Source organism: Neovison vison, chromosome 3 (genome assembly GCF_020171115.1).
Source record: "Neovison vison isolate M4711 chromosome 3, ASM_NN_V1, whole genome shotgun sequence".
In the NCBI taxonomy this organism is placed as follows: domain Eukaryota; kingdom Metazoa; phylum Chordata; class Mammalia; order Carnivora; family Mustelidae; genus Neogale; species Neogale vison.
In genome coordinates this window covers 226,733,588-227,021,945 of record NC_058093.1, presented here as the reverse complement: position 1 = coordinate 227,021,945, position 288,358 = coordinate 226,733,588, and the positions used below count along the sequence as shown (strand labels likewise).

The 288,358-nt window shown below is 46.4% G+C and overlaps 2 protein-coding genes and 1 long non-coding RNA gene across 3 annotated transcripts in view; all 3 read left to right on the top strand.

Moving 5' to 3' along the window:
• HSPB8 (heat shock protein family B (small) member 8) overlaps positions 1-12,129 on the top strand; it is a 13,145-nt gene extending 1,016 nt beyond the window's left edge. The window contains exons 2-3 of the mRNA XM_044244175.1: positions 5,965-6,028; positions 11,112-12,129. Of these exons, the coding sequence (XP_044100110.1) occupies positions 5,965-6,028; positions 11,112-11,271 (224 nt within the window). The 3' untranslated portion in view covers positions 11,272-12,129. The remainder of the gene's footprint in view (positions 1-5,964; positions 6,029-11,111) is intronic.
• Positions 12,130-115,960: 103,831 nt separating this feature from the next.
• Positions 115,961-117,153, top strand: LOC122902052. Its single transcript, XR_006383731.1, has 3 exons — positions 115,961-116,033; positions 116,331-116,668; positions 116,839-117,153. It is a non-coding gene; the product is annotated as an uncharacterized LOC122902052 (long non-coding RNA).
• Positions 117,154-126,983: 9,830 nt separating this feature from the next.
• On the top strand, positions 126,984-285,201 carry CCDC60 (coiled-coil domain containing 60). The gene is made up of 14 exons (XM_044241102.1): positions 126,984-127,127; positions 198,940-199,019; positions 232,144-232,314; positions 239,839-239,943; positions 248,340-248,447; positions 258,603-258,693; positions 263,189-263,423; positions 271,927-272,011; positions 274,959-275,030; positions 278,036-278,098; positions 278,757-278,879; positions 280,954-281,085; positions 282,875-283,064; positions 284,922-285,201. Exons 1-14 carry the CDS (start codon positions 127,038-127,040, stop codon positions 285,021-285,023), a joined length of 1,647 nt encoding a protein of 548 aa, XP_044097037.1. The 5' UTR covers positions 126,984-127,037; the 3' UTR covers positions 285,024-285,201.
• The last annotated feature ends 3,157 nt before the right edge of the window (positions 285,202-288,358 follow it).

Below are 288,358 nucleotides of genomic sequence, written 5' to 3'. Positions count from 1 at the left end.
GCCCACAGAAGTTATCTTTATGGAAAAGCACTCCTGTCCGGGCTTCCAGAAGACACCTCAACCCAACACAGCTGTGGGGGGGGGCCTTTGGGGGCTGTACCAGTCAGAGTAGAGGCAGGGAAACGGAAACCACAGCACATGTTTTGACAGAAAAAAAATTTCATATAAAGAATAAGTTAAACAGAGAAGAAATATAAAGACAAGAGCTAGGACTCCTGACACCCCAGGGGCACAGCACAGTGTAGAAGGGTGTGCCGTGACTGAGCTAATACTCAGCACAGGTTTCAAGAGGAATACCTTCCCTTGTCCCAGAATAGGAAACTGAGGCATGGTAGTCACAGTAACGATACTAACTGGCAACCCTGGTTAGCACTTACTGTCTACCTGGCACCATACTACACACTTCACCTGTAGCAGCTCAGTTAAAACAACAGGGCAGGGAGGGGGTGCTGTTTGTGTCCTCTTTTTAACAGATGAGGAAACTGAGGCACAGAAAGCTTAAAGTAACTTGCCCATTGCCGCCTGGATTTAAACCAGGCTGTCTTGGGAACTAGGAGGCCAAAAATGATTTGATGGTTTATTGAGCACCTACTGGCTACCAAGAACTGGGCTAAGACTCTTACATTTCTTCTACCGTATAACCCCTCACTCACTCCAGCCCTGAGAAGCAGGGCCTGTCTACTCCCATTTTGCAGCTGAGAAGGTTGAGGCCGGAGCAGAACTTGTCCAAGGTCACGCCATGAGTCAGCAGCCAGGAGGAAGAGTCTGGGCCTGCCCAGGACTCCAGGCCCAGGGCTTGAGCCACCTCCCAGCCTGGGAGACAGGAAGAGGAGACAGGAGGCTCAGTCCCCATTAAGCCTGGCAGCGGAGGAACGGCTTCCTCTCTCTTCCCTCGCAATTAACGCTCCATTAAAAAGAGTGTGTTCCTGGCAGGCTCCCAGCCAGAAAATCAATAAAAGCCATTGCAAAGACAGGCTGGGCAGAGACAAGCCCGGCAGGGCAGGGCCGTGTGTGGGGGTAGTTTCAAAGCCTCGCAGGGTGGAATTATAAACATCAGAGGCCAGGGCCGGGTGTGATGGGCCACGAGACACGCTGGGGCCACGTGTGGATGGAGGGGTTTGGCCGGGCCTTTCCAAGTTGGCTGCAGTTCTGAACTGGGCTCTGCCACGGCCCAGCAGGATGGGCAAACTGTTTATCTTCTCTGGGCTTTGTTTCCTTATCTGGAAATGGGGGTTCCAGTGGCTACACGGCAGGAAGATGGCTGTATTATATGAGCCGATGTGTGTCCAGTGTAGACCTGCTGCCTGGGACACGAGGGATCAGTATTCTCATGGCTGTGACACGGCTGTTATCCTAAAATGCTGGGCACAGCGCAAGGCCCTGGGAGACCATAAGTAGTAGATGCTCCCTGAGACCTGGGTTCAAATCCCGACCTGGCCAGATGGATAAGGACAAGAAACGTCTTCCCACTAAGCTTCCTTATCTGAAGAATGGGGAGCGTAATATCAGCCCAGCAAGTCCGTAGGGAACATAAAAAATACACACAGTGTATGATGACAAATGCAGAAAGTCTGTGAGATGGGGCGAGTAAGAGTTTTTCCATCTGGCACCCTGTGAATAAGGGGATTACCACCACCACCTCCCCCATCTTTGCTTTAATTAGGATTCCAGAATCTTCCACCCCAGGTTAGAGGGTTTCCCATGCCCTGTGGCCCCTCTAGGAGGCCTCTGGGAGGTATTTCCTTCATACTCCTTTCTACGTGCTTCTTTTTGACTGGGCTGTGGCAGCTCCCGGCTGAGATCCTGGCTAAGCACTTTACTAATCCAGCTCTGCATGAGGCTTTGAGCGAGTCATGGAGCCTCAGTTTCCATATTTGTAAAATAGGGTTGTTGGGTGCTTCCGTAAGGCAGACAAAGCCTTTTAAGTTTATAAAAATGCCTCCCAGGTGTGCACTTAGCAACCTCAGCTTGAGGGAATCCAAATCCCTTGAGGGCACGTACAGAGACTCTCAGAAAATGGATTTAAGAAATCAGATTGATATCGGGGCTCCATTTAAAATCAGATCCAGTCTTTAATCCTACATCACATAACGGCAGACCTATTCTTCCTCAAGCACCTGGCTCTCAGTACCTATGTATGTTGGCTCCCTGGTTCCTCACATGGACTCCCAAGGCAACATGGGTAGGTAGGTTTGTGATACCCACTTGGTAAGTGAGGAAGTTGAGACTCAGGGATAGTAACTCACCTGAGATCCGCACGCACACCCCTCCCTGCCATCCTCTATGGCACATGTCTGCGATTCAAAGAGCCAAGGCTGCTTAGACAGTTCTGAGTCAGGATGGTCAGATTTTCTTCTGATTATATGACCTTGGGCAAACCCCACTATATCTTGGATCTCCGTTTTACTTAGGAGGAGTTGATCTAAATCAGTATTTGTCAAAGGGTACATTTTAAGATATCAGTACGTATCTAAGAATGCAGGATAGGCGGTCCAGAATTTTAGAAACGAGCCAGAGGAAAAAAAAATTATAAACAGGTCATTGCAGGACTTATCAGAGCTTTGAATTTGCTAGGGTAGTTTGTGGATCTCTGGAGGCAGCCCAGTCTTATCTGACCACATCTGAGTGTCTAGTTCCAGGGAAGTATTTGGAAAATGCTAGACTAGATGCTTTCCATGATGCCTTATCCACCCCTACTACCCTGCAGCCTCCAGCCAAGAAGTGTTCTCTTCATGGGCCACTGGGCCAGGTCCTGGCCAAGAAGGAACTGGAAAACCCAGAGGCCTTATGCCCACCCCCCTTCTCCTTAATCCCAGGGCCTCTGAATCCCCTGGAGACAGCACCTTCTTTCTTTAGCTAAGCCAATGGCTTTCCCCAGAGTGCTGATGCCTGCTTCTTGGCACCTACATTTCTCTGAGGCATGCTGGAAAAATAGTAGCTGTGAGGGGCCTCTGGCCTGCGATGGCCTCTGGATGAGTTCTTTTTTAAAAAAAGAATCATAATTACCTTTTTTTCTGTTTACAAAAATAAAATATTTCCATGGTAGAAAATGGAGATAGGAAAGCAAAAGAAGAAATTAAAAATCACTCATAATCCTTAAGCTGCCCCAGTAAATAAATATTCAAATTATATGCAAATTAGGCTTCAAGATGAGCTCGGGTAGACAACATCCATTTTCAACCAGGCTCCTCTTTATGGAAATCTTGGAGCTGCGCCTGCTCAGAGATCCTCCCCTCCCTAAGCCCTGTACCCTATTTTCAGGGCATGGACAGGCAAGCTTAGCCTTTCAGGAGCAGTCCTTTTTCCAGACATCAAAATAAGCCACAAACCTCCACCTTCACACATTTTTACAATTTACAAAGCAGTTGCATGACTCATTCTCATTTGCTCAGCAACCCAATAATTAGGAAGGTGTTGTCACCCCCATTTTAGAGAAGAATAAACTGAGGCTCAGTGAGGAATAGGGATGTGCTAGGTCCAAAACCTATATCACTTTGCTCCAACTCTTTCAAGCTGTGTGACCCTAGGCATATCACTCAACCTCTCTGAACTTCCATCCCCCACCTACAAGTCCCAGTTTTCTAAGGTTATCATGAAAATGAAAGAAGTAGCTATAGCCAGGGGCTGGGGGGTGGGGAGTAGCTGACATCATAGAATCACTATATAGGAGTCTGCTACTACTATTCTTTTGATCTTCGTCATTGTTTCTTATTCTCAGGACACCAAGTGTGCAAAAGGGCTGAGTCAGAGGCACTGGCCGGTCCCCAGGGGAAGCAGGCCTCTGGAGGCCCAGGCTCTGGGGAGGGTGTCAGGGAACAGGCAGTGCTCCCCTGGCCACAGGCCTGGGTTAGGGCTGGACAGTTGGTACTCATGGACTTGGCAGGTCCAAATCGACTCTCCCAGCAACAGCACCTTCAGAGCAAAGCGAGCTCTGGGTAACCAGACACTCGGGTTTAGAAACAAATTCCTCTCCGTGTACCCCCTTCTGCCCAGCCCGTGAGTGAACAAACGGAAGCAGCCTTTCCTAAGAGAAGTTTAGCTATACACATGGAGCCTCAGAAATTCCAGAACTTAGAATTTATCCTAAAGAAGTCATCAGGCTGGATGCGAAGATCCAGCTGTAAGGAAGTTCGGTGCAGTGAGGTTCTCTCCAAGGTCAGAGACCCGTCTCGGTGCCCAAAAGTCAGGAAGTGGCTAAATGAACTTAAATTTCCCTACAGTGGAACACTGTGCAACAATTAAAAAGTCATGTTGTGGGAGAGTATTTGGAACAGCATGGAAAAATAATTATCACGTGTTAGCAAGAGATAGCAGTTTTGAGCGTAACATAAAATATGATCCCATTTGTGAAAATACGGGATATACATCTCTGCTATATAATATTTATGCATGCCTAAGTAACACAGAAAGATAAGTCTGGAACTTATACCAAAAGATGTGGTTTCCTGGGGGGGGGCGATCATGTACTTCTTTATTTTCTACATTTTTCTAGGGTATGTTTGTATTGCCTTACAATCAGAACAAAGTCATTAATAAAGAAATTGTGAATAATAAAAAGTGCAATTAATAAGGTAATCACCTATAAATTGTCAGTTTTTGAAAAACCTGGGCTGGAAAAAAAAATTTCCTACAAGGTTATTTACATTCTGGATTCCAAAGCTTCTCAGAAGGGTATCCCTGTGTGCATGAGGGTTCTTGGCTGGGGAAAGTGGCCTCACAGATGAGGAACAAATAAAGATAGGAGCTGGAAAGCTCCACTGGGCACTGATCTGGTTTGTTTAAAGAGAAATTAGAGAGGCGCCTGGTTGGCCCAGTTGGTTAAGCATCTGCCTTGCGCTCAGGTCAGGATCCTGGGGTCCAAGGTTTGAGCTGAACATTGGGCTCCCTGCTCAACGGGGAGTCTGCTTCTCCCTCTGCCCCTGACCTCAGCTTGTGCTTACTCTGTCTCAAATAAATAAACAAAATCTTTTAAAAAAAGAGAGAGAGAGAGAGAAATTAGAGGTTCTCCCTATTTAAAAAAGGAAAAAGAGTGAGAAGCAGCCAAGAGGCTCAGAAGTTGCTGTATAAATTGCAAGGCGATAGCCAGTCTGGGATCACACCTTCCTGTAATCTTCTCTTTTTTCTTCCGGCGGGCTGGTAGAATTTCATATCTAGTGGTGTCTAGTGTTCTATTTTTTAAGGAGAGCCCCCCCCCCCCGCTTTGGAGACTCAGGGTGTTTTTTTTGTTTTTTTTTTTTTTTTAAAGATTTTATTTATTTATTTGAGAGAGAGAGACAGTGAGAGAGAGCATGAGCGAGGAGAAGGTCAGAGAGCGAAGCAGACTCCCCATGGAGCTGGGAGCCTGATCTGGGACTCGATCCCGGGACTCCAGGATCACACCCTGAGCCGAAGGCAGTCGTCCAACCAACTGAGCCACCCAGGCGTCCCACTCAGGGTGTTTTTGTTTTGTTTGTTTGTTTTAGCAGATTGAAGCATTATTTCCAGGTACAGGTGATGTGGCTCAGCTAATCACAAACTGGGCCAGGAAGAGGGGTGTGAGACCCCAGCACTAAGCACAGAGTCCGTGAGAGCTGGTTCAGAGCCCAGACGAGCCGTGCACCTACTAGGTGACTGTGGACCCATCACTGGGCTTCATCACTTACGCCCCCATAACCAAAGGGGAAGGAAACCTACCTTCAAAGCTAGGAAAGGCTCTGAGCTTTGTAAAGCCCACTGGGCAGCAAGCCAGCCATCAACACATGTCCCCCGCTTCTTTTCTACCAGCCTTCCTGGGAGGCTAGCCTGGTTTGACTGGCTGGCCGTCTAGGGGGAAGGGATGAGATTGCTCAGACAACTGGTGTCTCCAGACTGAGCCCTGAGCCAAAGGGTGGGGCAGGGGCTGGGGCAGGAGTCGAACCCAAGCCCGAGGCCTGACCAAGTCCCGGGGACAAAGATGCTGACCCGCGGCATTCCTCTCTATTCTAGGCAAACACGAAGAGAAGCAGCAAGAAGGTGGCATCGTTTCCAAGAACTTCACAAAGAAAATCCAGTAAGTTACCTGGTGGTGTGGGTTCTGGGATAGGGGTAGAGGAGCGGGTCGTGTCCGGGACCCAAGATCTGGAGCGACTCCCTCTTAGGCATCTCTCTTTCAAGACAAGCCCCAGATCAGGGAATTCAAGCCTCATCCCTAAGGTGGAGAAGGTGTCACAGCAAACCTGCCATGGGGTCCCAGAAAGGGGGGTGCGTAAATGAGGTCGTCACACCTGCTCAATGCCCTGTGAGGTGGGCATCAACGAGGCCACTTTGCAGATGGAGAGTCTGAGAGGCCAAATGACACATCTGTGATGCCATGAAAATTGGGGCACTCGCTGAGCCACGTGTAAGTGTCCTACCACAGGAGAGTAGGCTGCCTTCACTAGAGCACCTGAGGGAATGAAGCTGGAAGGTGTCCCGACACTGCAGTCTCCTCCCGGGAGGGCTTTGGAGGCTGAGGACGCATGAAGGGCACGTTTTGCAGAGGGGTGTGGGGAGAGCTAAGCCTGGGGAATCAGGCCAGCAGCAGGAAGGCCAGCAGGCTGGGCCAGTGAATCAAGGCCAGCCAGCTGGAGGGAGGGAGCCTAGGGCAAGGGGCTGACGGGGGACTCCTCTTCCCAGACACACCCCTCCCCTGCAGCTCTCTACTACATGCGCGCGTATTCACTTCTGGCCGCAGAGTCTTATCCCCGTCAATGCATTTAATCTTTGCAGCAGGCAGAAGAGACATGACCCTCCTTGTACGACGGGGAAACTAAGTTCCCAGAGAGGAAGCGACCTGCCCAGAGTCCTTACAGTTTGAATTTAAAACAGCCCCAAACAGATCCCTGAGCCCTGGGCACAGGGCTCATGCCTAGAGCACGGGATGCCGTTCGGCACCTGTAAAAGGGACCGGGTGGCTGTTGATTCCGGAGTCACCAACGGAAACGGAAATGAAATCATGGCAGGGCCACTGGTGCACAGTAGGTTCCCATTAAGTGGTGTTTGTTTTTTACTACTATGCGTGGCGGTGTTGAGTCTTTACTCCACGCCTATCCCTGGTCGAAATGTCCCGGGTCTGGAAGAGATTCTGCAGTCCTGTCTCTCCCTCCATGTGCCCAGTTCTGACCCGCCCAGCGCCTCTGGAGATCTTAGAAGCCCATGGACGCTTCCTGATAAGGTGAACGGGCTGCTTTCCTTCCCACTTGCTGGCTCGCCTGCCATCCCCAAGACCCACTCAGTTCCCTGGTGCTGCAGCCAGATGAACCGCTGCTGGGCGGGGGAGAGGAAAAGAAAGGGTCGGGGAGTGCAGGGGAAGCTGCTGTTTCTTGGAAGAGACTCAGATAAGGTGTCAGGATGGAGTCCCAGGAGGGACAACTCTGTGGAAGGGACTGAACTGGAAAGAAGTCAGGGGGTTAATCATCTTTATAAAATGTGGATTTCTCCATCTCCGAGGGCTCCGGGAAAGCAGCTTGTGGGGGTGACTTGACCAGACAGAATTGCCTAAAGCGGCTCAAGGCACAGCTGGGGTCCAGCTGCTGAGCAGAGCTACTTGTTAAAATATTAAACTAGCCATTGTCCTGAGCCCCCTAAGCGCCCTCCCTAACCACCCTGCCCAGCCTGACCCTGCCCCCAGGGAGGCCCTCCACACCTCCCCCATGTTCCAGCAACAAGGGGTCCCCAACACCCTCCTCCATCACTATGGCACATATCCATCCATTCTGGTGGGTCATTGTCCCACTGGGCCAGCTGCTAAGTCTTTTGAAACTCCTCTGGATGTAGGGAGGCCTGGTTCCATGATAAAGAAAGTGGGTAACTTGGAACAGATCCGTGAATTGCTCTGAGCTTCTATCCCCACCTTCCCTCATGGACAGAGCTGTGTTGAGGAATGAGAGGAGTCGTGTGAAGCACTTCGCATGGGATTCAGACTCAGTGTTCAGTCCGTGGGGGCTAATATTACTAAAAAAACTCGGCCAGGCTGGAGTCACATGAGAGCAGCCGGGACCTCTGGGAACCCCTTGGCTCTGCCCAGGCTCTAGACACCAAGGATGGCCCAGGCCCACTCTCAGGAGGCTCCATTACCTCTCCTAGGAAAAGCTCCGGTCATCAGAGGACAGGGAGGCTCCTTCAGCCACACTGAGCCCCTTGGAGATTTCCTCCCAGGCAGGATGCTACAGCTGTTTGCCTTTGCCAAGGCTAGAAAGTTCTTCCCAACACACCCATCCCCATGTGAAAGGCGCCATGTTGACTGATGAGGCAGAGCAGGAGCGGTCTTGGAATTTGCCAATCAGGTTAGGAGCAGGGCAAGACTACAGACGGGATCTTTCCACACCCAGCTTGGGTGAGAGGACAGGAAGCAGGGGACTCAGAAAATCATGGAGGGAAGATGCTCAGAGTCAAAGCAAACTTTAGGTCCTTGCTCCACACCTTCCCAGATATCCGTTCTGCCATTTACTGACATCTGCAGGGTGTCAAGACCCATGTGAAGAGGGAGTTAGTTTTAGTATTATTTCAGCCCTAAAAGAATCCTATGAAGTAGTATTATTAAGACCATCTTCTGCATGAGAAAACTGAAGCTCAGAGGGGTTCTGAAATCCCACAAAGGTCACACAGCTAGGAATTTGGGATTTGAACACTGGTCTCCCCACCTTCAAAGCCCATGGCCTTCCTACCTGATTAGGAGAGACCAGACTGCAGTCATTCACGGACCATTTTCAACTACTTTTTGCCTCATGTGCTTAGGTTCCCATATTATTATTTGCTTAAGATTTCTTTTCTTTTGGATCAGGTCACTTTTGCAAAAGTTAAATTCCTACTAAAATCTTCACTAAAGAGGGCAATCAAAACAACTGCAATGAAAGAAAAATGCGGTTGAATAGGTAGGACTGTCTGCTTAACGGTCCAAGCCTTAGATCAGCTCTCTCTCTCTGTTAAAAACAGAAAACAGCAAGGGATAGAGGCTAAGGATGTTAACACTTAGCTGAGACCTTCCTTTGGATGAAATGGAAGGACAGAAAGAGAATGGAAGAAGAATAATTTTCGCACCATGGGGGTTCAAAGTACAGGTCACCTGGCGAGAGACCTTGAAAGAGTCTGTTCCCGCCTCCGGGCCTCAGTTTCCCCAGGTATAACATGAGAGCATTGCCCTGAACAAAAGAGGAGGTTCTCTGGGGTTCTGACCTTTTTGGCTTGGTGATACCACAGCTTGGGCTAAAATATACACAGCCATCAAGGTGCCCACTTAAACAGTCAGTGACTGTAGTAATGACGCAGAGGCTAACACTTATTGAGCACTTACTGTATGCCAGGCACTGATAATTACATCATTATTCCATGTAATTCTTGCACTACCTTAAGAGGTAGAAACCATTAACCCACTTTTCCTATAAGGAGGTAGGTTCAGAGAGGCCAGCTCACCAGCCTGAGGTCAGACAGTCAGGAAGAAGCAGAATTCGAACTCAGGTCTGCCTGCCTGCAAAGGCCGTGCTCTGCATCACAGCGGCCCTGCCCCATCCCACCAGGTGCGCTATGGGTTAGCAAGCAAATAGTTAAACAGAGTTGGCCTGTCCCCAGCAGTAGGAGGGAGGTCCAGACTTTTGGCCTCCTCTGTGCTTCAGAAGTTTGACTTGGCCTCTGCCCAAGTTCCCTTTTTCTCTTCGCTCCTTCCCAGAGGGCCCCTTGTTAATCTCTCTGGCTCTGATTTAGCAGGAGTCTCCTGGGTCCGATGGCGTTCATGTGGCTACATGTTGCTACTCACAGCAGAGACTCCCCACCCCCTCCAGGAAGGATCCTGCCCTGGCCAGGAATGGGTCTGCCTGCTGGCCTGGTTCTTCCATCAAAATCTCTGTACTTCTAAAGGCAGGACCATCCTGGACCCGTGGAAAGGTCTATACTGATCAACCCTCCCGGTTTCCCTTTTGGCTCAAAAGTCTGGTGCCTTGTAATCATCTGCTCTGAGTTTGGAGGCTAAGATTCCAATTCCATTCCCATCTGCTGCTTTCCTGCAGTGTGACCTTGAGCAAGTCACTTCACCTCTCTGGCCTCAGTTTTCTTGTCTGGATGTGGGGACAGTAACAGAACTTGCCTGGTGGGATTATTGTTAACAACTAAAGCAGATGATAACTAGGTGAACGATCTGGCATGTAGAAAGTGCTCAGAGGTCATAGTTTTCATAATCTTTATAAATAATGGCATCCCAGTGAGACCACGAACATGTTCTCACCATTCTGGTGATTAGTTGAAGAAATGTCCCAGATTGTCTCTTTCACCCAAAACCATCAAAAAATCATCAAAAAAAACACACACACACACAAAAAACAAAACAACAACGACGACAAAAAAAAAAAAAAAAAAAAACCTTCAAAACTGGAACCAGAGTTGGATTCAGAAATCCCTTTGAGGCTGACTAAGCCTGTCACTTGATGTCCCCAAGTCTCTGCTAAGTGTTCTGTGTAATGGACATATTAATTCCTACCTATGAACCACTCTGGGCTCTTTATATAAAATTCTAGTCAGGGCATTTCCTATAAATATGTTTTGGGAACCAAGCAGTTAGGACCTATTAGGAGAGATACTTCAGCTGTGGCCCAAATCAAGGTTCATTCTAACCATGGGAAAGAATGTTGCCATGTGGCCAGCCTGTTGCGGCAGTAATTCACCAGTAAGGCATTCTGCAGTAAAGCACTTTCAGCGGGCACATGGTAAATGGAAAGGTGTTACCTGCTGTGAGTTCACACCTTCTGCATTCTATCAGGGATCGTGGGCTTCCAATGTGGATGGAGACCTCAACCAAAGACCAAAGGTCTGGGCCACAGAGATCTTGTAAGTTACTGCTGGAACACCATGTTACCATTTGCAAAGCCTGTTCAAACTCTCACCTCCCCCTTCAAATACTACACACGTTTTATATTGCTATCTCCATTTGCAGATGAGGGCATAAAATCAGAGCAACTGAACGACCCTGCTAAGACCGCACAGCCAGAGAGGGGCAGGCCCGGGATTCAAACCCAGCATTGTATGCCCTCAGAGCCTAAATTCGTATCAAAACTGTTTTCTTCCAAATGCACGAAAGTTTGCTACGTGAAACATGATACATGAATGATATCTTGTGCTTCTCCTAGGCTTCCCGCAGAGGTGGACCCTGTGACAGTCTTTGCCTCGCTTTCCCCAGAGGGCCTGCTGATCATCGAAGCTCCCCAGGTCCCCCCTTACTCACCATTTGGAGAGAGCAGTTTCAACAACGAGCTTCCCCAAGACAGCCGGGAAGTTACCTGTTCCTGAGACCCCAGTCCTGGCCCATCTTTTTTCCCCTCGCCATCCCCAGGGCTTCTCTGATTCCAGAGTACATGACTTTAGCTGAATTCATAGATTTAGTGTAACTAAAATGTTGGGGGTGGGGGTGGCCTGACCATGGACTCCCTGGCTAGGGTAATAGTAGGCGTTTCCACAGGAGGGAGCATTTGGCAGGTCATGCTCAGTTGCCTGAGGCCAAAATGCTGGGAGATTCTCTTTCTTTACCTTTTTTCTCATGATGAAAATGTTGCACATTCTGTAGTTGCAAAACAGGTAGTAGGGGACATGACATTTCACAGTGTATTTTCCCTTGCAGCGAATGCAAAGGTTGCTTCTCTCTGGGGACCTCCCTGTCACCCAGATTCCTGTTCTGGGTTCTGACTTTCATGCCTGCTTTATGGTTTGGTGGATGGAGCCCATTAGCTCACTCTACTGTGTTTCTGCAGCGCTGGCCTACAAAGGGGGGTAGCTAGGTCTTACCTCCCTCTATGGGATTTATCCAACAGCCACCTGAAAACAGTGCCTTCTGCTCCTCAGCCAAGCATTTATATAGCATGCTCCCAAACCGGCACTCCCCGGGAACTCTGGAAGCCCATTTATTCTCTGGCTAAATCCACCCCCACCCTTCCTTGTGCCTCCTATGTCCAATTTGGGATTTTTACAGAGGGGGCTGTCTCCAAACAGCTCCACCAGGAACCAAGCAAAGGCCAGACAGACTGGCAGGCAGGCTAGTGGTGTTATGTATATGAGTGGGACTTGTGTGTCATTGTTATTTGAATTGTGCTGTTGTTTAGGGGCAAATAACAGTAAATAATAATAATAATAATAAAAGAGCTGATGTTCTTAGCCTTGTGTGCTTCTTTTGATGGGGAATGCTAAACTCTATACCACTTAGAGATATGAAATGAATTAGGAATGCTTGTAGCTACAAATAATGATATACAACAAATCGTGGTTTAAATGACATAAACAGGGCACCTGGGTGGCTCAGTGGGTTAAAGCCTCTGCCTTCTGCTCAGGTCATGATCCCAGGGTCCTGGGATGGAGCCCTGCATCTGGCTCCCTGCTTCCTCCTCTCTCTCTGCCTGCCTCTCTGCCTACTTGTGATCTGTCTGTCAAATAGATAAATAAAATCTTTTTTAAAAATGACATAAACATCTATTGTCTAACTTTTCAAGAAATTTAGAGATGAGTGATTTCAGAGTAGTTTTTTTTCAGTTCATATGCCACTTAGGAGCCCAGAGATCTTTTTCCTCTGCCATCTCTGACAAAGTCTACAAGATTTGTCCTCATGTTTGCGAAATGGCTGCAGCAGCTCCAGTCACCTCATCTTCATATGACAATGTACCCAAAGAGAAGGCAGGGATAAAAAAAGTCTTCTCATCTGGCTTTCCCTTTTATCAGTGGGCAGGATCTTTTCCAGAAGCTCTCAGAAGACTTCCCCTTTTATCTCATTGAGCAAAATGGGGCCACATGCTCTACCCCTATAGCCAATCTCAGTTAATTCCCATGACACCCTAAGCAGACATTCATTTTACAATGAATGATGCTAACTGGTGAGTCACAGCATAACGGCAGAACTTGAACCTGGACATTTGCTTTTGGAAGAGTTCGGGAGGGGCTTATGGGCTGCAAAGCCATCTTCAAGGGCATCTCTAAATCCCCAAATGGCCACAGAAGTCCGTGACTATTTCCTAAACACCTACTTGCTGGATCCTGTACTAGAAGCCAAGGATATAGTGAACAACGAGCCACAATTCCTGCCCATATGAGCTCCCAGACCCTTAACAGGAAAAAGGCAGATAAAAGCAGGCCTGTCCCTCCCTGGGGGGCTTCCATGTACCAGACACCACGCCAGGGTGTCACGTGTCGGCTCAGTTCCATTGCTCGGCATTTCTCTGCGGTATGTTCAACTCTCATCTCCACCTGACCGATAAGGAAACTGAGGCTCAGAAGGGTTAAGGGCACTGGCCCAAATCCAACACCTGGTAAGCAAGGGGCCCAGGCAATCTGACTCCAGACTAACTGCGAAATAGGACCTTGTTTGGCCTTTCTCTCAACAAAGAAAACATAGGCGTGGCTTCAGTAGTCCATTCACCTTGTGGGAAGAAAAGAGATGGAATTTCAAGCTGGGGCTTTACAGGGGGGTGGGGGTTGGGAGGATGGCTTATCAGAAAGAAGGGTAGTGCTCTGGTCAGATTTGAAGACGGACAAGTCTGACCAGACAAGTCTGACAAGCACTTACTCAAGTGCTACAACCCTCGTTGTACAACGAGGGTTGTAGCACTTGAGTAAGTAGGGGGGCAGGTAGGGTAGGGGCCTCACCTGAAGAAGAAAACACAGGAGCCCAGGTGAAAGGTGGATCCCTTTTAAAATCCTTTTATGGTTCCCCATTGTCCACTGTCAGAAGGATTGAGTACAAGCTTCTTTGCCGTACTTGAAAGGCATTATGGGATCTGTCCTCGGGTGTCTTTCCACCCTACTTTAACCCCCACGTTCACCCTCCGGCCTCACCTAACCTCCCGCTGTTCCTCCAACCAGACAAGTCCTCTCTTGCTACCAGCACTTTGGATACGCCGTTCTCTCTCTCCACGATTACTCTCTGACCCTCCTCACTGGCTCTTTGTATAGGGTCTCAGCTCAGACTGCCACAAGGGTAGCCAGAGTCCCCTCTCACTTACCCTTGTCCCCACACAGCATACCATGCAACAACTTGGGTCTCTGTGCGGCAGCAGAAATCATAACATAAAATCATAAAAACCCACACTGACCTTGACTGCTCTGCTTTCCAGGGTGGGAGGAGGACTCATTCGAGTCAAGGGGAAAATCCCTGCTCATTTGACGTTTGTCGAACAAAGTATTTACGGGGCCCCCACCAGGTGTGACTAGTGGAACCCGTGTCTTTACACTGGGAGGGTCAGCTGAGAGAGAGAGAGAGAGAGAGAGAGGGAAACAAAGCTATGATCTCCATGTTTGCTACTTCTGGTCTTATGAATGGTGAGTCCCGGAGTGGAGAGAAGGGAAAACCTATGGTCTGTGCCTTCTGTGCTAAGAGCAACGTTTGGTACATCAAGTAATAAATATGCATTGAGCAAAAAAATGGTAAGTGTGGGTCACCCTGGAAAATTAAGCCAAAGGCACCATCTCAAACTCCGGAAACCAGGCTCCTTAATGTCCTAAGCGCTTCCAGCTTAAACACACAAGCCTTGCCATCAAAATAGATGACTTGGCCCTTCGTGGGAGATGTCCAACCAAATGAAAGAGCATTGTTCCCGAGCCCTCACTTTCGTGATGATGTTGGGACATGGGGTGCCGGGAACCTGCTTCCCCACCCCATTCCCTTGTCCCAGCTCCCCAGAAAGTCTTATTTGCAGCCCACCTGTACCCCCTCCCAATTGCCTGCCAGCCAGCGGCTGCCAGCAGTGATGTATAGAGATGCCTTGATTTGACCTTGAAGGGAGGAAACAAATTAATGTGTCTCGAAATAAATTCCAGGAATCAGCGGCTGGCTTCTCCCTCTCCCCACCCCCTACCCAGTGCCTCACGAGTTGTGCATCATAATGTGAAAATCAATACTGTCTCTTAAATGAGCCAACACCTGGACCAGGCAGGGTGTGGGGCTGCTGGGAGGTCCCTTCCCATCTACTGTCCTGAGCCCGGGGTTTGTCAGAAGGGGTGGGAGGCTCCAGGCTGGCTGTGGGAGCTGCTGTCTGATTGCTGAGGGCCGGCTGAGTCACCTTGTCCCACAGCCAGGTCAATTCACCGGACCCCCAGCTCCAGGATTTTCGAGTGCAAGCAGATGTGAGCTACCTGGGAAGCTCCTGCGGGAAAGGGAAGGGTAGCCAAGTGCAACAGAATCGCCCTGGCCATTCTCCAGGGATAACTGAGAAATGGGGAAGAGGGAGACTGAAGGCCCAGCCCCCCAACTGAGCAATTTAAGGTTTATTTACTGAGTGCCTTTCTTTAGGCTCGGCCCCAATTCAACTGTATGCCCAGGTACGCTGGTGCCAGGTGTCCAAATATTGAAATACTTCAGTATTTATCGCTTGATAAATAACACCTCCTGAGCCTCCAAGGTGACCCCATTGTCCTCGCCTGTAGTAAGCATTTCTTTTTATTCTGCTGCTTTGATCACCTGGGGGCTTGCTGACCCTGGAGGGAGCACCCCTTCAAAGCTTGGCTAATTCCTAGAGATATTAAAGGACTCACCTGCAGGCACACTTTTCATAGGAAAAGCAACCAACCCAGAGCCCACGCTTCAAACACATTCTCATCACATACTTAACTCTCTAAACCACTATCCACCTGCCCTGATCATCCAAAGGTCAGGTGCCAGACGCCGGGAGTCAGCCCCAGTGCCCCAAAGCCAGCCAAAATTATTCCAACTAGCCAATCCTAAACCTGCCTACCCTGCCTCATGGGTTCCTTCCCGAAGAAACCACAGTCAAAGCTCCTGCTCCCACTTCTGCCTGTTCACTCTGCCTTGTAACTGCCTCTCGTGCTTCTCCATGGGGCCCCCTGCAAAGTGGCAAGCCCTCTCTTCTTGGGATCTGTGAGTGTAACAGGGTCGATTTTTCAATGGCAGCCATCTCTCCTGATCTTTCGGCCTGGCCATAACTGAGTAATAATAAAAACCTCCACTCCAAAACACAGATCCCTCCCCTGCCCTTGCCAGTCCCTCTGGGAATAAGTGGGTGCCTTTGGACCTATGGCCATTCTGAGCAGTCAGTGTCCCGGCCCTACCATTTGTTAAAGATTTGGAATATTACCCCACCCTGCCCAGCCTACTCTGTATCAGGTAGCACAAGAGCCCCTGGAGAACAAGACAGTTGTGGGAATCTGCCCTCATGGTTGTAGTGGGGTCTCTGGCAAGAAGAAAATAGCAGGTCCCAGGGCAGGACTGAGCACGGGGCTCTGAGATCAGGAAGCAGTGGGGCCAGCAGTGATCTGAGTGCTGACCTCAGTTCTGTTGTGCACCACTGCCTGTGACCTATGTGACCTTGTCCCTTGATCTCTGCAAGTGTTCATTTCTTTATCCACAAATTGGGTGATGGTGATGCAGGGCTAAGAGGAGGGACGGGGTGTGTGTGTGTGTGTGTGTGTGTGTGCGCGCACGCGTTCAGCCTATTGGTGCTAATACAGGGGAAGTTCACAACTGGTAAGGAGTGGAGGGTCCTTCCTGAAAATCCAGCCTCTCCTGAAAAACTGAATCCAGGGTCTTCCAGGGACCCACAGTGGGTTACTGAACTACGGGACAGTCTGGGGTCTGTACGTACAGTGGACAATTTCCCAGCACCTGCCTCCCGATCCCCATCATCTCCATCTGGGAGAAGAAAAGCAGAAATTAGGAACATTGAAGGGATTTTGCTTTCCATTGTCAGAGGTCTAGAGGGAAGGAGACACCACATCTCCATAGTTTCAGTGGCCAGGCCCACTCCCTGCCCAAGGAGGAACCTGTTATTGTACCTCAGGAGAAACCTGCCCATGCAATTTCAACATCAGAATTCTGTCATTTTTAATGAAATAGAAGGCTGGTTGTAGCCCCTGAGTGGTCCACACAGTCCCTGGGCCATAGCAAGTGCTCAGAATATCGGCTACTGTCATCATCTGCAAAACCATGCAGAAGGATCTCTCTCTCTTTTTTTTTAAAAGACAAAGGGAAGGAAGAAAGGAGGGAGGGAGGGCGGGAGGAGGCCGAGAACACGCTGACGGTGTACTATAGCATTTCCCTCCTCGGAAGACTTAGAACCTAGGTAAGACACAGGTGGGCAAGGCTGCTTGGCTGGGTTCATGCTCTTTCCCCTCTAGGCACCAAATGGAGGTGTGGGGGTTCTCTCCTAGGCTGGAGCCCAGACACCCACCCTCCAGCACCCCTCAGTGGCCCAAGGGAAGGGTAAGGGTAAGCTCATGCACTAGAAATACTTCAAGACAGAATGCCTGAGTGGCTTGGTTGGTTAAGCATCCGCCTTCGGTCCAGGTCATGATCCAAGCCCTACATCAGGCTCCCTGCTCAGTGGGGAGCCTGCTTCTCCCTCTCCCTTCGAAACTCCCCCTGCTTATGCTCTCTTACTCTCTCTCACTCTCTGACGAATAAATAAAATTTAAAAAAAAAGATTATAGAAATACTTAAAGAAATTCTGAAATTATTGGTCTGGGGTGGAACCTGGGCAGGGATATTTTTTAAAAGCTTCCCAGGGGATTCTCATTTGCAGGCAAAATTAGGGACCATCGGTGGACAGGGCCCTGGGACAGGGGCTACCCTGGAGCAGCCTAGAGGAGGCCTGGACTCTGCCCAGATAGGCTGGGAGTGGCGACTGGAAGCTTCCAGGAAGAAATGATGTCCAAGTTGAAACCCGAAGGATTAGTATTAATACTAATAGCATTACCCAATGTTTATTGTCTCTGCTCCTCACAGCCATTGTTCCATTTAACCTGTAATCAAACTGCAGTGACCCAGAAATGGGCCCAAGGTCCCACAACTGGGAATTGGCTGAGTCACTAGGACAGTTTTAAAGTTAGGCAGACTAGTGCCAGACCACTATGTTCCTAAGCCAGGGAGAAGGTGGGACAGGCAGGATTGTTTCTGGGAATGGGAATAATTTTCTTCATCTCTAAAGGGGGACTCATTCATTGCCACCCTGAATGCCCCCCCACCCTGGAGGGGCAGCTGGGAAGGGGAGCAGAAAGTTTGGAAACTACAGAAGACCCCACCTCAGCAGCTCAGGAGAACAGAGGAGAGCAAAGGAGAGGCGAAGGCCAGCTGTCTTGGAAACGATGCCTCGTGACCCAGTACCATGGGACGATTTCATTTTTCCTATGCCTGTTTGTGCTCTGTCAGAGCTGCGTGACAGACTGGCTTGTTCTGGTTCTAACAGTGACAGCTTATAAAACCCACGGCGGACAGGATGACAAAGCTCACCGCCAAGAGCCGTGCAGGCTTGTGCACACACACACACCCACAAGACCCTGAGCTCTGAGCTGGCACGGACACAGTCGTTGGAGGACAGATCGTGTCTTTGTGGAAGTGACAGAAATGGAGAATCTCTGGGGATTTCCACGATGTCACAGCAGACCGGCAGCTCCCAAAGGAGCTCCATAAGAAGAAAAGGGAGCCAAGTAATTTTGCAAAGTGCCAGGGTCGCCAATGTAAACATCCTTCTTTAGTCGGCCGCTGTGCATCGTGAACCCACAAAAGGAAGGGGCCACCGGCAGCTCTTGTTGCATAACAAATAAGCCCCAACACGCACGGATCTAAAACCAGACCTATTACGGCACAGTTTGGAAGTTTCAGGAATTCTGCTGAGTTCAGCTGAGTGGTGCTGCTCTGAGTGTCTCTTTACACGGCGTCAAGCTGTCCGCCGGGGGGATGGTCATCTGGAGGTCTAACCAGGCTGGAGGGGCTGCCTCCGAGCTCACTCTCATGGCTGTGGGATGGAGACCCCCTGTCCCTCATCTTGTGGGCCTTTCCAGGGGGACGGTTCAACGTCCTCATGACATGGCAGCCAGCTTCCCTTGGAGCAAGGCACCCCAGAGATGGCACAGGACAGGGCGTGTCTGTCATGTCTTTGACAACGGCACGACATCACTTCTGCTACAGGCTGTGGGTCAGCCGCACCGTACAGGAATGGGGAGCAGATCAGAATGTGTTCCAACCTGGGTGCCTGGGTGGCTCAGTGGGTTAAAGCCTCTGCCTTCAGCTCAGGTCATGATCCCAGGGTCCTGGGATCGAGCCCCGCATCAGGCTCTCTGCTCAGCAGGGAGCCTGCTTCCCCTTCTCTCTCTACCTGCCTCTCTGCCTACTTGTGATCTCTATCTGTCAAATAAATAAATAAAATCTTTTAAAAAAAAAAAGAATGTGTCCCATCCTAGTCAAGGGATCTTCCACACCAACACTCATTGGCTACGGTCTGTCCTAGGGATGGAGGGCGTGGGGGGGATACAAGCATCAGCCTCTTTGACCCTGCAAGCAAAGTGGTTCTAAGTGGGTCGGGACCACCAGGGCGGTTCTGCAGAGAGTCACAGATATGAAGCCACCCAGAGGCCAAGTGGAGGTGTGCACAGATGGTTGAAGGTGTGGAAAAAGTCTGAGCAGACAGCCACAGTGTCTGCTGCCTTTACACTCACAGAGAACTGGAAATGACAAAATGACTCAGTTATGTGGGGTTAGCAAGACGAGGGACGGTTCTTCCACGCAATGGGAAAAAGTACACAGTCATTAACCATCATGCTCCCGAAGATGATTTAGTGTCACAGAAACAGTACAAGGGAGAAGCTGGCCTCACATAATCTGAATGTATGATCCCCCATTTAAGAATATAAAATCGTTGCTATAAATTTGCATAAAAGTTGTCATTTTTCTAAAGAAGGTGTGTGTTCAATTTTTTTTTTCCTTAGTGCATTTCTGGGTTTTCCAAATATTCTGCATAGAGAATGTATTGCCTAGCTATCCCGTCCCACCTTCTGTCGAATCCCTCTGGGATCCTGCCAGGAGTAAGTGGGTAGTGATGAATGAATCAGGTCGCCCAATCACATTCATCTGTGCTCAAGTCTCACGTCCTCCAGGAATGCCCTTTGAGCCCCATCTCGAAAGCTCGGGAGTGCTGTGTACCTATGGGTTCTGCCTGACAGCATCCGGGTCCTTTTCCTCTCATCTCAGCCCCTGCATATGTCTTTGCGGTCTCCTTACCCATTACTTGCAGCTTCACGGGGCTTTTCCATCAGAGTCCTGCCCCAAGCTATAGGCATCAGGGTCTCCCTCATGGGAATTTGAAACTTCTGCAGGGACTCAGGGATGGAAAATAGCTGAATTGACTCATCCCAGTGACAGTACCCTGAAGAGATGTTCATTTTTCTAACTTTCTAGATCCCTGGAGTGGCTCCATTCCTGTCCTTCTTGGGGTCTAGTGCTTAGCTTCCCTTTCAATTATTCGAGCTAGACCACATCCCTTTCCCCTAAATTAGGTAAAGTCTATTTCTTTCCCTTGAAAATGACAAACGCCAGCTGCTATTATAGTGAGAGATAGACAGGGACAGAGAGAAGGAGGTGGACAGATGGGGGGGCGCACAGTGCCCTGACACCTGCAAGGTGACTCCTAGACATCCAGTCCTTCTGGGACCCTGGGCAAGTCCTTCTACCTCTTCCTTTGCTCCTCTGTCCCCTGGAACCATCCCATGAATGCAGTGGTACTGAGAAGCCTGTCCTAAGCTCCCCAAGCATCTCTCTGGGATCAGAACGCACATCCCATAACTTCACTAGCCATCTTGTCTAAGCTAGCACCCCCAATCCCTATCTCTGGCCCAGATCAGCTCTCCCACGCTCCAAATGCCCCCCGGGCATTTCCATGCAGGGGCTTCTCAAGTTCCACATGTGCAAAAAAGAATTCAGTATCTCCCCTTGCAAACTGCCCCCTCCTTTTCTCTGCCTCTTTATTCTTTTTTTTTTTTAAAGATTTTATTTATTTATTTGACAGAGAGAGATCACAAGTAGGCAGAGAGGCAGGCAGAGAGAGGAGGAAACAGGCTCCTCACTGAGCAGAGAGCCCGATGTGAGGCTTGATCCCAGGACCCTGGGATCATGACCTGAGCTAAGGGCAGAGGCTTTAACCCACTGAGCCACACAGGCGCCCCTCTCTGCCTCTTTAGAACATGACATCAGCATACACCCCTCCTTGTCAGCCAGTCACCAGGCACTGTCCATACTCTGACGTCCTCTGTCATGTGAGTCCTATTTATCTAGTTGTGGTCACTTTCCAACATTCCTTCATTGGCTTATCGTGTAACCCTTAGAAGTCCAGGGGGTGGGTAGTATCATCCCAGCGGCCGGAAATGCGGAATCAGAGAAGGGAAGCAATCTGCCCAAAGTGACACAGGAAGCAGGAAGCAGAGCTGGAATTCAAACCCAGCAAGTCTGAGCCCATAACCCACATTCAGTACCCCAGGATCCTCTGTCCATGGTGCCTGAATTCGGGAGGTGCTTGCCAACCTCTGTCTGGCCGGTTACTAAGGTCCCTCCTGCAAACAGCAACAGTATTGCTCTGAGCTCATCTGCTCCACCTTGCTCCACCCCGTTCCTAATCTGGGCTCATCTCCTAGACAACCAGAGTGATGCAATAAACAGAGGGGACCTGCCAACTCAGAGCTGAGCCTCCAGCCCAGGATGCGGTGGTGGTTGGGGGTGCGAACATCCACAACAGCTCCTGCCCAGAACCTCCACTCTACACAGTCACCACCATGTGCCCCAAGGGACCAGAGGAATCCAACACCCGGTCCTGGCAGGGTGACCAGGAACAAGAAGCCTTGGGGGCTGGAAGGGCTCTGTGTGATCCTGGGGTCCCTGGGAAGGTTCCAGAGACCCAGGTTCCTATATGATGCTGGGAACCACTGGCTCTACCTGCAGCCTGTCAGGAAATTCACTTGTCCAGTGTAGCCAGCATCTGAGCACCTCACCTCTTCTACCTCCCATTTTGATCTGAGCCCACAGAGATTACAGCAGAGACCACTTCTGCCATTGTCCCCACAGTTAATTTTTTAAAAATATTTTCATGGTGGTAAATAACATATATGATAAAATTTGCCATTTAACCCCCCCCTTTTTTTTGCAAGTGCATGATTCACTGGCATTGATGACATTCATGGTTTGTGCGACCATCACTGCTATCTATTTCCAAAACCTTTCCATGACTACAAATGGAACTCTATAGGCATTAAGCACAAAACTCCCCGTTCCTCCCTTCCCTAGTCCCTGGGACTATTTAACCTACTTTCCATCTGCATGAATGTGCTTACTCTAGACAGCTCATAAAAGTGGAATCATACAGTATTTGTCCTTTTGTGTCTGACTTCTCTCAGTAAACATCATGTCCTCAAGGTTCATCCATGACTTAGCAGGTGTCAGAACATCATTCCTTTCTATGGGTGGATAATATTTCCCTATATGGATAGACCACATTTAGTTCATACATCCACCTGCTGATGGATACCCCACAGTCAATTCACCCACAACAGCTGCAGTGATGCTGGGAAAATATTACTCAGACCATGACTCAACTTTACTCAGACCCTCCTAGAACTCCTTAATTCATTCAGAGTAAAAGCTGTTGTCCTTACTATGGCTACAAAACACTAAAGGAGTCTCTCTGCACACACCGCATTCCCTCTGTGGCCCTCCAACCTCACCCTTCCCCACTCCACCCCTCTCTGTTCCGTGAACACCTCAGGTACACTGGCTGCCACCTCAGGGCCTTTGCACATGCTATTCTTTCTGCCTGGGACACTTTTCCTCCATCCACGTGGCTGACACTCTCCTCTCCCTCAAGCGTTCGTTCAGTTGTCACCTTTTCAATGAGGTTCATCCTGAAAAGCATCTTTAAAACTGCAGGCTGCCCCCTTCATCCATCATTCCTGAGCCCCTTGTCATGACCTATTTTCTCCATAAGACTTGTCACTTTCTAACATGCTATATAATTTCTGTATTTACTTATTTATTTCCACTGTTTATTATCTGTGTCCTACCCCTAGAATGTAATCTCTATGAGGACAGGGATACGTTTTGCCTGTCTTATTCATCAATCTATCTGAAGCACTTAAAACAGTAGCCGGTATGCAGTAGGCACTCCATTAATATTTGTTAAATGAATGAATATGAGTTGGGACAAGTTGCCGCACTTCCTCAGCCCATTACCCTATTCGTGAGCCAGAGACTGGAGTGTCCCTGATGAGAATCTGCGTCACATAATGACAATCACGACCCTTCATATATCGTAAAGCGTTTTGCAAGTCAGGAGGGGAGAAGAAAATCGGTCTTCTGAGAATGTCCTTGAAACCAGATACTTTCCATTTGACAGATGGGGACACAGAGGCTCCAAATACTTGGCCTCAAGAGCTCACACAGAGAACGTGTAGGGAGTCAGAGCTTCAGCTCAGCTCTCTGGCTTTTCGTCTAAGTTGCTTCCAGCTCTGATACCTCAAAAGCCTAAAGGGAATACTCCCTCTTCTCCAGGGAGCAGCTCTGAGCCCAGGGGAATAATAATGAGGATAAAGATAGGAGAAATTGCTGCCTTTTATTAAGAACTTCCTACATATGTCAGGCTCACTTTACTACGTGTCAGGTGCTGTAAGTATTCTATCCTCACTGGAGAGCAGGGAAATGGGTGTTATTATTCCCTCATAACAGATGAGGAATTCAAGGATCAGAGAGGTCAGGCCATTCGCTTGAGGCCACACAACTAATAAACAGCAGAGACAGCATCTGAGCCCGAAGCAATCTGATTCCTGTGGCATCTTAAAAAGGTCCATGATTGTAAGAGGTGGTTTCTCTGAGGTCACATATGCCCTCCCTCCACCTCCAGCATCATCCCCCGGGGAAACCCCCACCCAAAGCAGACCCAAGAGGGTGCTCCTGCAGGGGAGAAGACCAGCACACCGTGAGCCCCTCACGCCTACCCCCTCAGCACGAGCAGCAAGATATGGAAGGAATGAGGCACTGGTGGGAGCCGAGATGGGGATCCCATGGGCCCGCGCTGCCAACAAAGACAAATGAATGAACCACTCAGCAAACCGGGGCACTTCCACCCCAGAGCAGAACTGTCACTGGTAAATAAATCATCGACGCTCCACGCCGGACGTGCCAATTTCAGCGGGAGAGGATGAGCCCATTTATCTGCTGGTGACACCCTGGCTGTCTTCAGGCGGCGAAGGGCTACGAAAATACTCCCCAGCATGCTCCCTGCCCGGGGCTGGTTCCAGGCGGGGGCAGGGGGAGTGGGGAGAGAGTCTCTTTGCAGGAACGGTGTTTGTCTCGGACTCCCCACCAGGACCCAGATGCAGGATCCTCATGCTTTTCTATGCCTTTCCAACGAATCATATGTATCCTAAGAGCACATATGGAGTGCTTCCTCTGGGCCCTGGGGGGAGTTTTTTAGGTATATGTTATCTCACTAACTGGCTAGAAAGAAGTTGCTGTTGTTGACTCTCTTTTGCATAGGAAGAGGATTACTTGGAGGATGTCTATTCTCTGCAATTATTCTCAAATTTTCAGTGACATCTAGGAAAACGTGGTCCAACCCCAGGTCACCACCCAAGGGCTTCACCAACTTCCCATCAGCAACAGCGGCAGCATCCACTGCCTCAAGCTTGTCCTCTCGGGGGTGGGTCTTTGCAAAAAGACACAGCTGTGAACTGCAAAGGGACAGCAGGCAAGAAGCAGAAGAGGAGGACCCGGGGATGGGGAAGCCAGCCCGTGGGGAGAGAAAGGATGCTGGGACCTGGGGCACAGGGGCCTCGAGCCAATTCCCACCATTCAGAGGCACCCAGTCACCCTGTCCTGCCAATTTCTGCTGTGCCCTGCCAAACGTTACTGTCTTGTAATAAACGCTACTAAATTCCATTGTCCTTGGGAGGGGCTTGCAAACCCTCCAGTGTCAATGGAAGTGTCTTGTGTCAGATCCATGGAGCTCAGAGGGAGAAGGATCAGGTGTTGTGTGGGCACCCAACAGGCTTATTACATACATTACATTCTCAAAATAGCCCCATTGACAGAGGAGCCTACGAAGGAGAGGGCATCTGCTCCCCGCTTCCTGACGCTGACGTAATATTATTCTAAGAGCTCCCCAGATTTTTCCCAGCAGCAGTCTCCTGAGCCCTGACTAGCCAGGGAGAGACTTCAGGTGGTCCCTCCTTAAAGACCTGCCCACTAAAGCCCTCTTATATTCACTCTGAGAGTCCCTGACCCTGCAAGTCAACACCCGGGCAGAGCCAAAGTGTTTCTCCATTTCTCCTCTCTGGGGACAGGGACTAGATCATCAGCAAGCAGAAATCTGCAATTAATAAAAATGATGTGAGGTTGCCTCTTTGAATACGATCATAATACATTAAGGGAATCGGGTTATGAAATAGCGCGCAGTATGATCCCATTTGAAAATTGCATAAAAACAACAGCCCTGGGGGAAAAAGTATACCCACTATTAATGATTTTTTTTAAGAGTAGGGGAGGGAAGATTTACTGGTGATTTTTATTTTGTTATTTTAGCTCCTATGTATCTTGTTTGTTTGTTTATCAGCAGTATACATGCACTGTGTGTCTTACTTGGGTAATAAAGAACAAAAATAAAAGGGCTTTTTTTTCCCCTGGAAAGAATGAAGTGAGTATTTGGGAAAACGTCTATGAAGTTGCTGCTGGAAGCCGTGCAAGCTTCCTGCCAGTGGCTAACATTGCTCTAACCACAGCTCTTCATGCTTAGCTTGTTTTATGTTTCAGGAATGTAACAGAGCTAGATCTGAGCTCTAAGTGTCTGTGGGACACATGCCTACGGGACAAATAAATAGACAAATAGATCATCAGATTTCTATCATTTTCCTTTCTACATGGCAAAGAGAAAGGAAAGGGGGCCTGCCCATGTGACTCATAATTCCTTCTCCTGTTTCCTCTCTTGCTTCCTCTAAATTCTAAATGGACATGCCAACAAATCCCCTTACGGCTCCCAGATTCCTTCACTGCACAGCCCCGTGCCTGCAGATATTTGTTTTTCTGTTCACAGGTTTCCTTTTATCATGGGAGAATGTACCGTCCAATGGCCCAGACCTCAGGTTCTGAAATCTCACTGCCTGAGTTCCCATTCCCACCCCACCTCAGTTCACATCCCCACTCTGCCCTGGAGTAACTAAATGATATTGGGCAAGTCACTTCACAGGTCTGAAGCTCAACGTCCTCATTAGTAAAAGCAACGATTTTCATAAACTTGGGTTGAATAAGAGAAATAATGCCCACAGAGTTCTTGGCATTATGTTGCAGCCAACATGAGCCCCCCTCTCTTTCTCTTCTATGGTTTCCCCTCTCACAGAGGTGCCCAAAGGGTCAAGGTGGTATTTGGAGACACAACTTTTTCTTAACCTCTGAGGATCCACATACAACTCAGTCTTGCAACAGAACTTGTCCCTCCCTCGTCTCCCATGGAATTGAGAGGTGCATGGCCCCAGAGGGCCACAGGAGATTTGGGGCCAGCACATGCTAACTCCTGATCCCCAACTCACCAGTCTGCTGTATTTGCCAAACATGCCTTGACTATCTTTCTTGATATTTTCAATGACTATGAATATGGTCTTCTTAATAAATTGGTCTTGAATATATTCTCAGCAGCAGCTTTTCTAGCTCGATTTGTCTAAAACTAAATATCATGGGAGCTGTTTAGCTTTCTTATGACTATCTTCTAATATAGAATATATTCTTGAATATCTTAGAGTCTTGAATATAATTAAAATATCTTGAATAAATTTGGGGGTAAGAATATTCAAGAAGTATAAATTCATTGAGTATTACCAGTGAGCCTATTAAAATACCGTACATAGAAGAATGTAGTCATTCAGGAGTATATTGATATTCATTAACTATATTAGATGAGAATTTTCCCTAATTGAGGTTTGGAAAATTTGACTAATTTAAGCAATTGGTCATTAGCAACTTGATTTTTTAGAGAACTACATATCATGGATTTGATTTTTGGTGGATTGGCCTCAGAGCATCTCTTATGAGGTCTGAGGGAAGTCCACCAAGATTCACCTCCAACTTTGGCCAGTCCTGACCCTCCAGCTCTGTCCTTGAAACTCTGGGGGTACTCCCACCCTCTCTGGACTCCAAGGGAAGCCTTTATTTTGAGAGAAGCCTATCCTCTTCATTTTTTTTTTTTCCAACTCACAAGCATTTAGTTATGTTCCTAGGCATTTAGTTTAGTTTAGAATGTGGATAATGGACTAAGCCAAACTCAAACACTTAAGTGTGGGTTTGAATCCAGGTGTCTGCTAGTGGCCCGCTGTGTGATACTGGGCAACTGATGGAACCTCTCTGAGCATTTCATGGGCCTGTTATCGTTTTTAAATGGATTTCTAGATAAACATTTTAAAAATGTGTTAGCTTTCATTTTTAATATGGTAATTAATGATAGATCTAATCACAAACACACTCTTTGGGGTCCTCCCTAATTTTTAAGAGTGTCAAGGGATCCAGAAACCAGAGTTTTGGGAACTGCTGAATTAGACTATTTTGAAAGGTCCAAGAATCTGGGGTTGTTATGGGCCAGGCACTCCTATGTTTCTCTTTCGTCTTCCTTCATTTATTCTACAACAGATATTTACTGAGTGCTTCCTATCTGCCAGGATTTTCTAGGTGCTGGGGATACAATGAGGAAAAAGACACACTTCCTGGTAGGGAACAGGCTAACTCAAGGGTCCACTGAATGACACAGGCATACACACTTTATGATGGTCATGAAACAAGAGCAGGGAGAGACTTCTGCAGGCTGGGGGCGGGGGGGCAGGATGGGGTAACACCATGGGTGGAGAGACCAGTGTTAGCAAAACAGGGCAGCAGCCAGAATGCTCAGTTTGGTTTGCCACAAAGTTCTTGGCATGAAGAGGGAGACTCAAGTAAGGAATCAATGTGCGGGGTACCTGGGGGGCGCAGTCCATTAAGAGTCTGACACTTGGTCAGGAGGAGCTCAGAGTCCTGAGATTAAGCCCCACATGGGGTTCCCTGTTCAGCCGGGAATCTACTTCCTCTCCCTCTGTCCCTCCTGCCCCCCCTACCCCCCCAACCTGTTCATGCTTACTCATGCTCTCTATCTCCTGCTCTCTCTCAAATAAATAAATCTTTAAAAAAAAAAAAAAAAAGGAATCAAGGTGAAGAGGGGGATGAGGGTCCAAACTTCTTGGGTATTGATCAGGAATGATGGTCTCTGCCTTCAACCTGCAGAGATCTCAGTGTTTCTGGGAAAGGCAGCCAGAACTGATGCAGGGTTACCTAGACTACCACAGGCTAGGAGGTGTAAACCGTGGAAATGCGGTGCTCACAGTTTTAGAGACCAGGAAGTCCAAGATCAAGGTGCTGCTGATCTGGTATCTGGTGAGACCTGCCTTCTGGGCTTGCAGAAGTCTTCATTCTCACTGTGCCCTCACGGGGCCCTTCCTCAGTGCAGGTACATGCACGCACACAAGTGAGCACGCGTACACACACACACACACACACACACACGTGCGCGCGCATGCCTGCGCGCACACACACACACACAGTGAGCTTATAAGGACATCAATCCTATATATCAGGGCCCCACCCTTATGACCTCATTTAAGTATTCTTACTTCCTTAGAAGCCCCATCTGCTAACAAAGCCACTGGAGAGGAAAGTGAGAGCTCCAACATATGAATGCTTGGGGGTGGGGAGCCAAGGTTGGGGGGAGCTGGGGGGGGGCGGTTGTTTGCAGGACACAAACCTTCACTCCCTATCAGAGCCAATTCCAGCTAATTCCAGTAATCACCACCTCCCCGCTGCATGCCTCTATACACACCCACGGAGAAGGAAATTGCTGGTGGCCAAAACAAAAGCTTCCTCCCTCCTACAGGGTATGGAGAGGAAAGACAAAAGAAAGAAATATTCGTCCAAGCAGCGAGTATTTACAAACTTGGCAGAGCCCTCCCTGACTTCCCACCCAAATGCAAACACACGCTGGAGGCTTCCACCACTGCGGTCTTAAGTTTATGAAACTAAACATATTTGCCACTGAAATGCTTTTATTAGTGGTATAATTAGGAGTTTGTTTTTTGTTTTTTTTTTTTAAAGCAGACAAAGTCATTGTTGGAAGAGAAGCCTATGGACATCTAAAGAGACATCACGGAGGAAACCTACGCTGGTGGCTTGTCTTCCTTTCTCTCCCAAGATCTACATCAATTCCTCCCCCCCCTTATTATTTTTAACTATCTGAAAATATTTTTTTTGAAAGAGAATCAGAAACATACCAAAATAAAAATCACTCACATTCCCCCTTTGACAGAAGGAGGCAACTACATTATTTTTATGATTTTATTTATTTATCTGAGAGAGAGAAAGCAAGAGAGAGAGAGAGAGAGCACCCAAGGTGGGGGGAGGGGTAGAGGGAGAGAGAGAAGCAGGCTCCCCACTGAGCAGGGAGCCCCACGTGGGGCTCAGTCCCAGTGATGAGGGAGCACGAGGCTGGCTGAAGACAGAGCAAAAGCTGGAGCCTTGCACCCCCCTCTCCACCCGCTCCCCTCCGTAATATGTGTAGCATTTTTCAGGTACCCCTGACTGCCATAAAACGATAAATAGTTAACTTGCAGAGATCACAATCCTGCAGAACAGGAATCTCCCTTGCTCTACAGATGTCCTAGAGATCTACAAACAGGGAGGTTACCTTATCAATAGCACAAATTTCCAGAGGCAAATAACTCTCAGTTCCTGAAGCCCTAATGTCTCCCTCCCTGTCATAAATGAAACTGGAGGCGGCTGAGGTAGAAGGGAATGTAAATGATAGCAGGGTCATAACACCCCACCAAGAATCTCCCAACTATCTTGATGTTAATGGCAGACCTAAAGAGGACATTGATCAAGCCACAAGGGCAAGGCCTTCTCCGGACACCTTGTAGGCCCTCTTTAACATATGAAAACTCCGTTGAAACCTCCCTTCCCCTCCCCTTCCCGCCGACGACCGCAAGGTACATAACCTGCCATCCCTCACAACCGGGGGCAGCAGCTCTTTCTGCCCACGGGTCCTGTCCCTGTGCTTTAATAAACCACCATTTTGCACCAAAGATGTCTCAAGAATTCTTTCTTGGTCATCGGCTCCAGACCTCAGCCCACCGAACCTTACCTAGGTTCTAGAACTTCATCACCAGGACCCCAGAGAGATCATGACCAGAGCCCAGACAGATGTTTAACCAAGTGAGCCACCCAGGCACTCCAGGAGGCAACTATTACAATTCATTTGTTTCTTTCTCTTAACATTCACATATTGAATACAGAGACCTTATCACTACTACCATGATGATGATTATTTTACAAAAATGGTATCAAGCTTGGCTTGTATCCTCTTTTTTACTTTTATAGATGAGTACCTTTTCATGCCAATAAACATTGACTTCGCTTTTCATGTCTGCCTACCCTACAATTCCATTATATGGATGTCTTATAATTTAAGTTCCCTCCCATTCACGCACACATAAGTTATTTTTAATTTTTCATTCTTTTAAACCAAGCTGATGTAAGCATCCCAGCAACTAAACAGTTGCACTCACTCAGGCTTTCTTGCTCAGGATAAATTCCTAAGACCCGAGTTTCTGGATTCATGGAGATACTCTGTTTTGCTGGCTACTGTTGCACGTCCAGAAAACACACGCATATAGATTTCAGAATAAAGGGGTTTCTTTTCTCCCTTTCCTACCTCTTGTTGGGAGACGTTTTCAAAAAGACAGAGGGAATAGTTCAGAGGTTTTTGAAAATACAATAACACTTCAATGTTATACCATGAGAGTTCACTGATCACGAAATTGGAATTGCATCACGGAAATTTAACTAACTTGAATTCAACCGTCTTTCATTAAATCCATCATTGATCTTTTCAGTTTTTGTAGTTTTATACTTTTTAGTTAATTTTTTTTTTAACCTTTGCACCCCATGTGGGGCTCAAACTCACATCCCATAGATCAAGAGTCTCTTGCTCTTCCAACTGAGCCAGCCAGGTACCCCCCCACCCACCACTGATCTTCAGATACCATTATTTTTTGTAAAATTAAGAAAATTTTTAAATAAACTTTTGTAATTGAGTTACCCCCCGCTGCCACTATCGTCCTTTTAAGCATCTTAATTGGTCACACCATGCCTCGCTTAAAATTCCCTTCATCTTTTCTAAGGGATCTGGCAAGTTCTCTTGCCTCTTGTTGCCTGGCTTGGTATGTGACAAGGAATCCTTCTGCATAAATCTCGGTGACAAAATGCAATCCAGCCTCACCAACTGTGGCCACTTACTTTTTAGGCAATCAGTAAAATTTGGTTGTTACTTTGCAAAAAATATAAACCTGGAGTCACTCCCCCAAAGACAAGCATTTGCTTCACTAATGCGAAACCTCCGCCCCACTGTTCTGCTTGGGGGCCTTTCTGTGGACACAGAAACTCTCCACTTCAATGCCAAACTATATCGTAGTGCAATCTTCTTGAAGATATTTTATTTTTTAAAAAATATTTTATTTATTTATTTTTTAAAGTTTTTATTTGTTTATTTGACAGTCAGAGATTACAGGTAGGCAGAGAGGCAGGTAGAAAGAGAGGAAGGGAAGCAGGCTCCGTGCTGAGCAGAGAGCCCAATGCGGGGCTCGATCCTGAGCTGGATCGTGATCCTGCGATCACGACCTGAGCTGAAGGCAGAGGCTTTAACCCACTGAGCCACCCAGGTGCCCCAACTGAAGATATTTTAAACAGCAACTAAAATCAGCCTGTGAAGGACCGGCAGTGTCCATCACTGGGCGGAAGTGATGACAGTATGAACGGCTATGACCAAGTTTCCTTGGACACGGGGAATGGAACCACGTCATGCATGCCTGCTGGCTGACTGAGAGCAGACTGGAAAATGCATCTCCATTTCAGGGAGGTTAAAATTAGAAAAAATGTGCTTAGAACTAATAATGTGCTTAGAATTAGCACTGATGAAATACGACTAGTGGGAACCTCAAAAGTTACCATAAAAAGAGAGAGAGATGGACACAAGTGTGCTGGTAATTACGTTCGCTGATGCCACTCAGTAAGCGTATGCCCCAGAGTAGGCAGGAGATACGAAATGTGAATTTACCCAATTCCCAGTTGGTGTCATTTCCCACTTTTCTGTCAGGATGAAGACATCTTTGCCACAGTAAGGGTGGTTCAAGAGTTTAAAGATACACAGATACATATAATATACCTACTTAGATAAATAGCTCATAGGTAGGTAGATAGATGGATAGATAGATACATGTAGCTTCAACAGGATTCCATTTTTTTTTTTTTAAGATTTTATTTATCTATTTGACAGACAGAGATCACAAGTAGGCAGAGAGGCAGGCAGAGAGAGAGAGGAGGAAACAGGCTCCCCGCTGAGCAGAGAGCCCAATGCGGGGCTCCATCCCAGGACCCTGGGATCACGACCTGAGCCGAAGGCAGAGGCTTTAACCCACTGAGCCCCCCAGGCATCCTGCTCAACATGATTCCTAACAAAAACCCAATAAACCATCATCAACTCCAATTTTGAAGGAGGATTTAGTGAGAGACAGCATGTAACTCTGTAATATGATTGTTCCAAAGGAATTCCCATGGGAAATTTAAAATTTTTGGATTTTGAGATCGTCACCTTTTTTTTTTTTTTTTAAGATTTTATTTCTTTTAGAGGGAGAACAAGTGAGAAAGAGGGCATAAGCAGGGTGAGGGGTAGAGGGAGAAGCAGGCTCTCTGCTGAGCAGGGAGCCTGACTCAGGACTCCATCCTGGAACTCCAGGATCATGACGTGAGCTGAAGGCAGACGCTTAACTGACTGAGCCACACAGGCGTGGGGAAAATGTCACCTTTTGTGCGGTTTCCGGATAGGGCTAAGACACAGGAGGGGAGGAGGGGGTGGAAAGGTGCAAGGGAATGTGAGCAAAGGGAGAGAAGACAAAAGCCAAGGGTAAAAGACGCAGATGTGTGAGATTCCAGCAGAACTCAAAAGAATAGAATGGAAAAGCTAGGGGCACCTGGGTGGCTCAGTGGGGTAAAGCCTCAGCCTTGGGCTCAGGTCATGATCTCGCGGTCCTGGGATTGAGCCCTGCATTGGGCTCTGCTCAGTGGGGAGCCTGCTTCCCTCTCTCTCTGCCTACTTGTGATCTCTGTCTGTCAAATAAATAAATAAATAAAATCTTTAAAAAAAAAAAAAAAGAATGGAAAAGCTATTTTGCCTCAATCTCTGGACTCTTCCATTTGTTTGAGACCAGGCTCCTTGCACATGATTGCGTTCTTTTTATACCTGTGTGCCCTTCCAGGTGCTGTGAGGTTCAACAGCAGGATAACTTTCAACAGCAGGATAAATGGGCCACCATTTTGCCAAGATCTCTGATTTTTTCCTTCATCCCCCATAGCAACCTTATGAATTTGGAATCCTTATTACTCTCATCATCTAGATGAAGAAACTGAGACTTAGGCAGATTGAGTAACTTGCACAAAGCCCCACCATGGCTGGGAAGGATGGAGGCAGCAAGAGGAAAAAAGGAGGAGTGAATGAGATTTGTAGCAAGGATGCGTGGTTTCTGTCCCATAGTAGTTTTCTGTTGCTGGGAAGTAAATAACCACAAACCTGGAGGTTTAACCCAACACACAGTTATTACATCACAGTAGCTCCAGAGTCTGAGAATGGCTCAGCTAAACTCCACTTCGGAGTCTCTCATAAGGCTGCAGTCAAGATGCTGACCACGGCTGGGGTCTGACCTGAGTGTTATAAAGGACCTGTTCCCAAACCCATGTGATTGTTGGCAATATTCAGTTCTCCAAGGCTTGTTCCACTGATGGACTCAGTTTCTTGCTATTTTTTATCATCTAAGCCTCTACAACGTGGCAACTTGCCTCTTCAAAGCTGATAAGGGAGAAAGTACACTAGTTGGATGGACGTTATGGTCTTAGGCAACATAATCACCTTTGCCATATTCCATTGGTTAGCAGCGAGTCATGGGTCCTACCCACACTCAAGGGAACAAAATTACACAGGATAGGAACACTTGGAGGTGGCTTCATTGATCAGAGGAGGCCATCTTAAAGCTGTCTGCCACACATCCCCACTAAACTTCTCCCTGGTAAATCAACCTTCCTCAGTTTCCTTACTTGTAAAATGGAGACCCTACTTCCATAAGCCAACCTCTTAAAGTTCGAACAGGGATTAGATGTGTTCATCTTTGTAAAGTGCTTCAGACAATGCCTAGTGCATAGCTAACATCACACACACACACAAATCTGTTAAACTAATAAATACCAGAACTAGAATCCAGACCCAGAATTGAAGGCTCTGGACCTTTATACTTTTGAAGAGATATTAGAAAATACAGAATAATCAAAATAAAGGAAAAGTATTCCCATTCAAAATCCCAGCAACCCAATCAAAATCCCAGCAAGCTATTTCACAGCTATTGAGAAACTGATTCTAAAGTTCATATAGAGAGGCAAGAGACCCAGAATAGTGAACACAATATTGACAGAGAAGGTCAAAGTTGAAGGACAGACATTACCTGACATCGAGACTTACTACAAAGCAACTATAATCAAGACAGTGTGGTATTGGTGAAGGAACAGACAAAAGATCAATGCTACAGAATAGAGAGCCAGAAATAGACTCACACAAATATAGTCGACTGATCTTTGACAAAGGGGCAAAGGCAATTCAATGGAGAAAGGCTCGTCTTTTCAGCAAATGGTGCTTGAACAACTGGACATCCACATATGGGGGGGGGGACCCACCAAGCTTCCAAACATAGATAATACACCTTTCACAAAAATTCACTCAAAATGGATCACAAACTTAACTGTAAAAAGCGGAATTATAAAAACTCCTGGAAGATAAGAGGAGAAAATCTAGATGAACTTGGGTTGGCAATGACATTTGAGATCCAATCTCAAAAGCATGATCTACAAAGGAAATAAATTGTTAAGCTGGGCTCCATTAAAATTAAAAATTTCTACTCTGTGAAGGACATTGTTGAGAGAATGAGAAGATAAACCACAGACGGGATAAAATCTTTGCAAGGCATATATCTGGTAAAGGGCTGGTATCTAGAGTATTCAAAGAGTGTTTAAAGCTCAACAATATGAAAGTGAACAACCCAAATGAGAAATGAACAAAAGATCTGAATAGATACCCCACCAAAGAAGATATACAGGTGGGATCTAAGTATATGAAAAGATGCTCAACATCATAGCTTATGGGAAGATTGCAAGTTAAAGCAATAAGTAGGCACCACTGCATACCTAACAGGATGGCTAAAACCCAGAATACAGTCAACACTAAACACTGGTGAGGATATGGAGCCATAAAAATGCTTATTCATTGCTGGTGAAAATGCAAAAAGGTACAACCATTTTGGAAGATAGTCTTGGAGGTTTCCAAACATATTCTCACCACATAATCCATCAACTGGGCTCCTTGATATTTACTCAAATGAGCAGAAAACTCATCTCTACAAACAAAAAACAAAAACACTGTGTACTTGAGCATTTATAGCAGCTTTATTCACTACTAACAAAACTTGGAAGCAACCAAGATGTCCTTTAACAGGTGAATGGATAAACAAACTGTGGTCCATCCAGACAATGGAACATTACTCAGTGCTAAAAAGACATGAACTATCAAGCCATGAGGAGACATGGAAGAACCTTAAATGTATATTGCAAAGCAAAGAAGCCAATCTGAAAAGGCGTCATACTGTATGGTTAAAGCTATATGTCATTCTGGGGAAGACAAAACCGTGGAGACGTAAAAAGATCAGGATTTGTCAGGGGTTTGAGGGGTGGGAGGGAGGAAGGGAAGGATGAACAGTTGGAGAATAGGGGATTTTTAGGGCAGAGAAACTATCCTGTATGACATCATAATAGCAGATGTGTGTCACCATACTTTTGTCCAACCCACAGAATGTACATCAAAAGGGAGCCCTAAGTCAACTGTGGACTTCACTTATTAATAATGTATGAATATTGGGTTATCGATAGTTAACAGACCAATGCAAGGTGTTAGTAATAGGGGAAGCTGTGGGGGAGGGGTACTGGAAAGTCTGTGCTTCCTGCTCAATTTTTCAGTACATCTAAAATTGCTCCAAAAAATTGCCTATTAATTTTGAAATATATATCCTTAAAAACCCACCACCCGGAACAACCCTGTTCACTGTTCCATGATTAAACTTCCAGTCTCATTTTCAAGTGAATATACTGATATATTTAATGAGAGCATCTTCAACAAGGGAATGCACATTTTTAAGAGTTTCAATGCAAGTAGCCAAAATTGTCCTCCAGAGACGTACCTACTTCCAACACCCCCAGCAAAGTTAAGAGTGCTCTTTTCCCTGAACCCTGAGCAACAAAGAACTCCAACCAGGTTCACAGGTGACCATGCGGCTTCTGGGATTCGTTTTTTTCTCCACAACAGGTGGCTGGTCTGGCGGATGCCCAGCTTGCTGCCTGTTGTACTAGCTGTTCGAGAAGGACAGACTAGTACAACAGACCCGGCCATCTTCCTAGGTTTCAGCTCACAGAATTTAAGAAGCAGAGTCCAGGGAACCTCAAGGCAGGATGAGATCAGGCTTTTTGTCAGGATAAGATTTGTCAATAACTGTTGAAAAGTCTTGTCAAGGTCAAATCCAGACCTCCCCAATGTACTGCCCCAAACTCTGGCCCTCTTGGAACAATACCAATCAAAGTACATTCTACAGAGTCCTACACACAATACCAGCCCAAGGGCAAAACAGCCCAGAGGACAGGAGGGCTAAACCAGGCAAGCCTAGCATCAGACTGACATTTGGAAGTTACAGACCTAACTGTATTGTATGTGACCTTGAATAAATCATCTTCCCCTAGACTGTAAGGTTAAAAGTAGTCTGAATCCCTAAGATTATTGCTAACAAACCTAAAACAGAGGGACTTAGACTATAAGCTCCAATGCTGGCTTTCAAATCCAGACCCGACTCTAAGTAGCTGTGTCACCTGAACAAGCTACTTAACCTCTCTGAGCCTCTGTTTCTTCACGTAGTAATGCTGATGTTATAGGAATCTTGTAAAGATTAAATGAAATAACACATATAAAGCTCAGCACATCATAAGCCCTTCCCTAAAAGGAAAACGTTATGAATATTAGGGACCAATGAATGTCTCCTTCTCCCCACTGGTTTGCATATGGGGTGACTAAAGCCTAAGAAGGAAATGTCTGGCTCAAAGTCACACCGTTGAGTCACTGTTCCTGCCCGGAAGGTTGGTATTGGAAGCTTCCAAGCAATGAGCTTTTTGCTGAACTCCAAAGAACTCTTGGAGAATGCAGAGTGCTCAGACCATGACCTCTGTCCCCTTAGTGGGCTGTTTTCCCTTGGGAGCCCTAATGAAATACAGGGCAGAAGCAGTTAGCATCTCAGACCACAGGTCTCTTCCAGAGACAGTATTTAGGACCCGAGTCTTTCCAGCACCAAATGTAATTACCCCATCAGTACTGTGACACAAGTTACCAGAAAATTGGGGACTGGCTGGGGGCCACCTGGTTGCCAAGAATACTTATGTTGGTTTGCTTTGTCCTTTGGATCTTAAAGAGCCAGCCGGGAGGTGCAGGGACAGGGAGATCCATCTCCTGGTGGGGGGCATCTAGTTTCAACTAACAGCAAAGCCCCAGCCTTCATATGCAAGCATCTCTCATTGTTCCCGGAGAGTTAGCGCAGCTCTTCACCACCCAGGAAGATCCCCTGTGTGGTCCCACCTCCATACCTTGGGTGGCTAGGGACTCCCACCAACCCCAACCTGGAAAGTCATTCCCCACCAGGTGTTTCTAGCTTGTCTCTCTGTTCTACACTGACTCCTTCCTCCTTTGATCCACAGAATGACTTCAAAAGGGGACACTGCTGCACCAGGGGACACCGAGGGGGCTCAGGCTCATTTTCCAAGCACGGGTGGAGAGCTACCTTGCCCAGTGTCTCATTCCCTTTCCAAGACAGCTGGTGTAGAGACTGATCATTGTCAGAGCATAAAGACCCAGCCACTTCACCCCAATCTAATATGACTTGAAGGCATGAACATATGAATCCAACAAAATCCCTGGTGCTTATATTCTGATGCTGAGGACAATCAAATAAATCATACGCATACCACAAACACATGCACACATATTTAATACATGATATATGTGCTATGATGGTAAGTACTATGGAGAAAAATCAGAGGAAGGGAGCTAAAGAGAATCGGGGTAGAGCTGTCATTTTAAATGGACTGGGGTCAGTCAGGGAAGGCCTGACTGATGAGAAGGTGGCATCTGAGTGAAGACTTAAGGAAGTAAGGGGATGAGCCACATGGATATCAAGCGGCTTACTATCAGGCAGATAGTTCGGCAGGTGCAAAGGCCCTGAGGTAAGTGCATGCCTAGCATTTTTGAGCAGAGGGTGGTCTGGCTGAAGGGAGTGATACGAAAGATGAGGCTAGAAGTGGGTGAGAGCTGGGCATCATATAGGGCTTAGTAAGCAATTCCAAGGACTTTGGCTTTTACTCAGAGCCTATGGGAGGCCACTGGAGATTTTTGAGCAGAGAATAACATTTTTCCAGGACTTGTGATTGTTGCTTCCAGAATAGACTAAAGAGAGTCAGAGCACTGGTGGGAGACTATTATAATAATCCAGGTGAGAGGGGCACCTGGGTGGCTCAGTGGGTTAAAGCCTCTACCTTAGGCTCAGGTTATGATCTCAGGGTCCTGGGATTGAGCCCCACATCGGGCTCTCTGCTCAGCAGGGAGCCTGCTTCCTCCTCTCTCTCTGCCTGCCTCTCTACCTACTTATGATCTCTGTTAAATAAATAAATAAAATCTTTAAAAAATAATAATAATAATTCAGGTAAGAAGCTACGGTGACTCGGACCAGGACTAAGACTGCAATAGATATTGTCAATTTCCTAACAAATTCCATTCTCCCTTTCTTCCATAGCAATAGCTGAGCACATGCCTGTTCAGCTGAGGACTACATTTCCCCACCTCCCCTGGGGACAAGACGGGCCCTTGTGACTAAGTTTTAACCAATGGAACACAAGGGAAAGTGATGTGTTTAGCATCGCCCCATTTGCTTAAAAGAGAATTGTGCATCTTGTTCTTTTTCTTCCTTCCCCTTTATACAAAGGCCTAGGGATGTGCTCAGATGCAGCTGAACCATGCAGATAAGGATGATGCTAGGGAAGGAAGCTGGTTCCCTGAGCGAGGGTATAGAGAAAAGCCTCACGTTCCAGTTACCACTCACCTCAGGACAGCTTCACAAATAAGAAATAAACTTCTGTCTTCTTTAATCCACAGCATTTGGGGGTTCTTTGTTACAGCGGCTTAACCTTTACCTCAACTAATACGCAGACTTTTATGGAAGGTTTAGTGATATCAGGAGTGAATTACAGCACAGTGTGAAAGAGGAAACAACCCGAAATGTTAACACACAACATCTCCATTCTTAAAGCTCCTTAAAGTCTCACAGACTGTCCCTCCCCCTAGGTCCCTTGCCTGATACCTTCTCTGTTTATGCCTACTCACTCCCCAGACAGACATCCTTCTCCAACTTCCCTGTGCCCAGGGACATCTGCAAAATTGTATTCTATTTTGCCAAGCAAATGAATATCTTTTTCCCAACCTTCATCACCAACAGTTCCAGGACCTTCCGTGGCATTATTCAAAATTCTTGGTGGCTCATCCTCAGAAAAGAAGGATGCACCTAAACCAGGTCTCCCATCTTGACACTAAGCATTAGCAGAAACTTTGAAATCATTTTTTTCTTTCCCTCTGTAAGCAGAAAGGAGAGGGGCTAGCAGTGCAGAAAAATATATATATATTTTCTTAGAAACCTTAGGATTTGCTCCTGGAGTTTTAGATTCCCTCTTCCACATACTCAGATACAAATATACACACAACGGGCACCTGCAGGGATGCATTCACATGGTTCTTTCTCACATACACACACTCCGGCACTCACGGGCACACAGACCGCTGAGTCGAGAGGGAAAGCCCTGGGTTTGTTCATTCTGTTCCTTTCTGCTTTCCAACCCCAGCTCCCAACAACACTGACGCACTGTGAGTGTCTCACCAAAATTCACAGTGGGGACATGCTGTTCTCTCCTTTCCTCCCTGCTTTTATGGTCTATTATGTTCATTAATACCACTGGAAAGTGAGTTGTAGAATGAATCAGAAACAAGGCCCCATCTCGAAGCCTCCAGAAGCCAAGCCCGAGTTTGGCAGTCAGACTCTGCTATCCTGTCATATTTACACCCAGAACAAAATGCAACGTCTACCAGGGCTACCTACTCAGGGGATGGCTGCGGTCAGCGGGGTGTCCACACCACCCCTCCGTCAGCAAAGTCAATGGCAGAAACACCACTAAGATCTGACCAGAATTAACCCCCCGCTGCTCCTGGGGTGTGAGGGGGACAGGGTAATCAGTGGGGAATTCTATGTATCTTTCTGTGTCTCCTTAAGAACAGATGTGGGTGCATACTGTGTGTTAACCCGCTGAGTTGCATACATCCAAGTGTACACTATATTCTTACATAGAAACATGTGCTGATCTGTGTGTAAGTTTCTAGGTTATTGGTCAGGACTTATTTCTCCAGCCCATTTCAGACCATTCTTCCACCATTCCATGTTCTCAATACATGCACTTCATAAATTCCTTAATTCTCTCTGTCTCACCCTTTCTCTACGCTTCATTCACTATCCCTGTCCTTCTCTTTTTCTTCTTTTCTCTTACCATGCATCCCCCTCCCTCCCTCCTCCTTCTCTCCCTAGCACACTAATTGCATCCACTGCACCCATCTCCCCTGGCTAACTCCTACCTCCCTTTCATGCCTCAGCTCTCTGCTGGGTGAGAGCCCTTCCCCTTCCAGAACTCTCATCCACAATACTGCTACTGTGTTACTCTTTGTCTTCCCTGTCTACAGTGCTTTTGTATGGTGTCTTCTTCGTTAAATGCCAGCCTTTTCCCAGAATCCCCTCCTCTGTAGGATCCTGTGATCAAGTTGGCCACAAGAGAGGTTTGGGTGAGCTCTGAAAGGTGGACATTGCTAAAGTCAAACACAGACAGAGAATTCCCTGAGCAGACAAAAGCAGTTAGTCACACCAGCATAGCTTAATTCAGCTTATTTTGCAAAACCAGTGGGGTTAGCTTGACTTGGCTCACTTCTGGCTTATCCCTCTGAAAATCAGAAGCAAAACTTAAATAGTTCCCCCAAATTAATAGGAGTCCCCCCTAACCAATTCCTTTTCATTTAAGAACATTCAAATTTTTTTTTAAAAAATGTATATTTTTTATTTATTTGACAGAGATCACAAGTAGGCAGAGAGGCAGGCAGAGAGAGAGGAGGAAGCAGGCTCCCCGCGGAGCAGAGAGCCCAATGCGGGGCCGAATCCCAGGACCCTGGGATCATGACCTGAGCTGAAGGCAGAGGCTTTAACCCACTGAGCCACCCAGGCGCCCCAAGAACATTCAAATATTGTCACCAGTTGTGTGTAGAATGAACACTCACTACCTAAGCTGTGTGGTGACCATGTATCTCTGAGCCTCATTCCATGTTTTGGGTTGAATGCTTTGCTGACTGCACAGTAAGTTTTAAGAATTACAATGTAATTGATTGGTTTTACTTTTTTTTTTTTTCTTTAATGAACCTTGACCACATGAAGCCCAAGCTGCCTTTATGTTTGGAGGGTCAATGTAAGTTTAGGTGTTATCACAGCTTCCACCCAAATCATGGATCAGGTGGCCCATCTTGTTGGGGGCTAGGGGACAACAGATAAGCTTGTGGTTTCTCCATCTCCTGCCAGATCTTCTCTTCTGCCTTCTCTAAATCCTAGGCCAGATTTGGGTGCACCTCCATGGTCCTCCTATAGGTCACAGCATTACTGACGTCTAGCGGCACCAAGGGCAGTACATGGGTCCAGCCCACCTTCATGGGTTCTCCTTTGCTCTTGCTGTCTATTTCCTGTCCACGTGTTCTAACCAGCAGCCCTGCTGACTTCAGCCTCGGCATCTAATGCGGGGGTAAAGGATTTACATGGGCAGCCTCACCAACGGTCTAGCTCTACAATAAAGCCCTTTGACTACTCATCATGGCTCTGCTTTTCCAACCTGCTGCAGAGCCTCTCTGGGGACAAGACTCCATCTCTCAGCTTCGAGGTGAATGCAATTGTTCACTGCTGAATCCCCAGGGATGAGAGCGCACCCACCGCCTGAGAATAGCTCAGTGAGAAAACTCTGGACTCATTCACAATATTGATGTACTTACATAGCGATGTACACACACACACAAGGATTTCTGTATTGCTCTGATTAGATCTGCCGTCACAGCCTGGCAGCCCGGGATTAAATATGTCATACTTCTGGGTTTTACTAGGTCCTCAGTGCTTTCAAAATTTTTAATTAGTTGTTAGCATTTAGGAGTCAGATGACACATACCAAATCCAGGATTTAAGCTTCTCTTAAAAGATCCAAAGATCAGGCAACATTGAAAGCACGTGGAGCCTCCTGACAGCAATTGGGTGAAGCTGGCCTCCTTTAGATGTTTACATTACCTCCTGGCCCCTGGAGAACTTCAAGTTTGGACTGTTCTCCCTACGGGCTTCTTTTTTGTGAAAGGGGCTAATCTTTCAACATGTGTTAGCCAATCTTTTTGTGTCTCTATTTCTTGCCACCCAACGGAAATCCTAAATGATGCAACAGGCACCAGTATATTTCACTTATATTAAGAGTGGAAGGGGAGGGATATGTACTACATTATCAACACCTTCCCATGAGCTAAACTCGCATATACCCTGAATCCAAACAAACACGCAGAACAGTCCTTTTCATTATACTTCAGTCAGGCATTTGCGCCTGAACAGAGTCCCCAAAGGGCAGGGAGATAGGATGGCTGTTCACCTCTATTTGGATCAACCCCCCCACCAACTCCCAAATGACCATGGGATCTTCAAGGCAGACTCTTCGAGCTCCCCATCTCCTCTTTGGAAATCTCTCTCTCCCGTGCCTGTAGCTGATGTAGCTGTCCATCCCCTCATCACACAGCAGCACAGGTGCCTACCATCTATCGCAAATGCCAATGATTCACCACGAAGGTGCCTTCTCCGTAGCTTGGCATCAGGCTGGAGCAGAAACAAGATAACTGAGCCTCTGGTGTGGCCACACTGGGTCCTTCTTAGCAGAGCAATCCAGAGGAGACCCTGTCTCTTCCTCTGCCTTGATTTATTTTATCAAGACACCCCCTTTGTGGGGTGCCTGGGTGTCTCAGTCTGTTAAGCATTTGGCCTCAGCTCAGGTCATAATCTCAGGGTCCGGGGATTGAGTCCCACGTCCAGCTCCCCGCTGAGCAGGGAGCCTGCTTGTCCCTCTTCCTCTGCCTCTGCCTTTCTCCCTGCTTGTGCTCTCTCTGGCTCTCTCTCAAATAAATAAATAAGATCTTGGAAAAAAAAAAAAAAAGACACCCCCTTTGTGAGGACAGCTTTATTATGCACCTGTTATTGTTTCTATATGCATATTTAAATACGTATTCATTTCTATTTGCATACGTCCTTCTATCAGCACCTGCGGGGTGGTACTTCCCATTGTATGTGCATTATATGATCCTGAGTACATGTGTGTGACAAGGCATGTACGTGGATATATTTATAAGAGAATACTTGCGTATTAAGGTGCTTTGTATAGGCCTGGAACTAGACAGGACTCCTCAGGAGCTCATTCAATTTGCACAGCCCCTTACAATGCGGTAGTACTAGCTTCATTTTATACAGAGAAAATTCAGGCTTAGAGTGTGAAAGTCTTTCAGCCAAAGGGACAGCGAGACAAATTGTAAGCTCATTTGTGCTGCTGGTGCCACCCTCCTGCCCACACTCCCTCCCCCCACCCCCGACCCCGTTACCAGGGCACCCATCACCAACCACTGCCAATGGCGTTTGCCAACATCTCATACCTGCATGCCCTGCTCAGAGAGGCCTAGAAGCTTGTGTCTCTTTCTTGGTAGAGATTCGGAGACCACTGCCTGACTGGTGTGGGGAAAACAAAAGCCCACTGGTTATTTACAGGAGAAGGAGAGTGAAAGACGCAGATCAGGGCAGAGGAAGGAGCTACGCAAATGTGATTGCAAGAGAAGCTAGTCTGGGGCACCTGGGCGGCTCAGTAGGTTGGGCCTCTGCCTTCGGCTCAGGTCATGATCTCGGGGTCCTGGGATCGAGCCCCACATCGGGCTCTCTGCTCAGAGGGGAGCCTGCTTCCCCCTCACCCCACCTGCCTCTCTGCCTACTTGTGATCTCTGTCCGTCAGATAAATAATAAAATCTAAAAAAAAACAAAAAACAAAAAAAGAGAAAGCTAGTCTGAATTCCCATCTTTGGCTCTGCTTTTGGGGATCCTGAGCTAGACCTCACTAGATGGAGTTGAAGGCTAGGCTCTGTCTAACTAAAAACCCAGGGATTTTTGCTCCACACCATACTGTCTCCTCCCTAGATGTGCGCCTCACGATTCATGCTCCTCTGGGTTGATTTTCCCACACCTTTCTCCAGAGGTAGTCATGAATAGGAATTGTTTGTTTGTCTAAAAGCAGAGTGGAAGCTAACTGTTTTAGACTGCGAGACACTGTAATGGACACTGTTCCTGTTACATTACATTTTATGGTTTTATAGCAATTACACTGCATTTTATGGTGTCATAACATATTACATTTTATGGCTTAATATCAGCTTTAATACAAGACACCGTGGTCCAGAATTTTAACAAGGGGAAGCTTCTCCTGGTGCGATGGTAATGGGCTTTCCACATGACCACACGCCTTCCAGCAGGATGCCAGGGAAGGGGTAGCTGGGATGAGGTCTCCCTCAAGCCTCAAGAGCCATCCCATCCCATGCCCCCTCAGTCAAGCTTGGCTTTCTCGCTAGGGGTCCTTGTGCAAACTTGCAGAACAGATGCTGCTCTGGGCCCCCACACTCCATCTCTCCCTCATCCCCATTATCCTGTTCACACAATAAGCAAGATGCTCCTTCCGTAGCACAAAGCTGATCAAGTTACTGCCCTGCTTCAAACCCAATAATACATCTTCCCATTGCCTTCGGGGCCAAGTCTAGACTCAGGTCCAAACTCAGCCTCTGGTTCAAGGACTTTCCTATTCTGATCCACAGCCTTGACCCATCCATCCCTGCCATGTACCCGGGCTAAAGCCACCATGAGTTTCCTGCCATTACCAAGTGTGTTGTGTCCTTCTGCATTCTCATGCCTTTGCACATGCTGTTCCCTCTGCCTGGAATCCCTTCCCAGATCATTATTTTTCTAGGCATTCATTCAATAAATATTTATTGAGCACCTACAATGCTAGGCATTGTTCTGACCACTAGCCTCGACTCTCATGGAGCTGACTTTCTGGTGGGAATAAGTGACATCGTATTAATCCTCCAAAACTCAACTCAGGTCCCTTCCTCCAGGAAGCCTGCCTTGATAGGCCCAAGTAGTGAGACAGGCATTCTACCCTGGGTTATAACACTGATCATCAAAATTGTAGTCCTCTATTCCTTTCTCTGCCTTCCCCAAAGGCAGGGACAATGCCCTATCCATCTTTTCTTTTGTTTTCCCAATACCAAGCAAAGTTCCTGGCCCTTGGAAGTGCCCAGAAAGATAACCAAAACACGGAACGAATAAAGCAAGAGGGAATAAATGATGAGTGTGATTTAGGGAAACTGGTGAGATTCCACGCCCATCACAAAACATCCCCAGCACAGAGGCCTCCAACCTTGCCACCAGAAACTCATTACTTTAGATTAAGCATTGTTCACTCCCAGCAATGCTTCCAAATGCAAATGGCCCTGAAAGTAAGATGTTTGCATGAATTATCCACCAAGGCTCCTAGAAGCTGTCTGGAGAGGACAGGACTTAAGTGAGCTGCTCACCTGCCCAGGAAGATACAGAGTGAAGGAAAGGAAGGAGGTTTTGCGCCAGACTCCAACCTGAACCCAGGAAACTGGTTGCAGATATTGACAAATACATTAACTAAAAAGCCTTAGGAATCATAGCCTGTTAGAGAGGTCCTGGAGGGAATAAAACCAGCTCTAAGTTAGGCATCGGATTCTTGCCCTGGCTCTCCCACTGACTTGCTATGCAACCTTTGGCAAGATCCCTCTGCCTCTCTGGGCCTCAGTTTCATGAACTATAAAATAAAGAGGTTGGGCAAGATAGGATCAGAGCCTCTGAGGAGTTACCAGAGCTAACTGTCTTTACCAGCTGTGGCCTTGGGCAAGCTGCTTAACCCTGTGGGCCTCGATTTTCTCATTCATAAAATGGAGCTGGGTGTAAAAATATACATTCCTCAGTGGTTGGTCGAAGTACTTAATACAAATAAAGCAAGTAGCACAGAACCTGAGCTATCATAAGCACCCGATAAATGTTGGTTACTATTAAATGAACCAAAGGGTCAGGGCGCCTGGATGGCTCAGTCTGTTAAGTGGTCCACTCTCGATTTCAGCTCAGGTCATGATCTTGGGATCCTGAGATTAAGCCCCATTCAGGCTCCATGCTGGGTGTGCAGCCTGCTTGGGATTCTTTTGCTCCCTCTCCCTACCCTCCCCCACTCTTGTTTGCACGTACATGCACATGTTCTCTCTCTAAAAAAATCAAATCAAATCAATCAATCAGTCAATCAAAGGGTCAACACTGGAATCTGCAAACCACAGAAGGCCAGAGCTGAGAAAGACACTGATAAAAACAACAGGAGATAATTAGCAGGGACTCGCCATGTCCCACGCTCCGTGGCAAGTGCTCCATGAACCACCTCTCCTGTGGGACTCACAGGCCCTGTGCTGCAGCCCTTCCCTGAAGCTGGACTCCCCACAAAACTCAGAGCAGGTGACTAATGCGTCCAGGCTCACACAGGGCCTGAGTGGCATCTCTTGGCCTTTGAACCAGGAAGTACTTGATGCTGAAGCTTTCCATCTAATATAGTAAATGTTTAGTCATTCTTTCTTCCCATCTTTCATCCCAGATTTCCCTTTCCCTCGAGGACTCCACTTAAACATATCTCAGGCTGTTCGAAACTGTCCAGCAGCTCAATGAAGCTCTGCTCATTTAAAAAAAATTCTTTTCCCTCTGTGGGTTCCACTGTGGATCATTTCTATTGCTGAATCTTCAACTTTGCTAATATTTTCTTCTGCAACATCTAATCTGCAGTTACTTGCATTTGGTGTATTCTTCATCTCAAACATGGGAGTTTTCATCCCTGAAAGGTCAGTTCAGGGAAAGGAGCAAATGGCGGAGGAGTAGGTGACCCGGGTAGTCTCAGGTCTCACGAGTTCAGCTAGAAAGTTATCAAACCATTCTGAACAGCTACAAACTCAATAGGAGACTGAAGAAGAGCAGCAATTCTAGGAGCTGAAAAGCGACCACTTTCTGGAAGGTACAACATGCAGAGAAGTAAATCCGAGGGAATACATGGGAAGAGAGACCAGTTGGGGGTGGGGGGGCAGGTCCCGGCAAGCGTTAGAGCAGCTGAGCACAGAATCGAAACTTCTAGAAGTCTGACCCCCTGAGGAACGCCACTCCAGAGGCTAAGCGAGGTGGGGGCCCTCGGGGGCACAGTGTGGTCTCAGGTCCCGTAGGGTCACAGAAAGACCAGGGGTGTCTGAGTGTGGCAGAGCTCTCAGGTATTGGAGCAAGGAGGCCGGCTGCAGAGACGGAGCCCAGCAGTGAGCTCTCAGCTCGGGGTTACCTTAAACTATGATCGGAGGCTCACTTGGGCGGCTGCTCTTTGAGCAGGACCCCACAAGTAGCAGATCCAGGGGGAGTGGCGCACGGCAGGAATCAGCTGGGCTTGGAGACTCCAAACGGGGCATGTGCAGAGATAGAAATGCTCGGTCACAGCCTGGGTGAGCTCGGAGCGTGGCGGAAGAACAGGGGCATGGGAAGGATTGATGGCTTATCTCTGAGGGTGCACTGAGGAGTGGGACCCTGGCTCTCAGCTACTCCCGGCGAGATTGGAGGATTCCAGTCTCAGAGACTGGGAGGCCACCATCTTCATTCTCCTCCTCTAAAGCTCTACGGAAAGCAGAAGGAAAACATTCAGGGAAGACCATGACTGCACAAATTACTTAGCAGGGCCCCTGGCAAGGGCGGCGCAATTCTGCCTCAGGCAAAAACAATTAAGAATCACTGCAACAGGCCCCTCCCCCAGATCATCAAGAATCTCCAGCTGAGACCAAGTTCACTGATAAGTAAGAACTGAGGAATTTCAGAGTTAGGAGAAAGCAACACATAGAGTTCACTGCTTTTTCCCCACAATTCTTTAGTCTTACAAAGTTAAATTAAAAAAATTTTTTTTCTTATTCTATTTTTTAAAAATTTTTCCTCTTTCCTATTTTAACCTTTTCAAAACCATTTTATCTTATCAATACCTTTTTTAAAAATCTTTTAAAATTTTCATTGTTATGGTCATAGTCTATCCCTTCATGGTATTTAACCTTATTTTTTGTATACATACGGGTATTTCTTTTTTTTAAATTTTTGGAATACAGTTTCTTCTAACAGATCAAAATATACCCTAAATCTAGCACATGGCTTTGTTCTAGTCTCCAGCCTGATCACATTCTTTCCTCTTTTTTTTCTTTTTTCACCAACTTCTTATCAATTCTGTTTTTAGAATCTTTTCTAATTTTCATCTTTACAGTCATAGTCCATCATTTCATTGTGCTTACCCTTATTTTTGTGTATATATGTAAGTTTTTCTTTCTTTAAATTTTTTTCTTTAAATTTTTGGGAGGCAGTTTCTTCCAACAGACCAAAATACACCCAAAATCAAGTGTGTGACTCTGTTCTATTCACCAGTCATTCATATATATATGTATATATATATATGAATATATATACGTATACATACGTATATACGTACGTATATATACGTATATATATATAAATTTTTTTTATTTTCCCTCTCCCTTCTTCTCCCTCTGGTTATTTTGGGTCTCTTCTAATTTTGTTAGTGCATATTTTGGGGGGGGGTCATTTCCACCCTTTTAGTATTTTATTCTCTTGTTCATCTATTCTTATCTGGATAAAATGACAAGGTGGAAAAATTCACCTCAAAAAAAAAAAAAAAGAACAAGAGGCAGTACCTATGGCTAGGGACCTAAAAAATACAGACATTAATAAGATGTGAGAACTAGAATTCAGAATAACAATTATCAAGGTGCTAGTTGGGCTCGAAAAAAGCATGGAAGATACTATTCCTCCTTTCTGGAGAAATAAAATCCCTTTCTGGAGAAATAAAAGAACTAAAATCCAACCAAGCTGAAATTTAAAAAAGCTATTAATAAGGTGCAATAAAAAATGGAGGCTCTTATTGCTAGGGTAAATGAGGCAGAAGAGGGAATTAGTGATAGAGAAGACCAAATGATGGAGAATAAAGAAGCTGAGAAAAAGAGAGATACAGAGAAAAAAGAGAGAGAAGCTGAGAAAAAGAGAGGACCACAAGGAGAGAATTTTTAGAGATAAGTGGTATTATAAGACAAAACAATGTTAGAATAATCGGGATTCCAGAAGAAGAAAGAGAGAAAGGGGCAGAAGGTATATTGGAACAAATTATAGGAGAGAATTCCCTAATTTGGCGAAGGGAACAAGCATCAAAGTCCAGGAGGCACAGAGACGCCCCCTCGCTCAAAATCAGTTAAAATAAGTCAACAACCCATCATCTACTAGTAAAACTTACAAGTCTCAGTGACAAAGAGAAAATTCTGAAAGCAGCATGGGATAAGAGGTCTCTAACATACAATGGCAGAAATATTAGATTGGCAGCAGATGTATCCACAGAGACCTGGCAAGCCAGAAAGGACTAGCATGATATATTCAGAACACTAAATGAGAAAAACATACAGCCAAGAATACTATATCCAGCTAGGCTATCAATGAAAATAGAAGGAAAGACAAAAAACTTCCAGGACAAACAAAAACTAAAAGACTTTGCAAACACCAAACCAGCCCTGTAGGAAATATTAAAAGGGGTCCTCTAAACAAAGAGAGCCACTAAAAATAGCAGTCTAGAAAGGAACAGAGACAATATACAGTAACAGCCACCTGACAGACAATACAATAGCACTAGATAAATCTCTTTCAATAGTTACCCTAAATGTAAATGGGCTAATTGCCCCAATCAAAAGACACAGGGTATCAGAAAAAAACAAAACCCATCAATATGCTGTCTACAGAAACTCATTTTAGACCCAAAGATACCTCCAGATTTAAAGTGAAGGCATGGAAAACAATTTACCATGCTAATGGACCTCAAAAGAAAGCTGGGGTGGCAATCCTTATATCAGATTAGTTAGATTTTAAGCCAAAGACTATAATAAGAGATGAGGAAGGACACTGTATCACACTTAAAGGGTCTATCCAACAAGAAGATCTGACAATTTTAAATATCTATGCCCCTAACATGGGAGCAGCCAACTACTTAAACCAATTAATAACAAAATCAAAGAAACACATCGACAATAATACAATAATAGTAGGGGACTTTAGCACCCCCTCACAGAAATGGACAGATCATCCAAGCAAAAGATCAACAAGGAAATAAAGGCTTTAAATAACATACTGGACCAGATGGACATCACAGATATATTCAGAATATTCCATCCCACAGCAACAGAATGCACATTCTTCTCTAGTGCACATGGTACATTCTCCAGAATAGATCACGTCCTGGATCACAAATCATGTCTCAACCAGTACCAAAAGATTGGGATCATTCCCTGCATATTTTCAGACCACAATGCTTTGAAACTAGAACTCAACCACAAGAGAAAAGTTGGAAAGAACTCAAATACATGGAAGCTAAATAGCATCCTACTAAAGAATGAATGGGTCAACCAGGAACATAAAGAAGAATTTTAAAAATTCATGGAAGGGTGCCTGGGTGGCTCAGTGGGTTGGGCCTCTGCCTTTGGCTTGGGTCATGGTCTCAGGGTCCTGGGATCAAGCCCCACATCGGGCTCTCTGCTCAGCGGGGAGCCTGCTTCCTCCTCTCTCCTGCCTGCCTCTCTGACTACTTGTAATTTCTGTCTTTCAAATAAATAAATAAAATCTTTAAAAATAAATAAATAAATAAATTCTAAAAATAAATAAATAAATAATGCATGGAAACAAATGAAAATGAAAACACAACTCTACAAAATCTTTGAGACACAGCAAAGGTGGTCCTGAGAGGAAAGTATATAGCAATACAAGCCTTTCTCAAGAAACAAGAAAGTTATCAAGTACACAATCTAACCCTACACCTAAAGGAGCTGGACAAAGAACAACAAAGAATGCCTAAACCCAGCAAGAGAAGAGAAATAATAAAGATCAGAGCAGAAATCAATGAAATAGAAACCAAAAGAACACTAGAACAGATTAACAAAACTAGGAGCTGGTTCTTTGAAATAATTAATAAGATTGATAAACCCAGGCGCCTGGGTGGCTCAGTGGGTTAAGCCGCTGCCTTCGGCTCAGGTCATGATCTCGGGGTCCTGGGATTGAGTCCCACATCGGGCTCTCTGCTCAGCAGGGATCCTGCTTCCTCCTCTCTCTCTCTCTCTGCCTCTCTGCCTACTTGTGATCTCTGTCTGTCAAATAAATAAATAAAATCTTAAAAAAAAAAAAGATTGATAAACCCCTGGCCAGACTTATCAATAAGAAAAGAGAAAGGACCCAAAATCATGAATGAAAGAGAAGAGATCACAACCAACACCAAAGAAACACAAACAATTATAAGAACATATGAGCACTATATGCCAGCAAATTTGACAATCTGGAAGAAATGGATGCATTCCTAGAGACATATAAACTACCAAAACTGAACCAGGAAGAGATAGAAAACCTGAAAATACCCATAACCAGTAAGGAAATTAAAGCAGTCATTTAAAATCTCCCAAAAAACAAGAGCCCAGGGCCAAGTGGCTTCCCAGGGGAATTCTACCAAACATTTTTTTTTTTTTAAGATTTTTATTTATTTGACAGAGAGAGAGAGACGTCAAGAGAGGGAACACAACAAGCAGGGAGAGTGGGAGAGGGAGAAGCAGGCTTCTCGTGCCACAGAAAGCTTGATGCGAGGCTCAATCCCAAGACCTGGGAATTATGACCTGAGCCAAGGGCAGATTGATGAACCACCCAGGTGCCCTTTCTACCAAACATTTAAAGGAGAATTAATACCTATTCTCCTGAAACTGTTCCAATAATAGAAATGGAAGGAAAACTTCAAACTCATTTTATAAGGCCAGCATTACCTTGATCCCCAAACCAGACAAAGACCCCACCAAAAAGGAGGATTACAAACCAAGATCCTTGATGAACATGCATGCAAAAATTCTCACCAAAATACTAGCCAATAGGGAGGCACCTAGGTGGCTCAGCCATTAAGCCTCTCCCTTCGGTTCGGGTGGTCCTGGGATTGAGCCCTGTATTGGGCTCCCTGCTCGATGGGGAGCCTGCTTCTCCCTCTTCCTCTCCCGCTGCTTGTGTTCCCTCTCTTGCTGTGTCTCTCTCTGTCAAATGAATATATAAAATCTTGAAAAAAATATACTAGCAAATAGGATTTAACAGTACATTAAAAGGATTATTCACAGGCTGCCTAGGTGGCTCAGTGGGTTAGAGTCTCTGCCTTCGGTCTTAGGTCCTGGGATCGAGCCCCACATCGGGCTCTCTGCTCGGTGGGGAGCCTGCTTCCTCCTCTCTCTCTCTGCCTGCCTCTCTGCCTGCTTGTGATCTCTCTCTGTCAAGTAAATAAATAAAATCTTAAAAAAAAATACTTATAAAAAGGATTATTCACCACGACCAAGTGGGATTTATTCCTGGGCTGCAAGGTTGGTTCAACATCCACAAATCACTGTGATACAATACATTAATAAAAGAAAGAACAAGAACTCTATGATACTCCCAACAGATGCTGAAAAAGCATTTGACAAAATACAGCATCCTTTCTTGATCAAAACTCTTCACAGTGCATGGATAGAGGGTACATACCTCAATATCATCAAAGCCATCTATGAAAAACATACAGCAAATATCTTTCTCAATGGGGTAAAACTGAGAGCTTTTCCCCTAAGGTCAGGAACACAGCAGGGCTTTCCACTATCACTGCTGCTATTCATCGTAGTACTAGAACTCCTAGCCTCAGCAATCAGGCAACAAAAAGAAATAAAAGGCATCTGCATCGGCAAAGAAGAAGTCAGACTCTCACTCTTTGCAGATGATAGGATACTTTATGTGGAAAAGCCAAAAGACTCCACTGCTAAAACTGCTACAAAACTGCTACAGCTCATACAGGAATTTAGTAAAGTGTCAGGATATAAAACCAATGCACAGAAATCAGTTGCATTTCTATACACCAACAATAAGACGGAGGAAAGAGAAATTAAGGAGTCGATCCCATTTATGATTGCTCCCAAAGCCATAGATACCTAAGAATAAACCTAACCAAAGAGGCAAAGAATCTGTACTCAGAAAACTATAAAGTACTCATGAAAGAAACTGAGGAAGACACAAAGAAATGGATTCTCATGGATTCTCATGGATTGGCAGAATAAATACTGTGAAAATGTCTATGCTACCTAAAGCAAGTTATACATTTAATGCAATCCCTATAAAAATACCATCAATTTTTTTTTTCAAAGAAATGGAACAAATAATCCTAAAATTTACATGAAACCAGAAAAGACCCTGAATAGCCAGGGGAATGTTGAAAAAGAAAACCAAAGTTGGCGACATCACAATTCCAGACTTCAACCTCTATTACAAAGCTGTAATCATCAATACAGTATGGTATTATCACAAAAACAGACACATAGATCAATGGAACAGAATAGAGACCCCAGAAATGGACCTTCAACGTTATGGTCAACTAATTTTTGACAAAGCAGGAAAGAATGTCCAGTGGAAAAAAGACAGTCTCTTCAACAAATGGTGTTGGGAGAATTGGACAGCCACATGCCGAAGAATGAAACTGGACCATTTCCTTACTCCACACACGAAAATAGACTCAAAATGAATGAAAGACCTCAATGTGACATAGGAATCCATCAAAATCCTTGAGGAGAACACAGGCAGCAACCTCTTCGACCTAAGCCACAGAAACTTCTTCCTAGACACATCACTAAAGGCAAGGGAAGCAAGGACAATAATGACTTGGGACTTCATCAAGTTTAAAAGCTTCTGCACAGCAAAGGAAACAGTTAACAAAACCAAAAGACAACTGACAGAATGGGAGAAGATATTCGCAAATGACATATCAGATAAAGAGCTAGGATCCCAATCTAAAAAGAGCATATCAAAGTCAACACCCAAAGAACAAAGAATCCAATCAAGAAATGGGCAAAAGACATGAACAGACATTTTTGCAAAGAAGACATCCAAATGGCCAACAGACACATGAAAAAGTGCTCAACATCACTTGGCATCGGGGAAATCCAAATCAAAACCACAGTGAGAAACTACCTCATACCAGTCAGAATGGCTAAAATTAACCAGTCAGGAAACTGACAGATGTTTGTGAGGATGCAGAGAAAGGGGAATCCTCCTATACTGTTGGTGGGAATGCAAGCTGGTATAGTCACTTTGGAAAGCAGCATGGAGGTTCCTCAAAAAGTTGAAAATAGAGCTCTCCTGTGACCCAGCAATCACATATTGGGTATTTACCCTACAGATACAAAGGTAGTGATCTGAAAGGGCACATGCATCCCAATGTTTATAGCAGCAATGTCCACAATAGCCAAGCTATGGAAGGAACCTAGAAGTCCATCAACAGATGAATGGATAAAGAAGATGTGGTGTATATATATACAATGGAATACCAAGCAGCCACCAAAAGAAACAAAATCTTACCATTTGTAATGACATAGTTGGAACTAGTGGGTATTGGGATGCCTGGGTGGCTCAGTGGGGGGAACTAGTGGGTATTGTGCTATGTGAAATAAGTCAATCAGAAAAAAACAGGTATCATATGATCTCTCTGATATGAGGAATTTGAGAGGCAGGGCAAGGTGTTGTGGGGGAAAGGGAGGGGGAAAAAATGAAACAAGATGGGACCAGGGAAGGAGAGAAACCGTAAGAGACTCTTAATCTCAGGAAACAAACTGAGGGTTGCTGGGAGGGGTAGGGGGAAGGTAGGGATAGGGTGGTTGGGTTATGGACACTAGAGAGGGTATGTTCTATGGTGAGTGCTGTGAATCATGTAAGTCTGATGATTCACAGACCTAAACCCCTGAAGCAAATAATACATTGTATGTTAATTAAAAATCTAAAAATTTTTTTTTAATAAAAATGGGGAGGGATGCCTGGGTGGCTAGCGGGTTAAGCCTCTGCCTTCAGCTCAGGTCATGATCTCAGGGTCCTGGGATTGGAGGCCCGCATTGGGCTCTCTGCTCAGTGGGGAGCTTGCTTCCCCCCACCCCCCTCCTGCCTCTCTGCCTACTTGCAGTCTCTCTCTCTCTGTGCGTCAAATAAATAAATAAAATCTTTTTTAAAAAATGGGGGAAAAAAGGTCAGTTCAGGCCTTTTTTTTTTTTTAATGTCTTCTGTATTTCTACCTAACATCTGAGATTCATGGAATAACAACAGTCAGAATGCCAGTTTTAAGGTACTTGTTAACTAATTCTAACATAGGTGTCTGTTCTGCGTTCATTTCAATTGACGGATTTTTCTCCTCATTGTTAAGTTGTACTTTCCTACTTCTTGCCATGCTCGGTAACCTTCCACTCGATGCCAATCAGGAGTAGTCATGTGACCTAATTTTGTCTAACAAGTACTGGTCAAGGCCCATAATAGAAGTCCTATCCCTCTAGCAAGTGAGTGGCTCAGGAGTGAGCACGTAACCCAATTCTGGCCAATGAACCATAAGGGAAAATCTGCAGGGAGACTCTTGGAGAAGGTTTCCTCCCGTGTAGGAAAAAAACCAGCTGTTCTGGATGTGACCATTTCCAGATGGAAGCCTAGGAACCGCTCCATTACTGAACACTCCGAGTGTGCCAGGCCCTGTGAGAAATGCATCCAGTGTGACCCTCACAGCATGCCTTTGCGGTATTCATTACCATGATGATCATTTTAAAGATCGTTTTAAAGATAAGGAAACTGATGTTCAGAGTGGCAAATGCCCTTTCCCAAGGTCACATGGGGAGCAAGGGGCAGGAATGGCATTAGAAGCCAGGTCTCTGACTGCAAAAGTACTAACCTTAAAATCCTACTCTATACTGTCTCTGTGTTGAAAAAAAAATAAAAATTAAATAAATAAAAAAACAACACCCTAATCCACATGATCCCACTCCTCTCGCTGATCCATATTCATGCTGCTCAGACCCCGGTAATTGGGGCTGCCAAAGGGTGCCGAGACACCATCCTAATGAGCTTTGCTCAGTTCCTCGGCTGAATCTGCAGCCCCTGCCGGGCAGTGGGGCCTCTCCTGTCAATACTGATGCTTCTCTGAGACACTCAGAACCTGCCATGGACGGAGGAGCAGCTGCTGCTGAGATTTAAAAAGGGAAGGGAAAAGAAAAAATACAAATGCCCTCCAAAACCTCAGCATAGCAGACCCAGAAATGGGGTGGAAAGGGCCAGAGCGCATGCCCGCTGACCTGCAAGATGTGCGGTCAGGCTCCTACACCCAGGGTCTGCTCACCTGCCTGTCCAGCGGCCCCATGGAGCGCCAGGGAAATCTGCTCCGGCAAAGGGATGATGCCTCCTTGCACGGCATGCCCGGGGGCAGCTGTGATTTTAAGCTCCTGGACCTGCTCCCAGGCCCCACCCAGCCTGCAGCCCACTGAAGAGAAAAAGTCAAGCACCGGGGGGACCTGTCTGGGTGGTAAGAAACCAGGGATTGGGAAAACAAGTCCTCCTTTTTGAGAAGGACAATGCAACCTCAAAAGCACTGGTTGTAAAGTCAAACGGTCCCAGGTCTGAATGCCCTAATAAGCGGCAAGTGGGATGTGTTCACTCAACGAATATCCATGTATCTGGAGACAATGACAGTCCAAGGTCATGCAATGTAAGTAAAATGCCAAGCATACAGCCTGGCACTTACTGTGTAAGAAATCCAGGAACTCCAGATGGATCATACAGGTGTCACCAGACCGTGGCTGTCTTGTCCAAAGGGACAGTAACATGTCTGCATGAAACCAGGCTTGGAGACCGCCTTCGTGTTCCAGCCCTGTCACCAACTGGCATGCAACCCTGCATAATTACTCCCTGTGATGTTTCCTTTTACGGGTCTGCTTGACTGGGCCACTGGGTGCACAGACTTTTCGCCAGACGTTATTCGAGGTCTGTCTGTGCGGGTGTTTCTGGATGAGATGAACATTTGAATCAGCAGACTCAGTTAAGAAGATTGCCCTCCCCAGTAGGGGTGGGCCTCTGTCAGCTGAAGAGATGAATAGAAGAAAAGACTGTGTGTTAGAGGAAACTTCTCCCTGCCTGACTGCTTGAGCTGAGATTTAGTCTTTTTCCAGCCTTCAAACTTTACAGAAACAGCAGCTTTTCTTGGATCTCAAGTCTAGCAGCTTTCAGGCTAGAAACATATCATTAGTTCTCCTGGTTCTCTGGCCTTCGGACTCAGATGGGAAGGACACATCGGCTCTCCTGGGTCCCCAGCTGGCCAACTGCAGATCCTGGGACTTCTTAGCCTTCCTAATTGTGCAAGCCAATTCCTTATATCATCTATCTGCCTATCTTCTTCTGGTTGTTTTTCTGGAGAACACTGACTAATATGCTCCACTTCCCTAATTCTGTTTCTTCCTCTGGCAATTGATAATAATCAGCCCTGCTTAGTGGAAATCACAATATACATTGCAGTATATACAATGTATTTTGCTGAGTACTAGGAAATGGATAAGTACAGATGGGTGGGGAACCCAAAGGAACACATGATCCAGGCTTAAAGAATATCTTCTTACAGGAAAGGAGTTAGTTGATACCAGAAGAGGGTATGGAAAGGAATTTCAGGAAGATAGAACAGCATGTGCAAAGGCCCATTGGCCTTCTTGGGACACTGAACATAGCTCAATATGTCCAATGCCAAAGCACAGGGCAGTTTTGCATCACATTAATAGCTTGGCATTTGTTTTAAAGGCAACGAGGAGCCACTGCAAATTTTTTAGGCACAGCCGTGACATAAATCTATGGGACTTTCAACAATTCATTTTGACCTCTCAGAGTATCAGTCTCTTATGACTAACATCAAATAATTCCACCTGCCTCACTGCGTTTTTGTAAAGCTCAGCTTGAAGCTATGTACCATAAAGGCCCTTGTAAATCATTGAGTGCTTGGCAAATAGAAGGCAGGGTTATCAGCCAATAAGTCAACATTGTTATATCAACTTCAAGGCTTTTGTGTCCTCGGCAGTTTCTGTAACCAAAGCCTCAAGTCAAATAAGATATGTGGGAAGAACTTATGGAGCAAACCCGAGAACTTTTGTTTAAAGGCAGAGATTTGTTGGGGTGGCTCCAACGGTTAAATGTCTGCCTTTGGCTCAGGTCATGATCCCAGAATCCTGGGATCAAGCCCTGCATCAGGCTCCCTGCTCAGCAGGCAGTCTGCTTCTCCCTCTCCCTCTGCCTGCTGCTTCTCTGCTTGTGCTCTCTCTCTCTCTAATAAATAAATAAAATCTTGAAAAATTAAAAAAATAACAAAGGTACAGATTCGTTAGTTGCCTCCCTAGGTACCTGTGTTAATCTGGGTCTTCAAAAAAAACCATGCTAAAATGGGGTTAAACGTGCAAGAGATGTGTCACCCTCGACCCGCAAGGACGACAAGAAGCCCCGGTTCAGATTTATCTTCTCTCTCCTTATTTCCGCAGGTCTACACACTTTTATACGTTTACATGACCAATCAGCGAGCAAGGTGACCAATAAGGGGCCAAGCAATGGGGAGAGCCAATGAGAGTCCTGTTACTATGCTGATTAAATTTGAAACAGCCAATGACTATGTCCTCCTTTAGGGGGGCTTCACCAGAACGTTTGTTGTTTACTTGCAGTGTATTTTGCTGGCAGTGAGCCAAGCACCATCTTGTAATGGCGGGGACTTTCCTGGCCGGAGGCGGTCCCCGACAAGATGTATGAGGGGAAATGGAGAGGGAGGCCAGAGAGGCCAAGAGAAGCTGGGAGAGCCATCACCTTGATACAGGTCAGATGCCAGGTGAAGTGTGGGGAGGAGGAAAGAAAGAAGGGTATGGGGAAGATCTCACACTGCAATGCAAAGACATTCAGTAAGGTCCCTGGGGAGTCCTTGAGCCAGAGGCACCTGCGACAGGAGGCCTGTGTCTCTGGGGAATGGGCCTGCCTTAGTATTCCTTCCTCACTCAGCCGCCGGCTGGGAACTGCCCCAGGGAAACATGACCTCCGCACCAACAAGGCAGTGGGTTTCCGAGCACAGCCTCTGAGGTCCCCATCCATCATGTTTCCTGTAGCCAGAGGTCTGTTCTCCACAGTCTGCATTGCCCTTCTTGTGACCACACTTCTGAACTGCTTTAGAAATCCGTCCCCTTTCTGCTCTCGCTCCACAGGACTCAGATCTGAGACATTCGGAGCGTGGCGGTCTCCTGGCTGCAAGGCTGGAGTGTTCACGGGCATGTGACCTAAGCTGGCCCGATTAAAGTGAGGTTCAGAGTTTCAGGAAGACCACTGGGGGAAACATGCCGATTTCATCTCTCTGGGTCTGATCGTAGAAGGATCAAGTCCAGGAGTGGTGGCAGCCCCGTTGGCCACATGAGGACGGCCCCCCTGAGAGAGGCCACACAACCAGAGAAATTACAGAAAGAAGATAGCTTGTGAGCTCTTTCTCATTTTTTTCCCCGACACCCTTGACTGTTCAATTTTTTCAAATCTGTGTATTCACACTTTTTCTTTTTTTAATTTAAGGGCTCTATTGAGATATAATATGCAATAGCCAGCACAGACTTAAAAAGTACAATTTGAGATTTAAATGTATGTGTACACCAGTGAAATCATTACCACAATCAAGATAAGAGCATTATCCATTACCCGCCAAATTTCTTTCCTCCTCTCCTAATCCTCCCCCACCCCTTGCCTTAGGCAATCACTGATCTGCTTTCTATCACTAAAGATAAGCTTTACATTTCCTGAATTGTGTTTAAAGAATCACACAGCATATACCTTTTTTTTTTTTTTTTTTTGGTCTCACTTCTCCCACTCAGCACAATTATTTTGAGATTCATCTGTGTTGGGTGTATCAACACTTCATTCCTTTCTATTGTTAAATAGCATACCATCATATGCATATCCCGGTATGTTTAACCATTCATCTGTTGATGGACCCTCGTCTGGTTCCCATTTAGGGCTCTGACCAATAAGGTTGCTACAAGCATTGTGTGCAAGTTTTTTTTTTTTTTTTTTAAGATTTTATTTATTTATTTGAGAGAGAGACAGTAAGAGAGAACATGAGCGAGGAGAAGGTCAGAGAGCGAAGCAGACTCCCCATGGAGCTGGGAGCCCGATGCGGGACTGGATCCCGGGACTCCGGGATCATGACCTGAGCCGAAGGCAGTTGTCCAACCAGCTGAGCCACCGAGGCTTCCCTGTGTGCAAGTTTTTAATATGGACATATACTTTTGTTTCTCTCAGGTAGATACCTAGGAGAACAATAGCTGAATCATACAATAGATATAATTTATTTTTTTAAGACTGCCCAATTGGTTTCCAAAATAGTTGTGCAATATTCCATTGCCAAAGGCAGCATCTAAGAGTTACAATTCCTTCACTCCTTGTCAGTGCTTGGTAGGGTTGGTCTTTGGAATTGTAGTCATTCTACAGTTGTGTCATGGTATCTTATGTTTGTTTGTTTGTTTGTTTTTAGCTTAATGACGAATGATGTTGCACATATTTTATTGTGATTCTTTGGCATCCCCATAGTTTCCATGGTGAGCTGTCTGTTCAAATAGTTTGTCTATTTTTATTTATTTATTTATTTATTATTTTTAAAGATTTTATTTATTTATTTGTCAGAGAGAGTGAGCACAGACAGAGAGGCAGGCAGAGGCAGAGGGAGAAGCAGGCTCCCTGCTGAGCAAGGAGCCCGACATGGGACTCGATCCCAGGACGCTGGGATCATGACCTGAGCCAAAGGTAGCCGCTTAACCAACTGAGCCACCCAGGCGTCCTAGTTTGTCTATTTTTAATTGGATTATTTGTTTCCTTATTATTAAGTTTTGAGCATTCTTTATATATTCTGGGTACAAAGCCTTTATCAGATACACGATCTGCAAAATTTTGTCTTCCAGTCCGTGGCTTGTCTTTTCATTCTTTTAACAGTGCCTCTGAAGAGTGTGCAATGAACTGAGTGTTTCTGTGCCCTTAAAATTCGTATGTTGAAATCCTAAGCATCAAGGTGATGGTATTAGAAGGTGGGGTCTCTGGGAGGTGATGAAGCCAGGAAGACATGTGGAGGTGAGAAAGTCAAGGCCATCCCACCTCAGGTTTAGCCTTAGCATAAGTACAGTCATCTTAGCTCCTGGCAGCCGTCTCAGACCCCTGTGCCCACGGGCTGAACTTTCCCCCACCCTGCTTTAGTAACCCCCACCCTGTTTTGGTTTCAGGAAGCCTCACCCTGCTTTGGTTCCAGGAATTCCTACCCTGATTTAGTAACAGAAACCCATAAATACCCCTGCCTTAACTAAGCTCAGGGTCCAAGACCCTACTCCACTGCATCGAGTATACTTGGGCCCAAGCTTAAGCATGTCACCTTGGGGTCCAAGTCCCTACTCCGCTGCATCAGGTATACTTGGGCCCAAGCTTAAGCTTGTCGAATAAACCCTCGTGTGATTGCATTGGTGCTTGGTGGTCTCTCGGACGCTAAAACTTGGGCACAACAAGACAGAGCTCTGTTGAAGGGGATTAATGCCCTTACATCAGAGAGCCCAGAAAGCTAGATCCCTCTCCCCTCTTACAGTGGGAGGACACAAGAATGTACATTCTATGAACCAGGAAATGGGTCCTCACCAGACACTGAATTTGTTGGCACCTTGATCTCGGACTTCCAGCCTCCAAAACGGTGAGAAATAAATTTCTGTGGTTTATAAGCCACCCAGCCTGTTGTACTTTGTTACAGCAGCCCCATCAGACTAGGAGCAGAAGATTTTAATTTTGACATGAAGTCTAATTTGCTCATTTTAGATCATGCTTTTATGTCATGTCATGTCAACGCATGTTTCGCTTAAACCAAGGTCACAAAAGTTTCCTCTTGTGTATTCTTCTGAAACAAGAGTTTCTCTACTTTCATACTATTGACATGTTGGGTTAGATAATTCTTTGCTGTTATTAATAATTCATTGCTAAACTCATTTATTAGATACAGTAGCTTTTTGGCAGATTCCATAGGATTTTTAACAGAGATGATCCCGTTGTCTACAAATGAAGATCACTTGCTTCTTCCTCTCCAATCTGAGTGGCTTTTTTTTCTTTGTCTTGCCTGATACTCCAAACTGTGTGAGCTATGATGTCAGTCCAAAGAACATCAGGATCAACAACAATTTAATTTATTTGATCAAAGCAGAATACAGAGACACAGGATCTGGTCCCGTGTGGATACGTGGGCTCTGAATTATTCAAATTCTTCGATTGGACTGTTGTGCAGAGGATGTCTATCATCATGTCTGCCCAGCCACAGAGCCTCAGAAAGACAAATGCCTCTCCCCCATGCCCTGATTAAGAGATGGCCCCCAGGCAACCTTGATCTTGGCCCAGGGCTGATTGGACCACACCTGACTAGACCCACTTTATCTGATCCTATAGACTGGCTGATGACACAGGCCACAGCCTCCTGAGAAAGAGACAAGCCAGACCACTCATCGTCTCCTTCTGAAGTGTGGACTGAGGTATATCCAGAAACCAAAATAGTCAGAGGGGGGCATTATAGTAGCAGGGTAGGTCTCTGGCAAGGGAGGCGCTGATGGACCAGGAGCAGGAAGAGGCTTTGGGGAAGGAAAACAGGGTGAGCGGAAGGCACAGTGTGAGTGGGGAAGAACCCAAAGAAAATAAGCCATGCCGGAAGAAAACCCAGCTAGTTCCTAAAGCAGCTTCAATTCCCAAATGTTCCCATTCCATTTCCGGCTGCAATTCACACGTATCCCTTTTGGAAATAACTTTTTTCTTTTCTGAACAGAAAAAAAAATCGGCACAGAAAAAGCTCAGAAGAGAATGTAAAAATAACCCTCATTCTCAACTCCTCACACTGCTTCTATATATATCCCCCCCCCAATAAAACTGAGATCATACTATCCGCTACCCTGTTTGGTTTCTTTCACTTAACAATGTACCATAGACTTTTTGCCATTCAATACTCTTCTCAAATATGCTTCTAAATGATTTTTTTAAAAAGATTTTATTTATTTATTTGACAGAGAGAGAGATCATAAGTAGGCAGAGCAGCGGGGGGTAGGGGCAGGCTCCCTGCTGAGCAGAGAGCCCGATTTGGGGCTCGATCCCAGGACCCTGGGATCATGATCTGAGCCAAAGGCAGAGACTTAACCCACTGAGCCACTCAGGTACCCTGCTTTTAAATGATTTTATTCAAAGGCTATACCATCATTAATTTATGTAATTCCTTGTCATTGACGATTAGGTTTTTCAAGGTTTTTTTTTTTTCCTTTGCTTTTACAAATAATGTTGCAAAGAACACAGCTGTAGTTGTCTTCAAATACGGTTAAGTGATTATCCTCTTATAATAAATGATTAGAAGGCTAATTGCTGGGTGAGCGGGCATGCACATCTCTTAAATATTTTGATAGATATCGTTACACTGCACTCCAGGAAGGCTGCAAAAATTTATATTCCCACCAATAGTGTATGAATGTGTCTGATCCAAGTTGTATTTTCATTGATTGTACCAGATGTTGGACACCCTATGGCCACTGTCTGGCTAGGTGTCTTGGTATACAGCAAGCACTCAATCTGTGCTTGATGGCCCAAACTTAAGTCACAAGGAGTGATTGAAGAATCTTGTTTCTTTCAAGTTTGGTTGATGATGGCTCTTGTATTTTCTGCAGCCATCACCCAGCTCCAACACACTTCCTGGCCAGGTCTTCTCTGGGAAAACCATTTTTAATTTCATCAGAGAATGTGGAACCTTTGGGCAGAGACCCTCCCATCCAAATTTGAGTCCATGGTCGCCTAAGAGTGGACCCTATCCTTCTCCACAACCCATGACCGGGTAGAGAAAGACAGAAGAAAATAAGACAGATGGAGGGCTCATTAAAACAATCAATTATTTTGATACATTTGGACATGACAAAGTACACCGGGGCGTGTGGGTTTTTAATAAGGCCTGTGCCGGGAGAGCAGCCGCAGGACCGACTGGCAGAGAATGAGACATTGCTTTCTAGAAGGCACCTACTGTGATAATGTTACCTGCCGTTTATGCTGTGGCAGAAAATAGACACGGAATCAGAGAACGTTAAATCTGAGATAATGGGTTTTTTAATTGTTTTCAAATTTTGGATGAGCATTTTAATTGAAGTGGTTGGGAGGTTAATATAACTTTTGTATTTGATTATCTGGCAAGGAGAGGGGGAAATGAAGAAAAGTGGGGTAAATGGAAGTAGTTTGTTTTTTTTTTAAACAAAACCTCTCATAACACATAACATGATAAATTCCATTTTTGTACAATCATTTTCATTATACGTGGCAGAAGCAAAATGATTTCTGTACATAATTAGTGCCAAGATTAGAGAAATGCTAACAGCCTGAGGTTCTAAGTTAACCCTCTGCCTGCTGGGAAGGAGAAATGTTCCTTCTCTCAATTTTTGTTAAGTGTTGAGAAGGAGCTGGTATTTTGGAGTGGCCACTGTTGACAGACACAATGCCAGCCAACTTCCATTTTTCTTTTCCTGTCTCTCACCAAGTCAATGAGATGTCTTATTACTCTTATTCTACAGATGAGGGAAATATGGCTCAGAAAGGGTAAGCGACTTGCTGAAGGTCACACAGCAAGTAAAAGCTCTGACCCAAATCTAGCTGACTTCAAGGTCAGCATCCCATCAGAAACAGAGGGGAGGGCCCGCAGCCTGGGTTCAGATCCCCCCTCTAGGTCCTCTGTGACTTTGGGCTTTACTTACTCAACTTTTCTGAGCCCCCAATTTCATCTTCTATCAAATGGTAATAACAATAGAAAATTATGATAGCACTTACCACCTGGGCTTTGTATTTCCCTTTGTTTTTGAGGATTTACTGAGGTAATGCCCTTAGCGTGGTTCCCAGAATACAGCAAGTAAACAGTGGCTGTGAGTATTAACAGGAATCTGCCTGTCTCTGTATACAGCGTCTACCTATTTTCCAGGTCCTTTAAGGAAAAGAAGTTTCTGAAGGCATCGTTTGCACCCTGGGGGAGTTTACAGTCTGTTGAGATGATGGACCAGATTCCCCAGATTTCCAGGCAGGTCCTGTCTGGTGAGTGGACAGGAGGTTGACAACCAAACATCCTTCCCCCAGTTTTTCTAGAATGTCAAATAGTCTATTTTATCATCAAAACATGCCTGCCCCTACCCGACCCTCATGAACTGCATGGATCTCAATTCTTCATTTTGGAAAAATATGATCCTTTTCTAGGTGATTCCATTCTGGCTTACTTTAACGAATGGCTGCTACAGACAGAGCCACAGTGCCCATGCTCTATTTCGAATATTCTGTTCTATTAGCAAGGCATCTTTTGCCATTTTGGATGGGGGTGGGGAATGGGTACGACAGGGCCTGGATCTTTTATGTTGCAGAAGAAAAGGGAATACTAGGGTGCTTGAATGCACAAGAGATGGCCTGGGCCAAATCACTTAACCTCTCTGAGCTTCTGTCTCTTCCCTTGTAAATGAGGACAAGAGCTGAGCAAACGCCCACCTAGCACACACGGCTTTCTTCAGCTCCCAACATACGACACATGCACCTTCCCTCTCTTCCCTTCCCTCTCTCTCTTTCTCTGCTGTCCTCTAGGATCTGTTTTGGTCACACCCAGGGAAGCAGGATGAGGTTAACTGGGGAGGAAGAGGGAGTGAATGGAACCCAAACCTGGAATGAGCTCCCAGGTCACGAGAGGGAGTGAGGGCCAGCCGGAAGCCGACAGAAACATACGTGGGAATCTTTGTGCCACATGGGCACAAGCGAATAGCGGAGGCCTTTCTCCTTATCACCGCAGAGGATGACACCCCTGAGATCATCAGCATTGCAGTGTCTCCCTGGCACGGACACTGGTGTTCTTGTAATAAGCACAGCAGGGGGCGTGTCCCCACTCCGAGTGGCTTCAGTGACTGAGGACATGTGGAACCAGAATGGAATAGGACAGCCTCACGGCATGTGTTGGGTGCACCAGCCTTTTGGGCTTCTGGGTACAATTGGGAGTTGGAGACAGGGACAACACGGGACAGGGGCCTTCCGTCCTGCATGAGCAGGCTGGGACTCATGCCAAGCCAGGATGGATATGAAATCCCACCACTTCTCACCAGCCCCACCGTTGCCCCTTGGTCTGAGCCACCATTGTCTGTCATCTGGACTCCTGACTAGTCCCCTGCTTCCCTCTTTTGCCTCCCAGACTATTTTCAACACAGCTGCCAGAAGAACTGTTAAACCTAAGTCAGATAGAATGACTTTTTAGCTCCAGACTCTGCAGCAGATAACCATTTCATTCAGAATAAAAACCAGAGTCCTTACAAAGGCCATGAGGCCCACATGATTCAACATCTCTGCCTTTTCTGCTCCCGTCTACCTTTACTCTCCCCCTCACTTACTTAGCTCCTGAACACTGGCTTTCTTTCTAGTCTCCAAACATACCACAGGGCCTTTGCCCCCGCTATTCTTCTCTTCTATTCTTCTCTTCTTGTTATACTCTTCTCCAAAATTTGCGCATGGCTCACTTTTTGCCTGCAATATTGTAATTTATAATAAGAAATATATATATTTGGTCTTCATCATTTCTGGCACAGAGCTCCTAAAACCCTTGGAATTTCCTAAGTAATGAGAGCGATACATGTGCTTTTGTCATGTTAATGAGTGGCTTTTGGATATCTCTACCCCCCACCTAAGGATGGGGGCTGGTGGCCAGGAGAACCAACCCGGTCATTAGAGGGTTACAAAGTTCGGTCCCACCGATGACCTCCCAGAAGCAGAGAGCTGAAGTTTGAATCAATCACCAACCAATGGCCAAGGCGTGGATCAACTGTGCTTATGTCATGAGGCCTCCATAAAAATCCAAAAGGAGAGGGTTCAGAGAACTTCGGGGTCAGGGAACACATGCAGATTTGGGGAGAGTGGCGTGCCTGGAAAAATCATGGAAACTCCACACCTTCTCCCCATACCTTGCCCTATGCATCTCTTCCTGCTGGCTGTTCCCTCAATTATATCTTTTCATAACAAACCACTGATCCCGTAAGTGAAGCGTCTTTGAGTTCTGTGAGTCGCTCTAGAACCTTAATCAATCCCAAGGAGGGGTTCTTGGGAACGTCGGGTCTATAGCCAGCCCACCGGAAGTACAGTTAACAAACTAGGCTTGCGCCTGGTGTCCAGCGAGGGGGTTGGGGGGCAGTCTCGTAGGACTGAACCTCTAACCCCTGGGATCTGACGCTACCCCTGGTAGACAGTGTCAGAATTAAGTTGAATTCTCAGACACCCTCCTGGTGTCTGTGAATCGTGTGGTGGTGTGGGGAAGCCGCCGACCACATATGTTGGAACTGCCACAGAAACCCAAAGAATTGGCTTTTTTTCAGGTCTTTTCTCAAATGTCACCTTTTCAAGGGAGGCTTTTCCTGACCACGGTTCTTAACATTGCAAGCTCACCCTACCACACCCTGGCCACCCCCATCCCAGGCTTTCTCGTTCTCTCCCCGTCTGACACAAAAGGTGGACTTACTTGTTAGCTGCTGTGGACCCACAGCCTTTGAGAACGCAGAGTGTGGTCTTTTGGTCTGTCTGCTCTTCAGCGGGATCCCCAGCACCTAGAACAGTACCTACCATACGCTGGGTACCCAGGCAATGTCTGTTGAGTGAGTAAAGGAATGTATGAATGAATACAGAAAGTGTGACCTTTCTGATCATCACAGGGCAATGAGGCCTGACACAGGTGGGCTAGGCTGCCTCTTGGGTCATCAGAACATCAGCCAGGCTAAGGGGCGTGAATGTGGGTGCATAGTAGGCACTCAGTGAGTGGGAAGTATTATTCTCCCTGTCATTGTTATTGTCCCTCTGTCCTGGACACTCCCTGGTCCTATCCTCTCTGCACAATATTCCCAGCCCCCCTTATCCCCTGAACTTGTTCTCTATGGGTCTCCTCTCCTCATTTATCAGCTCCTAGCAGCCCTTCAATTTTCCTCTCTTGCAGCTACTCAGGGAAGCAGGCCAGCCCAGCGGGCTCCTGGGACCTCATTCTGTGTCTCCGCTGGGTCTGTCTTGCTCCCTGGGAAAGAGAATCGTCGTGAATCACTTCCTCCCTGGGCCAGAAACCCAAAGCATCCTTGACAACATGCACTGGTGCTGGCTACCGACAGACCTTTTCAGATGGGACAAGCTTCAAATCAATTTTCATTTCTTCCAGGCGAGAGAGAAAGGCTGTTTGGTGACCCAGGGGGCCCCTGTGAGCCTCCAGCAAGAAATCACTTTGGCTTCTACTTTTCTGCTTAGGTGAGCTGCCGGCCTCTCTGCAAACTCGGATCTTTCTGCAAATGATTCACAGAAACAAATGCTCCCCGAAGGCAGAGGCAGGCCCATGCCTATGTGCTGTACGGGCATCCCAAAAGAGAGTGGCCTTATTGCTTATATTTAAGACAATCACTAAGTAATGGTGGTAATCATGAACCCTCACAAGCACTAACCAGGTGTCAGGCCCTCAACTGGTTAATAGTTGCTTATTTAACCCTCTCCACACCCTTGGTGGGAGATATTAGTCCCACTTCATAGAGATAGGCACAGAAATGTTCAGTAACTTGCCCAAGGTCACACAACTAATGAATGGAGAAGCCAGGATTTCAACCGAGTCAGTCTGGCTCCATTACTGAACACGTATTCTATGGCCAGACCCTGCTGGGTGCTAGGAATGCAGGAAGGAAGAAGAGAAGACACAGTCCCGGGGCACCTGGGTGGCTCAGTGGCTAAAGCCTCTGCCTTCGGCTCAGGTCGTGATCCCAGCGTCCTGGGATCAAGCCCCACATCAGGCTCTCTGCTCGGCAGGGGGCCTGCTTCCTCCTCTCTCTCTCTGCCTGCCTCTCTGCCTACTTGTGATCTCTGTCTATCAAATAAGTAAATAAATAAAATCTTTGAAAATAAAAAAGAAGAAGAAGAAGAAGACAGGGGCTCTCATGGAGCTTATGGTCTACTGGAAGGCAGGGGCATGAAATCCTTGTAGAGCTACAGGTTGTCATGAGGCCGGGAAGGGAAAAGAGCCCAGCAATCCCTTGGGCATCCTCTTGGAACAAATGATATCTGGAGAGTTTGCTTTCACCAGGGCCCACTGGTAGCTTTTAATCCACAAAGACCTGGGCTCAGAGAAGCGAAGTAGCTCTATTATTTCTTGAGCACTAGGTAACAAAGGGCATGATTCATACCCATTCATTCATTTCATTTTCATCCCCTTTGACAGATGGGAAACAGACTCAAAGAAGTCCAGGCCTTCTATCAGCAACAGTCAGAGCCAGGGCTGAACGCAACGGAGTCCAATGCTTTCTTCTGGATTGTAGATCTGATTTCTCAACCTCGAAACCAATGACACTGGAGACCAGATAATTCTTCACGTGTGGGACTGTCCTGTGCTTTGCAAGACGGTGAGCAGCGTCTCTGGCCTTTACCCATTACAGGTCAGTTGTAGCCTCTCCCCAATCATTATGACTAAAGAGGCCTCCAGACTCTTCCCAATGTGAGGGTTGGGGGTGGGGATCGGTCCTGTTTGAAAACCATAGCTGTTGATGCCCACCCTTCCCCACCCCGTGAAGACTGCCTTCTTCATCCTCAACTACCTAACACCCAGCACAGCGTCTGGCCCACAGCTGGTACTCAACAAAGTTTGTTCAATAAAAGGAAGGGAGGCAGTGAGACAGGGAAGAGGAAGGACAAGGGACGGAAGGTGCCCTACTACGGACAGTTTATACATGACTCAACCCCAGTTGATTTTTTTTTTTTTTAATTTGACACAGAGAGATCACAAGTAGGCAGAGAGGCAGGCAGAGAGAGAGGAGGAAGCAGGCTCTCCACGGAGCAGAGAGCCCAATGCGGGACTGGATCCCAGGACCCTGGTATCATGACCTGAGCCGAAAGAAGAGGCTTTAACCCACTGAGCCACCCAGGCGCCCCTCAACCCCAGCTGATTTTGTGACCCAATCTATTCAAAGTACCCTGAGGGTAAAGTCAAGGTTTTAGAGAATCTTGTGAGAAATTCTTACATGAAATGAACAGTCTTTTCATGATATGATTTGGTGCATACATACGAACACACACACACACACACACACACACACACACAGGCAAAGATGCCTTGCAGGTTTGACTTTCCTGCATGGTTCAGCCAGGGACCACCACCCTTGGCTTGAAGTGGGTTGAGCCAAGCCATCGCCTCTCTGTTCAATGGGAATTCAATTACCCGTTTGGCAGAACAGCCCAGGGCTCATGGAACAATATTTGTCAGTGATTGCTATTTTTGACCAAGAGGGTCCCAGTTGGCCTGGGAGACGTGTCTCACCACCCAGGTTCTCCCACTTCCAGGATATGGCTGGTCATACCACAGTCTCCGCTCAGAATGTCCCTGGACACAAGGACAGCTTTTCTGTTTGCACGTTTCAATCAACAGAAGCTCCACTATTTCCAGGGCAGATGTTTCCTGTCCGTACTTTCTGTGTCCTGGGCGGGTGGCCTGTTAAGGCTGCATGGTTGGACAAGCCTTTCAGTCAGTTTTTTATTCCTGGATATGAGTGATGGGCAACAGGAAAGGCCATTCTGATGTCAGAGCCAGGCAGGAGAGAACTGTGCAATCCACCGTCTCCGTGTGCTCCCACATGAGACCAAGACACATCCCTGCCTTGGGTGCCTGGTGAGGAGCCAGGCACGTGAGAGCATGCACGTGAACTTAAATCCCACCTTCAACATCTAGTACTTGAGTGGCTAGGAGAACATAGAAAAAATATATATATATATTGGCCTCTGCCCCTGGTTCCTGACACAAGGGTCCTAAAACCCTTGTAATTTTTTTAATTACAAGGAAAAGAGGAACATCTTTTGCTCTGGTAAGGTGACTCTGCATGGGGGTTGGTCCCAGAAAAACCAAGCCATGATTAGAGGCTTAGAATTTTTGCTTCTAGCCCCGCATCGCCTAGCAAAGGGAGAGGATCTGGAAATGGAGTTAATGATTAATCCCACCTAAGGGAGGAAGCCTCCATAAAAATCCCAATAGCATGGTTTTTGGGGAGCTTCCAGGCTGGTGAAGACATCACATACCGACTGGGATGATAAGCCTCAACTCCCCAGGAACAAAGCCGCTGTGCCCAGGATCCTCTCAGATCTCCCCCTGTGTACGTATTCATCTGGCTGTTCATCCGTTTCCTTTATCCTGTCTTCTAACAAGCTGTAAACCTAAGTGTTCCCCAAGTTCTGTGAGCCACTCCAGCCAATTAATAGAACTTGAGCAGGGGGTCATGGGAACCTTCTATTTGTAGCCAAGTCTGACAGAAGTTGTGGGTAACCTGGGAACCTACTATTTGTGGTTGGCATCTGAAGGGGTTGGGGGCCAGTCTTGGGGGATGGAGCCCTTAACCTGTGGGATCTGATACAGAATCTTCAAGTAGATCGTGTCACAGTGGAATTAAACCACAGGACACGCAGCCGGTGTTGCAGAGAATTGCTTGGTGTGGGGGAAACCCTCCACATGTTTGGCGATCCCAAGGGTCTGAGTGGTTCTGTGTGAGCAGTAAAGGAAACACACAGGAGGGGAAAACTGGGTTTTGTTTCATGCAGTGACTTCGGAGTGGCTGCTTTAGCTCTCTGGGTCACAGTGCCCTTGTTTATAAAATAGAAATGCTAATATTACCTACCCCATAGGCGGCTAGATATATTGTTAGCCAGTTCCAGGTGCTGTAGTCATAAACGATTTTTATGGAAATGAATTGGAATCCTGGAAAAAGCAGTGTGGCCAGGGTGGGGAAGTGATAGTCACAGTGATTTGATTTCTGACGCGAGAATTCACTTGCGTACCTTAAACCTGAGTCAGCTTGACTTAGAAGGGTGTGTGCATGGCCTTGAACAAAGTACTTGAAACTTGCTTCCATACAGCTATTTCCCCTAACAACACTGGAATTCCTATGCACTCAAGACAATGCCAAGTACACCATCACTTCCTCTGTTATCTGGAGTTTGGGCTGTCTGTATTGAATGGGCATGGACAGGAAGTTCCTGGCTCAGAATGATGGGCAGGAGTTTTCCGGTGTTTTTTTTTAAGAACATAGCTAGTAGATTAAGTATGAAGAGTTGTTGGATAATTCTCCAGACTTTTTCTTTTTTAAGATTTTTATTTATTTATTCGGCAGAGAGAGACACAGCGAGAGAGGGAGCACAACCAGGGAGAATGGGAGAGGGAGAAGCAGGCTTCCCCCTACCGAGCAGGGAGCCGATGTGGGTCTTGATCCCCAGACCCTGGGACCATGACCTGACCTGAGGGCAGACGCTTAACCACTGAGCCACCCAGGTGTCCCTAATCCTCCAGGTTTCTAGAGAAGCCTGGCATTTATCACATTGGATTTGAGACAGAAACCCTGAATTTATATCTTAGTCCTCAAAGTCGGAGTCTGTATGATGGGCAGCAAGCCCATATTTGTCACAAAGTTAGGCCTCCTAACTTCTCTGAGCAGACACTTTGGGTTATTTCTCCAGGCAATTCCCCCTTTTCCACTAGAACATTCACATTTTTTTCTGAGTCACTCCATCCAGGCCACCTTCAGCTCCCTTGCTGTCAAAGGAATTGATCCCACCCTCAGCTCTGTGGTGGCCTCTGATTGGCTTAAAACAATTAGTGCGTATTATCTGTCATCCACTGTGATTGGCTGAAGGATAGGTCTCTGACCAATAAGATATGAAGACAGGTTTTCTGAGGTTTGGGGGATGAACAAGTGCTCTGCTCTACATAAGACTTATTGGACATCATCTGTGTTCCTTTGGGGCATTGTCATGTGAGGATATAAGAACTGGAGGCCTCGGGGCACCGACGTGGCTGAGTCAGTTAAGCATCTGCCTTTGGCTCAGGACATGATCCCAGGGCCCTGGAATTGAGCCATACCTCAGGCTCTTTCTCAGTGGGGAGGCTGCTTCTCCAGCTCCCTCTGCTGTTCCCCCTGCTTGTGCTCTCTGTCTCTGTCTCTCTCTCTGTCTGTCTCTCTCTCTCTCTCTGTAAAATACATAAAATCTTAAAAAAAGAAAAAAAGTGAATCAACTCGAGAAGGAAGCCAGTGAGGCAGCAGAGACTCATCCAGAAACAAAGCCAGAGTCTTAATGACAGTGTGAAGCTTGGGATCAAACCATTCTTGAACCAGAACATCCCAGGGCAATTCAATTATATGAGCCAACAGTCTTCCCAGCCCCCTCCCCAATTTCTTTCTTCCCTAAGCTAGTATAGGTTGAACTTTCTGTTGCTTGCAACCACAATATTCCCAACTAGAGCACTGTTTTCTCTGCCTTACTCCCTCCTTAAATTTCTGGAAGAACAAAACAAGATAATAAGTATGGAAAATGATCTGTAAACTGTAAAGCACTGTACCAAACAGATGTGACAAAAATCAGAACAATTACTGTTATTGCCTCAAGGACTTCCTAGCCCAGAATAATTCAATTTGCAGCAGTTGTGGAATATTTCCTCCCATTCCTCTGAAATATATTAGTTTCATTATGTTGAAATTATTAGATCACACATTGATAATGGTGCTTAATGGGGCCAACAGTATTATTCTCCTGTAAACAGAAATGTATGTAATTAATAACTCTTTAAGACTTCTTCTGTTCATGGGTACTAACTACGACTCAGTCTTTATTGATGTGAGTCTAATCTGAGTATTCTGCATGGAAATGGACACCCCATCCTCGAGGAGAGAAATATGAAGACTGCACATTGGCACTAACTGCCAACCGGCAGCTTTGTCTGAAGTGGAGAGCACAAGACTGTGTTCCAGCTCTGCCAATGAATCTCTCTGTGACCTTGGACATGCCCCTTAACCTCTGTAGGCCTCAGTTTCCCCAACTACAAAATAAGGAAGTTAGACTTACTGGAGATTTTTAACTTTCGGTGAACACCCATGAGAAGCTGCTGAAAATTCTGGGTCTTCTCCAGAGGAATGCTCTTCTGCTTTTTATTTATGGAATAATATTATATTTTATTGCAGAAGGCCCATGGAAAGCTTTATTCTCTCTGTCTTTTTCATCAAGCCAAATCAACAAGAAATCTAGATAAAATGACCTCTAGGGGCCCTTTAAGCTGTATTAAGTGTCCATAATTCCATGATTCCCAAGTAGTTATATTTGGGTTTTAGAAAGATTACTTTTAAAAAAAATGGAAATTCTCTGGGCATAGGTGTCGGTGAGGAGAAGTTAAAATGGGGAATCAGTGAAGAAGTTGCAGAAGAAGAAGAATGTTTCTTTCTCAGGGGAAAGACATCTGGGGATAGACAGTTCAAGGCTTTTGGGCAGCTCTTCAATATTTAGAGAACTTGGTTCTTTCTACCTGTTCTGCCACCCTATCACATAAGTTCTATCCTTAGGGCCCAAAATAGCTGCAGGAGTTCCAGCCATCACACCGGTGTTTCAGAGTATATGAAGAAGAACTAGTGGAAGTGTAAAATGGAGCCCCCCTAAACAGCTTTCCAGGAAGCAAAGTTTCCACTTGTACCTCACCATAGAATAGAGTCATGTGGCCACACCTACCTGTAAGGGAGGTGGAAAAATGTAGTAATTAGTGAGTTGCTAGGCATATTGCTCAAAAGGGAAAAAGCTTGAACCAGAGCTAAAGATTTGAGAACCACTAGGATAGAAAGGACACATGGAATGAATCATCTCAAAGCAAACCTGATGGTATCAAACTTCCATGCCATCCTCAAAGGAGTTCGTGGTCTTCTCCCAGCTCTCAAAGGTGAAAAATCTTTCATGTCATCTACATCGATTTGTCATTTTCCAGCCCCAACCACTTCATGCCACTTACCCCTTTGCTTTCTAGAGCCAGGACACGGTCATCCCTGCCACGGCCCTTGTGAGTGTCGGCCAGCCCCCCTCCTCCATCTCCAGCTCTCACATTCTACTGAATCACTTTCGTTGACCTTTACAAGCCTGGTAAAGTTGGAAAATGAGACTACTCACCCCATTTTATAGTAACATAATACCAGCTCAAAGAGGGACGGGCTATCTCTAAGGTCACAGAACTGGTAAACAGCAGAACCAGAAATCAGAGCTGAATCTTCTAGCAGGTGGTACCCTGTTATCTGCATCCAGCATGCCTGACTGCTACCATTGGGGGCCTCTCCATTCTCTGATAAGAAAGGATGGACAGAGAGAGAGAGAGAGAGAGAGAGAAACCCAGGACATTCAAAGAGCTGATTCCAGTGAAGAGCTTATTCAATCAGTCTGGACAAAACCTTGCCCCATGGCTCTCTTCCCCACCTCCGCCCCCTCCCACCTTTCCTTCCCACTTCCCAGAAAAACTTGATTAATCCATTAGGTTTAACCTCTCTTTAACTTCCTGATTAGTTACATTTATAAACTCCATTTGTTTTTGCTTTCTCATCAAGCCAAACCAACACCCCCAGAAAAAAAAAATGGGCCAATTTTCAGTGCCACTGATTTACTGCAATTTCTGAAAATCAGACCGAACTGAGGAGAGACACGACTGGAATTTCAATTTCTTGTGTTCGCATTGCAGGGCTCTTTCCTGAATGCAAGGTAAGAACAACAGAGAAGAAAACTCAGTGATGGCAGGATCCCAGATTTGACCAAGGCAGCAAAGGACCAAGCCTGTTCATAAAGCAGATGAATTAATTCTGTAATAGCCACCTCCTGGTTGAGGGACAAAGCCACAAAGTACAATAACAACCACAACAGCAGCTAAAGGTAAGAGATGATCTGTTTTCATTGGCAAAGCAAAAGACTCAAAGTGGTGGTTTGAATGGTTAGATGGATGGTTGGTTTCCCTGCCTCTGTTTCCCTCCCTGCAACCCATAGTCCCCACAGCAGCTAGAGGGGATATTTAAAAATTAAACTCATTCTTATTTTAACAAGAATAATGCATGTACATAAAGTCCAATTTTATTGTAAAATTAATGACAAACTTTCAGAAGTCCCTTCTACTTCCTCATACACCATCTTTCCCACACCCCACTCCACCAAGGCAATAACCTTCAGTCCTCTGGGCTGTCTTTCCTGGTACTTAGCTCCATATTTTAAGTAACATACCAATACTGTTATTTATTGGGTTATCACTTGTAAGCACTATTATAGTCCTATTATGAAGAATGAGAATTTGATTCTCTTATGTCATGATGACTCCCCCGACATCTCTCTCTCTATATTTATATATAATAATATTTGTACATATGTAATAGTTTAAGGCACTGATGCATTTATATCCATCTTCTAATATTACTGTTAGCTGACTGGTGCCATTCAGATTCTTGCATGTAACCTGTATTTCAATTTTTCTTCCCCTCTGGATGCTTTTATGATATTCCTTTTATTCCTTCCGTTTGAAAACAGCACAGTCGTATGCCTTAGAGTGGATATATTTTCCCTTTCCTGATATAGATCGCTCAAAAGAGCCTCTTAATCTGAAATCCCATACCCTGTGGTTCTTGAGCATTTTCTGGTACTGTTTATTTAATGATCTTACTGCCTCTGTATTTTTTTTTTTAAGATTTTACTCATTTATTTGACAGAGAGAGATCACAAGTAGGCAGAGAGGCAGGCAGGCAGAGAGAGAGAAGGAGAAGCAGACTCCCTGCTGAGCAGAGAGGCGACTCGGGGCTCAATCCCAGGACCCTAAGACCATGACCTGAGCCGAAGGCAGAGGCTTAACCCACTGAGACACCCAGGCACCCCTACCTCTGTATTTTAAATATTCTCTTTCTAGAACTCCTTTTATTCACATTTTGAACCTCTTACACCAAATCTCTAATGTCCTTACCTCTTCCTACTTTCCAGTTCTCTTTTTGTCCACCTTATGATATATTTTTTTCAACTTTTCCTTACAACCACTGTATTGATTTTTTCTTAGCAGTGTAATTTTTTTATTCTATTTTTAATCTTTTTAAGTTGTAAAATATAATATATATATACATATATATATATGTTGAATAGTGCACAAAACAAAGATTGTACCCCCAGTAATTTATCACAAAACATCCATGTTCTCTTAAATTATTTTAATAACTCATTCTTGGGGCACCTGGGTGGCTCAGTGGGTTAAAGCCTCTGCCTTCGGCTCAGGTCATGATCCCAGGGTCCTGGGATCAAGCCCTGAATCATGCTCTCTGCTCAGCAGGGAGCCTGCTTCCCCCTCTCTCTATGCCTGCTGCTCTGCCTACTTGGAAAAAAAAACTCATTCTTAACTCTTACTGTCCCTTTTGGTAGTATCCTTTTCTTGTTTCATGGATGTAATAGCTTCTCTGAACTCAAAAAGGATATTATGTATTTCTTTCCTTTTTGCTTTACTTTAGTTTTCTGTTCCTCCATCATCTCTGTTTTCATCCAATTTCTGATTTCTGTGTGTTAACTTTGTATGAGTCATGTTAGAGATTTTTCTTCAACGTTGGCCAATCATTGTATGTCCTGACATATAATGTCATGTAACATATTTATCAGTTTAAAATAAACTAGACAGCCAATTGGAATTCTTTCTTGTTCAGAGGATTTTTCAACCCATAGACTTTATAAAAAGTGTCTAGATAGGAATCGGTCCCATCTTCTGGGTGTGTGTGTGGAGGTATGGGGTGTCAGCCCCGGTGCCTGATGCATAGTTGATTCTCAACAATTACTCGTTGAGTGACTAATATTAATTCCTGTATTGTTTATGTTAGTGAAAAGTTGGAATTTTAAAACTTCTTTTTTACCTTTTTATTATGGAAATTTCAAAGATACATAAAAGAAAGTTATCACGAATGCTGTGTATCCATCAGATTTTGACAAAGTTTGTTTCATCTGTATTCCACTCTCCAGAGGATTTTCAAGGAAATACCTGACATCAGATCACTTCACCTGGAAATAGGAAACCCTTTTTGACATGTTGCCTTTGCACATAGGAGGAATATCTCTGGTTAGAACTCAAGATTGTGGGGATTTTCATTCTTCAGTTACCCCTGGTTTCAGAGGTAGCTCTTTGTCTCCTTCTGCAATGGTGGGCCAACCCCACCAATGCCTTTGGGCTCAACCCAAGGAACAGTCTTAGGAATATTAGCCCCAAGGAAATAATAATTCATTTCAGCAGAATCAAGACCTGTCCTTACCAGGTCTTGCTTTTTGAGAAATAAGGACAAAGGAAACCCTGCTAACAGAACTTTTGGAAGCTTTACTGTCCTCAGGAAAGCCCATGATATCATGGCAGCAGGCGATGAGATGTTTAAATCTAAGCTCCCACAAGGAAAGTTAAACCAACTTTTGTGAAGCTTAATCTGCACTGCCACCTTGCACAGTCCCCTGTACCTCTCCTGCCACTTTAGCAACCCATAATAAGTAGTCAGGACATTATCAGAAGAGACAAAAGGAGCTAGCCTGAAAATCTAGACTTCATTCCCGATCATTCTCGATTCCTTGATGCTTTCTTCCTGTAGGTCTTTGGCATCTTGTGATCCACAAGACCTACCTGTTGGTGTCTGGAAACAGCCCCAGATGAGGAAGGATGCTCATAGCATCTCTGCATCAGGCTCATTCAACCCAAATTTCCCAGTGTCCTCCACCCATTAGTATTACATGATTCTTAAGAGTTTCAGCTCAGACTTTCCAACCTGCTAACAGTGGTCAACCCACAAGGCACAGTTTCTAAACCAATGCTTCTCAACTTATCGTGAAAGATTAATTAGTTTTCCTAATCCTTCATAAGCCAAGACTTGTGGTCTATACTCTGTTCAGTAAGATGAATTTACTTATCACACACTTGGATGTTGTAATAAATGTTAAATTGCTCTGTAAGTTTTTAAATGCTTACCCTTGATTTCTGTGTTTATCTTGTCATGGCAAATAACAAACAGTTCATGAACCAGTGTACTCTCTATCAGTGTGTTCTGCCATTTGTGGATGGAGTGGGCATCCATCATGTGGCCAGGCTATCCCAGCATCTGTCTCTTCCTCCCACTTCTTTCCAACAGCTCTTAATTCCCATTTGGGGATCCACATTTCTCTGGGGAGGATGACACCATTCCTGGCTGTAGGCATGGGACATGTGACCTAAGAGAAGCCAATCAGTGAATTCCATCCCTCTGGCCTCAGAGATTGACTCCAGGGTTGATACGTGACCCGAATCGATCCAACTGGCCAAGTGGAATGAATCTCAAAACATTGCCTTGGAAGGCTGGGGCAAAGATGCTCTCTTCCCCTTCCCACACCCATTTGTGGTGTGTGGGTATGAGATCTGATTCTGTAGCTGCTAATTTTACTGTAATGAGGCAAGCCCTCCTAAGGACAAGGACACAAAAGATGGCAGATCTGAGAAAATTAGAGAGAAATGAAGTCATAGTCCAGATCACACCCTGAAACTCTGGACCAAAACATACCCCAGCCCACCTTACATCTGAACACTTCTCTCTTTTTGTTAAACCAGATCATGGTGGATTTTCTGTCCTTAATAACTGAAAGCTTCCTTTTCGATTCCTGAGTTGCATGCATTTTTCCTAACAGGCACCTATTAAGCATCTACTGTGTGCCAAATATGGTGTTAGGTCTAGGAAAAAAGCCCTCCCCACAAAAAAGACTATGAATGAGTCCAGGGAGCGTGGGTGGCTAATATAGTTGGAAGCATTCATGGATAGCATCCAGCTTACATCAAGAGCCCCATGCAATTTTAAGATAATATTTAAAGCACAGGTGTTTGCATTTTATTTGCAAATTATTAACTTTGAAATTAAAAAATAGAGCCATTTTAAGGTTATCCCTAGAAAGACAACCTGACTTCCTCTGATGACAAAATCTGCTAATTTTACCATCTTTTCCATTTTTGCATACCATCTATTCATTTTTATTTTAATACTTTTAAATTGATTCACTCACAGAACTTAAATAAATGTATTTGAAGAGGAAACTTCTATAATCCTCTCTAAATGGAAAAACGTGAATAGAAGGTAAGCGTAAAATAAATTCAACAAAATTATAGAATGTTAATAAATTCTGAGTTTTGTAACTTACCAAGGTCCTACTCCTCTGTCTTTCATGAAAGGAGAAATTAGCAAGGGTTTAAAAGATGTATTTAAAGACACGTGAATACCAAAGCTGAGTTTTTTTCTTTGTTGTATTTAGACGGATTGAAATGAAATTGAAAAGGGGGGATTAATTTCAAGGAATTCACTGTTATTTGACACTGCCTCTGTGTATAACCGCAGATTCTCTCCTCTGTATAAATGTTTTCTCCTTACCACTTTTCAGGAAACACTATTCTAGCCAAACCCCATTTTGGACTCTCCCAAGGCTTTCTGATTCCCAGCCTGCTCAGCTACCCAATATTCACTGATATTTGATGACTTGCATTGAACTCCTACTGCGGTTACCTTCTAATCACGACAAGTGGCTCTGGTTTTTTTTATTTATGGTCGTAATATCACATTTCCTTTCATCGTAAGCTTTGGTCGCTATGAAAGCTTCCCACAGTTGAGGCCAACTTGAAACAAGGCCCTTAGCATTGTTGCCAGCTATGTGTCCGCCAACCACCCCCCCACCCCAATCCCCATCACTCCCAGCTGTCAGCAGACACAGAGGACTTTCACCATCCTCTACTGTCCCTTGCTGGCATCCCCAGAAATGCCCCGTGATTTCAGCCCTTCCCTCCCTAGGCCTGTATGGAAAACTAGAAGCTGAGATGCAGAGGTCCTCTGAAGCGGGGTCTCTCACTAGGGCCAATTGGGGCTGAATAATCCTTTGTTATAGAATCTGTCCTGTGCCTCACTGGGGGGTTAGCAGTGCCCCAGCCTCTGCCCACTAGATGCCAGCAGCACGTCCATCCAAACATGTCTCCGGACATTGCCAAATGTCCGCTGGGAGCAAAATCATCCCTCCTCGAGCCACAAACTTCTCTGGCTGGCTGGCTGGCATGTTCTTATCCCAGCCCTACACATTTTCCCAATAAACTTGAACTACAGAGCATCCCTTTGCCACAGCGTTGGGGCAACTGAATTCATTTTTTTTAAAAGGCTATTTTCTAAGAAAGGGGCGTAATATCAGCTCCCCATAAGTTCACTCCCTTTAGACCATTCATCTGTCCTCCCAAGAGAAGGAAGCCTATGCGGTAGCACCTTCAACAACAGGTCCTCGCCCCTGCCCCCCCCCCTTCTCCACAGGGCCTCCTGGGGTGGTATTTATTTCCTCTGAACCTTGTACTACTTTTGAAATTTAAAACCAGGGGCATTTCTGGGCCTCATCCTGGGATTTGAGGTCTATTCATGGCGATGGTGTTAATAATGAAATGTACCTGAGAAAGTTCGAGAAGGTCTTAGGGTCCCAGAGAGCTACGTAAACTTCTTCTTTTTTTTTTTTTTTTTTTTTTAAGATTTTATTTATTTATTTATTTATTTGACAGACAGAGATCACAAGTAGGCAGATAGAGAGAGAGGAGGAAGCAGGCTCCCTGCTAAGCAGAGAGCCCGACGTGGGGCTCGATCCCAGGACTCCGGGATCCTGACCTGAGCCGAAGGCAGAGGCTTTAACCCACTGAGCCACCCAGGCGCCCCAGCTATGTAAACTTCTTAAAGGAATAATTGATGTTAAAATATAGGTACTATGGTAAAACATGACTGATTGAATGAATGAATGAAAGCATATGGGTGTTTACCCATTCACTATAAAATGCCATTGTCTTATCTGGGGTTCCTCTAAAAAGAGACCCTGAGATGAGAATGGGTGCAAGGAGTTGATCTGGGACTGATCCCAGGAGGTGCAAAGAGAAAGGAGGCTGGGGGGAGAGGAGACAGAGAAGGGAAGATAGGGAAGGGAATACAGAGCGCATGAACGGGCTGGTTCTTACTGTGGGCTGCCGGGGCTCGGCCCTGCTGGGGACTTCTAGGAGGCAGGGCAAAACCTGCTGCCAACTGTCCCACTGAGGGGCATGGGAGCTGGGTTATCTGTCCATCTCTTCCTGTTCCTCACTGGTTGAGATGTCTCTCCTCTGGCTTTTCCTGACTCCTCTGAGGGATACTCAGCACCCTGCTGTAGCCAGAGGACACCCTGAGGCTGAGAGACCAAGGAAGTCATCAGAGCTCGCAAGAAGTCATCAGAGTGCCTAGGAAGTCATCAGAGTGCACAGAAACTGCACAGTCTAGGGGGTAAGCCTAGGGGACACAGGTGGATACCAACAGCATCTGCTTGGAGTAAGCACAGGAGGCTGCCAAGCTTGGAGGAGGTGACCCTTGCACCTGGACCACCGCCCCATCCATGCACAGCCTCTGGGATCATTATAACAACTTCCTTGTCCTCATGTCTCCATTTGTCCCCTCTCTACCCGGCAGCCAGTGCGATCTTCCTAAAACATGAGTTTGGGTATACGCCCATCCCCCTTAAAACTCCTCAGGGGCTTTAAGGGTGCCTTAGTGGCTCAGTGGGTTAAGTGTCCAAGCCCCGTGTCCAGCTCTGCGTGGGGCTGGGCGTGGAGCCTGCTTAAGATTCCCTTTCTCCATCTCCCCGCCCCTCCCCCCCTTTAAAAACAAATAAACAAAAACAAAAACCAGAAAAACTCCTCAGAGGATTCAAGATGAAGCCCAAACCTTTCAACCATCCAACCTCATTTAACTTTGTAGACCACACCTTCTCGACTGAACTCCGGCAAGTCCCCAGACAGAGCACCTAGTAATGCCCAGAATTGTACCAAGCCCTGGAGATGAAGGAGACAGTACAGCCCACTCCCCATCCTCCATGTATCATGAGGTCTATGGAACAGTCTAGCAAGGTGGTGGGGGGCCAGGGAGACCAAGATGGAAACAAGGAATTCTACTACTGTATGCCCCAAGAAGCTACTATGGAAAGATTGCATCACCTAGATGGAATCCACAAACACAGACTCACTCATTTCAGGATGAACCCTTTCCCCTTTGCAGTGACCTCCCAGAAAGTCAGAGGAGGGGGACACAGGACAGCTATGTTTGCAAAGAGAGTCTCTCCTAAGAGGTACAATAGTCGGCATATGAGCCCAGGAAGCGGTGGCATGGTGCCAGCTCTGGACGGAACCCAGAGGCAGAAACAGAAGGTGCAGAGTTTTGCCTCCTTATTAGCAGGCTTTGTGGCCCCAGGTGACAGCCCCTCCAGGGAGTGTCTCAGGATCCTTGGAGTTCAGCAGCCCCTACAGACTGATGAGCCTCAGAGGTAGCTGGGCAGCTCCAGGAAGCTATAAGCAGAGCAAAGGAGGGGCGGGGTAGTGGGAGGGAGGATGGGTCTAATTATGCAGGAACCATTTTCTGTTTACATAAAATATCTCCAGTAATCAGCAGTGATGAGCAAGAAGAGGAAAGAGCCTGCCTGAGAGTCTGAAGATGTTATGATCAATTAAATACCATCTTTGCAAGCGTTCGCAGAGGGAAATTTTAAGGTGGAACTGACTTTCACTTGGCCAAGGAAGATTTGAGGTGCTTCTCCTTGGGGCTCCCAAATGTAGACATATCTGCCTAACCTCTGTTGCTAGTTTCACGAAGGTATATATTCCCTGGGTGTTATCACCCTACAGTTATAGGATAAGTTTAAAAAAAAAAAAAAAGAGTAAATCATGTTGCCTACTCCATGCCAGGGGTTTTGCAAATATAATGTCTGAACTCGTGAAAACCCCTATAAAGACGAGCATTAGAACTCCACTTTACAGGTAAAGAAACAGAGGCTTCAAGAGGTAAAGTGATTACTCGAAGGGAATCCAATGGGGCAGAGAGGTAAGGTCCATTTTCACAGTTATGCAAAGTTGGTGTGACTGCCTCATCTCCATGTCTAAAGTCAAGGACAAGGGTTGGAGAGCTGCCAATGCACCCCTGTCCCAGAAGACGGAAGCTGGGCTTAGCATGAGGATACTAAGATCTCACACCAGTCTCTTCTTCCTCTTCACAGCACAGCAAGTCAGGACTTCATGAGAAACAGGCCCTACTAAACTCTTATGGCCTCTCCTGGTCGGTGGGTTTGGTCATGGCCTTGGTGCTGTGGAAAGGAAGTTTTCTGAGCAAAGAGCAAGGTGGAGATTATGTGTATTTTGGAGCCAGACAGGGTCCACTTGCAAGCTGGGTGATCTCGGAGAAGTTATTCAACCTCTCTGAGCTTCAGTTTTTACACAAGTGAGTGGGAAGTGAAATGGACTCGGAATTACCAGTGCAAAATTCAATGTGATGATGTATGATCATCAATGAGGTATGATCCTCGAATGATCAATGACGATGATGACGCCGTGCCTAGCACAGAGTGTGTGTGTTAAAGTGAGCCACCTTCCCGTCCCTTCTGCAACATCTTTCTAGGCCAGCCCTGAGTTTGGGGTCCGTATCCCCTTCATGCAGGAACGCCTGTGTTGTGTTCAGAATGGGTCAGTTCTGTGAACTCCGCAAGTCATAGTCAGAGCACGATGATAAGAACTGTTATCATATCATAAGCACCTTTCATTATTTTTGTTATTATTGGTATTATTCTTTAAAAGTGTACCCCTGTCATCCAAAGAGGGATTAACAGGGGTTCTATTAAGATTTTCACATGTACCCTTACAGATACATAGAGTGTAAGAGAGAGGTCATATGGTACATACTCTTTGCCCTGAATCAGCCACCTAACTTCTATATTGTCAACCTCTTTTCATGCCCATGAATACCCATGCACACCATTACTTTTAAAAAAACTGTACAGTATTCTAGTATGTTTGCAAACCTGGAACCTTGCTGGACATTTAACTTTTTGCTCTTTTAAAGCTGCCATGAATACTACTATAACTAAGCCACCACAAACATTCTTACTTCAGTTTAAAAGCGCAGAATACAGGCAAGTCATCAATTATATATTTATGGATTCATTTATTTAAAATGATGTCCTACAGCTGGATACTTATGTCGTATGCACGTTTTGGCTCCTATAGATAATATTGATCCGAATGTCTGCAGATCACATCTTCATAACTTATCGGATTATTTCCTTGAGATAGATTCTTTTTTTTTTTTTTAAGATTTTATTTATTTATTTGAGAGAGAGACAGCAAGAGAGGGAACATAGCGGGGGGAGGGGACAGAGGGAGAGGGAGAAGCAGGCTCCTCCCTGAGCAGGGAGCCCAATTTGAGATACAATCCCAGACCCCTGGGATAGTGATCTGGGCGGAAGGCAGATGCTTAATGACTGAGTCACCCAGGTGCCCCACCCCTCGTTGGGAGGAATTCCTAAGAAGGGGAATAAAGGGTGCCAGAGGGAATTTATATTTTTAAGGTGTTGCAAATACTCAGCAAAATTGCCCCCAGAAAGGCTCCCAAGGGCTCATTCACCCACGGTCTTACTCAAGCACTTGCATTCATTCAACAAACATTCCCTTTGTTGGGAGGGGCTCCTAACCCACACTTTCCTTCTTAATAATGCACTGCTGCAACTGAGCCCTAGCTAGATGTGCGCTGGAGACTTGGCTCTGTCCCCCTTTTGGCTGCGTGACCCTGGGCAAATCTTTTCCCTTCCCTGAGCCCCTCTCCCCACCACCTCTCAAACCTGCAGGTTCACTGGAACAATCACTGAGAAGCAGGTCTTTGAAAGAGCTTTGGGGACTGAACAAATTGACAGGGACATGTTGCTAACACAAAGGGACTTTCTCATGCAGAGTTCTCATTATTGTGTTTTTTTTTTTTTTTTTTTTTTTTGCACAGAAACTTTAAGTTTGCCAGGAGACTCCTTATTAGGTTTTCTTAACTCTCCCTGCTGTGGTTACCAAGACACAGATGGAATATAATTTCTGATGGAGAAAACAGGCCCAGAGAGACTCATGGTTTTCTCCAGACCACATCAGCCTCGGGACTGCTACCCCACTTGCCATCAGCCCGCTCTCTGAGCCGTATTTCCTTTTTCTAGATTAGCAGCATAGAAATGGCTATTAACCCCAGAAGATGCACTTGTATTCATAGTGAATCTGATGGTGCCGGCAATTTAAAATGGAAAGGCAATTTACCATTTAGTGCTTTGTAGCCAAATAAAATGCAGTGACCCTTTCTTTCTCTTTCCAGAAGATTTGGAATTGTCTCTGAGGGTTGGAAGGGAGGAAAGAGAAATTTTAAGACTGTGCAGGTTCCTTGAGCATCAAGTTTGCTATGTTTTTCTGTGTTTACCATGGCATCTGAGCACAGCCCTAGGCCCCCACCAGAGGCATCCGTTGTGCCAAAGAATAAGCATTAGTGCCAAAGCCTAAAACCTATAGCCTAAATGGTTTTGCCACTTTCTAGCTGATCAATCAATGTGTAACTTACCAGTTGTCTGCTTGGTGTCAAAACTGCCCTTGGTGGAGCACCTGGGGGGCTCCGTGGTTTAAGCCTCTGCCTTCAGCTCAGGTCATGATCCCAGGGTCCCGGGATGGAGCCCCCCATCAGGCTCCTTGCTCAGCAGAGCCTGCTTCTCCCTCTGTCTGACACTCCCCCTGCTTGTGCACTCTCTCTCTCATTCTAACAAATAAATAAAGTTAAAAAAAAAACAAAATGCCCTTGGTGCTGCGCAGCTTTGAGCAAGCTCATTCACCTCTCTGCAACTTTGTTTCCTTTTCTAGATACCGGAGATAATTTCTACCCAATATGAGAATAAAAGGAAAAGATCTAGAGAAAGACTTGGTCATGTCGTGGAGGTTCAATAACGAGTCTGAATAAAACTCATAAAAAGACTGTTCAAATGACACGGCAGGACTGCTTTGAGTAAATATGTTAATTGAGCCCAGGATGTACAACCCTGTGAAATTTTGACAAAGGGAAGTGTGACTGCCCTCCTTGGGTGCCCCCCTTCACGGCATATAAATGATGCCGCGTCAGTAATATAGGACATACCTACCAATGTCTGCCCTTGCCCACAGCAGACATTATTAATCAAGCACATTGCTCTTTGCCAAAATCCTTCTCAAATAAGGACTTCCAGCCACTTGGAGCCAACAGAACAGGGTTCACTCGTGTGATGAAACTTAGCCAGTCCCAGATTTAATTGATCAGAGCACAGTTGTATTAAATAATCCTCCCCAGAGGATTTTCTTCTTGTGGTTGCTAAATCACAATGCCCCTTTAAAGACTGTGCTGGTGAAGTAACACTTCCTCTCCACTGACGATCATCCCAGTACCCCTTTCAAGGGGGTTCATACTTCATAACCAATGGACCACAACAGAAGCTTCTTACAAATGCCGGGAATGCCAGAGATTTCTCAAGCCAGAAACCTCTGAAGCTCGGGCTTACAAAAGATGGGGGTTTGCTGCCAGCTCTGAGTGGCTCTTGGTTCTACCCTCCACCCCTCCTCCAGAGGAAGTATCCAGTCCAAAGACAAACCAGCCTTCCTACTAGATGTTTAACCTTGGACAAGTTATTTACCTCTTTGTCCCTCCATTTGCTCAACTGTAAAATGGGACAATTAACAGTATCTACCTCATCAATTTGATAAGAACATTAAATGAGATGATGCATTTAAAGCCTGGGCATATGGTTGGTGCTCAGTAAGCATTACTTATTAGTTGTCATTATTATTAAGCACTTACCAAGTGCTAGGCATCGTTGAGCATTATCTTAATTGCATCTTGAAAACAATCGTATAAGGCAGGTTTCCTGTTGTTACATTTTTTTTTTCAAAAACTAATTGTTGATTGATTTGCGCAAGCATATGGTGTTTGTTGGTAGAAAGCATTTAATGAGGAGTGTGTTGAGTTTCATGCCCCTTCGTTCCTGGGAGTCCTTGCCACCGCCACAGGAACACCAAGCTGGACATCGAAGCCCTTGAATTTTACATGGCTTTGACCAAACAATGCGGCCATCACATGGTCGGGGGCAAGATTTGAACCCAGGGTATGTGATTCTGTGGAGCCACGAGGCCCCCTCTGGGTCTCTACTACCCCTCTCTTCGTATCCCCTTCCATACAGAGAAAATAAAGACACAAAAACAAAACAAACAACAACATCAGAAACCTAACCTTTGTGCTCTTCTGGTGTACCAGGTAATTTCTAACATGTTTATCCTCTCTGCTCACATCATTGTCACAAGAGCAACCTTTGAAAATACAGTCTTCCAGGGTGCCTGGGTGGCTCAGTGGGTTAAAGCCTCTGCCTTCGAGGATTGAACCCGGTGCCAGTGTCGGGCTCTCTGCTCAGCAGGGGGCCTGCTTCCTCCTCTCTCTCTCTGCCTGCTGCTCTGCCTACTTGTGATCTCTGTCTGTCAAATAAATAAATAAAATCTTAAAAAAAAAAAGAAGAAGAAGAAGAAAATACAGTCTTCCTGCCTTAGGCCCCTCCCACCGCTTACTGCCTATGGGAGCTAGGGTTCATCCTAGATCCTCCATGTCTTTGTCTTTTAGAGATGGGAAATTACCCTGAGCCCACAAGACTGTCCTTCATTCATTTGTTTGCTAAACATGTATTGGACCTCTAATGCCAAGAATTGTGTTACATGCCTGATATATATACTGGAGGGAACAAAATGGGCATCATTTCTGACTCAGGGAGCTTCCTGTCCAGGGTTAAATGAGATTATTTGTATAAAAGTCTTAGCACAGAGCCTGGCAAAGAAAACATGCTCAGGGGCGCCTGGGTGGCTCAGTGGGTCGAGCTCAGTTCGGCTCAGGTCATGATCTCAGGGTCCTGGGATCGAGTCCCGAATCGGGCTCTCTGCTCAGCAGGGAGCCTGCTTCCTCCTCTCTCTCTGCCTGCCTCTCTGCCTACTTGTGATCTCTCCCTGTCAAATAAATAAATAAAATCTTTAAAAAAAAAAAAGAAAAGAAAAAAAAAGAAAACATGCTCGGTAAAAATTCACATCGCTGTTACTGATACTGTCGGGACCCAGTCAGGAGGCGAACAAACATATTTGGGGTTCTAAAATCCTTTCCATAAAATAGGGTTTTGTAGGAGGCCAGCAGATGAGAATAGAAGAGGACTTAGGGATGTCGAGAGAGGATTTCAGATGCTCACTTTTTAATATGTACAATAGCAGAATGCATTCCTTATCCCTCCCAAGCATTTTTTTTAGGTATTCTCACTCTCTTTCTCATCATCGAGCCCAGCCAGATGTATCCATCTTTAAATTTCTATAAACACACCCCTCTCTGTGGGAATAAATGCATTTTTCCCTTGAATGTGGACCCCGTGTGTTTGATTTGCCTGGAAAGGTGTGGAAACCACCCAGACACGGTGCTAATGGGATGTGACAGAACTCGCAGCTTCCCCAGGCCTGGAAGGAAGAATGTTGACGAAGGGGAGCTTAATGAGCTTCCACCCACATTTCAATTATCCTAACAAGCTGCCAAAGGAAGCCCTGTTTGCAGTACTGTGTTCTGGAAAGTTTTGACAAGCCCAGGAGGAATCTATCTGGGCCGAAGCTGAGTATGTCTAAGGAAGGAAAACACTCTTCCTCTGGGAGAGAGGTATACAGCTGATGAGGCCCAGGTGGCAGTCAGCTTTGTCACCTGGTACTTGAGAGGGCCCTTCTAGAACACAACGCCCTCATTAGCTCTCCCCAGGCAAGTGTATCAGCTATCCACTGCCGCCATAACGCCCCATAACAAGGGACCACAAAACCTCAGCGGCACAGCATAGCAATTTTTAATCACATGTCAGTGGGTCAGCTGGGTGTTTCCAATCATCTGGGCTGAGTACAGATGGTTGGCTAGGTGGCTCTGCTGATCTTGGTTGGGTCGTCTCACTTGTCGGGGCAACTGGGCTGGCTTAGTATTTCTCTACACGATCTCTCGTCCTAACCACAGGTTTCCTGACAGGACAGTGGGAGTGTTCCTAGAGGGAATCCAACATTATGCAGGGTCTCTGGATCCTACGCATAGGCTTAACCCACTGAGCCACCCAGGCGCCCCCGGATCCACATAGGAAAGGTGTAATGTCACTTCTGAGTTCTGTTGGTCAAAGCAAAAACAAGCCTAAATGAAATTCAAGTTTTGGGAAGTAGACTTCATCTCTTGATGGGAAAGACTACAAAGTTACAGGGTAGAGTGTAGATACAGAAAGAACACTGATCGGGTCCATCAGTGCAGTCAGTCTCCCACAACGAAACACAAAATAACAGCCACCATCACTGAACGGCAACTCTGGGCCTGCTTTCTGTATATAAAAGGACGTTAAAATGGGATGCTTTGGGTCTTGGCTTCAGCTGAAGCCAAGAGTAAAACAAGACGTTCAAACTCCTGACATTTCAGAGCAAGATGCTGGCTGGCCTTGCAAAGATCCCAGGCAAAAATAGGTTTGTAACCCTCGGTCCGACACCCACCTCCAAGGCATAAAAGGGTTGAGTTGAAAACCAGGGAGAGAATTTTTGGAAGCAGAAGTCCAGTGTGAAGTGAGTCTCTGTCCCACTCGAGTAGGAGAGAGGCAAGGAGAGAGAGGGTAGCCATGGAAGCAGGTGCCAAGGATGTGTGAGTTTCCCATCGGTCAAGGAGATCAAGTCATCTTAAAAGTATCCTGCCCAAAAGAAGCAGGATGTCCCCCACCTGGCATGGGAGCTGGGAAGGAGGGGAGGAAACTAAAAATCTCCACCATGTCAAGGGACTGGGTCACACAGAAGGCTCTACAGAGGGCCCCCCCAAATCCTGGAAGAATACACTCAGTTTTGAACACCTGCCAAACCCAGAAGAACTTTAAATACTTGCCAAGCAGACTGTACCAACACCAAATTGTGACAGACAGTACTAGCCACAGAAGGCCTTCCCTGCCCTCACCAACTGTCCCTCTGTTCCTTCAGGCCCTTCGGGAGCAAGCAGGGAGGAGGTAGAGACAGAGGGAATCCAACCCCCTTCTCTAATGCCTGAGCTAAGAAAGGGGCAAGGAAGAGATGCTACTCATGAACACTAATACTATGCCTTCGAACTAAAAAAAAGATGTCCAACAAGAAGTCCTACTTCCATCTGCCTGAAATTTGTCCTGATATACTATAGTAGCTATCAGCAATAACAAGGTTTCCCAAAACTTGGTGGTTTAATACAACATTTATGACTTCATGGTCTCTGTGGATCATGCCGTCAAGGCATCTGCTGGGCTATGATCTCATCTGAGGGCTTGACTAGGGAAAGATCCACAACCCAGCATGGTTGTTGGAGGGCTGTTGGCTAAAGGCACTCTTCAGGCCTTGCCATGTGGGCCTCGCCATAAAATAATTCAACATGGAACCTTGTCTTATCAGAATGAGCAGGAAAAAAAGCAACGAGGAGAATGCCAGCCAGATAGAAATCAGTCATTTATAATCTAATTTAAGAAGTGACATCCAATGACTTTTGACTGGATTCTATTCGTTAGACACAGGTCACTAGGTCCATCCCCAAAGCAGGAGATCACACAGTGTATAAATACCCAGAGGGAGATAACAGGGTCATCACAGAAGTCGGATGCCACATATACTGATTTTATTAGCACTACACACCACTGCTATTGCCAAAAGTCTGTCACAACAAACACACAGATCTACAATGCTACAGTAAGAACAACAGCCACTAGTCTCATGTGCTGTACAACTTGCCAATCAGATGTGGTTGCTTTGTGCAGATGCTTTAACATTTTAAAAATATTTTTTTGTGGAAGTTTTCAACCAACTACAAAAGTAAGGGAAGTAGTAAGATAAAATAATAAAACAGAATTGGTCATTCTTGTTTCACTTACGCCCCAACCCATTGACCCCATTGTCCCCAGTTGTTGAAAAGCAAATCCCAGACATCACCTTATTTCAGCGTTAGGAATTCAACACCAAACTCCACATACCACATTTACCATTACACCATTAACAAGAATCCCCTAATTTCATCTACGAATTCAGTCAGCGTTCAAATTGTTCCAATTTTTTCCAATTTCAGAAGTGTCTTTTTTACAGTTGGTTTGTGTGGGGGGAAGAGCTTCGACATAGATTTTTTTAACCATGACTTAAGAGTGGGCATTTTAATTACCAAGATGGAACTATTCTGTGAGTGAAAATGACCGCAAGGCATTTTATTATGCAGGAAAACCAGTGAAGTAATGGAGATTGCTCGAGATTTTACCCGGCGGCTGACAAAGCCTAGCTCACCATGGCCTCGTTCACGGACACGGCGGAAAAGAAGGCCACCTCCATTTTGGTACCCGATCACATGCTGTTTCTTCATCAGGGTGGCGACACACACGCTATCTCGAATGCTCACTGGAGTCCTTCAGGCTGGGTGTTCTAACCCCCATGTTCACACGTGAGAAACTCTAGATGCAGGAGAAGGACCCTGCGTCAAGTCGCACCGCATTCACCTGAGACAGCCGGTGCCCCAGCTTGAGTCTGCCCACCCTCCCCAAAGGACTCTGGGAACAGACTCTCATGCGGCCCTAGCTCCTAGGATGTGAAGATACATCAGTGCCTTGTTAGTTGACCACATCTCTTCCTCATGAAAGCCTTTCTACCTCACGTTGGCAAGAACCAGACCGTATCACTTCTGTTTCCTAGTACTCAGCACAGAACTGGGTACATTTGCTAGACGCCTAGCAAATGTAGCCCATGTAAGGCTGGCTAGCCTGCTTCAGCTCTGAAGTCACCATAACACAGAACCTCATGCAAAGAAACCCCTGTTCTGACAGTCCCATAGGTCAAGGAGTTCAAGTCATCTCCAGTATCTGATCCGGTCTGAGGAGAAATTTATGTTCCCTGCCCCAGCCCTGTCAGCCACAAAAGGGCAATGAGACAGATTCACGCCCCCACTGTAGACATTTACCTGGGAACATTCCATTTTCTTGGCTTTCTGGAAGCTGGGTGTTGGATTCACGCCCCCACTGTAGACATTTACCTGGGAACATTCCATTTTCTTGGCTTTCTGGAAGCTGGGTGTTGGGAAAAATCTGGTGGAGGAGTTCCCAGCAGCGAGTTCACGGGACAGCTATCGTCCAAGGGAATGGTATTCTCCCACCACATGAAGCTTTCTCGAAAGCAGTTACTTGGGTCTGAAACCATCTATACACCCTACCCCCTCTCTTTGCCTGACACACTCCAGTTCCTTCAGGGTTCAGTATAAATCGCATCTGCCCTATGAAGCCTTATCTGTCTTTCCAAAGGAAGCATCACCCCCCTCTGATGTACCCATCACGTGCTCGTCCGTCTTTCCCTCAGAACTACAAGCCTGATAAGGCAAAGACAGCATCTGTCATGCCTGAAACATACTAGGTACTCAAGTATTTGTTGATTGATTCATTCCTTTTAATTTTTTTAGGTTTTATTTATTTAAGTAATCTCCACACCCAACATGGGGCTCGAACTCACAACCCCGAGATCAAGTGTCTCACTTTCCCCCAACTGAGCCAGCCAGGTACCCCTCTTTTTATTTAAAGGGAAAAACCCCACAATTTGAAAACTGCATTTACTGAAGTCTCTTTAAAAATACCAAAGAGCCCAGATGCAAGGTCTCCAGAAAACAAGGCAAAACTTGAAATGGACTTTCTTCTCCCCATTGCTGTTGCCACAGTTCACTCCACCAGATCCCTCTCCTCTATTTTGCCAACTTCCTAAACTCTCCAAACCTAACCGAACCAGCAGGCTCTCTAGCCTCGTCTTTCGATGCAGCCTTTTCTCCTATAATTAACTTGGGCCCCCTGTCTTTATTGACCCATTCACCCATTCATTCATTCTCTGGATCCCAGAAAGCAAAGACGGTCTTGAGAGTGAAAAGAATCCTCCCTCCTTAGAAGGTGAGAGAGAATAATAAACTGAGGAAGACATGGGTTCTGGCCCATTTTCTTACCTGCTGTGCTCTCGGTGTTTGGGACAGCCCTTATCACATAGTTGGTGCTCAGTCAAGATTGCCTGGTTGGGGGGCACCTGGGTGGCTCAGTGGGTTAAAGCCTCTGCCTTCAGCTCAGTTCATGATCTCAGGGTCCTGGGATCGAGCCCAGCATCGGGCTCTCTGCTCAGCGGAGAGCCTGCTTCCCCCTCTCTCTGCCTGCCTGTCTGCCTATTTGTGACCTCTCTCTGTCAAATAAATAAATAAAATCTTTAAAAAAAATTGCCTGGTTGGGTAATATATTTTCTTTTAAAGTCACATATTTTCGTTGTTGTTACATGAGTGGGTAACTAAATAACAAGGTGTTTCGTGACAGAAAGAAAACAAGGGAAAGACGAAGAACAACAACAAAAAAAACCCACAATTCTTTTTTCCCCTCTCTTTGGAGGACTGAGATGGGATGCTTGCCTGAAGAACCAAGGAGCCATAGCAAGTAGGGCACGGCTCCCGGTCATTCTCAGACTTAAAGGGCCGTCTGCTGCTGAATCAGCAGGAAAACAGCACTGGGGACGGGGGCTAGGTGCAGCCTGGCAGCGTGGCAGCAATTTAGCTGACAATTTCCTTCTATGTTTCAGCATAATTGAATTAGCATCCATGGAGACTGTCTCCCAGACATCAGCGAATGCAATCCTGTGAAGCAGGCGCCGCAATTCATCCGGCATTATGAGGCACTGAATTGCCATCCAATCCCGCACCTCTCCTCGTTGCTTTGTGTGCACTCGTTAGAGGAAATTAGGTGGATGCGACGAGCCTGGGAACAATTAAAATCTTCCCACTTAGGCGATTCCCAGCAGTGGTACCCAAGTTCTCTTGAAAAGCACTCAGGTTCGCTCAGCTACTGAGCCTGCCCGACGTTCTGCATGTGCTTTCTTGTTTTGAGCAAAGGATGGCGCGTCACTTTGCTCCAGCGAAGGCTATGGACCGGTAGGGGACAGAGCAGAGAAGACATACAGGCTCAGCTGTGATATGAACTGGCCAGAAGAGCATCCATAAGGGACAGTGCCATGGCCCGGGGTCTCGGGACTCAGTCCAGTGGGGAAGAGTATTGCTCAAGATGAGTGTATTGGAAGGGGAGATGAATCATGAGAGACTGTGGACTCTGAAAAACAATCTGAGGGTTCTGGAGGGGGGTGGTGGGAGGTTGGGTGAGCCTGGTGGTGGGTATTATGGAGGGCACGTGTTGCATGGAACACTGGGTGTGGTGCATAAACAATGAATTCTGGAACACTGAAAAGAAATTTAAAAAATAAATAAATAAAAATAATCAGGAAAAAAAAAGATGAATGTAAGCAATGGGGCTTGATGGTGGACCACAGACCAGGGCCGGGAAGATGGCACCCAGGGCAGCAAGTTGAGACTAGACACTGGGGAGACTAACAGTGGGATTAAGTGGGGGAGTGAAGAGTGGCATTTGGGCACCTGGTTCAGAACCAAGGTCCTGAACATCAAAAGTGTGCTAGATTGAATATACTTTGAGGCTAAGAGTGGCCATTTAAAGGACGGTGTTTTACTAGCTGGAGGGAATGGCTGATAGCTGCTGGGGAGCAGAGTGGTATGGGAGAAAGAGAAGAGTTTTGGAGAAATATGGATTTGAGATTGAATACCAGTCCTACCCTGTTTGATGGTTAAACCACGTCACCCCTAGGATTTTCCACCCCGTCGATGGAGGAAAAGAAGACCTCTATCTTGCAAGGCTTAGAGAGGCTCAGGGTTGTGCTAAGTGATGCTGGAGGGGATCACGTGTTACAGGACTTTGTCTTGGTTTGGGTTCCACAAGAAAGGGACCTTGAAATAAGGATTATAAGGATCTGAGTGCAAGCAGTTTATCTGGGAGATGATGGAGGAGAAGTGGGAGAATGAGGCAGGGAAAGAAAGAAGCCAAGTGAGGATCTGTGATAGAGCCAGCAACCACTGAGAGCTCCAGAACTCATCCGTGGGTGACTCTGGGAAACCACACGGAACACAGGTCTTAGTATCAGCTTAGTGAGCAATCTGGGAATTTTAGACACTGACTCCCATCAGTCGTTCGCTGAGGGCTGCTCCTGGGGGCTATTTACTGCCAAGCACTTCTGGTGTGCCTTGGGAGTGGGCAGACCTGCCTTCCTCATCTTCAGAGAAAGCCCCCAGGCATGAAGGAAGTTGGCCTTTCTGCTCTGAGATGGGGAGTCCTGAAGGGGGTACTGACAACTTCTGTTGGTGGGTGACATGTTGTCTCGGTTTGGACTGGGTTCCCTAAGCAAGCCAAGAACGAAACAGTAAGTACCAAGTGTTCCCGTGTTTCAAAGGCAGGTATAAGACCCCCAACAAGACGAGCAAACTATTTCGTGACCCTTAGCCTTTCACCAAATTTGAGAATAGGGAATGGGAAGGACGGTTTCTTTAGAGAAAGTAGATGGAACATCATCGTTCTCTCCCCAACCCCACAGGGACGAGAAGAGCTGTGCGCCCCTCACCTGCAGCCTAAAGGAAGAAGCTAAGAGGGGAACACATGAGAGCATGATTTGCGTCCTCTGAAGATTGGAGTCCCTACACGCTGGAGTTTGACTTGTGCCTGAGAAATCTTAGAGATACAAGGCAGGCTGAAGAAGGTTGCAGTGTGACAGCTGCTCTCCCGCCAAGTGTTTTCCTTGGGGTGGAGAAGGAGAGAGGGAGAGAGAGAGTGCGCATGTGCATGCACAAGAGCTGACCCAGGGATGTTTAAAAGATGCATTGCCTAATAAGGCCCTCTAGAGGAACGATGAGCCCCCAGTCCAACAAGACAAACCACGAAAAAGGAGAGTCAGAGGCGATGTCATTACTGGACAGTTAGAACACTTCTCATACCAGACAACAGGTGACAGATGTGCACCAGGGTCCCTGCGGACAGATGCCCACTCAGTGCACTGAACAAGGGGTTGGCTCAAGAGGATGCGTGAAATACAGCCACGCTCTGCTCTTAGGGCTTGCAAAAACCTAAAGAACTTCCAAAAGACAGCATCCATGAGCCAAACTAGGCACCCACGAGACTGCATCTGAAGGCAGGGTAGATCTTTTTTCTAATTCCCACAAAGTTTTTGCTGTGTTTCAGAGCCAATGGAGACACGTTCAAAGTTCACACAAGCAGCCCAGGAGAGAGCAGTAGCCTGCAGAGCTCAGCTCATAGCAGTCCAGCCACAAGCGACCTTCTTCTCTTTTGCTGTCCCCACTGCACCCTCGCCCACCTCAGAGAGGCAGAGCAGCCTGGCTGGGGTTGGGGTTAGAGGGCAGAATCACCACTCACTTAAGGGCAACTCAAGAAGCTGACTGGTCCTTTTCCCACAGCAGCTTCTGCCTGCAGCAAGCCTGAGCAAATGAAACCCAAGGGTTTGACTCTTGCACCAGTCTGGACATAGGAATCACTGAACTGCCAAAGATGTTTTTATAACCGACAAATAAGCAGATGAACTAAAGGGTCTGTCCGACAATCATTCAGAAACAGAGAGGGTCAGTCCTGGGATTGCACAGGGGAGACTGGGGAGAAACAGAAGTAGCTCAAAGATTGTACCCTGCAAGTCCTGCTCTTTCAATATACGGGTTATTGAGAAGGCATCCAACAAGTGCTGTATATGGGAAGCATCTAAAATGTATCAATAGGGATGCCTGGGTGGCTCAGTTGATTGAGTGACTGCCTTTGGCTCAGGTCATGATCCTGGAGCCTGAGGATCAAGTCCCACATAGGGCTCCCTGCTCGGCGGGAGTCTGCTTCTCCCACTGACCTCTCTCCTTTCATGCTCGTTCTCTTTCTTTCTTTCAAATAAATAAATAAAATCTTTAAAAAAATAAAACAAAATGTATCAATAAACAGCCACTCTTGTCATTATGAGCCAATTGTTCAGGTGAGGGTTAAATCACAATTTTCAGACCATTAGGGTTAACTCCCAGCATCTTAGAACTTGGTACAGCCCTGGGCTGTACCAGCTCCTGGCATGGTGGGAGGAAATGAATGACAGAGAACAGGGTCTGTGTCACCAAGCAGAAGATGAGGGGCTCCCACACTCCACCCGTGCTGTGGGGCATCAGCCCCAGGAAGGCTATACTTGCTGTGCCCATGATGCGGGCTCCTGGGAAGGCATTTGCTTACTCCCACTGGACAGCAACTATAGGAGGAGACTTGTTCATTATTCTCCCGGAAGTTAAACCTCAGTGTACATTGAGGAGAGCAGTGGGGGTAGGAGCCAGGACAGTCTGCTGCCTACAGCAGCATCAGAGAACAGCAAACTGCTCACCCTGAGCTCAGATTCCAGGCAGTTGACAGGCCTTGTGAGAGAGGAGTGAAGGCTCATAAAGGAAAAAGCCACAAGGTTCCATAACTTGTTTTGAAAGAATTATGATTGGTCCTGACAAGGTTAAACTGACCATCTCCCTAACAATTGGCCATTTAGTTAACAGATACTACACTATCTCTATTTCAGTCCTAAGTAGAAAGATGTGTTCTAGGATGCCAGTGGAGATGCAACTGACAAGATACAACTGACAACCATCAATTCCCGGTATTCCAAGAATTGAAACAGGGGAGTTCATAGGACCTGCTTCCACCACATCCTCCCAACCCTATGTTGAGGGGCTCTCTTAGCAATGTATACTTCACTTTGGAATCTGCTTTCATATACAAATCCCGGGACCTAGACCAGGGCTGATATAGGAAGAGAGTGTTTCCCAAATCATGGTTTGAATCCTAGCTCTGCCACTGACCAGCTGTGTGATCTCAAATAGGTCACTTCGCCTCTCGAGGACCAGCTTCCTCATCTGAACCGTGAAGAAAAAAATACCTACCACCCAGTCTGGAGGAAAAATAACCAGATTTAATGCACTGATTCCAGTGATGGGCCCCCAGCAAAATAGTAGCTGTCATCATCGTCATTATTTTCTGTAGACATCCTCTCATTTCTTCACAGTTATGTTCAGACAATTCTGGTTTTCTTACAGAGTTTTAGTACAAAAATGGCTGCATCATTCATCTACTCAAGATGTTTGCCATTTTTGGTAAAAATCCATAGACATTGTTAGAGCTGAAAATGCTTTTTCATTATCAGATAAGAAGATTCCTTCTGCAGTCTCCTCCTGCTCTAACTCTGCCTCCAGTTGTTCCTAAGGGAAAGTAATCTTGCGTGACACTTTAGCTTTGGAGCTAAAATCAAATTTAGCATCCCAGTTCCCAATGGGGCAAACCCAACATTTTCACACACTTCTCACATCTCAAAGAGAATAGATGCTTCTTTTGTTTCATGCCAATTTTCTCCAAGTCAGTTTTCTACTTAGTAGTTTATTTGAGCCTTCATTTTTCCATCTGTGAAATGGAACCACTGACACCATCCTCTTTCATAAGGTGCTCTGAGGATGGATTAGTGACCAGAGAACTCGGGTTACTCATGCTGTTCCTTCCATAGACACCCCGCTGTGTCCGTGGAGGAAATGTGTGGTTCTAGTCCATTATGGCTGCGGGCCAACATTATGTCCAGGCTGAATTGGAGCTAATTTACTCTGTTCAGCAAAACTGATCAACTAGCACACTTTTTGTGAATTCTGATCAAATATCCATCTGGTGTAACTGGAAAGGCCTGTTTAGTTTTCAGTGTTGTTAAACTCAAAAACAAAACTCTCAGTTTACCAGCAAAAATGGGTTTATTCAGGACTAGCAAGATAATCGCAATTAAGGAGAAGCAAGCTACAGCAAAACCATAGGCAAATACCCAGAACAAAGGAGAGGAAGTCTCTTTTATGGGGTCGGGGGTGGGCGTACTGGGAGAGCTGCTGTAAACAAAAAGGCCACAGAGGAAACGGGGAATTTGAAGTATAGTGGCTTCTCATTGGCTGGGTTGTGATAGTCTCTCATTGGCTGGGCTGTCGCTGGGGGAGGGGATAACTTTTCTTCCTCCCACTGGGGTAGTAAAGTAGTATAACTTATAAGGTGTCTCTCTTCCTGTTGGGTTTGCAATTGACTGCAAGTGGTAGGGCATGAGAGCTCCCCCTGTTGGCCTCTGGACTCCATTTTAAAGAGGTTTCCTTTTATTAATTTTCGCAGTGTTGGACCATTCAGAACTCTAATATATACAAAGAACATGGAAGGGGGAGGCAGAGTGCTTTAGGGGAGTGGTTAGCGACAAAGCTAAAGGAAAACAGGACAAGACCTTGAAGGTGAAGCTGCTGGCTGCCAAGTGGAAGAGCCTGAATGTTCTCCCCTAAGCATCAGGGACTGATCAGAACAGGAAAGAGTGCCTATCCCTTGTGCAATTCAATCAAGTGACCCCACATGGAAAAGTGTTCATTTCTGGTGTGGAAAGTCCCCAAGGAAGGACAAAGGAGAGGTCAGAGAAAGTAACAGTTGCAGCTACAATTGCTATGTCTACACCTTAAATATGGCAGACATGCACCCCTCCGGATAACCCAATGATGTAAGTCTTACTGTCCTCCTTATATAGAGATGGTCATCAAGCCCGGGGAAGTGCATTTCTCAATATTCCCCAAATGACTCTTTCTGCCCGGCCTTTCGCATTTCCATCTTTTATTCAAGCTTCAACAAGTATTTACTGAGTGTCAGGCCCCATATCAGGCACTGGACAGATTAGTATCAGGAAAGCAGGAAACAGAAAAGACTTCAGGGCTCTGGGGGAACAGAAGTCCAAAGCCAGAAGTTGGTTTTGTTTTTTTCCAAAGTGCCCACAATGATGGTGCCAGCAGCCTGTGCCTAAACGCAATCAGAAACAAAAGCAGAACCACAGTTCCTGGCAGGGAGAGGGTGTTCCCTCATCCTATCAGAGAGACCTAACTGTCCTTGAATCAAAGACTTCTGGGAAGCACTCAGAGTAACAACAACCAGTAACACTGAACAATTTGCTTTGTGCTGAGCCTTTTATAGGCTCACTTCACCCACACCAGCCCATTTCACTTTCACAATGATCCCATGAGGCAAAGAGGATGATGAGCCCCATTTAATACACGTGCTGAAGCCCAGAGAGGTGAAATCACTTGCCCAAGGACACACAGATTGGAAGTGGTGGAGTGGAGATCCAACTCCAGATCTACGCAGTTCTAAAGGCTGTGTTCTGACCTTCCCCATGACACTAGCCCTCTCACAGCTAGGGACTCACCCCACTTCTCTGTGGACAAGGGCTGACCACTCCTGGGAGGGTTGTAGCACATGAGAGAGGCAAGGGCAACCACACCACAGCTGGGCCACTTAGGAGCTGTGTGACGTTGGGCAAGCAACTTCACCCACAGCAGCCTCAGTTCCCTGATCTGTAGAATGGGAACTATATCAGAGAGGAACTGTGAGGTCTTTACACAGGGCCTCATCTGCAGGAAACGGGCACACTGTCCACACTCCACCTCTCTTAAGGGTCTCCCAGCCCATCCTCACCGCCCACAGGAAAACGAAGACAGAAGTCCCTGGAATAACAAAGAAAAGGCAGCAACTCTTCTGTTACCAGGGGACTGTGGGACCCAGAGGCTAGGGAGGTGTCTCATCTGTTTTTCTCACAGGGCTGGTCACATGACAGGCAGGTAATGACTGTTTCTTGTGAAACACACACACACACACACACACACACAGCACAGGAAGGAAATACATCAGCCTGTTCTTCCCGGTTATCTCTGAGTTATGGCACCTTATCTTGCTTTTTGCTTATCTGCATTTTCTGACTTTCCTATAATAACATGTATTATTTGTGGCATTATCTAAGATCTTGAAAGACATACACCCAACTGGTACTATAGGTTACCTCTGGGAAATAGGGATGGGATGGCCTAGTTAATTGGGGGTGGGTTTTTGTTTTTTTTTTAACTTTATGTACAGCCCTACTTTTTGTGTTACTTTTGTAGTTTTTTAAAAGGATTTTTATTTATTTATTTGATAAACAGATCACAAGTAGGCAGAGAGGCAGGCAGAGAGAGAGGAGGAAGCAGGCTCCCATGGACCAGAGAGCCTGACGTGGGGCTCGATCCCAGGACCTGGGATCACGACCTGATCCGGAGGCAGAGGCTTTAACCCACTGAGCCACCCAGGTGCCCCTACTTCTGTAATTTTTTAAAAGAAAAATATAAGCCATGTGACACATAATGGCAGAAACAGCAAGAAGGTCAGTGTGAGAAAGACTTGCCTTTAAATGCGGACTCATCTACGAAGTAATCACTCTGAATCTCAGTTTCTCCATCTGTAAAATGGGGTAAAAAAATGCTGGTTCATCAAGTTTGTTGTAAGAATTAAAGATAACTTGTGGGGGCGCCTGGTTGGCTCAGTGGGTTAAGCCGCTGCCTTCAGCTCAGGTCATGGTCTCAGGGTCCTCTGCTCAGCAGGGAGCCTGCTTCCCTCTCTCTCTCTCTCTGCCTGCCTCTCTACCTACTTGTGATCTCTCTGTCAAATAAATAAATAAGAAATCTTTAAAAAAAAAAAAAAGATAACTTGTGCCAAAACACCACATTTCAGCACACAGTAAGTGATCAATAATTGAAAGCAGTTATTAGGGGCTTCTTTGGGGGTTATCTTGTCCATGGGTTTATTCTACATAAACAGATGCTTTTCCAGGAACAAATATGATGAAAAATAAACCCTTACTAATCACCCAGTCAAAACTCTACATCTCACTACAGAGAAGTACATTAAAAAGGAAGCTGTGTGGGCACCTGGGTGGCTCAGTGGGTTAAAGCCTCTGCCTTCGGCTCAGGTCATGATCCCAGGGTTCTGGGATTGAGCCCCACATCGAGATCTCTACTCAGTAAGGAGCCTGCTTCCCTCTCTCTCTCTGCCTGCCTCTCTGTGTGTCAAATACATAAATAAAATTAAAAAAAAAAAGTAAGGTGTGTGTGTGAAATAAAATGTCTATCTACCTTCTCTAGTATCAAATTTGACTCCTTAAGCTCCCCTAACTCAGCAGGACTTCTCTAAGCTGGGCAGAAAAATCTGGAGTATTTTGTTTTGTTCAGATTTATTGGTTCTTTTTCTATTCCTCCACAATGCCATCCTCTGGCTGGAAAATTTACTAGAACCCCTCCCCCATGCCCAAAAGACCACAGGGAAGTGAGATTTACCTCAGACACAATGGGGGAGCCCAGCTAATGTTTTCTTCTGTCTTTGGGAATTTGCTTGCCTGTTGACCCAGATGCCCTACACATGCTCACAAAACCCTTCTGCCAAAATTCATTAGCCATTTAGGCTTCTGTGGTGTTATTCTGAGTCCCTTATTTTCTGGCATTAATTTAAAGCAACATTTTCTCACCTCCACTGGCGTGCTTCCACGAGTTAGAAGCTTAAAAAATGAATTGCAATGGATTTTGTCACAAATTGCCTAAAATCAAAATGTTTGGTTTCATCTCCTATTTCATTTCCAAATGATTAGCAGAGGCTGCGCAAGCACCTGTTAGCAGGGCTCAGAGACCATTCCCAGGCAAAGCAAAAAACAAAAAACCAAATAAAAACAAAGTAAAATCATCATCAACAACCAAAAAACACCACAGTCTTGTCAATTCGTGTTTTCCACTAATGAGTTACTGATGTCTGTCATGGGCAGGAGATCAAGGGTTGGTGACAATATCTGACATCCCAAATCTAATAAAGCATTTTTTTTTCCATTCACCCCAAAGAAACGCACTGGTGGGAATTCCACATGGTTCAGTGTGACAATAGGGACAACTATTATTTATAGAGTGCCACTGTGAGCTAGGGTTTTTTCCATACATGATACCTCTTACAACAACTCCTCGGTTATCAGGACAGTCTTGGTTGCAAGTATCAGACAACCAGCTCACACCAGCTTAAACAAAAGTGGAACTGTTTGGGCTCATGTAACTAAGAGGAGAATAGACTTTGTGCTTAGAATCACAGGAAGTTTCAGGAAACAGCGCCAGCAAGAGGCTCCAGAAACTTCTTTTCACATGTCTCATTTTTACTTCTCTGTTTGTCTTTGCCTGTTGATCACTATAGACAGGGCTACTCCGGCTGAAGAGGAACATGGCTATCATGTTCCCTATGGATATAAAATGCTACTTTCTTTAAAAAAAAAAAAAAATGCTACTTTCTCCCAACTTGTGTATATTGGTCCCAGGGAAAAACTCTGATTGGACTGCCTGGGTCACATGCTTATCCCTTGGACCAACCACCATTTGTGGTCAGATGATTTGGCCAGAAATGGGTTATATTCTCATCCTTTTGGCCAGGGGTCTGCGTCTATTCATAGGAGAAAGGTTTTAAAAGCTTAATAAGGGGGTGCCGGGGTAGCTCAGTCAGTTAAGCGTCTGCCTTTTGCTCAGTTGAGCACAGTCCTGGGATCGAGGCCCATACTGGGCTCATTGCTCAGTGGGGAGCCTGTGTCTCCCTCTGCCTGCCACTCCCCTTGCTTGTATACATTCTCCCTCTGACAAATAAATAAATAAATAAATAGCAAGAAACAGTAAAGCTGGCTCCAAAGCTCATGCTTTCCATATCATAACTCACTCAACCACCTGTTGGGGTGTGGGGCTCACCAGGCTCCTAACAGCATGAGGAAGAAGTGAGATAAGTGGATTCTTTGTGCCTCTTCTCTTCGCAAAACCAGCTATCCCCATAGGGATAATCTAACTAAGAAAGCCAAGCCAAGCCCAAGATAAGACACTTCACGAAAACTGTTTGCAAACAGCTTGGAAGTCATGGTGTTTCCCTTAAAAAGGTAATTTCTTGCTTGGAACAGTGAGAAATTAGATGCAATCTGTTTTGATTTCTTCCCAATTTAGGACACGCTTTAGTGACCAATCTGAAGACATGCCAGCATCCTTCTGTCTCGAGGATATGTTAGCTTCGTTTATGTCTCTGTTCATAAAGGACATCTAAATCATCCCAGAGGAAAGGCAGCCCAGAATTGATACAGCAGACATGGAGACAGACTGAGCTGCCTCTTCCTGGGTATTATTATTAATAATAATAATAATAATTACCATTCACTGGGCATTTACTGTGTGTCATGCCTGATACTAGAGACATCCATCACTGTGCAGCCCTATTAGAAAGTCAGGGCAGGGTGGGGTTATTTTGGCTCCTCAGCATCTGAACATCTTTTCTGTTGGAGAAAAATCTTCCACTGGGTGATTCTTGGTGGAAGCTTGACCTGCTTCCTCCACAAAACCAGAAGAGATCAAAACTCTGTGAATTCCCCCATATCCTTCCAGAACATTCCATGTTTGCTTAAATTAACCAATGTCTGTGTCTGTTGTTTGCATCCAAGCGCCCTGCTACCTGAGTGTTCTTATCCCCATTATACAGGTAAGACTCTGAGCCTCAGAGGGTATGAAACTTGGTCAAAGAGTTAAAAAAAAAAGTGGGGGGTAGAGGGGAGCCTAAAGGCACAAGGAGGGCATAATGTGGTCAATACAAGCATGTAGTCAGGCTGACTTGGGATATGAATGCCAGCTTCACCCTCTGGGGGACCCCTCAGCAAGTTATTTAACCTCCCTCTGTGTCTCAGTGTCTTCATCCAAAAAATGCAGATGGTTGTGCCAATACATGGAATTCTCGGGAGCATTAAAAGAAACCATCTAAAGAAAAGGAAAAAAAAATCACCTACGTACTGCTCCCAACATCATGTGTGGCACACAGAAAGTGCACAACACGTTAGCTGTTGTATCTACCGTTGACTCCTACTCATTAACCACTTTCTATCATGTCATAAGTGGGACTTATCTGACCATCTAGTAGGATTGTTTGCTTTGTCTCATCATCCCTTCCACCCCCCAGGGACATGGTTAAACAAAGTAGAGGGTGAATAATAAGTCCACCTGGAGTAATATTCTACCTGGTGGCATGGGGGTGACTTCTGAAACCAGACCTTCACTCGGGTTCTCTCCGTGTCTCAGGAGAATCCTGGCACAGACCCGCAAAGGCTCAGCCTGTGCTCATCGATCACACTAATGACGATGGATTTCCACCCCTTTGCCACTTGATCACCAGCTGCCCAGAGTTTTATCACCATTTCCCAGGGCAGAGCAGGCCACCCCCAACTCCTGCCCACAAGTGCCTTTTTTTTTTTCCTTACTCCGTGTCACCCAGAACAGAGCCAATTAAAGAACTCACTCATGTCTCCACCCTCCACCCCTTTAATTACAAACAGTGCTGAGAGTTGAATAACACAGAACAAAAGGCAGATTTATTTACCCCGGGATATAAACAAGATTATCAGAAACAAGCATTCAGGAGCCCTTAGCTCCTGGGAGAATTTTAATGGGCTGACCCCCTGCCTTACAGAAATCTGGTTTTTTCCACATAATTATAAAACCCCAAGAGTTTCGCCCGTTTGAGTTATTTGTTGGCACACATTCACCATCCTGGCTTCTTGCTCTCATTGGCCAATCCTAAGTATCTCTGCTGGGGCTTTAAACCAGGCTCTTCCGAGACAACGCAGGAAGCCTGAAAGAAATTATCTTTTCCTAGTGAAATTTCCCTTTCCTATTGCAGACTACCTGGGATGACCAGGGTACGCAAACGGGAGCAGGGAGGAGGCAACGCTACCCTGGCTTTCGGTCACAAATCATTTAACCTCGCATGAAAAGGACATGAACCAAAATAAAGGGAATGCACGGGCTCCTGGAACTAAAAAGTCACCCATAAAGCCTCGTTGAGGCACAGCTCAATTCAGCGGCTTCAAGCATGTCACTGGGCTCAGTCTCTCTGCACACGCCTCACCTGTCTTCCTGAGCTAGCTTCCTTCTCAAGGGAAAGAGGGTCCCCAGAACTCTCAAGCTCCCAGTCTCTCAGCTCCTAGAATTGAACGCCATTGGATCAGTTTGGGTCACGTGCCCATACTTGAGCCAATCACTGTGACTGAAGGAAGAACTACACTGATTGGCTAGATCTGGGTCACACGCCCGATGTCGTCTCTGGAGAATAAGGCCGGTGTTGTTGGAAGGAGATGGACTGAGGATGTGAGGTGGGTGAATCCCCAAGGAAAAATCTGGGGGCTGTACCCAGAAGAGGGGAGATGGATGCTGGGCAGATAAAAACCGTGGATAACCGTCAGAGTGTTCCGTGGGGTAGGGATTGTAGAACACCCCCAGACGTCCAGAGGCAGTTTGGAAGTGGTCCTTCAGCATCTTCCCCTCCCCCCAAAGATTTTGTTTATTTAATAAATAAATATTGGACAGAGAGATAGAGAACACAAGTAGGCAGAGCAGCAGGCAGAGGGAGAAGAAGCAGGTTCTCCGCTGAGCAGAAAGCCAGAATGGGGGGGCTCGATTCCGGGACCCCAAGATCATAACCTGAGCCACCCAGGTGCCACTAGCAAGATGACGTTTTTAGCAGGAGTTTGGGGTGTTGGGAAATATCTCTCAGAGGAGATGAAAGGGGGAGGGGCTAATGTTAGAAGAAAAGAGAAGGGATGAGCCACATGAAGGCGGAAGGCAGAGAGGCGGGGAGAGCGTTCCAGGTATTGAGACACTTGAGAGGAGGAGGACAAGGCCCCCCGGGGTCACAGGGAGGTTAGGAAAGTGATCCCAGATCTCCAGAGCTTCCTCGCTTTTAGCAAACTCCCTTCCTTACCTAGTTTTCTTATTTCAGAGGCTTATTCATCTGGAAACTGTTGAGTATGCCCCAGGTTCTGCTCTGAGGTTGTCTGGTACAAATATCACACTGGTCACATAATGCACTTTCAGATTTTTCTAGGAGCCATTTTTAAAAAGGGGAAATTGGTGAGATTAGTTTTAGTAAGATATTTTATTTCACTTAATATACAGAAAGTATTGTCTTTGGGCATGTAAGCATATAAAAACGGTTGAGATATTTTGGCATCCCATTTTTTAGTACTGTCTTTGAAGCTTGTGTACATTTCATCCTTACAACATGACTTCATTAGGACTCACCACATTTCAGGTGCTCAGTAGCCAGATGAAGCTATGGCTACTGCCTTGGACAAATTCATCCCTAACCATCTGATGGGAGGAGAAAAGGGGACCGTGGGGAAATTCTTTCAAGAATGTAGTAGTAGCGCAGTGCTGCAGGTGCCCATGGACCAGAGTATGGGAATGTCATCCTGACCTCATGTCTCTTAACCTCAGTCTAAGAAAAAAGGTATAGTAATGATATTAAAGTTGTCCAGCAGAGAGCCATGGGGCCCATGATCTACCTGATAGTGGGGTGCCCTTTGAGGAGTGGAAATTCCCATGGACAGACATCCTGGAATGAGGTTAGGCAATGAGGAAGCAGAAAGGCCAGTCTTAGGCCGGGCAGGCCATGTGAACTCCCTTTCAGGCAGGCAATGCCAAGAACACTGTAGATGCTCACAGGGTAGAGGGAGCTCTGTAAATGTCCATGGGGTTGGATCCATGGTGGGCTCTGAGCATGGTACCTCCAGCAGGTAACTGGAGCATTCGATCCTGGAACAATCCAGTCAAGTCAGCATAAAAGATGGAGCCTGTTCTTACTGTCACCCTGGGCAGCAGGGTCCGTCCTGTGCTGGAGGGGAAGCGCACAGGGCAGAGCCGCAGCAGCTGAAGGCAGAAGGAAGGGAGCTGAAGCAGAGAGAGCAGTGCCTCGTGGGAAATGTGAAGCAGTGGTCCAGAGAGCAGCGGCTGGCTGAGGTGACAAACAAGATGAATTTGTGAAACATGCCCATGTCCTCCAGGGATGGGGGGAGAAAGCTGATTTCACAAAGGAAAATAAAAAGAAAATAAGAGGGGAAATAGAAAGGAAGAAAGAGAAACTGAAAGGGAGAGAAGCTTCTAGAAAATGAGAGTTTAAGCATCACAATGAAGGCCTTAAAAGGAGGAAGAGCACAACAGGGTCCTGTTGGTGAATGAATGAATGAATGAATGAATAACTGTGTGTCCAGCTGCTGGAATGAGCCCTTTCCATGGCCCATTTAATTTACTCCTCACAACAGCAGTGAGGCCAGTATGATTGTCTCACTTTATAGATGAAGATATTGAGGGTCAGAGAGGTTAAATAATTACTCAAGGTCACACAGCTAGAATCTCCGTCAAGAACTGAACCCAAGCCTGCTCTGAAGTGCTACACTCAAGCTTGTTAAGAGGTGTTCTGCAGAACAGCACACCCAGAGGTCTCTGTTAAAAAAGATACATACAATACAAAATAGGGGGAGGGAAGGAGGTTGGGAAGTTTGACCAAATAAAACTGCACAATGTGGCGTATTATCACCCACTTGGAAAGTCACAGCACACAGCAGGAGACTGCCACAGGCTGTTCCAGTTATCTATTGCTGCACAACAAACAGCCAATGATGGTTTGGCTAGGCCACAGCTTGGCTGTGGCCACGGTACCCAAGCGTTTGGTCAAACATGTACATGTCACCATGAAGGTGTTTCTTTGATGAGATTAACAGATCAGTAGTCTTTAGGTAAAGCAAATTAATCCTCCATAATGTGGGTGGGCCTCACCCAATCAGTTGAAGAGTTTATCATACACACACACACACTCTCACACACACACACACGACCAAACTCTCCTGAGTAAGGGAATTTTGCCTGCAGACCATGTTGGGACTCGAGCTGCAGCATCTACCCTTCCCTAGGTCTCCAGTCCCACCCTGCAGATTTTAAAATCACGTATACACTTTACTGGTTCTGTTTACCTAAAGCATCCAGACTAATACGTTATATGTAAGATCTTACATAATACTAATGTCTTCTATATAATTATATAATATTAATGTCTTCTATATAATACTATGTCTTCTATATCACTTACACCTTATAATAATACTTTATGTATATGTGACGTATATAAAGTGTGTATGTATGTGTATATGCATGTATTTATATACAGGAGGGACCATTCATCTTTATTCCACTGTGGCTGGGCTTTCAACTCCAGTGCCTCCTCCAACAGCTGGAATTATAACAGCTACAGCCAGAAGTCCCATTTCCCAGGTAACTTTGCTTTCACCTGTCTGGCAACTCAAACGGATACCCAGAGGGGTGGACTCAGCTGGGACTGCTGGCCACAGAGTCTCCACATGTCCCTTAGGACAGGGCAGCCTAATATGCCGCAAACAAGGTTGAAGTGGTATGTCCTTTTATGATCCAGCCTCAGATGTCACACAGTGTCATTTCCACCATACTCTGCAGGCCACACATTCCAGGGGAGGGGTCAAAGACCCCTCCTCTCAGTGGTGGTGTGTGTGTGAGAGATTGTGCAGTGAGGTGGTGAAACCTCAACAGAGGCCCCGAAGTAAAGACACCTGTTTCCTCTTGCTTAACCTGGCTTTTCTCACGATTCTGCTTATGTATCATCACAGGTGGAATTGTGTGTCAAAATTCAGAAGCCAAAGTCTTGACCCTCCCTCCCCTGCCCCTGGTTTGGAAATACCGTCAGAGCAGGTACAATCAGTTCAGTGTAGAGGAGGTCAGACTCGAGTAGGTGGGTCCCTAATCCAGTATGGTCAGCTCCTTATAAAGGGGGGGAATTTGGACCCAGACAGACATGCACACAGGGAGAAAGACATGAGAAGATGAAGGCAGAGGTTGGGGTTAGTTATACATCAGAGACTGCCACCAGCCACCAGACGCTAGGAGAGAGGTGTGGACCAAATTCTCCCAGCCCTGAGAAGGAACCAACCCTGCTGATGCCTTGATCTTGCCCTTCTCGCTCCAGAACTGTGTGGGAATACATTTCTATCGTTTAAGCCACCTACTTCCTGCTACTTTGTTACAGCAGCCTGAGCTGACTAATACAAGCATAAACTCCATTCGTGCACTCACTGACTCATTCAGTCATATTCCAGACCCTTCACAATTCTCAATACCAATACCACTGCCATCTTAATACTCAATACCAATGCCATTCTCAATACCAATTCCCCTCACTTTCTGTTTCCTGAAGATTCAATAAAATAATACACTAAGATATATATACTAAATAGGAAGTGCACAATAATCAGTCCCCTTTCTACAGCAGTATGTCCCCTCCTGGTTACTCCTGCTTGTTCTACTGACGATGCTGCTTGGGTTTGCCTTTCTTCTTAGATCTTGCATCCTGAGCCTCTCTTCCAGACATCTGAGCTGCCAGTCTCCTGAAAAGACTAGAACCCGACTCTTAAATAAGCTTCTCCTTCAGGTGCCACGCAGAGCCCCCAGGCAGCCCCAAGGCATGGGTGCCGGGCTCATGAGGGCATGCACTTGGGGAGAAAGAGCCTTGGGACATTTTCGGGGTTTGATGGGGACAGTGGAAAAGAGGAAATGTTGCATGAGCAGACACACTGCTGAGCCTCAGCAGGAGACTGCGCTCCATCTGGGCTCTAATAAAAATTAGATATAATGTATATATTGTATATGTATACACACACAACAAATATAATATATATTATTATATAATATATGATATATGATATAATATATAATATATTATATATAATATTATATAATATATGATATAATATATATAATATTATATTATATATAAATATATAATAAAAATAAGCTGTGTGATTTGGGGCAGGTATTTGAAACTCTCTGGGCTTCAGTTACCCAGTTTATGCAACCCAGATATCCTCAAGGATCCTCTTTCCTTCATGATCTAGACAAGCTTAAAATAGTTATCTTTGTACAGGATACAAAGGAATTCAGCTCCTTCCTCAGCCTCCACCAAGCTAACTGCTCACTTGAAGCCCATATAGCTTATTTGATGCCCAGCTCTGACTCTCCCAATGTGAACCAAATTTTCTGGAAACCACTCTACACCCACCTCAAACCAAGTAAATATGGATGCGAGGCCATCTCTGGCTCCGAGGGTGAGCAGGTGATCCAGGCCTGGCCGATCAGAGCATCCCATCGCCATAGCCACAGTGATTAAGATGGCCATATCATCAATCAAAGATGGCCCTATGATCCTAGTCAATCAAATGAGAATTAGCTGTGGGCCTTTTGGGGAAAAAAAAAAGAAAAAAGAAAAAAAACTAGGAATCAATAGCTGGGAATGAACAGTTGGCCTAAAAAATAAAACTGCCAATTAATTTAGCAACAAAAAAATGCATTTTCTGAGGAATAGCAGAGGATTACAATAAAGGACAAGCCAGCTACTGCAAAACCATAGGCAAGTCCTCAGGGCAAAGGAGAGGAACCCTCCTTCATAGAGACAGTGGGAGTTGGGAAGGCTGTTAAAAAGTCCACTGGAGTGGGGCGCCTGGGTGACTTGGTGGGTTAAAGCCTCTGCCTTGGGTTCGGGTCATGGTCGTGGTCCCAGGGTCCTGGGATCGGCCCCGCGTAGGGCTCTCTGCTCATCGAGGAGCCTGCTTCCTCCTCTCTCTCTGCCTGCCTCTCTGCTTCCGTGTGATCTCTGTCTGCCTGTCAAATAAATAAAAAAATCTTTTTTTTTTAAGATTTTTATTTATTTATTTGATAGAGATCACACGGAGGCAGAGAAGCAGGCAGAGAGAGAGAGGAATGGAAGCAGGCTCCCTGCTGATCCGGATCCCAGGATACTGGGATCATGACCTGAGCCGAAGGCAGAGGCTTTAACCCACTGAGCCACCCAGGCGTCCCTAAATAAACAAAATCGTAAAAAAAAAAAAAAAAAAGTCCACTGGAGTAAACTTGGAGTTTGAAGTACAGTGGCTTCTCATTGGCTGAGCTGTGGCAGTCTCTCACTGGCTGGGCTGTTGCCAGGGCAGGAGGAAAGCCTTTTACCACCATACTACTTTACCACCTACCGCCAAGGTTCCTCTCCTCTTTGGTTCTGTAACTGACAAGGAATGGTAGGGCATGAGAGCTCCCTCTACTGGCCTCCCAACTCCATTCTAAAGGAGGTTTCCTTTTTCTTATTTTCACAGAACCAAAAAAAGAGATAGAAAAGGACTCCAAATGTTGGGGCACTTGGGTGGCTCAGTCGGTTAAGCGGCTGCCTTTGGTTAAGCGGCTGCCTTTGGCTCAGCTCATGATCCTTGGGTCCTGGGATGGAGCCCCTAATCGGGCTCCCTACTTCTCCCTATGCCTACTGCTCTTCCTACTTGTGCTCTCTTTGTCAAATAAATAAATAAAATCTTAAAAAAAAAAAAAAGAGAGAGAGAGAGAGAGGGAGAGAGATACCAATTGTCAATAATGTAAGGACCTTTTTTACTGTCCCTGCTCCCCTTCCCCCAGGGGACTTAAAAACACGTCCTGGAAACCAGCTCCAGGTGTGGAGGCCAAGAAAAACAAGGGTGTACCCACCTCGAGTCTAGCCCTGACATAAGTACAGCCATCTTGGCAAAGCAAAAGCTGGCACCTTGCACTGTAAGAGTGGGTTAGCATAAGAATGGCCATCCTGAAGGCCGGGAAGTCATTTTACTGAGCGTCCCTAACCAGCCCACACTGCGCAAGTAACTTAAGAGAAAGTAGCTAAAACCTAAGAAACAACTTAATCATATACCACCAGGACAGTTAGGCGATGGCGCCACAGGGACCAAATGTTGAAGAAAAACAAATAGTTAACTTGCAGAGATCACAATCCTGCAAGACAGGAATCTCCCTTGGTTTGCAAATGTCCTCGTGATTTACAACAAAAAGGGCTATCTCTTCAATGGCCCAATTTCCTGAGACAAAGGGCTCAGTTCCTCAAGGCCTAAGGTCGCCCTCCACACCATAAAACTGAGGGAGGCTGAGGCAGAAGGAAATGTAAATAAAGTTAAATTTCTTCTAAACCTAAGTCTCACTTAACCGCCAGGTTGGCGCCAGGATGATGCTGGGGTGGCAAAAGGTTAAACAAAGTTAAACTTTAAAAGTGGGGCACAAGATATGTATGTAGCTATGGAAAAGTGCCTTGAATATGCTATATAAACCCTTGGTTTTGAGTGCTCAGGGTCCTTGTTGAAACCCGCTGCGCCGGGCGGATACTTGGACCCCAGCTGGCTGGAAATAAACCTCGCTGTGTGCCTTGCATTATTGAAGAGTGTTCTCTGTCTAATTGAGGGGTGGTCGACTCCGTACCATAACAAATAACATGATTTAAGGCCCTGGACTCTGAACCCACCCATGTCTCGTGTATTCAGTTCATAAGCAAATAAACACTCCCAGCTTATTTTTTCTTAATCCAATCTGATTTTTTATCTCTATCACTTCCTCCCAAAGACACCTGATATTAAACTTAACTGAAAACTTGAGAGAGTAGATGAATTTACAGGGTAGCAATGTAAATAATATAAATTCAATATCAGATAGTTTAGTTCCTAGACATTCTTTGTTTTGCTAACTAAGCGTCTGCCCACTTCTGCCACACGGCTCAATGATCTCCATTCCAAATTCCTGTTTATTCTTTGTATAGCTACTCCCAATGCAACACCCTTCCCCACTATAAGCAGTATAAAGTATTTCCCTAAACAAAGAAAATTCCCTCCCTGAGGGGAATTCTTGTACCAGCTATTGAGAAAATAAAATTTTCACTCCCCTGCCTATTCAGTGAAGAGGCAGGACAAGACTTCCTCTTGATTCCATGCAACTTAAAAACTCTGCAGTTCAAAATACAATAAAGCCATTAAAATTGTGGCCTAGGAGAATGTTTTTCAAAATGTAAGTCATAACCCATTAGTGGGTCTTGAAATCAATTTACTGGGTCATAACCAGCATTTTTTTTTTAATGAAAAAGAACAAAATAGGAAAATAACCAGAGTACATCATTTATAATAGAGGTGAGTAGTGGTTCATGAAACTTTTATTCCAATTAGAAACTGAGCGGTGCTGGACACAACAGTGAACTAGATCATAGTTTCAAATGTATTTCTCACCAATGGTACAAAAAGTATGAAAGCTAAAGGTGAAAATCAGTACTTGCTGAGAGTGAAAGATGTCAGTAAGTTAAAAAAAATAAAAAACAAAAAACAATAGTATATGTACTGTGATCTAATTTTTGTCAAAAGAAAACAATAGAAGAGACAAGATACAGGGGCACCTGGGTGGCTCAGTGGGTTAAAGCCTCTGCTTTCGGCTCGGGTCGTGGTCCCAGGGTTCTGGGATCGAGCCCCGCATCGGGTTCTCTGCTCAGCAGGGAGCCTGCTTCCCTTCCTCTCTCTGCCTGCCTCTCTACCTACTTGTGATCTATCTGTCAAATAAATAAATAAAATATTAAAAAAAAAAAAAAGAAGAGACAAGATACAGATGTAGATGTGGGTATGATGTGGGAAACCAAGGCAGAAGAAAAATTACTAAATTTCCTTACAGGAAATTCCGCACAGGACGTGCGCAGTGTGGGCTGGTTAGGGACGCTCAGTAAAATGACTTCCTACGGTCCATTGACAAATCCTTGAAATAGGCCAAGTGATATTCCTCTAGGGACTCCACTGCCTCAATGTTAATACTTTGCTAAGGGCAAAATGCAATCCTAGCTTGAGCCCCCCTCCCCCTTTCCCCCAATCCTATAAGTGTACTTTAATGTATAAAAATTCCTTTGGAAATTTCCTGCATCTCTAAACCCCCTAAGATACGTATTGGCAATCACCCCCCAAGCCTGTGGCCCACCAATATACATCTAAAGGGTCTCATGACTAAGGTTTTATTACACAGTAATAAATGACCTTTTCCCAGCTATAGCTAGCCCCCTCAACGTCCTGGAAACCTTGCTTCCAAAATTCCTTCGAGACTTACACTATCCCTAATCCCTTCCCAACTAAAGTATTTGATGTTCCACTCCTCATAACCCCAGGGCAGTTCTTTCTGCCCTTGGGTCCTGATCCCCTGCTTTAATAAAATCACCTTTTTGCACCAAAAACATCTCAAGAATTCTTTCTTGGCCTCATCTTTGAGCCCTAATGCCTTTCCCACATCATTATGTGTACCGAAAGACTAAATTACTACCCCTACATGGGGGAGGAGGGATTTTGGTGTTTTTCATTTTCCTTGTATACCTTTTAAATCTTGCCTTAAGAAGAAAAAAAAAGTTTACTTCTATGATAAATTTAAATTTAACTTACTCCTACAGTAATTTTAAAAATTAATTAAAGCCTATTTTTTTTATTTTAAAGATTTATTTTATTTATTTATTTGACAGACAGAGATCACAAGTCGGCAAGAGGCAGGCAGAGAGAGAGGAGGAAGCAGACTCCCCGCAGAGCAGAGAGCCTGATGCAGGGCTTGATTCCAGGACGCTGGGATCATGACCTGAGCTGAAGGCAGCGGCTTAATCCACTGAGCCACCCAGGCACCCCTCATTAAAGCCTATTTTTGTTCTGAAAGGTAAGTATACTCCTAAAACCCTTCCAAGAAGAGAAATATACCCAAATATTAACAGTGGTTTTGTTTGTTTGTTTGTTTTCCTTTAACTCTTTGTTTTAAATGTCCCCAGCACAGACAGGTGTTACTGTTAAAAGAAGAGGGAAAGGGTCTGTCTTAATTTCAGGATTCTTCAGTGGGAGAAGTTTGCAGACAAAACTGGGAATATCAGAACATATAAAGAGGTGGGGGTCAGGATGGAAGATATGCAAATCCTTTGAATGGATTTTCCACACCAATGAGGTCCCTTTCTTCTTTTAGCTACTGTCTGAAGAAGGTGTATATTCGAATGCAGCTATTATATATTCCAAATGTCATATTCCTCAACACCTGTTTGAAAGAGCACATTATATCAAGAAGGAAGTGTCACCGAAGCTACGAGAAGGACAGATTCTACCAAAGTGCCGGAAGTCAGGGGACTGTCAGACAAGAAACTGCTGTGTCCTTCTGAGGCTGTCCTTGACCAGGATGCGGACGGCAGCAGAGGACAAAACCCAAGAGGGGTGGCAGAGAGTGTCTCTTCAAGGAAGATATTGTCAGGAAATTGAAAAATTGGGCTACCCCATCCAGACTGTCTAAACAAGGATGCCTGAAAGAAGGTAAGAATGGGAAAATTGCCTCCCAAATGGTGAATTGAATTGTGAGCTCAAAATTATAAGTTATAAAAGGAAATTACAGGGGGAAAAATGGGAGGGAGGGAGAAGAGGAGGGAGGGAGGGGGTAAAGGGAACAATAGTGGTGGATGAAACTCTTACCTGTCACTTTTCAGAAGAACAGGGGGAAACGCAGCCTGGGGAAGAGATGCATTTGGGGTCAGAGAAACACAGATCTGGACAATTCCAACTTGTCGTGGTAACCATCAATCAAGCAGCCTCATCTAGAATGCTGAGCGCTCTGGGATCCAGGGAAGAAGCTGTTATGCCCAAGCTTTGTGCCTAGGATGAGAAGCTGTTGGTTCTTGCCTCTTCTTTTCAGAGGGTAATACTTTCCGCTTCTGGGGTGCAAAACGGGGAAAGGAACCCACAGTTACTTTTATTGGTGTGTTTTTAAAGTGACTCAGGCACACGAGTTCGGAAAAAATTGAAATACAACAAAAGGCCATCCCCTGTAAAGGAAGCTAGGCTTTAGGCTATACAATGGCTTGCGCCCCTGCCCACCCTAGCTTCACATCCACTTTCTACTTTTAGGGCCCCAACTGGCTCCTGTGCCTTCTGGCTTCTGGGTGGGTCGAGCCAATGGGAGCCCCCAAGAGGAGATCAGAGGAAAGGAGTGGGGAGTGTTTGGGGCATCCTTAGTGCGAGTTTGCCTCAGACTGGCTAGGTCTCTCAGCTACAGGTCACCACTCCTCCCAAGGCCCCTTTCTCTACAAGATCTCTCTCCTTCAGACCCTCCCCTCATCCCCTAGAGATGGCCTCAGCTTCATGGATTCTAGCCCTCGGTCCCTGCACTTTGTCCTTGCCCCCCACACCCATGCTCGTGGAAGTGGCCACATGGTAAATACACCTGCTTCCTATCACCTTGACTTTGCCATCCTGTCCTGGGGGCCCTGACCTCATCTGGACTCTTGCATCCTGTCCTGCTGGGCCCAGACCTCTCTCAGTCCATCTCTCTCCTCTCTCTCTTGCCTGAAAGTCAGCCTGTGATATACTTTGTTTTCCTCTCTTTGGTTTTTTCAAACTTCACGTATCTTGAAGATCCTGCTAGGTGTTTTCTCTTTGCTCAGGTTCTACCCCTCCCATTCTCTACTCCTCACCACCACGTTCAGTGCTTCTGGAGGCTGACCTGTATGGACTCGTCAACGGGCTCCTTGGCCCTGTGGCATCTAGTTGGGCCTTGCTGTTGGGGGGCCAATTACAGATCGGAGGTACCTGCAACAGGTAAGCAGGCAAGAGGAGAGTGAGCCTTGGGGTTCATCCCTCTGCCCCCTCCCTGCCAAGTTGCTGCCGTTGACTGTTTCCCTCTTCAGAAGGCGATAAATCCTCCAACAGGACAGCTCTCCTCTACGAAAAAAAAATTATATAAATATCTTGAGGCTTTGAATAACATCACTCTTCAGAGAGCGATACTTTTGATTGATTGCTAGCAGTTAGGAGAGGGAAGACCACCCTTAATCGAGTCAGAGATTGAGCTGATTTCAAGGTGATTTTTTAGTCTTGGCAAAGGAGGGTTCTTGTCCTGTTTACTCTTATTCTTATAGTATTAGACCATCAGGGGATTCTTTTTTTTTTTTTTTTTAAAGATTTTATTTATTTATTTGAGACAGAGAGAGTGTGAGAGAGAGCATGAGCGAGGAGAAGGTCAGAGAGCGAAGCAGACTCCCCATGGAGCTGGGAGCCTGTTGTGGGACTCGATCCCGGGACTCCAGGATCACGCCCTGAGCCGAAGGCAGTCGTCCAACCAACTGCGCCACCCAGGCGTCCCTTTTTTTTTTTTTTTAACTTAAATTCGATTAGCAAACATAGAGTACAGCATTAGTTTCAGATGTAGTGTTCAATAATGTATCAGTTGCTTATAACACCCAGTGCTCATTGTATCACGTGCCCTCCTGAATGTCCATCATCCGGTTACCCCGTCCCCCAACCCACCTCCCCTCCAGCAACCCTTAGTTTGTTTCATATACTTAAATGTCTCTCATGGCTTTTCTTCCACTCTGATGACCTCCCATTCAGTTTACCCTCCCTTCCCCCATGATCCTCGTCACGGTTTCTTATAGTCCGCATATGAGTGAAACCACATAATTGTCTTTCTCCTATGATCTCCCTGATATGAGGAATTTGAGAAACAAGACAGAGGATCACAGGGGAAGGGAGGGAAAAATGAAACAAGATGAAACCAGAGAAAGAGACAAACCATAAGAGACTCTTAATCTCAGGAAACAAACTGGGGGTTGCTGGGGGTGGGAAGGTATGGGGTGGCTGAGTGATAGACGTTGGGGAGTGTATGTGCTATGGTGAGTGCTGTGAATCACAGTCCTGTACCCCTGTACCCCTGAAACAAATAATATATGTTAATAAACTTATATAAAAATAATTATCTTTCTCTGATGGACTTATTTCACTCAGTATAATACCCTCCAGTTCCATCTGTGTCAATATAAATTATAAGTATTTATCCTTTTTGATGGCTAAGTACTATTCATATATATAGATGACATATATATATAGACAAGGAAGATTATATATAATCTATATATATAGATTATATATAATATATATAAAGATAAATATATACAGACAAAATATATATATTATATATAATTATATATATAGACAAAGAAGATTATATATAATCTATATATATAAAGATAAATATATAGACAAAATACATATATATTATATATAATATATAATCTATATATAGAGAGAGAGACAAAGAAGATTATATATAATCTTCTTTGTCCATTCATCTGTCAATGGACTTCTAGGCTCTTTCCCTAGTTTGGCTATTGTGGACGTTGCTGCTATAAACATTGGAGTGCAGATGCCGCTTCGGATCACTACATTTGTATCTTTGGAACAAATAGCCAGTAGTGTAATTGCTGGGTCATAAGGTAGCTCTATTTTTTACTTCTGAGGAGCCTCCATACTGTTTTCCATAGTGGCTGCACCAGCTTGCATTCCCACCAACAGTGTAGGAGGGCTCCTCTCTCTCTACATCCTCACCAACATTTATTGTTTTCTGTTTTGTTAATTTTAGCCATTCAGACTGGAGTGAGGTGGTATGTCATTGTGGTTCTGATTTTTATTTCCGTGATGCCAAGGGATGTGGAGCATTTTTTCATGTGTCTGTTGGCCATTTGTATGTCTTCTTTGGAGAAATGTCTGTCCATGTCTTCTGCCCATTTCTTGACTGTATTACTTGTTTTTTTGGTATTGAGTTTGATAAATTCTTAATAGATCTTGGATACTAACCCTTTATCCATCAGTGGATTCTAAGGAGAAGGAAGAAAGGAGGGAAGGTGGGAGGGAGAGAGGGAAGTGAAAGAGAGGAGGGGAAGGAGGGAGGGAAGAAGGAAGTTTTCCAAGACAAAAAGCTAATTATGTTAGCCAGAATTTATTTTGTACCTATTATGTGTTACATTTCTTACCTAGCATATGTATTAACATATGTTTTGTATCCAGTATATGTAGATGACAGAAAAATATAGGCAAAGAGATAGATAATTATGTCGTTTAACCTGCTAATGGCCCTGTAAGTTCGGTGATTCGGTTTTTATTCTTTATCATAAGGAAATTGAAGCTTATATAAGTTAAGAAACTTGCCCAGGGTCACCCAGCTAACATACACGATTAAAAAATCAGGATTTAGGGGCGCCTGGGTGGCTCAGTGGGTTAAAGCTTCTGTCTTCGGCTCGGGTCGTGATCCCAGGGTCCTGGGATTGAGCCCTCCATCGGGCTCTCTGCTCAGAAGGGAGCCTGCTCCTCCCTCTCTCTCTGCCTGCCTCTCTGCCTACTTGTGATCTCTGTCTGTCAAATAAATAAATAAAGTCTTTAAAAAAAAAAAATTAGGATTTAAACTCAGTTCCATTTGGCGTAAATGAATGTTTACATCTTATATAAAACAGCAGCTTACAAACAGGATGTGTGGCAGGGGTTCCTACCCCATCCCTGTGTGTTAGAATCACCTGGGAATTTTCTTTTTATTTAATTGAAAATTCAGTGATGCCTAATATTATATTTTAAGTCACTACCTCTAAGAGCCGTGCAGAGCCTCCTTCTATGATCCTAAGCACTCAGAGCCACCCTGCTATCCCCAGGCCTGGGAAAGTCACATTTTGAGGGAATAAAGAAATTGAGGAGAGGGAAGTGAAACCGAAGGAAGATGCGTGATGTGATTGTTTTGTGGGGCTCCTGGAACAGATTATCACAAAATGAGTGGATTAAAACAAGAGAAATGGATTCTGTCGAAGTTTTGGAGCTGAAGTCCAGAATCAAGGCAGTGGCAAGGAACATGGTTCCTCCGAAGGCGCTAGGGGAGGGCCCTTCCTTGCCTCTCTCCTAGCTTCTGGCTGTTGCTGGTAATCCAGGGTGTTCCTTGGAATCAGAGGCATCCCCGAAGTCTCTACCTTCGTTGTCTTCTGTCTCTACGTTCAAATTTCTTTCCTAAGGACACCAGCCATGGGATTAGGGCCTATCCTAAACCAGCAGGACCTCACCATACCTTGATTTTATCTGCAAAGACTCTTATTCCAAATAAGATCACGTTTACAGGCACTGAGGTTTAGAACCTGAACACAACTTTGGAGGGGGACACAATTCTATCCATATAGGAAGGAAGCACGAACTGAACAGCAAATTGAGGGCGACTTGAAAATCCATGGGAATACCTGGCAGGGGAGTGTTTTCCTACCCAGGATGGGGGTTGGAGAAGTCTTCTGTGGATAAAACAAGGCTGCCCCCCGCCAAGGCTAGCGAGTAAGTTTTCCAGATGGCTTGGAAATCCCAGTTGTCTCTGCAGGGCTTGAGGATATGACCCCAGGTCGCTCTGCTGAACCGCGCGCATGCACACACACCCCTCTTCAAAGGAAAGAGCGTCCAGTCTGTGCGACAGAGTGCTAAAGTCAATCGCTGAGTCAATCATCAAACCTCCTCGCGCAATCTCCACTGCTAACAACGTGCTCAATCCCACAAACTTTGATTTTTGACCTTTGTAAAATGGGACTAACAATTCCATAATTCCAACCTGTCCCCCAGCTCAGGATGCTGTGAGATGAAGCATGGCCAAGTGGGGAGCATTATTCATGGTGGAAGCTTGGGCTGCTAGAATCCAGTGCGAGGGAATTCACTAAGAATATTCCTGAAGCCACACTACTTCCCCCACGACTGCGCCTGGTACACCAAAGCAAAGAAAAAAAGAGGAGGGAGACCATCCTAAATATTGCATTTTCTTCTCCTCATTTACAAAGATCCATACTTCTTGGGGTGGAGCTTGGAGGGTAAGGCAGAAATGGGCTCCGGGATCACAGACCTCCCAAGGGTCCATGCAGCAAGTAGGAACTCTTCTTTAATCTCACGAAGTACAGGTGTCGTCGGAGGGGGTGCGAATACACATTAGCCAGTGGTATTTTCTCCTGGCATCAGTTCATTGATAGACTGTCAGCTACCAGGTGTCAAGGGACCCCCACGTTTTCCTTTTGCCTTGGGCCCCATAATTTGTAAATCCGGTGCTGGCATTTCCGTAGAAACGCCCAGAAGGAGTTCTCTGGGTGCTAGCTGCAACACAGAAAAGTATATTAAAGATATTCAGAAAACGATGACTTTTCCAATAGGTTTTTAATGCCAAACATATGTACTCCTAGCCAAAATTCAAGTGTTTAGCAGATTCTGAGATTTCACTTCAACTACCCCAGCTGGCGTCCGACACTCCACAATTTTTCTTCTACTTGATACATCTATTTTTAATCCCTTCATATGCCTTTCTTTTTGGCAAATTGGGAGGAGAGAGTGCCTGTCGCTCCGCGTCTTTCAATTCGTATTTTGCATAAATCAACCGGGACTTAAGAATTAAACAATCACTTCATATCTTAGTTGTCAAATATTTCACTGTTGGGAGATACATTTGCATATCTGAAAACATGTTGGCCTCTCGGTATGTCAGGGATGTGGAGAATATATAAAGAAACTCACTGGGATACAGATGAGAACAACAGCAAGACAATGATTTGCGACCAGGTGGTCAAAGAAGGTGGCAAGTCCACGGCCCTGTGTAGGTGAGGGGGAGGGCCCGACCTCCCTGGTTATTCCAGTTAACATTGACCTACGTCAGGTTCCTCAGCAGCAGACCCAGACCAAGAGTTTGGATAGAAGGGGTTTCCTTGGTGGGGGGAGCATCCAAGCAGACCTCAAGGGGGTGAAGAAGCGAAAGAGGGAAAAAGAAGAAGCCAGTGCTGGGTCATCTGTGAACAGGCAGTTGCTACCAGCCCGTCAGTCCTGAAGGAGACCTCTGGGGGAATACAGAGCACACCCCAGAGAAGTCCCACCCGAGAGGCCAGCAGGTAAGGCATTAACCACAAACTCCTGCCCGTCATTATTTCTGTCTACCCCTGTGCGTGTTAACTTCTCGCACATCCAGGCTGCTCAGCTCAAAAGAAAACACAGGCTTATGGCCTTGCGGTTCCCAAACTAGGCGCCAAGTCACCCCAGGGTGCCACAGAAAATTTGCAAGAGAGGATAGGGACATTTTAAATATTTGAGGGAAACAAAGCAATATCTATCCAACACTGTGTGAGCTATTAAGAGGAGGTAACTCAGTGGTATGGGTTGATTTGTGACCCCCCCCACCTCAAATTCATGTGTTGGAGTTTTAACCCCCAGTACCACAGAACATGACCTTATTTGGTTGAATACCTCTCATGTAGTCTGGAGCTGTGTGGCAGGGCATTTTGTACTCGATGGAGGGTCACCTTCCAGCGGATGCCTTCTAAGGAGAAACTGAGGTCATTGCGCGGCCATGATGATATCATAACCATCGGCAGCTCAAAGTTTGTAGATAAAACATGAATCAGATTGATTTCGTGTGAAATAATGCCAAGGATAAAAGGATGCAAATCAGAACATGTGCCATAAATCTTCTGCAGGCTGAGAACCCACCCCATAGGGTTATAGGGTCTAGTGCTGGGGAGCTCATTCTCTCCCTATGGAACATACCCCTTCCTAAACAGAAAAGGGAAATAGCATGCCTCAAGCCCTTACTGGGTACGAGGCTCTAAAAATTATTTCACTTGGTGCCCCCACCTGTATAAGGAGGGCATAACCATCACTGTTTACATATGTGGTGAAACTGAGACTTGGAGAGGTAAAATCCCTTGGCCAGGATCTCTTTACCAACAAATGGCAGAGCCAAGATTTGAACACAGGTCTTTTTAATTCCAGAGCCTTTCCTACTTGCAAATGTTACATGGCTCTTAGAGGTCAGTAGAACAACAAAAGAAAAGAGGAGCTGACATTTACTGAGCACTTCCTTTTCACTAGGCCTGGTTCTTCACATGGATTATCCTTTTGGTTTTCTTCATAGTCCTAGAAGATTACCGCTGAGGCTGCTCAGCAACCAAGTCTGTCTGGCCCCAGAACTTATGCCTTTTATTTATGTATTTAGAACGATTTTATCTATTTATTTTAGATAGAGCAAGCAAGCCAGGGGATGGGGCAGAGGTAGAGACAATCTGGAGCAGTCTCTGCCCTGAGCACAGAACCCGATGAGAGGCTCAATCCTATGACCCAGAGATTGTGGGTCTCATGACTCAGCTGACTGAGCCGTCGAGGTGACTGGAGTTTATGCCTTTTAAAGGGTAATCTGCTATGCATTTCCTTATATTGAGCCTAAACCCTCTTCCTGTTCTCTGGATGCATACGGAGCTAGATGAGTCCTTCTCCACCAAGCCTACCTCTCAAAGCTGTATGAAGACAGCCCTTTGTCTTTCTGTTCAGAGCTAAACATTTTTTTTTTTAAGATTTTATTTATTTAACAGAGAGAGATCACAAGTAGGCAGAGAGACAGGCAGAGAGAGAGGAGGAAGCAGGCTCCCTGCTGAGCAGAGAGCCTGACGTGGGGCTCGATCCCAGGGTCCTGGGATCATGACCCGAGCCGAAGGCAGAGGCTTTAACCCACTGAGCCACCCCGGTGTCCCCAGAGCTAAACATTTTTCCATCCCATCTCACTTCTCATCCCAACTCACCCCCAGCCCCATCTACAGAACACCGCTTGGTTTATCTGCATCTTTCTGAAAGTGCTTTCTGATCGCTTAATGCTGCCCACAAAGAAAGCGAGTGGACTTCCTGTGGAAGGGAAGGTCAGACTCAGTCTTCAGACGATGGTGAAAAAATGATGACTTCCAAGCGTCAGCGTCTGGAGCTGTGTGGCAGGGCATTTTGTACTCGATGGAGGGTCACCTTCCAGCGGATGCCTTCTAAGGAGAAACTGAGGTCATTGCGCGGCCATGATGATATCATAACCATCGGCAGCTCAAGGTTTGTAGATAAAACATGAATCAGATTGATTTCGTGTGAAATAATGCCAAGGATAAAAGGATGCAAATCAGAACATGTGCCATAAATCTTCTGCAGGCTGAGAACCCACCCCATAGGGTTATTGGAAGACTTAAATAAATTAATGTATGGAAAGTGCTTAGTAGAGCACCTGTTACAGAACGAGTGATCAATAAATATTAGTATTAATATCAGCTGTGAAAAGAACACTGCCTGTAAAAATGAGTAATTCTTTCTGGAGATGGGATGTGAGGAAATAATAGTTGCCAATAGGCAACTAATAGTTGCCAAAAGGATTCCTTGTGTGCTCAGCCTTTTACATAAATTATCTGTTTTAATCCTTGACAACCTGTGGAAAAGTTATTTCCCCATTTTAAAGATATGGAAGCCAGGGCTCAGAAGAGTTAGGTATCTTATCCTGGGTCATGCAGCTAAACGGTTAAGAACTTGGGTTTTAGGGGTGCCTGGGTGGCTCAGTGGTTAAGCGTCTGCCTTCAGCTCAGGTCATGATATCATGGTCTTGGGATCAAGCCCTGCATCAGGATCCCTGCTTCCTGGGAAGGCTGCTTCTCCCTCTCCCACTCCCCCTGCTTGTGTTCCCTCTCTCACTGTGTCTCTCTCTCAAATAAATCAATAAAATCTTAAAAAGAAAAAAACTTGGGTTTTAGCCTCAAACAGGTCTGGCTTTTTTTTTTTTTTTAAGATTTATTTATTTTGCAAAGAGAGAGTGAGCACAGGGGGAAGGGCAGAGGCAGAGGGAGAGAATCTTAACCAGTCTCCCCACTGAAAGGTGAGCACAGAATGTGTAGGGCTCCACATGGGGCTTGATCCCACCACCCCAAGATCACGACCTGAGCCAAAATCAAGAGTCTAATGCTCAATTGAATGAGCTACCTGAGTATCCCAAATGGTTCTGGTTTTGAATCCCAACCCAGGAGCTTTCTGAGAGACTGGAAGCACGTCATTCGATTTCTCCGTGCCTCAGTTTCCTAGTCTGTTTAACAGGTTAATAAAATACTTTCCTTAAAGATGTGCTGTGGAGAGTGAATCAATATATGTAAAATACTCAGAGCAATGTCTAACACATTCTAAATACTCACTAGAAATATACATGTATTGGGGGGGGGCTTTGAAGTATGCATAGGAGTTTGTCAGGCGGAAAGAGGAGAGAACTGCGCATTTCAAGTTAAAGTAATTGTGGGGCTGAAGGCAAACATTTAGCTACCCAAGCTAAGGCACAAGAAATCACTAGTGGGTTGGTGGCAGGACAGAGTACAGTTTAGAAGGAAGGAGTTGCTTGTAGTTTGGCAGACAGAAGAGATCAAGGTCCTCAGGTCTAAGAGGAGAAACCTGAGTTTGGAGAATGTGGCTCCCTGGTTAGTGGCCAGCTCCCAGCCACCAACCCAGGAGCTCAGAAGAGTTCGCGACTCCGCCCCCACCAATCACAGCCAATGAGCAAGCCCTGAGCCGCGTCTCGTTGCCAGGCAACTGAGTTGGCCCCTTCCTGGCAGTTAGCCGGCTTTCTCTAACTAGCAGTGGAAACCTGAGCCTTACGCCTGGGCCACCTTAGGGTAGGGGTCTGGTGGCCCCTCTGTGGGCCCCCTTCAGATTTTGTCAGTGGAGTGTTTTTTGGTTTTTTTGTGGTTTTATTCGTTCGTATTTTATTTTTGTCTGTAGGAAAGATATCTCCTTACAAAGAAAGGAAAGCTCCTAAAAGTCTGTAATTTTCTAAAAACTTAAGTAATTCCGGACTTGCCTGATTTCATCCCCTCTGGACTTCCTTATCCTGTTTGTGGGAAACCCAGATGACTTGCTTTCCTTACTCCTGGGTCAGAAGCCTATTTGGAATCTGTGTAATTGGCTTTACGAATCAGGAAGAAATTGCTGGAGCCTCTCATACCAGTGGCTGCTGAGGTAGAAGATTCTGGAAAAAGAAAAAACAAAACTTTTGAGGGGCCCAGGCTATGCCTGAGGGATTTCCAAGATGACCAAGATACCAGCCACCAAGAAGATGCAGAGTGCCCCCAACACAGGGGCCCTCTGGCCCTTTTATGCCTCAGAACATCTAACACAGGTAGGTCTTCCCGCTCTGCCAAAACCAATCATGTTTTCAAGACCAAGTGAAATAGGAATTAGCCTTCAGGCCAACAAGGGACAGAGGAAGAGAGGAGTCATGGTGTAATTAAATTGTCGAGACACATCCCTGTTGCTATCAATGGTTGGTTTCTTGTAAAGAATGAAAATGCCAGGCAGAACACTGAGCCGGGCCATCCTATTAGCCAGTAATTCCAAAATGATAGAATAAATCAGCAGTGACACGGTAGAACATCAGAAAAAAATCAAGATGAATTGTAGGTTTGCCATTGCAGAAATTATTTTCAGAGATCCACTGGGCTCGAGGTAGGGGCACACCCTCTCTCTTACGGAAAGACTGCAGAGTCAAACTTTCAGTTGTGAAGCCTGAATTTTCTACTCACCAACTACTGAGATAAGACCGGTTGCTTAGCGTCCCTGAGCCTTTATTTCCTTGTGTCTACAAAGTGAGACCAGGAACATCAACTAGGCAGAAACAGTGTTAGGACTAAGGAAGCTATGGAATTTGGTTAGCAGGATTCTAACACTTGATAGTGTATATATGTGACATAAATACTTTTGTTGATCAAACACACACACACAACAGAAAAATCATTAATAGGTACTCAAAGACCACAGTCAAGTGTTTCTGTTTTCAAATGATCATTCCTGGACAGTTCTGTCTTGGTTAAGTGTGTCTTTGTTATTGTATCCACACACGGTATGTTCCCGCTGACTGGCCAAGGTAGGGGAACAGTGGGAAGAAGGGTCACAGGCCACCCCAGTCCACTGTGGTGTATCTTATGGCTCAGAGTCCTGCCCCATAAAGGAGGGCCTGGGGAGAAGTCGGAGCACAAAGGAGAGCTTAAAAATCACCCTTGGTTCCCCAGTAGTCCAAGGTGTTTCTGAGCTTCTCCCTTCTAAGAATTAATGCATCTGTACCCACCCCTCATTTTTCAGCTCTCTTAGTGAGCTCACTCTGCAAGATGCAGTCTTCCTGTTATCTCCTTTCATCTCAAAACGATACACAGAAGTGAGCTCCATCTGGAGCCGTCGCCTCTGGGACTGAACTTCCTTAGCAGCGGGGGAAGAGAATGAGGAGTGAGGTGGGCTTTTTGGAAGCAGGTGGAGTGTGAGAGCATGGGCTGTGGACCCAAACAGCCTGGATCTGAACCCTGGATCTGCCCCTTAGCAGCCCTGTGACCTTGGGCCATCTCCAGAATGTCTCTGCTTCTGTGTTACCACCTGACAAACGGGGAAATCTCATTGTGCCTTCGCCTGATACATAGCAAACACTCCCTAGAATTCAGTTACATTGTTGTTTCATTCATTCAGCAAACATTTATGGAACCCCTATTATGTGCTAAACGCTTGCTCTTGTAACAAATGGGGCTTGATTTTAAAAATTTCATGATCTATAGTGTGTATGTTTGGGAGTGAAGGATAAGAAATAGATAATGATAATGCAGAGTGAAAAGCATCGTTGGGTATTGTGAGAACTCAAAGAACGCTAACTCGTGTGTGTGTATGTGCATGTGTGTGTGTGTGTGTGAGAGAGAGAAAGAGAGAGAGAGAGAGATTTGAAGAACTAATGCACCCAAGTAAATGCAATAGAGTTTTCCATCCTGGGATAGAGAGATGTAGAAAAGTAGAGGAAGGTACAGAGGTTGGAATGGCCATGTATTTCTTGGGAAAAGAGTTGGTGGAATTCAGGAAGGTCAAGAAAAGGGAAGGAGGTTTCCAGGGAACTGTTGAATGAACTAAGACTTCAGACAAAAAAGGTTCATTGAAATCCCGCTGCCCTTGCCCCACTTTCTAGGAAATCATAAAGACCCTAGGGAGTCACTGGCTCCCATCTGAATTATCATGCTTTTAGAAATTGCAACTTTTTAGAGCTACTGTAAAGCACTGGTTCACCTAAATGAGGCTGACTAGCAAGAGACGAGCCACAAGGAAATGTGTACAAATTAGGATCCACTTCTGGTGTCAAACCAAGTCAAACCAGTAATAACTACAGAGATGTTAACGCCGATGGTAACAGCTGGCATAGCCTGAGTATTTAGCACCTGCTGGATTCTGAGCTAGATCTTCCAGAACCATCTGCAACACTTCAAGGTGAGCTGTTAACCTCCTCACAAGATAGACGGCAACATGAAGGCCCAGAGAGAACAGATCCCTTACCCAAGGACACTGACCAGCAGGGAACGGACTTGAACTTGGATCTGACTGTCTCCAGGGTTCCAGTGCTCCCTGCGTCCGCATGCTAATCAAGCAGTGAGAGAGGTTAACCTGCACCACAGGGGTATAGAAAAAGAAGGTCACCGGCCAGTCACTGGCTTCAGATCGCCTTCAGGTTTATTGGGGAAGGGAGGCACAGGGAGGGGGCACATAGAGGCCCCCCTCACTTGGCCAGGCAGCCAAGTGAGTGTCCGCTGAGCAGTGATTGAGGAAGGAGCTGGTTTCTCAGAGGAGAAGGGTGAGGCCACATTGGACTGCATGGGAATCCCACCAACTATGGGTCTACCATGCTCTAGTGCAATGACATGTGGGGGGAAATCCCTCCCCAAAGGGTCCTGAAGCCCTCTGAATCTAGGCATTTTCCTTCTTCCAGGAAGGAAGGTGCTGCGTCCTAATGTTATAATGGCACCGTGCCTTGCACAGTCTTCCTGTAGTTTTGAAAACCACAAATATGATATGCAAATCCTCTGCTGGAATATCTTTTGTCCAGCAAACCTTATAGTTCCCCTCACCCCAACCTTGGGCTCCCTAATCTTTGAGGGAGTTCCTTTTCCCTTTATTTCCCAAGGAAGCAAAGAGAAGACTAATGGGATTAGCCATGGGGAAGGGAGGTAGCATGTGTGCAGATTACCAGGGATACATTCTCTTCCTTTAAAGGGGCTAAAAAAAGAGAGGCACTTGGCACCCCCCCCACCATGTTCTAGAATGGAAACGCAGAAATGGCATTTGGCAAAAATTCTAAAGCTGTGGAATCCTTTAGACAGCTCTGTCTCTTGGTGCCTTAAATTTCTACCACACTGTCATTCAACACCCTGAGAGAAAAGTAGGATCCCTAATTTGGGCAGATCCTGACTCTGCCAGGATTCCTACTCGGCGCTCTGTTCATATCCTAGCTTAGCGATCGAAAGAGAAGATCCTTCAGCAAACAATGTGAGTTCCAAGCCCAGCTTTGCCACTTGTGGCCTTGAGCAAATAAATGAGGTCCCTGAGCCTCAGTTTGAACATCTGTGAAATGGGCGCATCGCATTCTTATCCAACTTAAGACACCTTCCATTTCAAGATGCGTCATCATCTTTTCGTGCCACTAAGAAGGAAAACTCTACTGATTAAACTATAACCTACTTTCAATTATGAGATGTGCCCCAGTTTGAGAGATGCTAAATGTGGAAAGAAAATGTGTATCTTAGAATAGATGAAACAGCTAAAAGTGCTCCCCTGTCGCAGGGTGTTTGGGGATTAGATGAGCTGATATGGGTAAAGCTCTCAGAACAGAGCCTGGCACAGAGTAAATACTATGAACTATGAGCCATTATGGCTTTGTTGAATCCTCTGGCGGCTCTGTGACAGAGGTGTTCTTATTAACCCCCTTTAGCACCTGGGTAGACTGAGGCTGAAAGAGGTCCAGGCTCTAGTTCTCTGCCAAGAGGGGAGAAGGGGGCAAATTAAGCAGAATCCCAGGAACAGAGGAGATTGGCCTGAGCATCTCTGCCCCCTCCCCCACTCTCCAGCTCCACCCCTGTCCTGTTCATTCCCCCCCACCCCACCCCTTGATGAGAACAGAACTGCCCAGATAAGATCTCAGGGGTCCAGCCCAGTGTACTGCCAGTTGGGCTGCCTGGAATCAGAAAAGGAGAATGAAGATATTTCAGAAAGAGATCCTCCAACAAGAGAAACCTGGACTCTCAGCATAAGACGCTCCTAGCCGCACAAACATGATATGATTTTCCTCCTTGTCCAGACAGGAGAAATTGTGGCCTGCAGAGGTTAAGTGGCAAGTCACCACCCATCTTTGTTGGAACTGGTCTCAGCTCTGGGGGATTTCTCTGGCCTCTAATCACAGAGGCCACGCCCCCTGCCCTGAATCACTGATTATGCCAGGGGTGGGAGGAATAAAAGCTCCCCGGACCACTCAAGATTCAATTCTGAAAAATGTGGCCAGCTGCACCTTCATTTTTTATACGACTCATGACTTAGGCGAGGGAAAGAGCAACCAGTCTTTTTCCTTCTCCAAGGGATTCTTCTGGCGCCGCTGTTAACTGCCCGAGACAATTGCAGAATTCAAGATGCTTTGTTCTGTTGTTTTCTTTATGCCCTGATGCTTCGGACTGGTAATGCCTGCTTTGGTGAATCTTGCTGTGTCTAATTGCAGGTCCGTGTGACAGTGAGCTCCCCTCCATGATAAATTGCTGGGAAGGTGCATGTTCATTACCTCCTGACACGGGAAGAGCGATAGGCACTTTCTTTATTCTGGACAAAATGAAGCAAGCTCTTTGTCTTGGCTCCAAAGAGGCATCTGCTCTGCATGGCAGGGTTGGGGAGGTAGAAGAAACACATCAAAGAACCTAATGGATGTGATAAAAAAAAAGTTAGTGACTAGGGAGGAGCCCTGCCTTTGAGGTCCTGGAAAGGGGGGTTAAAATCCCCTCTTTGACAGTCTCTACTAGGTCGCTCTGTGAAGTGGGTCCAATTATAATCGGGTCTACTGCATCGATGTTTGGAAAGATTCAATAAAACGACACATGTGAGATACTGAGCATAATATCGGGACACAGTTAACCCTCCCTCACACACACACACACCCGCAGCCCACTGGCCAGTAACTGATGGCAGTAGTTATTACCAGTTCTCGGACCAGACAGGAGTGTCTCTGTCACCACTTGGGAGACGTGTCAGCCCAGACATGAAGTCTGGAGGAGGCTGTGTGTTAACTGCAAAGTCCCACAGTGCGGCCCATCCTTAGTGAGGCTAAGTCCCAGCTTAAGGGGGGAAGGGAAGAAGGGGGTCGAGGGTTATTTTTTAGAACTGGCCTGAGAGTAGATGTGCAGGAAGGGTGGGGTGCTGTTAACTGGAGGAGAAGGGTCATTCTGGTAGCAGAAATGTTTGACTCGGTTAAAAACCCGAGTTGTAGAAAGGGGAGGGTGCCCCTATCATAATTTGAGTTTCTTGGATTTAATTCTCGGCCCATGCTTGAATCCCATGAAGACCCAGAAGGAAATGAAAAAAAAAAGGGGGAAAACTCTGTGTCTCAATTGGGATCATTTTGAAAAGCAGTGACATAAACAAATATGAATTTATTTTCCTCATATAAGAAATCTGGAGGTAAATGCCTGCTAGTATTGGTTCAGAAGCTTGCTAATTTAGGAACAGGCAGGTCTTTTCCCCCTCATGGTCATAGAATCGCTGCCCCAGCTCCAGGCATCACATTCCTATCCCAGCACAAAGAGGAGAAGGATAGTGTGAGCTATGTTTGTCCCTTTTATGAGGCAAACAAAGACCTTCCAGGAACTTTCCTATTTCCTCTTATGTTTCATTTGCCAGAATAGCTTTGCCTGCCTTTTCCTACTGCAAGAATGCAGTGTGTCTAGCGTGAGTGTGGAAAGCAAGGGCAAAGGAGAAACGAAAGTATGAGAAATAGGTATTGGATGGAGTAATCAGCAGTGACTGTGAATCCCAAATGATTTTCCTAAAGCTCAGATATTGGGTGTCCCAAGCAACCCAGTGACTGTGGGGTTCTGGGGCCAGGGGAAGGTAGAAGCCCTCAATGGAATCATTCAGTCCTTCAGGGAATATTTGTATATGACAACCATGGTGCTAGGTGTTGGGGATAGAGAAGTGAAAAAAGACAATCACATGGGACACCCTTCTGGAAACTCTGAAAAAATATGTAGAGGGATAACAGGAAGAGAGAGAGCGGAGACAGTGCAATGTGCAATGTGTGCCAAGGTGGCACACATTTGTGGGGGAGGGGAGCTTAAAGAAACTCGGGTTATATGCAAGGCTTTGCACAACTATGGAATGAGCCCTGCCCTCGACACCCCTTCAGCAATCTCACAGCCTCCAAATACTCAGCCGTGAGCTGTGAAATTCAGAAGCTGCAGTATCCATGCGGGGTTCGGTGGCCAGTAAGCACTTACAGAAAATCTGACAGAAGCCAATTAAACCTTTATTGGACTGAATAAACCAACATACTTTTCTCGGAGATCTTTTTGACAGCTAAATTCAAAATCATGATGGTCGGTAATGGGATACCTTCTATCACGAGATGGTGGCGTTTTTCCTTTCTAAATTCCTGTGTTCAAACTCTCCTGAGAAAATGTCTTGCAGGGCTCAATTTTGATCGAATGCCTTTCTGCCTAAATTGGAATTTATGCAATCGGTAGTTTCATTTAATAACTCGAAAATTAGCCATGTCTGGCGACCAGCTTGCAAGCCTGGAAATGCCTCGGGGTTTCTGGGTTTCACAAAGGGAGAAGATTGTACTGCTGGGATGGGTTCAGTGTCGACAGGGCTTCAAAGAGTCCATGGTGGGCTGTAGCTCAGTGGTAGAAAAGACGGGGACTAATGCCCCAGAAACCTGTGTTCGGATCTTGCCGGATGTCCCCTTGAGGGCAAGATCATCTCTAGTAGAGAACCATGACAGTGAGGGACTACTGGTGTCCTCAACACCTTGCCCCAAGTTGAATGATTCTCTGATGGGGAGATATTTCCCATTGCAATAAATGATGCCATTGTGTACCCAACTGTTCAGGCAGAAACCCGAACTTCCTCTTTGACCCCCTCCTTCCTCATCAACCCTTAGGTCCAGCCAGCTGCCTCAGGGCAGGTGTTCTGCAGGACTCTGGCTCCTTCCTCAAGGTCACTGTCTGGTCCAGCCTACCACTGTCTGTAGCCCGGCCTATTCCACCGGCCCCTGACTGCCCTCATTACCTTCAATTTGACCTTCTTCCAACCCATTCTCTTTCAGTGCAAGTAGGATATGGTCATTCCTCTGAATAGAACAATCAAATGGCCCTCCATTGCCCTGAAAATGAAGATTAATGTCTTTAACGAGGTTTAAAAGGCTCTGCAGGACCGGGTCCCTGCCAACTCTGCCTGCCTCGTCTCTCATTACTTGCCTCAGACTAGGAAGCCAAGGTGGTTTTTGAATATGTCATGCTCTTTGTCTTCTTCCTCCTTCCGAAACATCCCCTGCCCTTGTTCTTCTGGGTTTCCATGGCGAGATGTTTCCAGAGCTCTGGACAGTGGTGGGAGAGGTATGGCCAGCTTCCAATCCCAGCTCTCCCACTATCTGGTCAGATCATTTAACCTCTTTTGCCTTCTTCATGTTTATCTGCAGGAGCAGGAAATTGAACCTCACAGTTTTGGGGTTCCCATCCTGCCATGAGACTCTGGAGAGCAAATGATGGCCATCACTTGCTGAGTATCTGTGGTGCATCAGGCGCCTTGCATACACTGTTAAAATACACCCATGCCACGGGCAGGTGCATTTATTACCCCTATTTGCAGAGATAAAGAAACTGAGGTGTAAAAAGGTGACTTCCTCTGAGACACCCAGAAAGTAGACGGTGGAGTCAGGATTTGAACCCAGGACCGATTCACTAGACAGACCCGGTGCCCTAAGATAAGCCTGTCGACTGCAGTAACAATGGGCAGTAAGTAGACAAACAGCTCTCAGAAAGGGGCACCTGTCGGCTTGATTTTTAAAGCGTATATTCTCGAGTATCTGGCACGAAAAAGGAAAGTGCCAGTTTTAGCTGGAGGCAATGCAAACAAGAATGTGACGGTGCCTGTGACCACAGACAAGGACATTTGCATTTTCTTGAGCTCTTGCTAAAATATGCCAGTGAGCTTTTCTGGAAGAGAAATACAGCTAAGGATGGAGTGGGGGGAAACCCTGGATGTGGCTTAGACTCATCTTTCTAAATAATGCTCATTTCAATGAAGATTTATAAGTCACTTCTAATTAAAGCCGCATTTCTAAGAAAGACATATTTTGATCCCGGGTCAGTATGCTGCCAAGACCTGCTAGATAAAACAGAATGGAAGACAGGCCCAGCTAATGAGCAACGAGGTTCTAGTTTGTATGTGGCTAAGATGTTAATAAGCGTAAGCAGCTTAATTGGGTTGAATAATTTGGGAAAATATCTAGTTAAATGGATTCATTTTGAATCCAAGCTCTGACCCACTGAATTTTTTATTTTCTACAAAAAAAAAAAAAAAAAAAACCACAACCAAAAAACTCTGCATCGTAATTGCCTGTTGATTTGTTCAACCCTACCCCTAAACTTGGAGCTTTTTGAGGGAAAGGACCGTGCCTTGCTCACAATTCTATTCCCAGAGACTAGTGCGATGCCTGGCAATGGGTAGAAGTTCACTTTTCTTTAGCGTCTGTTCTCAGGATCAAGAATAATCCCAGGTACCAGGTACATCCCTCAGGGAACTATAAATCCATCCGGACCAGGGCCACAAATGTTTTACTCACAAGTCATCCGCAGCATGTGCTGGGTGCGCCATAAATACAGATACCATTCTGGTACTTGCTAGGTGTGTGACTTTGGACAAGTTACGCTCTGGTGCCTCAGTTTCTTTGCCTTGCATAGGGAAGTTGTAACAGTCCCTGTTTTGCAGGGTTGTTGGGAACATCAACGGATGATGCTCAGAAAAGCCCCTGGCTATGAGTAAGCCCCTTTCCCCTATAGTAAGTGCTCCTTATTTAATGCTCCTTATTATATAGCACTGTAGTAAGTGCTCCTTAAATGCTGTCTTTTCATATTCCCGCTTGAGGATCAAAGCCATGGGCTCCCAAATATCAAGCATTAAAACATTTAAATACTGACATTTCCAAAGACGATAACTCTCATGCTGCTCATTTTTATGCATTCAGAAAAAGGCATCCCAAAGAGTAACAGGACAAAATGTTGCATTTCCGAGAACCCTTGAAGAAAATACCCAAAAGGCAATTAATGCATGACTCGCCTGTGTTGTTATGGCTTATTAGCTGATCCCATCCTCTGCGAATCATATTGCTTCTTTGATATTTTTAGACCTTTTAAAAGAGGCCTTTCAGGGACGCCTGGGTGGCTCAGTTGGTTGGACGACTGCCTTCGGCTCAGGGCGTGATCCTGGAGTCCCGGGATCGAGTCCCACATCAGGCTCCCAGCTCCATGGGGAGTCTGCTTCGCTCTCTGACCTTCTCCTCGCTCATGCTCTCTCTCACTGTCTCTCTCTCTCAAATAAATAAATAAATAAAAATCTTTAAAAAAAAAAAAAAAGAGGCCTTTCAAAACTCAGGAAGCCAAGCTTGTTGATAGGTACCAAGGAATGTGAGCTATGAATCTGGCATCTTCATAGGGATGGAAATGGAATAGAAAAATGGCAGACATGGGGAGCATTCTCTGCAGGAGCCATGGGAACTGCCGTAGGCAGCCTGAAGGCTTCTGTAGCCTTAACTAGCTCTCCTCACCTTTTCCCTCCCTGCCTCAAACCAACAAATCATCCCCCTTGTCCCCCTTTTCTGTAGCTCCAAGGTCTACAATTTAAATGATCTCAGTAAAGGGCAATTCTTGAATTTCCTTGGCCTAGCACACAAACTCATGTCTTAGCATGATTGCCTTGGAACCGGGGCCATGAATTACCCAGGCTTCTAAGTCTTGGTTCTGCTACCATTGGCCTGCTCTGTGACCTTGGGCTATCTGCTTCACCTCTCTGATGCTGCATTTTCTCAAATGTGATTCAATCTTGTGAAGATTCAAGATAATGTCCCTAAAGACTGGGTCCAGTCGGAAAGGATGATTGCCCACCATTTGCATTGACAGGGATGGAACTGGAGGGGATTATGCTAAGTAAAGTAAGTCAAGCAGAGAAAGACAATTATCAGATGGTTTCACTCATATGTAGAACACAGCAATAGCACGGAGGAAACAATCTGAGGGTTTCAGAGGGGAGGGGAGTGGGAGGAAGGGGTAACAGGGTGATGGGTGTGGAGGAGGGCACGTGTTGTGATGAACACTGGGTGTTATATGCAACTAGTGAATCACTGAGCACTGCATCAAAAACTAATGATGTACTAGACAGTCGCTAACTGAACATAATAATAATAATAATTTAAAAAGACTTGGTCCAGAATGATAACTGAGATTGATTTATGATGAATACCATTCCACATTTTGGTGCTTTAAGTACATCCAACCACCCCCAAGTGCTGTTGTGTGTAATGCCAATTTTTTGTGTATAAAATTTTTTGTGTGTAATGACAGTTTTGTTTTGGTGTTTTTGTTTTTGGGGGGGGGATTTTTTTGGTCAAGGAAAAATGGTATCACATTGAGAAAGAATTCTATCTCCTCATGAATTGTCATTCTTTCAAGGTTGTGCTGGGGATAACCAAATGAAGTATACTTTTGTATCCTCCATGGGGTTAAAAACGGCATGATGTTTTAAAATTAAGTAAGTGGCACATGGTATAGTCGTGATGATGATACTAGAAGTAACTGTTATGATTGGTTAACCACTTCCTATGTCCCACGTGCCCTGCCAAGTTCTTCAGTGAATTATCCAATTCCAACCACTCAACAGTGCCAAAAGCTGGGCACTACTTACCCCATTTTGCAGGTGAGCAAACTGATACATAACTTGACCAGAATCCCAAGCTAGTTAGTGGCCCCTCTGCCTTTCGGACCCAACTTGGGTCAGACTACAAAGTCCCCATCCCTAACCATGATGTATTACTTTGCAGAGTCAAGCCTGGCCATCCACAGGGGCTATGGGTTGAGGGCAATTATGTCCCTACTCTCAAAAGAGGAACATGAAGAAGGAAAATCACCTCCTTGGAGGGGCTATGGGGAAGGAGAAGGAATACTAATGGCATCTCATAGGCTATTCTCTTCTAGCTTGTCCTTACCGGCCAAGGTCAAAGTTCAGGGAGATTTCAAAGATACTCTAGGCACCCCAGAAGTCCCTGAACTCAGCAGCTGACAAACATTGCACAGGACTCTCATTTCTTTCTAGCCCACTGCCCAAAATCTCACCAAGTCTCTGTCCCACCTTCTGTAATACCAGCATTACGAAAGCCCTGTCCATTGAACGAAGCCTGGGATCCAATCAAAACAAGAATTTTTTTTTTTTTTTCGGTGCCTCCCCAACTACCTTCAGTGATTTTTAGCAGGGGAAGCTTTTCTCCAGCCCCAGCATAAACATGATGTATCCGGTGCCCTTCCTGCTTGCCCTTGGGTGGTACCAGCCTCACGGTCTCTCCAAGTCACAAGACACAGTCACGATTCACAAATTACAAGCATTGATTCTCGGTACTAATATATTAAGCAACACTTCCACCTTCCTTCAAGGAGAAGAATGTGCTGTTAAGGACACCTACCTGCGGGGTGCCTGTGTGGCTCAGTTGTTAAGCGTCTGCCTTGAGCTCAGGTCATGATCCCCAGGTCCTGGGATAGAGCCCCACATCAGGCTCCCTGCTCAACGGGAAGCCTGCTTCTCCCTCTCCCACTCCCCGACCTGCGTTCCCTCTCTCACTGTGTCTCTCTCTGTCAAATAAATAAATAAAACCTATTAAAAAAAAAAAAAAAGAACACCTACCTGTTAAGGACAGCTTAGGACGGCTTCCCGCAGGCCACTTGCCACAAGGGAGGGCAGTGTGGGGCAATGCTCTTTCCTTTACCCACAGAGGAGCTCCTGCTCCCCTTAGCTTTCTGTGTCAGCTGGAAGGGAATATAGGGAGCACAGGAAAGTTCTCAGTGGTACCGCCATAAAAGATCTGTATTCTTGTAGGGCCTAGCAAAGGTCTGAAGCTGGCTCTTTTCTCCTATAGGCACCTCTGTTGGTCCTTTGGAAGTTCTCTACTGCGGCCTCCCAAATAATTCCAGCTCTCTACACATTGTCTATCAGATGCACATCCCGCAGATTCTGGTTTACCAGTAGTCTGCTCCAACCAGACTCCCAACCTTGGTGTCTCCGGGCTTCTGATAGGAGTCACAGTGGGCAAAACACTAGGTTAATATTCCTGCCTGGGGTGTCCCTTCTGGTGCCCAGGATTTACACCCGCTTGACACACCATCGAAGACAAACACCACTTCCTAACCCAACACCAGCCCCAGGAGCACCCCCCGAGCCTGCCTCTGTCCTCTGGATTTGCCGGGAGAGGGTCGAGGACCAGCTCAGCCGTCCCCCAGCTGCTGGGATCACACTTCAAACTCGTGAGCAGGCCCACCAAAGCCTCTGTGTTAATCCGTCTGAAGTGAAGGACAAAGCTTCCTCCTCCCTTTGGGGTCAGGATTCAAAGCATCCCGGCAGGTGTGGTTGAAGAAATCCCTCCAGAAATCCCTTTCTCCCTTTCCATTCTCTGTTTTTTACATTCTCCAAGTGGATAAGGATCGAGGGATCCGTTCTCCTACAGCCACCTCGGAGATGCCGTCAAGGTGGTCTCTCTCTCTCCCTTCATTTGGAGTGTGGCGCCTGTGGCATCTTATCTCCTCAGTCTACACCGTCCTACCTGTTGGCCCATCCGGCTATCCTGCCACCCACTGAAGGTTCACGATACGCCAGCTGATTTACAAACACTATCTTGAGGCCTTCTGACAGCCCCGTGAGGGAGGTGCTACCTCCCGCATTTTACAAGTCCAGACAACACTCAGTCCCAAAAGGTGACTCGGGTGACCGAGAAGCCGAGACTCAAACCCAGGCCAGCCTAGCTCCAAAGTCCCATCTCATCCTCTCTGCTCCGTGCCCAAGGCTGCTAATATTCGCTGGGACGGGGACCGGGCTTCACCCTCAAGTCTCCACATTCAGTTCCAGGCCAGGCTTCCACAGCCACGATCTTCTTGTCGCCGAAGCCTTTCTGAGCTCGTCAGAAGTCACAGGAGCATCCTGGGGGAGAACGTCACACTGTCCACAGAAGTCACCTAAATGCAGCCGTCTCATGGTTACTCACAAAACAAAGTGTCCTTTTTCTTCCTTTTTGATATTAGAACACGGTCCTACTGCAAACTGACTTGAAAGGAAGCCGGACTCTATCGTTCCTTGTCTGCCTGTGAAGGATGATCGCTACTCCTGGCACCTAAAGGACCTGAATGTAATACAGGGGTAGGGCCCTTAATGAAGGGGCGGGAAGGCTGGTCAGAGGTCAGACACCCCTCCTCCCCCCGGAAGCAGCCAGCCCCAATTCGGGGAGAATCAAAAACAGTCACTCCCCAGAAAGCAGTTTTTATTTCACTGAAGTTCTGGAAGCTGTTTCTTTCTCTCTTCCTCTCCTTCCCTCCCTCCCTCCCTCTCTGGCCTTTGTATCCTAACTTCAGCAATATCTGTTAGCTCTTCCTATGCTTCCTTTGAGCTTCGTTAATTCTTGTAACAATTTCACGTGTTTAAAAAAAGAGAAAAGGGGCGCCTGGGTGGCTCAGTCGATTAAGCCGATACCTTCCGCTCAGGTCATGATCCCAGGGTCCTGGGATGGAGCCCCGCATCGGTCTCTCTGCTCAGCGGGGAGCCTGCTTCTCTCTCTGCCTCGGCCTGCTTGTGCGCACTCTCTCTCTCTCTCATAAATAAATAAATAAAATCTTTGGGAAAAAAAGAGAGAGAGAGAGAGAGAGAAAGCCCCAGACAGCCTCGCCTCATGGACACCAGGGGAAGGCGGCATTTCAGACCAATCACTAAGCCATCCAGTCCCACTCCGGGTTTCATTAATGCTCTTTTCATCTCCCTTGGATTGCAATGGAGCCTCTTCTGTAATTGTGTACTCTAGGTAAATAGATCGTTGGGTAAGATTGATAGCAGGGTGGCCCGAGTAACATTTTACACCAGAAGCAGAAGAGTACGAGGGTGTCTCCAGCTGTAAATGACAAGACCACAATTCATGCCATGTCATTTAAGGGTGTGGCAAGTTCTTCCGGCATAAATCAACATTTTCTGAAGCCTGGCTTTTCTGCTTTCACAAAGAAAAAGGCGCTTTCTTTCCAGCTAGACACATAGCACCAGAGTTTCAGGCAAATGGGGGGTTTGTTTTGATAATGAACTTGATACCCAGTTACAACTCATTAATACAGACCACGCAATGTCATTGCAGCTAATTCCTGCATTTTACAAAGCCTGGATCACAACAAAACATATTACTGGCCCCAGATAAATTTTTTAAAATAAACAGACCTCACAAGGGCCCAACGGGTTCAAGGCTGAAACAGTACAGTCGTGTGGAAAGCGCGAATTCACTGGCGTGCCTTTGCTGCTGATTCAATCAGGGTCACCCAGCACTCAGACACGTCTTTGTCTTCATGGACAGGTAGACTGCAGGCCAACAGAACCCAAGCTGAAGAATTCCTTCCGTAGGTTCAGGAAGCAGAAGAACCCAGACCCACAGTTTCTCCAGCTGAGAAGTGCTGAAAATGAGGAGACGCCACCCCAAACCATAGAGCCCTAGGGAAACCTTGAAGGGCATCTATCCAGCTGTCTGTCCAAAGCCAGAGCATGGGATGATGGTATCGCTGGCCCTGGAGTCTGCCTGACACAGGATGAGCCCTGCTCTGCTACTTGTCGGCTGCAGGACTCTGGGCAAATCGCCTCTTGCTCCAAGTCTCTGTTTCCTTTTTGGCAAAATGGGGACTAAAGGCAGTTCCTACTGTTAGGATCCTCATAACAGGTAACCAGAGTATCCTGGTCTCAGAGAGTGCTGACCAGAGGTGGGTACAGTACTTAGATGTGGTCTGATCTATATCTTCTTCCTGCTTGCTGATAAAATTGCTGATGGAGACCAGGCTGATATTTAGGGCTTATTACAACAAGACAAAGTAGGATCTTCTCTTCAAGAAGCCTTCCCTGACTCTTTCCCTTATCTCCTCCCCAACCCAGTTCTGCAGGGTTCCATAGTCCTAGCTCCTGTCACACACCTGCTCATGGGTCTTGTGTCACTACCCACAAAGAGGGTCACTGAAGCAGGGACCTCCACTCATGCTTTTTGAATTCCCTGATTCTTCCAACAGCTATTTGCGGCACATCTATTATGTGCCAGTCTCGGGGAAGACAATAAATATTTGTTGACTGTATTATTTCAAGATCTTCCCCAAAGAGAGAACCTATTATCTCCTTGTACATCTACTTGCTCTGAACAATACAAATCCTATTGGAAATGTATTGCTCTTGGTACACATTTTTTTTTTTAAGCATCCACTCATTCTTGCCTGTAGGTTTTCTGGCAATATTCGAGGAGCCTGTTCACTTCTGGGAACATGCCCTCCCTGCGATCTTTGGTGACATTTCTTTGACTATTTCAGCTCACGGGTGCTTTATAGAAGACTAGGTTTCCTTAAATGCTGCCCCCTTCCTTTGTTATTGGAACTTTGCTTGCTTCTTCCTTTCATTTCAATCACATTCATTCATTCGCTCTTCTCCATGTGATTCATTTCATTCAAAATTTCATTTTCCAGAATCCCCACCCATCTAACCCCATGTTTCTTTCTAGAGCCTTTCGCCATGAGTTCATATCAACCTTTTCATGAGATTTTTTTTTAAAGATTTTGTTTATTTATTTGACAGAGATCACAAGTAGGTAGAGACGCAGAGAGGGGTGGGGGAGCAGGCTCCCCGCTGAGCAGAGGCCCGATGTGGGGCTCGATCCCAGGACCCTGGGATCATGACCTGAGCTGAAGGCAGAAGCTTTAACCCACTGAGCCACCCAGGCACCTGAGATTTTTTTTTAGAATCTCTCTCTCTCTCAAGGCTAGTGCAGAATGTGGTCAGAATTCTCTTCCCTCACAATACAATACCAAGCCCCAGATACATACACTGTGGTCAGCCTTTCCAGCATTTCTCTCATTCATTGCTTCCAAGTCCATTTTTCACGTTATTCCTGTGTCTATCCAGAGAATAAATTCCTGGCAATGCAAATGAGAGAGATATCAGATGTTTCGCTTTGGGTTTGTAACAAAGGCCTGAAAAATTGGCCTCTCATCATTGCAGTATCTTGTGTCAGGACTGGTTTTGGCGTTTCTAGCATTCACCTGTGTGTTGTGAAGTCTTTTCCCACTGTTAGGGTTTTTTTCCAAATCATTTTATTCTCACCCAAGTGCTTTAAAAAAAAAAAAAAACCCAGTTTAAAAAATTAAAGTATAATACACATAGAGAAAAGTATGCAAATATAAGTGTACAGCTTGATGAAATTTTACACAGTGAAAAAAAATCTATGCAACTTCTTCACCAAGGTCAAGGGTTAGAGTATTACCAAAGCCCCAGAAACCCCTTGAAGTTACCCCCCCCCAGACACAAGCCCCTTCTCCCCAGTGGTAATCACCACCCTGATTTTGATCACCATCAGTATGATTTGCCTGTTTTTTTGTTTTGTTTTGTTTTTTTAAGATTTTATTTATTCTAAAGAGAGAGAGAGAACACAAGCAGGGGAAGGGCAAAGGGAGAGGGTCACGCAGACTCCCCACTGAACAGGGAACCTGAGTGGGGCTCGATCCCAGGACCCCAGGATCATGACCTGAACCGAATGCAACGCTTAACCGACTGAGCCACCCAAGTGCGCCCCTGGTATGCCTGTTTTTTTTTGACGTCGTTGAAATGGAATCACACAGTACAAACTCTTTTGGACCTGGCTTCATTTGTACATTACGTTTACGAGATTCGCTTGTGTTTTCATGTGTAACTGTCAGATGTCCGTTCTCATTGCTGAATCATATCTACTCTCTGAATTACCACAATTTACTTATGCATTTACCTGTCGAACAACTTATGGGTTGTGTTGTTTTGGGGGGAAGTAAAAGGAGATGGAACTATTATGAAAATGCTGACCTTTGTACATGTCTTATAAAGAAAAAATGCGCAGACTTCTGTTAGGTCTGTGCACATGGTGGGGATCACTGGCCACAGGGTATGCGTATCCATTCAACCTTAGTAGATGACCACCGTACCGTCATCCACAGTAACCACAACCATTTACCCTCACACCAGCAGCGTATTCGAGTTCCAGCTACGCCACATTCTCAAGAGTCTTGGTGTTATCTTTTTTTTTTTTTTTTTCCCAAGTGGCTTCATGCCAGCGCAGAGCCCAACATGGGGCTTGAACTCACGACCCTCAGATCAAGACCTGAGCTGAGATTAAGAGTTGGACATGTCACCGACTGAGCCACCCAGGTGTACTCCCCTTTTAATTGAAGTACAGTTATATTATTTTCAGGTATACAACACAGTGATTCGACAATACTGTACATCACTCAGGGCCCCCCACAGTGAGTGTGGTCACCATCTGTCTCCATAGAACATCGTGACGGTGTTGTCAACTGTATTCCCTTTGTTGTACTTTTCATCCCTGTGACTTAGTTATTTTATAACTGGAAGTCAGTCTTTTCTTATTTTAGTTATTTGAGTGGGTGTTTAGTAGGGAACACCTTGTGGTTTTAATTTGCATTTCCCTAGTGCCAAAGGAGGTTCCCATCTTTTCATAGGTTTATTGGCCATTTGAATACACCTTTCTGGGAAGTGCCTGTCCAAGTCTCTTGCTCACTTTCGCACCGTCACATACATCTAAGATCCACCGCCAGGTGTGGGGAAACTGGGACTTTCGAACAGTGCAGGTGGGAGTGGAAATCTGTCCGTGTTTGGAGATGGTTTCAAATACATTAAGATCTTTTATGCAGTCATTTCACTTTGGGTACTGATCATACGATAATGTTCCTATAGTATCATGCTAAGCGAAATAAGTCCATCAGAGAAAGACATATGGTTTCACTCGTCTGAGGACAAAAGGAATAGCGCAGAGGATCATAGTGGGTGGGAGGGAAAAGCGGAATGGGAAGAAATCAGGGAAGGAGACAAACCATGAGAAACTCTTAACTGTGGGAAAGAAACTGAGGGCTGCTGGAGGGGAGATGCATGGGGGGATGGAGTAACTGGGGTACGGGCATTAAGGAGGGCACGTGATGTGATAAGCACTGGGTGTTATATGCAAGTGATGAATTACTGAACTCTACATCTGAAACTCTCTCTCTTTTTATTTTTAAGATTTTATTTATTTATTTGACAGAGATCACAAGTAGGCAGAGAGGCAGGCAGAGAGAGAGAGGAGGAAACAGGCTCCCTGCCAAGCAGAGAGCCTGATGCGGGACTTGATCCCAGGACCCTGAGATCATGACCTGAGCCAAAGGCAGAGGCTTAACCCACTGACCACCCAGGAGCCCCTGAAACTCTTCTTTAAAAGATGTTGGCTAATTGAATTTAAATTTTTAAAAAATGTGTTCCTGTAAGTACTGTTCTCAAGAATATATACATATATATATTCAAAATATGCATGTATTATTGAATATATATACACATGTATGAGTTCTTGAGTGTACACACACACACACACACACACAGAAGGATACTTATGATAGTTATATTTTGTCAGAAATCTTTCAGTCGCCAGTGACAAAAAGGTGAGGAGGTGTTAGAGACTCACATTACAGAAAACTCTAGGGGATTTGGCTTCCATTACAGCAGGATCCAGCTTAGACAAAGTCATCAGGAATCTGCCTACCTGTATTCACTCTCCCCATTTCCATCCCAGCGGATTTTATTCTAATGCAAAAGCCTCCGTTGTGTGTCAAAATGGCCATCGGGAGCTCTAGGCTCCAATTCTCCTGGTTTAATAACATTAGGAAGAAAGAAGCACCTCTTTCCCAAATGAGTTATCAAGAGTCCCATCCCTGACTTTTCCACTTGGATACTGCCCACCCCTGGAGTTGACAGAACTGGGGTCACCCACACCCACACTGAGGATGGTGGAAGGGTAAATTCTTGAGAAGAAAACCCGGAGGCTTTGATCCAAAGATGGCAACCCAAATGCTTAAAAAGGCAAGACAGAAAAATGCCTCTTCCAACAGCATCAATATTATTTTTAAGACTGGAAACAACCTAAAATCTCCATCCATAGGAGAGTCAAATAATGTCATGGACATGCATACTATATGCAGCCACTGAAATAAATAAGTAGATCCATATGTCTAGACACGAAAAGACGGCCATTATGGATAGAGTTTGGTGGGGGGAGGGAAGGTGATTGCTATATGTACATTATAATGAGTGTGACCATATGATTTCTTTGGACAAGAAGAAATCACTTGTCCAAAGAAATCACATCTTGTCACCTTTCACTTATTCAGGGTGAAAGAAAGTGGTATAATTAATTACGCTGGGACAACACACATAATTGAAGACTGCCCTGGGAAAACATATATCAACAGTGGCCAGAATTATAATCCCATATTTATTCAAATTTCTATATAGCTATGTCGGTAATCTATCTACCCATCAGTATACATATATATATGTTTGTGTGTATATATATATGTTTGTCTTTATTTAAGAAAGACTGGGAAGTTGGGTACCTGGCTGCCTCAGCTGGTAGAGCACACAACTCTTGACCTTGGAGTTGTGAGTTTAAGCCCCACATTAGGTTTAGAGCTTGCTTTAAAAAAAAGAAAGACTTGGAGGTTGATTGTAGGAAGCATGAGAAGGGGAAAGTAGGGGTATATTTTGTTATTTTATTTAATTTGTTGAGGTATAAATTACACGCAATAAACTATTTAAATCTTAAGTTGCACCTCAAAATTCAATTAAAATGTACATATCTAGATAAGCTGTGTAACCACCACATCAAGATAGGAATCATGCCCATCCTCCCAGAAGATTCTCTTAAGGCTCTTCCTTATCCATGCTGCCCTCACACAGAAGTCATGGCTCCTCTAACTTCTTTCACCAGAGACAGGTTTTGCTCATTCTTGGACCTCATATAATGAATCATACAGCATGTTCTCTCTCACATCTGACTTCTTTGCTACCATTACATCTGTACAGTTTATCAGTAGTTCATTCTTTTTTTAATCTTTTTTTTTTTTTTTAAAGATTTTATTTATTTATTTGACAGAGCGAGATCACAAGCAGGCAGAGAGGCAGGCAGAGAGGCAGGCAGAGAGAGAGGAGGAAGCAGGCTCCCTGCTGAGCAGAGAGCCCGATGTGGGCCTCGATCCCAGGACCCTGAGATCATGACCTGAGCCGAAGGCAGCGGCTTAACCCACTGAGCCACCCAGGCGCCCCTTTTTTTAATCTTTTAATTTAATTATTTCTTAATTAACAATTTAATTAATTAATCATCATAATAAATTATTATTTAATTGTTATTTTAAAAGATTTTATTTACTTATTTGACAGACAGAGATCACAAATAGGCAGAGAGGCAGACAGAGAGAGGGAGAAGCAGGCTCCCTGCTGAGCAGAGAGCCCGATGCGGGGCTGGATCCCAGGACCCTGGGATCATGACCTGAGCCAAACGCAGAGACTTTAACCCACTGAGCCACCCAGGCACCCCGGTAGTTCATTCTTTTTTACTGGTGGGGAGTGTTGCATTGTTTGCATATACTGTGATTTGTTTATGCACTGTCCCATTGACGGACATATAGGGTGGTTCCAGTTTGGGACTATTACGAATAAAGCTGCTTGGACATACTTTTTTATTGTGTGTGTGTGTGTGTGTGTGTGTGTGTGTGAACATATATATGCACAACTGTTTCAGGAATTGCTGGGTCACAAAATAGGGCTATGTTTAGTTTTATCAGAAATCACCAGCATCCCAAAGTGTCAGTCATGTGTGAGCGTTCCAATTGTTCTCCATCCCTGTCAAAACAGCCTTGTTCATTTGAGCCCTTCTGGTTAGATGTGTAGGGAGAGCTGACTGTGACATTAATTTGCATTTCCCTGATGAGTAGTAATGTTGAGCATCTTTTCCTATGTTGATTGGCCATATGGATTCCTCTTTGGGAAGTATCTGAGTCTCTCTTTTTTCAGTTGGGTTGTCTTTTTATTATTGATTTATAGGAATTCTTTATATACCCTAGATAGGAGTCCTTTGCCACATGTATGGATATGCTATCTGGGCTCCTCTTACTCCTTCCATGGGGACCACTGATGAGTAGAAGTTATTGATGAAGTCAGATTTATCAACACTCTCTTATTACAGTTACTGCCTTTTTTTTTTTAAGGTTTTATTTATTTATTTGACAGACAGATATCACAAGTAGGCAGAGAGGCAGGCAGAGAGAGAGAGGAGGAAGCAGGCTCCCCGCTGAGCAGAGAGCCCGATGCGGGGCTCGATTCCAGGACCCTGGGATCATGACCTGAGCCAAACGCAGAGACTTTAACCCATTGAGCCACCCAAGGGCCCCACAGTTACTGCTTTTTTAAAAAAATATATATTTAGGGCACCTGTGTGTCTCGGTTGGTTGGGCCACTGCCTCAGGTCGGGTCATGGTCCCGGAGTGTCCCGGGATGGAGTCCCGCATCGGGATCCAGTTCCGCAGGGAGTCTGCTTCTTTCTCTGACCTTCTCCCCTCTCATGCTCTCTCTCTGTCTCTCTCTCAAATAAATAAATAAAATCTTTAAATATATATAGATATATATTTAAATATATTTAAATATATTTAAATATTATATATTTAAATATATATATATTTAAAATTTTATTTATTTATTTATTATTTAAATAAAGCCACAAGACATGGTTATTAACATGACTTTAAACAGCCAATTTTCTATCAGTGTGAAGAGACTCTGGTCTCTCTCTGCATCTGGGAACAACTTCCTCAGCTAGGAGACTTGTGTTCGTGTTTCTTGTGGTTCAGGATTGCTGGTGACAAATCCCCTCAGCTTCTGTGTGTCTGCAATGTCTTTATTTTGCTGTCATTTTTGAAGGGTATTTTTATTGGCTACAGAACTAGAGGTGGGCAGAATTTTTGTTTTGCTTTTTCATGCTCTCGAGATGTTATTCCATTGTCTGATGGCTTTCATAATTTCTGGAAAGGACCCTTCTCTCCCTGGAATTTTAGTCCATCTACTCTTATTTCCATGGCTTTTCAGTGTCTTTGAAAATATTACTTTTGTCCTTTATCTTTTTATCTTCTTGTTACAATGAGAACAGTGGGTTTCCACTAACTACTGCATCGACTCGGAAACTGAAGTCAGCCTCTTACCAGGGAGAATTCAAGCTGCCACCCTTCTTCCTTCACCTGGTTTTTCATTTGTTTGTTCTTTCTTCCCTTCCTTCTTTTTTTTTTTTTTTCCTTCTTGGTGCTTTTTGTTTCCCTAGTTTATTTTTTAATCAACTTTTTCGAGTATAATTTACATACACTAAAATGCAAACATTTTAAGTCCACAGTTCAATGAGATTTGACAAACGTATGCACGCCCCCCCATGCACCCACACACCTGCCCAATCAAAACATCATGTGAGAGCAGTTTCATCATCATTGTCGGCTCCTCTGGAGTCAATCCCTTCCTCCCACCCCAGCCCCAGGCAGCCACTGATCTACTTTTCTATCACCACAGATGACTCTGGCCTGCTCTCACATTTCCTATAAGCTGAAACCTACAACACATACTCTTCTAGCTCTGGCTTTTTTTCATTCAGCGTGACCAAGACTCATCCCCGTTGCTGGATATACCCATACGTGGCTTGCTCCTTGTTACTGGTGAACTGGATCCCATTGCGTGACTGTATCAGAGTTTATCCATTCTCTTGTTGGTGGGCATGTGAGTTGGTTTTCCTTCCTTATTAAAATCCGAAATGCTGTCAGTAATTTGCCAGTGCAGCTCATAACGGATGCACGTCCTAGTGACTAGAGCCCAGTCCTGGCGCTCGTGGAAGCTTCAGCCTAGACGTCAGATCCGTGTCGGAAAAGTAATCACTGGTGTGGTGAGTGTTGCAGAAAGGCACACCCGGGCTGCCCCAGAGCAAACAGCAAGAACACCCTGGAGGAGCATTTGAGATGACAATCAGGGATGGCAGGGAGGGAACACAGTGAAGTTTGAGGCAGGGTCTGGCTGCAAAAGAGAATTCAGCAGACACAGAAGGCAGACGGAATTAGTTCATCACTGAACGTCTACCTAGTGACAGAGACACCGTGGTAGACATTTTATTTTTTCAAAGATTTTATTTATTTATCAGAGCAGAGAGAGAGAGAGAGAGAGAGCACACACATAAGCAGGCAGAGTGGCAGGCAGAGAAGCAGGCTCCCTGCCGAGCAAGGAGCCCAATACGGGATTTGATCCCAGGATCCTGGAATCATGGCCTGAGCCGAGGTCAGTGGCTTAACCAACTGAGCCACCCAGACGTCCCTGTGGTAGACCTTTAAAAAAATACATATATATTATTTCATCTAATCCTCAAAACAACTGTGGGAAGTATTTATGGCTCCATTTTGGCAACGAGGAGGCTGACGTTCAGGTAAATGAGCTAATTCGTCCCAGGGGACACCCTTATTGGTCAACTAGGATTCAAGCCCAGCTCTGTCTGGCTCCAACCTCCACGCCTCCCTCCAGACTTGAGGCCCAACCCTGGTGAGACTGAGTGCAGGGGAGATGGAAAGACAAGAATACATTAGAGAAAGATCAATGAACACATACACACACAGAGAAAACACAAAAAACAAAAACAAGCCAGAAACATATTTATTAGGTGAATTAATATCTAAGAAAAAAAGCCTTAGCATATTTTCTCATTTGTATTTATTTAATTGCTTAAAGATAAAAATAGGCATCTCTGCCACATTTATCAAATCCTATCCATTCTGCCCCACAATGTCACATCATGTGAGTACAGGCTTTGGTGGTGTGGTGGTGGCTGTGTGTGTGTGTGTGTGTGTGTGTGTGTATGCAGGTGCACATGTGTGTTTTGTGGTCAGAGGCAAGAGCTAGAAGAAAGCGGGATCAGAGAAATACCAAGAGGTGTTTACAAACTAAAGGGCAGAGAGATCTATCAGTTAACCACAGTACTGCCAATTAATTTCCTATTCTCAGAAGCGGGGAGCAGAGAACGCTGCCGGAACAAGGAAAGCGTCACTGGGAGCTTTCATATTTGGTGGCGTCTGCCATGTAATTTGTCCCCTTTTTCCACACAGAAATGTGTGGTATTAACTGGGGGATGTGATTGGAATACCGGCGGAGGCTGACTTTGATGGGAAACACACAGGCGGGTGCCTAACAGCCGATGGAGATCAGAGACGGTCTCTCTCCAGTAAACTCACAAATTGCGATCTGCTTAATAAGGGAAGGGCACTGGGGCCAAGACTGCAATGCGTAAAAGGACTGTGCCTCCCACCGGGCTTCCGGGCCTCCCAGTAACATAGTTAAGATGCACTGACAGCTTACCGGCTCCATGCAGAGGGCACGGTGGTCCTTCATCTGCACTCATCCATTTCATCCCCAAATAGGCACAGAAGGGAGAGGATTTTATTACCCCCATTTTAGAGAGAAGAAAACTGAGGATAAAGATGCTCGGTGACTCGGTTGAGGATATGGAGCCAGCAGTCCCGTCTTCCTTTCATCAAAGCCCTTGACTTTAAACCTTTGCTTTATCCTGGATCCGTAGGGGAGAGGGGGCACCGGCGGGGGAGCACAGGATGACAGACAGTCCCTGCCAGAAAGCCTGAGAAACCCCACTCCCATGTGGGCAGAGAAACTGCGCTCTGCAGGTGGAGATGATGCTCCGTGAGGAGATCCAAGCAGTCAGAGAGAATCGTAAACTCCCAGAATGCATGTGCCCATTCTCCTCTAATTTGAGGGTTAGGAAAACTGAGGTCCGCGCAAGGCCAGCGTATGTTTGTGTATGTTTCGCACAAGAAATACAGTCTTGGGGCGCCTGGGTGGCTCAGTGGGTTAAAGCCTCTGCCTCTGGCTCAGGTCATGATCCTAGGGTTCTGGGATCGAGCCCCACATCAGGCTCTCTGCTCAGCAGGGAGACTGCTTCCTCCTCTCTCTGCCTACTTGTGATCTTTAGCTGTCAAATAAATAAATAAAAATCTTAAAAAGAAAGAAAGAAAGAAAGAAAGACAGCCTTCAGGGACCAGCCCCTGTGTCCTGGTAGGATCAAGGTGAGCCACCCCAAAAAGCATCTCCTAGGTAAAAACAGAAGTAATAGCAAACAATTCTACTGTACTTCCTATGTGCCAGGCACTGTCCTAACTACTTTCACAAAGATTAACTCATTTAGCTTCCATGTGACTCAAAAGGGCAGGTACTGTTATCATTCTCCCCAATTTACAGACGAGGACACTAAGGCACAGAGAGCTTAGGAGGCTTCTCTGAGGTCCCTGGGGCCCACCTCCCCACCCTCTGAGTTAATTCCATCCGTCACCATTCACACAACAGCCTAGACCTCTCTGGGAAGAGCAGTGACACCTTCCCCCTTATTCCTCTGTGGCCGCTCATGGCTTTCCTTCCCCACATGGTGATCCTGCATCGCACACTCCCTGAGTGCCCCCCGCCCCGCTCCCCGACTCGGCATTTGACACATAGGGGTGTCCCATCTTTCCTCAGTGACATGGAACGAGTCTCCATGTTAGTGTTTGTGTGCAGGAGCTCAGGAGGCAGACCTGGATCTGAGTCCTAGGGTTGCCCTTCACGGTGACCTTCGCTAAGCTTATACGGACACCCCAATCAACACTTGAGCTCTGCCCAAATGTCCATCAGCTGACGGGTGGGTGAACAAGGCGTATCCGCACAGTGGACTATTACTCGACCACAAACAAGGAAGGACTGATACACCCGCCGATGTGGACAAGCCTTGGAGCCGCGATCCCGAGTGAGAGAAGCCGGACACGCCCAAGGACTCAGCGTAGGATCCACTCATATGAGATTCCAGGAAAGGAAAATCTATAGAGACAGAAGATGTCTGTGGCTCCCAGGGGCTAGGGAGACCGGGAGGGTAATGGAGTGATAGCTCAAGCGTTTCTTTTTGAGCAGATGAAAAGGTTCTAAACGGACTGTCGTGATGGTCGCCCAGATCTGGGCATTGATACAAAACCCATGGAAATGCACACTGCAAGGGGGTGAACTGGGTGGTACGTGGATTACATCTCAGGGAAGCTGCTGCAGAAGAAGAAAAGGGGGACGAGAAGGAAGAGGAGGAGGAAACTGAAGCAGGACTGCTCGGGTTCCAATACCGAATCTGCCACTCCCTAGCTCTGCAACCTCAGGGCTCTCCGCCCGCCTCCCTTTTCTAATCTAGTAAGAGTGGAGGAAGGTAGTCACTGATACGAAAATGTTTAGCAAGCAGCACAGCGAGAACTTTGGACCCGCCCTTAACCCTCTGGCTGCTGGATCACCCCGGGGAGGTGGGGGGCGGGGAGTGCCGGAGACAGGCTGGGGGTTGGGGGAAGGGGAGCCTTAGAGCATCCCTCCTTGCCCACCAGTGAAGAATCACAGACTTCTGCGCTTCGAGTTTGCAACCACCGGAGAAACCACCAGAAATTCGGTTTGTCATTAGCAGCCCCTGAAGCCGTGACTTGCAGGAACACAACAGCGCGTCTGGAGCACTTCTCCTGCCCTCTTGGAGCCCCGTTTTCCAGTGCAGAGATTTCCATATAATTAACGCGGGTTCATAAATGTGCCCAACTTGGGTTTCCATGGAGACTCCCTGAGCTTAATTAACGTGGCCAGGGTTGCACCGCTGCTCCTCGGTTCAGGCTAACCTCCACTTACTCTCCATTTTATTTTTAATACCCCCAGTTTAATAGGCGCTAATGATTGCTCCTCCTCCACTGGTGTCACTCTGCTCCCTTTGCAGTTCTTTCCCCTCTTTCTTCTCCTTTCTTGCTTTCCTAATTAATACCTCCGGAGGAGGAAGAAAAGTGGGGAGGTAAGACAAAACCCGTTTCTCTTGGGCGACAGAGGAGGAACCCATGCAAAGGAAAATCTCACACTGGGGCACATGGTCATGTCTCGGGCTGATAAAACTCAGGGTTGCAAAACGAGGGATGCAGTGCGGCAGGGCGGGGTGGGGGGGGCTGCGGGGATAAAAGCCAGGCAGGCAGATTTGTATGAGGATATGCAAACATCGCAGGCGTGACCTTATATGGGGCCTTCCTCGCCTCTGGTGGGGGATGGACCATGAATCCAGGCTGGTGAAGTCACTATATTTGGAGAAGAAGATGCTTGCCGTGTAGTTTTAAAAAGATTTACAACGCACAAAGGCTTATATCCGGACCAGTCTTTCTTGAATTCCAGAAAGGGGTGAAGACGGCAGGTGGAGGCCTGACAAATTGCATTCCTTGGCGGGGAGGAAGACCTTTCCAGCAGCACCGGGTTAAAAAAACATTTGCATCACCTTGCACTTCTCAGATCTGCGGAGCGGGTGGGAATTCAGAGAGCGGCAGGAGTTTAAAGCCGGACAGATTACAGAGAGCTAATGTCAGATCCCCAGGAATCATTCTTTTCCCCGAGAATCAGTGATGTTTTAAGAATACGGCCTCAGCGGCTGTGCAACTACGGGCAAGTTACTTCACCTCCCTGAGCCTTAGCGTCCCCATCTGTAACATGAGGACAGTAGTAATACTTGCCCCGAGGGTTTGTTACGCAGATAAATGGGTCAGGCATTGAAGCAGCGTCTGGCAAGTTAAGTAATCCTCACGGAGTGTTAATTACCATTGTCGGCCTCCGCCCTGGCACTCAGCACTGGGCCTGGCATAAAGTAGCTGCCAGTTAATGACTGTCAAATGAATGAATGTGATTAAATGGGGGTCCAGAAGCTTGCCGAAGGACTCAGTAAGTGCCTCTGTTACGCTCACTTTTGTTTCTTAATCCACTTCCTAAAAGCAAGGATTTCACATTTAAATGCCACTCCCCCCCACCCACCCCCGCCACCACTAGGCAGGAAATAAAAATGAGCAACTAGGCTTGCAGATGAGGACACATACCTCTCTTTCAAACACTAGGGAAGTCCTGGCCAGACCCAGCCTTGAGACCCGGTCAGAAACAGGGGTCGTTCGATCTGTCCAAACCTGCTTAACCAGCCCCATCCCCACGCTCTTGACAACTCCAAACACCACCACCCATTTTTAAAGTTCCGTTCCTCCAACCCAACGTACCCATCATGAATTACGGAAAGCAGATCACATGCAATCACGCATTGTTGTTAAGCTCTTGGCAAAGTTGCCGGTGTCATGCCGTCGGCGCACCCGTTCTGCGGTCCGTGCCTGGGACTGTGGCTTAAGTTGTCATAATAACGAATGGCCGCGCTCACTTAGGCTTGGGAACGGATCCAGAACATCATGTTGGGTTGAGACAAGCAGTACCTGGCAGAGGTGACACCTTGTACCTCATTTACAAGGCAACAATCCCAAACACACATCACAGCTGGATGCGTGAGAGAAGCTCATTTTCAACTCGGCTCTTTAAACCTGCACTTGAGGGTCTGAAATCTATTTGAAGGGGTCGCACGGGAGGAGCCTTCTGCTCCTTCCTGCCCATCTCTGCCATCCCCCTACTGGCCCAGGAATTAAAGGCTGAAATGCATATGTTGGGTAAGAACATAGGCCTGGGGGCGCGGGGGGGGGGTCATTCCTCAAAAACCCTTATACTCCCCCTGTTTGGCTGAAAATACGTGAGCAGGTGTGTCCTCAGCGTGAGCCCTAAGACCTAGATGCCTCAGCTGCTGGGGGCTTTCGCTCTCCCTACCTGATTCCGTGTCTTGAAACATCCTCATATTTCTTCATTAAGCAACCATCACTGGGGAATTGATTCTTTCTGTAAGAGAGTGAGATGGTGACGTTGTGTCTACACCAGCAAATAGATAATTGAGATAATCAACAAAAAAATGCAAGAGCCCCAGGTGGTGTCTGTGTCCAGTGGGGGCTGGGGTGGAGGCCTTAAATCCAGAAAATTCTAGGTGTTTGCCTCCAGTGCCCCAATCTCAAACATTCCCAAGACCTCGACAGAGCCGTGGCTTAATAAATAGTTGTGAAATGAATGAATGACCCAGTGGTCTGTGTGTAAGGAAATATAACTGCCTTGTAGTCAGAACTGGGTTAGGGGCACCTGGGTGGCTCCGTCAGTTGAGCATCTGCCTTCGGCTCAGGTCATGATCTCAGGGTCCTGGGATCGAGCCCCATATCAGGCTCCCTGCTCAGCAGGAAGTCTGCTTCTCCCTCCCTCTCTGCCCTCTCCCTCCTCTCTCCCTGCTCGTCGTGCCCTCTCTCAAATAAATAAATAAAACCTTAAAAATAAATAAATAAAAGACCTGGGTTAGAATTCCAAATCTACCACTTATATACTGTAAAATTTGGTCAAGACACGACTTGTCTGAGCCTTGGTTTTCCCACTGTCAGAACCTCAGAAACTGCCCTAAGCTGCTGTTCAGATTTTCTAAAGCAAAGCCCAGCATCCACCCAGTTCTCCAAGCAGCTGTGCTTTCTTACCCCAGGGGCTGTTCATTTCTTCAGGAGTAGGCTATTCTCCAGACCTCGAGAAATACATTGCCTTGGAAAGCTCCCTCTCTGTCCTGCAGAACCTGGCCAGGGAACCCCATCCCCCTTCTCGCTGTTGTCAGGTACCAGCAGCAGCAGCCTCCCTGCCATATCCACTACTGACAGGCACATCTGCTGATTTCCTATAGTGGTGATCCCAGCCAGAGACCCTCCCAAATCTGCTGATCTCAGGTGGGAGAGGACATCAGGACAAAGGCCAGCATGACGGCTAAGCATATTTAAGAGTCCGGGTTTGGGGGCGCCTGGGTGGCACAGTCAGTTGAGCATCCGACTCTTGGTTTCAGGTCAGGTTGTGATCTCAGGGTCTCTCAGGGTCATGAGATCGAGCCCTGTGTCAGGCTCTGCACTCAACACCGAGTCTGTTTAACACTCTCTCTCCCTCTCCTTCTGCCCCTTCCCTCTCAAAAACGTAAATACATTTTTAAAAGAAAAAAGAGAGAGAGAGTCTGGGTTTTGAAGGTAGTCTGAGCCGGGCTTGAACCTGGGCTCCCCTCCCTGCCTGCTAGCTTTGCCACTTTGCCTCTGAGCCCTCGTCTGGAACGGGGGGTATCATGTGAATCTTACAAGGGACTGTGAGTTTTAGGGATGGTGCCTGGGAAACATGGTAGCCGAGAGCCATCCTCCCATAGCTATGGACTCTGAGGTCTCAGGGCACAAAAATCAAGACCAATGCCGTCATCTGGCAAAATCTGAGAGGTCTGATTGACCATGAAGGAGGCCCCACACCGCTGAAGTCAGGCAGTGCCTTGCTCCTCCCTTCTTGAAAGTGCCCCCGTCTTCAGCAGCCACCAAAGAACCTCCACGCTGAGAAACATCTCGGCGCTTGGGGCAGGCCACCCTGTCAGCCGGCGTGACATAAAGATCACATGACATAAAGTTCACATGACACCCAGGCCATGCTGCCCAGAGGTTTCTAGACAAGCCACCAGCAGTAAGCAAGATGATTTTATGTGCTGCAACAATGTTTCATCTTAATAATTATGTGTTAATTTTGACGGTGCGTCAGGAAAACTCTAACAAGCCCCTGAAAGGCATAGCATCATGGCCATTAATGCTTAGGAGAAGACTAAAGTAGATATTTAAGGAGTTGTTGTTGCTGTTGTTCAATGTTAATGCAAAACCAAACATGAATAGTAAAAGAAGTGCATGGCTATCACAATCGACTGTGATGATTATAGGGGTAAGTCTGGATTCTGGAAAACGTGGGATCAGGCAGAGGGGGAAATGTCAGGTTTAAACTACAAAACAGGAGATGTGGCCTTTCCTAAGTCCTGAAAAGGGGGTCCAGTACCAGCCCTAGAGCACTAGTGACTTCCCGATGCCAACGAGGAGTGTCCCAGTTCCCTGCCAGTCATGAAATGCCTAGCACATAGTACACACGCCATCCATCACCCTGGCCCTCATCCTGGTCCTGAAGCAGAGGCACCCAGCCCAGGGCCCCCCACCAGCAGCTTTGTGACCCTAGGCAAGGCACTCAACCTCTCTGAGCCTCACTCCCTCCCCCTAGATGGGGATTTTCATCAGACCAGCCCTGCTTGTCCGAGTGAAGGCCCTTGCCTGAGAACTTGATTCCCCCACCACTTACAACCTGCGTGTTCGCGGGGGACTGTGTGCCCGGCACTGTGGCAAACAATTCCACCCAACACTGAGCAGTGTGCCGGGCCTGACGCACACCGGTTAGAGTTTCTTTGCCCTCACGCTGCCACCAAAACTCCACGTTACCTTAGGCAAGATATTTCCCCTCTGGGCAGGGGTTCCCTCATCTGTAAAAGGGAGGAGGGTCCCCGTTCGTTTCCCCAAGTTCTCATTAAGGGAAGCGTGGCTTGGCCCCCTTTCCAGCCATCCAGATGTTTCTGAAATATACCAGTCCTGACATCGCAGAGACCAAACATGTGGGTGATTGACTACGTTTTTCACATTTCATTTGTCATCTCGACAGGCTTTAAGTACGTGGATAATGAACTCCGAATTCCAAATGAACTTAAACCAATTCCTTTCGTGCTCTCTCTTGGAGGCGAAAAAGCTTTCTTTGAAGGAAAAGAGAACTTCATCTTGTTTTTCCCCACTCCTGGCAGAACACCAGGGCTTGCCGGAGGCTGCGTGGTGGGCAGCGGGCCTGCCCCAAAGAGAAGGCACATGCTGCAGAGGGAGTTCAGTGTGATGGTTCAGACGCACAGGCTTTGGGATTCCAAAAGCTCTGGGTTCCAATCCCACATCTGTCTGTGAGCCTTCTATCCAGTTACTTGAAATCTTGAGGCCTTCCCTTGCTCATGTGGATAATAATATCAATGCCACTGGGTTATCGTAAAGATTAGATGTATTAAAATGTTAAACATACACAGGGCTCCTGGGTGGCTCAGTCGGTTAAGCATCTGACTCTTGATTCCAGATCAGGTCTTGATCTCAGGGTCATGAGTTCAAGACCTGCATCAGGCTCCACGCTGGACAAGGAGCCTACTTAAAAAAAAAAAAAAAAAAATAGCGAGTCCCAGAGAGGTTCACTGACGAGCCCGATGTCAGAGGTAGTGAGCGGTAGACACAGGAAGGGGAACATTACAGAAATGGTAGACACACAGATGATTAGAGTTGGGAAAGAAAGAGTTTGATGAGAACTGCTATCAGTGATGGGGTTTAGGGAAAATGCCTCTCAGGAATGAGTCTATACAGACAGAAATTTTGCCCCAGTGATGTTCCCTAGAAAAATAACAAACAAAAAATGCTAGGTTTGTAGTGTTTGCCCATTTCTGTGGTGTAAATACCCGCACAGTGGCCGATTCTGCACCACCAAGATGGCTGAGTTGGGAAGGAGACACACACAGTCAGCTCACAACAAGTCACCTTCACAAGCCACCACAGCCGTTTTTGTCCCCACCTGACTTCCAGTAATCCTTCTGGAAAGACTCCCTTAGCTGTCCTTCCTGGGCCATGTCACGGGATATGCTGGTCCAGACAGAACATGTACGTGAGGCCCCACATTAGCTCGCTCTGGGCAGCTTCCCGAAGGTGATGTCTGATTGGATCGGTCCGTGATGGGGTGTGGGGTCAGCGAGTGGGGGAACGCTGTCCTTGCTCGCCCTGAATGGCTCCCTGCACACAACAGGGCCAGGTTTCAGCAAAATGGACAGCGTGGGGCTGTGCAGAAGGAAGTGGCTCTGACGTCATTAAAATTACATGTATTTCTGGTGCACACAAACTGTAATGTGGGAGGCTGCCCTGGAGGCCCCTGAGCCCATTTCCAAAATGAATCAAGTCCGAGGCTCCTTCCCGCCGTGGCCACCCCCTCCCTCCAGAGCGCCTAATGTAAAGCCTGACAAATGTAGCGCCGCCTAATTAACTTGACTATTGTCTCCTAAAAATACCTCTTCTCCTGGCTTTCCTTTGGCGAAAAGAGCAGTCTGGTAATCAGACGGAAAGGTCACATTATACCGGGAAATCGGACTGTGTTGGAAGGCGGCCCGCACACCCTCTCTCTGGCGCAGTTTTGTGTGTTGGACACATTTCCTCTCCGTCCTTCATTAATAACGAAGAAAGCGTGGCCGCCTTCAGAGGAACCCACTTGCTGCCGCCCCCCGTGAACCTTAGTCCTCTCCACCCGAGCAGCGGTGGCGGAATCGTTCCCTGAGCCGGTGACTGGGTTCTGTGAACTGGCTCCCACCGCAAGGCTCTTCCTGCACCACCGCGCCACCCCCCCCCCCTCCGTGACTCCTTTCCCCAAATACATGCAGGTGTCCAAGTAACCAGAAGGGAGAAGCTGGCTCCCTGGGGCCAGAGGAACATAGGTACTCATGTCCATTCGGGTCCTTTGGAAAACAAGTACCAAGACAGAGTCAGAAAAGCAACAGATAATGTTGGGGGGAGCGCATGTGATAGTCCGAAAGGAGAGGGAACGGGATGGAGCAGGGAATGCATTCAGACTGGGATGAGATCTGAGGCCCGGGAAAGCAGAGACGGTGGGAGACGGGGTTTTGAGTAAGTGGAACATCAGACTGCAGTGCGGCTCCAAGAGAGCTCCCTGGCCAGCCCCATGGAGAGTTCCAGAACAAAGCTGCGTGTTGGAGGCGGCTCACATGGGGCAGCAGTACAGACCCTAGGACGCTCATGGTGCTGTTACTGGCTAAGCCTGGCCAGGCAGTGAGGGTCCTCAGCTTCAATGCTTGGCTTTTTTTTTTTTTTTTAAGATTTTGTTTATTTATTTGACACAGAGAAAGAGATCACAAGTAGGCAGAGAGGCAGGCGGGGTGGTGGTGGTGGTGGTGAGCAGGCTCCCCACTGAGCAGAGAACCGATGCGGGGCTCACTCCCAGGACCCTGAGATCATGACCTGAGCCGAAGGCAGAGGCTTAACCCACTGAGCCACCCAGGTGCCCCCTAATGCTTGGCTTTTAACCAACTCAGGGGTTGACCTAAGTGCAAGGCAGCAGCATCTCAGGATGTTGGCTCTGTTCTGTCCATTCTCGATCCTCACATAGATTCCTATCCTTTAAGCCATTTGTTCTGTATATTTCCAACATTGGGGCCCCACTGTAGATAATGGAGTGTCAGTAACTCGGAGTGGAAGTCACGTCCCCATTTCAGAATATGGGAGGGGGTTGCTCTGCAGCTGCCAGGACTTTGGGTGAGAGCATATTAGCAGACTGCCACCCGATCATGTGTACCCTCCAGATTCCCACTCAAGTCAAAAGAGACAGAGATGTAGAAGAGGAAGTATATCCCAGCCATCAGAAAGCCGCCTCTGCGTGGCCCACGAAAATCTGGGAAACTCGAATAACCAGTTCTGGTTTTTTGTTCTCAGTGTTCACACACAGAAACAATATCCTAAATACATTGACCTTGTAAACAATTACAGTATTATGAATAAGGCGGAAGGCTTTGACTAGCATGCCAAGCCGGTTCTCAGCCAGATGTAGGTGCTGTTAACTACTTAGTGGTTCCTTCCACAGTCCCCCCACTTTTACACACAACAGTAAAAGGGCAAACTTAAAATGAAGCCCAGGACAGTTCGATTCCAAAGTCTTTCCATGTTACCTCTAAACATTTTCTCCTACGCCACATGTCGCTAACACCATGAACACAGGCTCTTAAATGCTTTGCCAAGAAGCAGAAAGAGGGGCTGACCAGAGGCCAGGCACGGGGCTAAGTACCTCAGTTAATCTTTACAACAACCCTGTGAGGGGTGGTGTTATTGATCCCACTCGACTGACGCACAAACGGAGGCTAAGAAAGGTTGTAACTGTCAGCGATGAGCCTCAGAGATGGGATTTGAACCCCGGTCCGTCCACGCTCTTGACAACCCATGCACCTACCTCCCAGGACACAACTGAAATCTGATCTCCCCCCACAAAGAGCGGCAAGTGCATTGCTGAAATTGCTTTCTTTTGCCAAACTCCTCAGGACACAAGCCTAGATAATATCACAGCAAAAGCCCTAGGCCCAGGCCAGGCGCGACCAAGGCTTGTCAAGACCCAGGCAGCGGGACTGCGGGGTGTGTGCAGAGAGCCAGACCCCTGGCAGACTTCTCCCTCGGCACATGATGGCAAGCCAGTAACCTAAGGTGTCGGTAACAGCTGACACTCAGCCCAGCCTACACGTTCTGCCAGTCCTGGGATCGGGGGGGGGGGCGAGGGGGGCGGGCATCGTCGTCGGATGCCCAGCTGTGTTCTTCGCTCGTCCCGGAAACCCCCAGCTCGGCCTGGTGAGGTCATACCAGACAGTGGCCAATTCTGACGATGAGGGAGGGGGAGGGGAGGGGGGAAACCACGACAGGGCTTGTGCCAGATCTTTGTCAGGAAGCTAAAAATAGCTGTTGCTGCGGACAGCCAGAGATCATGAAACACATATGCCGACATGATAGGCCTGTGCAAAACCGTCCCATGCGGCGTGTCCTCCGAGCCACTCACAATGAAGCTTAAGTGATGATATATAGAGCATCATTTTCCAGGTGGAGGACACCCAGCTGCCTTGTGGCCTGGGTCCCCAGGAGGTGCTGGGAGGGTCAGCCTGGACTGAAGAACGGCCAGGGCTTGCATCTGGAGCTCTTGGCAGCCCCACGGCCATCAGTGAGTGTTGATGGGTGGCCCAGGGCACCGTTCTGGGCTTTGTTAGGGCACAGGAAGAAAGAGAAAGCATGGCACGGCTTGGCAGAGGGGGTTAGCGTCTTATTTAATCCTTGCCGCTGCCGTTCTGTGAAAGAGACTCACGGAATGCCTGGCACTGAGTGGGCCCTTGACAGAATGTCCTCTAGGCCCGGTTCGTCCCTGAAAGTATTTACGGTGAAACGAGCAAACAGATCAGGTGAAGATTTAATTGCTGTAATAATGCACAATCATTCACCTGCATCTAAACTCTAGACACAGAGGGGACTTGACATGCAGGAGATGCCAGCCCTCGGAAGGCGGCAACGGGTGGGACGTGACCCGGAGAAGCTACTGGAGGGGGTCATGACCCTCGCGCTGTGGCTTCACAGTTAAGCAGACAGGAGACCCAACACCTTGCAGGATACAAGGCAGAGCTCTAGTGGAGCATCGACGGCAGGTGAAATGCAGATGTGAATCAGATACAGTGTGCAGAAAGTGGACAAAACCAAGTCCCGAATTGTCTGTCTGGGGGAGCAGATGTCCCTGAAATGGCACAGATGGAATCTGACTATGGAGCTGGGATTGCAAGAAACTTCTAGTTCATTCTAGAACCAGTTCTGGGATCAGGTCGTCGGAAGCCCATGCTCATGCTCTGGGAGAGGGCCAAGGGTCTCAGAGGTGTTCTGGATACTTCCAAGTACTGGATCTAAATCTCTTTTGTGCACTTTTACTTGATATCTTTAAGGGGACAGCCGCAGTTGGGTAGGGACAGTCCCATGCTGATGCCAGCTCACGCTGTCTCCCAAGAACCCCCTGTCCTCGTGTCTCCCCAGCCCTGCATTCGGTGACGTCATGTTGAAGGCTTGAAATCAGCCATGCTAGGAGTAGCGACACCATTGGAATGGACAAACAATACAAATCAGGGATTTTTGTTGTTGTTGTTTTCTCTCCTGGAGAGCAGATTGTCCAACATTCACTGGAACTGACTGGGTCGGAAGTTCATATCCTGAAAGTACATCGTGGGGTCATAAAATCTCCGACTTGGAAGGGATTTTAGATCTCTTACCTAAGTCTCGGGTTAAGCGCTAGAATTCTCCTAGACATTTCCCTAACAGGGAGAAAGGCACCACTGGCAAACAGTGAGATGAATTTTTGGTGTTATACCGACTGTAACATGAAATCGCATTGTGGAGGAGGTAATCATTTTTCAATTCTCTCCTGTCCGTTTCTATTATGCAAAGGAGAAAGTCTCAGTTTGGTGCTAGTTCAGTCTTTAATGCCTCCCTAACACTTGTAACTGTCCCCGTGGACAAAGAGAGGTCCGACCCCAGCCCAGAGCCTCATGCAGGCAACCCAGCCTTGCTGTGACTGCAAACATTGTTTTGTTTCTACCATATTTGCACTTTGAGTTACCTGCCATTTGTGACATGCAATAATGGCTTTCTACCTACTGCGGTGGCCTCGAGTTTCTTTTTTACCGTGTTTTGCAAGTGTGGGGAACACAGACGTACCCTAAGTCAGGCAGTCTTCCCTTGAATCCATCCAGCCACAGGGAAGTCACCACTTCTCAAAGCATCCCTGCTGTTACCATGATCAGTGAAATGTGCCATTCAAATAAAAAAGGCTTGGAGCACCTGGCTGGTTCAGGTGATAGATCACATGACTCTTAATCTCTGGGCCCTGAGTTCAAGTCCCACACTGGGCATGGAGTCTACTATTAAAAAAAAAAAAAAAAAAGAGCTTATTTTGTCTTCCACTCCACAAGACCACCACTATTTTCAAAGTAAGTGTATTTCCTATACTAGTGTCCTATTGAACCAAAAACCCTTAGTCCCCAAGTTTTCTAATTTCCATTCTTGGAAATCCCCATTCATTGTCATGAACTTTGGGAGCTTTGTGGTGAACAGGGCCATAATGTCCCTAAGGTCTAGTTCTGTCCTTGGTGTGTCCACATTTCTTCCCCCAAAGGGGATCTGCCCCTACAGGATGAGTTGAGCAAGAGCCACAGGATACTTTGTTTTGAAGCATAATCGCTCTAGAATTACGTCACTGGCTCCCTCTCTACGTCCTTTGGCAGACCAGCGCCCCCTGTGATGTCCTGATGCGGAGACTCAATGGCGGCCAAGACCTGCTCTGTATTAGGCCTCCTGTGCACTGGGTGCCACGCCGAGAGCCCCACATGCACCCTCTCATTCTCTGCCCCACACCTCACCACAGCTCCGTGATCCTTTGCTGTCACTACTCCGTTCTACAGATGAGGAAGCTGCAGCTCCAAGACGTGAAGCCTCTCACCCAAGGTCACCCAGCCAGGGAGCAGGCGAGCCTGGACTCCCTGGCAGACCCATGCGCCTCCCAAGTCAGTGTTCTTAGCTCATGACAAGAATTTCTGGCCTCAGATCCTCAGACCTGCCGTGGGAAGCAGAACAGGTGACAAGGGGAGATGCCTGGGCTATGACCAGAGACCCTTGAAGAAAAGGTCTTGTCTTCTACAGTCAGAAGAACGTGCGATAAGAGAACACAAAGCAGGCTGGCTCTCTGGGGCGTCTGGCACATTGGTAGGCTCATTGCAGGTTTAGCACTGGTGACTGTAGGGTGGGGCAGGGAGGGAGAGAAGAGGGACTCCACTTGACCCTCCCCTGGGCAAACGCCTACTTCTCTTCCACCTTCGCAAACGGAGAGCCAGTGTTCAGATGCCTTAATCATAATTCTTTGCCTCTTGCCAATGGTCATTAAGACTTAAAAAAAAAAAGTGTGAATGGGCTCAATTGCAGTTTGCCACGTTTTACCATGAGGTAGGATGTCTCTCCCAGCCTCTTTCAAACACTTCCCCCATTCAGCAGACACTGCTTCTCGCTGTCCTGTGTGCCAGGCATGTTTTGGTACAAGGGAAGCAAGGCAGGCATCCCTTCTGTCCTCGATGGACATCCCAACAAGCATACCGCTGTGACAGGTGTGGCAGAGGAGGGGGACAGAGTGGACAGAGAGCTGCGGTGGCACCTGACTAGTGGAAGGACAGAGGGAAAAGTGTACCCTGTCTGAGAGGTCCCTGAGCCAGAAGAAGACAGAAGGAGCTCAAAGAGGTCTAGGATGGCCCATGCTATGGGGCTGGCCCATAGCAGGTCTTTAGTCAGGCAGGGGTGAATGATCGAGTGAAGGGAGGAGCAGAGGGTACAAGGGGAGCAGTAGGAGGTGAAGATGGGAACATACACTCAGGCCAGCCATGATGTCTTTGAAGTTTGTTATGAGGAGTTTCAGCCTTGATCTTGACTTTGAGGGGAAGCCATGGAAGCACTCTAAACCACAATGATGTGATCAGATTCATGCCTCTCCAGAAACACTGAGCCACTGAGCTATGCCTACCCCACTCACCCTGACACCCTCCAATATCAACAGGAAGATTAATTTCTCCCCTGTGCCATGAGGCAGCTGGAAATGCCCAGATCCTTAGGAATTGTCTCTCATGTCCTCTCAGGCATCCATTCCTCCAACAGTTTTACACGGGGAGGAACTACTCTGTGCCTGCCTATTTGCCATTTTCTCAAGGCTCAACTTGCAAGAGTGACTCTGCTTAGGGTCCCCCTAGACCCTTCTCCAAGGTCAATAAACCAACAGACTTACTATTTAATTTTGGTTCCCACAAAAGCAGAGCCTGAGGCAAGGATTTGAGTTTATTTGGAAGGTGATCCTAAAAAGCAGGAATGGGGGGGTGGGAAGAGGGAGAGCAAAGGAGGACAAATCAATAAAGGGTGCATCATTGAGCCTCTATTGCCATTGTGGGCCAAATGGCATCCAAGCCTTCCAGGAAACCACCTGGGAATGGGAGGCTGGAGTGTTTAATTATTTCCACCCTCCCTTGGGTGGGGGTTGCCCCTGAGGTATTAACTCCCCCAAATTTGTGGGCTTTGGAGAAAGACCAAAAGCAGAGAGGAGGAGATGCCGGTGCTGGAGGTGGGCCATCGTGTACAGGAACTGTCCCCACCACAGCAGCTGAGGTTGGAAGAGGGCAAAGAGGTTGGGGCATGTGCTACTAAGTAACATTCCCTGGGTATCTACCTTGCACCAGGTATGGTATTCCATACTTAGACGCACTTCAACCACTTCAACCCGCCCCAAAACACTGTGAAGCAAATCTTCACACCACCCCATGCCAGACAAAGACACTGGGTCTCAATGATATGACTTACTAAAGGCCACAGATTTGGAAGCAGTGATTCGAGTGGGCAGATCTGCTTTCTGGAAGCTCTAGAGAAGTCATTCCGGCCCCACCCCCATCCCCTGTCTTTGACGCGGGAAGGTCTCCATATGACATAGTCCCAGATGACTGGACCCAAGAAAACCACCTAATCCCAGCCGTACCAATCAGCTTCTCCTCTCTGAGAACTTGGACTTCACAAGTACTCCGGATGGCCACAGAGGATAGAGATGACATTCAACCAAATCCAGGGTGGGAACCCCCGTTTTGCCACAGCTGGGAAAGAAAAGATGCAGCTGTGCAGAAATCCGCAGTCTCGAGTGCTCATGCTTTTTTGAAGAGCCCAAGAGACAGAACAAGTAGCTAAGTTTTCCAGCCATCGGATTCCATCCTCCCCCGCCTTCAGTTGGATGAATGCATGTCTATCTCCCAACCACAGATCCCTGAATAAAACACAGTCTTTTAAAAAAAAAAAAAAAAAGGCAAGAACCATTAAGAGGGCACAACATGAGAGGGCTGAGCGTTCTGTAGGCAGACGAGATCTGGGGTGTTCATGCCCCCATAAAGAGACCAAGCAAAGGTAGTCCTCAGACGATGGAGAAGAAAGGGAGAATGATGTCAAACGTACCTACAAAGTGAAAGACATTTCAATAGGGGTCCGGTGTCTGCTGCTGCTGCTGCTGCTTTGTTCCGACTCCGCTTTTTAATAAAAGTAAGGAGCTCAGCTCGGGCCGCATCCCTCACCACGGCTTTCCCGCTAATAAAAGCAGCCGGGCGATGGGCTTCAGCACCCAGAAGAGTCCCGGTTCATTTTTCGCCCCTCTGTTGGCTGCAGTGTAAGACAGCTCGAGAAGAAATTAATACTCGGAGTTGGTGTCAGCCCCGCTGACAGCAGATCAAGGCTGAAAGACAAATTGCTCATTAGAGTTCAGGGAGCTGGAGACAGGAGAAGACAGCCGGGCCATCCCCTGCCAGCTCTGGGCTGCTCCCACCAGAGACTGACTTCAGCCCGGGGACTCACCCTGGCTTCTGCTTGCTTGTGGGGTTGCGGGGGCTGCGGCGGAGGCAAGGGTGACTTCTTGCTTATGGGTGAGCAGCTGCTTTGGTCCACCTCAGAGCCCCTCGTCAGCCAAGCTTGCATCATGTCGCCGCTGGGACTCAACCTAAAGCTCTGGAGAAGGTGCTTGGGTGGGTCACTCGCTCATCCCAGGGTCACGGTGGTACCCCTTGGTGACAACGGAGCCAGCAGGAAGGCAGAGGGGCCTGGAACAATGAGAAATCAAACGTGGACAGAAACCCCACCGTCATCCCTTTGGCTTCCACTCTCTACCACTGTCCCCTGCTCTTGTTACGAAGGACACCTTCATAACACACAGAGCCTTAGACCCAAAGGGCCCCCGGGGGGCTGATACCAGCCATGCCGCCGTCACTCGCCACCTGCTCCCGTGCAGGGCTGCGGACCTTTGGACAGAGGGTAGCTCCTCGTAATCTGCATTAAGGTGCTGCCTGGATTCGTGCCAAGTCTTGGCCATGTGACGTCTGAGAACCCTTGTCTTATTTATTGTTCATCTCCGCCGAGCAGAATATAACCTCAGTCAGAACGGTGAAGGTGCCAGGAAGATCCCACCTGCCTCTCCTGGTCCCCTTTTCCCCCCTGGTCCTCCCTGCTCCGTGCCTGGGGAAGATGACCTCCATGGTCTACCTCAGTGAGCTCCCTTGCCCTCACGCTTCAGGCTGGATTCAGCCAAGAGGAGGCACCGCTGGAAGATCAAAGCGTGGGAGAGTGGTTTCCTCCTTACGCAGCTGCAGCTCGGCTGCTGGGAACTGGTCACCACGACTGTCCCTCTCTCCTCACGTCTCTGCGTTCAGCAGACCCCAAAACTCCCCGTTCTCAACCACATGTTTCAGATGACAACGGGACCCTGCCTGAAAAGTGTTGCTTTTCTCTCTCACTGAGGGGTAATAAAGAAATAAATAAATAATAAATAAATAAAAATAAGTGTTACACTCAGGGAAGCATCCTTTTCGATTTCTAGAACAATATTTCCTCTGACATTCTTTTTTTCTTTATATCCATTTGCCAGACCTCTTCTAAATTAGTACTGGGTCGGGGGTGGGGGCGGTGGCAGGCTTCCTCTCAACCACGTTAATTCTACTCTGAGGAAGCGTGGGGCCGACACCAGGCACAACAGAGCTCTTCAAGTTCCGGAAGACGCTGTGCCCTCACAACAAAGGTGTGAGTCTTCAGGGCAACCATGCAAGGGCTCTTGGGTATAACGACCAGGCGGCAGCATTCTTGGGTCCTGGGGACTGTGCGGTGTTCTCCCTCCAGAGAAAACAATGATTTCATGGCAGCATGACAGGAACCTTGGGACTAATGGTACTCAGCCCAAAAATCAGAGCCAGGCAAACGTGGGAGACAACTGAAAGGCAATTATCACGCAGCCCATGCCGACAGCTCTGTCGTTACCATCTGAGCCTTGCAGGAAGGTCAGATTCAGAAGGTGCTAAGTAGTTGAAAGAAAAGAGCGGAGGACTGGGGACAACAGGACAGATCTTTCAAGGAAGAATTTTCCAGAATTATACACAGAGCACCTTATCCACCTCCTCTCTTTCCCTCTCTCCCTTCTTCGCTTTCCCTGTCTCTCTCTCTCTCTCACACACACACACACACGCTTCAATTCCAATGATACAGCTCATCTGTTTTCCAAACCCAGTTCCCACCAAGCTTTGTTTATGCAGGCTAGGAAAAGTGACATTGCCTACTCGACAAGTAGCTTTTGATTAAAAACACTGAACTCTGCCCAAGTAATTGTACTATACACAAGAAAAAACATTTGAGGGCCTGAAGAGAAGTTTCCCTTTGTTCCCAGCCTGAACCACTGAAATAGTGGTTAAAAAAGAAAAGAAAAGAAAAAAATCTCCAGCTTGCATTGTTTGAACAAAACTTGCATCTGTACATTCTAGAATTTGCTCCATTTTTCCACAATGAGCATGCAGGATGTTTTTCTATACATTATTTTTAATGGCAAAAGTCATAAGTAAAATCCCTTTGTGCTGCCAAAAAGCCAACTGCTATACACACAAAAACAGAAGTCTCTCTTGAGTACCACTTCCCCCCGTCCATTTCCCATCTCTGGAGGTAAATACTTTTGTGTCTGACGTGGCTCCTGCCACACCCTTTCTCTATAGGCATAAATGTATGCAGGTGAATCTAAACACATATTTTACTTTGAGGATAATTTCATTTTTCATGACTTGGATTCGACGACATATTACTTTGCAACTTTTAAAAACTTAAAAATACTTGCGGGGATCTTTGCATGGTGGGGTCAGTGCATATAAATTTGCCTTTTGGTTTCCAATGCTTAGCTAGAATTCAGTAGTTTAACAAACAACTGAATACACCATAGTTTACTTCACTAGGTCCCTCCCTATAAAGGCCTGTTCAGGCGATTCCTAACATCTGGTTATTACAAGTAGTGTTATGATCAATTACTTGTATGTTGCTGTCTTGGATGTATGAGTCCTTATTTCTATTTGGGAGAGACTATTATATCAGTTAGGACACTCAGGGCTTTATGTAAGAGAAGTCTAATGTGTGTCAGTTCCCAAGATGACTAACGGGAGGGCTCAGTGCTATTATCACGGACACACGGGCCTCCTTTCCATCCTTCTGTTGCGCCACACTTGGAAGGGGATAATGCCTCCCTTCGGGATCACATGATAGCAGGAGGTGTTCTAGGTGACTCTGCAGAAATACGTGCACTTTCCTCAGGCTGAACTGAGCTGCTGGCTGACACATACACCGGCCCCTGGCAAGGGTTATGCACCCACCCTGACCGGCATGGACTGGCATGGTCCACCACCATGATCCCTACTCTGGCTCTTGGAGGAAGATAGAGGAGAAAAAAAAAATTTTTTTAAGATTCTATTTATTTGACACACAGAGAGAAACATCACAAGTAGGCAGAGAGGCAGGCGGGGGCGGGGGAGGCGGGGGAGGAAGCAGGCTACCTGCTGAGCAGAGAGCCTGATGTGGGGCTCGATCCCAGGACCCTGAGACCATGACCTCAGCCAAAGGCAGAGGCTTAACCCACTGAGCCACCCATGCACCTGAAAATGGGTTTTATTCATCCATATGCAATCCAGAAAACCTGTATCCATTTACAGGCTACCAACAGCACCAGAGTACCAGTTTCTTCCCATATTCATCTGTTCTTAATAAGATGTCTAAATTATTGCCAATAAGATGGGCAAAGAGGGCATTTCATTTTTGACTTAACTCAATTTCTAACGAGATGGGTGATCATCTATATATTTATTGCTCATTTTTATTTTCTCTTCTGAGACTTACCTGTTTGTATCATTCGCCTTACTTTCTATTGGAGGGTTTGCTGTGTTTTTCTATTGATTGGTTTGAGTTCAATATATACATCCTGGACACACATAATCAAGAAATTTTTAAAAGGTTGTTAAGAGTAAAGAACACTTAACTCATCTATCTTTGTCCTTCCTGGGATTCTCAAGGGTTTCCTATCACAGCTCAGGAAACAAAGGAAGAAATTGCATTTCACGGAAAAGGTTATGTTGATATGCTTTCCGAACTGCATGCTTCAGAACAAAAGTGCCTCGCCAGATGTTACAGTACATTTTGGGAAACACTGCATAAAATGTCTGTCTTTCCTAGTCTCACAAATATGCCCAGAGCCATAGCGACTAGCTCCGTGTTTTCTTCGTGAGCGCCCCCTAGCTGTGGGACCATCATTCCATCTCCCTGAGCCTTGTTTTCCTCAGGGTACCAAGGACCTCACAGGGCTGTTAGGGAGCAGAGCAGACGGGTCCACGCTTGGCTCTTCCCATGCGTGTGTACATCCCCGGTCCTCTGTCTGTGGTCTGAGGCAGTCCAAAAGGGAAAGTCCAGAAGGATAATGCCCCCAGAAGCAGCCCTCCACCAACAGCTGATAAAGGTTGATGGGTGAGGACCTGGACTGTGTGGCCTTCAGAGGCAACAACTCTGGAGGCACATTCTGTACCAAAAGGGGACAAACCACAGCTTCCCGGCTAAACCCAGCCACCACCTGCCGTTCTAAGGTTTTATTGGCAAACAGACATGCCCACTTGTTCATACATTGTGCCTACTGTCTGTGGCTGCTTTCAAGCTAGGAGGAGAGAGTTGCATACACAACAGGGACTCTGTGCCCTGCAAAGCCTAAAATATTTACCATGTGGCCCCTTCCACACAATTGCTGACCTTCACTCTATTCATCCCCTGGGGTTCCAGCGGGTTGAGCACAGCTCACCCACAGTGGGTAACCCCCTTGCTCATCAGCACCCTTTTCTTCTTCTTGTTCCACTCCCTTACTGGTGTTTTCTGGGATCACCTCCCAAACACATTCCTTGTGCTCATAAAGCTGTGATGTCCTGGGAAGATCTGGAGAAGAGTGGACTGAATAGAAAAAGGCAGAGAGGGTTGTAGGCAATGATGGGTCTGAGATGTAGGGCCAAGACATCTTGAGGGTTAGAATCCTCACCACCTTCACTTCTACAAGTACCACGTGCACGCGCGCACACACACACACACACACACACACACACACCTCCCCACATGCAAGCACATATGTACCGCGAGCCTGTCATCTGTTTGGGGGTGGCTGGCTTATGTTATGTTCATGGACGGGGACTTGCAAACTGATGGAAAATGCAAATAGGAAGATGAAGATGCATTTCTCTCCCTGGACCCTGACTCCTGGCTAGTGAGCCACCATATGAAAGAGTAGACTTTCTCCACCCAGAAATGTCTGTTTAGTCTGTAACCACGTGTATGTGCATGCATGAAACAAACAGGTCACCAAACATCTCTCTGAGGGGGAGAGGGCCTCCTAATGTCTTCCCGATTACTCGCAGTGCTACAATAATGCCACTCTCAAAATTCAGGGAACAAGACGGTAGTCTTCAACGTACCCAGCTTCATCCCACCTCTGGACCTCTACACCAGCTGCCCCTGCTGCTGGAATCCTCCCTTAGTACATGCGCTTGTGTCATTATTTGAGTCTTAGTTTAGACGTCACTTCCCCCAAAGAAGCCTTCCCTATTTCTCCCTCCAAGGGTCGCTAAGCAGTCCGGGTGCTCTGTAACACCGTGTCTGCTGTGCTTACCAGACTGTTCCATCATGGTTCTTAACCATAATAACTCAGTAGATGTTTGCTGAATGTCTTCCACTCTGACCAGACTCGAAGCTTCATGTGTATAGAAGTTTCTTTTGAGTATATATATCCAGAAATGGAATTGCGGGATCACATGCTAGTTCTAGTTTTAATTTTTTTTTTTAAAGGAATGGCCATACTCTTTTCCAATGTGGCTGTACCATTTTATATTCTATCTTCTTTTAAATGCCGTCTGCATTGGGGTGTCTGCAGGATTTATAGAAGATAGTCTGAGAACTTGGACACTAGCTATTAAATTACTGGGGTGCCAGACAGAGATTCAATACTTTAGGCATGGAAATAAATGCTAGAGCTTGGACTGTACCTCACACTTATTTGCACTGGAAGACCCAACTCCCACACATAAGAGCTGTGTGACTTTGGGCAGGTTACTTAACCATTCTGATCCTCAGTTTCTGTCTCTATACGATGACAGCAGTAATAATTCCTACCTGAAAGGGCTGTCGTGAAGGTCACCTAGAAAAGTGTGTGTAGAGTGTGTGCTGCAGGATTGGGCACATAGCACGTGTCGATAAATGAGAGTGTGTTCTTATTGTTACGTTATTACTGTTGATAGCCCCCGGAGAAAGCTAAGACAATTTTGATGTGTAGGTTTAAGAAACTTTTCTGCATGAGGATAATTGAAGGTCTAGTGTCTTTTCTTCCTTCTGAACCCTGGAAAATTGCTTGGCCTCAGGTTGCTACTTGTAGAAACTTCTGCCGCAGGGTCCTGCAGTGTGCCTGTGGGATGCTTGGCAACTCTAAGAGCTCAAGACACCTATTTGCACACTCACCGGTGTGCTCCACTGCAGGGCATGTTATTGCAAAGGTACAGAGGCCAGAATTCAGGGCAGGCCCTTGGAAATACTCAGAGATCTGTGACTTCAAGATCAGTTCACCCATGCCCTCTTGGACATAAGTAATACAAACCTCTGCAGAGAGGTTTATCAAAAGGGGAGAATTTATCCCAAAGACAAGGGATGTCCTAGGGAATTCAACAGCAGAAGTTGCAGTGGAGCCTCCCAAGAAGGATCCCAGAACCTAGGATATAGGACATCGTCCCTTCATCTCTCCTCACATCCACTCTCCACAGACCAGCATACGTGGATGACGGTGGCTGCTCGCAGAGACAATGCTCCTCTGAGAACTGCCTTCTGCTGGATGGTAGCTAGCTTTGAGCCACGCACCCCGGTTGCCCCCTCTTCACCTCCACGGTGAACAGAGGTGGACACGTGACCCACGCAGGGCCAATCAGATTCTTCCTGGGGAATCTCCGATCAAGGCTGGTTAGTCTTGGTTGGTTTTCTCCTCTGCAACACGGTGCTGATAATAGTAATATTTACCTTGTCAGATTGTGGAGACATTAGCAAAAAGAAGCCATACCAAGTTCTTAGCACTCAGTACTAAGCTTTACTGGTATTATCGCTATTCTCCCAAATACCAAGCTCCCTAGCCTCGCACACAGTGGTGCTCAATAAATATTTATTGGATGAATGAATGAATGAATGAGTCAACAAGAGGATGTCATCAGCTGCAGTCATGCTAATTGATGGTGTTCAGTTACAACAATACAAGGACCTCATGTTTGTGCAAAAGGCTCTTTTCTTCCAAACACAGGACTTTGCTGCCTAAATAAACCCAAGTCAAACATCAACCCAAGCCCAGGCCTCGTGTTGTGAGGTGCAGGTGCTTATCTGAGGGTTCTGAGAGTTGCCAGGTGCTCATGATACATTTTACAGGTCGTTAAACCTCTAGTTAGACAAACTCCATCATGTGTATTCGTTAAAATGAGATTTGGGCCATTTCAGAGACGAGGCTCATAGTGCAGGAAATATGGTCTGAGTTTTCCTTTGACAGCGAGGTGGGGGGAAATGCATTCCACAATCGCATCGAAGAGTTCGACAGCCAATTTCTCATTTTATAGTTTCTGTGGTCGTTCTCCCTCTTCTGAATGGTTCCTGTTCTGTGTTCATGACTCCTAAATAGCATTTATTTTGTCTGAGTCTCCGCCTATACCACAGGCTCAGAAATGCACATCCTGGAGATTTGTACCTGCATTAAACACGGAGAATGTTTATATTTTTAAAATGGAGCTGGCAATAAACGACTTCTGAAATGTACCTTGGACAAACACAGACAAACACGATTCATCAACTCGCCCTCAAGAGTGCAAGTCACTGGGAAGAATTTTGCAAAGAGGAATCTTTCTCCTGGTGTTTGAGAAAAGAGCCTTAGAAGTCATCCCCGTGTCCACACAGGGGCAGATTTCAAGAGAAGGGAAATATCAGACTGTAGCTTCCTACGTCTGTGTGACATTTGCAGCAAAGAAATCCAGCAAGGAAATAAGGACTCATTTAATGGAACTCCCCTCAGCAGTGTGGACAAGATGACAAAAGGTCAGATGACCTTTTCTGGTCCAGCGGGGCTACAATGGAGCCATCGGGCATTAACAAGCACCTTCTGGAAGAGAACACTCGCACACACCTCCTTTGGTCTGGCAAAGAGTGTTTCACAGCCCCAAGCATCTTGAGCTTAAACGTGTTTGAGTCCCAAGATCTGGGAACAATGACAAGCCTTTAATGGGTCCCCAGAAAATATTTGTCTTGTTCATAATATTCTTGCTAGACAAAAGGAAAAAGACAGTTACCATTTACCAACAGCTGCTACATATCAGACTCTCTGAATAGACTAGTTCTACCGGTCACAAGCACCCTACGAGGCAGGCCTTGGGATGAATAACTTCCCCGTTGTAGGCGTAAGAACACTGAGGCTCGGAGAGGATAAAGCACCTGTCCAAAGAAGACCCAACCAGCAAGTAGAAGACTGAGGTTTTGAAATCTGTGTCTGGCATTAAAGTCTGCACTCTTGGCCTCTTGTGCTCTCCAGCCCTCTCCTCTAGCTTTCTTTCTTTTTTTTTTTTAAAGATTTTATTTATTTATTTGACAGACAAAGATCACAAGCAGGCAGAGAGGCAGGCAGAGAGAGAGGAGGAAGCAGGAACTCCGCAGAGCAGAAAGCCCGACGCGGGGCCCGATCCCAGGACCCTGGGACCATGACCCGAGCCGAAGGCAGAGGCTTCAACCCACTGAGCCACCCAGGCGCCCCCTCCTCTAGCTTTCTAAGTGCACCTGCTCTAGCTCCTTCTGCCAGCCGTGATGAGGCAGGGGATAAGATCCCTGTGCTGGACGCTGCCCCACCCTGTGGTAGTCCATCCCGGGACCCTATCCCTTAGCGCCTGCTGGGCCTGAAGAGGCTTCTACCTGCTTCCAAGCATGCCCCCAAAAGCACAGCTACACCTTCTAATTGCTCCCAGAGTGGGCAGCCTCCTGGCTATACAGAATACAGTAATTCTCACGGGCGAGCAGGGCATGGTGTGAGACAAAACACGGGCAACTTGTCTCCCCGAGACTGATTAGGAAGACTGATGATCTTGATCCTCCGTACCCTTTTCAAGCTGGCGTGTATTCTGCGACCTTCCAGTTCTTGCAGCTCCTATCACATGACATCAGTCCCCTCCCTCTTGCCTGACGCATTCCAGGGAGTCATCTGGTCAACCCACAAACACTTACTGATCGCTTGCAAAGACAAGACCATCTGGGCACGGGTAGCACACAAACAGCTCCGGTGCCTGAGCTCAGTGTTCCAAGGAGAAAGACTTGTCAGTATGCAATGGGAGCAGAGAAGCTGCGTGGCCAGGAGAGGGAGAATTAAAGAAGGGGGTTCCTGGGAAGGCTTCAGAGAGGTGGAGATATTTAAATTGAGTCTCAGAGGAGGAGTAGAAGTTTTCAGAGTGGGAGAGGAAAGATGGAGCATTCCCTGCAGGAGACATGATGCGTTCCCAGGGGCGTACGTGTTCCCAAGGCATCCAGAGAGATTAAGCCGGGGACAGGGTGCTGGGGGGAGAGGTATAGCCAGCAGACGCAGGCATGAAAGGCTCCGTAGAAAACCCCAAAGAACTGGGACATTGCTTTGAGGTCAACGGGGAGCCATTGAAGGGTTTCAAGTAAAAAGAGTGATAGTTTTGTTATAGAAAGATGGTGTGTTAGTGTCCTAGGGTTGCCTGAACTATCACAAACTTGGTGGCCTAAAACAATAGAAACTTATTTTCTCATAGTTCATGGTCAGGAGGTCAAAATCAAGGCATCAGCAGGGTTGGTTCCTTCTGGAGAGACTGAGCTCTCTCCTGGCTCCTGGGGGGTCATGGTATGACCCTAAGTCTCCCTGGGCTTGCACCCGTGTCTCTCTAAACTCTGCCTCCTCCTTCACACGGCCTCTCCTCTGCATCCTCCTTTTCTTATAAGGACATCAGTCATCAGATTTAGGGCCCACCCTCATCGGGTATAACCCGATGACATCTGCAAAACCCCTATTTCCAAAGAAGGTCCCATTCTGCTGCAGGTGGACATGGGTGTGCGGGAGGACACTATGAAACCCACTACAGATGGTGAAGAAGCAAGAACGTCAGTGAGAACTCCCTCCTCCCCACCCCGCCCGAGATCAGGCAGGAAATCAATTCCAGAGAGGGAGCGGGGCCTGGAAATGGAAGAGGGACCCATCGCCACCCTGAGGACTTTCATGTGGGTCTTTTCCCAAGGGGAAGGGGGAGGTAATGGTTCAATGAGCCCTGTTGGAAAGGATCTGAGGAATCAAAGCATCCACTCTTGCTCTGTTTACTGATGGAAGTGGTCACAGATGCCAGTAAGTGTTGGAACCAGCATTTTTACAACCAGATAGTCTGTCTCCCTTTATATTCTTAAGATTGTTTTTAATGCATACTGGCTTTGTCTAGTAAGGTTTCACTTAGACAAGGCCTTCAGGAGCTGAGGAGCTTATTGGCAGAACTCATAATTGTCTTAATAGCCAACATTTATTAAGCACACACGAAATGCCAGGTGCGATATGAGGGGCCTTGAATTCATTAGCTGCGATTCTCACATCGTGTCTGAAAAGAAAAGCCATATTATGAATGTCCTCATTTGACAGGAGAGAAAATGTGTGCTTAGTGAGGTTATAACTCGCCTAGGGTCACACAAGGGTAAAGCTGAACTGGCAGCCCAGGGCCACCTGATGCCTAAGGCAGTTTCTAAACTTTAAAAAAAAAAAAAAAATTTTTTTTTTTTTTTTTAAAGAACCTGTCATTGAGAAAAAGGGTTAGGGAAATGGGGTACGAAAATCTGATCAAGTAGCCCCAAATTTAACTCGGTCTGAATGAAGGAGCTTCCCTGTCCCTCGCTTGGGATAAAGAACCCATTCTGGAAGCCCGGATGACAAGGTGGGGTCACCCCTCCCCACCCACATCTGCAGGGGAGCTCAGAAGGAGATGCATATGGAACCCAGAAGGGCACCCTCCTGTCAAGTGAGGGGCTGGGGCTCTGACTTAATTAATCCCCTTCTCCCTGCCAACATTTCCCTTGCCCTCCCGTCTGTTCAAAAGAACCCCTTCCTCTCTGGGGATTAAGGGACCTTTTCAGCTCCAGCTTATTCAGAATAAGGTTCTTTCGAAAGAGTGGCCAACTTTTTTTTTCCCTTTCAGCCTGACACGCAGAGCCAGCTGTTGAATCAGGAAACTGCCAAGAGAGCCTGTCATGCCCAGATATCTGGTGTCTGCTTAGGTGTGTTTGTGTTTCTTAATACTTGTAGGGTTTTTCCTTTTAATTATTATTATTCAAAAGGAATCTGAAACTTTCAGATGCAAAGATCAAGAGGGTCCTTGTTCCTCCCTAAATGCCCCAACAGGACTCTGAAGATAGAGAGGGAAGGACAGCCAGGAGGCTGACACCATCGTCCTGACTGACCTCAGCCCTCCCTCATCCCATAGCTTCCTGTGCTCCTCTGCTTTCACCCGTGATGGCTACCAAAGGGCATCCTGATCAGCCAACTGGTCTCCCTGGTGTGGCCAGAATATCAGGTTACCCATGGATTGTAATCAGCGTGGTCTCACCCTAAAACATACCCCAACCCACTAAATCTGGTGCATGCCTAAGTTACACCATTTTCCAAGCATACCATTGGGTTACCCACTGCCTGCTCCCTGCACTCCATTTTCAGGGTGAAAATGCTGCTCGGCTCAGTGACACCTCATGTCACTCCCACCTCGTATAAATTAGTCTACAGATTGGTTTCCATAAATCAGAGCAGCAGGAGGACATTTGGCACCTTGGGGTGGAGAGAAGGAACAGTTAATGGGGAAGAGTAAGTATTAGACATCACTGGAGAATGAAAGAGAAGGAAACCGGAAGTTAGTAGGCACCTACTGAGTGCCAATCCTTTACATATATATTATTTCTATTCTCCTAACAACCCTCTAAAGTTGACACGATCATCCACATTTTGTAGCTGACTCACCAGCATCCATCCCAGCTGAATTGTCTAACCCTGGGGTTCTCCGACTGCAGCAGGGGGAGGAATCCTCAGAAGAGTCTGATGGAGAGGATTCCTGGACCCCATCTCCAGAGGTCTTGTATGCGGTCCAGGAGTTTGCAGGTATAATAAGCTCCCAAGTGATGCTCATGATACTGGCCCACGGACCACAGTCTGAGCAGCATGGGTCTGGTCATGGCAATCCTATTCACCTGGCCAATGATTCGTTCAAATGATGGACCAGCAAGCTCGTTTGGACCAATGGACCAGGAAAGATTCATCAGGGCTTTTGGGAAAGAAGCGTTGTCCTTGACTGCTACCAGCAGCCATTTTACAAATGTGAGGAAAGATGTCAAAGGCTGAAGCTAATTCTGTGAAGGCTGACCCTATGGGCAGCTCAATGGCAGGACAAAACCTTAAAGCCAACCCCAGATCCTACTCTGGACTCCCTGATACATAAAGTAATGTGTTTCCCTATATTCTAAGCAAGGATGGGTGGAGTTTACTGTTTCCTTCAGCTCAAAGCATCCTAACAGACATTACTATGGTTCTTGGATGAAAAGAGAAATATTTGATTCAAGACCAAGATCACACAGGTGAACCCAGTTCTGGGAGGTGTCAAATGTCTTTCCAACCCATCACGTTGCCTGCATGGCTTTCTGTCCAATACCTAATGTGGCTCCCTGGCCACATCTACTCTGGCCATAGTTTTGGGGCCAGACCCACCTACTCTTTTATTATCAAGAGGTCAAGGATTATATCCGTCCATCTGTCCATCCTTCGCTTCATCAACTGTTCATTCCATGCTTGCTGAACATCATGTCCTGTTCTTGTGATCCACTGGAGGACAAGATCCAGTCTTAGCCTTGAAGGAGCTCAAATTGAGAGGAAGAGAGAGCCCTACAGTCTCAGCATCTCCTTCTCCCTTCCCAAGACTTTAGCACTGCAGTCATCCCACTGGTGCCCAGATGCCCAGTCTTGTTGAGTTTCTAAGCTGTTGGCAGATAATAAAAACCCAATCTTTCATTCAACTCAGACTGATTTATATACCTTTGGAAATTGGAATTAAAAAAAAATTAGTAAAGCAATTCAAGATCCTCAGTAATGGGGATTATATAAATATTCAACCATCACATTTCTCTGTTTATAGAGCATCAAAGTGCACAGCACATTATAAAACTTCTAATTAATCCTCGTAACGCTCTGGTGTCAGGAGCAAAGGGCAGATAATAACCCTATTTTACCAACGGGACCAAGGGCCACTGTAATTCAGCAACTTGCCCATGGTCATGTGGCAGACACCTGCGTTTTACACCTTCATTAACGGCACAGCTTATTAATTATAACAATTACATTAACAACTAGCATTTACTGAGAGACCCCATAAACCCGGCTCCGTCCTGAGAACTTGACACGCATTAGCACATTAAATCTCCATCACAACTCTACAAAGTAGGGTCTGTGCGTGAGAAAACAAGCGCAAAGAGCTGTTGCATTTGCCAAAGACTCTGTCTCCGAATCTCATGGCTGCCCTTCCGTTCGGCGGCCTGTTGGGAAGCCAGGCCCTGTGTATTCTTGTCCCGAGTCTCTGCTGCTTTACTGTGTGGCCTTAGGAAAGTTCCCAGCCTCTCTGGGGCTTGGACTGCTCATCTGTTTGGAGCATGGACGGTGCCCACTCTTGAAGCAAGCCGCGGCTTGAATTTCAAAGATTCCACCTCGGCCCCGTCCTGGTCACGTAAGCCTGTAAATGTACCCCACGTCTCTGTGAGTCCCTTTTCTAACCTGTGAGACAGAGTTTAGAACAATCCTGTACAGTCCTGTACACAAAGCGTGTTGCAAGGTGAAATGAGTTAATACATGTAAAGTGCCTACAACAGCCCCCAACACTTAGTAAGCATTTGGTAAGGGCAGCCATTTTTAGTATATCTGTCATGTGACAGAGGGGGCTATGCCGGCTAATATCTCAACTCTTATGATCTCTGATGACTTTAACATTGTGCTCTCCCCGGGGCACCTGGGTGGCTCAGTCAGTTAAGCGTCTGACTTCAGCTCAGGTCATGATGCCAGGGTCCTGAGATCGAGCCCCATGTCGGGCTCTGCGCTCAGCAGGGAGTCTGCTCATCGCTCTGCCCATTCCCCCATTCTCGCTCTCAAATTAAAAAAAGAAAAAAAGATTTAAAAAAGAAAAGCTGTATAAAATCAGTGCTCTCCCATGGGTTTTGGTTTAGACACAGGAAATAGTATAACTCTCCTGGGGTATAGTTTAGGGTCATCTAGACTAGTCACAATACGATAACCATTTGCAATATGAATCATCGTCAGGAGCTTTTGAATGCAAATGATAGAAAAACTCAACTCAAAGTGGCCTAAGCAAAAGAGAAAATTAATTGTCTCAAGTAAATACCAAGTCTGCAGGTAAATCTCGTTAGGTCTGGGTGCTCCAACAATGTCTTTACCTTTCTTTCTTCTATGTCGGCTTCATTCTCAAGTAGGCTTTGCCAAAATGGTGACCAAGGTGACCAACCAAGAGCTCTAGGTGGACATTCTCCCAGCTCAGCAACCCCTATGGAAAGAGATCTCTTTCCTAACAGCTGCAGCAAGTATCCTAGGATTGAAAACCATTAGGCTGCTGGGTCTCAGATTAAAAGAAGCAAAGCCTCCCCAAGAGCAGGGAGCTGCTGGCATATTTTCACTGGCCAGGGCTGCATCACGTGCCCATCCTTGAAGCCACATGGACTGAGGTTGGCAGAGGCAGCTCCCCTGGGAAGGTGATTACTGGGTTTGTGCCTAGGAGGAGGTTGATGTAGCTCTAGCTGTCTGCAGATTTCCCTGGCCAGGGCTCCAAGGGTCTAACTCTGGGCTTTGATCAGCTCAAGCTGCAAATAAGTTGTCCCACCTCCAGTCCCAGGGGGCTGGGTAGGCTCCCAGCTGCCATGCTTAAATAGGAAGGTTCTCTGTCATCTCCAGATCTTTGGACACACTGTTCCTCTGCCTGCAACAGCATCCACCTCGCTCTTCTTTTAGATCCCCCTCGTCCTTCAAGTCTCCACTTGGCCTTAGGAGTCACTTCCTTCATCTCTGACTGCTCCCTGCCCTGGCTGCATCACTAGTACCCACAGCACCCCCAGGCCCACTCCTACCCCTGCCTGTATTCCCTGCTTAATTATCTGCCTACCCACTACAACTCTTGAGTGGGAACTTCGGGAAAGATGTGTATTTCCTAGCATGGAGCTGGAATCCTAAGAGGGACTCGGTAAGACTTTTTTTTTTTTTTTTTTTAAGATTTTATTATTTATTTGAGAGAGAGAATGAGAGAGCGGCAGCATAAGAAGAGAGAGGTCAGTGGGAGAAGCAGACTCCCTGCCGAGCTTGGAGCCTGATGTGGGGCTTGATCCTAGGCAGTCGCTTAACCAACTGAGCCAGCTAGGCACCCGATGAGTCTTTTTTGAACAAAAAATATCCAGTGTATCCTGGACAGTGGGGATGACCCACTGACAAGTCCCAGGGAACAGGGGAGCCAAGAGTAAGGCACAGAGTGTGAGAGGGAAGTGAGAAGGCCCTAGCCAGCTAGCTGTCAGGAGACTCCAGTGTTGATGGAGACAGGTAGGTCTGCATGAGGTTAGGCAAATGGTGCACACTTAGATTCCAGCTCTAGACAGAATTTTAGTCCAGAACAAATAATCATGTTCCAGAAAGATCTAGAAGGTGTGCCCAGCAGGGCCCCTTTGGAACAATGATCCTCACCGCCTCCCTAGAAAAGCGCATCCAAGATTGTTTCAAAGAAATGTGTAGTTCCCACACAGAACTTTGTGCTCTGAAAGCAAAAACGCTCTCCCACTCACTACTCCTGGGGTGTTGGGTTCACCTCCCTCTAACTTACACGGCTAACTAGCTTCTCCCCTGGTGAGCATCAGCAAGGCACGGAGATGAACACCTGACACCATCAAGGGCATCCATGCTTTCAAATCTTTGGAGAAGGGCGCTCTGTGCAGACTTTCACCCTTTGAAAACATAAAATAAAAAATAAGCAGGTGACCCACACCCCGGCTGCCAGCCACCATTCTCTCCTGCCTCTGCCCGCCCTCCACCCAGGAATCATGTTTGCTGACTGTGAGAAGCAGGTGTTTTGCTCTTTCAAACAAGTCTGAACCCCAATGCGTTTCTCAGTAACTTGATTCTCATTGGTGACGACTGTGGTTTCTCATCTAGCGTTGTTATTGATTTGGTCAGAAGTAATTAAGGAGATAATTCTTACTCAATTACATTTCCCTGAATTTCCTGAGGTTGCTAACTCTGCTCCCTGGCTGTATTTTCTTTTCTAAATTAATTTTGTCTTGACTTCGAAATGAGAATGGGTATTAGGGGCTTGTTGTGCTTGTTGGTTTTCATAGGACAAAGTGGGGCTCTGTACTTTTCATTCCTTCTGACTAGGGTTCTCAAACTATTTTAATATTTAAAAAAAATAATGTAAAACATACGCTGGTTAAAAAAAAATATGAAAGAGTAGGAGTCCCTCTTCCAAGCCCACTTTTCACTACTGAAGGCATTCCCCAGGCTTCCACTTCTAACACTTTCCTGTTATTTCTTCCAATGATCTACATTTTAAATTACTCAATTTGGATTGCATTTTATATGTCTCAGTTTATATGCTTAAGACTTTAAAGACTTCCCGTTATGAAAAATGAGGATCTGGCTCCTTGGCATCCTTACACACTCCCCACCTCCAAACCCCATCCTCCCCCAAATAGTATTACCTTTAGTTCTGTCACCGCTTAGTGCTGCAGCTTTAAAAAATGTGTTAGGAGGGCAGTGAAGGTCTTCCACATGATACTATTGTGACAGATACATGTTGTTAGACTTTCATCCAAACCCACATAATGTGCATTCATGGCGACCCCTAATGTAAACTATGAACTTGAGGTGATAATGATATGTCAGTGCAGGTTTCATCGGTTGTAAACAAGCGCCCTCCTCGGGTGCTGCTGACAATACGGGAGGCTGTGCGTGGTGGGGGCAGGGACTATACAGGGAAAGTCTCTGTACCTTCTGCTCAATTTAAAAAAATAAGATACAGTCTTTTTACTATGTTACACTTGCTTTCGTTCCCCATTCATTCAGAGAGTATCTCTGACTCCTCACTTGGTAGAGGAGGAGCTCGGCTCATCATCTCTCCTTGGGTCTTTTACTACTACGTTGACATCATCAAGATGGCCAGCCCGCATCTGTTCTGGGCCTGTGGGTCAGTTTTCCAGGCTATGTCTAGGAGCTGAGTCGAAGAGTCGAAAATCAAAGAACATTACCGCTTAGTTTTCACCGGTTCATCCACCCATTCAACAGCCAAGAAACCACTCTGGTTTGGCTCCATGCCAGAGACCTAAGAGGCAATGTGACAGACAAGGTCACCCTCCCTGCATGCTTTGCAAGGCTCGAATTTAGAGGAGGGAGGGAGAACACACAATCTACAACATAAGCAGTGGTTTTCAACTTCACATTAAAAATAGGAAACATGCTAAAGAGATAAGCTAAATGTAACAAATATTTTTTTCGCCCCTCTTTTTTTTTTTTTTAAGATTTTTTATTTACTTATTTGACAGAGAGATTACAAGTAGGCAGAGAGGCAGGCAGAGAGAGAGGGGGGGGGAAGCAGGCTCCCCGCCAAGCAGAGAGCCCGATGTGGGGCACGATCCTAGGACCCTGGGATCATGACCCAAGCGGAAAGCAGAGGCTTTAAGCCACTGAGCTACCCAGGCACCCCGAACAAATATCTTAAATAAGAAGTGCTGGTTTTCCTTTTCCTTTGTGAACAGAAGTAGAGCCTTGGTGCTCGAACTGTGGCCCACTTGCCTTCCCCACAGCTATCCTCAGGCCAAAGCCAGAAGACTAGAAGGTTTTTACGTCCTGGGGATAATCTCCTTCCTCCAGGGATGGAGAGACAGTGAGATGCATTGTAGCTGCAGTTCTGTTCTGTGTTTCTAAAGCTCCTTCCTCAGTAGGAAGCCTATGCAGCGTGGATATATTGGTCCAGAACACACGGGCTGGAAATATCATTCTGATGGCAGCTGGGAACCCACATATGCTAGGCATGACAGGTGCCAGGCCGGTCACCCCGACGCCCGAGGGGCCAGTGCAGGACACCAAGGGGGCCTCTGGGGCTGTGGAGGGAGTGTTCTGCCCCACCCCCGCCCCTGGCATGGCCGTCCCATCCAGGTGGTACAGCGGGTGTGTGCATATGTGTACGCGCATGTGTGCATTTGCCTATTAGACAATAAAATCTCTCTGGAAGGACCCACAAGAACTTGGTAACACTCATCCTCTCTGGGGTTGTAAATGAATAGCTTGAAGACAAGATGGAAGTAATATTTTTTAACTACATACCCTTCTGTTTGTTTTTAAACCATTTGAAAATTCTGCCTATTCAAAAGAAAAAACTAAGATAAGAAATGAAATAAAACTCAAGGCTTCATCTTCAGTCCTTAGCGAGGGCTCTCGTCTGTGAGCTTATTTGCTGAAGTGGCTTCTCATGGCTTCTCAGCAGCATTACTAGCTTTGGGCATATTTTCTCCTGCCTGGGGACGTCAGGAGACCCTCCATCGCGCCCCCTTCCCAAGCCAAACCCTACAATCCCAATTCCTCATGGTTTGCTCCGTCTGAAACCCTTCTCGCTCCAAATTTTCTGTTCAGCTCAGTCAGGACCTCGGCCAGTAACCTCCTCTCACCAGCCTTGGGCTGGTGTCCATGAGGACACATGTCACCGTGTTATAGCTGAACTGCCTATTTGATATCTGTCTCCCCCATCACACCGTGAGCTCCTTGAGGGCAGGGAGGCTGTCTCATTCCACATCATATCCCTGATCAGTTTCTAATGCATAGTAAGAATTTAAGAAATATTTGAACTACAGCCCCTTCCTCAGTGTCCTAACGTGGTCCACGTAACCTGGCATTGGAAGGCATCCTGTGGACAGCACCGTAGAAGTCATATCAAGGCAGCCCCAGAGACAAAGGAAGGCTCATCCCCAGGGGAATTCAAGCCCCCATCAGCAATTCTGCATCCTCCATCTTTTCCCTTCCGCCACAGGCTTAATCTCATCTCTGCTTCTCACAGAGGAAATGAGGTTAAATGAGTCTAACCAATGGAAGGCTGGGTTTCTTTGGACCGTCAAGGGATTGACTGGGATTTTGCGAAGATCTTGACTTCATCTGCCTCCAGACAGAGAGAGAAAAGGAACTGAAGACGCATGTAGGACTTATCACCTCCTACCCCCGCCCTACACACACACACACACACACACACACACACACGTAAAATGCCTGGCATGGGAAGGGCAGATGTCTGTCTGGATGCTACCTTTCCTTCCTGGAACCATGGCAGATATTGCTAATCAATCACAGAATTCTTCTGATGAGATCAGACTGCAGGCAGCTCCAGATAGCCACTGCTACGAATGGAGATTGAAGCTGGCACTCAAGGCAGAGCCCATGTGCCATCTCCAGCCCAACACATGGGAGGTCCTGGAAATTTAGGTATAATTATTTAGGCATAAATTTAGGCATGATTATCAAGCAGAATGGCTGCTGGCAAGATGGTTGATGCATCCTGGGGGCCTGTGTCCAGAAGGTCCAGAAGCTCCTCCAGGACTTTGAATGCCCATAACATGGATTCCCATTGGCTACTGCTGCCCAACAGCTGGACTGCTGGCCCCTCATATCTAGTCTTTCAAAAGGGTTTATGAGATTAATGTATTTCATTAATTTTTTTTTAATTGGGTGGATATAGCACATAGGCTGCTGGCATGTCAGCTCAATCCCAGGGCTGATGGGGCCTCACTGATGCTGGCAACCAATTTCCATTTCAATCAGTGGGAGTGGAGAGTGGCAGAGAAAGACTTGAAGGAAACCCCGGCTTGACAGAAAGCTATGGCATCTAGCGCCACCTACTGTTAAATCTGTGCATCGCTACCATTGCTGACTGTCTCCAGATGAGTCTTCATCCGTCCTTCCTGAGTTTGTCTGGGAATATTTTTGTAATCTCACTCAAATTATACTCTTCATCTTCAATTTAGGCTTCAACTCTGTAAAAATTCCACGTACTTATGATATATTGATGATGATAGTAACCTTCTCTGGCATGTTTGGTTCACCAAGCTGATACACCAAGTTGCTTCTCACAGCATCTTGACTGAAGACTGGGCAGATGCCAGTTGGGGGCCCTGATGTACAGAGGGGAGTGACAGACCTCCGGCCACACAGCTAGAGGGGCAAGGAGCTGGGACCCCGAACCCACATCCCATTCCCGCTCCGTATCTGTCACTCCTCCACCCCTGATCTCCCCTGCACACCTTGGGGCCTGGCTTACACCTTGTCCAGCCCCTCAAAGCATAACTATCACTTAAAAAATTCCAGTGTGTAATGTGGATTTCACTGGAGGGTTCATGGAAGAGATGGAGAAAAGTGTTACTTTGAGCCCCACGGAGGAAAAAATCAATAAAACAGTCCTTCACACTGGTGCATTTTTTTCTGGATATGAGCTGCCCCCCGCCCCACCCCCAAGGCTCTCTCCCCACGCTTCATGATAGCTCACTCTACTTTTACCAACTGGAACCCTTCATCCTTCTGCTTCTCCAGTAACCATCCTCACACTCATCTCCCTTCCCAACAAACCAATTACCCTCCTTAAAAACAAGGAGGATTTGAGGAACAAATTATGAAACAATGTTGTCTTTCCCTCCAACACAAAGGCTTGGAAACAAGGCTTTGAATTTTCAGGGAGGCTTAATGGTTGAGGACCCCAGTTTTAACCACAAGTTGTCTGGATGTACTTGAGTTCTCTGAGAACAGAGCCAATAGGATGCATAGAGATAAAAGAGATTCCTTACGAGGAATTGGTTCGTGCAATTCTGGAGGCTGACAAGACCCAAGACTTGTAATTTCCAAGCTGGACACCCAGGAGAGCGGGTGGTGTATATTCTAATCTGAAAGCCACCTAGCTCAAGACCCAGAAAGAGCTGATATTTTAGTGCCAGTGCACAGGCAGGAAAAAAAACCTAAGTCCCAGCTCCAAGGATAGACAGGCGAGAGGAGTTCAGTCTTACGAGCCTGGGGAGATGAGCTTTTGTTCTATTCTGGCTTCAACTGATTGAATGAGGCCCACCCACACTAGCAAGCGCAATCTTCTCTACTCAGTCTGTTGATTCAGATGTTTATACTCATCCAAAAACATCCGCAGAGAAACACCCAGAATAGTGCCTGACAAGCTCTCTGAGCACTCGGCAGTCCAGTCAAGCTGATACCTCAAATCAGCCATCGCCCTAGGGTTCTAGTCTTGGCTCTGAGAGCCGACCAGCTGTGCAACCTTGCATGACTTCTTCTGCGCTCTTCCTGTAAAATGGGTTTATTAATAACTGTGGGGAGAAGCAAATGGGATGGATGGCGTAAAATGCTGAGCACGGTGGTGATGTGTTACAATTCTACAATAATTTGTCCATTTATAAGGCTTGGCCATTCCCCCTCCCCCCACCCACTCCACTCTCAACAGAGAAGCAGCCTGCACACTCCATGTTTTCTGCAACCTTTTATGTCATTGCACAGCCAGAAATCTGAGTGTGCATGTGAAAGATCCTCGTTTCTAGAGGTAGGAAATGAATTCCAAATGATTGTAAACACTGCACAGATCAAATGAATTCTGCAGGCCACCAGACTGACATCTCTGTGTCTCATTTATGAAACAGAGTCCCCTCAGTTTGCAATGATATTAAAAAAAAAAAAGGCATGAATGTGTTCTAGTAAGTTCCAGAAAAAACTCCCAATTTACAAAAGCCAACAGCAGGGCCTTGTTTGCTGGCCCCTGGACTAGGGAATTGTGGGGGAGGGGGAAGGATGTCAAGGAATGCAAGCTACTGAGCTCCCCCACTGACGACCCATGGGCCCTTAGATAAACAGCTTAACCTCTAGGGTCCTGAGATTCCTTTCCAGCAAAACAGGAATAAATACCCTTATTCCTCACAAAGGTTAGTGCGAGGATTAAATAAAACTATGCAAAAAAAGGCCCCCAGTCCTAGACGCCCATCCAGTCCCAAGGCAAGCTGTCTACATAGTTGGGGCCCTCTCCTGCAGAGGGGGTGACAGGTGCACATGATGGAAGTCACAGAGGTGTGTCTCTTGGATCTCTCTCCAAGAAAGAATTTGCCATTCAGCCCTAAGGAGTACAGGTAGCTGAGAGCCTCTAGTTACTGGTGCTTTCAGAGCGCAAGGTCCTTTCAGATCTCCTTCAGAGGCCAGGATCAACATTGCCCCCACCCCCAACTGATGAGCCCTGGTCATTTCTGCCCTACGCTTGCTTGCCCTCCCTTCATGTGCAGCCTTTATTCTAGAACTCCCCGTCGCATTGGCCGAGGCTCTGGCAGATCCCGTCGTGGTCTGAGGCCGTCTCTTCCCAGTGCTGTTCTCTCTCACAAGCTCATCCCAATAAACCTCCTGCACTCCCATCCCCGTGCCTGCTCCCCAGAGGCGCCGACTGACACAGGCGTTGACATTTTCCAAGATTCCACGTTCATTTATTTTGTAGAATGACCCTCACCTTTTATTTTTCTCATCCTTCCTTCCTGACCACACTTGGACTGGGGCAGAAATACCACGTAGGTGACGCTGTGTCCTCAGTGCACTGCTCCAAGGGCACATGACATCAGTATGTCCCATCACTGGTGACGCAGAGGGGACTCGCGCTGGTTCAGGGCTTGTCATTATGCAGATACCTTGTTCCCTCTGTAATTAGCAATTAACCTGTAGGGTTGAACCTTGAGACCGTGTTGCATTCATCTCATCGTTCAGCAATGATGGACTGCACTTGGGGTCAGACACTGTCAGAATCTGGAGATCAGACGCTCTCTTCCCAGGGACCATCGTCATCGCTCTCTTCTCTGCCCCCCAGAGATTCCTTCTGCTTGTTTTGTCCTTCAGTCCCCAGCAGGACGCACCCCTCTCCCTGGATGACCATCCCCTTTACCACGAACCCACTATTCACCAGGTCCCCACCCTCATTTCTCCAGGGTCCGTAGGAAGATGAGAAAAATAAGAGTAACTCAATCACTCTAAGGGATGGGGGTGCCTGGGTGGCTCCATGGGTTAAAGCCTCTGCCTTTGGCTCAGGTCAGGATCTCAGGGTCCTGGGATCGAGCCCCACATCAGGCTCCCTGCTCAATGGAGAGCCTGCTTCCCCCACTCCCTGCCTGCCTCTCTGCCTACTTGTGATCTCTCTCTGTCAAATAAATATATAAAATATATTTTAAAAAAAACCACTCTAAAGGGTGCACCCTGCCTTCAGGGAAGAAATTCTTTAAGGAATTCAATAGCATACTTCATATTTCAGTTAGAAGTGTCTACACGGGGATGAAGTCCCTCATTCCGGGTTATCCCAATAGGTAAGTATACCTATATTTATGACGACAAACAACAACAACAAAACAACCTCCTTCTCCCCAAAGGAAGGAATGATCACCATCATAAAACCACCCAAAGCTTAAATATCAGCGTGCAAAAATGTCTGGGCTCACGCGTATGCTCTTGCCATAGATCCAACCCACTCTCTGCCCATTTTGTTCTTTACAGCTTCCCCATGATGAGCCTGAGATTTGCTAATCATCTTGCTTGCTCCTCAATGCTCTCAGCTTTTCACATGGCCTCCCTTCCCCCTCGCCACTTGACGGAGCATCCCAGCTGTTCTCCTGATATCTGTATCAGCCCAAGTACATTTAGCAGGAATTCATTTCCATCTTAATCTGATTCTAGGATGTAGATCATATTTTAAGAAATAACAAAGACGGGCTTGGAACATTCTTTCATAAAGAGACAGAGAACAACAGATATTTAAAAGATTGGCTTTCCAGCCATGACCTCCAACAAATCATTCTGATTTTCGCCATATGACAATGTTTGTGACAAAATCCAATAAAATTCAGTGGGCAGGCTTTAGAGGGTAGTATCTGTAAATTAACAGCTAGCACATGCAATCCTCTATTTAGCCCCCACGGTGTAAAAGGGGAATCAGAGTGAAGTCATGGTTAAGTATACATGCTCTGATGTCACTTGAACTTGAGCTCAGATCCAGACTTCACCATGGACAGAAGGTCATGTTCACCTTTCAAAGCCTCAGTTTGCTTCTCTATAAAATGGAAACAATAATACAGCAAGGTCTAAATGGAGTCATGTATTTCAAAGAAGAACACACTTAGAATGGTGTGTGGCACACCGATGAATACTAATGTTATTGGTAGACAGCATTCACCCCATTTCACAGACAGGGAAACAGACACGGAGAGGGTATGCAACTTGTCTGAGTCACTCAACCCCCAAGTGACAGAGCCAGCACTCAAACCTGGGTCTTTCAGACAACAAAGCTCTTTCCATTCATTCCCACAGCCTCTCACTTCTCAGCTGTCAGGTTAAACCAAATCATTTCCAAATGTTACTAGTTTAAACAGTCCCAGCACATGAATATTAAATGTGAGGACACCTGCCCAAAAAACCATCCCCATCTAAGGCTTCACTTGAGCTGTACTCCTGCCCTCCACATTTATCAGCTTTTAACCTGACACATTACAGGGTGACATGCGGTATTTCTCACAGACCTGCTGTCAAAGACGCATTTACAGATCAATCAGAAAAGGAAAATGTGGACAGGGCAGAGATTTGACTTTGTTTTCCAAGGAACAAAGATTGGAGGCATCTTCTTCTTCTTCTTTTTTTTTAAAATTTATTTATTTGACAGAGATCACAAGTAGGCAGAGAGGCAGGCAGGGAGGGGGAGGCAGGTTCCCTGCCGAGCAGAGAGTCAGATGCGGAGCTCAATCCCAGGACCCTGAGATCATGACCTGAGCCCAAGGCAAAGGCTTAACCCATTGAGCCACCCAAGCACCCCGTGGAGGCAGCTTCTCTTCTCTGCAAGTCAATGGAATAACTGAAGGCTCTTAAGGCCAGTGGCAGTCCCCAGGGAGGCAAGGGCAGAAAACTGAAGTCCAGAGTCCCGGGATGGTTTTTGTGAATCCCGGCTGGAAGTCGTCACAGCAAGCAAGGTAAAGGACATCCAAAGTGATGATGATGGGGTGATACTTGGCTTTTATTTTCTCCTAGTTTTTCTATCTTTTGTTGATTTTCTGCAATGTTCATTAGTGAGTTTCATAACCAGAATACAATCTTAAATGTAGAATTGTATTGCAAATGTGGGTGATCTAAGAGTAGATTACCTGGGTAGGGAGACACATTACTCAGTGTCAGCAGGGAGGCAATAGTTAGCATCAGCTTGTTTATCCTATGGAACATAGGATATATAAATTTTGGAGCAAGAGGAAGTGGTCTATGAAGATTCTGGAATATATGATTCAGTTGACCCTTGAACAACACGGGAATTAGGAGCACCGAATCCCTCCCACACACACACAGTCAAAAATCTGCACATAATTTTTAACCCCCCCCAAACTTAACTACTAATAACCCACTACCTTAATGACAAGGTAAACAGTTGATGAACACATATTTTGTATCTAGATGTATTTGTATATTGTATTCTTACAATGAATGGAACTAGAGAAAAGAAAATGTTATTAAGAAAATCATTCAAAGAGAACATATATGTACAGTACCGTGCTATAAAAAAAAAAAAAAGAAATCCAGATAAGAGTTATGACATGCACAGTTCTTCCCAGGGAAAGAAACTGGGAGAAGTAGGTGGGTTCTGGGTACTTTAGAAACCTGGGTTTTGATAATGATTTTGAGAGAGAGAGAATGATTCCCAAATCTGGATATGTACTTAAGCCATGGAAAATTCTAAGAACCTCAAACTTAGGATCCAAAAATAAGGAATATCCAACATTACCATCTGCAAAGGGGTCCTTATTAATAGGAGAACCAGCTTTATAGTCCAAAAATCACTGGTCAGCACCCAGAGCATAAACTATAACCACAGCCATTTGATTTTGGCCCTCATTTCCATTTTCATGTCCTGCTCCCCATAGGGGGCTAATCCTTGCAAACTACATTTCCCAGGTGCCCTCACCAGGGAGCTTCCAGGTAGGTTTAGCCAATAGGAGGTGTGAAGAGGAAATAGGCGAGTCAGAGGAAGGAAGAAGCCAGAGTATTTCTCCCCTTCCCTTTAGTCAGCTTCTGGCAGCAGCCCCAACTGAAACTACATCTCCTCCATGAGCCCACCTTCTGCCAGGGCTCTTGAAAGCTGCCTCTCCCCTAGCCCCTCCATCCCTGGAGGTGGTAGAAGCTTCTTTCCTGGGCCAATCTCAAATGTGTCATGCCATCCCCTATTTAGCTTTTCAGCTCTTCCAACACCTTAGTAACTGCTACCCTATATTAAATTCCTGTATTGAACGACCTGCCACGAGCTCTGTTTCCTGCCTAGACCCTGCCCGATACAGTGTGCTAAAATAAACAATTAGCTTACATCACCCCAGACTCTCAGATGACTCCATTGAAAACAGCACCGAGGGGCTCCTGGTTGGCTCAGTCTGTTAAGTGCCTGCCTTCAGCTCAGGTCATGATCCCAGGCTCCTTGGATCCCAGGCTTCTGCTCAGTGGGGAGCCTGCTTCTCCCTCTCCCTCTGGCCCTCCCTCCACTTGTGCCCTCTCTCTCTCTTTCTCTCACTCTTTCTCAAATAAATAAAAATCTTAAAAAATAAATAAAACAGCACCGAAAACTTCCACTTAGCTTATACTGATAGAATCAATCAGAATTGCTCTACAGACCCCAAAACGCTGTTATTTTCTTAGATAATTAATACAGGTCAATTTTTTAAAAAATATTTTATCATTTATTTGACAGAGAGAGAGAGATCACAAGTAAATAGAGAGGCAGACAGAGAGAGAGGGGGAAGCAGACTCCCTGCTGAGTAGAGAGCCCAATGTGGGCCTCGATCCCAGGACCCTGAGATCATGACCTGAGCCAAAGGCAGAGGCTTACCCCACTGAGCCACCCAGGCGCCCCAGGTAAATTATTTCTATGGAAGTGAAAAAGATGACCCAAATTAAAAATTACTGCTTACCCATAATTCAAACACCCTGAGATAATATCCCCATTAGCAATCTGTTATATTTACTTCCAGCTTATTATGCCATTGCATATGCACCTTGCCATGTATCATTAATTCAAAGCATAATTTGTATTCGTGCACATACGCTTTTAGAAATATCTATAGATTTCTATGAATATGAATCTCAAAACTCTCTACGATCTAAGTTCTTTATATTTTAGTAACATTCATCTTCACTTGAAATTATATTCCTTTCCATAGCAACAAATATACGTCAATAGCAAGTTAAACAGCAGCACCAAATTCAAACGCATCATTTGCCATCATCTGGATAGACAGTGATTTATCCCCTCAATGCTCATTGCTGGACATTTAGATGTTTTCCACTGTTATTCATACTGCTGTGATAGGCATCCTCCTGGGTAAATCTTTTAATCCTTTCTGCAAACTTTCCTGGGATAAAAGTAGAATTGCCGGGGATATGAGCATATGCGCTTTGAAGGTCACATACACACAAGGCTAAATTGCCCTCTGGAAAGCTGTAAAGACAGTGATATTTGGATGTTTTGTGTACTTTTAATTGCGTTAATATCAGGTAGTATTGGTAAATGTCCTGACAACCAGGACTCCCTCATTCCATAGCAATTATTACCACTGGCTTATTATAATTGTGCTTAAACAATGGTCCCAGTGAAAATGGTTTCCCGAGACTCCACTGAAATGCTGACATAATCGCAGGGATTGAGGCACGGATCTTGTCCTGCTCAAGTTTTATGTCAGATCAAGGGGACAACTTGACTTTGCTGCTGTGAATTGTTCAGCATCAACACCAGTCCACACAAATTTTCTTTTAGAGGCAACTCTCAATAGAGGCAAGATTTGGGGTCATATTTGGACAGTATCATATTTGCTTCCCGGGTGTGGGGGGGTGAAACTTGAGACATTTAAGAGAGTGATGTGTACGTAACTGTGACTTCAAGCAGCATCTCAACTGCGTATTTTCAAATTATCTGGCAGGGAAATTTGAGTGTGTTTGGTTTTATCTTTGTAAGTATTTTTAATTCACAATATGCTTTAAGAAAGTTACTTTGGTCCTGCAAGGAAGAGTTAATGAGGTGCTCAGAAAAAGAGAAGGATTAGGAAAAGGTAACCTTGACTTCAAATGTTTGATTTCAACATGACCAATCTCAATGTTTTCACTGCAAAATGCACCAAGATGGATGTCATTTGATGTTGGTCACCCAAGAGAGGAAGGAAAGGGAAGGGAAAAGAGGACAAGTTAAAATAATTCTTGATCTATTGACTGCCTTGGCACACCCAAGGAAGGACATATTTCAGATAGAAATCTTATGGTTGTAGGTAACAGAAAATCCAGTTCAAGCTGGCTTAAATAATAAGAGAGAAGTTCATGAAAAGTCTAGAGATTCTTGATTAGTTCAACAAGGCACCAGGGGACAAGTTTTTCTTTGACTCTCTTCTCTGCCTTCCCCCACATCTTCAACTGGAGGCTGGCAACCCTCATGGGCACAAAATGGCTGCCAGCAACTCCCAGGGATATCTGCTTCTCCAATTATAGTCAATGAGGAAAGAAGACTTCTCTGCTTGTGGTTCCTCAAAAGATCTAGGAATCATGCTTTCTAGAAACCCCTGGCAAATGCTTGCTTGCATCTCATTTGCCCAAACAACATCATAAGACCATTCCTAAACCAGTCACTGTGATGGGAGATGGGCTGCACTGTCTGACTGCGTCACTCAGAACAACACAGCCGTTGGTCCCATGACTATCCACCATGGTGCAAGTGCCCCCATGGGAGAGGAGCAAATGGTCTAATGAGGGAACTAGTATCAAGACGGAGGCTGAAGAGATCCTGGGGTGTGAGGAAAGCAAATGTCCATCATGTAGAAGTTCTAGAAAGTACTCCTGGAGATCCTACCTGCTTCCTTGGGGGGTCTGTCGCCGCCCCCACTTCACCCATCCCTCAAGGTCCAAACTGACAGGTGTGTCATTAATTTTCAGCCAAGGGGTTGAAACACCCAGGAGTATTAAGGTATATTACCTGTAATTCATGGCTAAGAATACCCACAGAGATAAAGTTGATACATGATCCCACTGTCTCGTATCTAGTTGAGCTTATTTGAGGCTATCCTAGATGCTTTTTTGGTACCTTAGAGTGGACGAGAAGGAGAGGCATGACTAGTATTTTGGGGGATTGCCAGAGACTCTCCATCCCTTTTTTTTTTTTTAATTTTTTTTAAAGATTTTATTTATTTATTTATTTGGAGAGCGAGAACATGCATAAGTGAATGGGCAGAGGGGCAGAGAGAAAGAGAGGGAGAGACAGAATCTCAATCAGATTCCGTACTGAGTGCAGAGCCTGACAGGGGGCTCGATCTCATACCCCAGATCATGATCTGAACCAAAATCAGGAGTCAGATCCTTAACCTACTGAGTCACCCAGGTGCCCCGAGACTCTCCATTCTTCATCTGAGCCGCCTGGCACAGGACGTGTGCTGGGTGACCCAGGAGAAAAACAGTTGGGGATCAGGCAGGCCAGTAACAGTCCCTTCCCCCCAGGTCCAGATGCCCACTGTCCACCCCGCCACACTGCCACACACGCCAGTCGCCTCCCACGCAGCCGCCCTCCTCCCCTTCCAGTTCCATGTACAATCCCCAGAGCAGCAGAAATCACCGCACAGTTTCTTTTCCAGAGAAAGCAGGTGATGAGAGCTGCTGGGTGAGAGCCTCCCCCCAGGCGTCAGGTGCCACACTGTGATTTCTGTCGCGTGAGCACACCACCGGTCCTCACTCCGCTGTTGGGAAAACACTCTCCACACAGCCCTACCAGTCGGCCTTTGCCAAACTTCACTTGGTCACTGAAAGGGTTTTTTTTTTTGGTAATCTTTTCTCTTTGTTTATCACATAGCCAAGTAATGCTCATTGCAGAGCACTAGGAATTTCACATAAGCTTAGGAAAAGTAAAATAAAATTCGCCAGAATCCCACCCTCAGAGAGACTCCCTTCATTGGTGGTGGTGGGGGAGAGACTCCGCACCTTTGGAGATGCGCACATGCGCACAGATCATTTTTTTTAAAAAGCAGAATTGTGTGATACATTGCAACATGACTTCCCGCTCGAAGAACGCAGTCATCTCCGTATGACAGTAAATACATTCCCATCACTGTACTGTCACCCCACAGATTGCTGCATACTATTCCCCTGTTTACATGCACCATAATTATGTAGCCTGTCTTCGGTTGGGAAGACGTATGGGTGGCTTCCAAGAGTTTGCTCTCACGAGCAGCCTCCCGGTGAGCAATTCTGTTGATGGATCTCCGTGTCCACGCAGGGATATTCCCATAGGATGCCCGGCAGCAGAAGGATCGTTAGATCCGGAGGCAAGCACGCCCTCGCAGCATTTAGTATGCACGGACGAATCGCCCTTCACAAAAGTCACTGCAATGCATTCTCCCACCAGCTTCCTCTGAAAGTGCCCATTTCCCCATAATTTCTTGAGATTTCCTTTGATTAAAAAAAAATTAGTACTGCTGGAATTCATTTCAAGACAGGGTAATCCAGATAATGGTCTTATTATTGTTTCGCAGAGCCGGGGCTGAGAAAAGTGGCTTTTATATTAGAATACAGTTAATTTAACTCTCTTCTTTACATTGACCTGGTATCAACCTCTGAGTAATGAATTTGAGTCTTGTGAGGTCTCCCTCATGGCTAGGCAAGACAAGGCAAATGAATAGTGGAGAGGGAGGGGAAAACCATGAACCACCACCTGGATAATTTACTCCTTAAGCCCTGCTTGGGGATGGCGAGGGGAAAAAAGTGCCTGGGCATATTTACATTGACAAGATTTGGCTTTCCAAATCGGCTGCCTATGCCACCAACAACGATTATTTTTTTTACACGATTGTTAAACGTTTTTATTTTTTTACTATGTTCATTTAGCCAGCATACAGTGAGTACATCCTAAGTTTCTGATGTAATGTTCAACGATTCATTAGTTGCATATAACACCCAGTGCTCATCACAGCATATAAGGAATAGAGCAGAGGACCACAGGGGAAAGGAGGGAAAATTGGGTGGGAAGAAATCAGAGGGGGGAGACAAACCATGAAAGACTCTGGACTCCAGGAAACAAACTGAGAGTTACAGAAGGGAGGGGGCTGGGGGGCTGGGGTAACCGGGTGATGGGTGTTAAGGAGCGCATGTGTTGTGACCAACAACGACTACTAACATTGAGTTCTTGGCTTTATTTTGAGTATGATGCTAATGAGAGCCTCCATTTATCAGATGCTTGCTATGAGCCAGGAATGTGGCAATGAATTTACTTGTCACAACAACGTAAAAATTACTCCTCCATTCTGTGGAAGAAACTGAGGCCCAGAGAGGTCGAGTAATTTGTCCGAGATCACACAGCCAGCCACCAGACAGAACCAGGGTCAGAGCTCGGGTCTGTCTCCAAAGCCCTTGCTAGTTCCACTGTGTACGTGGCCCCTCTTTGGGGTAGAGAAGGTCACTGAGCCACCCAGCAACCTTCAACCTGGTCAGAGATCTCAGATGAACACACGGGCTTCCTGAAGCCCGGCTCTGTTTGTAAGGGTTCTACTAACACTTTTATCTTTCACTTCTTGCCTTCCCATCAGGTGCCAGACAAGCCAATGAGGAGCATCAAGTATATGGACAAGGAAATAATAAACCTCAAAAGAGACCTTGCACGAAGCCGGTGAGTGAGGCCATCAGGGAATAACGAGATGGATAAGCAAGTGGGGTGGTCCTTCCAAGTTCTTATAGAGCCCCAGGCCGAAAAGTTCAGCAGAAGACTTGCAGGAGAGTAGCCCTTGGCTGGGATTTTTGGGGAGTGCCTACACTGGGCTTACGGCTGCACCCCTGCTCATGTCATTCCCTGCCTAGAATCTCCTTCTGCTTTCCTTCCTGGACCTGAATCCAACTTGGGAGAGCTCCCTGTGCACCAGAAAAATCTCTCCTTTTTACTCCAGACCACAGCATGGTAGCCCAGAGTCAGACAACCTTCCCGAGTGCCTGTGTTCTCGCCTATAAAATTAATATAATATGTGATCGCCAGAAGGACCGGATGAAATAATGTATATAAAGTGCCCCCTTGCATAGCCTTAAACACAGTGCCGTCCATTTCCATCCCCCGTCCTCCGCCACCACACTGCTCAACCCCTTCCTGTACTGACAGTGTGGACCAGCCGAGGTCCAGGACCGTATCTTCATCATCTCTGGGTGGTGAGCTGAGCTCTTTCTCTCTCTCACCCCTTAACTCTGTTCTGGGATCTAGAATGTTCCAAGGTGGGGTCATACATGGGACTCTTGGCAAAGCACTTGGAGACAGAGTAAGGGACAGAGACTCTCACAAGGATGTGTGAAGAGGGGGTCATACAGGCATCGTGGACGGCCCGTCTCTCTTACTGGTCTCCCACTCTGAGCCAGACCACAGACCGTCAGGGTGACACATTTCCTTGTTTCATCTCCCTCCTCTGAAAACGTCTCTGTCTCCACTGCCCGCCTGCGTCTCCACACTCTCCCCAGCCTGCAGCACAGCCAACGGGACTAGATGGCTGAGCCCAACAGGAGGCTGGCAGTGTGGGCATGGAAGGTGGGAAGGAGGAATGGCAGGAAGGGACAAAGGCAGGTATCGCCACTCTCTGCACAGCAGAAAAGAAATGCGAGTTGTGCATGGGATTTCAAATTTTTGAGCAGCCACACTGTTTTAAAAAAGCAAAAAGAAACAGGCGATAGTCCTTCTAATACCGTATTCTATTTGCCCCAAGATAGCCAAAGCATTCTCATTTATCATGCTGTCGATATAAAAAATATTAATGAAATACTATATTCCACTTTTCATACATGAAGAAAAGTGACAAAATGATGCAAAGTGAGAAGTGATGAATTTACGCGTAGGACACATGTCCATTTGAACCACCCAAATTCCAAGCACTCCGTGGTTGTTTCGGAATGAATTGTGTTGCCCCCCCACCCCAATTCATATGTTGCAGCCCTAACCCCCAATGACTATATTTGGAGACAAGACCACTAAAGAGGTAATTAGGTAAGTGGGGTCACAGAGATGGGAGCCTCATTCGTCAGGACTGGTGTCCTTACTAAAAGAGGAATGGATATCAGGAAAGTAGTGTCTACAACCCAAGGAAGAAACCCTCAGGAGAAACCAATCCTACCGACACCTTGATCTTGAGTTTCCAGGCTCCAAAACAGAAAAAATAAATGTCTGTTTTTAACATCCCTCAGTCCGTGACATTCTATGATGACAGCCCAAGCAGACTCACTGAACAGTCGATGTTGAGATAATCCTGCAGAGAATGTCACCAGCTCAAGAGCTGATGGACCCCAGTCTCAGACCTCACGGGGAGTGGAGCTCAAGGACAGCATATGAATGAACTTGGGCCTCAGAACTGAGGGCTGAGATCCACAAGGACTTGTCTGTTAGTGGTGGACATATTGGCCTCTACGGTATTTGAAGCCAGGCTAGAGGGCTTTTGAGGCTGATGCCTTGGGAACCTTGGGGCCCCCAGGGAATGGTGAGAGGTAGCATCAGGAAGTCAAGAGTCATCAGAATGGGGACAGCATCTGTGACAGGCAGCAGAGAAAGAGAATCACACACAGAGGAAAAGCGCTTCAGCAGGGATCTGGACTCTGACCCACAGTCAGGACTGGAGGATATTCAGGCTCCAGAAGGAATCAGGCAATGCAGCACAGAATTTGGATCAGAAGCAAGGTTTGAAATACAGAACCACCGTACATCATGGGTGTCAATGAATCACATCAGACCCTGGCCATACAACCATTATGACCGGGTTGGTTCTTACCAGCTAATTATGATCAGCCTTAATGTAGATGATTCTAACCCAAACCCCCAGCTGCAAGTGCCTACCAGTATCTCTAGAGCCTGAGAAATGACAGTTTCAACAATCATCTGTATCTTGTAGACAGACAGTTGATCACTAAAGGTACCACCAGATGGCTTGATCTATGTAAGTTCCAGCTACTGAGACTCGATCCAGACCAAGAAGGGCCACGAGCCGCGTCGAGCCAGCTTGTAACCCAAACGGGGCAGTAATTGTTCAGGAAATTTGCAAACCTGTTATTAAACACAGCTATGGTTAAAAATTATATAAACTTACAATTAAATACATCATATTAAAACAAAGGTCATGAAGACCCCCAAACCCATCACTTCCTGATGGTTCTGACCATTTCACTGCTACGTGTACTCCTGACGTTATTTCTGCTACGGCACTGCTGAGCACGCTGCGTAACAAGGAATCCTGTAAATGACTTCCCAGCTCTGTGTTTACGGACATCACATTGGAGGCTCAGAATCAGCCCCCGGGGAAATACTGATGGCACAGAAATCCACAAACGCCACATATCAGGGCTTATTTGTACCCCCTCACCCAGACAGAGGATCCTTAAGCATTTTCCCGCACATCCCTGGGGACATGTCCCCCGAAAATGACCTGGGTTGAATTTTCTATTAATTCAGCAGCATATAGGGGTTTTGTCAAAAGGTGATGAAGACAGTGGCTTTCCTGCCACACTTGAACTGGCAAGCTGAGCCTGTCACTCCAGCCAGACACATTTACCACGGCTCTGAGACTCGCTAGGATTGAACATCCTCATTGGACAGACTTAGCCTGTCCACCTGCAGGACATGAAAGAGAAGGGGGAAGAGGCCAGGCAGAAAAGCCATGAGCAAGAAAACAAGAAACGACAATAAAACGTTCCATCTGGCCACACTCCCGGATCCCACTGACATTTAAGGCAACAGCGTGCCCCCTTCAGTGGGAAACACCCTGCTTTGCTGGGGAAATCACCTCTCCGAGAGACACAAACCCAGCGTGCCCATCTCCCAGGACTAAATGAGGTGAATTATTAGCAAAGGAGATGTTGTCTTTTCCACTTACTGTGTTTCAGACCGGCTTCGCCTCCTATTAGACGTCAGCTCACCATGAACCAAACACCTTGACTACCTCTTAGATTTTATTTAATACTTCAGCCCTCTTATAATTCAGCTGCACCATCCCCAGTTTCATGGCCAGTTTAACATGACACTAAAAAGAATAAAAGTCTAACTGCTTTCCTGCTCACCCGCTCTGCCAGACGTCTGTGGCACGAGGCAACACGCTAAGCGCTTACGTGCCGCATGCTAGTGGAAGTCGACAACCTGGGGCACCGGCCTGCACACGCCCCGTTCTTGGGTGACTCGTGCAGCCAATGGCATATCTTCTTCCAAAGCTGCTGGTGCTTTTTATTGTGAGAGTTTTAAGTAAAATAAACAACTCTGCAACTAAAACAACTAAAACGTTGACCTGAAGCCATGAGTTGCCCATGGCGAAGCTTAGTTAGGTATCCAGGCAATTGCAAATAAATGGTGATAAATCACCCCCCTCCCCATGAGCCCCAGCAGACCCCAGCAGGGCACAGATTACAAAAGTGTTTTTGAGGCTTGAGATGTTGTTTTCTAGCTGCACTTGGCAGACGGCTGAAGCAAGGCAGTTAGAAATAACAAAGGTGGGGGCGCCTGGGTGGCTCAGTGGGTTAAGGCCTCTGCCTTCAGCTCAGGTTATGATCCCAGGGTCCTGGGATCAAGCCCCACATTGGGCTCTCTGCTCAGCGGGGAGCCTGCTTCCCCCTCTCTCTCTGCCTGCCTCTCTGCCTACTTGTGATCCCTCTCTGTCAAATAAATAAATAAAATCTTAAAAAAGAAAAAAAAAGAAAGAACAAAGGTGGAATTTTGGCAAAGGAAGAAACTTTTTTTTTTTTTTGTATGAGGTCAGGCACTTTTTGGTTCCTCCTTAGTTTTCTGTGCTCATTTTCTTCAATAAATATTGAATATCAGGTACTTCCAGGTGTAGCCAGACATCACCGCATACACTGGAGTCATGGCAGTGAACGCAATGGTCAAAATTCCTGTCCTCGGTGAATAAGGGGCAATGATGTGCCTTAAAATGGGGCAAAGACAACAAACAAGTTATCAAGTGCTTAAACAGGATTTTGGGGGTGTGTTGGCTGTATATTATGAGAATATAAAACAAGGTGTTTGTTTTATATTCTCATAATATATCTAATATATATTAGATATATATATATCTAATATATCTAAACTTCGTTTAGAAGTTCTGATTCTTCCCCCGACCCCTCCCCCTGACTTGCGACTTACCTCAAAGCCCCAGAATTATTCAAGATCATGGATTTATATGCAGGTCAATGTCTTGGATGTAGGCAAAGTTAAGGCTTCTGAACTGCACCTCATGAATCATTCAAAGAAGACCTTAGTCCTCCCCACCCCATGTCCCCTCACCCCCACACCCTGCAGCCAGCGCATGGGTATTAGTGAGTCCCTGACCTGTTCCATAAAGGCAAGCACTTGGCCCCACGTCCTTAGGCCAGAACTGATAAAAGAAAAAAAAAAAGAAAGCCGCAAACCCAACGGGTAGGTCACTGCTGTGGGCTGGAGGAACCTGGCTCAAGTTAATTGCATTTTTATCATCTTGAATGTGACCCAGAGGCCCTGCCCATTTTTTTCTCTGTTACTGATGTCTTCGTGTTTCTCTGACATGTCTAGTTAACCATAGTTCCAGGGCAAATTTTCTTCTTTGCTTTTCTTGTGCGGCTCTCCACTGAGGGTAAATATCTTTTTAATTCTTTGTCTTGTGGCTAGGGCTACCTCAGAGGATCCCACATAAAAAAGAATTTGACTATAAGACCATGTTTTCAAATTTAAGTATCCAAATATCTTGAACCCTTGGTTACATAAAGGTTTGCACAAAACCTTGTTTTCTGAAATTATTTCCCTGATGGCTGGCAAGGTGCTCAGTCTTCTAGCTAGGCTTGGAGGGCTTACAATCAGTAAGATCAATTACAATCAATTACAATAATACACTCGGAAAATCCATCGGCTTTGGAGTCAGTGGTGGGTTCAAATCTCAGCTCTACCAGTTATTAGCTAAGTGGCCATGAACACATCAACTCATTTCTCTAGACCTCGGTTGCTTTACCTATGGTATGGGGAACAGGGATAACAAGACCTACTTCACCCTGGTGCTGGCGTTTGCGAGAACAGATATGGGTGAGGAATGTCAGAATAAACCAGTAAAGGGTAGTCTTGGTTTTTCAGCTGGTTTTGTGAGATCATCGTAATACAGACCAAAAAAAAAAAAAAAAAGACATCCCAGTCCTGTCTTCCTTGTCCGCGGAGTGACCCTGCTCTGGTCATTTTACCTCCCCCAACCTCAGTTTCTCATCTGTAGGATGAATCCATGCCTCCTTCCAAATATTTCTTTGATGAGGACAAAAGGAGATGACACGTATCAGATCTCCTGTTGTACTTCACTCCCTTCCTTTGCCCTTCTAATGCTCTAAGAACAGAGATGAGACGAGGGAATTCAAAAGCACCACATATAAGCCACGTCATGATGAACAAACTGCCCAATTTCTCAGAGCCCCAGAGTGGGCATTGCATAAATACTTCCCCCCTCTCTCAGGGCTCCTGTGAGGATTAAATGAGTTCATACATGGGAAGCACTTAGAACAGTGCCTGTCACTTACCCATGGTAAGTGCTTGATAAACGGTAATGGTATATGTTACATCACCCATGTACCCTGAGTAACTGTAACTATGTTATAATACGATCATGATCTCATGGATTCCTCCCAGTCCCCAGTCAGGGGGCTCCAGGCCGAGCTCAGCATGACATGAGGAACATCACACCCAAGCCCAGGTTCTGAACTTGGAGGGTCGGGTTTTAGGGAGAGCTGGAGCAAATATGATTGGGGGTGAGGGGAGTCAAGATGGACAGTTCATAAGTGGAGACTGCAAATTAGCGGTTAGTACTGGATTTCCATATTAATTTTAAATCTCTTCCTATGGGGATTGTTGAACAAGCCATTACTCTAATGGATGTAACCACAGGCTACATAATAAAGCACTCATCCACCACTTAGAGCAGACGCTGCATGCATTAAGCCCTGTAACTTTTTTGGAAATTTTTATTGAAATATGACATAATACAGGAAATCACACAAATCATTAAGCCTCCAGCTCAACAGACTTTCACAAAGTGAACACGCCCAGGTTACCCACACCCACCTTGAGAAAAGGAACATTACCAAGGGCCTCCAGAAAGCCTCCTCGTGTCCCTTCCAGTCACTACCCTACCCTGCCCCCCACAGTCACCATCCTGACTTCTAAGACGGAGATCAGCTGATCCTGTTTTGAACTTTACATGAAGGAAACTGTATGTACTTGGCACTCTCACAGCATCTGGTTGCTTCCACTCAACAGGATTCTGAGTTTTATCCCCACTGTCTCACAAAGAAATATGGATAGAGTCTGCGCTCTCTCTCTCTCTCTCTCAATTTCTATCTAGTTTCCATTCTGTGAAGATAGCACGGTGTATCCATTTCAGTGCTGATGGACACTTGGGTGGTTTCCACTTTGAGACTATTATGAACAGAGCTGCGACGAACATTCTTATACATGTGTTTCACTGAACAGGTATATTTCTGGTGAGAATGTACCTAAAAGTGGAATTGTGGGCTCACAGAGCTGGCATATGGTCAGCTTTAGAAGACACGTCCTATATCCCAAGCCCTGTATTTTAAAGAACTTAAAAAAAAATACACAAATAAGTCAATCCTGAAACACTAGAAAACACAAGTCAGTAGACATAAATAAGTAATAGAATCATGCACACACATGATTACATCACTGAAGAATGATTATTCATATTCTGGCCTATCTACTTCCAATATTTCTCTATATGGACATGTAATTTTTATAAGGGAAAAGAACCATTCTGCATATAACATTTGGTAACCTGATTTTTTATTTAGCAACAGATTATGAACAACTTCTAAGTCAACACATACACATGTCCAACTTCATTTTTTAAGCTTTTTAGTATGAAAATAAGCTTTTTAGTATGAAAATGTTTAAATAGCCATAAAGGCAGACAGAATAATATAATTAACCTCTAAGATCAATAACCATCAACTCATAGCCAATTTTTTTCATTTACATATCATCTTCCCTCATTATTCTGAAGTATTTGTTATTTTATCTGTAAATATTTAAATGGCTATCTCGAGAAGGACTCTTTTTTTTTAAAGATTTTATTTATTTATTTGACTGACAGAGATCACAAGTAGGCAGAAAGGCAGGCAAAGAGAGAGGGGGAGGCAGGCTTCCCGCTGAGCAGAGAGCCCAATGTGGGGCTTGATCCCAGGACCCTGGGATCATGACCTGAGCCAAAGGCAGAGGCTTTAACCCACTGAGCCACCCAGGCACCCCGAGAAGGACTCTTCTTTAAAACCACAACCACAATAACATCACCGCATCAAAAAAACAGCAATCATTCTTCAATATCAAATATCCACTCAAGCGTACCAACCATCTTAATGGCTGTATAATATTCCATTGTAAGAATATAGCATAATTTATCCAACCCATTTCCTGCTGCTGGACTTTGATGTTTTCCATTTGTTCCCATTATATAAACAATGTTGAGATGGATATATTCAGAGTTAGATCATTGTTACTTTAGTTCCTTAGGATAAACTCTTTTTTTTTTTTTTGACAGGCAGAGATCACAAGTAGGCAGACAGGCAGGCAGATAGAGAGAGAGCTAGAAGCAGGATCCCTGCTGAGCAGAGAGCCCAATGCAGGGCTTGATCCCAGGACCCCGGGATCATGACCCGAGCCGAAAGCAGAGGCTTTTTTTTTTTTTTAAGAGAGAGCACAAATAGGCAGAGAGGCAGGCGGGGGGGGGGGGGAGCAGGCTCCCCGCTAAGCAGAGAGCCCGATGTGGGGCTCTATCCCAGGACCCTGAGATCATGACCTGAGCTGAAGGCAGAGGCTTAACCCACTGAGCCACCCAGGTACCCCCGAAAGCAGAGGCTTTAACCCACTGAGCCACCCAGGCACCCCCTTTAGGATAAACTCTTAAAGCATGCCAGCAGCTTTGAGGTTCTGGACCCTTCACAGAAGTCTTTACACTTACAGTGAGTTTCAGTTGTTAAAAAGTAGCTAACTCGGGAATGTTTGATACATAATGAGCTCCTCTTAAGAAATGAGAGAAAAGCAAGAACTACAGGGTGAGAGGGTGAAAATACGAGACATGACTCTGCCCGTTTTCCCTTTAGCATCGTCTCCAGCAGCCAATAACAGCAGTTTATGGAAAGCACAATGAAAACGTAAAGTATTCGTGAAATATGACCCCCCCTAAATTTACTGACCATGTCCAGCTGAGACACAGGCAGAGCCAGCCTGCATCAGTGAGGTCATTTCCCACCCACAGGATTCTTCACATAAAATACCTGTCCTACTTAGCACTTCCTGTCATCCCAGCCCCCACCTCCTGGAAGTGACTGTTCACGTTAGATGAACCAGACTGTTTGTGCCCAGATAAGCCTATTGCCGGGGGCTATATTCCATTCACCCTTTGCGATGCAAGTGAAAACTTCCAATTTTCTGGAAACAGACTATAGCCTCTGACCACGTCTCTGCCCGGGTCTTTTCTGTTAGTGTTTATTGACATGCTGCAGTCATGATTTCACTTAAAAGTGAAAGAAGACAAAATTGCATTAAAAAGCCAGAAACAGGTTTGCCAAGCTCATCGCAGAACACCTGAACAGTGCTTGGGCGCAGCACTTGGGATGCTCGACCCAAAACCACGAGAGAGCCCACTGTGAGAAAAGTGACACCCTGTCATTTGTCCAACCCACAACCCACAGGAGCACAACACAATAACAATAATAAAAAATAGCAGGCAGCTTAAACCCTGTTATTCCAAAATTAATGCTTGTAAATATATTTCCACAGGTATTAATTTCCTCATGACTCTATTCCAGAAGTGGATAAGAACAAGAACCATCTTTAAAACTGGTTTCCCAGGCACCCACCCTTCACCTGATCTAATGTACCGACAGACAGTTTAGGGCATCTTGACTTTTGGAGCCCACGGAAATCCTGGCTCAGCCCCCGATAAGGTGTTTATATATGGGCAAGTGACCTAATCTTGGAGTCTCATTGACCTCATCTGTAAAATGAGGAGAATAATGAAATGTCCTTCCCAGGACAGTTATGAAAATAAAATGAGTCAAAACGCACATGTCTGGCACTTGGATTGCCTAAGTGTTAAATAAACAATACAACCAGAAAAGCCACTACTCCTGATGGCCAGTGTGTATCCCTCATCCAGACTGCCTGACCACTGTTTAGGTCAGACTTTCTGATCACCTGTGAGGGGATCTGGAAATGTCTCATTCCCGTCCGATTGGAAACCCAGGTGCTGGAGAGCATGCAACTTGTAAGAAACTAAGGATGCTATAGTTTGCTCTTAACTTTGAGAGAAAAAGAGCTACCTGGATCCCTTTTGGACACTGTTTTTAAGATAACATTGGTCAGCACATAGAAAGCACTTAGAATAGTCGCCACAGTAAGCGCTGGCTCTTACTGTTATTAGCGTTTTTCCTATTACTATTACTTTGATTGGAAGTGGAGTAAGCAGCTTGAATGAGTGGAAAGAGAAAAGAATGGATAACAACCGAACCAGCCTACGTCCCTCCTCCACACCCACAAATCCCATCCTCAAGAGCAAAATAAGTTACAATATCATCAGACCCTGTTTTGTAATACAAAAGAGGCTACAGATTTAAGTCCCACTTCTTTTATTTTTCCAGTTAGCCATCACAGGAAGTGTCTCAGGAAGTCAAACGTCTCCCTCTGGGAGCTTCACTTTCCCTCTTTGGGTTGTCTAACAAACAAGAGATTTACTGGTTACCTCTGGATACCCAGAGGAGAAGCAAGCTAGGGCTCACTGCATCCTCTGCTGCCATTGCTCTTTGCTACCACAAGGTGTCGTTGTAGAGAATGGGTCCTCCAATACCTCACAGACCATACTGGCCATTCTTTGCTGACATCTCTCTGATCCCATCACCATAGCTCTCAAAACCCACCGGGTTTCATTAGACTCCTTGTCCCAATCAGTTTACCTACTCATGGAAGGTTACCTTTGGGGACTCTAAGATGCTTTATTCCTGTTCAATATGAAGGAACCTGCCCAAGTGTCTGATTAAAGCCATTTTCAGGCCCTTTTTTGGAAAACAAAACAAAACAAAAACACAAAAACCAAAAAAATTTACATGGAGAATACAATTTTTTTCCCTAGGAGGAGCTCAGATACGTCATATAAATCATCTTCATAGATGGGCAAAGAGGTGAAGTGAAATGTTTCTCCAAAATCAAACCCCACCACAGCCACACCTTGTCATACACCACAAGATAAGGGGGACTCCTTAGAAAATTACCCGGACTTCATCCTCTCAAAATTTCCCACAAAAACAAGAACAAAGTCACCAAGAATGCTCACAGCAGCACTTTCCTGCCCTGAGCTGAAAAAATCCAGGACAGTCACATCAAACAGCCTGAGAAGTGTCTAATGATGTTCCAGCAAGTTCTTGCAGGGTGTGTCTAAGGCAGACAAAAAGTTTGAGGGTCAGGGATTGCTGAATGTCTTGGTGCTGCTCTGTCAGTCCCATGGGGGCTGTTTAATGGCCTGGCCCTTCAGCACCTCTAACTGCGTGTTTAGCTTTAGGAATCATTCTGGGTCAGTTAGCTCCCAACAAGAGTTTCCTGGCAGCATATGGCTGCAAAATTGAAGAAATCAATCAGAACATTATTTTGCAAGATAATTCTCTCCCCTCATCTTTTTTTTTCTTTTTTCTTTTTCTTTTTTTTTTTTTTTGAGAGAGAGAGAGAAGGAGAGAGAGCACAAGCAGGGGAGGGGCAGAGGGAGAGACTCTTAAGCAGGCTGCACTCTCAGCATGGAGGGCTGGATGCAGGGCTCGATCTCATGACCCTGAGATCATGACCTGAGTCAAAATCAAGAGTTGGGTGTTTAATTGACTGAGTCAGCCAGGCACCCCTTGCAAGATAATTCTTTAAATCAGAAGAGCTTTCGCAGGAGTCTATTCGATAAAGTAAGATCCAAACAACAACTTACAGCAGGACTCTGAATCCCCATCCCTGCCCTGAGACAGCCCAAAGTGCACGGTAACTGCAAAGCAACCCTTAGATCCTGTGGACTATACCTGAAGGTCTACTTCAGGGAAGCTCAGGGACTCGCAGGGAGGAAGTATATGTTCAGAGCAGGTTCTGCCCCCTTGAACAATTCCAGGGGCACCATACACAATGTGTGCTCTGGGGGGAATGATGCCCCCTATTTTGCAGAATACAATGTTGATAATGCCCCTGGGGTTGTACAATTGAGCAGCTCTTTATTGGTAGTCATAGATAAAAATAAGAGTTTAAAGAGCTCTCAGGGCTTGGGGGAGGAAGTATGTGTATGGATTGAAAGAGAGAGAGAGAGAGAGAATGAATCACAGAGCAGATTATTGGTAAGAGTGTCTCTGGTGGTTCGCAGACTAGATACAGCCTTAAAAAGGCGTCTGTTCAGGCTCGTGTACCTTTACCTGCAATACCCTTGGAGGTCTTTGAGTTTGTACTTACTGGGAGTGTTTGGCCTAGAAAAGTGAATAGGAAAACGCCAAGTAAAACAGAGAGAGGGAGCAGGGGGAGGTAGAGAAAATATTATGCACATGGTCACAGTCAGGACAGGACCTGGAAGGCTGGGTGACTACAGACATCCCTTACCAAGTTCCTGCTCTGTGTCAGGCACCAGACTATGACTTGAGGTCAGGTTGTCTCAAAGGTGAGGGGAAGATGAGAGATGACAACTTAACTCTGGGGACCAAACAGTGACGGGAACAGCAGCACCCCTGCTGCACCACGCCTCAGACCCACGCCCTTGTCCTGATGCTTAGTGGAACAGCCGCTGTGAATTCCTGAGGAGTGTTCCCTGTCTCCAGCAAGTCAACCCCGCCATCCATCCGGCAGGAGAACTTGGGTCCAGAGATGGCAGGCAGGTGGTCTTGTGCTTTATTCCATTGTCTGGGGTTTGTTTCGAATTATACGCCAGGAGGGCTCTGGAGATTGCTGGTGTGTTCTAGAAAAAGCCTCTCTCTGCCTGCTAATGCATTTTTTATGTCCAGGCTGGCAGGTCCATGAAGAACCGTCATCCCATCCCATTTAGTCATTAAGCACAATGGATTACCTGTTGTGTATTGTAGGGTAGGGTAGGGTTTGCATTCCTTGGGGGAAAAAAAAAAAAGTCAACCAGTTTATCTCCGAACTGAAAGCAGACAGAACTCCCTCCAGAGGCTGTGCCCAGCTTCTGCCTTCTCAGCGCCTGTGTGCCAACAGGGCAGCAGGACAGCACAGCAGTCTAGACAGTCTAGACAGACCAGACCAAGACTGCCACCTTCTTGTAGGGCGACTTTAGGCCAGTGGCTTCCATTTCTGTGAGACTCAGTTTCCCCCATCTTCCAAATGATAGTGCCGGCCTCGCAGGGCTACTGAAGGATGCGATGCGCTAACATGGGTTAGGCTCAAGGACCCAGTATGACCCTCGGAAAGTGCTCTGGACCTCATGGATTTGCCAAGCCTTAGTCCTCCCCAAGGTTCTGGCCCTCAAGGATATTTAACTTCTTCTGCCCTCCCCCTCCAAAAGCCGTAATGTGCTTCTAAATGCGAGGAGCCCAACAGACAAGCAGGGAGGTGGGGAGGTGAGGGGAGCGGGGACGAGGCCCGTTAGACTCCCGCACATGCACACTTACCCACATTCCCTCCCCGGCGAGGTTCCGAACTCCTAATGGCAGTTGCCTAGAAACGGAGCTGTGGTGGGCTTCTGCTCCCTTCCAGAAATCACCCTAATTGGGATGCATGTAGAACTGTTTGTTGACACTTGGCAGGTTTTTCTTCTTCTTCTTCCAGAAGAGACGCAGTCCTCTCATGCAAATGCTACTCACACTCATTAAAGAGTAGCCCTTGGTCAGGCACCTTTTAACCACACAGAAGCCGGTGGCGGGGGCCGGGGGGGGGCAGCGTTGGTCCATGTCCTCTGACGAAACAGCCAGTTCCAGTCCCCCTCACCACATCTGCCTGTCAGGATGGGCACAGGGTCGGAGGCGACTTCCAGGGGCAGGACGGTGTGCATGAGGGTACGTGTGCGTGAGCGGCGAGGTCACAGGAAACTTGCCAAGTCCGGAAAATTCAATCAAGGGACGACATGTGCATACTGTGTCACCTGATATTAGATGCTGGAGGTGCCTGCCTTTGGGGGATTTAAATACCACTTGTAGTCATTTGGCACAGGTAGGTCGGAGACCACATTACAAGCTAAAGAAATAACTTTCCTGAGAGGCACACAGGGAGCCTGTTTCATTTGTTCACTTCTTAGAACACAGCTATATTCTAGCTCCCAGTTGGAAAAAATATATATATTTCAAAGGCATCCATTTATCTCTTTCCTGTTTGGATGATTCAGCTTCTGCACAGACGGTTCCAAATGCATGCTCTGTCCAAGGTGAACGTAAATGGACCCCGTCAGACTATGGCTGTGGTGGGGGTTCTGTGCCAGAAAGCCGCCGTGTATTTAATTAGGTTCTGAAATGCAAGAATTTCAAGTGATTTAGTTATTCATGCAATTGATATTTTATGAGAATTTCCTTTGTACTGGTTCTGGGCGGGGGGAGAGAGAAGATTTAGAAATTGGCCCTGCCCTTGGGGAGTTCAGTCTGGTTGGTAGGGAGGGAAGAGGAAGCGCGTGGGCAGGCAGGTCAGTCAGCAGCTCAGGGAGCGTAACACAGCCTGGGAAAAGCAGAGGTGACTTCTGGGGTGGGATGGGGTCACCTGAGCAAGTTCTGAAGGATAAAGTAAAATTAGCCATGTGAAGAAGAAGGAAAGAGCATTCCAGGCAGGGGAGCGTATGAGCAAAGGCACTGAGGTGGAGAAGAGCATGGTCTTGCAGCTTGGTAAGGCTAGAGAGGCACTTGACAAGGAAGAAGCCAAGGAGCTCGGACGAATCCAGCTCATGCAGAGCCGCAGGGGGTTACCCTGGGAAGTCTGGAGATGATATGCAATATGGGGAAGGGCAGAGGGGGGAAAAGAGGTCCAAGGCAGAAAGGCCAGTGAAGAGGGAGGGGCAGATATCCAGAGGAGACAAGATGGCAGCCGGATTTCAGAAAATGGTGACCAGGAGGGAAGACTTTGGTACTCAGTGCCACAGAGGGGTAGAGCCCTGAGACAAAGCAGTGAGGACAGAAGGGGGTCACTGGAGGGCTTAGAACAGCAGAGTGGTGCACTTTTCACAAGATGCCCATCCTCACGTCGACGAAGTTGGCTCTGTGCTCCAGGGAGGACCAAAATGGCAGAGGAGCAGAGCTAAGAAGCAAAACCATTTTGGTCCTGCTGAGATTTTCAAACATCCAGCCCCCAGCTAGACAGATCCTGCGTTGTGGCTCTTCGAGTGATGCCTGAGGTGACAGAGGGTTTAGACACGCTGCATTGGACGATTGGGAATCCAGAGACCCCATTATGGTCTTGGCTCTGCCTCTGCCTTCCTCTCTGGGCCTGTTTCCTCATTTGCAAATCAAGGGTTTGGAGCTTCCCCAGCGGTCTTCTCACCTCCAGAACGCTCAGTCCAGCTTCTGACTCGGGGTAGAAGAACGATTCCCAAGGTCAAGCTGCAGACACCGGGAGTTAGGGTGGTTGGGGGGGGATGGCGGGGGAGTTCTGGCGCCAGACACCAACTAGAATGCAAATTCTCTGAAGACAAAGGCCGAATAGCTGGACTCTGGCATCCTTCCTCAGCCCCACATGGCACCTTGTATACCGTCCATGTCCAAGAAGGATATCAGGAAGGATCCACAGAAATGGCATCGGTAAGTATGAAGGGATTTAGATTAGGTAAATACTCACTGACAGTCAGTTTGGGAGTCATGAAAAGTGTTGCCTGAAAATGCCGGTCTCTACTTCTAGAGACAGAGAAGGAGAGAACTGACCTCCACCACGCAACAAATAATCCACAGGGCCCACCTTCTTTTTTTAAACTCACTGATTCAGCTCGCCTTCTTTTATATTGTCCATCAGAAATAGTATTCTGTTCTTATCACGTGCCAAAGAACGGGCAGGGGGTGTGGAGGAGAGATGGTAAGTGTGATATGGCGAAAGCCTTCGAGGAATTTCATTTCTGGAAGTGCGCTTAAAAGCCCACACTCCGGAGCCATTTTTTGCACAGAGCTGCAGCTTCTTTGCAGCTCAGTTTCACGCCTCGCCTCCTAGTCCGGGCTTGTGCTTGTGTGTGTGTGTGTGTGTGTGTGTGTGTGTACATGTGGGCACGTGCCCTACCCTGATGAGAGAGCCTGCTTTTCCCACCACGGCCCTGGCCATTAGCAATCCTGGGATTAGGCGGGAAGGGCCAAGCCTTCCTCTTCACAAAGCTCTTTGGAATCTCCAGTTTCCAAACGCCGCCAGTGCTTGCACGATCTCTTCTTTAAATGCCTTCATGTCTATTTCTTCATTTCTCAGCGTTCGTAACAAGTCAGATAAGACAATATTATCTCAAGGAACAGGGGAGGAGGACGGGCGCAGGCCTCCACTCCGCCCCCGACGGGTAACCTTACGCGAGGTCCCTGACCCCTCTCTGTCCCTCACATTCCTTATGATAATGAAATACATGAACTACGCCTCCCACAGCTTCTGCTCCCAGCTGAGCCCAGAGCCTGAGGCAAGGCTTGATCTCAGGACCCATGAGATCATGACCTGAGTCAAAACCAAGAGTCGGTGGCTCAACTGACTGAGCCACCCAGGAGCCAAAAGATTTTATTTATTTATTTGACAGAGATCACAAGTAGGCAGACAGGCAGGCAGAGAGAGAAAGGGAAGCAGGCTCCCCACTGAGCAGAGAGCCTGATGCTGATCTCTATTCCAGGATCCCGGGATCATGACCTGAGCCGAAGGCAGAGGTTTGAACTCACTGAGCCACCCAGGTGCCCAAGCCTAGCTTTTAAACTGACGTTAATGTACATCCCACTTTCGCCTAAACCCATAGGTCTCATGTGAATTCATTGTTATCAGCAGTCACCCTCTGAAACACCCACATGTCTATGATATGGGTCCCTTAGATGATGCTTCCCATCTTTTTCCTCCTCCTCTTTGTCTTTCTCCTCTTCCCCTTCCACTTCCTTCATTTTTTTTCCTATTACTGAAGATCTGAGATAGAGATTAAATAAAGAACCCAGAAAAGAAAACCACTTAAAATAATTAGAAGGTTTCTGCATGTAATTTCTTATTCAGCAGAGCAGAGGTTAATTCCCGGGCCCTTTAGCTTAATAAATTTCATTACTTACATGATAACCAAGTGTTTTTCCCACCACCACTATGGGCAGTCGATTCATGGACTTTTTTTTATGAATTACTGCATAATGCAATTTACCAAATCCCAAAATAATTGCGGTCTAATTATACTGTTCTTGCCACCACCCTCAAAGCACAGAACCTCCTAAGCTTACCACTTGAACCAAGTGCCACTTCCTAGAAGCCTGGCAGGGCTTAGAGCCAAACCAACCCCCACCGGGCTGTGTGCACAGCAAGAGAGTTGTAACAGCAACCATTCATGGCTTTGACCGTGACGATGGTGATGAAAACCATGATTGCTACCATTTACTGAATAGCGCCCAGGTTCCCTACACGATGCTAACTGCTTCTCATGCACGGTCCTAGGCTGGGTATTCATTTATCCCAGTTACGCAGATGAGGAAAAGTGAGTCTGGGGGAGGAGACAATGACCACCCACAGTCACAGACACTGAGACACAAAGAAACCATAACTAGTTAAAACGAGAACAGACCATTTCCCAAAACCAGTGCATGTTCCTCATGCAACAATTTGGATCAAACCACCTGGGTTTAAATTCCAGCACCACTACTTACTGACCTTTGGTTAGACTATTTGACCCCTCTGAGCCTTAGTTTGCTCCTTGGCAAAATGGGGATAACTACCTAGCCCCTGGGGGTGTTGCGAGGATTCAAGGAGATGATGCGTGTTGGGGTCCCTTGCTCAGTACCTCGCTCGGATGCTTGCTGGGTACAATCTTCCTCCTCCCCGAACCTAGCTGCTTCTCTTCCACAGCACCCACCGCCCTGCCTCCCAGTCCTCACTCTAACAGGTTCAGATCCTCCTACATCTGGTTCCTCACTGCCCTGGCGCCCTCAAGGGCGACTCTAGAGACCTACTTCTTCTGGCAGAGTTTCAGCCAAGGATGATGGCATTTTAAAGGTGGGAACCTTGGGGCGCCTGGTTGGTTCAGTCGGTTAAGCATCTGCCTTCGCTCAGGTCTGATCTCAGCGTCCTGGGACTGAGCCCCGCTTTAGGCTCCCTGCTCAGAGGGAGTCGGCTTCCCCTCCCCATTCATGTTCTCTTTCTCTCTTAAGTAAATGAAAATAAATCTTTAAAAAATAAATAAATAAAAATAAAGGTGAGAATCATAACAATTTAGTCAGGGGACAGAGACAGAGAGAGACTCAGCTGGGACCACATTCAGCGGCGTAGTGAACAGAGCTGAAAGCTACCAGGACTCGAGGTAAAGGCTTACCTCCCTCACATAAAAGAGGTTCACCTTCAGGAGGAAACACAAATGTGGAGGCCTCATGGTCATGTAAGACCCAGCTTCCATCTGCCTTTCAGTCCGCTATTCTTACTACTCGCCTCCAACTGCAGTTTCCTCACACTCACATAATAGCTGCTGGGGCTGCAGCCATCACAAGGCTGCAGTCTTAGGCAGCAGGAAGGAAGAAGGGGCAAAGGTCGAAGGGCATATCCCCTCCCCCGCCTTGTTAACTCCCTTCAAAGAGGTTTCCCAGAAGCCCCTCCCAATACAGTGTTGCGTGTTGTTCTTTTGTTGATTTATTTATTTTTTTTTAATCTAGGCATTTGGATGCCCAAGATAATGTGGTTTGTTACCAAGGAAGCTGGGGAAATGGGTATTTGGCAGGTAACCAGCACGTTTTGCCGTTAGAACAAAGGAAAGGAGGCCGAGGAGGAAAACCAACAAGTATAGATCGCCTTTGCTCTGTGAGGCACAGTCTTAAGGAGCCCATGGTCTAGTAGGAAAAGCAGACCAAAAGACAGGCCATCACCATGGAGGGTGATGGGCACAGCGGGGAGCACGTAAGCTGGAGGTGGGGTGGGTGGGGGAAGCCTAGAGGAGGGACTTGAACCAGCCCGGAGCTGGGTGGGGAGACAGTGTGAGACTGAAGGGTCCACAGCTGACAATTTTTCCCAAACCTTGAAGGACGGAAAGCGATCAGCCAAGTGGAGAAGCAGAAGGTACAGCCGGAAGAAGCAAAATCGGGGGCCTTTTAAAGGGGTAGAGAGTTGCAAAGAAACTGGATTGGATAACTGGTTGTAGATTGCTGGGCAGGAAAACTCTTCCCTTCTTCCCTTCTAGGTTCTTTGGCAGGTCTAATAATTACACTGACAGGAGACAGATCAATAGGAGCAAAAAGAAAAATGTAAATTTGCATATACAGGTGTCGGTAGAAACATGATACTCAGAAGTCCCCAAAGCAGGCGGACAAAGAAACAACATATCAGTGAAGAATTAACTAGAGCAAAGGGTTTGGGCTTGGGGTCGCCAGTTAGTGGAGAAGCACAAGGGCGGTTCACATAGCCTTCTGGGCCTTGAATTTTCCCTCCCTGGTGATAAGTGGTGTAGGAAAGATGTTAGGGTTTGAAGACAATGGTCAAGAAAGAATTCTTGAGACATCTTCGGTGCAAAAAGGGGGTTTTATTAAAGCACGGGGATAGGCCCCTTGGGCAGAAAGAGTTGCACTGGGGTCACGAGTGGCCCATTTAAGGGTGGAAGGGGATTCGGGGTAGCGTAAGTCTCGAAGGAATTTGGAAGCAAGGTTTCCAGGACCTTGAGGGGCAAAGTATTGTTGTCTAATAAAACCTGAGTCATGAGACCCTTCAGACGTTTATAGGTGGGTCATATACTTAAGGGTTGACTGCCAACATGTATCTTGGGGGAGTAGCGATAAAGGAAGTTTCCAGAGGAATTTTTTTATGTTGAAGTAGACTCACAGGTTCTTAGGGGTTGGGCTAAGACTGCCTTTTGCCTTTAGCAAAGAATCAATGTTGAGGCAGTCGAGTTCCTGGAGGAATGTCACTCTGCCTGTTTGGAGGATTTGTCCGTGGGCTGCAGGTCGTAAGGAAAGTCAGTAATTTTTCTTCTGCCTTTGTTTCCCACATCACTAAGGATGCCTCTCTTCCTCCTGGTACATGGAGGGTGCCTTTCACTGGAAAGATTTATTTCCTGCTCTCAGGGGGACAAAAGAGGGTCAGAGTGTCCTCCCTGCACTGGCTGTATCTTAATACAAAATCATCTTAATTCTAATCATCTTAATTCAAAACCATCAATAGGCCACAGAGGCATATTTGGGGACGGCATATTCTATTTCCCTTCAAAATAAAGCCCACATCTCAGCAGGCCTTACTGTCATGGAAGATTCTGGACTTTGTCCTGACGGCAGTGGAGAGCCGTGGAAGGTTTGGGCGTGCTCTGATGGGCATGACGAGGTCTGCATTTTTATTTTATTTTATTTTAAGATTTTATTTATTTGTCAGAGAGAGAGCACAAGCAGGCAGAGCGGCAGGCAGAGGCAGAGAGAAAAGCAGGCTTCCTGCTGGACAAGGAACCTGATGCGGTACTCGATCCCAGGACCCTAAGATCATGACCTGAACCGAAGGCAGTGGCTTAACTGACTGAGTCACCCAGGCGCCCCGAGGTCTGCATTTTAGAAAGCGCCCTGTGGCATCCAGGTACACACAGGCTAGGAAAAGGAAAAAGACCAGGAAGCTACTTAGAATAACAGAGGCAAGGAAGGATGGTTTCTGACTCAGATGGCGGCAACAGGAAGGAAGGCAGTCAGGGGCTGTTGAAGAGGTTGAGCTGGCATCGCTTCCTGAGAAGCTGGTGGACATGAAGCAGGTCAAGGGGTCAGAAGTCATCTCCCCGTTTGACAGGTAAAACACGCTGCTTTTTGCCACCCTAGAGGGACTCCTGAACAGCACACTCACCCGCGGCCAAAGAAACACTCTACGTCTTACCTCCCTTCACCTCAAACGGTGTCTGCTAGGGGCAGGTGCACGGTGCCACGCCTCAGAAATGCCACCTGACTTTTGTAAAGGAATCAGAGAGAATAAAACCGAGGGAGGTACTTGGCGATGTCTCCACAGACGATCGGGTCCCAGCCGTGTTTTCCTTCCACCTGCTTTAGAGACCAAAAGGAACCCACAAACGGGACCTCTCTGCGGGCTGAGTCATTCAGGCAGGACCAAGATCCGAATGGAAACTTTTGATCTGAGGGGTAAAATCCTGACTGGGCAAATCTCCCATTGTTGGGCATTACAATTAGCAAATGACCCAGGGTCGGTAAAGAGATGTTCGGGTGTGATTTAATAAGAATGTGGTTGCCATAAGTACCCAGAATATGTTTGCCGTCAATTTGCTGTATACACAATATGCTACCAGTGCAATCTTTTGTGTATGCAGTTGACCTTTATCTCTGGCAATCTTGTCCTATAAAGAAGAGTGAAATCCTCCATTGCAAATCATTAGCACTCAGGAAATGGCTTTAATTTGCATGCTGACAAAGATATTAACTTGGGTGGTGGTGGAGGGGGGCACACTACAACACGTCCTTTTGTCTGAAAGGCAGTTCAAAATCTGTGTTGTGACTACAGTTGACTGAAGTTCAATTGCTGTAATAAATGTATTCCAAATTTCATCTCAATTGCATTTGCATTTTAATGAATGATTCTCACCTTCTTGTCAATTTGGCAGCCAGGCTAGATTTATTAAGTTATTGTATAAACAGGGCATTCTAATGCGGGAATTTAAATGCAAAATATTTGCTGGGTGCGTGTGAACTGGGGCTGCGGTATTAATTTGCCTGTATGGGTTGCCTGAAAATTCAAGAATTTAAGGATGGCATTTCCGATGCCTTCTCTCCATCAGGTTGGCTCTCTCCCTCTCGGAAATCAATATGTCTGGGTGGGCTGACAAAGCAAGGCGAGAGCCAGCCAGATGACAAGGGCTCTCCAAGTCTCCAGTCTCCACGAACTGAAAAGAGACTTGATTTCTTTGCTATCCTTTGAAAACAGTAAAATTTGCTTAAGTGAAAATTTCCCGTGTAGGCGATTCCCGTCTTTGAGAGCAGGACAACCCCGAAATCGGATTGCCAGTCTTGTTTGTTCATTTTAATGTCATTCTGCCTTTCCCCATTGAACCACTCCTGGTTTTACAGCCTCGTATTTCTTGCAAGCAGAGACGGAAAATATGAGTGAAAACCAGCTGGAGGAAGAGCCGTAATGCCATTAAAAGTTAGGTTTTGGTTTTTTGGAGGTTGTTTGTTTGTTTGTTTGCTTTTAAAGTACATCTGGGCTCTTGGTTTTTAACAAAGTGATTTGCGGAGGTTAATTACACCCCCAGCCCCCATCCCCCCCCACCAGTAGAAAGGGTGACCATGAGTTCCCTTTGCTACTCCCCCAGCACCACACCGCAGAACTCCACAGCTTCTAGAAAGGCCCCTGTGAAGGGAGCTGGGCTGCTTTCGATGTTGTTCAGCCCTAGTTTCCTCTAGAGCCCTCAGGATGGAGCGGATTCCGTTAACGGGAGACTTACTGCAAACCAAGCGCCCTCAAAGGTTGACAGTGTCTACTACCCATGTGCTTCAGGAATTTTCTGCGATGAAGTGATCGCTAGCATGTGTTAAAGTTTTACCCCAAACCTGGAGCAAGGGAAGCAAGCTTCTAATAGATCAATGATTTGTAACAGAAATAGATTTCTAATAGTTCAAAGATTTCTTCCTGGAGAATTCTTTTGTTTTGTTGGGGATTTTTTGTTTTGTTTTGTTTTGTTTTTTAAGATTTTATTTATTTGACAGACAGAGATCACAAGTAGGCAGAGAGGCAGGCGAGAGAGAGGAAGGGAAGCAGGCTCCTGGCTGAGCAGAGAGCCCGGATGTGGCGCTCGATCCCAAGACCCTGTGATCATGACCTGAGCCGAAGGCAGAGGCTTTAACCCACTGAGCCACCCAGGTGCCCCGTTTTTGTTTTCTTAATAGAGGAAAGGGGACAACCAGACTAATGCATCTCAGACCTCAGTGCTTATATGAATCACCTGGGGGTCCTCCTAAAATGCAGTTTCTCATTCAGGAGGTCTGAAGGGGACCCAAGATTCTGCCTTTCTCACAAACTCCCAAGTGATGTGGATGATGCTAGTAGAAAGACCACCACACTTTGAATAACAAGGAGCTAGTTAGACAGCCCTGCCCAAGGGAGGAATGATTTGTAAAAGTTAAGAGCCTTGGGGTGCCTGGGTGGCTGAGTGGGTTAAGCCTCTGCCTTCAGCTCAGGTCATGGTCCCCGGGTCCTGGGATCGAGCCCCACATCAGGCTCTCTGCTCAGTGGGGAGCCTGCTTCTCCCTCTCTCTGCCTGCCTCTCTGCGTACTTGTGATCTCTGCCTGTCAAATAAATAAATAAAATCTTAAAAAAAAAAAAAAACGTTAAGAGCCTTGTTGCAAGTCTGATGGGCCAGTTGTGTGGGGCAATCTAACATCCCGAAAGGGCTCTTAATGTCATCAAAAGATATCAGAAATTTGCACAAATATTTTATTAAGTATGCTAGATACTTCTCAGAATGACCTGTAAATTATTTTGTGATCTAAGCTCTATTCTGGACCATCTTTTCTCAAGTCTGAGGCGATTTCTTTCTTATTACCATATTTTATCTTATCTAAGAGGGACATTATCCCCCCACATTTGAACATCTCTGAACTGGGGATGTAATGTACAATTATTTTCTTAATTTAACTGGCATGGGTCTTTCCTTCTTTGTGATTCAAAAATAAAAGTGCTGGGGCGCCTGGGTGGCTTAATGGGTTAAGCCTCTGCCTTCAGCTCGGGTCATGATCTCAGGGTCCTGGGATTGAGCCTCGCCATTGGGCTCCCTGCTCAGCAGGGAGCCTGCTTCCCCCCCTTCTCTCTCTTTCTGCCTCTCTGCCTTCATGTGATCTCTGTCAAATAAGTAAATAAAATCTTAAAAAACAAAACAAAACAATGAGAAATTTAAAGCTTTAAAAAATAAAAGTGCATCTTATAATAGACAATGTGTTGGTCAGCTATTTTCACCATAATACTATGTAACAAACTTCCCCAAACTCAGTGACTTGCAGTACATATTTCTTCCTTTGCACATGTGTCTATAGGTTAACTGAGGCTTGGCCGATCTTGGCTGAGATTCAGTGGGTTTAGTTCTGTTCCTCATGCCTTTCTCATTCTTCCGGGTTCAGCAAAAGAGTGGGGTTTGTTATCGTCATGGACCCAATTCAAGCTTCTGTTCAAGTGACATCTGCTAACATCCATAGGCCAAGGAAGTCACATGAAAGCCAAAAGTCAGGGTGCTGGGAAAGGGGGAATGTGAATAATGACTTTAATCTGCCACAGGTGGTATCTTGGATTGGGTGAAGAAACATGGTCTAAAAGCGGAAAAGCTAAGCCACTAGTTTCTATTCTATAAGCCTAGAAATGACCTCTGCACACAACATACAGCCTGGAGATAAACAAACTCCAAGCTTTAAAGCTTCCTGTTAAATGTGCGAACTGGCAGCACACAGGTGGAGACGGAAACATTTTGGAACCAGCCCTCCTGGCTTCCAAGCCCTGCTTTTCCCACTTTCCAGCTGTGATGGACCCTCATCGTTTACTGACAACTTTCCATGTTTTCTCACCTGGAAATCACACCAACCCCTCAGGAATGTTAGCAAGTTGGCAATAACAATTAGCAAGTTGGCAATAACAATGTTAGCAGTAACAGCTCCAGCTCCCAATCATCGAGTCCTATGTACCAGGCACCGTACTAAGCTCTTTATATCCACCAACTCACTTAATCCTCTCAAAGGCCCTTGAAGGCAAGATCTAAGATTTTTCCCATTCAAAGTTGAAGAGGCTGTAGTTCAGAGAGGTTTTTTGGGGTGTGTGTGTATGTATGTGTGTGTGTTTAAGATTTTATATCTTTATTTGAGAGAGACAGAGCAGGAGTGAGAGGAGGGACAGGAAAGGGAGAAGCTGAGCAGGGAACCTGATGTGGGGCTCTATCTCAGGACCCCGGGATCATGACCTGAGCCAAAGACAGATGCTTAACCAACTGCGCCTGTAGTTCAGAGAGGTTTAAAACCTGCTGAAGAGAGGGATTAAAGTAAAGGTCCCATGCAGAGGCCATCCCCAGCAAGCCTCACCATGTACTTACGGCTCCTCAAGTCTGAAGGTGCTGTGGAAGAAAAACCTGGGCTTCCTTACTGGACAGCAGGACTCCAAAGCCAAAGACAGCCTCTGGTCTGTCTCAGCTAAGCCCTGCTCAGAACACCCCCATTGCTGAAGTGCGCAATCTCCATTCATGGGATCACACACAGACTCCCGTACCGAGAACATATGTCCCTTAGAAATAAAAACTCACCCCCATGCACTGGTTAAGAATAAGTGGCACTGGGTAGAGGAAACTTTGCATTTTATAATCGGCTTCTTCCTCCGCTTGCCTGATGCAGTTAATTATTTTACTCCCCATCGTTCCTCTTGCGATGTTAGCCAGGGGAGTTTTACAGCATGGAAAGCGGTGAACAGGAGGCCCCGGGTGAGTGGATTTAAAGGCGAAAACTGCTCTTCCCTGCAAATAGCTCCCTTCACACAAATAGCCTGGTAATCAGCAATAATGATGGAGAAAATGTAGGGAGCATACAAGGGAATTAGATAGGAATTTGCTAAAATATTAAGTATTTTTAAACGGGCCTCCATGGTACCGTGGGAGCACTTCTCGGCTTACCGAATGAACATCCTGTAGCCTGAAGTTCCCAGAATAGACTGGAGTGTCTGACATGAGGGCCCAGACCCCCTCCCGAACCACGCTTGTCTCTCACCCGGCTCTTTCCAGAAGATCTACCAGCTGGGAGTCTGGCTGCTTTGGTTTAACAGGGATGGTAATTCCAATAGAACACCTGCTGACTAGATTCCCCAAGCCCGGTTCCCCTACCCCATTCTGTGAGTTACAGAGGCCTTCGCCACTCTGGGCATTTAGGGTTCTGTTACAGAGGTGGTTTTACACAGGACCCTCCCTGTACAGGTCCTTGAGCGAAATCTCTTCCCAGTTTCAACACCAGGAATAAGGAGGCATCTCCCGAACAGTTCTCTAAAAACTGTATGATCATTAGGAGTCACACGAGGGATTGTGTTTCCCTCCTTGCATTAGCCACCAGGATGCTCAGGGCTAAACTGGCACCCCTTATCACGTGGTACAGGTTTTGACACCTGTCTGACCTGATGTTGGCCTTCTTATTTTCCTTGCCTTTTTCACTTTTTAAAAAATGTTCTGCCTCTAATACTTTTTGGAATAAGGGCATCACTGAGTCAAATAAATCTCTCACCAACCTCTTCATTACAATAAAAGGACAGCTCACTAAGACTGCAGAGGGAAAGGCTGTGAATTCTCTGAGGATGTGTTCACCTTTGTAACGCCAGTGCCTCGAACACGACCTAGCACAGAGTCAGGGCCTAACACAGAGTCCAATGCCTAACAGGTGTGCAGCCTAAGGCATGCCATGTCATAGTCATTTGCTGTGGCACAGACCATCAGCGTGTCCCTTTCTATAAATTAATTTAATCGGGATGTGGTGGACTCATCACAGCCAAAGACAATAGAAACAGTAAGCGGTTCCACGATTGCACTGCAACAGTTTGCGAGGGCTGCCAGCAAAAATGGGTTGTCTCACACTTCTGGAGGCTGGAAGTCCAAGGTCAGTGTGTTGGGGGATTGGTTCCTTCGGAGCCCTGTAAGGGAGACTCTGTACCATGCCTCCACCCAGCTTCTCATGACTGCCAAGCCATTTCTGGTGTTCCCCATTGCCGGTGGAAACATCACCCACATCTCTGCCTCCATCTTTATACAACCTTCTCTCTGTGTGCGTGCCTCGGTCCAAACTTCCCCTTTTGATAAGGACACCAGTCCTACTGGATGAGGGCCCACCCTACTCCAGCACGACCTCATCTTACCTAGTTGCATGAGCAATGACCTTATTTCTAAGTAAGGTCACATTCCGAGATACTGGGAGTTAAGGCTTCAACCTATGCATTGTAGGGGGACACAGTTCAATCCGTAATACACAACTTCCATGATTCATAATACACAACTTCTTCAGGGGAAGACAGTGGCTTTGAAATCAGACACTGAAATCCAAGCCCAAAGCCCACCAAACTGGCCAGGTCTGTTCCGTCCGTGGGACCCTTCCCTTGTCATGCTCAATCATCAGACATGATGAATCTTCCCCACACCTGCCCCCGCTCTCTCTGTCCCTGAAGACCATGGTCTGTTCTGGGACAGACACGTTTTAATGATGACCTTTCACTCCCTAAGAGAAACTGGGCGACTCCAAGGGAGGTTTCATAGGTAAAGGAGAGCTCTGACACCTGCCAGTCAAGGCCAAGTCACTCAAGTTAGCCAAGGACCCCGTGACCCACAGAGTCTCTAAAGTTGATGGACCTCTGGGGTAGGCAGGTAAGACTTCCCGGTGGAAACATCCTGACAGTCTATAACCCAGCGCAACAGACAGCAGGACTCCGTAGCTCAACCTACTACCGGGTTCAGACCCAGTGATAACGGCAGCGTCTAGATACAACACAGAGCTGTTATGAGAATACATAAGTTAATCCATGCCTCCAGGAGCAAGGGGGCTGGTGAGGGGCTAAGGTCTACCACAGATGTGAAACCCTATCACTGCCTAGTTCACTTCAAAGGCCTCTTCTCTACATGATTTGTTACATCTCAAGAACACACTGGAAGCACGTTAGTCTTATTGAACTCCAGCAGCAGAGAGGGGCCTCTACATCTCTGTTACTGGGTTCCTGCACAAGAGGATGTTAGATTGAGTTAATAGCAATGAACTTCTTAATTAAAATGGTAAAATCTACTGCCTCCTGGAGTAGCTCCCTGGAGCAAGGCTGTGGGGAAGGAGCAGGTACCCAAAGCAGCAGAGTCCCCTGGTATTTTCCTACATATCCCAGTCCAGGGCACAGCACTTCCTTTCTTCCCCTCTCCTTTCCTTCCCTCTTTCCTTTTCCCCTTCTTTCCTTTCTCTCTTTTTCCCTTCTTTCCTTCCTTCCATTTTTAGAGCAGGACCTTTCTACCACAAGTCTTAAATAGAACACCAATATCTAAAGCGAATACAATATATCAGTAGCAAAAGTGCATTGTGCAATATCACATTTTATTCCATGAAAATTAAACTTCCTTACTCTAAAATTGTAATTGCCCAGGGCCTTTGCATATGCTGCTCCCTTTACTTGAAACACTCTTCCCCCAGAAACCTGCATGCCACCTTCTCAGCAAGACCTTTTGTTGGTCATCTATGTATTTTAATTTTATTTACATTCAATTAATTAACATATAGCATATTATTAGTGTCAGAGGTAGAGTTCAGTGATTCATCAGTTGTATATAACCCCCAGGGCTCATTACACCACGTGCCCTCCTTAATGCCCATCCCCCAGTTACCCCATCCCCCCACCGACCTCCCCTCCAACAAGCCTCAGTTTCTTTCCTAGAGTTAGAGAGTCTCTTACGGTTTGTCTCCCTCTCTGATTTCAACTTACTTTATTTTTCCCCCTCCCTTCCTCTATGCTCCTTTGTTTTGTTTCTTAAATTCCACATATGAGTGAAATCATAAGATAATTGCCTTTCTCTGGTTGACTTATTTTGCTTAGCATTATACCCTCTAGTTCCAGCCACATTATTGCAAATGGCAAGATTTCTTTTTCTTGTGGCTGAGTAATATCTCATTGTCTATATATGTATATACCACATCTTCTTTATCCACTCAGCTGAGCTTGTATTTCAACCTGCACACACTCTCCCCCCACCCCTGGCAGCCACTCCCCCCACCATGTCCCGACTTTATGATCTTCTGCAGCACCTCACATACTGTCTAGAGCTCACTTCTTCGTTTTTATCCTTCTCCACCTGACTTTCCCGAGCACAGGAATATTGCGGCTGTTTTGTCCGCTGCTGTATCTCAGCACCTAGAGGGAGTGCCTGGCACACAGTAAGAATTCAATAAATTACCGTCTGATGGTTGATAATGATGCAGTTATCCAAGCAGACAGACAAAGATCAAGTTGGGCGTGAATTACTGCAATGAAGAATCTAACAACATTTTTGATGTATGACTCCCGACAGCCTTCAAGATCCCCCCCACTGTCTCTTTCCCTTCTGTCCACCCCTGGGCAAGCTAACAAGAAGGTCCAGCTGCTGCTGCTTTTGGTGCTGGAGGGAAGCTCAAGCCACAGACAAGGGACTGCTCACCCCAAACCCACTCCCTGACCACGATAAAACCCTAAGGCAGTCACCTCTCTCTGCTCTCGTAGGCTGATTTCAGACCTGCTTGGGAACCTCCCTGCTCTGCCCAGAAAGTCTCATTATGTGAGTACAAAGTTGCTTCACACCTTTTTGGTGCATCTGTGATGTCTGTTTCAAACTCGGAACCAAATTTTGAGCAAGGGGCCTCAGTGAAGTAACACAGCAAAGGTTGCTGTCACATCAGCCCCAGCCCCCAGGTTGGCTCTGCAATTGCTTTGTCTGTGCTACAGCAAGAAAACCGTCATTTGTGAAATTAAGAGGTTGCCAGTGGTAACAGTTTTCTTTTTTATCAGGTTATCCTGTAACCTCAGGACACTCTTTTGATTAGTGGATTCAGAAGCTTAAAAGCAAAATAGAAGCACACTGTTGTTCCAAACACGAATTCCACATCATATCAACGGCTCACATTCCTCAACCTAAAAATAAAAGCCAGGCAAAAGCACCTAGACAATTAAGGGCCAAAGTTATCTGTCACACAGTTTCACTGGGTTACCCCAGGTTACACATTCATTTATTTTTGCACAATTTTGTCCGAGAGGAAACCGAGAGATTATTTTGCTGTGACAAGAATATGAACTGGGAGAATATGTGATCCTTGCCTGCAACTGACTGGCTGGGTTGGACACGTGACACGTAGTGTAGACATTCAGAAAATGTGACATGAGCCGAGAAACAGGGTCTAAGTGTAGAAAAAGATGACTGATGTCACCTGTCAGTGACATATTTGTAAGAAACTCAAATACCATAGGCTGCCATTGAAGCTAAGACACATCACTTAAAACAAAACAAGATAAAAAATACTGCCAATTAAATTAAAACAATGCTTTCTTATCCCTTTAGAACTTCTATTTCATAAAAATATTATGTCACAATTTTTAAAAGTTCCTCTTCACTCTCCTAGCCAATTTTTTATATATCACTCTCTGCATTAAAGGGAAAATATAAGAGAAATACATTGCTTGAGAGATTCTTTTTTTTTTTTAAGATTTTTATTTATTTGACAGAAAGACAGAGCATATGAAAGGGGAGAAGGTCAGAGAGAGAAACAGAGTCCCCTTTGAGCAGGGAGCCCAATGTGGGACTCGATTCAGGGACTCCAGGATCATGACCCGAGCTGGAGGCAGTCGCTTAACCAACTGAGCCACCCAGGTGCCCCACTTAAGAGATTCTACAAATTTTTTCATATTTAAAATCCAGCTCCTCCGAATCCCATGTTTTCATTAAAGTCAACAGTGCTGTATGCAACATATCTTAAAAAGATGCTTTGCGGGGCCCCTGGGTGGCTCAGTGGGTTAAGCCTCTGCCTTTGGCTCAGGTCATGATCTCATGGTCCTGAGATCGAGCCCCACACCGGGCTCTCCTCTCGGCAGGGAGCCTGCTACCCTCTCTCTCTGCCTGTCTCTCTGCCTACTTGTGATCTCTCTCTGTCAAATAAATAAATAAAATCTTAAAAAAAAAAATGGATGCTTTGCTATTGTTGCCAGATTTTCTTCCTAGCTGCTGATCCCCGGTCTGCAAATTTTCATACTGTCACTATCTTGATTTTATAAGAGTATGTTTTTAAAAAATGTACATTTCAGACCCCAACTCATGATCCAGTGGTTTTGTGGTCTAAAACATCAAGGGAGGCTATTGCGTAGTCAGGCTGTCTAGAGTCACAACAAAGTTAGAGTGTGTAGATGATGACAAACACAATACAATAAGACACACTCTCGTCTCACACATGTTAAGAAAAAAGTGTGCTTTGCAGAATTGGTCAACACAACAGAAATGGCAGGAAAAGCTTATACAAAATGAACCAATCTGGTATCTAACAGGATGTTTTGTGGTTTTGTACTGTCATTAGCTTGAAAAACTGTTTATGAAAACTCAAACATTTGCAGATTCCTGAAACATTTCTAGAAGTTCTATTTCTAGCAACTCCCAGATCAGGGCTCACTTCAATCCAGACCCCAAAGCCCTGTACCAGCTGCTCCCTGCCAGTTGCCAGCTTTCGTTCTGGCCACTCTCCCGTATTCCTTCTGTGCTCCAGCTTTTAAAGACACTTGTAGTTTCCTAAACGGGCCATCTTCGGATTCAGCCGTCCTAGTCAGTTCCAGCTGCTCTAATGAAGTACCATAGACTGCGTGGCTTGCAAACAACAAAAACTTATTTCCCACGTTCTGGACACTGGAAGTCTGGATCAAAGTGCCAGCCTGGGCAGGTTCTGGTGAGAACCCTCTTCCGGGTTGTGGACTGCTGGAATCTTGTTGTATCCTCACATGATGGGCAGCAGAGAAAGAAAGGAAGCTTTCCAATGACCCTTTTAAGGGTACTAACCCCTTTCATGAGGGCTCCACCCTTATGACCTCATCTAATCCTAACTACTTCCCCAAAACCTTACCTTCTGATACCATCACATTGGGGGTAGGGTTTCAACACATAAATTTTAAGGGAACACCAACATTTAGTCGATAAATTCACCTCTTCACATTTATAACTAACTGCTATTCCATCCACTTATATGCCATTTTCCACGTGTTTTCCTACTGGTAAATCCCTACTTATTCCAAATGTCACCTCGCCCAGGAAGCCCTCTTAGATTTCTCTAGGTCCCTGTAGCTCTTTCTACATTGTGCTCAGAGTGTATGTTCGTGAGTATACTTCCTCTATCATACTGTGAACTCTCTGGCCGCAGATGCCTTATCTTATTGCTTTGTGTAACTTCAGTCTCCTCACAGTGTCTGGACTAGCCCGTTCTCAGGCAATGTCTGCCCGAGAAATAAATGAATGACAAGTTACCACTGTGTGATGCAATTTAAAAAAATACTGGGAAAGCTCCACCCCCTGCCTCCCAGCATATTTTTCCCAGTGGACATTATGAGAAGCCACTGCTGACGTGCAAATGTCCTCAGTAACACCTAATCTCTTCCTAGAAAATGAACAAGGATTAATTAATCCATCAAAATCTAACCAAGACAGCTTGCTGAGAACATTCCCCTCCAAAGCTGAGCACGAGAGAAAGACAAGGAGACAGAAAGAGGTTACTCAGAACAAAGAAAAGGAGGTCTCGCTTCATGCAGGAAGATGTCTCCAACCACCCCCTAGTCTGAATTAGTTGCTCTCTTCTTACAAAGCTCAGAGTCCTTCTCACCTCCGTCATTCTTCACCATCATTGGTTTACTCTTAGAGCAGCATTCTGTTCATCACCGCGTCCCCAGTGGTGAGCACAGTCCCCAGCACACACTGGTTGCTCAAGAGGAATTTTGAGAATAAAAGTAAATCTCGGAACTGATACTCACGGCTGGGGAAACATGGTGGTGGTTCAACACGGTGCCTAACAACTTCCCAGAGAGTCAGGACAGACAGAGAGATGGGTTCAGTCCTTCTCCACCAGAGTGCTTCAAACTCCAACCCTCGGGGCACCTGGGTGGCTCAGTGGGTTAAGCCGCTGCCTTCGGCTCAGGTCATGATCTCAGGGTCCTGGGATCGAGTCCCGCATCGGGCTCTCTGCTCAGCAGGGAGCCTGCTTCCTCCTCTCTCTCTCTGCCTGCCTCTCTGCCTACCTGTGATCTCTCTCTGTCAAATAAATGAATAAAATCTTTAAAAAAATGTGTAAACATATTTAAAAAAAATAAAAAAGATACAAAAAAAACCCAAAACTCCAACCCCAAGGAGACAAACGGCAAAATGGGGGAGGGGTGTAGACCAGTCAGCACAGAATGTCTTGGCATCAAGCCAGTATCAGGACGTCTGATGAGGAAACAGTGGTGGGGTCACGAAGTCTCAACGTATGTCACATGACACAGCAAACACCTATACACCTTACCGCCTCCACTTTGCAGCCCTTGTGAAGCGTGTGAAGCAAATGTGAGCATTTAGGTGAATCTGAGAGAAGGCAGCCTTGGCCAGGAGCCCAGGCCCTACAGGACTGATCTGCCACCGATTATCATGGATGAGCCCCTTTCCAAGCATAAAGGTGTCTCATCCTGCGGGGTGTGGATTATTATGCTCATTTCATAGCATCTAACAGAGTGTCACATAATAGTTGCTCAATAAATATTTGTTGAATAATGGACTGAAGAAGGAACTGAGACCAGAGAGGTCCTTCTGGCTCTGGAGTTCCAAAGGCAAGGAGGTTCCTGCTCTGGAGGTATGAGGGTACCCTTCAGAGATGATCAGTCCCAGGACAATGTAACACTGTCTTTGGGGTACCTGGGTGGCTCAGTCGGTTAAGCATCTGCCCTCGACTCAAGTCATGATCCCAGGGTCCTGGGATCAAGTTCGGGCAGCAGGGAGCCTGCTTCTCCCTCTCCCTCTGCCTGCTGCTCTGCCTCCTTGTGCTCTCTCTCCATCTCTCTAATAAATAAATAAAATCTTAAAAAATATATATATAGCACTGTCTTCACGATCAGCTCAACTTTGTTGCTCTCTCCTCCCCCCGCCCCCCCAACCCCCTCCAGCATGCTGATCCAGTCGGCAAAGATAGGCCGCGGCTACTTCAGCATGCTGCGAGAAGAGAGCACCTTGAAAAAGAAGCAACAGCAACTTCAGAAACTCAAAGAGGAAGAAAGACACAAATTCCAGCCAGCCAAAAAGATGTCAGACATCCATTACGGCGAAATTCTTCTGGCGTAAGTAGATGCGGCAGCTGCAGCGCCCACAGTCTGGGGAAGGGCTGTGCCGAGCGAACGCCGCCTGCCTGGGCTGGGAGATGGCAGTTGTCTCTGACCAGAAGCCCCCTCTCAGGCTGGCGTCTGACCATTGCTTTTAGTCTGCTCCTACCTACCTCTCAGCCTAACTTCCTGGGACTCCGTGGAGTATCTTCGACTACAGATGTCTGTTCTCATGTCTGATGTCAAGAGCTATCCAAGAACTCCTGTTGGTTCCCAAATGTGCCTCTTTCCCTCCCTCTACAGGGCCTGCCCCTCGCCCTAGGCCTCTCCTCATGCTGTTCCTTGGGCCTTCAATAACAGCCTTTCCCACATCCTCTTCTGACTAAAGTTCTACTTATGGAAAGCCCAAGGTGAATGGCGCCCTCTCCTGATATTTCCTGGACTCCAGATCAACCCCTTCCAAAACCTACTCAGATTCGGGGTTCCTGTAACGTGTTTGTGTGCTCGTTTACTTTAACCCACATTAGGATCTCTATTCTAGACCTTCAGCTGCACCCTCAAATCCTAGCTCAGTGTCCACCCAAAGCAGGTGCACAAGAAATGGTTGTTGGCTTGTTGACTAAAGTAGCCCCCCCTTTTCTGTACAGCTCTGTCCTCTGGTTGGGAGAGGACCATCAACGGACCGGTCCATCATGACATGTCCATTCACGTAACAACAGCAATGGGAATGATGACAGTAACAACCACAACAATAATTATAATGAGTGTCTAATCTGTGCTTTATGCACATCTTTTCATCTAAATTTCAAAATATTCCTTAGATAGGTAATACTTTTACCCACCCCCTTTTTGAGATTAGGAATGAAGTTTAGAAATGCTCACATAATTCCCCTGTTACTAAGGTCATAAATTAAAAAGGATCCCTGAGGGCGCCTGGGTGGCTCAGTGGGTCAAGCCGCTGCCTTCGCCTCAGGTCATGATCTCAGGGTCCTGGGATCGAGACCCGCATGGGGCTCTCTGCTCAGCAGGGAGTCTGCTTCCTCCTCTCTCTCTGCCTGCCTCTCTGCCTACTTGGGATCCATCGGATAAATAAATAAAATCTTAAAATAAAATAAAATAAAAAGCATCCCTGAGTCCCTGAGTGACACCAAAATTCCTAGGCTATGCCATTCCACATGGACAGACTTCTAGGATACTTGGACTTCAATAAGGCATGAATCTGGGATGGAAATGAGGTATTGAGGCAGGTGGAGAGGGAAGGATGGTGGAAATGGCCTGCCCCCATAGCCATTGTCCTGTTACAGCCATGGTCTCAACCCTGGCTACACATTAGAACCACCTGGGCAGTTTTTGTTTTTTTTTTAAAAATACCAATGCCCAGGGAAAGATGGCAGAGTAGGAGGACCCAAAGCTCACTTCATCCCATGGATACAACTAGACAACACAATATACCAATGCCCAGGGTGCTTCCCAGACCAACTACATCAGACTCTCTGGGGGTGCTTCCTGGAAAGAGAATGTTTGAAAGTTCCCACAATGACTTCCATGTGGAGCCAAGGTCGACAGCCACTCTGCTAGGGCTTCCAGGACCCACACTGCCAGGCTGCCAGCTAAAGAGGAAAGGAATCCACAGCAGACACCCCCTTTCCTCCGCAATATGTCCCAAATTCTGTTCTTCACCGTGTTAACTTAGAGAAGTATCAATATGTGCTTCTTTTTTTTTTTTTTTTAAGATTTATATATGTACTTGAGAGAGACAGAGAGAGAGAGAGAGAGAGAGAGAGAGCATGAGAAGGAGGGGCAGAGGTAGAGGGGGAGAGACCCTCAAGCAGACCCATTCTGAGTATGGAGCCAGATGTGGGGCTCAATCCCAGGATCCTGAGATCGTGACCTGAGCTGAAACCAAGAGTCGGATGCTTAATGGGATATGCCACCCAGGAGCCCCTCAACAGATGCTGCTTAAAAACAAGGGTCCTACCAGTGAGATCCTATAACACATGACCTTTCTGCGTAAGCTCCCTTCACTTACCAGAATGTTTTTGAGGTTCATCTCAGACAGAAAGCAGATTGGTGGTTGCCAGGGGCCGAGGGAGTAAGGGAGTGGGGAGTGACTGCTTAATGGGGAGGGGGCCTCCTTGGGGGTGATGAAAATGTTCTGGAACCACACTGAGTTGATGGTATCACAAGGCATTCCTACCACGCAGGAAATTCCAAAGGGTTAAGGAGTTCAGTGCCAAGAACCAGAGTCTAAGACCAAATATTGAACAAAGGATATTCCTAGTGCTGTTACCACTTAGGAGACTACAAGGGTTTGGAGAGCCTTATGCCGGGAGCTGGGGGTCAGAGAACATAGATACCATTTCTATGATTTCACTAATGCCTATCCCCTCAAGGTTAGGGGGCAAAAAGAGAGTCTGGATAGACACCCCATTAGCGTGACTTTTGAGCAGCATCTTTAATGCTGAATAGAAAGAGATGTGGTGGGGAGCCTGGGTGGCTCAGAGGGTTAAAGCCTCTGCCTTCAGCTCAGGTCATGATCTCAGGATCCTGGGATCGAGCCCCGCATCGGGCTCTCTGCTCAGCAGGGAGCCTGCTTCCCTCTCTCTCTCTGCCTGCCTCTCTGCCTACTTGTGATCTCTGTCCAATAAATAAATAAATTCTAAAAAGAAAGAAAGAGATGCGGTTAGACCCATCAGTATCAGCCCAGCAGAAGTTCCTGCAGCCAGCATTTCTGGTTAGGAAGGCCAGAGCTGAAAGTGGACGGCATTGATGGTGTCATCTTTCGGAAACGTGATTTTCAGAGTGAAAAGAAAGCAGGCAAGTCATGACCTGAGCCACAAGCATCCATCCACTAAATGGGCCACCAATAACGCCTGCTCATGGGATAGAGGCACATGATAGAGAGAAGGCCAGCCACTCAATGAGGAAGGCAGTTCTTCCTTTTCCCATGAGGGTTCCAAGAGCTTAGTGCAAACTCTGCTTTCCCTGAGCCCAACGGTGCTTAGAGCCCAGGATTCTTTTTTTTTTTTTTTCCCATTATGTTATGTTAGTCACCATACAGCCCATCATTAATTTTGGGGGCTCCTACTGACAAGCAGCCAGCTAGCAGGCTTTCCATGACATAAGGAGAAGGAAAGAACTCGGGATTCCTTCTTGCAGGAGCTGCACTCAGATTAACGGGCAAATGAGCAGGCGCTGGGGAAGGGGGAGAGGCGTCTGTTAAAGAGTCTCCTGCAACTTTCTCAAGTCTTCTGTTGCCACGTCTCCCTTGTTTGAATGGGGTTTTAATCCGCGGTCATAGAACACGATTCTCTCTTCTCCCATCCGTGTTTCAGAGTGTGAGACACGGTTTATTTAAAGTTTAATAAGCTTAAATATGCATGAAATCGTTCTTCTCATAGACACTGGTCTCCTTGTGTCTTATCTGGTGGATTCTAGGAGCAGCACAAGTGGGCTGTTGAAATCAAAGGGGAGGCCGTGACTGCCGTGCAGCCATCAGATGCAGGTGGAGAAGCAAGGGTTAAAAAACAGCAATGCGGGGTGCCTGGGTGGCTCAGAGGGTTAAGCCACTGCCTTCGGCTCAGGTCATGATCTCAGGGTGTTGGGATCATGACCTGAGCCGAAGGCAGCGGCTTAACCCTCTGAGCCACCCGCATGGGGCTCTCTTCTCAGCAGGGAACCTGCTTCCCTCTCTCTCTCTCTCTCTCTCTGCCTGCCTCTCTGTCTACTGTGATCTCTTTCTGTCAAATAAATAAATAAAATCTTTAAAAAAAAAGAGAGAGAAAAAAAAATAGCAATGGGGAATTCTCCATACCAAGACCATCAGTGGATAAGTTGGGTTGGAGTCAGGACTTCTCCCATACAGCTGTTCAACTCTGGGCCAGTCACTGCACCTCTCTGAGCCTCCTTCACCCAGATGCCTGGTACCAAACTCCCAGGTTTGTTACAAGGACCCAATGAAACAGGGCTTAGCGCAGAGCCTGGCATACCAGACAAGAAGCCCTCAGTAACTATTAGCTATTATTATTCAATAAGGTGAATTTGATCTCTCTGGGCCTCAATTACCAAAAATCCTCAGATTTATGGCAAAAAAACTTCCTTTCCAGGCAGGCCCGAAAGCATCTCTCATCTAAGAGCTGCGTGCTACAAACATAATTCCAGTCACAGAAGTATCAGAAAGACAAGTGTTCATTTATAATACTTTTTTAACAAGGTATTTGATCTTGCGCATTATAAAAGCGAGAGGGATTACTCCACTCTCCCCCCTCCATCCCCACCCAGCGGATCCAAGACCATAGGATAAGTTCTTTCAGACAGAAGTTTTAAGTCTGACAAAGTAGGCAAAGGGAAAAAAAAAAATCAAGCATGTCCCAAAAGATTTCTGCCTGCTAGCAGGCTTTCCCACCGTGCTCAATGACCTCGTTTTTCAGCTGCAGATTTAGCTGAAAAGGTGGGAAAAAAAACAAGGGTGGAATTTTTCTTGTTATCCTGGTTGAAGGAGGACAGAAAACCAGAGCTTAAGGACTGGAACAGTTGGGTTAATGTCTATGTCGTCTAAACCACTGGGGGACACAGTGGCCCCACAGGAGCAAGCCCAGGTATTTGCTTCTGGCTCCTCAGCTCTAGGGCTGAATAAAGAGTGCGTGGAAATGGAGATCAGTGGACCTAGATTTTGGTCCTGTTTTTCTGTTAACTCTCTGACCCCAGGATCGTCCTCGAATTCTCGGGAGGAAGGTAAATTCCTAATGTGTGTCCCCACGCCACCTCCTCTGTCCTACTGTTCAGCCTCATTCCCCGCACAACACCAGAGTGATCTTCTCAAGACATAAGTTGCTTTCAGCTTAAAGCTGAAATGGGGTTTTTGGCTCCCATTTCTAAAAGGATAAAGACCAAAGTCTGAGCAGGGCCACAAGAGTCTGGATGGGCTAGTCCTCTCTTTCTCCCCCTGTCCCAGCCACACACACTTCACCTACTCCTGCACTCATGATATGTCCCCCCACTGGAGGGCTTTCCCCCATCCCATGCACTTACTTAATTCCCATTCAACATTCAGATTTTAGCTCACTGTTTGTTCCAGTTTCTGCTGATGGGAACAACCACTCCAAAATTTAAGAACTCAAGGCAACAAACCTTTATTTCACTCACAACTCTGCAGCTTGAGCTGGACGAATGGGCAAGGACTGTGTCCAGCACCACTAGCCAGGGCAGCTCAAAGGGTCCATTTCCAACACGGTGTGTCCACACGGGTGGCCCCTCGGAGCTGGCAGTCAGCTTGTGAGCTCGGCTAGGGGCTGAGACCCAGCAGCTATGGTGCTTCTCCCTACGAGCTTCAGGCTGCCAGCTTCCTCACCGCACGCCCCTGGCTGGGCGCTAACAGAGAGCATCCGGAAAAACAAGAAGGAGATGCTGCCAGTTCGTGGAGTCTAGGCCCCAAAATGGGCATCACGCCAATTGCTTTTGATGGACACGTTCTCACAGCTCAACCACTCACAAAACCAAGATTCCAGGGGAAGGGTCCATAGGGCCATCTAAAGAAAGAGAGTGGTTCTAAATGGCCACGACCTCCTCCAAGAAGTATTCCCTGGCTCTCAGCCAAACCCCCTATTTTGTGCTATCAAAGAAACCATCCACTCTTCCGCTCAGCCTCTTTGCCACTGCAGGTTTCGTTATACCTGTTTCTGCCCCTAGACTCGAAGCTTCGGAGGGGAGAGGCTGTGGATTCATTGCTGGGTCCACAGCCTCCAGCCATCCAGAGACGTTCAATAAATCTAGGTGGAAATGAATGAAACAGGGAACCCATCAGTGATTCAATCAATGAAGGTACTTAGACGGAGGCTCAGAAAGTAAAAGGCCCAAAGGGAATTAGAAGGCTGATGAGGAGCGAGAAGCCAGATGCGCCCGAGTCTCCAGCAACCCTCCGAGAAGCCCACACCACATGTGAAGCGGGCAGCAGCCTTGATCGTGGGCCCCACCTGACTCTAGCCAGCCAGAACACAGGCCCAGAGGAGCAAGAGTTTTCAAGTTTTCAGAACGAAAACATCTCCATTTTTATGTGAAATCTCACAGTTTTAAAATACAATTGATCCCATTACACACCCAGTAGGCTTCTTAAAATGTGTCCATGGGCTAGATTTGGTCATGGTATATATATCTGCTTCTAAAGTTTGAGATCCCCACATTTCCTGGCTGATTGGACCAACCAATGAGTCAGCAATCTGTAGAGTTGGATGAAGCCTCTTTAAGGAAAGGACCAGAAACAGGAGCCACAAACTCCAGGCAGTTCCTTGCCTATGTCTCATACCTTCATTGCTACTTTTCACTGTCTCCATGGTCAGGACCCCATGGCCAAGCTGAAGCCACCTTCCTCTCTCAGGCTGGAATTATTACAACGCCCCTAACAGGTCTCCTTGCCTCTGACCCTGCTCTCCACCCCCACCATTCTATTTGAAAATAGACCATTTTCAAAACAGCAGTGAGAAGGATCCTTTCTGAATGCAAGTCAGACGTGTCTTCTCTCAGCTCAAAATCCTTTACTCTCATTTAGAGAAAAGGCCAAGTCCTCGCAGTGATCTGCAAGGCTCTGTTCTCGCTCTCTCCTCCTCCCCCTCACCTCCCTATTGTCTCTGAAACACAGCCCCACCTCAGGACATTTGCACCTGCTGTTCACTCTATCCAATGCACTGCCCCAAGACATCTGAATGCCTCACTCCTTTATGCACTGCAGAATTTTTATCAAATGTCACCTTCTCAGTGACACCTCCCTTCATCACCCTATTTAAAATTGCAATTCCCACCCCACCCAGCCCTTCTGAATTCTCTTCCTGTTTTTTTATTCCCCAGAGCATTCTATTTAGTACAGCAGGGTTAGCAAACTCCAGCCCATTGACCACATCCAGCCCCTAGACTAGTTTTATAAATAAAGTTTTACTGAAACACTGACATTTACATATTGTTTCCATAGGTCGGTGGTTGCTTTCATTCTACTAAGTGGTTTCGACATAGACTGCGTGTCCGACAAAGTCATAAATACTTACCTGGCCTTTTCAGAAAACATACCCCACCCCTAATCTTTGTTGACATACCACAGTAATTCCCCACTTATCTTGTTAATTCTCTTTGCTCCTCCGCTAGGATATATGCTGCAGGAGAGCAGGGTTTTCATATGGTCTGTTCACTGGCTGCACCTAGAAGCCTCATCCCTTGAGCTGGAATTCTTGCCTGGCATATAGTAGGTGCCCAGTCATATCTGGCATAAAACCCTGGCAAGAGAAGAAGGTATTTGAAACGGCCGCTCCTTGGGGCACCGGGTGGCTCAGTCGGTGAAGCGTCTGCCTTCGGCTCAGGTCATGATCCCAGGGTTCTGGGACTGAGACCCGCAGCATCGGGCTCCCTGCTTAGCCGGACACCTGCTTCTCCCTCTCCCTCTGCTCCTCCCCTGCCTCGTGTGCTCTCTCTCTCAGATAAATAAATAAAATTAAAAAAAAAAAACTGCTGCTCTTTGCTCACTCTGTTTTTCTCTTTCTGCTTCTCTTCCAACACCAGCACATACGATGAGGAGAAGGTTAAGAAGACGGGCGCTGGATTCATTCGCCCCTTCATCCCCGTGCACAGCTGTATCATCCTGCCCTCGCTGCCCGAGGCTCACGTGTAAGTAGTCCCTTCTCTGGTTCGTCTGCCTCCCTAGCTTATCAACGGAAGCCAAGGTGAAATGACTCAAGGGGCTAACGAGGCACTGGGAAACTGTTGAGCTGTTCCCGTGTCCTCCTGAAAGGGACATGGAGCCTGGAGCTGGCACCGCCATTTGGCGTACAAAAATAACAGAAAAGCAGACACGGTGCTTTAGAGCTAAGTGGCAAATCAGCTGGGACTGAGTCATTCCGTTCCTTCCCAAGCCAGACGCTCTACTGTCAAATAGTTTGCAAAGCCTGATAAAACCCGTCTGCAGCCTCCCTGAGCGTGTGCAACAATGTGTCATCCTGGGCTCGGGGGACATGTTTTCCCCAAAACTCAAGGAGCTCTATTTCCCAGAGAAGCACCTGCTGTCTCCTGACCCGAGGCATGAACTCATCATTGCACAGTGTACCAGGGGCTAATCAACCCTCTACAAAGAACACTCTGGCTCTCTAAAAACCTGGGCATCTTGTTCCCCTTGGGTCTATTCCAAAGAATTCCAAACCCAGTGCTTTCTTTTGTGCTCGTTAGCCCTGTTCAATTGGAAGATTTCAGGTGCAAAGACAGAAGCTTTTGACTTTAGGGCAGGGTTTCTCAACCTCCACACTACTCACATGTAGGGAGGAATAAATTTTTTGTCATGAAGGACTGTCCCGTGTACTGTAAGGTATTTGGAAGCATCTCTGGTCTTGACCTACTAGAAGCCAGTGGCTCCCCACCCGTGAGTTGTAACAACCAAAAATGTCTCTGGATGTTGACAAATGCCCCACTCAGGGGGTGGGTGCAAAATCATGCCCACCCTCTCCTCCCGTATCTCCCCCCGCTCCCGGCCATGTTAAGACACATGGCTTTAGGGCAATGAAAATGGTGCAATGGATTGTAGACTTCTCTGTCTGCTCATCTGTCAAATATTTATTAGGTCCCTAAGGGGTGCACAGTAATACTGGCATTCCTGACTTCTCTGTAGGCATATCTCATTCGGTTCTCCTAGCAGCCCTGTTATATAGGTGTATTATTACCCTCCTTGCAGATGAGAAAGCAGCAATCAGAGAGGTGTGCTCCTCTGCCCAAGGTCACAGAGCTCAGCGTGGTGTTGTGTTGGGGTCTTCAGCCAAGTCTGTCTGACTTCACAGCCCAAACACTCGTCACCAGGCACTTGTACACAGAAAGTACAAGCCTCTGAGGAGCTTGTGATATATTTGGAGAGCCACGTCTCATGTATTGAAGAGTAGAACAATGCATTGTCCTCGATATCGCTCCCTAATATTCCAGCTTCTGATAAGTCCACTCCCCACTTTCCTGCTCCTCCCCTTCTGTTGACCTTATGACTGGATTCTTGATAGCAATCTCTCGATCTCTTGATCGAGAAGTCCAGCTCATTTGTTCAGGGACTTTCCAACTGGCAACTTGAACTTGATGATCTTAAAACACCTCCTTGCAAAAAGAGGTTTTGCAATTTCTCATCATGTCCCTTGGAAACACTTCCCCTTCTGCCTGTCTCTCCTGTGGACAACGCTTCTGAAAGCAAACGGTATAGATCAGTGGTTCTTAAGCTTTCACTTGCATGTGGATCCTCCGAGGTCCAAAGTGGGGATGACGCCTGGAAAATGCAGATTCCTGGGCCCCACCCTTGGTTCATTCGGTCGAAACACGCTGAGGCTTAAATCTACCTTGGAAGTAACTGGAGAGTTTCTAATTCATCCTCCTTCAAGACCCAATAAGGAAACCAAAGCCCAGAGCAGGGTAGAATCTGCCCCAATTCTTACAATAGGAATTCTGACCTCCTCACTCCTAAATCAGATCTTTATAACCAGGTTTGTTAGATAGGCCAGAATGACGATGATGATGATGGTGATGAACAGTGGTGGTTGTCGGTGTCTATCGCCCCCTAGACCAGGGGTCAGCAGACTTTCTCCTAAAGGGACAAACAGTAAATACCTTAGACTTTGCAGACCAGATGGTCTCTCTTGCAATTACTTAACTTCGCCATTGCAGTGTGAAGGTTGCAATGAATGGATGCGGCTGTGTTCCAATAAAGTTTTATTTGCGAACAGACAGTAGCCCCCCACCGGCTAGAGTTTGTAAAGCTGCCCTTTCTTCTCCTTGGCTGTTAAAAGGCTCTGGCTGCCTTCGGTTAGTGTATCAGTCATTTGTTGCTGTATTACCGAATACCTCAAAACGGAGTTGCTTGAAACAATAACCATTTCCTGTTGCTCTCAAGTATACAGGTGAACGGGGTGGTTCTGTCAGTCGGGGTTGGCTTGGCTAATCCTGCCTGGGTTTGTGCATGTCTGTGTGCCCAGATGATGGGTATGCACGATGCTGGCCATCTAGGCTGGCATCACTCACAGGTCTGTTGGATGACTGGTTGCTAGGGTGACAAGTGTAACTGGGCCCCATGTTTCTCATCATGCAGCAGCCTAGCCCGGGCAGTCAGGACGGGTTCCAAGAACAGGAGCCCAAGCAACAGAGTCTCTTGAGGCTGAGGCTCAGAATGGACACAGTGCTGCTTCCACCACATTCTACTGGCCAAAGCATCAAGTCAGCCCAGATACAAGGAATGGGGAAACGATTCCAGCTCTTGATGAGGAAGACACAAAGTCACATTATACAGTGTACAGATACAGGGAGGGACATTACTGTATTCCGTCTACCAAAAGGCATCAGGGCAGGGCATGCCTGATCAGTTCTCAAATCCTCAGTTGTCACATCAGCCGACACAGATCAGAGCCCGGCCAGTCTCTTTGCTCCAAGGTAACTGATCTCCAAACTGGCTGAATATTCTGGATTGACTGTACAGGGATCAATTCAATCATGTCAAGGGAGCCTTGATCTTTGTCTATAAAAACGTGGGCAGGATGGTCTCTAGAAATGAGAGAGTTCCTCCTTTCCTCTCTGAGAGGCCGGGCTGCCCTGCACAGCCTTCCCATAAGCGAGGGAACCACAGGAGCCGTTCCGGCGCCCTGTCCGGGGCTGTCCTCGGCAGTTGGCATGGGGTGCGTGAAATGGCTTGGTAGGCATTTTCCGATTTCTCTTGGTAGAAGCACAAAACCCTTTCTTCTCAGGGATGTCTCCGCCCACTCGCATTCAATAGAATGGGCTATTCAGCTGTGCTCCCCTGGAGTTCTGAACAAGGGAACTTTAGAAGCAGCCTCCGTGCACCCCCCTTCGGTGTTTTCATCTATTATGGCCCACGCTTCAGAAAATAAATGCCTTCTCTTTTAATTCGGGAAAATCCAAAACACTGCGCTATGACCTGACATACAGTCATTATGAGACAGTACTGATTTCTATCGCACGGGTCTCCAGGGACTTTCTTTCTCCCTCCCCCACCCCTCTGTTATTTTACTGCACATGAGATGAACAATTGTCAGGTTTGAGGCACTTTTTTTTTTTTTCCATTAAAACTTCATTTTTTTTTCTTTTTTTAGAACAGCCTTAGTGTGTTGGAGATACAGAGACTCTCATTATAACCCCTGCCCTGTCTGTGCTCAGCCTCTCCCGTTAAGCAACATCCCCCTCCAGAGGGGGTGCGGGGGTTACCACCAATGCATCTACACTGACAAGGTCATCAACCGAAGTCTACAGTTTCCGTTGGGACTCACTCGGGGGGGGGGGGTTGTGCACGCTGTTGGTTGGGACAGGGGTGTAATAGCATGCATCCGCCATCAGAGCGCCATACAGAGTGTGCTCACGGCCCTAAAGACCCTCTGTGCCCCACCTGTTCATCCTCCTTCCCCCAGGACCCTTAGCAACGACTGATCTTCCCACCATCTCCATAGTTTTGTCTTTTCAAGAATGTCGTACGGTTGGAATCACACACGATGTAGCCTTTTCGGGTTGGCTTCTCTCACTTAGCCATAGGCATTTCCCCTCCATGTCTTTTTCTGGCTTGAGAGCTCATTTCTTGTCAGCCCTGAATATTCTATTGTCTGGGTGTATGTACCACTGATTATTTATCCCTCCAACTACTGAAGGACATCTTGGCGCTTTCCAAGTTTTGGCAGTTCTGAATAAAGCTGTTATATATAAATAACAGGTTTTCATGAGGCGTTTCTTGTAAATGGAGGTTTTCACGAGGCACTTCTTGTAAATGGAGACTAAAGTCCAGACCCATTGGACGAGACACTATTCTAGTGAAAAGGGAGGGCTCTCCCTGGTGACAAGAGACAACACCAATATCATAGATAAAGCACAAATTCAGGAACCAGACTGCCTGGGCTAAGATTCAAGCCCTGCCATTTGCTGGCTGTTATGAATCTGAACAGGTTACACGGCCTCAGTTTCCTTATCTGCAAAATGGGGATACCAATAATACTATCCTCACAGGGATGATCTTAGTCAACATACGTAGAGCACTTGACACTGAGTCTGCTGGCACAGTGTAAATGCTCGGTGGGATGTGTTTGCTATTATTATATTGTTGTTGTTACTACTCTTCATTATTTCAGTGGTTCTGCAAATGAGAATTTTGCCCAAGTTATCAGCTCCAGAAGATGTCAGATTTGAACCAGTTCACTGCCACCACCTTCCATTCAGGAGCCAGCAATATATTGAGCCTATTCTGTGCCCAGCAGTAATCTGCAGTGGCCAAGACTCTGCAGCTTGCAGGGCTAGAGAGACAGGTAAACAGATAGTTACAGTAGAGCAGGGACTGGGAATGTAGGGGCAAAGAGATACGCTATAAAGATGGGATGCTTTAGGACACCGGAAGAGAGGGTAACCCAGACCTGGAGAAATCAAGGAAGGCTTCCTGGTGGGGGGGACATCTGAGCTGAGAGGCAGAGAAGGAAGAGGAAAAGAAATATATATCAGGGCAGAGAACAGTCCCAACCACCTCTTCTCACCCTCAATCTAACAATTCCTGCCGTTTTATAGGTGAGGAAAGTGAGGCTCACGAAGTGAAGTAATTTCACCAAGAGCACATAGCTAGTATGTGGCAAAGCTAGGATTTTAACTCAGGAGGTGCTAAGTGAGAGTGCGGTGAGCCTGAGTGACTGAGCAGAACTTCCCTAGACTGCAGATGACGGAAGAGGGGCCGTGAGGAGACTTAAGGCACATGAGATGGACTGGAGTCTCATAGGGGACTGTGTGTTAGTTTCCCACAAAATGCTTCAATGGCAGAAATTCTTTTTCTCATCGTTCTAGAGGCTGGAAGTCCAGGGGTTGTCAGCAGGGTTGGTTTCTTCTGAGGCTTCCTTCTCCCTGTATCCTCAAATGGTCTTTCCTTCCAGTATGTGCATCACAGATGTCTATGTGTCCTAATTTCCCCTTCTCATAGGAACACCAGTCAGACTAGATTAGGGTGCACCCTAGTTAGGGCCTCATTTTTCAAAAAAATTTTTAATTAATATATAATGTATTATTAGCCCCAGGGGTACACGTCTGGGAATCACCAGGTTTACTCACTTCACAGCACTCACCATAGCACACACCCTCCCCAATGTCCATAAGCCCACCCCCTTCTCCCTACCCCCCTACTCCCAGCATCCCTCAGTTTGTTTTGTGAGATTAAGAGTCTCTTATGGTTTGTCTCCCTCCCGATCCCATCTTGTTTCATTTATTCTTTTCCTACCCCCCAAACCCCTCACGTTGCATCTCCACTTCCTCATATCAGGGAGTTGTCTTTCTCCAATTGACTTATTTTGCTCAGCATAATACCCTCTAGTTCCATCCACGTCACCGCAAATGGCAAGATTTCATTTTTCTTGGCTGCATGCATAGTATTCCATTGTATATATATACTACATCTTCTTTATCCACTCATCTGTTGATGGACATCTAGGTTCTTTCCATAGTTTGGCTATTGTGGACATTGCTGCTATAAACATTCAGGTACACATGCCCCTTCGGATCACTACATTTGTAACTTTAGGGTAAATACCCAGTAGTGCAATTGCTGGGTCATAGGGTAGCTCTATTTTCAACTTTTTGAGGAACCTCCATGCTGTTTCCCAGAGTGGCTGCACCAGCTTGCATTCCCATCAACAGTGTAGGAGGGTTCCCCATTCTCCACATCCTTGCCAGCATTTGTCGTGTCCTGACTTGTTCGTTTTAGCCATTCTGATTGGTGTAAGGTGATATCTCATTGTGGTTTTGATTTGTATTTCCCTGATGCTGAGTGATGTGGAGCACTTTTTCATGGGTCTGTTGGCCATCTGGATGTCTTCTTTGCAGAATGTCTGTTCATGTCCTCTGCCCATTTCTTGATTGGATTATTTGTTCTTTGAGTGTTGAGTTTGATAAGTTCTTTATAGATTTTGGATACTAGGTTAGGGCCTTATTTTAATACAATCACCACATCAAAGTCTCCATCTCCAAATATGGGCTCATTCTGAGGTATCAGGGTGGAAGAGGTTAGGACTTCCACATACAAATTTTGAGGGGGACACAATTTAGCCCAAAACAGATAGTGTAGAGAGTTTGAAGAGTTTAAGTAAGGGAAGGGAAGAGTTGGATTTATGCCTGTGCTTGTCACCTGCAGAAATGAATCTGATGCCCACATGCCCACATCCTCACACCCACCATGACCAAGCAGACCCCACCTCACCAATTAATACCCTTTGCTTATCCCTTCCTCCCAGCCTCCACCACACACAACCCAAAGCCCAGGCTGGCACGGGCTCTCTATGGTGAACAGAAGAGGGGACATGTCCCAGGGACTTTTGCAATGTCCTGGGTTATGGTGAGGGTAACATGGGGTGCCAAGCACATGGCAGAACTAGCTGCTGCTCTGGGCGAAACGCTGGACATGGCCCAGTGCTCAGAGCTGCAAAACGTACCTGTAAGGACCCAGGTGGTGCTAAGGGGGCAGACAGACCAGAACTGGAAGGGGGAGAGGCTTGCAGTACCTTTAAATTAGAAATGAGGGAATAGTAGGTGTTTGTAAACAATGTATGGAAAGAAAGGAGGAAGGAAGGGCTCCAAAGCAGAAGAAAGAGAGCTGATGACCCTGGCTTTCCTAAGACCCCATGGTTTTCCTAAGACCCCCAGGGGATGCATCTCAGCGGATTCACCGGGACAGCCCTGGGTCAGCTCCACACTTGGCCCCCACCTTCTGGAGTGGGGCCTTCCTGGAAGCAGAGAGGGTGGATCCCTTCCTGCCCCTCTGCCCATCAGGCCCAGGAACCCTGGGGATTATTGATCAAGATCAACTTCAGAGAAGAGCAATTACACAGGTTCATAATGGAGGCATCTCACCCATTAGTGTAAGAGGAGAGATCATGCAGGGAGGGGGTGACCTTGTTTCCAGGAAAAGTGCAGGCAGCAGGTTAACCCTCTCCTGAGCGCGTGCCCCAGGTGACCACTGCATCAGCTTCGTCAGCACCATGGACAGAGCTGGGACCCAGGAAAGCATAGACTCTGAGGTGAAACAGACAGGGCTTCAGATCCCCACCAGTCCTAGTAATGTGACCTTGAGCAATTTCCCTTACCTAAGCCCCTCGCCTGCAAAGAGGGCACAGTAACAGTACCCTTCCTATGGGGTTGTTGGGAGCCCTGAATGATATATTCAGATCCTGCCTCTGTCACCCACAAGCTGTGTGACCTACTACAAAGTGACGGTATCTCTCCGAGCCTTAGTTTCCTCTTCTTTAAAATGTGGACAACGATTCATACCCCTGCAGGTTGTTGGGAGAATTAAATAAAGTGTGTAAGGTGCCCTACTCAATGCCTGGTTCCCTGTAATACATGATGTCACCCCAAATCAGAAAATACAGGTGAGATATGCTTATATACAGTGTTTCAGCTACTTTTCAAATAATACGTTCATTGTGGTTTTCTTCAACATCCAGCTACATTTTCAGGCAAAGGACCTATAAATTTAAAACAATAGGTCCATCTGTTGATCGGGGGGAGGAGGAAGATTATAATAAATCCAGTTTCCTTGCGTGTCCAGCCCTCTTTGACACTCTTAGTGTATTTATTGTACTTTTATCAGATGAACAGGCAGATACCTATAGGATATAAATGTCCCTCAACCTACTCACTTTGCCTGAATCAAGACCCCTAGCTGGGGGACCCCTCCATTGTCTCTCCTGTCCCACACAGAAATCTCCCCACCCCATGACCAGCACACGATCATCTCCCATCAAATCATGGTTCTGCCACCTGCCAAGTCAGCAAACTGCCACACGTTCCTTCACTCTGCTGAGCCTCACATGCCTCATCTATAACATGAGCCCATGAATGCCTCATAGACACACTGCAAAGGCTTGATGAGATGAGGAACAGGAAATACCATGCCTGGAACATAGATAGCAGCAGCTCTCTAACAGGAAAGCCAGCACAACTGTCTCTGTGCCTATTATTGTGAAGGATGTAGTTCCAACAGGATCCCGCTGTGCTCCCCCCTCCCACCTCTGTCTTTGCAGGGAGCCCCTCTTCCGCCAGCTCTGTGCCCTCCACTGGCTTCTGGAGGCTCTGACTATCGACCACACCCACCACACCATGAAGCCCGTGATCACCTGCTGGAATCCAAAGTAGGTCTCAGTCCTTGAACCTGCCATACTAGCAGTGAACTATGTCATAGGAGAGGGCTTCTTATCTGTTCTTCCCCTCCTTTTGCTGTTTTTGTTGGGTGGGTTACACATCCCTGATGTGCTCTGAGGGATCCAGTCAGGGGTGAGCTCAGAGCCAGGGCATACAGGTCATATGGGCTCATGAGAGCCAATGGTGTGCCTCTCCTCTCAGGGGAGGGTTCATGCAAAAGCTCTGCGGCCATTGTTGCAGGAGCTGCATTGCCCCCACATGGGCAGGTGGACCATGAGCAGGCAGGCATATAAGGCCTCTGTTCTTTATGGAGAGTCATGTTGACTCCAAGAATAGTGCTAAATGGTAAGGGACCCTAACCTGAGGAATTTTCACTCTGTGAAAATCCCATGCTGAGTGATGAAAAATAGTTCCCCTTCCCCCATAAGTGGGAACCCCCTCAACTCCCACCCCAATAAACTGACAATGGCCTCTTTCTCACTGCCCTGCCCACCCCCCAGCTGAATTCAATCTTCCTTCTCTTCCCAAATCTTAATTAATTCCATCTTCCTAAGGGTGTTTTCCACCCACCTCCCAAACACTTACCCTACCCCTTGCTCTAATTCACCCCTTGCACCAGAGCCCAGATAAACTAACATCAAATGCAACCATACATCTCTTGATAGACTAGTAACTCCAACTGATTCCATGTTTGGGGGTGAGATGAACTGAAAACTGTAGTTTCCCTTGGTGCTCTGGTTTATAACCTTGATTATTTTTTTTAAAGCACCAGAATTTTTTTTAAGATTTTATTTATTTATTTGACAGAGAGAGAGAGAGATCGCAAGTAGGCAGAGCAGAAGACAGAGAGAGGGGGAAGCAGGCTCCCCACTGAGCAGAGAGCCCGATGTGGGGCTTGATCCCAGGACCCTGAGATTGTGACCTGAGCTGAAGGCAGAGGCTTAACCCACTGAGCCACCCAGATGCCCCCAGAATTTTTTTTAATGGAAACCCTAATAATGTAAAACAAATTTTTTAAAATGTAACTTCTATACAAAGCAGGAAGTTGGGAGGCCTGGGGGAACTGGGGCCCCTCCAAATCTCTCCCATCCCCACCAAGACACCCCAGTTATTTCCAAAATATCTATGTGGCTCAAAGAATTTGTTTGAAAATGACAGGCTTAAGACATTTCCCAAACATGACTCATTCTTCTTAGAAAAAGCCTCCTTTAAAGGTCTGAGGTATGACCTTCCTCCTCCTAGACCTATTGCCTTCCCCTTATGAATCTATGTAAGTATACTCCCCTTTTTTTCTTAACAGAATTGGCATCATACCCTGAATATTGTTCTGCATATTGAACATTTTTCTACTTTTCCCCCTTTAGAATATCTTATGGAGGCACCTGGGTAGTTCGGTCAGTTAAGCATCTGACTCTTGAATTTGGCTCAGGTCATGATCTCAGGGTTATAAGACTGAGCCTCACATAGGGCTCCACACACAATGGGGAGTTTGCTTAAGATTCTCTCCCTCTCTCTGCCCCTCCTCCCATTCACTCGCTCACTTTCTAAAATAAATAAATAAATCTTTAAAAATAAGATAAAATATCTCATGGACATCTTTCCATGATGGTACACACAAAGTTCCTACATTCTTTTGACAGTTTCCACTGTCCTTTAACAGAATACCATCCCTCATAAAGAAATAGTTATCCACGGTCTATGGCAGGGGTGGACCATAATTTAGATAATCATTTCTCTATAGGGGGACACTAAGGTTGTTCTCAAGTGTTGGCCATTTCAAGTAGTACTGCATGGAACACCCTCGTACATATATTTGTACCCAGTTGAAAATATCTCTGTTGGCCAGATTCTGAGAAATGGGATTTCTGGGTCAAGGCAACATCTAATTTTTTTTCACGGTCGATGGCTTAGATTCTAAGAAAAGAGTCCCTCATCCAGTGGACTTCTAATAGCATTTCATCTCCCCGACCTAACAGCAGCAACACTTTGGCCTCCCAGCATTTGGGCATCCATTCTCCCAAACTGAGGCAAGAAAATAATGTAGGATTTGGATTGAGAAGATAAAAAAAGAAGCATCTTTATTTCTTTTGCTGGGTTTTAGAAATGTCCCCAGCATGTGACCAGAAACTGTCACCTGTGGTTAAAAAGAAAGAAAAAAAAAAAAAGACATGGTGGTCACACTGGGAGTCATGGAGGTTCTCCCTGTGACTTGCCAGGGCAGAATTCCATCAGGGATCCACGGAGATCCATCAGAGCAGAACAGGAACCAGAACCTCCGCCTGACAGAAAAATGCATCCAGAAAGATTCCCATGGGAAGTCAGCGCATTTGCTGGGGCTTGCTTTTTCCTAGTGAACCATTTGCTCCTGATGGTGGTTTTAGTTTGATGGCATGCTGGTACATGTTTAATAAATGTTTAATAAACAGAACAGTTCTCCAAGAAGGAAAACCCATGATGTGTAACAATGTCAATTTCCACGGTGGACATCATCCAGCCATGGCTGACTTTAGGCTTACCAACATGACCCTGGGGCTAGGGACAGAGGCACATGTTCGGTTCTTGTGAGCCAACAGAAGCCAACTCCAGCACACCATTTTGGGGGATCAATTTATTTTTTTTTAAGATTTTATTTATTTATTTGTCAGAGAGAGGGAGAGAGAGAGAGAGCACAAGCAGGCAGAGCTGCAGGCAGAGGCAGAGAGAGAAGCAGGCTCCCTGCTGAGCAAGGAGCCAGACGCAGGACCCTGGGATCATAACCTGAGCTGAAGGCAGTGACTTAACCGACTGAGCCACTCAGGCATCCCTGATTTTTTTTTTTTTAATAGATAAATCTGAGGGTGGGGGTTGGGCAAGGGCTTAGGTTCCTAGAAAGTGCCAGAAAATGTCTTTTTAGTTAGCAAGAAAGGAGAGGGTTGTCTTGTGTTTAATGTCCAATTCCTGTTTATGTTGTTTCATCCTGATATCTTAACTTAAATGTCTCTAAATCTTCAAATGCATTTTTTAAAGCCCAGATGAATTGAGAGGGAGTAAAAGCAAGGGCTTGAGCATCAGATGGACCTGCACGAGTCCAGGCTCTGCTGCTTGGTCACTTAACATCTCTGGACCTCTATTTCTTTGCCTATCATATGGGCTCCTGCTCAGAAGAGTTATTGTGAGCATCAAGAAGATAAAGAACACGGAGCATTTAGCCCAGTAACTGGGAGCACTGTGAGGGCTCACTGAACGATAGCTATTCAAGATTAAAATCCCCATTTCCAAGAGCAGTTGGTTCTTTGATTATCAAAGCCATTGAGACTTCAGGCAAGGAAAGAAAGAATCTTCTGAGTAGAGTTTTAGCAACAGATGAGATCCCCGTTCACAGGGAGAATGTACAAACACACAGACAGGAAGAAAGCTAAGCAAGGTCAACCAAAATCTGGATGCAAAGACAAACAATCCAGGGAATGATGCCAACAGAGTAATACCAAACTTCCAGTCCTCCTGACTGTGCTGTTCTGAGTTTCCTTCCTCAAGCAGCCAGCATCTCCTGCTATCCGAGCATCTGAAACACAAACCCGGAGCCCTGACACCTACCATGCACTTTCCAAGAAGAAACACCCATCATCAGGGACCTGTAGATCCCAGGGGTTTCTCTTCTATTAGGCATGATGATGGCTGCGGATCCAACCCCGCCCCCTTATGGATTTTATAGCAAGGAAGTGGGGTGGTTCAATATCTCAACACGGGCTTTCTACAGGCAGCAAAATTTTTACTAACTGGCGGCTAGCGTGCCGCAAGCAGAAGATGACCTTTGTTCATTACAGGAAGATCCCATATTTGGCTAGAACTGGTGGATGGTGGGATGAATGGACAGATGACAGATTAGGATGTCATTATGAGTTTCATCTGAGGCTGTGCCTTAGCGGGAGGGGGAGGCCGTCCCAAATTCATCATGTGGCAATTCAAACACATTATCATTTCCCAGCATCCTCATTAATCCCATGGCTCGCAGGGAGAGTTTATTTCAATTGACAAGATGATCGGGTCCACAAGAGAGCAGAAACTGGGCTTTCAATACCAGGTGTGCTAATTACCCTTCTCTGAGAGATGCAAGGCTCTATTCTGCAAAGTAAGACTTATTTTATATATACAGTTACCCAAGTCTTTATCTAAGCCTTTGGGACCACCTGAATTTCAGAATTGCTTTTTTTTTTCTTTTTTGGCATTTTAGAAAGACAATATGGGGCATACACCGTAGAAAACATCACACCCACAGAGGGAACTGGAGCAGCAGACTATCATCCAACACAGTATTTCCACGGGGGGAAAAATGAACATTTACACTAAGTGCATAATAACAATAAATAAAGGTCATTGGTAGCCTCCTATCCGTTCAGGTCACATTTTGCTGCCAAATCAGTTATTAAACTTGTCCTAGATTTAAATACCTTTTGGATTTTGGAATTGGATTAGGGCTTATGAACTTATATTGGTATCAGTTTTTTTTTTTTTAGAGACAAATTTTCAAAGGATTGACTAGAAATGAGTGACCAGAGAAGCAGAGGAGATGAGGTGTAAGTGAGCACCTCTCCTCCCCAGTTCTGCTCAACCCCAGCCAACTGCCGCCATCTTCCCTAGTTCCCATGGGAAAGAACCTGGCAGGACCCCTGGCCAGGCAGGAGAATAAAGAGCCCCCTGATTCGCCTTCTGGGGCAAGGCACAGCATACAGCGTGGAGTGAAGGTGTGAGGGGCTGTCCCCTGGGTAGCAAAATCATCTCTGTCCTACTCCTAGGGCTATCCTAGAGAGACATCAACGCAGCCACTCTTAACTAGGGAGTCCAGGTGGGTATGATCTTGACTTTTATTAAGGGAGTCCAGACACTCAAGGGCCAGGGTACCCAGGCACAAAGAACCTGCTGTTCCTTTAGAAAAACGTGGGTGGCTAAAAGGCAGCCACACTCTGACGTTCCAAATAGGACACAGGCACCTAAATCTAACAATTGTGTCCTGATGGAAACAGCTGGTTCTGAGTGCCCCCCACGTCAAGCACTGCTCTGAGTACATTCCTCCAGTTGGCCTCATTCCGACAGAAGAGGAGCCCGAGGCACAGAAAACTTAAGTAACGTGCTCAAAATCACATGGCTCGTAAAAGCTAAGGATTGGAATTCAGGTAAGCCCAGCTGCAGAGCACATGTGCTTAATCACTAAGAGACGGTTTCCTCTGTGCCCAGCAAAAGCCCGAAAGTCTTCCAATTAATTTAGGGCACAATGTGGCGTCCAAAAACGAAAAGAATAACTCATCACAAAGTAGGATTTGCCAGGCGACCCCAGGCAGACCCCAGGACTGCCCCTTGCCAAGATAATACGATATGTGCAGATACAGTTTTTCTTTTAAACAACAAAGAAGGCCACTCCATACTTATGGCTCTGGTAGTCAAGTTAATATATGGGAACCAAATCTCCATAGCAAAACCTTTTCGATGACTGCGGAGTTAATCACCATATTTAACCAAGTCCTGTAAGAACTTCTAATTTGCCAGACTGTCAATCTCAGGGTGGGGCGGGGGTGGGGGGGGCGATGCAACATCATTCCAAGCAACACACAAAATAGCAATTATTATATTAAAGTTGTTTTTTTTCCTCTGTCCCATGCACCCCTCCCACCCCCAGAAAAGCTCCTTTCCCTCAAACCTGCTTTTTTCAGACACTACTGGGGATAGAGCAGAGAAGGGAGCAGACATCCCTATTCTCTGGAGCATCTGTTCTAGGCGACGTGGGGAGAGCAGCAGATAATAAACATACAGTAATCAAGGTGCTTTGAGGTAGCATCAAGCGTCACAAAGAAATTGATGAGGGGATAGGACAGGGGCAGGTGGGGGGGTGACTTTTAAATTGGGTCGTCTGGGAAAGACTCACTCAGGAGGTGACATTTGAGTGAAATCTCTGATTCCGCCCGCTCTCCCCTCTGCACTGACTTAATTGCATCGTGCCTCCACTGCTTTACTCAAGAGGACATCTCTGCGGGAGTAGGGGACCGTGGCAGGATGATCGGAGCACCTGCCACAAGGGAGGCGACACGCTTGGGAGGTCTCGGGAGCTCTGGTCTCCGTCCCCTCCCTGGCGCGCCATCGGCCGCTGGCTCTGTCCTTCCAACTCGGTCGTGGACACACGCATGCCTTCTAAACCAGCCAACAGACTTTCCGCTCTGAGAGGCAGGTGTTTTACCCCAAATGACAGTTCGCAAAGAGAGAGAGGGAATTATTGGAGACGACGACTCTGATTGCTACTGCGGGGAGACATTTCAAGTGACTCGCCGGGAACAAAATGTGCTTGGCGGGCACAGTTAAATGAGATGCGACAGCGCTCCACGCTTTCATCCCTTGATTTCTGGCAACTAGGATCCCCTCCCCCGAAAGCTTCAGCAGGGGGGAAATTATGGTCTGAAAATCACAGCCACTTCTCCCCCACGGATCTGTCCTACTGCCTTGTTCCCCACCATCAGCCCCTCCCCCAAGCCACACTAAGCCGTCTGTCCAAAAAGCACGTGGTTCATTGTTTAACTGCATTCAGTTCTCTATATGAGACACCCCCCACAAACCCTTAACAAGCCCCGCCCCATTTTCACACCAAGCCTCTGACGTAGCTAATATTATTCCCCCCATTTTTTTTAAAAGATTTTATTTATTCATTTGACTGACAGAGATCACAAGTAGGCAGAGAGGCAGGCAAAGAGAGAGAGGGGGAAGCAGGCTCCCCGCTGAGCAGAGAGCCCGATGTGGGGCTCGATCCCAGGACCCTGAGATCATGACCTGAGCCGAAGGCAGCGGCTTAACCCACTGAGCCACCCAGGCGCCCCTTATTCCCCCCATTTTACAGACGAGAGCACTGAGGCTTCGAGAGGCTACATAGCTTACACCAACACACACCTCCGAAGCAGCAGGGCAGGCACAGGACTCGAACACCCAGTCCACCTGATTCTCAAACCTGCTGTTAACCACCAACATAGGCTACTTCTCTTGGTTCTCTCGCTCAAAGAGACTTGCCTAAGGTCACACAAAACGGTGCACCAGGGACACCAATTAGATAAACTAAGTTAAGCTCCCATAACGAGCAGCCCGAAAATCTCAGCGGCTTAGTGCAACCCAAGTTCATTTCCTGCTCACCCCACCCATCATCGACAGGGGGCTGTGCTCCTTTCAGTCACTTGAGGACCCAGGCTGATAGGAGGTTTTTGTCTCAACACAAGCTTTCACCATCAACAAGGCAGAGAAAGGAAACTGCCTTGAGGGCTAGCCCTTAAAGCACCTACTCCCGATGCCATATGTCACTGTCACTCATGCATTTTTAAAGAAAGCAAGTCACAGGGCTGCCCCTGATGCCGAGGAGCCCAAAAGACCCGGGACTACTTGGTAAACAGCACTAACCACTATCCCACCAAGCCCTGGGGAGGAGCATCCCCTTGCCATGTCCGTCTTGGACAAAGTGTGCACTAGGCCCCTTGTGGACAAAAAAAACCTCAGGTGGTTCCTTTCTTTTCCTGCCCCTATCTGAGCTTCCTTTTTGGTTTATTCGCTCCTGAGAATGAAACATCAGAGAGACCGATTGTGTCTAACCAGGCCCTTTCTTTATCAGTGGCTTTGCATGAGCAAAGGTGCAGGGCGATTTTAAGATCTCGGGGAGACTTTGCTGTATTTTTAGCTCATTTACCTTTTGCCTCAAGTCGCAATGGATTTCGGGTCATCTAGGACGCGTTAACAGAAAACCTCCATCTTCCCGATTGGGCTTGAATATTTAAGATTTTGAAAGCTTGGCTAGGACCCGATTTAATTTTAAAAGGGGAAGGGGGTTGCTTTTGAACTTCAAGAAGGAGGCTGGAGGCACAGCAGGAGCTGCGTGAGCAAAGGGAAGAAGCCGAAAAGCCCTGTGGTCTTGAAAGAAATGCTCCAAAGCTGAACCGCGAAAGCTTCCAGTCGGTGAGCCTTAAATCAGACTTCAAAAGTGCCACTAGTTTAAATATTGTTTATAGGACTGGTGTATTGCTAGTCCTTCCTCTGGCTGGATTTTAAATATTCCCTAATTTGATTACTCGGGGGAGAAGCAGGCAGAACCAACGTTAAATGAGCTTCACTGTTAATTATTCAGAGGGCTTTTTATTGTGTAATCAAACATAAAGTCTTACAAAAAGCTTGGAGGCACATCCTCACCCCGCCCTCCCCAGCCCGACTTCCATCGCCTGTGTGCGATGCTCGCATTGCGGCCGTGGGCTGCTAGATGCTCGGCAAAGTCCTGCCATCCACGAGAGCATGACTTCCTCCACGTCTGTGCTGGCAAAAGCCTCCGACTTTGCTACCTAGAGCCCCGTGCCACGAGAAGCCAGTCTGAGGCAAGTTTTAGCTCCCGTCTCTTTTACCTCCTATATCTGAGCATCTCCCCAGCACTCAGCAGCCCTGTCAACGCGTCCCTTCATGAGTCTGGTCTGGCCATCTCATTCCCTCATGTCCCTGCTCCGTGCTAAGTGACAGCCAGCTACATGATCTGAAGGATCCCAGCCATCCAAAATCCTTTCGCAAGAGAAACAGGAGATAAAGAAAGGGCTGGATGGAGGGATGGATGGATTAGTCAGTCTTCCAGTAGGTAGGTAGAAGGATTTGAAAGCGCACATGCTGAGTCTCCCCACTTGCTTATCAACTGCCCTATAGCCCCAAGTTCAAAATCCAAAAGGCTCTGAACACTCAATTTTTCCATAACCCACTTGACAGTAAAACTTGACATGAACCAAACTAGATTTGGTGGCAAAATTTGACCTGAAGCTATTTACATTCTTTATCCCACTTAGTGTAAATATTCATTCATATATATATATCTCAGTGTGTTTGGTTCCAGGATGCTGTCCCCGACCCCACTGGGAGGATCATGTTAACATATGGTATATGCATGTATACCCTTTCCCAAAATACCAACAGGGCAACACATCAGGTCCCTTGGGTTTTAGATGAGGGATTACAGGCATGTCACCCACAAAACCTGCCGGAGGTTCAGTCTCATACTGGGAAATTTCCCAACCCATGCAGGGAAGATCCAGGATTTAGGGTATCTGAAGTTTAATTAATTGGGGGAGGGCAGTGCTTTAAGAAAAATAATGTAAAATTACAACAGAAAATGATTCACAGACCTGTACCCCTGAAGCAAATAATACATTACATGTTAATAAAAATAATAATAAAATAAATGAAAATAAATTAAAAAAAAAAAGAAATTTGGTAAAGGGCCCCAGAGGAACCCATTCCAGTGAGGGTCATTAGTTTCACTGTAAATCTGTATCTGGGTGAGTGACTTGAGCCCTGCCCCCGCCCCACCCAGTGTGTTTTCTCATCTGTAAAATGGGATGGCAACAATGCAATGTTTTATTGAGATGATTCAGTGAGAATGCACAAAAGCATCTTGCACATAGCATCGTACAGAGTTCTGTTCAGTACACTCCAAACCAGTGATTTTCACCATGGAACCCACCCAACAGGCTGTCCCCAGTCCCCCCACCCTCTGTGTTACTTGGGAGTGTCCCTCGTGGGGGGATTGTTAAGCCCAAAAGCTAAATGGGCTTTTCGCTCACTCCCAGAAGTACCTGCTCTGGAGTCAACCTGCCCTGGGGTCTAAGAGAGGACCCAAGTCCTTGAGGGGCCTGGGTGGCTCAGTGGGTTAAAGCCTCTGCCTTTGGCTCAGGTCATGATCCCAGGGTCCTGGGATCGAGCCCCACAACGGGCTCTCTGCTCAGCAGGGAGCCTGCTTCCTCCTCTCTCTGCCTGTCTCTCTGCCTACTTGTGATCTCGGTCTGTCAAATAAATAAATAAAATCTTTAAAAAAAAGAGAGAGAGAGAAAGAGGACCCAAGTCCAAAAGGCAGACAGACACAGATCACACACATTCTGCCTCTCTCACCCTACTGTGTAAGCCGTGGTCCCTCCTAACCTCAATTTCCATGGACAAGATCCAGCTATGGCAACGCGTCCCTCTCACTTCTTCATCCACACAGGGGGTGGGGGGAAAAGGAAAAAGCCCATCACAGAGAACAGCCACTGTCCATCCTCCGTTTATTGCATTTCCTAAAAGAACTTGTAGTAAACCGAGGCTCTGGGAACGGAAAACTCATTAAGCTGTTTCTCACTCAGGGACCCGGGTGGAAGCAAGAGCACAATAAAAAAAATCAATAAGGACAAGTCCATGGGACAGAGGTGGGAGCACTTCGTCACGGCGCCTAAGGTAACTGCCAGCACACGACGCGACAGCTTGGCTACTGCGGCCCCCACTTCGGTGGGAGGCGTTTCTGCCCGTCTTTTATCTGAGGGGAATTTTTTTCTCGTTGGTTCTCTGAGCAGGGAGAAGTCAGAACTGCATGCTGTTGGGGCAGTTTTTGTAAATTTTAATTAAAATGGTTATCTGGGGATTATAGGAGAAATGACATTTGGCTGGACGCCACTTGGTGGGGAAGGGTAGGGGTGGCTGAGGCGCTGGTCCATAAGACATCACCAGACGGAAGCGGACTCACCTCACCCCCACGTTTTTTAATCAATAACAGTCATTTCTCTGTCTCGAGCTCACTCTCTCTTCAACTTGGCCAGAAAATAAGAAACAGGCGATTCAACAGATAGGGTTTTCCATACACTAGAATGTGCAGTCACCGCTAAGAGAACATCAAGAAGTCTATTCTTTTCACTCGAAGCTGTTCCTAACCCTAAACTCATCTACCCAACAAACAAGCACCATGAAATCATAATGACAAGAGATGGAGTGTAGGGAGGCAAATGCAGTTGAAAAAGCAGGTTACTGCACCTGCACCTGCACCTTTACCTACAACATGAGTATAATGCTCGTCCCCGCCTACTTCATAATGTTAGTAAAGAACCTCAGGAAACAACATGCAAACTCACTCTGAACATGTTAAAAGGCTGAGCATTACCGCTTCTAATTTTTAAAGACCACCTTTTAACATAATTGTCATGTGCCAGGTTCTATGCTAAAGAAGTGCTTTGGGGTCTATTAGCCAGCTCTGCCTTCCTACTAACCCCAGGGGGCACTATTTTAATCACCAGTTGGGAGAGGAGGGAGTTGGGGCTCAGAGAGGTTAAGTGATTTGCATGAGGTCACACAGCTGAGTCATGGCAGAGCCAAGAGTGAATCCTGGGCCTGTTCACTGAACACTGTTTATTAAACACTGAGCTCATCAAATGCATACTTTCCATGGTATCACAACTACAATTGCTCTCATGAAGAGTGTCATTATTTTCTTGCTCCTTCATCAGGGTGTGCCTAGATCTGAGAAGGAAAAGCCTTTGTTTTTGTCACAGAAAGTTGCTATGGAGACACTGTGTGCCTCTGTCTCCAGAGAGGCACAGAAAAAGCAGCAGAAGCCGCAAACCTTTAAAAAAAAAAAAAATCCTCCAGGAATATTCCTAACAAAAATTGAGGGAGGGAACACAACAAATCAGCACACTGGAACTCTCACAAAATTGAATTCCCCAGGAAGTTTCTAGATCAAACTCGGGTCTAAAGGGTGGTCCACTCTGACGATGGGGGAGCACTCGATTAAGAGTCAGGAGACCTAGCTTAGCCACGGTGACCCAGTTCACTGGGTGGCTTCAGATAAGTCCTTTTCTCTCTTCCGACTTTGGTTTCTGCACCTACAAAATGAGGACTTTGAAAGCAAAGCTCCAATCAACTCCACACAGCAACTAATAATTCTTCTGTGCATTTAGAGCTTGTCAGGGCTAAGACAGCACTCGCTAGAGCCGGGCAAATGGAGTAAATGAAAAAAAAATCAGGCTGGGTCTAATGCAATAGGGAGGGGCGAGGTCTGTGGCAAATGGTCTATACAGCTAAAGGGAAGAACTTCTGTCCAGCTCTAGCCACTTTGCCACGTGAGAATGGGAGTCCAGGGCTTACTGTTTTCAAGAGAGACCAATAACCTAGGTGGTTATATAAAAATCTCCCCAATTTGCAAAATTCTGGGCAGTTAATCACATCTCCCCATGGGCCACCAGTTGGAAATTGTTCCTTCTAAGAAAATGTAAGGAATCTCTCAGGGAAATCTTTTCCTTTTTTGCCCCAAAGCAGTCCCTACTGAGGTAGAACACAGCAGCTAGTTAACACTGCTTCTAAGTGAAATATAAAAAAATAGAGAGGCAGCATATGGGGATTTAAGTCAATTCAGACTGAGTCAGTTCAATAAAGGGCAAGTGAGATGCTGAAACGGCCTGTCACATCATCCCCCTGCATTTTATTTTTCTGCCACTCTCAATTAATCAAAAGTGTCAGCCCTTCACTTTGGATTTCCTGGCTGAGGTTGTTAATTGAATTTTAATTAATGGCGACTTTAGGAGCACAAAATGAAATCCTGGCCCGAGGAAGATCCACACGGAGCTCTGGATATGGAAAGCTCTTCTGAGACCATCCCAACCCATCCTCTTTGTTCGCTAGACCAGGAAACGGGGACAAGATGGTAACTTGTTCAAGGGCCCCCTGAGGTCCCCTGGCTCTGAGTTCAGTGCTCCTTGCAAGACTCCAGGCTTCCCCTGGGACACAATGTGCCAAGCCTTCAAAACGACGTGGAGCTAGAGTCTGGTTTCCAGAGTTGGGGATTCATATGGGGCCAGAGGAGACCAGATGAGGAGACTTCCACATACACATATTACCCCCAGCTGCGGTGTCAGGACAAAGGGGACCCTGAACTAAGCTCCTGATCCGTCAAAGGAGAGAACGTGCCATCTTTGGGCATTTGCTTTTTATCACAGTCATTTGGTAGCCCACGTGCCCCCTTGGAGAGCTGGGTAAACCCACCTTGTCCTTCCCCTGTGCCACCAGGAAACCCCTCCCTTCTCCCAGGGCACCAAGGTTCGACCTGCCATCATGGCCCCGCAAGGTAGCCAATCAAAACACTACTTCTGGGGGCGCCTGGGTGGCTCAGTCAGGTAAACATCTGACTTCGGTTCAGATCATGATCTCAGGGTTCTGGGATCGAGCCCCACATTGGGCTCAGTGGGGAGTTTGCTTGTCTTTCTCTCTCTGCCCCTCCCCCTGCTTGTGCTTGCTCACTCGCTCCCTTACAAATAAAATAAAAAATAAAAATATTTTAAAAACAAACAAAAAAACCCTCTACCTCTGACCCCATGCAGTGGACTCCATGATAGGAATCCTGCTGGAGACAATGATCTCCGCCCTTTAGATAGTTATGAGAGGTAGGTGCAGCCTTTGGTGCTGTCTCTTCTCCCTCTCTGCTTTCTGAGGGTATCAGAACACTATGATCAAAAAGGTGACCTCAGTGGGCCCTGCAAGAACTTTCCTTTTAAAGGCTCTCAAACAGAACTTTCCCTGTTGATGGAGTGTAAACCACAGCCCAGGGTTCTAGTGAGCTCTGACTGGGGAGCCGCTGAGGGCCTACTCTGCCCCACCGTGAGCCTGGCATTTTCAAAGGCATAAAGGATCATCAGCATGGGACCAAGGACACTTTCAACGCCCCCCAAAAGGGCACTGCTGAAAGAATTTTTAAGCAAGGCAAAATAATTAGCGTTGGTGTTAGCCTGATCTGGACTGGAATCCTGGCTCTGCCCCTCGCTAGCTGTGTGACCTTGGGAAAATGAGAAACCCTCTGGAAGACTTGGTTCATGAGTTAAATGAAGATATGACCTGGCACGGTACACTCTGAAGTGATATCAGTCATGCAAGAGGGTGGGGTGAACACACACACACACACACACACACACACACACACAACCCATCCTCTCTGACTCCTTTCCTCCCAAAAGTTTGCATTCTCCTTACAAGACTTTCTCTGTCTACCCCTACTTACCTTCTAGGACTTGTCATCTAGGCCCTTCCATCCACGTAGCGGATGGATAGAACGGATGGATAGCGTAGGATAGAACGCTATCCTACCAGACACATCCACTTCCCTAAATGTCAGGTCTAGAACTTTCTCCATCTTGTACTCTTCAGAAGACCCCAGTAAACACAAATCCTCATTCTTTGAGGGTCTGGTGTCAACTTGGTGAACAAGAAGTTGATCCATGGAATTTGGGGTCAGACCACCAAGAGGTAGCTAAAGAAATGAGACCCATCCTCCTATAGTTTTAAAAAATCAACTCCCGGGGCACCTGGGTGGCTCAGCGGGTTGAAGCCTCTGCTTTTGGCTCAGGTCATGATCTCAGGGTCCTGGGATCAAGCCCTGCATCAGGCTCTCTGCTCAGCGGGGAGCCTTCTTCCTCCTCTCTCTCTCTCTCTGCCTGCCTCTCTGCCTACTTGTGATCTCTGTCTATCAAATAAATAAATAAAAACCTTAAAAAAAAAAAAAAAGGTCCCAAACTCCTCTGGTCCCTCATAATATAGCTGGAATATGTGTTTGGTCCCCTGAGATGACTAGTTGGTCAACCATGATGTTCACTGAATAGAATTAGTCCCATCGTGTTTGCTTCAGACAAAACCCATTTTAAATTATCTTGATTTGTGACAGAAGGTCACCCCAGACCCAGGACATGTGTCCCGGTGTTTGGAAAGAACCAAAAGAAATTCACATTCAGAGCCAGGTTTTTACTTTTTTTTTTTTTTCTTTCTTAGTTTCCTTCCTTCTAGCCTCCCTTTTTTCTCCTGTCTCCCTTCCTCCCTCTTTCCCTTCTAGTCACCTTCCTTCCTCCTCCTCTCCTTCCTTCCATCATCCTGTTCTCCCTCCCCTCTTTCTGAGATCTCTCTTCCCTCTTTCCTTCAGACCAAGAAATTCAAAATTCCTGTACTCCGCGTCACCAGCCGCAAACCAAGCCGGCGAGGCTCCACCCTCAGTCTGTCTCGGACCAGTGGGGGATCATCCCCCCAGAGCAGCATGGTCTCCATGAACCCCGGCTCAGATGAGCCCCCGAGTGTGATCACCCAGGCGACAGGCAGCAAGGACATTGAGGACAATGAATCATCTTCAACCAAGCCTGATGAAGAACCCCTCCATGTCAGTAAGTCCTACCCAAGAGCTGACCAATCTGCCTTGGCTCTTTGCCTCGAAGCCAGACATCAAGAACCCCTCCTGCTCCAACTTTGACCCCCCCACATTCAGTTAGTTAAAGGAGACACAGGGGTCCCCTAGCTCTGTTCAATTTCCTTGGTCCCTTTTGATCCCCCCCCCAGTGAGTATTAGAAATATACCCTCTAACTTGGATTACTCTGAGCAATTTCTCTGTGAGAGACAGCCCATGGTCATCAATTGCTCTCTTTAAAATTTTAGTAATATATTGCATTCGGCCCAACTTATATAAAATATTGCCATTTTAACACGTAATCAATACAAAATTATTAATGCGATATCTCATATCTTTTTCATACTGAGTTTTTGAAATTCAGTATTGACTTTTTCAAACAACTTTATGGAGGTCTAATTTGCATACCATAAAATTCATTCTTTTTAAGGGTGCAACTCAATGACTGTTAGTCAATTTACAGAGTTGGGTAACTCTCACCATAATCTAATTTTAGAACATTTCAATCAAGCTAAATAATTTTAGAACATTTCAGTCAAGCTAAACGAAAACTCATATCCATTGGCAGTCCCTCCCCTTTGCCACCCCCCAAGCCCAGGCAATCATAAACCTAGTTCCTGTCTCTAGGAATTTGTCTTTTCCTAGCATATTACGTATGGAAGTTGTATTACCCTGTGACCCCCACCCACAACCCCCATCCCCACTCTGGAACAAGTTTTTTCAGTAGTTCACAATTTGTAGAACACAGGTTCTTTAGAAAATCCATTAAAAGCTATAGGTCCTTTCCCCAGAAGAAAATTTATACACACATATATGCACAGTTTTGCATGCTCTTTTAGGAGGAGCCTATGGACTTCCACTAGACAGAAGCATAACTAAGGGGCACCTAGATGGCTCAGTCCATTAAGCATCAGCCTTTGGCTCAGGTCATGATCCCGGGGTCCTGGGATCGAGCCCAACAATGGGCTCCCTGCTCAGTGGGGAGCCTCCTTCTCTCTCTCTGCCCTTACTCCCTACGAGTGCCTGCTCTCTCTCTCTCGTGCTCTGTCTCTCTCTCTCAAATATAATCTTTATTTATTTTTTTAAGATTTCATTTATTTATTTATTTGTCAGAGAGAGAGAGAGAGAGATACAGAGAGACAGAGCACAAGTAGGCAGAGAGGCAGGCAGAGGCAGAGAGAGAAGGAGGCTCCCTGCTGAGCAAGGAGCCCAATGCAGGGCTCAATCCCAGGACCCTGGGATCATGACACGAACTGAAGGGAGCGGCTTAACCAACTGAGCCACTCAGGTGTCCCCAAATACAATGTTTAAAAAAAAAAAAAAAAGAAAGAAAGAATTGTAACTAGATGCCCTAAGTCATGTAAAAAAAAATATATTATATATATATATTCTCCGAATTTTCTGGCCTGAGCAGATATAGTCAAAGGAGATAGGAAAAGAAGGGATTTATGCAGAAAGAGTAGGTAGAAGGGGGAAAAAAAGAGAAAGGATCATAAAAGAGGCTGACTGGTGCAAAATTATTGCTTACTGGTGCACGGGATCTCTTCTTTAAGGCCACATCTCCTGTGTCCCCTCAGTGGCACCCAAGCTGAGGCCTGCCTTCTTAGCCAGGGCTCTTTCACACCACCTAGAATGCCCATCACAACAATGAAGGCCGGGTTGGGCTGATCTGAAAAAGACTGGGTGTGGTACAGATTCGAGGAGGCTGAACAAGAGGTGAAGGTAGACCAGAAAGCCTGACTGAGACCCTTATCAACAAAACCAAAAATGGACAGAAGGGCAAAAACCCAGTTAGTGGTCAGGACTGAGAGCAAGGACTACCAATGAGAAACAAATCCCACCCTTATCCACAGGCAACCATGAAAGGCTCCACGCCCTGCAAAGCTGTTTGCTGAACAGATCATCTAAGATAGAGTGACCCGAAGATCAACCCTCCATAGACATGTGGCTCTTACAGACATCTTGAACCTTCTTTCATTTTAAAACCCATCTACTGATCAGCTGCTGAGTGCCTGGAACCGAGAATTACAGTTCCTGCCCTCCCCAAGCTTATATTTTATTTTAATAATATTTTATTTATTTACTTGACAGAGATCACAAGTAGGCAGAGAGGCAGGCAGAGAGAGAGGAGGAAGCAGGCTCCCCAAAGAGCAGAGAGCCCAATGCGGGGCTTGATCCCAGGACCCCGAGATCATGACCGGAGCCGAAGGCAGAGGCCCCAACCCACTGAGCCACCCAGGCGCCCCACCAAGCTTACATTTTAGAAGGAAGAAGCAGGGGTGCCTGGATGGATCAGTGGGTTGGGGCCTCTGCCTTTGGCTCAGGTCATGATCTCAGGGTCCTGGGATTGAGTCCCACATCAGGCTCTCTGCTCATCAGGGAGCCTGCTTACCCCTCTCTGCCTGCCTCTCTGCCTGCTTGTGATCTGTCAAATAAATAAATAACATCTTTTAAAAAAAAAAAAAGGAAGAAGCAAATGATATGTGATGGGAAGATCATAAAACCAAGACACGGGCTAGAGACAGACTGGTGGCAGGAATAGGGCTAGCCAGAGTGGTCAGGAAAGCCCCTCTCAGCTCTGACATTTAGGCTGAGATCTGAGGATACGCAGCCGGGGAAGGAGGCAGGAGTCAGAGTGGGCATCTTCTTTGCAGGGTCAGGTAAGGACTTCAGAGTGATTCTGAGTGTAAGAGGAAGTCTCTGGAAGGCTTTCGGTACAGGAGTAACAGGATCCGGTTTTCTTTTCAAAGGTGTCTGTGTGGTTATTAGTGTCATATCCATGCTGTGTGTCTTTTAACCCTGAAAGCCTTGCAAGTAAGAAGCGTCTCCAGCTTCAAGAACGGGCTTGGTCCAGAAGTGGCACCAGTGGCGGCAGGAACGAGGGAGGGAGCGGAGGGGGAAGGAGACTGTGATGAGCAGAGGGGTGGACGGCGCCATCTCTCCAGACTCCCGAGACACCACAGAGCCGTCCCCAGTGGCTGCCTCCCTCCCACATCTAACCAGCTGACTTGCTCCCATCAGTGCCGTCTCCTGAAGTCTTTTGAACCCTCTCTCTGCATTTCCATTACTTCATCTTAGAAAACTGGGGCATGTAGGCTAGTTTCTGACACTTACGTTTTGTTTTATACACAAGGGCTTTGTTAAAAAAAAAAAAGTGGGGATGATATTTTAAGATTTGAGAGATTTTTATATAAAAAATTTAGATTAAAAACAACAACAATAGCAACGCTGCGACAAGAGTGGACCCTCGACCCTGCACAGTCTTTAACTAGAGCTGCTCTTCTTAGGTGGGGCACGTGCTGGCTAGTTTTCCCCAGTCTCCATCAGTCCCTACTAACCCCAGTCACTGCTCCCAGATGGCCAAGTGCATGGCCATTTACTGTCTCATTTGCCCCACTGTATTCCTGAGAATAAGGATGATAAGGATCACCATGACGACAGTACATTAGTTAATACTTAAGAAGACTTTATGTATCGGGCACTATTCTAACTTCTAGTATATACGTACTAAGTGTGTACACACACACACACACACGAATGTATATATTTGCATATAAATTCAATGAATCCTCGCAACAGTTTTACGCCTATTTTGTAGATGAGAAAATTGGAGCACAGAGAGATGACATCACTTGCCCAAAGTCACACATCTCGTAAGTGATGAGGCCAAAATTTGAACCCAGGCAATCTGGCCCTTCTGTCACAGTTACGCTTCATCTATATGCTTTACCCAAGTCTCTAGAAAAAGTGGGAAATGAAAGACCAGGAAGGAAACTCGATTTTTCTTACACTAGCTCCTGTCACCATCTGGTGCCTGCCGCCTGTAGGTACCTGAGTTTGGAACACTGCTTTTCCCTGGCCCGCACTCCCATGTCCTCTCACCCATGTGGACTGCTATAGCCTCCTTGTCTTCTTGTCTTGCCCTCACTTGCCTATGCACTCTGCTCCCTGTTGAGCCAGAAAGAACTTTCTGAATGAAAAATCCGATATTAGGGCACTAGAGTGGCTCAGTCAGTTAAGCGTCTGACTCTTGATTTCGGTTCAGGTCATGATCCCAGGGTCCTGATATTGAGCCTGATGTTGGGTTCTGCAGTGGGCATGGAGCCTGCTTAAGATTCTCTCTCCCGGGGAGCCTGGGTGGCTCAGTGGGTTAAGCCTCTGCCTTCAGCTCAGGTCATGATCCCAGGGTCCTGGGATCGAGCCCCGCATCGGGCTCTCTGCTATGCAGGGAGCCTGCTTCCTCCTCTCTCTCTGCCTGCCTCTCTGCCTACTTGTGATCTCTGTCAGATAAATAAAGAAAAAATCTTAAAAAAAAAAAAAGATTCTCTCTCTCCCTCTTTTTCTGTCCTTTCCCCCCAGCCTCTTTTTTAAAAAAAGGAGGTGGGGCAACTCGGTGGCTCAACGGGTGAAGCGTCCGAGTCTTGATTTCAGTTCAGGTCATGATATTAGGGTCATGAATTGGAGCCCCTTGTTGGACGCCATGCTCAGTGGGGCATCTGCTTAGGATTATTTCCTCTCCCTCTTCCTCTGGCCCTACCCCCACTCTCTCTCTAACTAAATAAATACATAAGTATATAAATACATAAAATATTTTTAAAAATCTGATATAGAGCTCCCCAGCTTAACATCTTTCAAGATTCCCCTTTGCCTCTAAGACTTCGCCTCTGATCTTGCCTCAGGTTTTCATAATAAGCTCGGCTCTTACCACTTCTCACCTTACACCAGACACTCCAACCTCACCAAAATGCTTTCCTCTTCTTAAACAATGCACATTCTTTCATGTCACTATCTGCAGTGTTCCTTCACCTGTGACCCTTTAGTCTGGTGGACTCCTACTCAACCCTCAAGACCCAGATCAAATGTTCCTTCCACTGTGAGGTCTTTCCTAATACTCCTGGGTTCCCCCCTCTCAATTCTCTTAGTACTTTGATCTTTGATTTTGCTTTTATTGAGCACTTAAATTTTAATTTACAACTGTGTCTCATATTAAGTAGGAAATCCTTTTGGCTGGATCTGAAAAATAGTGCCTTAAAACAGATAAAAGACCGTTTTTCTTACAGATTAAAGAAGACCAGTCCATGGCTGGTATGGCTCCCAGAGGTCATTGGGAACCCAGCTTCCTTCTTCTGTCTTTCTTTGCCACTGTGCTTGGCATGGCTTTATGATCAAAATGGCTGGAATGCCACTCATCCCAGCCACATGCTAGGCTGAAAGCAGAAAAAAGTAGGTGACATAGTGAAGTGCTCGCTCCCTGCTGAGTGGAAGCAGTCTTATCAGAAGCTTCATAAAACATTTCTACTAAACCCTCATTGTCCAGAATTTCATCCCAAAGGCACACCTGGCTGCAAAGATGTTGGACAATTGGTCTAGTAAATGCTTATACACACACACACACACACACACGAACATAAACATACGCATACACACCAATATACACACACACACATGCACACACATATGCACATATTTCTATCACTAAGGAAGACAGGGGAGAGGAACATGAGCTCATTGCTAGTGTGGAACAATGACGTCTTATTCACCTTCAGCCCAGCACACACCGGGTTCACAGTGACCGGGAGATGCATTTCCACCAGAGACCTACGTCCCAGGGAGAAAGTCTTTCTACATTCAATTCCCCATCCTCCCCCTCTATTTATACCTTAACCTCCCTCCCATTTGTCATAGCCTTGACAAAAGTAGATTAATTTCCCAGACTTCCACTGCCTTCTGAAACCTCCTCAAATTTATTCTGAATTCATGAATCCTATTCTGAGAGACACACCATTTAACCAAGGTCTAATTTCCAGGCTGGCTGCATAATGAAGTCTTTGTGGAGGCAAATCACTGGGGACAGCGGGTTACGGCCTCTCCATGGACTGATCCCCTCCCCAAATCAATGGCGAGGGGATTCACAAGACACCAAAGCCCAGGCCATTCCTCCTGCCAGTCTTGAAGCTCCCAGTCCTAGAACTGTTAGAGGAGAAACACATTTGAATAGAGGCTCAGAAAGATGGCTCCTATGGTGGCTAATGTACCCCCGGAACCCAACCCTATACAACAAAAAGACCTTCTCTGTTTTTCCCCAAAGAGGAAGAAACAAGATTAGTCACTCAAGAGTGAGATTTATGGACTGGCTGTGGATGAGAGATGGAGGAAGGAAGTCAGAATTTTTTTGAAATTTGAAAACAGAGGGTGCCATTGTAAATGGATAATGTCATCCCCATAGCTCTGGGAACTGAGGACCAAGCAGGTTTCTCTGAGTGTAGGTCTCCATTATAGGGCCCTATTCCTCAAGGAAACATATATTGTGACATCTGCACCCCCGGCAAACAAGTGTCTGCTCCTAGGTAGCCTTGAGGAGTAGATGTAGACCTCCGGAGTCCCCAGGATTCATTTCCGTTCATAGGTCTCCAACCTCAGCTACATGATGGAGGGAGCTTGATACTGCTGGGCACCAACCTGCCCAGAGGTATTGTTGACAAACAGGAAGAAAAACCTCTAGTGCATTAAGTGCATGTGGAAGCTTCCTCGTGATTCTCTATGAGAGCTTCCCAATGTGCCAGGTCACCAAGGCCATCTGCTGGTATCCACCTACCTTTAGGCTGGCCTGACTATGGGTGGGGGAAGGAATGGGGAAGCAGTCGGATGGTGCGCCTCGGTTCCCAGGAGATAGGAAGAAAGTGGAGGAACCAGCCACAGCTCCCTTACTAATAGGCTTCTAGACACTGCCCAAGAATTCTGGGATGTGCTACATAGGGGAGGTGGGTGTGACGAGACAATGATGAAGACCGGATTCGGGTCAACTGGAATCATGCCCACAGATGACTAGGAGGATACAACGCTAGGGAATGAGGAAGGTGGAGTGGAAAATGGCTGAATGCTGGTGTTCACCCTAGCCTAGAGGGCTCCAGGATCATTAAGGGGCAGGACCCTTGCCCTAGCACCCAGTGGCCGACCACATTCGTAAACAAGGCTGGGTACAAATGGTGGTGGGGAGCACTGGGCTTCACTCCCACAGGCATGGCTTTTGAGACCTGCACTTGTGTTGATGACGGGCACTTACTGACGGGTGCAAAGTATCCCCACTGCCACTGTCCTCCTTTCCTGATACCCCAAATCCAGCTCAAGTTTTCCCATATCCTTCCTTCCTTTTCTCTTCTCCTTAGCCATTCACTTCTGCAATCAGCAAGTGTTGACTGGGACCCCTCCATGACAAGCACAGTGCCAAGTACTTGCAGACGTGTATCCACATGCAACATGTAGGACTTCCACCATCCCACTTTTTTGGAAGCATACAGCTTACTCTAAGTATATTTCATTTTCCAACTTTCAAGTCAGTGTATTAGCTTCCTGGGGCTGCCATAATGCAGACCGATGAACTGAGAGGCTGAAAACAACAGGAATTTATTGTCTCAGGCAGTTCTAGAGGCCGGAATCCAAAATCAAGGTGTGGCAGGGCTGTGATTCCTCTGGAACCCAGAGCGGGGAGCCCTCCCCTGCCTCTCCTAGCTCCTGGTAGTAGCTGGCGACCCTCGGCACTTGGCTCTAGCTGCACCTTCAGTCTATCTGCCTCTGTCATCACGGGTTATCCTCTCCCTGAGTGTCTGTCCCCTCTTGTTATAAGGACATCAGTCATATAGGATCAAGGCCCCACTCCAAGGCAGTATGACTTCATCTTAACCACATCCACGACGTCTCCATTTCCAAACAAGAATGTGAATACTTCACATTCTGAAATACTGTGAGATTAGGACACCCGCATGTCTTTTGGGAAGACACGCTTCAACCCGTAACAGTCAGGCACAAAGATGTACTTCTGTACTAGGTAAAAAGCAACAATGTTAAGTACGCAAGGGGAAGTCACCTAGTGCAAGAAGGAGGGCAAGAGCTCTGCGGGGCCGGGGGGGTGGGTGGGGGGAGCAGCCGGAGCATGCGCACTGGCCCGAAGTCCACCCTTCCGCGCGCAGCAAGAATGAACCACATCTCGGAGTCTTTTCCGGGAAAGCAGGTCTGGATTTTTACAGGAAACCTTCCAATTTTAAAAGGTTAGCCTCTATGACAAATCAAACGAAACACGAGTGAGTAAGATTCAGCCTGTGGATCACCAGGTTGGAACTTCAGGTGCATGGAATCAGGAAGGGTTTCCCAAGCAAGATGATTTGTTCCCACAATTGCAAACTGTTCTCTCTGGCTACACTAGAGTTTAAGGTCAAGGAGGGGAGTGAGAGGGGAGGCAGGAGAGAAAACAAGCAGCCAGATCCTGCAAAACCTCTGAGGTCACAGGGAGGAAGGCAGGTGTTATCCAAAGGGAAAATGACAAGTCACTGGTTTTAAACAGGGAGGTGATATCTGCTGTACAACATGCCAACCAGTATTGGCTGTCTACACCTTGATCTATCCCTCTCCAGCTCACCATACGCAGGAGCTGAGAGATACCAGCCCCGCCTGCCTTCTGGACAATGACCTCTCATATTCCCATCAGATTTGCAGAAGCTGCTAGAAATGGTTCGGGAAGATGCCCGAAGGACAATCATGTTGGAAAATGGGATGCAAAGAAAAGCACCCAGGTACGTTCTCTTGACCCACGGGGCAAATAAAGGATGTCAGGATAGCAGTGATAACATTAGCCATAGCAGTTCCACATTACTGAACGTTTTTCTTTGTGACAGGCACTGAGTCATATACTTTGTCCATGTGTCTCACCTCCCTGGGTTCTTACAACAGCCCTCTGAGGAAGATACTATTATCTTTATCTTACAAATGAGAAAATGGGGCTCAGAGAGCCTAAGCAACTTGTCCAAGGTCACCCACTAATGAATGGTAAGGGCACAACTTGAATGCAGATCCTTCTAATTCCAAAAAACATCCTTTTAACCACCACGCTGCACTGCTTCCCAGGAATTATAAGAGCATTTGTCCACTCATTTACTGAATGGTTATGAATATGTCTGGACGAGGTACTAATTATTGCAGGAAGCCTTATAAAAGGAAAGCTCAGATCTAAAAGAATGAATAATAGGAGAACCTCATCTAGTCTGGGACAGGGACGGGAATGGGGATCAGAGAAGTTTCCTCCGAGGAAGAGACTGTGACTCGCAGCCAACACAGGGCAGGTGAACATTTCAGGCAGCACATGGGCAAACGCACTCAGAAGGCACCATGGCACCTTCAAGGAAACTAAATGCGGCCAGAAAGGGGTGGAGAGAGGCATGAGTCTGTCCAGGACCTTGAAGACCACCTCCAGGATTCTGGTTTCTTTCCTAAGAACAATAAAGATTCTCAGAAGTGTCAAGCGGGTGACCCAGGTGATCAGCTCATGGCGTCAGACTTGAACCTGAAGGGTCCTCCTTTCGGTAAGAAGGCTTATCCACAGGATTTCTGGCCTCGAACAGCCTCAGAGACCATGCCGGCTGTATCTGGAGTTTCCTTCCCAAGTACATACCCTCTGAGTCAGCTAATTACTTCCTGAAAATAAATGATGCTCTAGAAGAGCTTCTTCATCGCTTCCAGCCTACGGGGAGGCCGGTTATGACTTATGGGTTATTATTATTACCGTAATTACAGTTCACGGAGCCCTTGCTCATGTATCACACCCACCGCTGCTTACTGATGACGAATTTCTGCTGCTGCTGCCTCGACTTGCATGGGGGGCTCGGAGGGTGGCCTGTGGAGGCATCCTGAGACCGTGTTGGCCCTCCGAGCCCTGGCTGCTCTTCCTGATTCACCAGCGTAGCTCCATGAGTCTCCCACCTTTGTAAGAACCCACGGCACAAACGCCTGCGTTGGAGTCAGACTGACACGCATCCGAAAGCTAGAACAGGTCCACTTAGCCTTCCTCTAAAACCTTTCCTCATCTATAAGATGAGATTTTGTGACCTCAAAGCGCTGGCCTTGGAACCCCGTAGGCTAGGCTGGATGGATCTCTGTCCTCATCACTCAACTGCTGTGTGATGTTGAGCAAGTGGCTTCACCCCTCTGAGCCTGATTCCAGTTCTGTAAAAGGAGGCTCAAGAGCCATAATATTCTCTTTGTAAAGCATTATGATGGTTGTGAAAACAATGTCTATTCCAATGAGTCATTTTAAGAATTTAGGTGAAATGATGCATTTAACATATGAGCACGGGCCTACCACATTACAAGCACTTGATACATCATGGCGGCAGCGGTGGTCCCTTTATCTCACACATAGCATCACGCAGAGTCTTCAGAGCATGTTGCCGACGCAGACTTGTTAACAACCACCCGTTGCCAACAACCCACCATAGGGATGGAGAAGGGCGATGAGTTTCTTGCAGAAAGATCCTCCAAAGACAAAACCACACAAAAACAGAAAACTCTTCGCGTGGCCTCTGTGTTCACTTCGGTGATCGAATAACCATGGAGACAGACCAAGAACCGGTTGAAATTTCCCATCCTCCTCAATTCCTCCAGGATCAAAATCTCCCTAATCTCTCCCTGAGGCAGCAGATATTGGAGGCTTCTCCGTAAAGCTGCCGAGAGACAGTGAGGAAAAGCTGCACATTTTCTTTTGGCCTCCTCACATTAGAATCTGGATTCCTTTTCCAATGTAGGCTCCAGATCTGCTCCCCTAGGGGCTGACCTAGGAATCCAGGGTTTTCCAGAACCCCTAACAGGCAACTGGACAAGCCCCAGCCTCAAAGCCAGACTGCCCTCTGGTCATCTTAGTCTCTTTGGGCTGCTGTTACAAAAATACCCAGGACTGGATGGTTTACAAACAACAGAAATTTATTTCTCACCATTCTGGAGGCTAGGAAGCCCAAAATCAAGGTGCCAGCAGATTCGGAGTCTGCTGAGGGCCATCCCCATAGATTGTTTTCTTGCTGTAACTTTTACATGGGGGAAGGGAGCTCCCTAGAGTTTCTTTTATAAAGGCACTAATCTCAGTCATGAGGGTTCTGACCTCATGAGCTGATCACCTCCCAAAGGCCCTACCTCCTAACACCCTCACCTTGGGGGTTCGGATTTTGTGTGTGGGGTCGGTGGGGGGGATGCAAACATTCGGACCATAGCATCACCTAGGAGGATGACCTTTTCTTAAAATCTTCTACCAGTATTTTCTAAATGTCTCTGAGGGTCAGAATTAGCTGGGACACTTGTAGTCTTCATCCCAGACCCACTGAATTGGAATCTCCAGAGGAAACTGTATTTTTTTAACAAGTGCTTCAAGTGGGCACCATTTCACAGGATGCTGAGAAATTCTAAGGTTTCAAAATGGGCTCTCTGCACACCTGTATCAGAAGTGTGCATGTGTGTGTGTGCGTGCACGCACACACGTGTGTGGTTCTATATGCAGCTTCTGGGGCCTCACTCCAGTCCTGATGCATCCCCCCTGGGAGCATGTATTAGGAATGATCTCTCCAGGTGATCCCATGCCCAGCAAAGTCCACGGATCCCTGCTCTAGAAAGAGAATTCTCCATCCTTCCACAGACACTTCCTGCCTCAGGGGCCCCGTATGCTCTGTGCGTTACTAAGAGACTTGTCTTGCTTTGCAGTATCTTGTCTATGCTCAGACAAAACAAGAGCGATTTGGCCTATAAAGACATGCAGACCACCCGCAAGTCAAGGTAGGATGCACCCCCCGATCCCAGGGACTATTGCAGAGGTGCCCCTCACCAGCCCGTCGGAAGTAGGGCAGGGAGGGGGGACTTTCTCCTTCTTCACTGGAAATAAGCCCCTTAATTTCTGGGGCTGCGGGGTGAGTGTCCAGGTGGCTGTTCTCCCAGTCAAACTATATAAGGTTAAAATCTTCCAGTCGTGGTGAGACATGAACCAGGGAGGGTGTGGCATCCTGTACAGGACTACCTATTCCCTCTTTACTTGGGGTGGCTTTGAATGAGGGAGAGGAGCCCCAGCCCCATTTCATTTATTCATCTTGACTGTACTCATCAGTCCTCCCACCCCACCCCGTGCCAGGAACTGTGCTAGGTTTGGAGGGATTCAACAGCAAATAGGACATATGTAGTCTGCCCTCGCAGAGCTCACCATCCGGACTGGGTGGGGTCCTAACTTTTGTGCTCTGGACCCTTTCAGAAAAATGTTTTTTTCTTTTTTTTTAAGATGTTATGTATTCATTTGACAGACAGAGATCACAAGTAGATAGAGAAGCAGGCGGCGGGGTGGGGGAAGCAGGGTCCCTGCCGAGCAGAGAGCCCGATGTGGGTCCCGATCCCAGGACCCTGAGATCATGACCTGAGCTGAACACAGAGGCTTCAACCCACTAAGCCATCCAGGTGCCCCGCAGAAAAAATGCTTTTAAAGGCACACTGTAAACCACAAAGGTTTGCGATAAAACCTGCAGCACTATAGATTATGATATTATAATCAAATTGGGGATATAGTCATCTATGGGCTCCTTTAGCAATGAATTATATAAAAAGACTTAGCAGCAGATCTAATAACTACTGTAATTTTAGATTTAGGGTTGAGTGTAAATGACCTCTCGAAGTATCTGCCACAATTGCAACGTGTTGTGCAAATACATGCAATTTCTATTTCTGCTAAAGATTGGTTGAAATAAAAATGTAACCTTTTTTCCATCTGCCTTCATGGATGCCTTGAATCCTGCCTGTGGTTAAGAATCACTGGTCTAGGGGCGCATGGGTGGCTCAGTGGGTTAAAGCCTCTGCCTTCAGCTCAGGTCATGGTCCCAGGGTCCTGGAATAGATCCCTGCATTGGGCTCTCTGCTTAGCAGGGAGCCTGCTTCTTTCTCTCTCTCTCTCTCTCTCTGCCTGCCTCTCTGCCTACTTGTGATCTCTATCTGTCAAGTAAATAAATAAATAAAATCTTTTTTTAAAAAAACTTTAAAAAATTAATAAAAAATAAAATAAAAATAAATCACTGGTCTAATGGGAGAGCCATGCATTTATTAAATAATGCCACAGAGTTAGCCATATAATCATGACTATGGAAAGTGTTCTGAAGGAAAAGTGAGGAGGACTGGGTGCATGGTGGGCACTAGAGGTCTAAGATTGAGTTAGACATTTAAGCTGAGACCTGAAAAAAAGAAGATTTAGCTAGCCTATGGTGGGGATAGCTGGGAATAGTGTTCCAAGCAAAAGGAACAGCCTGTGCAAAGGGCCTGAGACTGGAGGAAGCTAAGAGGCACTGAGCAGAAATCCATATGGTTGAAACTCAAGGAGAGTCAAGGAACAGGGAGACAGAGAGGAGCAAAGGGTCCTTTGTTGTTTATTTCTGTTTGTTCTTTTATCACAGCTAATACAACTACTTCCCTCACTTTCCACCTTGTCCCTGAGTCACATTGTCAGTGCTAGAAAAGAAGAGAGCCATCTACAGGAGGGAGGTCAAAGCCAACACACTCGCCCAAAGAATTCATCTGCAGGGGTTGGGGCAGCTGGCTGGAATCCAAGCACAAGGGCCTCTGCGTACTATTACTGGGGCCCTGGATCCCAGCAAGATGGGATAAGGGCTCCGTCCATCACCTGTCAGAGATAAGACCTCTAGATCCAGCCCCCTGAGCCTCTGGGAAAAGCAGCAAAGGTCAGGACCTTTCCTGCAGAGAGGGGTCCGGGAGGTGGCGATCCTCATGAAGGAAGTTCTAGGTGCTACAAGGCCAATAGGGAAGGGTCAGCTTCACATCACAAGGAAAAAAACAAAACCAAAAAACAGGCTCATTCTCTAGAACCAGACAGAGAAGGCAGTCAAGTAAGTCTTCCAAGCATTTGGTAAAAAGGGAGACAGGGCAAGAGAGAAGGCGTGAGACACTGGTATTAAAGGACCTGGGAGAAGGCGCACAGGAGGGATGGACATGGGCAAAGGAGCTTCACCCCCTTCTAGGAACTCGGACCAGCAAAGTCACAGGAGGGAGTGGCCACTCAAGGAATCCAGTCAGCCCACACCTTGAAAGGGTTCAATGTCATGAAGCGTTGACTGATCACAGATGAGGACAGTGACAGTCCAGAGTCGAGGTGCTTGCCTGAAAACTGGGAGGTGGTGGTACCCGGGTTAGGCTCTGGAGTCAGCTCTGTCTTCAAAGTAAACCAAAGTGAATGGTCAGCTCAGAGTCCAGTTCAGAGAAGAGAATCCTTAAGTAAAGAAGTGGTCTGGGGTTGGGAACATCAACATCATGACTAGAAGGACTCGACCATCCCGTCACCAAACCTGTAACTCAGGCCGGGGAGTTACATGTTAATCCGTATAGAGAGGAAAATGGAAGGGGCCTAAGTAAACTTGTCCTCCAGAGGCAAAGATCGATTTTGTACAAATGAAGCTGGGATCCAGAAAATATGTCATTCTGACAATACACAGAGACAGAAAGTCAAACTCAGACTAAGAGTCAGAGCAGGAAGAACTTGCTATAGACCATGAAACAGTGTTGGATTGGGACAGGAGGAGAAGAAACAAGAAGGGACCTCCAGGTGGGGCATATGGGTAGAAGGAAGGGCCAAGAGATGGGAAATATATATCCTCAGTTCTATGACTGGTCCCTTAATTAGAGCCAGCTCCCTTACCTGAACCCTGAAGGCTAGCAGGTGTCATGGGAGCCCCGAAGACACCCTTTTTATGAAAAGCAGGCTCCAGGCAACCTGAACCTATCCTTTTGTGTTTCAGTGACAGATCCAGCAGTTCAAGTGGAGAAAGCCACACCCAAGTCATCCAGAAGAAGTCTAAAAGGTAGGCCAGTTGGGCAACAGAACAAGCTGGGCAAAGGCACTGTGGCAACCACATTGCCTGTCTCCCCAGGGGTGTGGAAATAACCCAGTGCAGACCACACTCCTTGAAGTCATACGCACTGCGTAAAGACAAGGGATGTCCAGGGCAAGGGGGTCACAGCCAAGATGGCAATGCAGACAATGACAATAAATTCACCCCAGGCATGGGGTGAAGCATTCCATATTATCTTACTTATTCCCCAAAACCAATTCTATGAGGCGGGAGCATTATCCCATTCTATGGAGGGACAAACTGAGACCTGGCCAGGTGAGATGTCTTGCCCAAGGCCAAGAAATAGTGGTGCTGAGTTCGAGCCTGAGTCTCCCAGCTCCAAATTCCATTTTCATTGCACTGTCCTTAACATTTGCTGGGCTCAGGTGTCTCTCTGATGTCTCTCTGTGGGCTTACTTATTAAAGCCTGAACCACTAGTCTGATGTTTTTGGGAAGATCTGTCCTTCCCACATCTAGGGGAATGTGAAGGGAAGATCCAGGTGAGGGTAGAGAACCGAGTGGTACAGAGAGTCTCCACAGCAGAGCACCTTGGGGCTCAGGGAGGCCAGCCTCATGGGTCTGATCCTGGGGCTCCATCCCTTAAGCCCTTTGTACCTGTGTCGACAGCCGCACCAACCGTGACATCATCCAATGCAAGACTGGCGTGTGCAGCTCCATGAGGGCCAAGTTCTACAGTGTGGCCCAGGAGGCTGGCTTCTGTCTTCAAGACAAGATGGAAATCCTCATGAAGTAAGGGCACACAAGCATCTATGCATCCAGAGGACACTCATCTAGTACCCAGGATGGGCCCGCTAATGTCAGGTGCTGGGGCTTAGCAGGGAATAAGGACATATTTCCTGCCCTTGGAGAGCCTAGAGTCTCCTGGAAAGAATGGGTAGAAACGAACAACATAGTTGATAACTATATAGGCACAAATTATAATCACTGCTATACATAAAGAGAACAGGGTACTGTGAGAGAAAGAAACCATGAGGACCTAATTTAGGTTGGGTAATCCAGGAGGACATCTCCAGGGAGGTGACTTTAGGCTGAGCCCTGACAGATGAGGAGGAGCTGGTGATGTGGTAACAAGGCAGCAGGAGAAGTACACACAAAACCACCAAAGTATGAAGGGATGTGGAAAATTTGAAGAGAAAGGAGAAGGAGGGGGTGAGAGCTGCATTATACACAGCCATGAATGCCACACTTGAGACTTGGAACTTGATTTTAAGAGTACTGGTGGGCTACTGGAAGATTTACTTTCCTACTCTGACCACCCCGTAACTGTCTCCCTTCCCAGCCTCCCCCTTGACTGTGGTCACCATTCACCCCCATAAAACCCATCCATTCCATTCAACTAAAGTTATATGGTAACTCTCACAATTTTTGTGAGAGTTATATTGGATATATTATATTATATTATTATATAACATATTATATAATGTTATGATATATTATGTTATTATATAATACAGTATATAATAATATAAGTATATTATATTATTATTTATATTATATTATATTATATTATATATTGGTCTCTCACCATTTGAGCATGGAGGGATCAGCTGCTCTGACTGTTCATTGGGAGATGACCTGCTCCCACCTTCTGGAAGACCCCAAGCTTATGAAGGAGACAAACAGACCATTACCACACAGGTTGATGAGGGCCAAAATGGGAGTGAGACTGGGGCTAAGGGATCACGTGAAAAGGATGTCTTGCCTAGCATGAGACAGCAATTGAAAGTCGTCCTGGAGGAAACATTTTCAGTTTAATAAAAATTGATGATATTTCCAGGGCACATACTACATACCAGCCAAGGGGTGTAAGAGTTTTGTATTTATCATTTAGCCCTCACAAAAATCCTAGGAAGTAGGTGCTGTTATTAGACCCACCTTATAGATGAGAAAAGTGGGCACAGAAATGTCTCTTGTCAAAGGTAATAAAGGTGGAATTTGAGCCCAGAGAGTCACATAGGAAGAGGAAAGGAGGGTTGGGAGTTCCAGAGGAAAGCAACAGCAAAGTCTCGGAGGCCAGAAGGGGCACATGGCACCAGGAACGGCCAGTAGATGCGTGTGGCTGGGGCTTGGGTTGCTTTCGTGGTAATCAGAGAAAAAGATAGAGACCAGATCATAAAAGATCTTACTAGTCCAGCTATGGAGGTTGAACTTTACCTCAGAACTTTGTTCACTAGCCAAAGTATAAAATGCCAAGCTGGAAAATGCTGTCGAGGCTGAATAATCCAGAGCCTTGGAAGGCAAGTTACTCAGGAAACTTTATTGCAAGTAAAATGGAAAGTCACTGAAAGTTGTACACACGTGAGTGGCACGGTTATGTTTATACTGGAAAGGCTCCTTAGAGAGCTAGAACATATGCCCAGAATGATAAAGGGGAGTGAAGAAGAGAGGAACCAACTTGAGTCAAACACCTACTTGCATCTGGCCCTAAGCTTGGCACTTTACACACTTTGTATCATTTAATCCTCACCTCCAAGAACCGGAACCATTATTACTCTCCATTTTACAGTTAGAAAGTGTGTCAGTACAACAAAAGTAGTAGGGAGAGAATGAAGGTTGATTTAAAAAAAAAGAAAAGAAAAAAAAAGAAGTGGTGACTGGATTTAGCAAGAAAGGACCATTTCAGGACCCTGGAGAGAGTCGTGTCTCTTATGGCCTAAGCCACGTTGTAAATTGAAAAGCATCTGAGATGGCTGAGTATTTCATGAAGAAAATGGTGTTTAAGTCAGACCTCAAAAGAACAACTAGGATGGACAAAGAAGAAATGGGTCTGATCTTCTTCTTTTTCATACAACCTCTGATACAGGCGCCAAGAAGAGAGAGGTCTCCAGAAGTTCCATTCTTTTGTCGTTGTCTCAAATTTTAAAAAGGATATAGCAAAAATGAGGCATCAAGTCTCCATGGTAAAAGGAGATGCAGAAGAAATTGCAGACCATTGGTAAAGATCCTGAGAGCCAGATAAGAGGGTCCTTGAGGCGGAGGGAGGGGGAAGGGGACTGTTATTACAGAATTACATTTGATCCCATTATCCTTCGAGACCATTCTTGGCCACAAACAGGCTCCCCCCCCCCAAACAGGCAGTCATGCAAGAACCCCTCAGTTCCTGAGCCACAGATAATCCAACAACTATGGGCTCCATACTTACCTTCTGTTTGATTCAGACTTGCAAATGAGGACTAATTTGCCAACCCCTTGCAAGAGGCAGATGAGGCAAACTACCTAAAAATCTCTACAAATTGTGAGGTCTAGGAGGCAATCCCTATACTCCCCAAATAATCTGACCCCTGAAGGATATAAAACCAGACAGGCATATCCTAGGAGCACTGTGCCTGATAATAGAATTACAACAAAAAGCACGGTGAATTGAGTGATTAGAGGGTGGCAGATATGACCCAGGAAATTTTCCTAAATTATCTATTTTATTTCCCACAAAACTCCTGAAAGTTACATATGAATCCCCACTCCATAAACAAGGACACCTCAAGGTTTAAACTCCTGTCTGACCCCAATCTCTACGCTAATCTGCAGTACAGATTTGGAGTATGCCACGAGCCCCATCATGGCAGGGTGGGGAAATGAGGATCTGAGAATAAGATGAGAACATCTAGAAATGCACCCCGAATCCCTTCTGTGATTTTAATAATGTGGAATGGGAGTTTACAAGAAGACACGAATACATATATACCACAAAATATAAAATACAAAGCAGTGCACGTTGCCCAAAGTTAGACAATCAATTTCTTCTTCAAATTCCTCTATAATTGATTCAGCTCTATCAGGGTCGGGGCGGGGAAGAATCCTTTTTTCTTTTATAAAGAGGAGCCATCCTCTGCCTTAAACCCTGGTCATACCTGAACCGCCTCCAGGTTGGAATCTACCTTATTCCTATCACCTCAAGAATGGGTTTACCAGGGGCATCTGGGTGGCTCAGTGGGTTAAGGCCTCCGCCTTCAGCTCAGGTCTTGATCTCAGGGTCCTGGGATCGAGCTCCCGCATCAGGCTCTCTGCTCAGCAGGGAGCCTGCTTCCCTTCCACTCTCTCTCTCTGCCTGCCTCTCTGCCTACTTGTGACCTCTGTTTCTCTGTCAAATAAATAAATAAAATATTTAAAATAATAATAATAATAAAAAAAGAATGGGTTACCAAACGACCCTCAGACTCTACTACAGCATTCAGGAAGGTTCTCAAAACCCACCGAAATGCACAAAGCTGTGGGCCAGGCTTACTCACTAACAGGGATGTAGAAAATACACACACGATTTCCCCTTCCTTGTCCCCCTCCTCGTCCATCTTGGGCGTGAGAGCCCCCTGCATCATGGCAGGGGTCCCACAGATATATCTGCGACCTCCCTGGCCTGATAACTCTCAAAAGAGAAGCTTCAGAATCTCAGTGCCCCTTCCTTTCTTGTGGTTTTTCACACTGTCTGCTTGATTAGAAAAACCATAAATGCTTTAAAGCATGTCCTTAATTTGTTTTTTTAATGAGATGCAAATCATGCTCCAGCTTTTACTACCCCCGAAAAAACAAAAAAGACTTGCCTGAGCGGTGTGGGCCCTTTACGTTCAGGAGTGGAGACAGTCCTCCCAGAGAAGGACAGCACTGCCCTGGGTCCCCAGGAGAGGTAGAAAGAGAGAGTGCGGACAGAAGACCTGAGATACACAGATTCGCCCCTCTCTCCCCAAGCAGCTTCCTAACTGGCCCTCTCTCCTTGGGATCTGGATTTGAAGGTACTTTGACCTGCTGTCCAAACTCCCTGAGGATCTGAAGAATTTCCGCCCCGCCAAAAAGATCCTGGCGAAATTGCAGAAGTTTGGGGAAAACCTGGACCTCAGGATCCGGCCCCATGTCCTCCTGAAGGTGCTGCAGGACCTGAGAATCTGGGAGCTGTGCTCTCCGGACATTGCTGTGGCTATCGAGGTAATCACTGTGTTCTGTCCGCTCCTTGCTATGCCTCCGGTGCCCTTATTCAGGCATCTCTCAATGTCCAGGCACTGGTTAAGCACTGCAGACCCAATTGAAAAGACATAAGGTCTCTGCCTTCACAGAGCTCATCATCTAACAGGCGAGGGATTACCACATGACCTTGGTGGTTCAACTCCAGGGGAAATTATATTCAGGTAAACGGTGCCCCCTGGGGAAACCTGGAGGCTTTGGAGAGACATTAATAAATGCGCAAGTGAATAAAATAACTTAACATTCATAAGGAGCGCTCTAAATGTGGCCCGCGGGCCAGCAAGCATAGACCTCACCTGGGTGCTTGTTAGAAACGTGTAATCTTGGCTTCAAACCATTATCTACCGACTCAGAATCTACATTTAAATGAGGTCCCAGGTGATTTGTATGCACAATAAAGTTTAAGGAGCACTGATTTAAGGTAAACATAGAGGGAACCTATCTTAACTAGGGCGACTGGGAAGCTGAAACAGAACCTGACTTGTGGGAGGGACTCATTGGCAGTCAATGGGTTGAGAAGGAAGCAAGCAAGGAGGGGCGAGGTGGCCAGGGGACTGGAGAGGTCAGTCCGTGCAGACTTTTGGAAAGTCAGGTTAAGGATTTAGATCTTTCTCTCGAGGCTGCAGGAAAGCCTCTGAATGGTTTTTAATGGTAACTTATCATCACCACCCACCCTAGACATTCTTAGTGTATCAGCAGATGACGGAGAGTCAGAGAGTCGTTTCCTTAATTTCATCAGATGGCCTAAGTACATTTTTTTTTAAGTGGGCTTCATGCCCAGCATGATGCCCAACACAGGGCTTGAACTTACGAGCATGAGATTGAGACCCAAGCTGAGATCAAGAGTCAGAAGCTTAACTGATTAAGCCACTGAGGTGCCCCAGATGGTCTATGTACATTTTAATAAGGCTTTCAATGTCTCAAGATTAAAACGGGACTCAAAGGGTGGAGTTCTCAGTCCTCTGGGTGTTTTCCTGCTGAGTTGGCCCTCTCACAGGCCGACCTGGGAGTGTATATGTGGTGTAAGGTCAGGAGTGGGGGAAAGGGATGACCCTGTGGACAAATTCATAGGTCCAGACTGCACCCCCCACCACATCCTGTGAGGCTCCTTAAGGAAAGACTGGGAAGCCAGTCCAAAACTCACTCAAGGGCAACTCTACTCTCCCCACTTGCCAGTTATGGGGTCCACCATCCACCTGACAATTATGGGGTTGTAGAAGAGGCAATGTCCAACTGGGTAAGAGGAAGGGGTGGGGTATGCAGGCTCAGAGGTGAGTTCGCCACCCTGGCTAGTAAAACTCAGCATGCTCTTCTCCCAGTGAGAACATCACAGAATGTCCGATACCCGGGACATGGGAGTCTTAATCTAGAACTTGTATGAAACCACATTTTGTGTCCTAAAAGCCTTTTTTGGAAGTGAGCTCTTAGTAACCATCAATTCTCAAAGAGGTCTACAAACAAACAAACAAACAAACAAAAATGTTTAAGGACAACTGACTTTTAAAGATATTAAGGATTAGGACAGAAAGAAAAATGCAGAGAGCTGGAGTTTTTCTGCCCACCCCCCCCAAATTTCTCTGGGTCAGCAGTAACAAAAAGGGGCTTACAATTAGTCTGCTGAACCAGGAAGCTGGAAGGGGATTCTTTTCTTGAGAGAACAACCCCCATCACAATGATCCAAGGCATTACACATGCCTGGATGGTCAGAGGACTCCTGCAGCCACCAGCCTCAGTCACACATCTTGCAGGATCTTGGAGGTGGGGCAGGAAAGCGAGAGCTTTCAGACCAGATCTGAAGTCGCTACTGTATTTGCCCTGCAGTTTGTACGTGAACACATCATCCATATGTCTCAAGAGGATTATATCACCTGGCTGCAGACCCGCGTCAATATCCCCATCCGATTCCAAAGTCTACGGGCATAGCCTGTACCTGGGTCAACCAGCTATCCCAGCAGAGGAGGACTAGACTACACTCTGTTCCTGCTTCCTACCTGTGTTCCTGCTTCCTGCCTACTCTCACGCACACCCACGAGAATATAGGAGGGTCTGACTTCTGGCAACATTCTAGAAGAAGATACTCCCAGGTGGAAACTCCCCGCAACCTTACACCCCAGCCTTGAACTCCCAGTCTCTGTTTCTCATTGGTCCAGCCTGACTCTACCCATTTCCTCTCCAGATGCCTCCACCTTACTCCTCTTCCTCAAATCTTGGTTAATAAAATGGAGCTGAGTGTTTGATGTCTGGCTGGGAAAAAGTTGGAACTGTGGAATTTGGGCATGGTATTCAGATCCTAATAGTAACCACGGTTACTATTTATTAAGCTTTGGTTATGCAATAGGCCCAGTGCTGGGTGAAGTTATAATGCCTGCTACTATCATTCAATCTCACAATATCTTGGTTAATTGAATAGGGAATGATGATACTGTCCCCATTTTACACCACTGGAGCTACAGCATATTTCTAAACATTATATACAAGCCACGGATGGATAGCTGGGTAGGTGGGTAGATGAATGGATGAGTGGATGGAAGGATGGATGGTGGGTGGATGGATGGATGGATGGATGGATGAATGGATGGATGGCTGGGTGGGTGGATGGATGGATGGATGGATAGATAGATGGATGGATGGATGGATGGATGGATATAATGGATATATGGATGGATGGATGGATGGATGGATAGATGGATGGATATGTGGATGGATGGATGGATGGATGGTTTGATGGATGGATGGATAGATGGGTGGGTGGATGGATGGATGGATGGATGGGTCATTCTCCAAAATGGCAAATGGTGTGCAAGAAAACTTCAGCCTAAACAGTTCTCATGTATTTTCTGGTGGTCTTGGTTGCACAAGGAAACTTAACTTCCTGTCATCTCAAAATGTATGTGGACCCAGTGCCATTTTACCCCTTTCCTCATTTTAGTCTTATGCTTACCTACATGCTCATTTAAGTTATGGAACAGGAAGTCATTTTAACTCACTGATGGCCCAGAAGAATTAATGATTAAACAACTGGGCTTGATTTGCTCCTATTCCCAGATTTTCAGGGCACTCATGTAGGCTGGCCTTCTGCATCTCTGCAAGATAATCTAGAAGGGAGGGAGGAAGGCCGAATGGGCGCTCCTTTCAGCTCCTTCCATTCACCTAGTCAAGTCATTTACTCATTCATTCAGTGAATGTTTAGAGAGCTCACTACGCATCAACCAAGTTCTAGGTTCTGAAGATACAGCCATGACTAAAGCAGATGAAGTCCCTGCTCTCTTGGAGGTTACATGGGGACAGACAAGTCCACAAAATGCAATGGGGTAGGAAGAGGGATTGCACAGTATCACACGTCTCTTCACACGGACATCCTCTCCTCTGGACAGGCCACTGAGGTGGAAAGGTGAGATACTGCCTATGAGAAGTCTGCAAAGTTAAGAGACCCCACATCTTGCTGTGTTAAATAGGAATTTAGGAGGGGAGGTGAGAAGAAAGGAGGAGGGCCAAGGGAGGAAAAAAGAGGAAGGAGGAAAGGGGGCTGAGTAACAGAGTGAAAAGGAATCTTGAGGGAAAACCAACCAGGGGAAAGTTCTGAGGTGGGTCTGGCTAGGGGATTTCCAAGAGCTACAGGCCAAACCAATGCCCTCCACTACCTCACCCTGGGTCTTCAGTAATTTCTGACACATACTCGAGTTTCCCTGTGAATGGTGTTTTGAAGAAAAAGGAAAAGAAGCTGTGTTCCCTATCTGGGTCTGCCTAGGGGCAAAGAAAGGGCTTGAGAGACCCCAAATGGAACACAATAAAGAGTTTAGTAGGAGCAAGAACTCCAAGACAGCCTACTATTCCCTAAGTTCTCTAAATTTATAGAAAACTTTGCTTTACGATTTTATTTATTTGACAGAGAGCACAGGCGGGGGAGTGGTAGGCAGAAGGAGAGGGAAAAGCAGGCTGCCTGCTGAGCAGAGAGCCCAGCGACATGGGGTTCCATCCTAAGACCCTGGGATCATGACCAGGGCTGAAGGCAGATGTTTAACCAACTGAGCCATCCAGGCGCCCCTGTAGAAATATTGAATGAACATTTGGCTTCCCACTAGATAGGGGATGGGACTCCGCAAAATTGATATGTATCTCATACATCTCTCAAACGTCAGGTGACATTTAATTACACTAGAGAATCAGTGCAACGATGCCAAATTAAAGCAAGTACAAGATCATCTCAGGGGACATAGGGCTGGGGGTGGCAGGAGGGGGTGGGGTTCCTCCTACTTGAGATGTCAGGAAACGCTTGCCAGAGAGGGTGATGATAGCTGTAAATGAGCTAGAGCCAGGGAGGGAAAGGTAAGCCAGACAAGGAGGGAGGGAAGAATGTTCCATGTGCGATGGCCTAGAGGCAAAAACAAACTTGATGTCATTTGAGGAAATACAATAAGGTCTGGCTAAACTGTAAGATCAGGTTGTTGGCAGGACAGGGAAATGGAGGAAGGCAGTAGAGACACGTTTGGAAACGCTTTGTAGGCCATGTTACTAGCAACAGGGAGCCATGGAAGGATTCTGAGCAGGAGCATAATCGGGCTTGTGTTCCAGAAAAAAAGAAAAGGCTACTGTGTAAGTGCAAGGCAGGAGGCGGGGAGCTAAGGTCAGGCTGTCGCTGTGACTGTGGGGAGAGCAGCAGCAGTGGGGACCGAAAGTCTCTCAAAAAGAATCAACAGAACTTGGTGTGGTGGGTTACAAGTGGGCAGAAGGCAGAGTGTCAGGAGCCACGTCCGGTTTTGCAGCTTGGACCTCTGTGTGGAGTACGGTGCCTTCGATGTAACACGAAGAAAGGAAGAAAGGAAGGTTCTGAACGTTCCGTTTTGAGCATATTGAGTGGGACAGTCGATTAGAAGGATCTGAAATTCAGGCGGGAGGACCGAGGTGGAAAGAGGACATCAACATCACGTGGGCCATGATGGTTAAGGTCGGAAGTGGGAGGAGAGGCAAGGAGAGTCACCTCCAGGACAGAATGACAAAAGCCTGGAGCAGCCCAGTCACAACCCAGCCCTGACTGAGGGACTGCGTTGTTCCAGACACTCTGGAAAGTGCTTGACACGGTTTATCTCATTTCACCTTCATGATCCTGCAACGCCAGGCTCCCCTGCTTTACAGACAATGAAACTGAGCTTCCCAAGAGTGTCCTGAACTCACATCGGCTGACTCTGAATTCCCTCCCGCCAATTCCCTCTTGCCCTCCACCGCGGCCCTCTCTGACCCCAGTCCTCACTCACTGCAGG

Coding starts and splice junctions, on each gene's coding strand:
- CCDC60 (XM_044241102.1), top strand. CDS start 127,038: ATGACCAAGATACCAGCCACCAAGAAGATGCAGAGTGCCCCCAACACA. Junction 248,448..258,602: donor ATCACCTGCTGGAATCCAAA/GTAGGTCTCAGT, acceptor TTTCTCACTCAG/GGACCCGGGTGGAAGCAAGA. Junction 258,694..263,188: donor ACTTCGTCACGGCGCCTAAG/GTAACTGCCAGC, acceptor TCTTTCCTTCAG/ACCAAGAAATTCAAAATTCC.